General features: G+C 36.6%; 4 protein-coding genes and 1 pseudogene across 7 annotated transcripts; 2 read left to right on the top strand and 3 right to left on the bottom strand.

Annotated features, from left to right (window-relative positions):
- The first annotated feature begins 8,768 nt into the window (after positions 1-8,768).
- Positions 8,769-12,249, top strand: LOC128864655 (uncharacterized; annotated as a pseudogene).
- Positions 12,250-50,297: 38,048 nt separating this feature from the next.
- Positions 50,298-60,273, bottom strand: LOC128863769 (uncharacterized). 2 transcript variants are annotated; one of them, XM_054103105.1, is made up of 11 exons: positions 60,087-60,273; positions 59,381-59,989; positions 59,126-59,223; positions 58,755-59,057; positions 57,538-58,000; positions 57,254-57,447; positions 53,973-54,033; positions 53,848-53,901; positions 51,660-51,826; positions 51,429-51,588; positions 50,298-51,361 (listed from the first exon to the last, which is right to left on the bottom strand). In XM_054103105.1, exons 2-11 carry the CDS (start codon positions 59,751-59,753, stop codon positions 51,222-51,224), a joined length of 2,013 nt encoding a protein of 670 aa, XP_053959080.1. In that variant the 5' UTR covers positions 59,754-59,989; positions 60,087-60,273; the 3' UTR covers positions 50,298-51,221. The 2 variants fall into 2 exon arrangements, with proteins under 2 accessions (XP_053959080.1, XP_053959081.1); XM_054103106.1 differs by lacking the exon at positions 59,381-59,989.
- An 889-nt stretch (positions 60,274-61,162) lies between these two features.
- LOC128863984 (uncharacterized) lies at positions 61,163-63,499 on the top strand. Of its 2 annotated transcripts, none has more exons than XM_054103437.1 (4): positions 61,163-61,392; positions 61,478-61,794; positions 61,855-61,924; positions 62,002-62,372. In XM_054103437.1, the coding sequence occupies exons 1-4, from the start codon at positions 61,320-61,322 to the stop codon at positions 62,013-62,015; spliced, it is 474 nt and encodes a 157-aa protein (XP_053959412.1). In that variant the 5' UTR covers positions 61,163-61,319; the 3' UTR covers positions 62,016-62,372. The 2 variants fall into 2 exon arrangements, with proteins under 2 accessions (XP_053959412.1, XP_053959413.1); XM_054103438.1 differs by having other exon boundaries at positions 61,165-61,392; positions 62,340-63,499.
- A 6,172-nt stretch (positions 63,500-69,671) lies between these two features.
- On the bottom strand, positions 69,672-75,995 carry LOC128863620 (uncharacterized). Of its 2 annotated transcripts, none has more exons than XM_054102865.1 (7): positions 75,460-75,995; positions 74,490-74,722; positions 74,210-74,422; positions 73,865-74,123; positions 72,736-73,791; positions 70,416-70,747; positions 69,672-70,342 (listed from the first exon to the last, which is right to left on the bottom strand). In XM_054102865.1, the coding sequence occupies exons 1-7, from the start codon at positions 75,758-75,760 to the stop codon at positions 70,010-70,012; spliced, it is 2,727 nt and encodes a 908-aa protein (XP_053958840.1). In that variant the 5' UTR covers positions 75,761-75,995; the 3' UTR covers positions 69,672-70,009. The 2 variants fall into 2 exon arrangements, with proteins under 2 accessions (XP_053958840.1, XP_053958841.1); XM_054102866.1 differs by lacking the exon at positions 75,460-75,995 and adding an exon at positions 75,335-75,427.
- Positions 75,996-98,570: 22,575 nt separating this feature from the next.
- Positions 98,571-275,993, bottom strand: LOC128864654 (sodium/potassium/calcium exchanger Nckx30C-like; the record flags this gene model as incomplete). The annotated part of the gene is made up of 6 exons (XM_054104410.1): positions 98,571-103,218; positions 147,859-147,995; positions 148,340-148,594; positions 170,457-170,540; positions 194,721-194,914; positions 275,636-275,993. Coding segments are annotated over 6 exons (1,269 nt in total), but the record flags the coding sequence as incomplete, so codon positions are not given.
- Between the last annotated feature and the right edge of the window lie 12,365 nt (positions 275,994-288,358).

Here is a 288,358-nt window from a genome sequence, read left to right as displayed (position 1 = left end):
AAAACTATGCTACAAATGAGAAGGAAATGCTGGCCATTGTATGGGCATTGGATAACCTGCGTTCCTACTTATATGGCGCAAAGAACATTAAAATTTATACCGATCATCAGCCGCTGACCTTCGCTCTAGGAAACCGAAACCATAACGCGAAGTTAAAAAGATGGAAGGCCCGGATAGAGGAATATAACCACGAGTTAATTTACACACCCGGTAAATCAAACTATGTGGCAGATGCCCTATCCAGGATCAAAGGTCGAAAACAGGACACAACAGGACTTCACGTGTTGGCTAGTGGCTCCGATACAGAAACGGCTAGTGAAGGAGCAACCGATACATCCAGAACAATGACCGCCGCTAGGGGCTCTACCACCGCGACCGCAAGCGAAATAGAAACTGTCCACAGCGCTGAACAAGACGCCTCCGATCTAATAATTCACGTCGAGGCACCCTTGAATGTTTTTAAGAATCAGCTCGTGATAAGAGAGGGACGGGAACTCCTTAGTGTTGAAAACCCACACGAGGGTTACACTCGCCATTATGTGACTCTAGCCGATATTAATCGGGACACTCTAGTAAGTATATTGAAAGAAAGGTTACGTCCAAATATAATCAACGGTGTAAAAATTCCCGAGAACCGGCTACAGCTTCTCCAGGATGTGTACCTCGAATACTTCCTTTATTACAAAATTAGGGTAACGCAAAGATTGGTAGAAGATGTGGCGAATGAGGAAAGAATTTGTAGAATAATAGAGGAGGAGCACAGGCGGGCTCATAGAAACCCGGTGGAGAATAAAGGACAAATTCTGGAAAGGTACTACTTCCCCAAAATGGCGAGCCTAATAAGAAGCTTCACTAAAGCTTGCGAAATATGCCGGGTAAATAAATATGACAGACATCCTTTCGTCCCAAAATTAAAAGATACTCCAATACCCAAACATCCGTGCGATATCCTGCACATTGATATTTTCGAAATTAGCAGGGAGAAATTTTTAAGTTGTCTAGATAAATTCTCCAAATTTGCGAAGTTTTTCCACATTAAGGACAAGTCGGCCGTACTTTTGCGAAAAAAATTTGCAAAAGTGATTCACTATTTTACGGTCCCGCGGATGATAGTTACAGACAACGAACGAGGATTCGTCACCCCTCTAGTATCCAATTATGTAAGAAGTTTGGGAATCAGGCTTTACCAGACCCCCATTCAAAAAAGTGAAGTAAATGGGCAGTCGAGAGGCTTCATTCCACTATTATTGAAATATACCGCTGTTTGCAAAAGGAACTACCCAACACCAGCCCCAAGGAGTTACTATACATAGCCGCTGATCGGTACAACAATTCAATTCATTCCATTACAAGGCATAAACCGAGCGACATATTTTTTAACAGGGTGCAAAGAATAAACTACCAGGGGATAAGAAATTTTCAGGAAAAGGTTTTCAATGAGGTAAGGGGTCAAATAAGGAAAAATCAGGAATCAAGAAATTCGCGAATTAATAGAAAAAGGGACCACCCTAGGGAATATTCGCAGGGCGACGTGGTGTACGTAAGGAATAGGCAAATAAAAGCAAAACAACGGCCACTGTACAAAAAGGAAGTCGTAGGAAAAGATAATAGGGTCACGGTAACAACGAACAATGGGAAAAGGATCCATAAGACTCAGGTGAAAAATATATGAAACCGATCTTTCCTTTCCTTTTTTTACGGATTTTTTCCTTCGCTGGCTCGTACAAAAAATGGGGTGATAATTAAAACCCTCTAGGAAAAAAAAAAAGAAAAACAAATATTTCTATATGAAACAATTTTTTATATTTAAGAAAAAAAGAGAGGAAGAAACTGTTAATCAAAAAAGACAGAAAAAAGACAGAAAAAAAGGAAAAAAAAACACGCCAAATATATTCAAACAATGTAAGGCGTTGTAAATTGTACAAAATTTTTTTTTTTTTTGCCATATATGTAACGCTCCTCTTTTCCTGAAAGCCACTTGTTTTAATATAAACGATGAAATGCTTTTTCTCCCTTTTCCTTTCAAAGGATATTCTGATTAGGAACAAGTTGCTTTCAAGAAAAGAACACGCGCAACTGGCAATATTAACTTAAGGCTGAAACAAGAAGTTACCGATTTTTGTTATGTTATTTTATTGCCACACTAAGAAAATTTGTAAATTTTTATTGAAAATTTTATCAAGCTAGATTACTCGTAATCCCCTGCGTTTGCGGATTCAACATCTTCGGCTACGATGCCCCATTGGTAGCGATAAATCAAGGTCAAGGCTGGATAGTAAATGGCCATTTTAAATTGATACATAAGATTGATTTGAATCTCTTCAGTGAAGCATTGAGGAAATTCGAAACGGCTGCAGAGGGCATGAGGAATGATGTCGCAAAATCCTTTGCGGCATACAACTTCAACCACATTAGCCAACGCCTCGCCGAACTTCGGGCCACTAAACCCCGTAAAATCCGGTCAATCAATTGGCTTGGATCGGCCTGGAAATGGGTTGCCGGCTCGCCTGACGCAACAGACTGGGACACAATCCTCAGAAGTCAGGATGATGTAATCACAAACAGCAACCACCAATTTAAAATAAATGAGGAACTCTTCAATGCCACTCGGGAATCTATGAACCAGATCAATCAGATGACACGTTACGTGAACACCATTGGGAAAGAGGTTGGCACTACGGCTGCTGAAACCGTACTGCTTAACCGCATACAGATCCTCAAGGAAGAAATAAGTGAGGTAGTACGCGCATGTCAAATGGCAAAGTCGGGCATAGTCAACACCAACCTCTTAAACCCGGTTGAGTTACATCAGCTAATTTCTGAAGAAGAGGCTTTACCCTATCAATATGCCATTGAGGCAATTGAATATGCGAAGCCCTCCTTATGCTCTCTGCTGCTTTATGTACTCGCAATCTCTAAGGTCAGAACAGATGAATTCCGCTTTCTAATGACAAAAGCTGCGGTTCATGCAAGTATGAGGGTAGTGGCAAACTACACGAAAATGTTGGTCAGCAAGGAAGAAACGTACGGCATAATAAGTGAATGTCCTTCGATCAAAAATTCAACGATCTGCGAGATGAGCCATCTGCAAAGATTACCCGAAGATGGATGCCTGGCACGTCTAATTAAGGGGGGTGATGCTGAATGCCACTTCGAACCGGAAAATGGAGAAACTATCGAATTAATTAGTGAAGGTACATTATTTCTAACCAACTTTCAGGGGACTGTTCGTAACGATAATCGCAAGAGCGTCCTTAACGGCACGTTCCTCATCCAGTTTAGCAATGAGACAATTTGGGTGAAGAACGAAACCTTTTCCAACAGAGCATCGCAGAGCTCGCAGGTATTGCCAGCAGCGGTTACCAACGTGAAAAGCCAAGGATTTAAACCAAGTCTAGAATACGTTCACGAGTTGAGCATGACGAATATCAACCATCTGGGCAAACTGGGCCAGAGATTCCATGTCTCTTTGGCTGTTGACGCCTTTTTTATTTGCATATTGGCCGTGGTCTCCTACTGGATTTGGAGAAAGATAACAGCAAGCCTTGACCTCCCTCCGATACGTCAACCAACCATTCCGATGCCTGTTGCTACCTACTCAAAGGAGACACCCGACGATTCCCGGAATACGCATGTCAATCTGCGGGACGCAGATATTTAGAGGGGGGGGGGCAGTTAACACCACAGTTAACTCGCTCACCTGCAGCAGTAGCACACCTGTGTATTGAAATATGCTGACAGTGCGTCTGCTTAATGCAACGTGACCCACACGAGCATCCGGCAGACAGCAACTTCACCTGAAATGCACAACATCGTGGGAACCGCTGTGTCAGCAGAGTTAGGGTAGGAATAAGGCTAGTTTAAGTATAAAAGGTTCTGAGTGTGGCGCGGCGCGAGCAGTCTTGCACCAGTGGTATTCAATCGGGATTCTATTCAGCAAATATAATAAAATATATTGTTCAATACATACAATAAAAAAGGAGAATTAATTATATTACGCAGAAAGTAAGTATAGCGTAACGGGCCAAGTGGTTGGCCCGCAACTTTAATTTTTTGAACGATGTCCTGCGGGACACGTTAACTTATATAAAAAAATCAACCATCTGTATGCAAGAACAGTAAGTGAATTAGCTGTAGAATTACAAAAAATAAAGTACAAATCAGATGAACTGTGATGATCATTGTATAGATTTAAGCAATATAGACAGTGTATTGGTAAATACCGTTAAAGAAATGACGCAAGGCACTTTGCTAGACAAAATCTATGACATGAGGGATTTAGGTAGCATCTTGGACATTATGACAAGACGACGATACGAATATAGTTGCATTCTGTTGAAAATTAATCCGATTCCAATGCGACTCTGTAGTAAGGAGAAAATACAATTTGTTTGTGAACATACACACTCACATATATGTAAGTTAACACGTTACTCCCACGCCTACCACATTTCCACTAGAAGTAGTATTTGATAGTCTCCAACGCTTGCAGTTTTGAAGCTAAACTGTTAGCATTCTCCAGACTTAACAAAATTATTAAATTTCTGAAATAACAACAGCTATAGCTGCCGTTGCCGTTGCAGCTGAACTTGAGACAATAACAACAACAATGACTGTGGCTGCCGTTGCAGCTGAAGCTGACACAATAATAACAATGTAACGATGCCGTTGCAGCCAAAGTTGGTCCTCAAATAACAATAAACAACAACACCAACAACTGCAGCTGCCGCCGCCGTTGCAGTTCTTAGAATTAAGTCAATACATTTAAGAAATTTTGTATTCTTAAGTTTAAGATATTGTTCAATAAATTCAGTTAGATTCCGGCAGGCAACTTGTGCGGAACTACTCGACCACATAACTGGCGCCCAACAATATTAAAGGACCCAACAAAATTAGAGGACACGACAAAATTAAAGGACCACACGAAGAACCTGGGATATTTGTAAGCAAAAAACTTAGATTAAGAAACAGTGTGAATAAAAAAAGAGTGAAAATTGGTTAGTGCAGTCTAGGAGTGAAATAAGTGAATAAAAATTAATTTGAAAAAAATTTAATTAAACTTAAAAAAATTTTAATTACATAAAAATGAACGAAAATCAAATGAAAGACTCATTTGAAGGTTTCGACCAGAGTAACGCAGACACTCCAGACAAAAATATACGAACTTAATGACAGAATCAAAAACTTTGAAATTCCACGGCAAGTACAAGAGTACGAACCGGTGGCAATACGACAAGGGGTTTCGAATTCAATGGGGACGAGACAAAATATGTGTGCATGCAGCCTTTGCCGCCTACAGATTGTTTGAGTCTTACGCTGGTAGTTCTAAACACTATCAAGCGATGGCAATCATAAGAAACCAAGTTACAGGTCGTGCTGATGCCCTTTCAGCATCATTTAACACCACCTTAAATTTCTACGCAATTATAGCAGGACTGGACTTCTCGTTTGCGGATAAGCGGCCAATTTATTTGGTAGAACAAGAGTTATCTACATTAAAGCAAGGTTGTTTGAGTATTAATAACTTTTACGAGTTAGTTGAAAGAAAACTAACGCTAATAATAAATAAGGTCGCAATGACAAATGACGGCAATTCAGGTTTGATAAATTCATTGAACGAAAAATATAGGGCGGACGCACTTCGTGTATTTATATCGGGCTTAAATAAACCGTTATGTAATATTTTATTTTCATCACGAAGACTCCGAATGAAAGCAATGGCCGAACGAATCGATGCCGAAAGGGCCAAATGGAAGCAGCGGTTTGATTCAAAACATCAGACAATACAACGAAGGAGACTTGGCAATGGTTGATTATGTACCCCAACCCACTGGTACCTCACACAAGCTTGATCCGTCGTTCAAAGCACCGTGTGTGGTAATTAAAGTTTTACGTAGTAGAAGATCTGCCAGATACTACAACTCAACGAAAACCTTACGCAGGTGTATTTACAAATGAAAACATGAAACCGTGGTGTATTCAAGGTTTAGTATACGACGATTTCGATGATGAGAAGTCAGGTCCTGATATCAATCGAAATCACATCGATGACAACGACCGCAGAGAATCGTGCGGAGATACGATCGATCAGGAAAGGCCGAGCAACAAAAAAAAAAACACCTTAAATAAATATTTGATAAAAACTGAACAGAATAAATCATTACCAAATAAGGATAATAAAATTCTATGAAAGTGAGAATAATTGTGCCTGTTCCAACTCAACAACAGCAGGCCTTACACAACAAAAAGGACTATTCTGTGAAAGTGCTAAAAAGTGTGACTGCCCCAACACAATAACAGCAGCCCTGATACATTGTTATAGTGCATATATATTTATAACTTTATTAATTGTAATATTTTCCCACAATACGCATATTTGTCCGCTAACGAAAATGCAACAGAAAGCAAAATAATAATATTAAATTTCTTAACTTTATTTAATTGCGTTTTTCCCCCAAAATATGTGTATTTGTCCAAATGCATTTCCGCTAACGAAAATGCAACAGAAAGCAAAATAATAGTAATTAAGAAAGTGTAAAATAAAGAAAGACAGCTCATTATTAACTCAACTTTAAACCCGTGGGTTTTATTTTTTTTCGTTGTTCTCCGCTCCGGGAATAAAACTATACATCACAGAGGACCCTACAACACTATCATACCAGAATGAGAGCAGCTCTGTCTATATTATAGTAAGCTCTCTAATAATTAAGAATTATAAAAATAATACTATTCAAGTATCCTTATGAAGTTAAACATACCCTGTATTAAATCTTTATTTTCCCCATTGTGCATTAAATAAGAGAAAAATAAAAAAAATCTCTAAAACAGTTATTTCTGCCTCGGCTTAAATTTTTTTTCTAAAATGTCGAATCCCACAATTTAATACGACCAGATGTCTTAAATTATCCCATTTCTAATCCTTCCGCTCCTTCTAATCAGGCCAATAGAAATGGACAGATAAACATGGCGGACTTACGAAATATTATCATAGATATTAATAATTAATAATAATAGCCAAATTCCTGGAATGTTACAAGCTTCATTAAATCCGAACGCCATTCAGGCAACTGCGGTTGATCAGTCCATCGATGAACAACATTTTCGAAATTTAGCAGACTTAGATAAGGTCCCAGACGTTGTTAAATGTCTGTGGGATTTTTCAAGCAAACCAGGTGAATTCAATTAATGGAGGAAAAGTGTAGAACGAATTGTTGGAATACTTTTATTCAAATAATAACATTATGCAAGACTATTTAAGTATCTCTTATATAAGTATATCTGGCCACACTGAAAATGAATCTCTCTCTTACTGTTTGATTCTCTATATCCGTAGACGTGGTGTTGGTGTTGCTTAAAAAAATAATCTATAAAATAAAAGACAATCATCAAAGTAAACATAAATAAAATACTAGTGTTATTTATTTAATCGGGGAAGTTAGTTTTCCAACACGAATTTTGAAAATTTATGAAAACCTCAAGGGTACACCAAAATACTACGGGATTTTAAACGTTTAAGGAATAAAATTGTAGGCAATCTAGACATTGCATTAGAATCATATAACACCCCACCAGACTGACTACTTTACACTACGCTGACAAGCGAGATGTTTCCACGTTAGAGTATCAAATGACAGGATTCATACAGGGCAACTCAACTGTTCGGGAATTTTATCAGGCGGCCTATTCACATTTAGGTATCTCTGATATTAAATAAACTTGGCGGCTTAGATGCAGGCAATGAAGCGCTCAATTTATTGACGCAATCCTATAGAGGCAAGGCCCTAGTGTCACACGACAATTAAATAACCACGACAGTTGCATCACCTCGATGCTTAGTTTGCTGTCTTGCTAGCGATGCACACGCCGCCAAGTAGGTGCATAAACATCTGGCAGCACTCTACAAATTGAAAGAAACAAAAAACGAAAAAAATCAACGCAGCATGTCGTCAAGTCAGTCGTCACTCTCTCCCTCTTCAATCAACAATATAAAAGTAGTACGAGACTATTTTCTCACGTCGCTAGTACAGCCGCTATTTCAAAGAAATGTATTGTCTAAAATATAAAATTTGTATTATCGTAATTTTTGTTAATTTATTCAAACTAAAAGTAAAAATAAAAGTGAATTACAGAAATAACTTTGTACAACCTAACACTAGACACCTTCGAAAGGTCTCAATGACGATTTATCAAGATTGCTGGGCATGAGAGAACCAGTGGATCTGCCTCAGGCCCTCCATTTGTGCCTTAAGTTGGAAAACCAAAAATTCCGTACTAATCATACACAAAATTACAATAATCAACCAGCGAAAAAAATGTACCACCTTCAAATCAGAACATAACTTACATCCCATATCAACAGAATATTTCTGCTGTAAAATCCAACGATATTAACAATCAAAAATCCAACAATCAAGGACGACCACTACTGCGTCCAACAGTACTAAAACCAGCAGTGCCAATGGATATTAACCAGAGTATCCGGTCACAGCAAATAAATTATGCTAACAGACCACATCAGCAACAATTTCTGGGCAAAATATCTCCGAACCCACCTTCAAATCAGAACGTTAACCCTGCTAAAGCGCAACTTATCTATCACATAAATGAGGAAATGGCGGATAATTCAGAGCCCGACAATCAGAGCCCACGAAAATCAAGTTCAAAATTGTTACTCAGTCTCTAACTGAATGTGCTAGTGAACAGACGTGTTTAGTGGAGATCTAAATATCAGAGTTGTAAACATCCAACAACAATTGTAAAGCCGCGATATGAATACAGAAGATGAGCGTGCTCTCTTCAAATGGCAAAGTGCTATAAACAAAAATGGAAAGCGTGCCAACGAAGAGTCCCCTAGTTTGCATACCCAGAGAAAACAAGTAATGATACACCCAAACCGATTTGATCTATTAAGTGATGATGACAATGATGAACTAGAGACTGGTGAGAACAGTAATATGGAAGCGAACGAAGCAACGGTGTCAAATATTCCAAAGCCACCTCCGTTGATCATACCTGGAGTAGTTAACATAAGTGAAATGATAAGCTTTATTTCAACATTGATTTCTAAAAAAGATGTTAGTTATAAGTCGTCAAAAGATGGACAAATTAGACTATTAATAAATAGCATAGATTCATATAGAAAAAATGTACAGCTACTAGAAGCAGGAAAGATAAATTATAATTTATAATTATCATACATATCAGCCCAAACAGGAGCGTTCATACAGAATAGTAGGGTAGAAGGGGGCACATTCGCCGCTGGGGTACATTCGCCACCCCCCGTTTTCTCTAAATTTATCAGTGATATCGAACATTCATGGTCGATATATTGTACTTCAGTTGACCACCTCTCGTTTAACGTACCTTGACATTTAAAGTTTGCAAGTGATTGTACACAGTCGCGCCTATTCAATTTCTTGCATTGCTGTAGAAACTTTTGGATGTAAGAATATTTTGCAATAACTTTGTTAATTTTGATAAATGGCAAAAACTTTTCATAAGTATGATACCGGCTATATTTCCTTAAATAAAGTTTAAAACTAGTTTTGCAAAAGTGTTGTAGAGTGCAAAAAAAAAGTAACTTTTGTAAGAGTGGCTGCACCTGGGGCACATTCGCCAGGCTACATGGGGTCAATGCACCAGTGGCGTATGCGCCCCATGGGGTAAATGCGCCACTGGAAAATGCAACCTCCCATGAGTTAGACTCAGATAAACTTATATAAAATTTTACGCTTAGGTTGTTAGTAGCAACATGGTTCGGAACTATAAGAGAAAAACTAACCGTAGCAATTTGGATGAGGAATTGATAATTAAACTTGCTATTAAGGATGCTCTTGCAAAAAAATTTAACATAAGCGAATCCGCGCGAACATATGGCTTAAGTCGCACTACATTAAGAGACAGAATAGCAAAAATGAACAAAGAAAAAACCCAAGCACTTGATGACTCTGGAAATTCTTCAGACGACGAAACATTTCCATTCTCTTCAAGTACAGCCAACCAAGTATTTACAAAGAAACAGGAAAATGAAATAGCAGAATATTTCAAGGTGTGTTCTAACCTTCAACATGGATTCACGTACAGCGCTGCGCGGATGTTCGTTTACGACTATGCCGATGTGAACGACATAAAAGTTCCTGTAACTTGGATAAGTACCAAAACAGCAGGAATTGATTGGATGTAATCATGAAGCGAAACAAAGATTTAAGTTTGAGAAAACCTGAAAACACGAGCCCTGCGCGTTTTACATCATTTACAAAAGCAGCTGTAATGGCATTTTTTGACAATGTACAAATTTTGTATAGTAAATATAAATAGTAAATATTCAATAATATAAGTCAAATTTACTTAGTTAACTAATTTGCTTATTGTTCTATGAATAGATTGCAAATAAATGTATTAAAAAAAAAAAAAGACCATACCTATAATAAAAATAATAAATAATAATATTATATGGTCGTTCGCCAACCGAAATTTATTATTTTTATTTACTTAAATCTTTCGTTTATTTTCCAATTAGTAAATATTTAATGCGTAAGTTATGGTTCAACGATAAAATTATCATATAGATTAAGTAATAATAATATACAGTGAACGCTCGATAACGTGAACGGTCTAAAACGTGAACACCCAAAACGTGAACAGACATTTTTGTACATTGACTACTCTAAAACGTTAACAAACCCAAAAAGCTCTATAACATGAACAATAAACGTTACAATTATTTGATTGTAGTTTACATTGATCTCAAGTAATTCTGGAATTGGGGAATCCCCTAATTATGAAATATGCATTTTATTCGTAATTGCATGTAAGGAGTAAAATATTTCAGTCGCGGTTTTGGTTTTGCAAAGAGTGTTTCGTCTTATGTTTTCTGGTGAAAATGCATTCTGAAAAACCCGTGTGCTTGGCATTAAAACAAAAAGCTAAAATTCTCGGCTTTTAAAAAAAGGCTCATCTGTGACGATTTTAGCAAAGAAATATAATGTTGCTCAATCAACAATTTGTAACATTAAAGTGAAAAAGCAAGTGATTTTAAAATGCGTAAACAACACGTATTGTGGACCTGAAAATAGAAAAACACTATGTTCTTCAGAGAGAAAATTAAGCAAACTCTCCGCTACTGATGGATGGCTCCAAGGATTCGAGAAGAGGTACGGTATTCGTCTTCTTAAAATATCAGGCGAAAAATTGTCTTCGCAACCTCAGCTAGTGGATCCATTTAAAGAAAAACTTAAAGCTAAAATGGCCGAATTGGAGTTGTGCAACGATCAGTTATATAATACTGATGAGTCGGGGTTATTCTGGAGACTTTTGCCAGAGGAAACGTACGCGTCAAGCTTGGAGAAGAGATCCCCAGGGGTAAAGTCCGAGAAGCAGCGAATCACGTTTTTATGCTGTTCAAACGCCACTGAATCCCACAAGCTTCAGCTTTTGGTAATTGGAAACGTTGCTTTAAAAACTTTCACTCACTCACTATAAGAGCTCGAAATCCGCCTGGATGACGTCGGCTATTTTTAAGCAATGGTTTCATGAGTCATTTGTTCCACAGTTGAATATTCCTTTTAAGTTTTGTCCGATTTTTAAGGTTAACTGGTTGTTTTTTAAGGTTACATCGTTTTTAAAGGAGAAAGCCTTACCAATCAAAGCTCTCCTCCTAATCGATAACGCTCCTTCTCACCCAAATGAAGCTGAAATGACAACGGAGAATGGGCAAATTTCGGCAATGTTTATGCCCTCAAACGTTACTCCCCTCATTCAACCGATGGATCAGAATGCAATAAAAATCACTAATATGCATTACAGAAACAGCCTTCTAGCTTCAATAGCAGCGACAAAGTCTGATTTGCTCGAGTCGTTGAAAAAAATTAACTTAAAAACAGCCATAAATCTTTTGGATGCGGCTTGGTCTCGTGTTGGTGAAGCACCATTAGCTAAGTACTGGAACAGTATTTTAAATTTTGCGGTATAAACAATGATGATCCCGAAGATATTCCGTTGGCGGTTTTAAAAGAAAAATGGGAAGCTGAACTTCGCACCTTGATGAGCCACACCGTCGGTCTCCTTAGTGGTTTAAATCCTTAGATTCGTTCGTGTTCGCAGATATGCTCAAAGATATGTATGTGGGTTATTAAAACCACTTTTTTTTATTAAAAATTTCAGATTGAGTTCACGTTATCAGCCATTCATGAATGGAACGAAGATATCGACGAGGGCAATACAGATGACGATCATCAACAAGAGGACTAATCCGATAATGACAGCGTTTCAGAGCAACTGGAGAAAATTAAGCCGACTGAAGCAGTTGAAACAGGAAGTTGAAAGCCAGGTGAACAAATTACTAAATGACGGGATCATACGTTCATCAAGATCGCCATACAATTCCCCAGTATGGATAGTCGATTAAAATCTGACTCTCAGGGTAATAAACAGTTTAGAATGGTAATAGATTACAGAAAACTAAATTCTGTTAAAATTTTGGATAGATACCCTAGATTCTCGACGTTCTGGCGAAACTAGGAAAAAGCAAATTTTTTTCTGTTCGGGATCTTAAAAGTGGATTTCATCAAATTCCGCTTAGAAACTGTGATATAGAAAAAACGGCATTTTTAATTAATAACGGAAAATACGAATTCACATGCCTACCGGTTGGATTGAAAAATGCGCCTTCGATTTTCCAAAGTGCACTGGACGAGATTCTCCGCGACTACTTAGGGAGAACATGTTACGTTTATATGATGATATATAGCAAGTCTGAGGAAGACCATATTCTGAGGAAGACCAATCCTGGAAAAGTCGAGACCATTGCAAACTTTCTACAACCTAGAACAAGCAAGGAGCCCTGATTCTTTTTGGGCCTTTCAGGTTATTATCGCAGGCTTATAAGGGACTATGCTGAAATTGTAAAACCTTTAACAGCCCCCTTAGAGGGTCGGAAGAAGGTCGGATGTCAAAAAGGCAGTCGTCGAAAATTGGTGTAGAATTCAATCCATTCGCTGCCCAAATTCTCAGACAAAATTAACACGAAATTTGAAGATGCATTTTCGTTCAAAAAACTGCAGCGTCTGACTCGCAAAATTCCATGGAAATCTTAATAGACAATTTATGGTGTGGGTAGTTGATAAGTTTAATGTATTTTTTAAGATGGTGTTTGTGGAAAGGGACACAGTAAGGAGTGAATAAAAAAAAGGCCTTAAACATACAAAAATAAAATTAAATAAATAAAAACAGTTATAAGATCAGTGTTGCCGCTAAAGTACAGTTCTGCTTAAAAGAAAAAGTCGTGGAGTTCACTGCTGCTTATTTGCAGTTCGGCGCCCTCATCGATATACTTGCCGCTGCTACTGTAGTCACTGCTGCTACCGTCATCGCTTGCTGTCGCTGTAATTCGCACCGCTGGTTCTGTTCCTGCCATCCAGCAATGACCTGCACCTGCATACTCTGCCAAAGGAAAGTCAAGTCTTGCAAGAAGCCTATACAGGTAACACGTGCGATAAATTGAAAGTTGTGGTTGTAGTTGATAAACACTCTCAATTTTTTACAACACCCTTTCGCTTTCTTATATAAGTTAACACAACAGTTTACAACAGCCCAACAAGTTGACCATTAGCAACGGTCAATAACTCCGAACGAGCAACCAAAGAACTACTGACGCTTCATGAGCTGTTGACAAAGTCAAGTAAATAACAGTCGCAGCAATTGCCCAAAATCGAAGTCAGATATAACCAAAAAAGAGGGCACATGCAAGTGCAACGTGACGTGAGTTAACGACAAAGATACATATGTATGTGCATATGTATAAATTTATACACCACACACATATATACACTGCATACATATATACATGTAGGAAATGACGGACACGACGAACAGACACAATAGGAGACAAAACGCACAGTGTGCGACCGGACTAATACGGACAACAAGGGAACGAAACAAAAGACCGAAATGACCGTACCGCGAACATACCCAACGAAGACGTTGACGATACGAACGACAGGACAGATAATTATTGTAAACTGAACCGCCATCAAGCGAGTAACGCGCGAATTAAAGAAACTGTTTGAATTAAAGAAATTGATAAGTTTGTAAACTGTTTGAATTAAAGAAATTGATAAGTTTATAAACTGTTTGAATTAAAGAAATTGATAAGTTTGTAAACTGTTTGAATTAAAGAAATTGATAAGTTTGTAAACTGTTTGAATTAAAGAAATTGATAAGTTTGTAAACTGTTTGAATTAAAGAAATTGATAAGTTTGTAACATTTGTTTGAACTCGGAATCCTACAAGTGGTGTCAGAAGTGAGATCTCGGCCACAGTGAATTTTACAAGTGCGTTAACGGGATCGATTGCAGTAGGAGCGAGACCAGAGTAGCAGCGATAACGGATCGGAGCAGCAGAGAGCGACTGCGCAAGTGACCGACGTTGGCAGAGCAGCGGCGAGACCAGAGCAGCGTAGGCGATAACGGCAGGAAAGGGTACCGCTAATATTGAACGTTATTTTATATTATTGAACGTTATTTGATATTATTGAACGTTATTTTTTGGAATTGGTAAGCGCTAAGCGAATTAATTTTAAAATAATTTTGATTTAATTTTGAAAATTGAAGATTCGCTAGTGTTGCAAACTCATGCGAACATTTTTTTTTAATAACCGAATTTTCCTATTTACATTTTATTACACCAAATTGTTCATTATTATTATTACTAAATAATTAAGTAAACTCTGTAAGACATGGACCGAGACCAAATTTTAGCATTGACGGTAGACGGGTTGAGGGAACAGTTGGAAAGGTTGGGGTTGGACACAAGCGGACGTAAAGCGACATTACGAGACAGATTACTCGTACAATTCGGCCTGAATGCTAGCGACGGCGAAGAATCGGACTATGATGATGTAGCAAATAGGCGTGATACGCGTAGACCGACGGCTGAACGTCCAAGATGTACCCTTCGTGATATTGAAGATTCACTGACGAAGTTTAACGGATCAGGACAGCCTACATTTGAACAATGGATAGAATAATTTGAATATAACGCAATAGCAGTACAGTGGGGTGATCTACAACGATTTATATACGGCAAACAATTGTTAAAGGGTACAGCGAAGCTTTTCGTTCGAAGTCAGAGCGGCATAAGCAGTTGGGATTCACTAAAATCAGCACTGCGTAGAGAATTTGGCACAAATATTTCATCAATCGAGATACATCGTTCTCTTCGTAATCGTCGCCAGCGACAAGGAGAAGATCTTCGCGAATACCTGTACGCTATGATGGAGATTGGTAAACCGCTTAATTTAGATGACTCCAGCTTACTCGAATATTTCATCGAAGGGATCAATGACACCAAAATCATCAAATCGAATTTATATCAGGCGACATGTGTACAAGATCTAAAGGAGCAAATAAAGGTCTATGAGAAGGTGAGATCAAATAGGCCTTCGTCTTCAAACGCGAAACAGGTACAACTAACATCCATGGGGAAAGTTTCAACGAGTTCTGGTGCAATAAGTAAGCGTTGTTTTAATTGCGGTGACAGTTCGCATTTTGCTCGGGACTGTCCGCGCAAGCGTTTTATATGTTTTAAATGCGGAAATTAAGTTCATCGTGCTAGCGAATGCAAATATATAAAAAAAGATTCGAAGCTCGAAAAGAATTCGGTAAACATGATGGGTGTAACAAAAAGCGGCCTAATTTTTAAAGACATATGTTTTAGCACACCTAATCAAACGGTTTCGGCATTAATTGACACCGGATCAGATTTATGTCTAATGCGTTACGACACACTGATGATGTTAAATTTAGATGTACAGCTGAACAAGGAGAGGCGGAAATTGGTAGGCATTGGCAATAGCACGCTAACAACAATCGGCAGCTTTACCATGCCCATGCAAATAGACGGCGTTTCGTTAGATATAGCGTTCCACGTGACGAGAGAACGCGATTTAAGCTACTCATTGGTAATAGGCAATGATGTCCTCAAACATGTTGACCTAATTATAAGGGAAGAAGGTGCTCTATTTCGAGAAAAGTTAGACGAACACAGTGAAAGGAAACGTGCAGGCGGCCGACAGGTGATGGGAAGAGGGCGAGTCGAAGAAAGTCCAGATGACGGTGCAGCGGTGCGCAAGGCAGTGGCTGGTAATTGCGCAAGTGCAAGTAGTGGTGATTCGATCGCTGAAGATTTAGATGCGTTTTACGCAGGTATGAAGGATGCGGCTAGGAAGCTGAGAGAGGGCCCTAACACGCAACCATTGGTGGATGAGCGTCCACGTAGGCATGCAGAGATGCGAGGTGAAGATGATCACAATCAGAGCGGCGCTGGGAGCGTCAAGTATGTGCACCCGCAGAACAGGGTGGTACATGAGTGTAATGCGGTAGTAGAGGAGCCTGTCGAACGAGAGCCAGCAAGCAACATAGTAGAGTTGAGAGAAGAGTTCGGAAATCTTTGTCTAATAGAGAAAATGGAAGAAGAGATCATCAAAGTGGCGCATAGGCAAGGTCATTTCTCAGTTAAGAGAACGCAAGATGCGGTGGAGAGGTCATACTATATACCACAACTCAATAGTAAGGTTGCCCAAGTAGTAAAAGGTTGTGTAGAATGTTTAGTGACCAATTCCAAGACTGGGAAAAAGGAGGGATACTTGAACCCGATAAATAAAGAAGACAAGCCGCTAGGAACATTTCATATCGACCATGTGGATCCGATGGAACCTACTAAAAAGGCATATAATTATATTTTAGTAGTAATAGACGCTTTCTCGAAGTTTGTTTGGCTCTATCCAACAAGGAACACAGACGCAGAGGCCGTCGTCGACCGATTGCAGAGGCAGTCCGCAGTTTTCGGGAACCCGAAGCGAATAATCACGGACAGAGGTTCCGCTTTTACCTCGAATCACTTTAAGAGCTACTGCGAAAGCGAGCAAATCGAACATCTGCTGATAGCAACCGGAGTGCCACGCGGGAATGGACAGGTCGAGCGAATACATCGAGTGGTGGTGCCAATGATAGCAAAGCTGTGTCTGGAGAATCCTGGAAAATGGTTTATGCAGGTAAATCGCGTTCAGCGATTCCTTAACAGCACCCCAGCGCGCAGCACTAAATCATCGCCGTTTAAGATATTGACAGGTCTAGAGATGCGAGTCGTGGGCATTCCGCAATTGCAAGAATTATTGGAGAACGAGGCTATCGACGAGATGGATGCAGAGAGAGAAGAAGTGCGTCGTCAAGCCCAGGAGAACATTGTCATTATTCAAGAAGAAAATCGACGGACTTACAACGCAAACAGAAGAACAGAACCCGAATATGCCATCGACGAGCTAGTAGCCATTAAGCGAACGCAGTATGGAGTGGGACTAAAGTTGAAGCCGAAATATCTGGGTCCATATAAAATCGTGAAGAAGATGAGACGTTGGCGATACACTGTGGAAAAGATTGGCGATCACGAAGGCCCAGGTCGAACCACGACAGTGGCTGAGTTCATGAAAAGGGGGGATCCCTCATTCGGGCCGAATGAGCGCGCAGGATGGCCAAATGTAGGAAATGACGGACACGACGAACAGACACAATAGGAGACAGAGCGCACAGTGTGCGACCGGACTAATACGGACAACAAGGGAACGAAACAAAAGACCGAAATGACCGTACCGCGAACATACCCAACGAAGACGTTGACGATACGAACGACAGGACAGATAATTATTGTAAACTGAACCGCCATCAAGCGAGTAACGCACGAATTAAAGAAACTGTTTGAATTAAAGAAATTGATAAGTTTGTAAACTGTTTGAATTAAAGAAATTGATAAGTTTGTAAACTGTTTGAATTAAAGAAATTGATAAGTTTGTAACATTTGTTTGAACTCGGAATCCTACATACATGATTATTGTTTACAAACAAAATGCCGATAAACAACAATATGCCCTTTAACCTTTTATGATAACAATATACACAACACCAAAACAACAAAACTTGTCACTAAGCCAAACAATAGCTATCTACTAGTAAACAGATAACGACCGACGCATCTCAATAGTATAAGTAGCACTAAGATTTATGTAAACTAGTCAGTCTAAATATTATGAATAAAGAGTGCAGAGTCTTGAAAGCAACGTGACTTTATGGTATAATTATGCTTTTTACAAACAGGTGAAGGTAGTGCTAAGCTTCAGACTAAATGTATGAATTAATAAAGGTGAGAAAAATGTTAATAATGTGTTTTTTTTACTAAACGAATAAACTAATGAAATAACTGGGGGCTCAACCGGGATGCCCTATCGTATAATATTCTGAAAATAAAAAAGTAAGGATCCGATAGAGACATCAGAAAAAATAAGTATCCCAACCAGTGGAGAAAAAATCCTAAAAAGTATCCAACCAGTGGGAAAAATTTGAATAAATAAGTATCCCAACCAGTGGAGAAAAAATCCTAAAAAGTATCCAACCAGTGGAAAAAATTTTAATAAATATCCAAGCAGTGAGAAAAAACAATTAAATAAATATCACGACCAAAAAAATAATAAAGAAATCAAACTAAGAAAGCTATCCTGATCAAAGGAACTAAAAACTTTAGAAATAGTTTTCCTGCTCTGTGAACGGAAGAACTGCACTAATCTAATAACACTGTGTGTCAGTGAAAGTACACTTTTATTGAAGCCTGGCAAAAGTTGTAGTGTGATTTTTAACTGAAGAAAGCAACAAGAAAAAACCACAAAATCAAGAACTAAGTGGAAAAAGGCCAGTGGAAAAGGGCCATAGCTGAGCAAACCAAGAAAATTATATTATTAAATTATATTATAAACATGAGAGTAATAAACTTAGAAACGGAAGAAGTTTCTGATTTCAAAAATATGTCATGTGATCGTGATGTATTGTTATAGTGCATATATATTTATAACTTCATTAATTGTAATATTTTCCCACAATACGCATATTTGTCCAAATGCATTTCCGCTAACGAAAATGCAACAGAAAGCAAAAAAATTGTGTTAAATTTCATAACTTTATTAATTGTATTCTTTTCCCACAATATGTGTCAATATGTAAATTTATTTGTCCAAGTGCATTTCCGCTAACGAAAATGCAACGGAAAGCAAAATAATAGTATTTAAGAAAGTGTAAAATAAAGAAAGACAGCTCATTATTGATTCAACTTTAAACCCGTGTGTTTTATTTTTTTTTCGTTGTTCTCCGCTCCGGGAATAAAACTGGCGCAGTCGGTAGGATACCGCAATTATCATTCATAAAAGTGAAGATAAGTAAATATATATTTTTAGTGCGGTACCGAAAACATTTTTTTTCTCTCGCGAACTTGTTGGCTAAAGATTGCCACAACGGTGAGGATATAGTAAGCAAAAGATTGCTACTATAAAATAAGAACTCAAAAATTTTTTTTTGTGTGTCAAAATATAGTAAGCAAAAGATTGCTACTATAGATTAAAACTAAAGTAAAAAAGGCGAAGAACAGCTTCTTAACGCCCAACAGAAGGACATCGAAAGCACCCAGCGTCTAGAAATCGTCCACTTAAAATAAGAAACAACAGCAGAAGATACATAAGTGGAGAGGACAACGACATCATCTAAAACAGATTAAGCGGTACAGAAAAACAGCAAAAATCAAACAGCAGCAAATATTTCCCGATTTGAATTACCGCCATCACACTCGAGAAAGGCACCAACACAGGACATCCACCGCAAGAGGAAGACATCTCAGAAGGAAGTCAATTAAGTAAAATTATCAAAAGTTATCATTAAATTATATAATAAGGTAATATTGGAAAATACCAAAAATTAAATGGCCCAAATAAGTTTCGACCCTCTTAAGTATTTAGGGACTCTTCCCGAATTTAATGGAGATTTTAGGGACCTCCGGACGTTTTTAAGTTTGATAGACAAAATCCACCCGTTACTCCAAAAATATGACGAACTGTCACAATCCCTCTTTTCGGATCTAATAAAAAGCAAACTGAAAGGAAAAGCTAGAGAAGTTGTCGAAATCAATTGCCAAGCCATTTCGTGGAACGATATAAGGGATGTACTACAAAATAATTTCGGCGATAGGTTAAGCTGCGACGATTTATTTGATCTACTCAAAAGTACTAGCGTAGAATTTTATGAAGAAATAAAAAATAAATTAAGACGGTTAAATATCAAAACGCTTTCGGTTCTCGGGCAAGAACAAGGAGGACTAAACTTAGCAGCCCAAAATAATTGTAGAGCCGCGTTAAATGTATTTAAATCCAAAATACCTGAACCGATGAAGACAATATTAGCTTGTAGAAACCCAAACAGTTTGGAAGAAGCGATGAACATCTTATTCGAAACAGGATATGCCCACCAGAGGATAGAAAATCTCCTTTATTTCAATAAAACGAAGTTAGAACAGAACTCTCATACACAAAGGTCCAATCCTACCAGTAGGCAAAATTACAACCAACCAGATAGAAGACAGCACTATCAAAACAGGAGAAATTTTCAACCAGAAAATAGGGGCAATTTAGATCGAATTTCTACCCACAAAATAGTGAAAATGGTCGTCTACAAAATAACGGACAATTTAGACCAAATTCCTACCAACGGAATAATGGACAATATAATGGAAATTTCCAACCAAATAACGGACATCTGAGACAAAATAATCGTTATGGACATAACGAACAAAGAAATAACTTTACTTAACCAAACCAGAACAGTAGGATCAATAACCAAAATCCTTTCCAAACGAATAACAGTTACAATAAACAACCGCCAACCGAACCGATGGATGTTAATAGTTATGAATTTAGTATCAAACCAGTTGAACGGACGATCCAAAATTTTCAGAAATCAGCCTCGGAGAAATACCATATTTAAAGATAAAAACAAAATTAGGGCACATAAAGTAGATACAGGTGCGAGCCATTCCATATTAAATCCAGGTATATGTAATCCAACCCATATCCATAAAAACTCTACAACATAAAATATTTACTGATAAAAAAGCCAGAATACCAACTTTTAAAGAGTTTGGAAACTCCTTGGAATACTTAGATCTTTACATCATCCAATTTCACGATTTCTATGATGGGCTTATTGGAAATGATATTTTAAGACCGTTAAACGCTTCTATCGACTATCGAACAAACACCATAACTATTGGTGAATCAACACTCCAAATGTATTTCCAAAATAAAAATAGTATAACCATAAGATACAAGTAACACCTAAAACTGAACTTATATAAATATTTTAGAGAAGAAAATGACAATATTGGAATTGTCAACGAAGGAATATTAGTCGAAAATGATGAAGTAGAAATAAATCTTACTTACGCAGAAGGTAGATCACGAAAATTTTAGCATAATCGAAAATAAAGAATTTAAACCATTGAACGACCAAATTAAAATTTTTTAAAATGCAATAATGATTTATATGAAATCAAAAAAACAATGTAATAAAGTTAACGAATTGACTATTTGTAATAGGGATAATTTACTAGAAGTAAGTAATTCTAATTGTGTTAAACGGATTCTGAACAGCAAAAATCATAATTGCACTATAATAAACAACCAACACGGAACGATCTTTTTGAACCAATTCGAAGGGTTCGTAGAAATTTCAAGGAATAAATCGTACCAACTTTCGGGAACGTATCTACTTCAATTTCACAATGAAACCGTAACAATAGATAACAGAACTTACATTTCAAGAGAAATTTCATCTTTGAAACCACTTCCAGCCGTATTGCAATTGACAGCAAATAAATCTAATATTGAAGAAGTCCACAAAATGCTTAGCCACTAAACTCTCACCAAAGTGTTGCGCATGGCCTAAGTCAGCGTGATCGTTCGTCTTACAAACAGGATCATCTTACAAACAGCCACAAAAGTCACACGAAAAGATTGCGCGTGGCCTGAGTCAGCAATTTGTAGTCTTGCGTTAGTTCTTACCTAACGCAAGCAGTAGGGCAGCGCAGCGAGCTTCTGCAGTGCAGCGGGCGTCGGTAGCGCGGCTTCGGTAGTATAAGTAGTGGTTATTTTTATTGTAAGAATTAGAATTTAGTCGCATATGTAACATGGCACAAGTAAAAATAAATATTTTATATTCCAAAATTTTAACGGTACAACTCTTCGGGGCACTGCGACAGCTATTTGGAAAAACTGATCGCGTGTTCGGAGCACGTAAATGTCAGCGTCAGCGTCGGCGTCAAGAACCTTTTTTTACACTAGAATGTACCAATTAATAAAAAATTTAAACAAATCATTGCGAAATAAAATACATTTTTAAAAAATCTCTTTAAATACAACAATAATTAACTTAAATAAGTACAGTTAGTTTATCAAGTAGTTAGTAACATACGAAAAATTTTGACTTGGGGATCAAAACTTTAAACTTACGTAGGCAAAGCGTAGTCTAGTATGGCGTAAGTATGTTAAAGTGTGTTTTTAGTCAATTAAATTTGTGATGAATCTGCTTCTTCTATGAAATAATTCATTATGACCCGGAACTACGCGGAGTTATATCACAACATTTATGGGTAATGTTAATGCTCTCGCAATCACAACAACAAAAGCCCTTTTTGCTTAGGTAACAAGCTAGCATCATATTGTCGAAATTTCGCAACTTCGTGATCTGTTTTCAATTCAAAAATTAATTCATAAAATATAATTATTGGATTAATTTCAACTATTTTGTTTTTTAATTCTCACTAGACAAATTCTGCTAAAAACTCCTATTTGTGATTAGGATTTACATTGTCCATGAACAATGAATTTTAAAATAACTTATTTACATTTAAATATTGTTGAAAATAAATCCGATTGCAATGCGACTCTGTAGTACATACACATTAACATATGTGTATGGTATACAAATTCATATTGTCATGTCATTTTCTATTTTAAAATTGAAGTCAGTTACTAAAATAAAGCGCAGTGAACAGGTTATGGGCCCAGCCACGAGGGTCTCGCGCTTTGAGTAATCGGGATATCAGTGAATTAGAAGTTGTTCGAGAATCTGCAGCTTGAGTGGATTGTGTGCGGTCACCATGGGATCTATGCACCAAATTGAAAAATTGGATAAAGGCAACTATGACTCCTGTTGTGTTGTGTGTGTTGGTGCATGCAGAGATATGGATGGTGATGGACGGAGAGCGACCAGTAGCAGAAGCGGCGAGCTGGAATGCACTCGACGAAAAGGCATTGGCAATGATCACATTGAGCGTGAAGCCCAGCGCGGTCATTATAGAAATCAGTGCAAAAATAAAATCAAAGAAGAATCAACAAAAACGCAGCAACAACAACATCGATCATTTACAGTTTTAGCAGCGACAGATGTAAGTAAGTTAGAAGGTTCGAGTTGGTGTCTAGACAGCGGGGCGACAGGGCACATGAGTTATAACTGGCGCAGTCGGTAGTTCGGTCAACGGTTCTGAATAGATAAATTTAAAGTGTAAAAACTGAATTAGTGATTGTGACTTGATTGTTGACGGCATATCAACAACAAGTACTGCAAACCAAGGGCATATTGGTTGCAGACAAACAACTATATCAGCGTCCATATTCCACTCAAATTGGTGGCATACCAATAAAAGTGAACTTTATTGAGGGCATATCAGCATTGCAGAGGACCGCTTTAAAGCCATTTAGACCGTGGAGTTTTGACTCCTTATGACTAGGAAGAGCTTAGTCATGGAAACAAGGCTCCTGACAACCCTGATCCCGTGGCTAATGTAAGTCAATTATTGTTTTCTTGTTCAAATTGTACAAAAACCATACATACTTTTATACAATATAAAAACATACGTGATTGTTATATACAATAGAAAATTTTAAACTTAAACGCAAATAAAGAAATTTGGAAAATATAACTACATATATAAAAAAAATAAAATTTTTCTCAAAACATAAAGTAAAACACAATAATAGACTGACAATAATTACTACAAAAAACAAAAAGTTTCATAAATCAAAACTTAAAAGAATACACAAACCACAAAAAACTAACAACTAAAATAATATCTTTATCCTTAGGCTACCACACATATTTCCCCAACAAATTGACATCCGAGACATAAACACCCGACAGAAAATAGTGAAATTTGAGCTTGGACCTGCCAGAATAATTACTAACTATAATAATCTTATACACATCATTAACCTTGAAGAATACATAAGCAACACAAACAAAATACACACTACTATAAACACCTTCAATAAACTTCACGGGACCACTACACTTACAACAGTAGCCAAAGTAAAACTCACTGAACTCGAAAAAAAAAATACACACACTATCACCACTCAACAGATCTATACGTGGTCTTATTAATGGGTTAGGCACTGCAATTAAATTCATAACAGGCAATATGGATTCTAACGATGCAATCTCCATTAACAAACAAATTGAAACCATCCAATCAAACACACACCAAATTGAAACCACTCTAGAACATCAGCATAAATTTAACACAGCTTTGCAAAATAGACTACTCAATGTTACTAATCACATTAACACAGAACAAGATAAAATTGAGCTATACCTTAACAATCTAATGAATAGTATATCAAAAGAAGATAATAGATTTTTAGAGCTACAATACATTAACCAAATTAATTACAACATAGATCTTTTAAATAATCACTTAGCCAATATCGCTGAATCAATTATTTTAGCAAAACTAAAAATAATACCGAAATTTGTATTAAGTACTGAAGAAATAGACGAAATATATGAACAAATGAAAAATCAATCATTAAAAATCATATCAAAAGAACAAATATATGAGCTGCTTCAATTACAAGCTTACTACACCAATTCAAATATTATTTTCAATATTCAAATACCAAATCTATCAAAAGAAACATATAGACTTTACCATATTTTTCCCCTACCTATAAATGAAGCCAAACAAATTAAAATAAAACCATATATGTATAACATATAATAAAAACAACTTTCAGTTTTTTGACACAAATTGCCCAAAGATAGAAGGTCAGTACTACTGCAAGTCGTCGCAATACTCCCAACACACTACGAACTCAACATGTATCGCCCCACTAATAAACAACAGAGACGCAATATGTGACCTAGAAGATAACGGCGAGATAAGCTCCATCACTCAACCAGAGCCGAACTACATCCTATTCATCACGTTAACAAAACCGTAATCAAATCAAGCTGAAATGAAGAACCATACGATATAAACGGCACAGCTCTTCTACACTATATTAACTGCACAATTTACGTTAACGATGAAGTCTTCAAAGACACCCCTCTACAGTACAAGGAAGAAATTTTCATACCACCAGCTACTTATGCGAAAATAACACCGAGGGTCATAAAAGAAAAATTAAGTCTGAAAAAATTAAGGAAATACCAAATAGAGAGCTACGAGGCATCATCAAAAAAGAACAAAGAAATTTTAGTAGTAATATTCACCTTTGGGATTGCTGTCATCCTCATCATCGCATATACCACCAAAAAAACAAAGGTTAAATATTTGCCGAACCATCTTTTCAACGCTCCTGCCCCAAAGACATCTTTGTGGCCTTCGCTTTACTTTATGGGGAGAGGAGTTACGGCCGCTACCGCTACCGCTACCGCAACCTCAACGGATACAACAACAGCAACACAACAAGCGCCAGTAAAGCCACCTAGGGCTAATGTCTCAACTGGTCATCAACACCGGAAGTGAAGTCACAGCAGTAATCAACTAAATATAAGTTATATGAAATAAACGCTTACCTAAACTAAAAGTTAATACAATAACATTTCCATTCAAAATAAATAGCTTACTAATCAATTATTGTAATAACATTTCCATAAAATTTAAGTTATATGAAATACCTAAATTGCTTATTAAACATTTCCAATATTTTAATCACAAAAATGTATAAATAGTAGTTAAGAATCAATAAAAGAATCACTTGTCATATTGCTGTCGAAAAAGTAACTTGTTGTTTTTTTTTCACATTGTTGTGGGGCGATAACGTGAATGGCGCAGTCGGTATCCCAGTGAACGGTCCGCGAAGTGCAAAAGTGAAATATCCTGAAATGACCTCTGACGGGACATCAGAGCAGGCTAAAAGGAAATCATCAAGGCACAATTGAATCCAGCTGCAGAAATTCCGAAGGCATATTGGAAGAGGCAGACCATTCAAAACAAGTACCGGATCGGAGTAGCTTCGACTACTTATCGCTGGAAGAACCTGGGAATGCGGCGCATATTTGTACTGGCCTTATGGTAAGTCGAAAACTGTTAAGAACCGTTAAATAACATAAATTAACATACATAAATTACTTAAAAAACCGCTTGCACATCCTCTAATATAATATATATAAATCGACTTTATTTCCATATTAGAATAAAGTCATCATAACTTAACTCAAATCTGCGATTCCGTAGTCCATTAAGTCGGGCCCTCCAGGTTTAAGAGTAATAACAAAAAGCGGGAACAATAAAAAAAACGAAAAAAAAACCAAGTTTATTATATATATGTAAGATGGCAGCCCTGAATCGTATTTAACACCCCTGTACGAAGAAGAAAAGAGTCAGTCGTCAGCGTAACCTCAGCAGTAACAGTAGTCATTTTTTACCTTCATTTTCAAATTAACTTTGTAATACATTTTCTTAATATTTAATTACTATTTTGCAATAATAAAGACTATTCAAGTTTACATGGGGGCTCAACCGATCGCATAACATTTTGTGCATTCCAAATCGGAATGCTACGCTCGGGCAAAGAAATCAGAAATCCGTCAAGCAGCAGAGAAACGCAGAACATAGCAAAAACTTCCAATAAGCAGCAAGCAGCAGAAACAAACACAAACGTCAGCAGAGTAAAAACAGTAGTCAGTGGAAGTGGTACAACGGGCGACAGTGAGGGCGAAAAAATCAAGCAGACCGACATTGAAACAAACACAAAAGAAAACGTAAAGGCAGAACATCCAGCTGAACGAAACGCAGTCGAAGCAGGCAGAGAAGGCGAAGCAACGAACAGCCCAGTTACTACACACGAACAGCAGCAGATCAGCGAGAAAAGTCACGTGTTACCCAAAATGGATGATAAAATGGAAATTTTCTTTAAAACATTTATCGAGAAAATGAACCAAAACGATGCCAGTAAAGGTAATGTCACTATTGACATTCGCATTCGCAAAAGTCGTACCTAATTTTGACGGGGTATCTATTCCAATTTGGCAATGGATATCTAATTTTGACGAGAATGCTGAGGCTTATGAGTTGACAGCAAAACAGAAGTATGTCAATGCGCGAAATAAAATGAAGGGAACTGCAGCTTTGTTGTTGGAAACAATTACAGTCTCCAACTATAACTCGTTGTGTGAAGCGTTGATAGAGGAATTTGACAAACCACTAAGTAGCGCAGAGGTACATAAGCTATTAATTCAACGACGAAAACAAGCAACAGAAAACTTCCATGAATACGTGTTACAAATGCGGAAAATAGCAGCACTAGGCAAGGTTGATGAGCAGTCAATTATAACGTACATAGCTGATGGTGTTGAGTTGCGCAACGAACAAAAGTATCCATTATATAGTGCTCGATCCTACAAAGAGTTGATCAAAGCATATGAGTTGGTGGAGCCTTTGGCAAAACACAGCGAAGCAAATAAACGTCGGCAGATAGCAAGCAGTCGTAAAGAAGTGGATAAAAGTAGTAATGACGGCGAGCGTAAAAATCAACATTGTTTTATTTGCGGGTCGACACAGCAGAAGAGGGCTGAGTGCAAAGAAGACACGAAATGCTTTAAATGTAATGGCGCTGGCCATATGGCTAAGCAGTGCACCACCACGAAGCAAAACGTTGTAAACGTAGTATTCGACGAAAAACGCATGAAACAGCTGAAAATCAATAACAACAATGTGTCTTGTTTGGTGGACACTAGAGCAGACGTTTCGCTAATGCGTAAGAGTGTATATGACCAAATATGTAGCAATTGTGAACTGCGAAAAAGTTTTGCTAGACTGTATGGCTTAGGCAACGTCGCCGCCGATGTGTTAGGAGAATTTACAACATAAGTCGTTGTTGACGAGTTGAGTACACAACATACGTTTTTGGTTGTAAAAGATAGCAAAATAAATGTAGACGCAATTGTAGGGTACGATTTTCTGAAAAAGCTTTTGGTAATACTAAATGCCAAGGGGTATAATTTCTCACGATCACAAGATGACACAAATGCAGGAGAAACTAGTTACAATGTTTTAAATGTTCATAGCAGCAATGAGGTAGATGTGGATCCTAAATACAAAGAAGGAGTCAAACAGTTGATTGATAACTATAAGCCGAGTTTTATTCAATCAAACAGTCACATTAAATTAAATATTGTCCCGAAAAGCAACAATATTATTCTTCGCGAATCACCTAGCCGATTGTCAGTAATGGAAAGAGAGTTTGTACGTAAGCAAGTAGCTGAATGGCTGCAAAAAGGCATTATCCGCGAATCATGCTCAGAAATCGCTAGCAAGGTTGTGCTGGCAAAGAAAAAAGATGGAAGCTACAGATTGTGCGTTGACTTTCGTAAGCTAAATTCCATGGTTATGAAAGACAGGTTTCCAGTACCGATTGTCGAAGAGGTTCTTGAGAAAATGCAGGGTGCAAAATATTTTACCGTGATGGACCTTGCAAATGAATTTTTCCATGTCGAAGTCGAGGAGCAATGCAAAAAATACACTGCGTTTGTCACAAAAGAAGGTCTTTATGAATTTAACAGGGCTCCATTTGGCTTTTGTAATTCGCCCGCTGTTTTCATAAGATATGTTAACCACATTTTTCAAAAATTAATTAACGCAGGTATAATGGAAATTTATGTTGACGATATTATTATTTTTGGAGGTACAGAAGAACAATGCTTAGACAATATGCAAATGGTATTGAACCAAGCCCAGCAGTATGGTTTGGAAATTAAGTGGTCGAAATGCCAATTTTTGAAAAAGAGAGTCGCGGAGAGTATCTGGCCGGGGAAAAGCAAAGTCAAAGCCGTCAAAAACTTTCCGATACCAAAAAACATTCGAGGCGTACAGGCTTTTTTGTACATTATTCCAACGACAAAATAGTTCCATAAATCCAAACCAATACAATGCCCAAAATCCATTCCGAAATCACAACAATTATAATCAGTATAGTAAACCGGAACCCATGGACACAAGTTCCACACACATAAAAACCCAAGCCCCTACCCAAAGATCCTTTAGAACAGACCAAACTATGCGTTCTATTACTCCAAGAAGACCCGAGTTCCAAAAGAACGAACTATTCAACTTCCAACATTCCAATCCATTACAACCCCTACCACCAAACAATGGCTATAAAAAAAACCTGGACAAATACCAAGATCCACGTGGAATCTTAGTAAACATTGAAGATAACCAAAATTTTCGCTACTCAGCCTCGAACCACCAACAGGATACCTAGACATTAACAAACACGGTTCCGAACTAGGTTACATCAATATTTCATCTCCCTTCGGCAGACCGTTCAAGTTTTTAATCGACGCAGGAGCATTCGCATCATTCATAAGCCTAAAATTTGTTAACCCTTCAGACCTTACCAATAACCAATAACTATAACAACAATTCTTAATAAATATAAATTAGACAGAGAAGTGACGCTTCCAAACTTTATTGAATTTAAACAACCAGGAAAACAAAGATTCTTAGTATTAGATTTCCATAACTATTTTGATGGTCTAATTGGCATCGATATCCTGACTCAGTTCGAAGCTAAAATAGATTTGCAAAAGCAACATGTCAAAACGAAAAACGCAAACCAAACTTTTCCTCTGGCAAACATATCATTCCTCGCAACTCAAAACTTGTTCTAAAAATCCCTGTAGACATCCAAGATGGAAATATTTTCATAAATATGACTTATATCAACGAAACGCTTTACATACCAGAAGGAATATACTACGCGAAAAACTGGTATAGTCTCGTGGAAGTAATAAATATTGCAGACGATCAACAACTGCTACTCATCAAACAACCCATAAAAGTGGAAAAATATAATGACGAAGAATTCATCGAAACCTTTAATTTTGATGCAATCCTATCAAATGGTGAAAATATCGACCTTCTCCCATTAATCCGAACACAACATTTAAATATTGAAGAAAAACAAAAACTTCTAAAATTATGCCAAAACTACACGGATATATTTTTTAAAGAAAATGAAAATTTAACATTCACAAACAAAATTAAGCACAAGATAACTACGACAGACGATATTCCTATATATACGAAATCTTATCGCTACCCTCATATACACAAAACGGAAGTCCAACGCCAAATCGCAGATATGCTTAAACAAGGAATCATCCGCCCAAGCTATTCCCCTTGGAGTGCTCCAGTATGGATTGTATCCAAAAAACCAGACGCAAGTGGCAAACAGAAATGGCGGTTAGTAATTGATTACAGAAAACTAAATGAAAAAAACTGTTTCAGACAGGTATCCTCTTCCAAACATTAATGAGATTTTAGATAAATTAGGAAAATGCTTGTACACGCTTGATTTAGCAAGTGGTTTCCACCAAATTGAAATGGATGAAAAGGATATTCCTAAAACTGCATTCACAGTGACCACCTTCATTATGAATACGTACGAATGCCTTTCGGCTTCAAAAATGCCCCTTCAACTTTCCAACGAGTAATGGACAATGTTCTAGGCGATCTTGTAGGCAAGATATGTCTTGTCTACCTTGATGACATTATCATATACTCCATTTCCCTTCAAGAACACATCCACAGCCTACAATTGGTGTTCGACAAATTGCGATCCTCCAATTTTAAAATTCAGCCAGATAAATCGGAATTTCTCCACAAAGAAACCACTTTCCTCGGACATATTATTTCCACAGATGGCATTAAGCCAAATCCCGCAAAAATAAGCGCTATAAAAACTTTCCAATACCTCAAACCCGAAAACAAATCCAAAGTTTTATAGGTCTTGTAGGATAGTACCGGAAATTTATAAAATATTTCTCAAAACTCACCAAACCCCTAACTGAATGCCTGAAAAAAGAAAAAATAATTGAACTAAATGACCGTTATATAAACGCCTTCAATACATGTAAATATATTTTAACTAACGACCCCTTACTACAATATCCTGACTTTACAAAACCATTCATATTAACAACAGACGCTAGCAATTTTGCACTAGGCGCAGTTCTATCCCAAGGACACATAGGGTGCGACAAACCAATCTGTTATGCTAGTCGCACACTCAGTGATTCAGAATGCAATTATTCGACAATAGAGAAGGAACTATTAGCTATAGTATGGGCTACTAAATATTTCCGTCCTTACCTTTTTGGGCGCAAATTCTTCATTATAACAGATCACAGACCCCTAACATGTTTGATGAGTTTAAAAGAACTCATTTCAAAACTGGTCAGATGGCGACTCAAACTAGAAAAATTTGAGTACGAAATAATTTACAAAAAAGGGAAATTAAACACAAACGCAGATGCACTTAGCCGATTCAAAATAGACCCACCAACCGAAGTAGACATAAATATAAACGACACACTCTCCAATCAAGGCACCTCAGGTAGCACTGTACATTTAGCAGAAGAAAACCTCAATGACGGTATATATATTTCAGAAAAACCTTTAAATGATTTTAATCTTCAATATATATTCGAGAAAAATCCGAACGGTTCAGAAACATTAACACAAATGCCTTTCAAAAATAAACAACGGCGTATATTCAGAAAACCGGTATTCACTGAAGAAGTAATAACCGAAATTTTCAAAAAATTTCTTAATCCAAACCGGGTATCAGCTATATTTACGGACGATTATACTTTCCGAATAATACAGACAGTGTATTCAAAATTTTTCTCGAACAGTAAGCTTTTCAAGCTATTGCGCTGTAAAGATTTACTAGATGACATAACAAACACTGACGAGCAGGAAGAGGTAATAAGAAAGTATCATCAGAACAATAACCATCGGGGTATAAACGAAACCCATCTCCACCTTAAAAGAAAATTATATTTCCCATTTATGAAAAATAAAATTACTCAAACAATAAATAACTGCGACAAATGCCAAACTCTCAAATACGACAGAAATCCTCCGAAACCTGTTTACCAAAAACCAGAAACCCCGGAAAAACCCCTAGATATCCTTCACATGGACATTTATAGCATAAATAACCAACAAATTCTTACAATAATTGACAAATTTTCAAAATTTGCCGCAGGATATACTCTACCATCTCGAAATAGTATTTGCATATTAAAATCTCTAAAAAACTTCATTAACCTATATGGCATATCACGAAAAATAGTTGTAGATCAAGGATCAGAATTTACTGCAAACATTTTTAAAGATTTTTGTCGTCAATTTCAAATTCTATTGCACATTACTTCATTCCAACAGAGCACAAGTAATGCTCCAGTTTAGAGACTTCACTGCACTCTTACTGAAATATATAGAATTGTGGTGACAACTAGAAAGGAAAACAACCTAAGTGAAAGCCATGATGATATATTAACTGAAACTCTCATAACATATAACAATTCAATACACTCCGCAACTAAATTAACTTCCTTCGAATTATTTTTTGGTAGAACTTTCAAATTTAATAATACAGTTAAATTTAATAACGAACATGAATACCTCACAAAACTCAATGAATTTCAGAACATCCTATATCCTCTAATTAAAGAAAAAATGAAACGAGATACCAACCTTGTCATACCAGGACGTTCAATAATGTGTGTCACTGACACATAGATGGCGGCACTAGTACTAAATCAATATTTTTTTCGAAATTTGGCAACCTTTTTAGGCTTACTGTCAAAATCATATGTTAATCCGACCATTTGTTTACAAGTTACAGTGCTTTAAGTGACGCTACTTTTGAGTTAAAAAAAAAAAAAAATGAATTCAAAGCAATTCCGTGTGCTGATTTATCATTGTTTTTTAATGAAAAAAAAATACTGTCCAATGCCAGGAATGGCATGAAAAACATTATTCGGACTCTGCTCCATCAAAAAGAAGCATTTGTTATTGGTATGTCGAATTCAAACGTGGTCGTACAGACACCGATGATATTCCATCTACTGGAAGGCCAAATGACGCTGTTATTCCGGAAAACGTTGAAAAAACACTGAAAATCATTATGTCCGACCGTAAAGTGAAAGTGAGGGAGATTGCTGACATTCTAAAGATATCAGTAGGCAGTGTACACACCGTAATACACGAACATTTGGGTATGAAAAAAGTGCTTTCCAAATGGGTGCCGCGTTTGCTCACACCGGAGCAAAAACAACAACAAATCGATGATTCAAAGAGCTGTTTGGACATGTTTACGCGCAATAAGTCGGAGTTTTTGCGTCGGTACATCACAATGGATGAAACATTGATCCACCATTTCACTCCAGAGTCAAATCGGCAGTCTGCTGAGTGGCATGCAGCCGGTGAAAGCCGCCCAAAGCGACTAAAGACGCAGCAGTCGGCTGGCAAGATTATGGGATGCGCATGGAATAATATTCATCGACTATCTCCAGAAGGGGCAGACCATCAACAGCGACTATTATATAGCGTTATTGGAGCGTTTGAAAGACGAAATCGCAAAGAAACGGCCTCATATGGCGAAGAAAAAAGTGTTGTTCCACCGTGTCACAAATCAATGAAAACGATGGCAAAATTGAACGAACTGGGCTTCGAATTGCTTCCCCATCCACCGTATTCTCCAGATTTGGCCCCCAGCGACTACTGGCTCTTCGCAGACCTCAAAAAGATGCTCCGTGGTAAGAGATTTGGCTGATGATGAAGTAATCGCCGAAACTGAGGCCTATTTTGAAGGCAAAGAAAAATCGTTTTACAAAGGCGGTATCGAAAGATTGGAAAAGCGTTGGAATGATTGTATCTCCCTAAAAGGGGACTATGTTGATGAATAAAAACGAATTTTGGCAAAAAAATGTGTTTTAATTAATTGGTCACACACATTATTGAACGAAGGTTATTGCTGTCGAAAAAGTAACTTGTTTTTTTTTCACATTGTTGTGGGGCGATAACGTAAATCGCGTAGTGTTTTTACGAATTATGTTTTCCAAGAAGAGAATGTGGCGTTGGCTGATAATAACGTTTACGTGCAGTATGCAGAGGCGACGTTATTTTTCGAACTGAATTCTGTGAACTCAAATTACAGAAAGTTTTTCATGTACCGCAAATTAAGGGGAATTTCGCGTCGGTTAGTCGAGCCGTCGAACATGGGTGTACAATTAACTTCAACAACAAGTGCGCGGTTGTAAGTCAGCAAGGCCAGCCAATTTTGAGGGCTGTGAAGAAAAACAAACTTTTTGTAATTGAAAGTAATGGTGACGTATGCTTTAGCACAGTACAGTGCAGTTCGGCAATATAGCATTTTCGATATGGCCTCATGAAGCTCACCAAAAATATGATGGTACTTGGCATAGATAACGTAGATTTTTCAGAGAAGTCACAGTGTAGGACGTGTATGAAGTGTAAAATACACACTCAACCATTTTCAACAGCGTCAGAAAATCGAGCAACGCAACTACTGGAATTAGTGCTTACTGATGTTTGTGGTCCGTTTGAGAAGCGTTCTCTTGGTGGGTCAGCTTATTTTTTAACTTTCATCGACGACATATCCCGTCGCATATTTACATTTTTTCTCAAGTCAAAGGTCGAAGTCTTTGAAAAATTTGTTTCATTTAAAATTATGGTAGAGCGTCAGACTGGACGAAAAATTAAAGTGATACGTAGCGATAACGGACGAGAATACGTCAATAAACGTTTTGACGATTTTTTGAAGCAGCATGGCATAACGCGTCAACTAACTGTGCCGTATAGCCCCCCAACAGAATGGCGTAGCAGAACGAGCAAATCGCACTCTTGTTGAGATGGCGAGAAGTTTGCTAGTGCATTCTAATATGCCCGAGTTTCTGTGGGCAGAGGCAGTACAGACAGCGGTTTATATTAGAAACAGATCGCCAACTACAGCCTTAGTTGGGCTACTGTGGGGGTCAGCAAGGTGGCGGATAGCTGCACAGGGCTGAGCTTGGGCTACTGTGGGGGTCAGCAAGGTGGCGGATAGCTGAACGGCCTATAGATATGTAGGTTAGCTGCGAATACTTAATAAGCAGTTCCCGACCAAAAGCGGCAGAAATGGAGGGCATAGCTGAAAAGGCTATACTGCTCGGTGAAATCTCTGTGAGGGGGCGAGTCGATACCGCCCAGAAATAAGTGTCGCCCAGAAATAAAATCCTAAAGCGTCTGCCTCTATATTAGGAGCGGCTGAACGAGCACCTGTCAGTAGGTCTAAAATGATATGGGTAGGATCCCTGAATAATAAAACATGGATGGTAGTAAGAAAGATGATAAAGTTACGGCGCAGGGTGTAAAAAGCCCAGTGCCGGCGGTTTTGAGGAGTGAGCAAGCAGGCTCCCGGCCGTCGATATCCAACGACTGCAATGATACGATGGTGGTACACTTGGCTAACGTATCAGATAATACTACAAGGAAAATAGATAGTCCAGCTATAAATCCCTTCCAACGGGCGTCAAAGCTGGCAAGAACCCCAGAGAAGACATCACCTATGGTGCGTGATAAAAGATCAAGGTCATCTCCACCCGTCTTAAGCGAAAATAGACCTGCAGAGACACCAGTCCAAGCCGAACGGGACTACCTTGCTAAGCTAGGAGAGAGCATTAACAAACTCTCTGAATTGATGCGACTTCCTCAGCGCTCGATAAATAACAGCATGCGGGACCTTCTTAGCACTATTACGAAGCTGCATGCATGTGCTAAAGTGGAAAACTTAGAGCTAAAGAAGAATGCTAGCCAGAATCTGGTGACCAGGAAAATGGTCGAAGCAACACCGAAGAGGCCACGTGAGGATAACTCTACACGGCGAAAGACGCCCCCAAAAAGGAGCAGAATATCGCAAGAACTGGCCAGAAAAACTGACGTTATTACGCCCTGTGAAAAAGATAAGAGCCCAGCTAAAACTGCGAGAGTGGAAACTCCAAGAGACGAGAACTGGGTGAAAGTCAAATACAAGACGCGAAAGAGCAAAGATAAAAGCAAGAAGAAGATGAATCCCACTCCGAGACCTGATGCCATAGTTATCACAAAAACTGGCAACATGTCATATAGCGACATATTGAGGGCGGTCAAAAAAGATGATGGTCTTCAGCAGCTTGGTGAAAACGTGACACGAATCAGAAAGACAGCCAGAGGTGAGATATTGCTGCAACTTATAAGAGCACAGAAAGGGCGTGCCCGAGAATATAAAGAAGGCATTGCTAAGTTACTGGGAGATCAGGTGGAAATAAAAGCGCTAACACACGAGCAGTCACTTGAAATACGGGACCTAGACGAAATAACCACGAAGGATGATATAGTCGATGCCATCCGCTCACAAGTCAAGGAACTCAGTAACTTCAGCGAAGGCTCAATTAAAAATTTAAGACCGGCATATGCAGGTACCCAAACAGCCGCTATACGCCTTCCAGCGCTAGAAGCAGGGTACTTACTGAACGCAGGAAAAATCAAGGTTGGATGGGTTGTTTGCAGAATCCGTGAAAAACTGAACCTTACGAAGTGTTATAGATGCCTAGAGTATGGACATACTGCAACTAAATGTACAAATCCTGAAGACAGGAGTAAGTGCTGTATGGAATGTGGTGGGAAAGGTCACTTCGCAAAAACGTGTGAAAGGGAACCTTTTTGTATTGTGTGCAATAAAGCCGGAAGGTCAAACTTCAAGCACCAAATTGGTAGCAAAAACTGCCCAATTTACCAGACAGCATGTAAGACAAAAAGAAAATGAGAGTGATCCAAATAAATTTAAATCACTGCAGGGAAGCGCAAGATCTTCTAACGCAAACAATGTACGAACAGCATGCAGACGTGGCGGTAATATGTGAACAATACAACAAGCCAGACGCTGGAATGTGGGTTTCGGATGCAACAAGGAAGGCAGCCATATGGGTCCTAGGGGATAAGACTATCCAAGAGGGGCAACTTGCGGACAAAACAAGCTACACTAGAGCAAAAATTTCTGGGGTACATATATATAGCTGTTATATACCGCCGAGCCTACCTCAAGCAGCATTCGAAAAGATTCTTGACGAACTGGTCGGAGAAGCCCTGACAACAACGCCAAACTTAATAGCTGGAGACTTCAATGCATGGGCCTTAGAATGGGGAAGTAAGTTTACAAATCAACGAGGGAAAGCACTTCTCAAAGCCTTCTCCTTACTTGACGTCGTGTTATTAAATACCGGAAGAAAAAACACTTTCGAGAAGAATGGTCGTGGCTCCGTTATTGACATAGCTTTTATAAGCAGATCTTTAGCTTTAAGGACGAGATGGCAGATTTCCGACATTTATACCCACAGCGACCACTTGGCCATAATGATCGAAATAATACATCCGAAACAAAGTAGAGGAAAGAACAAGCCTGCTAAAAAAGCCCAGACAAAAGGGTGGAAGATCGAAACAATGGACGAAGAGATTTTTAAGCTTATGTTAAACGCTCATCCAACTGACATAAACGACGCGAATGAGCAAGCTCAGCTACTGGTAACACGCCTGACCAAAGCCTGTGATGCTGCAATGATCAGGAAAAACCACACTTATATACGGAAACCGGCATACTGGTGGAACAGTAATATAGCTGAACTCAGAGGCGCTTGCCACAAAGCTAGACGTCAATACCAAAGAAGCAGAGGAACAAGTGAAAATGAAAGGTTGCGGGAAATCTTCAAAATGAAACGCAAGGGCCTCAAAAATGCGATTAAAAAAAGCAAGGCTTCCTGCTTCAAAGAACTTTGTGCCAAAGCTGATGAAAATCCGTGGGGAGGAGCGTATAAGTTGGTGATGTCTAAGATCAGTGGTTGCAAAGGAAAAGCGCCGACTTGTCCTATTATCTTAAAAAAGGTTGTGGAAACCCTTTTTCCAAGACAAGAAGATGAGCAAGAATACCGTCTAACAGCAGACACATCTTTTATTACAGATATACCTACTGTCACGGAAACAGAGGTAAATACAGTCTTGGGTCGTTTTGGAAACACTAAAGCTCCAGGACTAGACGGAATACCAAACGGAGCTCTTAAACTCGCACTGAAAGAAGATGCAAAGCCCTTCGTGGAGACATATCAAAAGTGTTTTCGAGATGGTGTCTTCCCAAAAATCTGGAAACAGCAACGACTTGTCCTGTTGCCGAAACCTAATAAGACGCCGGGTCAACCAAGCTCGTATCGACCCCTCTGTATGATTGATACGATGGGCAAAATCTTAGAACGGCTTATTGCTGATCGTTTAGAGCAGCACGTTACTGAAAAAGAAGGCTTGTCCGACAACCAATACGGTTTCCGCAGGGGGCGCTCGACAATTGATGCAATAAAAAAACTTACGTCAATAGCGGAAAATGCCATTGAAGGAACAAGATGGATGCATGGTACCAAGGAGTATTGCGCCGTCATAACATTGGACGTAAAAAATGCTTTTAACTCTGCTTGCTGGTCCCACATTATGCAAGCTTTAGGGAACCTGGACACGCCACCATATCTATTGCGATTAATAAAAAGCTACCTGTCAGATAGAATACTACTCTATGACACAGACGAAGGAGTTAAGTAATATAGAGTAACTGGGGGAGTACCGGTAGGCTCTGTGCTGGGCCCTCTGTTGTGGAATGTGCTCTACGATGGAATCCTCCGCATCCCTATACCAAAAGCAGCCCAATTAATCGGATACGCGGACGACATTGCGTTGGCAATAGTTGCAAAAGAGCTTCAACAAATAAAGACTATATGTAGTGCGACTGTTCTCAAACTAAAAAACTGGCTCACATCGACAAACCTACAGCTTGCGGGACAAAAAACTGAAGCAGTTTTGATTACAAGCAGGAAAAAAATTGAGAACATTACACTAAGCATAGACGGGCATAACATCAACACCCAACCGTACCTGAAATACCTGGGAGTCATGATTGATGCACGCTTAAACTTTAAAGTGCACATTGAAAAAGCTTGTGAGAAAGCAGCACGGGTAAACACGGCGCTATCTCGAATAATGGCTAACATAGGCGGGCCAAGCCAAAACAGAAGGCTACTACTGGCAAAAGTTACCCAATCCATTGTAATGTATGCTGCACCGGTATGGGGACAAGCGCTAAAATACGAAACATACGGCAAGAGTACGAAATCTCTTTTTCGACTGAGCGCTATTAGAGTCGCAAGCGCTTTTCGCACTGTATCCCATGAAGCTATTGGGGTAATCTCTGGCATAATGCCCCCAGATATAATTGCTCTGGAAAGTAAGAAAATATATGACAAGAGCCGAAGCCTTGGCAGGCCGTTAATAGCTGAGGAGCGCAAAGAAATCAGACACGAGAGTCTATCTAAATGGCAAAGACGCTGGGATATAACAACCAAAGGGAGATGGACACACCGACTCATTAATGATGTGCAGGCATGGGTTGATAGAAAGCACGGTAGTGTCGACTTTTATATGACGCAATTCCTGACAGGACATGGTTGTTTTAGAGAGTACCTCCATAAATATGGCCATGATGATGGAGTTATATGCTCATTTTGTGCCGAGGCTAATGAAAATGCGGAGCATATTTTCTTTCACTGCCAAAGATATAATAAAGAAAGAGAGTTGTTGGAGAACCAAGTAGCAGAAAGAATAACACCGGACAATGTTGATCCACATATGCTACAATCAAAAGAAGTTTGGGATGGTATCAAAAATTTGTCAGCGTTCGTACTCAATGATCTGAGACAAATGGAGAGAAGGCGAAAAAGCGAAAGCATAGCAATAGCTGAAATTCCATAGTAGTAGATGTAGTACCTTTTCCTGTAGTAGTACATGTAGTAACTTTTCCTGTAGTAGTAGATTTAGTAACGTATGGTGGTGCTGTAGGCCCACTTGCTAGATAAATTTATTTGGATGTAGGTAAACTGACGATACCAGACATAGAAACTTACGTTTCTGTGGGATGGACAGAGACATGGTGGGTGGGGGAGTACTGTTATGACAGGGGTGGCTCTCTCATCAGATGACCTAAACAGTGGGTTGGTAACAAGCAGATGCTACTTTCGACGTATTGCATCAGGACAATAACGGACATTGAGCTTAGTGCTCAAACCGGCTCCCGACGAATACTTAACGGTTGTACCGGGGGGATCGGTACTTTGACGGTAGGAGGTTTAGTTCGGGTTAAAGTCCCACTCTGACGGGGTTAGGCTTTCGATGCTTCCTCCTCGTAAAAAAAAAAACAAAACAAAAAGCCTTAGTTGGTATGACACCGTTCGAAGCGTGGAGTGGCAGAAAGCCCAATGCGCAGAATATGCGTATATTCGGGTCAGTGGCTGTTGGTTTGGACAAGACGCATCACAGCAAATTTCAGGCGAAAGGAAAAGAGTACCGTCTGATAGGGTATTCGTTATTATCAAAAGCGTACAGGCTCTACGATAAAGAAAAACACCAAATCCTAGAAAAACGTGATGTTTTGTTTGATGAACCTCTACACGCAGCCCAAAATGATGACCAGATTGTATTCAATTTTCCAGCAGAAAATTCAGCAGCTGATACACCAGGCCATGATAGAGTGAAGCTACTTCCATGTAGTGATGACGATGATCAGCAGGCAGATTCGTTCAGTGATAGTATGGGAAGTGATGAATACGCCAGCGCAGAAGAGTCAGAACTGATACACAAGCAAGGCGTGAAGATCGGACCCGGCAGACCGAAATTAATTCGAACTGGTATGCCAGGACGTCCAAAGAAAGCACGGTTCATATTGGCAGGCAGCCATGGATGCAGAATATGAGGCACTGGTGGCGAATGGTACGTGGACGCTGACAGACTTACCCAAAGGCCAGAAGGCGATTGGCTGTAAATGGGTTTACACAGTCAAGAAAAACGAAGTTGGTGATGTTAAAAGCCATAAAGCACGTTTGGTAGCTAAAGGGTGCTCACAAAAGTTCGGCGTGGACTATGGTGAAACATTATCACTGGTGTGTCGGTATGAAACAATACGCTTAACTCTTGCAATTCGCAGGTGTGAAGCATGTAATGCGGTACCTAGCAGCCACAATAGATCTGAAGCTGAATTATCGCACATGTGGGTAGGCGCTTGAAGGATTCGTAGATGCGGATTGGGGCCGTGCTATAAGCAATCGCAGACCATACACCGGATATGTGTTTTTTCTGGCCGGTGGACCACTTTCGTCCGAGAAAGAGGGATCCGTGGCCTTGAGTAGCACGAAGGCTGAGTACATGGCATTGTCGTCAGCTGCGAAGGAAGCGTTGTATTTGAGACGCTTAATGATTGAGATTGGCTGTGGTAAAGCTAATACACCAATTGTTCTATATGGTGACAATCTCAGCACCCAAAGCTTAGCTAAAACTCCAGTATACCATGCAAAATCAAAGCACATCGACATCAGAAAACACTTCGTCCGAGAGCTTGTTCAGAATGGCGATATAGAATTAAGATACATTTCAACTGAGAACATTATAGCTGATGTACTAACTAAGAATTTGTCGAAAACAAAGCACTCTAACTTTGTAAAATTATTGAATTTATATTAATTACTGTGAAATTTTTATGTAAACAGATTCACATTGAGGAAGGTTGTTGAAAATAAATCCGATTGCAATGCGACTCTGTAGTACATACACATTAACATATCGCTCATTTACTTCAACAGTGTCATAACTCAAAAAACAAGATTTTTTAGTTAAATACGAAAAAATGGTTAATATTGTATAAAAAAGTCTTTGTGATTAGTAGAAAATTGAGCGCGTGAGATGAAAATGTGCCGTTATTCCACTTGTTGTGACGCGTTATTTTTTTACAACGGCATCGACAAATTTCAGTTTAACTTCAGTCGTCGTCGTGTAAAGATTATTACTTTTTCCGAAAAAACGATAAATTTTGAATTACAGCGATTTATGTGAAAAGGTAGTTATATTTTTCGTGTTGCTAATTTTTATGTAAACTATATTACTTCGCGTTGTGACTGTACTGCTGAAAAATGTTGGTTTCTCATAATTTGCGCAATACAATATGTGACTTTGTTGTTGAAAACAAATTAATTGCGTAATTAGATATTTTGTTTTGTGACGTTTTTTTCGTGAAAAAATGGGCTCTGTAGAAATAGCGACTTTGTTTTAATAAAAAATATGTCATTATTTACGAAAATTGTATCCGCTATAATGTAAAACACCTTCTAATAACGCAAAATGATACGCTATTGCTGATAATAAATGACGAATTTCGACTTTTTTTAGCTTACTTGGAAATGTCGTTATCAAAAAATAATTGCGCATTTTCTTCATCATCGTTGTCAGAAGATAGTGACAATTCCTTAGCTGACGTGGCATACTTCCCAGGTTCCGCTAACGATTCCAGAGATACTGTCTACAGCAATGATGAAGATAACCCGCCATATCCGACCGCGGTAAACAGCCAAATTTATGATAACTGTTTCGAGGAAGATTCTCCAGATCTAGAATTATGCACGCCAGTAGCTAAATAAAACTCTTTTGATCTACAGCCAAGCACATCAACTTCAAACATAAACAATTCTCCCATCATTTTGGCTAGTCCGGCGATGAAAGGGGAAAAAAAGAGGAAGCAGCCGGAAAATTGGAAGAAAAACCTTGTCAAAAAAAAGAGAAATAGTGGTGAATACTATGTAAGCTTAAAAAAAATCATTCGAAACAAAAGAGAAATTAGACCTCCTTGCGGTGAGAGCTGCCGGTATAAATGTTCAAATAAATTTAGCGAAGAGAAGAGAAAAGAGATATTTTCCTCATATTGGGCTCTTGGCGATATTGAGAAGCAGAGGCAATTTATTTCCAAATGTATGGAACTCGTCGAGCCCAAATACCGCTATGTGCGTTTGGGTGGAAAAAGAGCTCCTCGACAATACAATAATGCCTTTTTTTAAGATTTTTGACAATTCTATTCGCGTCTGCAAATTATTTTTTAAAAACAATCTTGATATCAATGATCGACCAATACGAACAGTGATAGAGAAACGAGAAAAGCTCGCGAACCAAGTATTGCAGCCGGATCAAAGAGGCAAACACGGAAAGCACAGAAAACTTTACACGAATATTGCAAATGGAATAAGGGCATTTATTGAAACAATACCGAAAATCGAAAGCCATTATACGAGAGCAAATACGTCTAAAACATTTATTGAGGGAAGCAAAACAATATCAAGCCTTTATCGCGACTATGTAGATGTATGCAAAGAAAAATAACAGCCATTTTGCACATATATTTCGTTTTATAGATCCTTTACGAAAAACTTTAATATTTCCTTTTTTACCCCCAAAAAAGATCTGTGTGAGCAATGCGAAGCCTATACTAATATGACGGTCGATGAAAAAGCGAACAACAAAGCCGTTTATGAAATCACTTGCATGAGAAAAATTTGAATAAATGAAATGAAAAATGAAATAATATTTTATTCCGATAATTGTGCTGGACAACAGAAAAACAAGTTCATGGTTGCCTTGTATTTATACGCCGTTCGCTACTTGGGTATAAAGTCCATCACCCACAAGTACCTCATCAAAGGCCATATCCAAAACGAAGGTGACTCAGCACATTCCCTTATTGAGAGAGCAACTAAGCGAATCCTTAAAAGTGGTCCAGTATACATCAGTGACTCATTCATTACTATAATTCGATCAGCAAAGAAAACAGGCATTCTTAGTGCAAGAAATGTCTTACGGAGACTTCTTTGACATCAAATTACTCTCTAATGACATGGGTCCATTGAATATGGGAGAAATTAAACTCTCAGAAGTGAAAATCTTGAAGGTTCAACGAGAGTCACCCAACTCTGTGCTTTTCAAAACATCATACGCTGAGGAGAAGTTCAGAGAAGCCACTATAATCAGATCGAAGAAGAAACATAGCACATCGATTGATTTACAAAAAGCCTACCACTCCAAAATCGGAATTCCTAATAATAAAAGAGATATAAACGAATTTATTAAAAAGAACTTGATTCCACGTTTTTATCAAGAATTTTATAGCAATTTGTGATTAAATTTTCCCTGTATTTGCCTGTACTTATTATTAGTATCATTTTTAAAAACTGAAAATGAAGTTCATATAAAAATATGTTTTAATGCTGTGAATTTTTGTATTTAATTTTTGTTTTAGTTAAAAAACCTCGTTCATATAAAAATATGTTCTAATGCTATGCATTTTTCTATTTAATTTATGTTTTAGTTAAAACACTTCGAAAATAAAATGTCTAACTATCTGTCTACTATACTACTAGTTTGCATAGAAAATCTGCGACTTTAGCTTTTATTTAACCCACAAAAGAAAGCTGAAATCTAAAAATTGCTCTCCTAAATAATTTTGTTTTTTGAGTTATGACACTATTGAAGTAAATGAGCGATATGTGTATACAAATTCATATTGTCATGTCATTTTCTATTTTAAAATTGAAGTCAGTTACTAAAATAAAACTACGTTTTTGCTACCATTATCATCAAGAGGGATTAAATTTTTTCCCCCTTTCTCACCCTTCTTAAATGCCACCTTTTGTAAGGGAGTGTCGAAATTCTAATGTCACAATTGAGCAAACCTTTAATAATTGAATCAAGGCTTATTATAAGCACATCTGCTCAGCCAACTGTGTAACAAAAAAAATACATATGCATATACATATTCATATATATAAAATAAAAAATAAGGAAATTATTTAGCGAACGGTGCAAAGTGTTGGTGCGAAGAGAGAGAATAGCTGCTTATCATCTGCACATCTGCCCAGACATCTACGCAGATGAATGACATCTGACACCCATAGGGATAAGCAAACTACCCAATAACATGCCGAATAAGTAACCGAGCATACGCGGAGAATCGAAGGAAACGAGCGACGGGGAGGCGCTACGTTCGATGGGAGAAAAAATAAAAGAGCTTATCAGTATGATGAAAATGCAGAGGCATATCAACATGTCAATGAGAGACATGGTGAGTGCAATAGAGAGGCAGCATCAGAAAGCACTACGCACACAACATATCTAAGCCACCCACTGTGCGCGCCAATCAAAGCACACAAACCGATACAATGGAGAACGATCGCAAAAAGCAAGCAAAGAGAACCCGCACGGCTGCCAATAACGGGCGGGATGCGCCCGATTCGCCGCAGCAAATAGCACAGTGATCAGCACAGAATCGTCGAGAGGACCAATAGAGGTCAAGCCCAAAGAGCAACAACGCTGCTCCAACCAACCAAAAGAGGTGGCTGCTGTAAAGAAGCAAAGCGCGGCAGGTGTAGGCATGAACTCGCCCCTAGGCGTGGAGGACACCCGATCTCGTCAAGGTTGGTCAACAGTGGTCAAACTTAAGACCAAAATAACGCAAAATAGACCAACGAAACCTGACGCATTGGTCCTGAAAAAAGTCGGTGCAGTATCATACGCGGAAATATTAAAAAAAATTTAATCGCAACCTGAGTTCAAAGAACTGAGCCATATCGTAAAGAGCATTAGAAAGACGGCGAAGGACGAATTATTATTCGAACTAAAGCGGCAAGCTGATCCAGCTACTTAGAAGCGCAAGACAACAGTAGAAGGTGTACTCGGCGAAAGTGCACAGGTTCGCTCCCTAACACAAGAAACGTCTATTCAAATAAAAGATATTGACGAGATGACATCCAGAGAAGAAGTGTTAGAGGCGATAAGAAATAGCCTCCCTGACGGAAAAGTTGCGCTATCGGCCATACCAACAATGTACACAACATTCGGAGGCACGCAGATATGCACCATCAGCGTCCACACAAAAACTACTAAGCCTATCTAAAATGCGTATTTACTGCTGTATTAGGGAAAATGCAGTTATAACACGGTGCTACAACTGGCACGATTTTCGCCAATTGGCAAGCAAATGCAAAAGCGAAGACGACAGCTGTCATGTATGAGAGTAACGAAGTTGCAATTGAGACACCTACCTGAACGCATCGTCTCCGCGGATTGCGATCAACATAGTTAAGCACACATTACATATGTAGTGAATACCCTACCTACAAGTGTAGCATGAAGTGGCAATATTTAAACATGATTAATAAGAACCGTAGCAAAGTTAGTTGAATGAAATTCAATTGCAACTGACGATTCATACGATATTCAATTACACACGATTTCACAACATAAATATTTTGCATTTTAGAAGTTACTTTTGTTTAAATAAATAAATATGGAACATTGAGATTCTATACATACACATGCCCCACAAAGTCTGCGTTCACCCGAATAGCCTTCTTAAATTTATTAAAAACAAAATAGAATATTATGATTAAACTGAAATCTTTACAATTTTTTATTCACTATATTCCCAGCTTTGAAGGGCATTTTAATGATACCGTTAATTTTAAGATATTTTTCCTTGTTTATATTAATTTTTGATTGCGCATTACTTGGACTGAATGGTAACAAAGCTTAGTTCAACATTTTATTTATAACTGGAGATAATTAAAGAACATGGAAGGAGAGGGAAAAGAAATAAGGGTTTCTGAGAGGAAAATAATTATAAAAATGTGGAAAGATGGACAAAGTTTCCGAAATATTGGAAACTCTATTGGGAGAACGAATTCCTCTATTCAGCGAGTTGTAACAAATTTTCGACAAACTGGAATTTTTACATCTAAGCCAAGGTCAGGGCGTCCGAAAAAATTATCGACCCAGGAAGAGCGTTCTATAATCAACTTGGCAAAGGTTAACCCCCGGATTACATCCTCAAAATTAGTTGAAAACATAAATCAAACATTTAAAAAAAGTATTAGCGCTGAAACTGCCAAAAAAGTTCTACGTCAAGCTGGATACCATGGTAGAGACGCCCGAAGAAAGCATTTCATTTCTCTTGTGAAGTCGTAAACGCATTCAATTTGTTAATGAGTACATAAATAAGCCTCCCGAGTTCTGGAAAAAAATAATATTTTCAGACGAAAGTAAATTTTGTAGATTCGGAATAAAAGGCCGTCAAATTGTTTGGCGAAAACCTGGAATTGCTCTTGAAAAGCAAAATCTTGTTGGCACGGTTAAGCACGGAGGTGGCGGGGTTATGGTTTGGAGCTGCATGGCGTCAGTTAGAATTTATTGATTCGACGATGGATAAATGGGGATACGTGAACATACTAAAACGGAATTTAAAGCAAAGTGCAGAAAATCTCGGCTTATCAAGAACATTTTGGTTTCAACAAGATAACGACCCGAAGCACACAGCCGAGATCGTTAAGCTTTGGCTCTTGTACAACGCCCCAAAACAGCTTAAAACTCCGCCACAGTCCCAAGATCTTAACCTCATCCAGCATCTGTGTGATCTATTGGAAAAAAGAATTCGTCAGCAAGTGATTACTAGTAAGGAGGTTTTGCGGAGTGTCATGCAGGCAGAATGGAGGAAGATAACTGCAGAGGAAACAGAGAAACTAGTAAGTTCAATGCCAAATAGGCTGAGTGAAGTCCTGAAGCAACGTGGATATCCAACTTGATTTTTGCATACAGCATATCATGTTTTTGTATTAGACTTTAAGACTGAACGCAGACTTTATGGTTGCTTTATTTATTTGTTACAGCCATTATTCACCATTACAGCCATATATACCATTGGTGATAAAGGTTCCCGAATCATTCCTTTTAGACATCAAAAAAGTGTATCCAGGAACTGTGGACGGCGAATTAAAAGATGGATTGACTTTGAAAGAAATCGATCCTCCTACATTACAACCAGAAGTTGAAGTTTTGCTTCCCCCAGCAAAACGGGCCCCCAAAACGGCCTCGCCTGGAAACTAATGTAGAAGAAGACGATGATGAAGATATTGATGCAACATTTGAATTAGACTCATCTCATTCTGAGTCATTGCCAGATGATTTTTATTGCAGTCTGAGAACAATTTTAACACGCGTCAAAAGAGTTGAGAATTTTTCATTGGATTCATGGTAAATATTTTTATTTTTCATTACAACAATGATAAACTAGTCGTATTTTTCCCCATCCATATCGTAAAGAAAGATAATACAATAATCGATGATAAAACACATCTCGAAAACTAAACGAGATATCGAAAAATTTTACTCCTACATTTTGTCTTATCTCGCCGAATTCTATCGAAACTGAATAAAAAATTATTATTATTATTTTTATTTAATATCTCGAAAACTAAGCGAGATATCAAAAAAATTTACTCTTTCATTTCGTTTTCTTTTGTCGAGTTTTATAAGAATCCGCCATTAAATTGCGGCACCATGGAAACAGCAGTATTGCCTAAAAACTTATGTGAGGAATCTTGAAATTTATTTTTGTTTTTAAAACTTAAACATATAAAAATATACAAATTTATAAAAATTATAAAATCAGGTTGTGTGTTTCATTCACTAAAAAGTTATTGTAGGGTGAACGCAGACTTTGTGGGGCATGTGTATATAAGTCTGTAATATAGATTTACTTCAATAAAGACCAGTTCGCATACGTAACACTGGCGACGAGGATGCAATGATGTTCAAAAAATCAAAAGCAGCATACACACATTCATATGTACGTATTGGGCGCACACCAGTCGAGAAGTGAAACAAAACAAACAACAAACCTACCGGCGCACAACAATAAGAACAGTGAATGTGCACGGTTTAGCCATCCATGAACAAGAGCAACCATTAAATTAATCTCAAAAAAATCGTTTGGAAAAGAATGTCTAGTGACCTGCGAGAACGAGTACGAAGTTGTCCCACATGCCAACGATGCAAGATTATGCACCACACGAAAGGACAGCTTAAACCTTTTGCTATATGTTAAATGTAGATATCGTCGAGCTTTTTGCCCGCTCACGAGGCTATGCATATTGCTTAACCTGTGTAGACCACTTTTCAAGATGAACTGATGAGATAACTGTCAGGGAGCTGTTAAATAGTTGGATGAGTCGATTTGGAACGTTCAGATACATCACTACCGTCCAAACACGACCATTTGAGAGTGCATTGTTCTAACAATTAGCTAAATTGCTTGGCGCGAAGCACATTCACACAACGCTTTACCACCCGCAGGCGAACGGAATAGCGGAAAGGTGGCGTCGAATGCTAAAGGCTTCACTTAGATGTCACTCGGCGGACACGAACTGGGTCGACATACTACCCATCGTTTTGCCTTGGGGTCTAAGAACTGCCGTAAAGGAAACTTAGTTGTATATGTGGCAGAGATGCTCTACGGCCAACCAATCCGCTTACCCTACGATTTGATAGACATCGAGGAAAGAGCTCCGGTATGCAAACAAAATTTCCTACGAGAACTACGGCAACATTTCGAAAACAACAGACCAATACAATTACTTTACAACACGGAAACCCCGCTATTTTATACCGAGATGACTCGATACAGAAGTCTCTAAAAGCGCCGGATAGTATCCGGTTGTCAACAGGTATCTTACAACATATACAATACTTGGATTAGATCGAAACCAGTCACAGTTTCCATCAATAGGCTTAAACCGCCTTATTTTACAAAGAACGAAATAGCAGTTATCCATCAACAATGAGATCAAAGGCAAGGATTACCTTTCCCAAGCGTTAACTCTGGGAGTGGTGGTGTAATGACATTACTGGGTGGCAACACCCTTGACGAGGAACGTAAACAAACATAACGAGAGAATAGCGTCACTTGGATTCAACGCAGTCAGCTTCACTTATTTGCCGACAGAACGAGCTAACGCGTCATACGGTTTCTGCAGCATATCATATCTTTTGTGCAGTTAATATTAGATGAAAGGCGGCATACTCCGAACGGAGTACCGAATGGTAGCCACGCACCAACCCATTCGGCTATAGCGGGCGCATAATGGGCAATTTTTTCTTGTTCACTCCACTCGGGTGCATAGGGCCTCGACAAGACGCGTCTTGCTTTGATTTCGTTAATCTATTTGATTTCTGACAGGGTAGGTGATTAGCCTGCCGCTACCAGTCCTAAGCAGTGGGAATGCCCATTTGTTGTTGCTTAGGAACAACGCTTTCTTACTGTTTGAAGCGCCATCTGAGTGTCACATTTTTCTGGCAGAAGGATCACTCAGATGGTTGAGGACTTCGCTAAATTTGGTGTGTCTGCGCGATATTAGCGCGATTGCCCGCTTCTCTTGTTGGCGCCACTGTTGCAATGTGTAACTGTGTCTTTTTCTTTTTTTTTCGTGTTTTAGCAGCCACAATGCAATTAATGCGCGGGAGTAAGGATTGAAAGGATAAGGTTGTTGGAGTTGAGGAATGAATTATTATTATAATTTTTTTTTCTCGCATTTTTCCAAGCTTACCTACTTTCTCATAAAAAAAAATAATAGGCATACAATAACGCTTTTAATAATATTGGTGTCAAGATGTCATTAAAATTGAAAATTTTTACCTTTACTTTTACATTAGATCTTGAGACTGTTAGTATTTCTTGTTATTTTGTTTAAATGAGAATGCTGCGAGAATTTTCATGTTAACAGATATCAAAGCTCTACCTTTTAAGATTCTATAAATTGCTTATTTTCTTCGTTTTTTTTTTTTTGTTTTAAAATGGTCCAATTATGTAGACCGCACGACCAGTCGGGTCACATTTAGATACACAACAGCGGTATGATTAAAAAATATTATTTTAAATAAAAAAAAATCCTAAACAAAAAAAAAAAATGATTTCGCCGGTAAATAGCCAACGATTTGCACCTCAAGTGCACGTTGTAAATTTACTACTACATTTTTAAAAGTCCTATCACAAATTTAAAATATGCATACCGCTAGCTCATCTTACATGCTATGTAAATACTTAACTATGTAAAGCTAAACAAGGTGCATTTATTAAAGGTGGTGACACAAGACCAACAACAAAGTTTTGTATGTTTGATTGTCACGGCAAAGTATTGGAAAAGTAGAAAACAAAAAATTAATTTGCCTTGTTTTATGCTGTGCTGACAGCCACATGGACATAGCGAAGGAAAAAAAACAAATCAGCTGATTTACCAACACCACCGTTAATAAATTCGCCTTGAAGCTAAATAAATGGCCTCCTCTTCGGGCCAAAAACGTATAAACACGAAATTTCGTACCCACATGTACATACATCGTAACAAAAGCTCCTGAAGCATTTTAACCTAGTGTTTTATGAATTGCATGTTCAGTGTTTAAAAACGCTGCCTCTAGTCAAACTTACATACTATGTACCTGCCGTGTCTGTAATTTTATAGCGGTAAGCAGGGAGCTTTGGTTTTTTCGTAATTTTGCTTCTTCTGCAGTCGGGTTTTTGCATGTTGGAAAAATGATATAATGATACGCTGAAATTCTTCGTTACTGCCGTAGTTGTACTTGCGTCGATAAGCCTCTGAAAGTTGGAAGCGAAAAAACTAATAAATTTTTGAAGCAAAAAAACTATATAATCATCAATGCACCTTTTAGAGCATCTGTTACGCGCAGTGTGCGTATGGCTGGCTTCTCAGGTGTGCCAGTCCAACAAAAATGTTTAGCAACATTGTCGGTCATAATACGACGCCAAGATGATTTTATAAAAGCCACGGTATGGTTGGATTTTTGCGCAGTGAATTCGTTTACCTGCAAGCCAATAAATATATACTCGTATGTTAAAAAAATTCAATAGAGAATATAAACAAAATCTGACTTACTAAATTTTTATATGCTTCGGCAGAGTCACTAATTAATTTTTCGAATGCTTTGAATTCCGAAACCGTATGAAATGGCTTTTCAGGTAAGATTTCTTTGTAAATAACATTCACCGGGTTTATATCCTCATGAGCTTCTTGATTCAAATAATTTCCAACTTTTTGCTGTTCTACAAAAGACAAAAATAATAAATATATATGATTTGATATATTTCCCGTAGGGTAACGGGTACTTCGGTACGAATCTCGGTGAAAGACTAAAATGAAGAAACAGTTTTTTCTAATAGCGGTCGCCCCTCGGCAGGCAGAGGCACACCTCCGTGTGTATTTCTGCCATGAAAAAGCTCCTCATAAAAAATATCTGCCGTTCGGAGTCGGCTTGAAACGTAGGTACCTCCATTTGCGGGTGCTTTTTTAGGGGCATATAACTCATTCGACCTTATTGTGAATTCCGTGTGAACAAATCGTTCCCACGGGGGAAAATAATATTTTCTTTTTTATTGTATTGGTCATATTGAAATTTACAATGAGGCCGAGTATTATATTAAAAATCAAAAAATCAATAAATTAGCCAATTTGGACTTTTTAGCTAACAAGTTCTATGGCATTTAGTTGTTATTGTTACTATCACCCGGCAATATGTGAGAGAAATCCTACACAATGCTAACCACCTATCAAAACTTTTTTTATGAGTGAAAATCCTTGGCCGGATATAAATCCGGGTAGTTCCGACTGTGTAAAATCGACTGTCGTAATTATTGTTTATATAACACATGAGCTCACACAGTCCCGGGCCTAACACATAGGTGCCACTAGCTTTATTCACCACTTTGTCAGTTAGTATTTAGCTTAAAAAGACAGCTTTTAAAATGTCATGATATTCTATTCGTTAGCTCGGGAGTTTTTGTGCTAAGACTGACGCTACTTTTGTTATTTTCGAAACAATGGATCAAAAAGAATTTCGTCTTTTAATTTTACATTGCTTCTTGATAGAAAAAATACCGTTAAAGCGAAGCAATGGCTTGAAAAGTGCTATGTGGACTCTGCTCCATTAGAAACAACAATAATGCGATGGTTTGCTAACTTCAAACGTGTTCGTAGAGACACCGATGATGCACAACTCAGTGGACGTCCAAATAAGCCGGTAACAACAGAAATAATAAAAAAAAAATCCGCAAAATCGTTTTGAATGATCGAAAAGTGAAGTTGCGTGAGTTGGCTTTATATTGCATGAACATTTGCCTTTGAGAAAGCTCTGTTCAAAGTAGGTGTCGCATTTGCTCACTGTTTTATTTCAATAAGACAACGCACCGTGTCACAAGTCCATCAAAACAATGGCAAAACTACATGAATTGAACTTCGAATTGCAGGAAAAAAATTAAATTAAATTAAATTAAAATAAATAAATTAAAAATAAAATTAAATTAAATTAAATAAAACTCGTGTTCTCTTTGTTAGGCCCGAGACTTTTCAGACCATCTGTTATAAACAATATCGGCCAGGTGGCTACGTCGACTGCATTCTACGAAGACCACTATCCCATTGGCCCAGTATTTATTTTATGATATCTTATGTAACATTAAAATTATCGTACAAAAAAGGAGGAGGCAGCGCTAGCTTTAGATGGACTTAACGCATACTCACAAAACTCCATCAAAGTGCGCTGTTCGATATTTTGTACGATATTTTTGGACGCATTTAGCTCTTAGTCAATTCAGTTATTCACGTATGGGATCAAAAAGTTTCGAATTATATCCCTGCTACGCTCAGCCTTGGTCGTATCGTCGGCTTTATCTGTATGTACCAATGGTGCCTTCGGTGTGCGAACGATATTAAACCGTGTATTTTCCGAAACGAAATGGGGATTCGCGAGTCTCGATTGCCACATATGTGGCAATTTTATTTAATCTCATAACCATTAAGTCAAAAATGAGCCTCAATGTAATGCGCGTCAGGTTGTCTGTAAGTTTGAGCGATTTGTAAACATTGTTCAGTTACAAGACTTTAAATGGCAACTTGATGGAGTCTACTGAGCAGAAATATCGAGAACGTGAGACTAATGGGGCAAACATCTCTGCTTATACGTTTAAAAAACAACATTTACTTATTAGGAAAGTAAATCTGCCTAAACGCCTTACTAGGTTGTATGTATCCATTCTAGTATTATTTTAAATACTTATTAAAAGCTCACCTGTGTAGAAAGTTTTTGGAGAACTCTTTATAAGCGATTTGAGTTCCGCAATATCTAAAAAAGAAAGTAATGTATATTGATTAATACATCTGCAATAAATTGAAAAACAAAAACGCGTTGGTCACCTTTTTTAGTCACAATCTCATTCAGTTCCTTTTGATGGTTAGAAAGATGATTAAAGTTCAGCTAGAAGCATAAAAACATTACTTTTTAAATTTTGTTTTTAAAAATGGACAATATAATTTTCCGCTGATATTATTAGATACGCTATATAAATTATTGCCATTTCCTGGCTTATTTTATTGCTCTAAAAAAATTTCAGCAAACAGATTATCTATTGGGTTGGGGGAATAAGTTAATAGCGTTTTTATATTTTCTTTTAGCTTCCAACGATTAGTTTGCTGTGTGGCAAAGGGTAAGTATTCATTCGATAGAAATCTTTCCGCTCTACAAAATTATGTTAATTGTATTTTTGAGTTATTTAATTTTGTATTAGTTTTGAGGCTTAGAAATGGAATACCCAGAAGGCAAAAATCAACATTTTCGACACCCGCTCTCCTTTGCTTTTCATCGAGGTCAAAAAGCTGCCGAAGTAGCCCGCGACATTTGCGACGTGTATGGAGAAGGTGTCATAGGCGAGTCTACATCACGGAAATGGTGTGTTAAGTTAAAAACACGGTGACTTTGATGTCGATGACACATCCCGCAGCGGAAGGCCTTCTGAATTCGAACAAGAACGTCTCAAATCACTTTTGTACGGTCGCCAAACCAATCGTGAATAAAAATGAGAAAAATTAGCTGCGATCATAAAACGATTGCAATCACCCTCATTCAATGGGAAAAATTGAAAGTCTGGGTGCCTCACGAGCTCAACGCAAAAAACAAAGAAAGTCACCTTCAAATTGCTTCTCAGCCTCTCGCCCGCCATCGAGCAACACGCGGTCATAGACAGCGCTTTTTGTACCGAATCATCACGGGAGATGCGAAATGGTGCCTATATATCAATATCGAGAAAGAAAGGAGTTGGTGGCTCTAGGAGGTACGACAAAGCCGAGAGTCACGCCGGATCTTCATCCAAAGAAGTTTAGTTGATATGTGTTTGGTGGGACTGAGTGCGAATGGTGCACTGGGAAATACTCGAAAAGAAAGCCACGGTCAACAAGTAGCTCTACATTGCCCAGATACACCGCGTGAATGAGGCTATTCGACTGAAAAGACCTGATCGACATGGTTAAACCATATTCCTTCACGACAACGCCAGGACCCATGTTGCACAAGTCGTCAAAGCCGCACTCCAAGAGCTCGAATAGGAGGATCTTCAGCATCCGGCTACCTATCAAGCCATATGTAGGCAGTTACCTTCGATAAAAAAGAGGTCGTTCCCACGACAGTCCGTTCTGCGTTACGACCCGGATTTATATCCGGCCAAGGACTGCCACTTCAGCAGCATTCCCCATATATGTATGGGAAATGTGTATGCTGCTACAACAACAACAACATAACAAAGAGGTCCTTAAGAATTGGCTCAACCACTTTTTTAACACCAGACCAAGCGATTTTTGGCGGAACGGCATTAACAAATTGGTCGAGAGATGGAAAGAAGTTGTAAACAGCAACGGCGAATAAGTAATTGATTAACTTATTGTTTTTTTGTTTTGTTTTTTTTCGGGCGGCCGCCGTAGCCGAATGGGTTGGTGCGTGATTACCATTCGGAATTCACAGAGAGACGTCGGTTCGAATCTCGGTGAAAGCAAAATTAATAAAAAACATTTTTCTAATAGCGGTCGCCCCTCGGCAGGCAATGGCAAACCTCCGAGTGTATTTCTGCCATGAAAAAGCTCCTCATAAAAATATCTGCCGTTCGGAGTCGGCTTGAAACTGTAGGTCCCTCCATTTGTGGAACAACACCAACACGCTCACCACAAATAGGAGGAGGAGCTCGGCCAAGCACCTAACAGAAGTGTACGCGCCAATTATTTATTTTTTATTTTTTTTTTTCGATAAAATCGCTAAGAACTTATTCCTCATGCTGAAAACAGTGACCGACGTAAACGCCTCACAACTGCTTACGGTTACGGGGAAAACCCAAAACTCAATAGATGCATATGGCTCCGGTTATAGCTATGGTGTTATGGTGCGGCACCTATAATCGTTTACAGTAATGCCCATATGTTTAATCAGAACAGCTGATTTCTATGGTTACGGTTATGACTAAGGTACGGTACCACTAATCGCAGCTTAAATAACCTGCATGAATAAAGAAACTAACGTGGTCCCCACCCCGCTTAGCAGTTAGGGAGAAACTTTTAATTTAAAACTAAATTCTGACACCGGACACCCTGTATATTATTTGAATTTGTATCTAGCGCAAAAATTCATTTATCTAAAAATTCATTCCCATGGCAGTCGGTTCTACGTTTATATCCGGCCAATGGCTGCCACTCCAGCAGCATTCCCCGTGCATGTATGGGGAATGTTTATGCTGCTAGAACATACATTTATCTACTGTACATAAAGGGTTTTCCAATAACAGGTGTTATTTTGAATAGCACGCTATTTCGGTAGATGTTACTTGAAGCTGTAATTTTATGATATTTGACAAGAAGAAACTACGCTATTAATAAAAATCGACCGATACACGCTTAAATAACGCATTGAAATTATTAAAATTCACTATAAAAATGCTGAAAATGAGAGGGTTCGTATAACTCGAACACTTTTGGGTCATCGTGAAACACCTTGTCGAACCGCAATACAGAAATTGGTGAAAAAATTCGAGCTGTTGGGACAAGTTGCTGTTGTAGCCGAAAGTGTTGAAGAAAACCCAGTTTGGTCCATTCCTCGCCGGAATTAAGCATTCCACAAACGTCATTACACCGTATTTTGCATAAAGATTAGGGTCTTAAGGCTTATAAAGTCCAGTTAACACAAGAACTCAAATCGGCCGATCATCAACAACGTCGTGTCTTTGCTGATTGGGTCGTTGAAATGTATGAAAATGATCCGGGATTCCATCCAACAATCATCTTGAGTGATGAGGCCCATTTCCACCTCGGTGGCTTCGTCAACAAGCAACATTGTCGGAACTGGGGCTTAGAAAATCCAAGAGTTATTGTTGAAAAGCCTCTCTATCCTCAACGTGTGACTGTTTGGTGCGGTTTATGGTCCGCGGCCGTCATTGAACCTTACTTTTTCGAAAATGAAGCTGGAGCAAGAGTTACGGTGAATGGATTGCGCTATCGAGAAACGATTCACGATTTTTTATGGCCGGAAATGGATGGTATTGATCTGGACAACGTTTATTTTCAACAAGACGACGCTACGTGCCACACATGCAACAATTATCTTTTACGGGAATAACACCTCTTATTGGAAAACTCTTTATATAGCAAAATATTTTACTTACATTAGAGACTCGCCAGTCTTGCACTAAGCCGCGAAATCGTATACGCGCACCAATATCACACCCAAATATATCCCTTAAATCTACCTCACGTATAGCCTTCATACAATCCAAACCAACATTCACTGCTCTCAGTTTAAGAAAATAGTGTTGAAGGTTATACTTCGTTAAAAGATTTAAAAAGTCATCGGTTGAATCTAGTTCGAGAAGAGAATTAAAAGATTAATATAGTTAAATAGATAAGTTTAAACGAAATTTCAAATAATTAATAATTAACAATTAATTACTTTTCTTATTTAACGAAATAGAAGCATCATCATCGTCCTCATTATTAATTTCCGAATCGAATTCTTCATTCACTAAAAGCGGAATGTCATCACAACTGCTATCGATACTATTATTTTTAGCATCACTGTTATCAAGCATATCGTTTTTATGGTGTTGTTCTTCATTGAAATCAATTGGGTCTATAGGTGACTCAAAATTTGCTGTTCTTTTATGCCCTCTTGTTATATTGAATAATCGATCTTCATTGGAGGTAACCGAATAAGAATTGGCAGGTGTGTCGGAAATATCAAGCGTAGGTTCCAATTTTATTTGTGAGGACAATGTGGAGACGGCAGTATGCGAATCAGTCTCCTTGCCTTCGTGTGCTCCAGAACTATTTAAAAATTCCTCAACTGGTTCTGTGCCAATTTGAATGGCCGCAATGTTGGCAGAACTTTCCGAGCTTTTTCCTATAGGCGAATGCTGCAAATAAGAATTTAGAATTAGAGCTTAAGAGTGACTAAAAAGGCAACATATAAATGAAAGTTTAAAAGAAGTCAGCAGAAACTTAAACAACGCGTCAAATTACTTAGAAACGACTATATTGGTTCCAGTTACCCTCTATAGCTTAGGTATGTACATATTTACATACAAACATGCATGTATTCGAATACACGAAAATTTACATAACGTGAACATTTGAACAAGTAAACTCAAATCCCTTTTCAATTTTTATACTGCGACTATTCACGCTGGAGGCTACAAAATTGCTGTCTCAGCAGAAACATTGTCAATATGTGTATGTGCATACGTATGCGTAAAAGCACTATACTGCCACATCAGCAGTAAGGTATTTTTCATTCTGCAACTGTCGCTCCTTTTGCAATGTGATTTGATTGATACACCATCAAGCAGAGTCTAATAAACTTAAAAATGCGGCAACTGTTTGTATTAAAATCTTTGAATGCACCCATACATAGGTATATAAAGGCTTTATTGTTTATTTATACGATTTGAATCCATTCTTTAACCAACGCTTGAATTCCTTAGGATTGTCACTTCAGCAGCGTTCCCCGTATTTGAATGGGGAAAGTTTATGCTGCTAGATGAATACGGCCGGTAATCTGTCATAACTACATTGCACTGACAGGGTTTAGTAAGCTGATACAAAAACAACATAATCCCCTTAATTTTAGGTAGTCATGGGTGATTGCGTACATGACTTTTCAATAATTACCTTCAATTTCAGCTCTAAAATATGCATTTTCAATTTGGCTTCGTTTAGCTCCAATTTTTGCTTTTCAACCAACCATTTCTGCTTCTCCAACTCCCATTTATGCAATTCGGCCTCACGTTTAAATCTCTCAGCTTCCCACCGGTGCTTCTCTGCGGATCGCAATTCCTCGTTTTCACAGAAGATATGCTTTGGTTCAATGGAGGTGTCTTTATTTTTCCTTTCCCAGCTATGAAAAATTGATCTTACATTTCTACCTTCTATTGACGGTGCCGAGTTCCAAGATAATTCTTTATTAGAGTGTTCCTACAAATATTTTTTATACACATATCTACATACATTCGTTGTATTCATAAAAGAAATAGTCTCCATACATATTCTCCGGATTCAGACTCTTGGATAGGATCATCTAAGCTGCAACTTTGCGCTGTTTCATCGAAGGCGTTGTGATCAGTACAAAATGTATTGATTGCTACCAAGAAAACAACGATTATCAATATTGAAACCTTTCTGCCGGTCAGTTATAAACGTTTTTAAGTAAAAAATTCCAATTCTCATGACTTAAAGTATACCGGTATCGTCACAGCAAAATGTTTCAATAAATAAATTTCTATTATTTATTAATTTACCGTCGCTATCAGCGTCCTCCGTGTTGCCGACTGCAGAAAACCTTGCTAGTGCCGCTAGCCTTTCTGGACTCTCATCAACAATGCTTTTATATTCTGCTGACGCTTCCTCTTTTACTCCGCTCATGCTTCTTCTAAGCTTACGTTTTATATTGACATACTTTTCTCTTAAATTTTTTGAACCTCTTCTCAAACCAAATTTTTTCGCGAATTCTGAATCAATTTTGGCCCATACTTTCCGCTTCATTTCCCAAGTAGGCCCATCTGTTATTTTGCATTCAACTACTTTAATGTGTTGCTGCGCCAACTTCAGCAAAAAGTTTTCTTCAGCTGATGTGAAGTTAGGCAATCTATTTCGTTTTTTATACCCGAACATAGTTCAGCTTTTTATCATCTCATGTGGCACATTCATACAAGCATTTACGGGTAAGGTGGTTTAAAAATGTGCAATTAAAACAAAACTTCCAAAGACGCGTTTACCATAGCTATTTAAGCTGAAGATGCAATTGGATTTACAGTATCAGAGTAAAGATTCGGAGTCGCAGGACCAAATTTAGTCACAAGAAAGTCTAAATGAGTACTAATCGGCGCGTAGTGACCCCAGTATATCATCTGTGACAGTTATATTAATCCAAAGGTTGGAAGTGATTACTTTTTTCACTTTTTAGAAGTCATTTATAAAAAACTGTTATTTTCTATTACTAATTACCCGAAAGTAAAGACATTTTGTGGCCAAACTTGATTGTTCCTCCACTTATGGTACTATATTTGAACTGTATTTTTCAAAAAATTTCGAAAATATTGCCAATAACTTCAATATGTCGCTAATAGAAATGTATGTAAAACTGGAGTGCCGAATAAAGAACTCAACAGATGATGCTTGGTATTGCCACTTTATTTAGTTGTAGAAATAATTTAATTTTATTAATAAGGTGTTGAGAGGATCAAAACAAGTAAAAGTACGTTCACATATGCATTAACTACCAATAAATCCACAAAATTAATCCACCCATTCAAATATGGTAGATTACCTGCAAATTTGACAACCAGCTGACAATACTGTTCTGAAAGGTTTTTCTTTATAGAAATTATAAATAATAAACAGTTGGAGGAAATCCGTAAAAGACGTTTACTGAGGTTTCAAATAAGAGGATACACGCAGGAACAAACATTATTAGAATTATGTCTACAAACCTGCTTTCTGGACTGGCATCCATTTTATTTAGTTTTAACTTTGACGTTTTTCTTTACACGCGTATAAATAATGATCTATTACGCAGAAAGCACACGGTTGTATGTCAAAAAGTATGATTATTATCTAGGATTATTTATAATCTCAGATTGTGAGAGAGATATTTTGTATCCGCTTTTTAATTACGGATTGGGAGTAAAACACGAAAAAGTAGATCATCTACATGTATGTGAACTTATTATAACAGAAGTGTACGCGCCAATTATTTTATTTTATCTTATTTTTTAAGAGGAGGATTTTCTTTTATGGACGCTTGTAACACATCCTGAAAAGTTTGCAGTATATTCGGATATGTTACTTGTTTCTTTGTCTTCCAGGTTTTGACTTTAGAAATCATTTCATTTGTGACACTTACAAAGTGGTGCAACTTAATCAGCTCTCACTAAACAACTTTGAAGTCGTGAACTATACCTTGTTTTCGTTATAAGTTTTCTTCAGTGTAGCCTGCAGTAAGAATGAGCGTACCCTAAGAAAAAATGGGCACAACTACAAAACCGTAGGGGTTGCACTGGTTAGAAAAACAAATGCGAAATTGCCATAAAGCAGACTGATTGACGTTACATTTGTCAAACTTTATAGTGCATACATTTTGTATAAATCGCATTTTTAACAAAATCGAAGTTCCGTGTTTTCTTAAATCATTAGGATTAAATAGAAATTAGTAAAGCTAGCTAAATAGTTGTTAATAAAATGAGCACTAGCGGCGATTCACAACCTTATCTGAATGATTTCATGATGCGAGACGATGAGGATGTCTCAGGTGGTAAGACCACGTCTTAAATGGCGAAGTAACATTAAACGAGGGAATATGCGCAAGAGTATTAATTTATCACCTTTTATATCTGTAGATGATGAGTCCGATAATAAACATAGCGGTGGTAATTACATGCTGCGTGAACAGGATCGTTTTCTGCCTATTTGTAACATCATCAAAATCATGAAGGTGCCTGTGCCGGAGAATGGCAAAATCGCTAAAGACGCCCGCGAATGCATACAGGAGTGCGTTTCAGAATTCATTTCGTTTATAACTTCAGAGGCGATAGAGCGTAGTATTGCAGAAAATCGAAAGACAGTGAATGGGGATGATTTACTGTATGCATTTGCAAATTTGGGTTTCGATAACTACGTAGATCCATTGTCTATGTACTTGCACAAGTTTCGTGAGGTAAGTGAGTGTGCTAATAAAGAGTATGCGATCTAAGTAATTATTTAGTTTACTATCTAGTCTACCAAATCGGATCGTAATTTATATAATGAACCCAATATGCTGCAAGACGACTCATCGACCGAATTTCGTAAGACCGATCTGCCGTAAACAATGCATACCTATATATATTTTTGTTTAATTTGTTAAATTGGAATAATAAAATAGCAATATACTGTTAATGGAAACACTATACAAAAAAAAAAAAACACAGTGTAAAAATGCCCGCATGCACTCATCTACAACACTTTCACCTATATATGGGGAATATGCAAAATATCATAACGCACCAAACATTAACCAACAACCCAGCACTCACACCAATCGAAATTCCAAAGATTTAACTATTTCTATATATTTTTATTTAAAAATTGAAAACTTCATCAAAATTGCAGTATACAAGTTACTATTTTCATAAAATTATTTTACGTTACTGAAAACAATGAACAAGTGAAAAATCTATTTGTGCAAATTTTAAGTACAAAAAAGAAACAAAATTTCTACAGCAACAATTGCGGACAACAGTAATTCTACAATAACAGCGAAAGCATTAACAACATTAGCGGGAACACTGACAAATACAAATCCTGCGGTCATCACCACCAATTCTGTGGCCGGTACTGCAAATACCTTTTCGGATGTGAAATTGTTCGAAATAATCGAAACAAATCAGCAGCAGCATCGTCAACAAAATGGTATTCACGACATATTGCCCACTCACGCTATCACAATAACACCGACATCAACATCGACCTCAGGCGCGTCAGTTAACTTATTAAGCACAGGTTGTAATCAAACAAGCGACAGTGTCAGCAATACGAACGCAACATTAGCATCCGTGCGACGATCGGCGCGTCTGCAAACACGTCCCCAGTTGCCGGTAATAACGACTGTAGCGAATGAAATACCGAGTAGTATCATGAATGCCGCCGACCAACTGATATACTTTGATGCCGATGAATTGCATCAACATGTTTTGCAACAACAACAACATCAACTTAATAATAGTGGCAATCATTTCATGCAAATGTAAAGGGCAAATATTCAGTAGACGAATTTTTCTAGAACGTTGATGTCATTAATTCTATTAATTTATTGTCATAAACTAAAATTCTTGTTGTAAGTGCAGAAAATTTTTTTCTATTAGTTTAAACGACAATGTGCAAAACTGACAAGCGCAAATTATTGGCAACAACTCCTACAACAAATAACTAAAACTGAGAAACGTAAATTGGGAATAGAGACGTATTAAAATTTAAGATATTCGATTTATTTAGTGTACCTAATTTGGGAGTTTGGAACTTATTCAACGAAGTTGATATCACAAGAAAAAATCGCAAAAACAAAAATACAATGGGAAATATTTAAAATATTATATAAATCAATTGTTAATTTGTGTTTTACATATTCGGAATATAAACTTTTTATGCTATTTCCATTATTATGTATACATTATTTTATCATTTTTTCTAAATTAATAGTTGGCATTATTGAAAATAAACTTAGACTTTTATGGTTGTGTTTATTGAAAAATTCATACAAAGATATGGGAGGCGTTAATTTAAACAAAAATGTACTCATCACTTTAATTTATAATAAATTGTGTATACATATGTCCACTTAGATCCACATATGTATGGCCCATTTAACCATTAGAAATAAATAATTTCTGTTTTTGGTATTTTTATTTGCCTTTGTGAGAAAAACTCATATTTGTTCAAAGAACTAGGTTTTTCTTCTGTAATAGGTGAGTTTTTTTCCTACCAGTTTTTCAAACGTTTGCGAAGTAGGACCAGAGTTCGCAAAGTTGAATTGATCAGCTGCTCTGTGCCGGGTGTGCATTATTTGAGTGACTGGACGTGACTCACGTTCTTAGCCGTAGGTCACTAAACTTAAATCAGTGTTACTTTGTCACTAATCATTCGTCTAACGAAGTACAAATTCAAAACGAGTATATTTTTATATTTCCTTTTGTTATATCAAACAAATGCGTGTCTATTGAGAGAAGTATTATATTATTTCTATTTAACTATGTATTTGTGAAAGTTCTGTTAGTGAGATGGTGTGACGGGAATATGTCGAATTCGCGAAACTTAGGCGTGAGTTAAAAGTAAGGTTAGGTGTTTGTAGCAGTTGGTTTCAAAAATAGACATCTCCCTGCGGAGCACGAGAATTTCAGCATTTATTTACCATGGAACCATTTAAACGCTCTTTTGAAGCGTAGGATGGGTTTTATGCCAAAATCAGATAGTTCCGTAAGAGAGTCAAGGGAATATTTTGCTAACGTTCCCACGACCGTCGGTTTTACGTAACCGGAATGACCCGGATTTATATCCGGTCAAGGACTGTCACTTTCGCAGCATTCCCCGTACATGTATGTATTTAAAAAATATATTACATGCACGGTTTCCATGGATATTGACGTCGCTGCTTTAACCAAAGATTGTTTTAGACTCCCCAAATTTCAGTGAGGTCTTCGACAGGTCATGTTCTCCAATTCTGACCACAAACTGTAGTCCACTGGATTTAGAACTGGACTTCCAGACGGACAATCTTCTACGGCTATGAGCCCAGGAATATGTGGAGGTCAGCTCTAATTAGTCTTGACATGGATCTGGTTATTGTTGTTGTTGTTGTAGCAGTATACTTGTCCACGTCAGTGATATGTAGATCGTAGATCACCGGTCCTCTTCGTTTAGCTCTTCTAACAAAGGCCCAGGAAACTTGCGGTTTCGACAGGTTGAGCCCAGAAGGAGAGATGTGTTAGATGAGTGGGTTTGATGGGACATGTGAAAAGGTGGTTAGTGTCGTGCGGAGTGTCTTCACATGCTGGACATATATTTAGTATGTCGGGTTCAATTCTAGATAAGTAGGAGTTTAACCTACTACAGTATCCACAACGGGTCTCTCGGATCGGCTGAAGCTCTTCGTCCGCTTTGGGGTAGTGGTTGGACTCCGATAACGGCTTTCGGGGGTCGAGCGCTTAAGAAGGTGGTTGTTGTTGTTGTTGTTAACAGCATAGGTAGCCCTGTCAGTGTAGGCATATCATCGTTCGTTTTCGTCTAGCTCATCTAGGGGTAGGCCCAGGAAACATGCTGTTTCGACAGGTTGGGTCCAAAGGGAGAGGGGGGTTAGATGAGTCGGTTTAAGGGGGCATGTGAAGAGGTGGTTAGTGTCGTGCGGGGTACCTTCACATGCCGGACATGTGTTTGGTATGTCGGGGTCGATTCTGGATATGTAGGAGTTTAACCTGCTACAGTATCCAGAACGTAGTTGTGCCAGTGTTACACGGGTCTCACGGGGAAGCTGGAGCTCTTCATCTGCGATAGGTGGTGGTTGGACTCCGATTACGGCATTCACAGGACGGGAGTTCAAGAAGGTGGTAACGGTCTCCCGGTGAATGTCGTTTATAGACTGTCTAAATACTGTCCGGTCCAGTAGGTTACGGTCAGTCTTGTCTTAGATTTCGCCAGCGTAGTCCAGGAGGTGTCTCCTGACGTGCCTGGGAGGCGGCTCGGGCTCAAGCAGGTGTCTGCAGGGATGAGACCTACGGTAACATCCGAGCTGGAACTGCTTGCTGAGCAATTTGTTGTGCTCCGCAACTGGGAGCATTTGTGCCTCGTTATGAAGGTGTTGGATGGGTGACATCAGGAGGCACCCGGTCGCTGTCCGAATGGCGGTATTTTGACAGGTCTGTAGCTTTGTCCACTGCGAATCACTAATTCCAGGCGACCAGACAAGCGCAGGATAGTTAAGAACCGGCCGGCCAATTGCCTTAAATGTCGAAAGCAACAGTTCTTTGTCTTTGCCCCAAGTGCTGCCGGCCAGCGATTTGAGGACCTTGTTGCGATTTTGGACTTTTGTGGCAATTGCGGTTGTATGCGCAGAGAAGGAGAGCAGGCTGTCAAAGGTTACACCCAAAATTTTGGGGTTATTTACCGTCGGAATTGGTGTATCATCGACTTTTACCTTAAGGGACAGCTTGACCTCCTTTGTCCAGGTGGTAAAGAGGGTCGCCGTGGACTTGGTGGGGGAAAATTGGAGATTCCTCGCAGTGAAAAAGCGAGAAAGGTCGGTGAGGTAGTTATTCACTTTGCAACACAGGCCATCGATGTCATTGCCCGACGCCATTATCGTGAAATCGTCAGCGTATGAGATCAGGGAAACTCCCGCTGGTGGTTGGGGGAGCTTCGAGATGTAGAAGTTAAAAAGCAAGGGTGAAAGGACACCACCTTGCAGTACGCCTTGCTTAATCTTTCTCTGCTTTGAAGTTTGATCTCGAAATATCACTGACGAGTGCCGACCGCTCAGATAGTTCGCGGACCACCTCTTCAGCCCTGGCGGGAGTGTCGACTGATAAATGTCATCTAGTAGCGTGGAAAGGCTGACTGTATCGAAAGCCTTTTTCAAGTCCAACGCTACTAGGACAGTCCTCTCGCAGGGGCGGTTTTGGTTAAGCCCGCGATTTATCTGGGCGTTTGTGGCGGTGAGTGCAGTGGTGGTGCTGTGCACGGCGGTGTGCTGAGCGTCGGAAACCGTGCTGATGTGGGGCTGGGGCCAGGTGTTTCGTGTAGAGTGGGAGTAGGAGGGCTTCAAGTGTCTTCACTACTGGGGAAAGGAGAGTTATCGGCCGATAAGACTCCCCTTGGTTGGCGGGTTTCCCAGGTTTCAGTAGCAGGACCACTCTCCCTGCTTTCCACTTGTCAGGGATGATGAGAGTGGCCAAGGACAGATTGAAAACCCTTGTGAGGAGTCCTACTCCCAGGGGTCCCAGATGCTTCAGCATCAGCGCGTTTAAGCCGTCAGGGCCAATGGCTTTCCATGATTTCGACTTGTTGATGGCCCCCTGAACCTCATCACCGAAGAAAGTAAGTGGCGCACTGTCGTTCGTCAGTTTGTGCAGCCTTCTGGTAGCACGACGTTTGGTTCTGTCGGCCGGAGGATGCAATATGAAAAGCCGGCTAAAATAGCTCGCGTATCTCTTCGGGTCCGACGAAGTGCAACCGTTGAAGGTGATAGCCACCTTGTCGTTGTGCTTCGTCGGGTTTGACAGGGACCTAACGGTGAACCAGAGCTTACTCACCCCAGAGGTGAGGTTGCAGGTCTTCAGGTGCTCAACCCATTTAGTCCGCTTATGCTGATTTACCAGTTGCCGGATCTCCAAATTGAGATCCCTTATGCGGGGATCCCCGGGATCGGCCTGGCGTAGGTGGTCACGCTCGTTTGCTAAACTGGCTGCTTCGGCTGGGAAATGAGTACGAATGTCCTTATAACTTCCAGCTGGAATGAAGCGAGCCGCAGCAGCTGTGAGCACCTTGCGGAATGCGCGTTCGCCTACGCGCACATCAGTGGGGATGGGAAGAGCGGCGAAGGTGTCATCGGTGAATTCCGTGAAGCCGGCCCAATTAGCTTTTTTAAAGTTAAAATAGGACCGGTGATTCGCGGAAACGAAGTCGGCAGGTCTCTCAATCGAGACGATAATGGGCAAGTGGTCTGATGCAAGCGATAGCATAGGTCGCCACGTTATGCTATTTATCAGACCAGCGCTAGCAATTGTTAGGTCAGGCGAGCTGCTGCAATTGTCCACTACCCTGGTGGGGGCGTCGTCGTTCACTGTGCTGAATGTCGAGTCGTCTATCTGCTCTGCCAGTTGCTGTCCCCTACGATCATTTGGCAGGCTTGAATGCCAAAGATCGTGATGCGCATTAAAGTCCCCTACAACCAATCGGTTTTCACCTCTGATGAGCGCACCTATATCAGGGTGATATCCTGCCGGGCAGCAGGTGACAGGGGGTATATATATGTTAAATATTTCGAGTTCGGAATCGCCTGACCGGACAGCTATGCCTTGACATTCTAAGGTGCTGTCCCTGCGGTCGATTCCTTCATCGATAAGACGATACTGCACAGTATGGTGGACTATAAACGCTAAGCCACCTCCATTGTCTCGCTCGCGATCGTGTCTGTGCACGTTATAGCCATCCCTGGTGATCAGAGATGACCTAGCGTGCAGCTTTGTTTCTTGGACCGCAGCTATCTTAATACTGTGCCGGCTCATAAAGTCGACTATCTCGTCGACCTTACTCGTAAGTCCGTTTCAGTTGAATTGGAGAAGCTTGAAGCTTCTCGGTGAGATCAGTGTAATTCGGGGGGTGAGGGACGCGTGGGGTTGTCTATGTTGGACCTGCTGCGCAATCCACTGTGGCTGTTGCGGTCTGATGGTGGTGGGCGGCCGCGCCTCGGGGGGCGGTAGTGGGTGCAGAGCTCTGCAGCAGGGGGCAACGTAGGCAGTTGTCCACTCACGAGTGGTGCGCAAGCCGGAACATCTCCGAAAATGGCACCAGCCATTGCAAGAATTGCACTGGACTGATACCAGATTCCGAGGTATTACGGCCTGACACACGGAACAGACTGTGCGGGGGACCAGGAGCTGCTGGTTTGTCCCCGCACTGGGGTTGGAGCAGGAAGGAAGGGGAGGGGTTGAAGGGGAGTTGTGTTGCTCCGATAGGCTCCTCACCGTGGAGGTGTTGGTAGTGGTGGCGGTTGGTAGTGCCGGCCTATCAGGGAGTGTGTTAGCCGTGGAGGCATCAGACGCCTGCTGGCGGGAGCAACACGTGGCCACATATCTTGTGGACCACTCCCTATGTGACTTAAGACCCGAGCAGGCCTTAAGGTGGATCCACCCGTTGCACTTGTTGCACCTAACCGAGGTGGAGTTCGGGTGAAGCCGTTTGTGGCAGACGCAGCAGTAGAATATTTCTGGCCCAGGGTTGGATTCGATTCCAGCTCTGTGGAGAAGTATTTGGAGCTGGATTCCTGCGAGAGTTTGCTCCTGTGACGTAAGGGGTGGGATGATATGGGTTTCACTAGACAGGGCTAGTATACTGGGGCGGCAGCCCTTGGTCGGGAAAAACCCGAGTCATTCCGGTACGTAGAACCGGCTGCCATGGGAATGTGGTAAATGCCTCCTGATGAATGTCGTTTATAGTCTGTCTGTACACTGTCCGGTGCAGTAATTGTCGATCTGTTTTGTCTCCGATCTCGTCGCGTTAATTGAAGAGGTGCCTCCTGACGCGCCTGGGATTCGGCTCTGGTTCAAGCAGGTGTCTACATGGTTGGGACCTGCGGTAGCACCCTGAATGGTCGATACATTAATTTCCCTGGCCATAATTTTCTGCTTTCTAAGGGGATTTCTGCGAATTCTTTCTCGAACGGAGTTGGTGGTTGCACTTGTTCGGACCACGCGAGGGCGCCACTTCTTTTTCTGTCTGTCACTTCAGACGCTTGTGGAAAAACGATTGATCATGCGATAAACAAACATTCTCGAAATATTAAGTTTTTTCAGCAATTCTTAAATCTCACTTGCACTTTTACCACACTTTTGCAATGCGATTTTCCTTAGCTCGCTACTCCATTGTTAACAAGCGAAATTTGCCACAAAACTGACTATAATTTATGAGGAGACAATACATACGAACAAAAGCAAAAATAACGGGCATTTGTTATGCGAATTCGTTCTCGCCGTATGCATTGTAAAATTTGTCAAAGGTTTTTTTTTTTAGAAAGACTAAGTGCATGTACATAAGTATGTATCGCTAAATAGGATTCTAATTTGGTATCGCTATGGACCAAAATGGAATCTGCGTGGCTTCGGCCAGCCAGTATAACCTAACCTAACACAAGTATATGCAGTTCCCAAATACATAATTTGTAAGTAAAGTTGTTTTTAATACGCATTGCCATCTTAAATAGATAAATTTCTGACTTATATTAATTTTAGCTTGATTAACAATAATTCACTCACCTTAGAACTCTCGATCAGACACATAAAACGAAAGTATTTTAGAAAAATATTTATTATCCACTATGCATATATGTATGTAGGTATATATATATATAATTATGCAAGTATGTGTATACAAAAAGCACGCAATTCTATTTATTCTATAGTTTGAGTAATATACAATAACCTACTGGCTAAAATTCCAAACAAAAATATTTAAGTATATAGAGACATTATATACCATATGCAGTGTAGCATTAACGGCCCTTCAGTACGTAATCATCATATGCAAATTTCAGAATATTAACACAATTTAGCTCTTCCACTTCTTCTACTTATTAAATTTTAAGTAAATAACTTGGTAACAATTTAAAAACAATATAAAAGCATTCGTTATTTATTTTGTATTTCCGTCAATACCTCTGTTATCGGTGAGTTTCCACCATTATTCATACCACTGCCGTCGTCAACCCCCCCATCTATTACATCTGTAGGCTGCGGTTCGAATACCACTCGCCCACGGATGACGCGAACACGCGGGCCAACTGCACGAGTATTCAGCTCATATTGGCCACAAGTGTCCGGACGTGTTGCACGATGCATACTTAACCCACTAATACAGGAAAATTGTTTGTTACATCCATAACATTTGTAACGTTTCATGCCAATGTGACGTGACAAATGCGAAATGAGCGTTTCACGATGTGTAAAGCATTGCGAGCATATCTAAAAGAGGCGAAGCAAACGATTTATAAACAAATAGAAGTTATATAATTTTGTATTTATTTTAAGTTTATACCTCACAAACAAATGGACGTTCACCGGTGTGCGTACGATGGTGCACGGTGACTTGGCCGCGTGTGCGAAAACGTTTATCACAGTAGTTGCACTTGTGTGGCAAAACTCCGGTGTGGATGGTGCGATGGCAATTTAGTGTGCTGGTTGAGAAGAAACACTTGTGGCACACATCACATTGGTGCTGTGGGTTGCGACCACAATTATTACGCAGATGCTTTGCGATCATAGAATGCGTTGTATAGCGACGCCCACATTTAGGACAGATGTAACCATCAGGCACACGCTTGGATTTGCTTCTGGTTATTTGAGGCGAGCGTGGTGTTCGTGAAAACTCTGCAAGTAGACCATTATTTAGTTTGGTTTGGAATAATAATAATAACATTTAGAATTGGAATAATTAAAAATGGAACTACAAAACTGCGGGTTAGAGTGACATCAAATAAGATGCGTACTTGCGCAAATCGCGTGGTTCCAGGTTTGAACCGAATTTTGATTGTTATTGCACAAAATGTTCATTAAAGATTTTATCAAGTTTTTTATAACAATATTTTGCAAAAAATATCCGCATCATAATTGATCGGTCTGTTTTGCATGGATTTTCATCCATGTTTTATAGTTTCTAAGGCAATCTGTAGCAATTTGTTTTGACATGTGAAATTTTTTTTAGGTTCACAGGACTGTTGAAATATATTGAGAGGGACTTTTTTTGCGAATACTGCTGAAGTGACAGTCCTTGGCTTGATATAGGCTAGGTTAGTCAGGCTGCTGGTTTAAGACAAGACACTCTATGGCGGTAAGGCCCATTCTGATACACCTGCATTTGCTTTCCTTCCCCCAACTAAGTTGCTTAAACCACTTAGATCTTTTTAAGAAGCTAACTAGTCCCTCCAGTGAGACTTTTTGCAAATTTCCCAGCTCCTCAAAGAAATAATCGCCAAGATATTTGGCACGCCTTCTTTGAAGTGCAGGACATTCACAGAGGAGGTGTTGTACCAATTCAATTTCTTCATCTCCATTATATTGGCTAGGGTGCGGAATGTGTAGTTGATCGGTTGAATCCAAGCGGACATGTTGTCCTTTTAAGAATCAATTTTGGCCAGTCGCAGCATATAACTCGTTTAGAGGAATGCTTACGTCCTCTACTACTCACTGAAGTTCCAGCTCAGAGCCTACTTGCACACTTATCTGCCCTTTCATTTCCGTCCACTCCAGAGTGGTTGGGAACCCACAGTGTGGTGCAGTGTTGTTGGATGAGCGAGAGTGACTTTCTGCACTCTTTAACATTGGCTTGATATGTAGGTCCGACTGTCGTGGGATTGATGTTCAGAAGATTGTTGATGTTTACATCAATCTCATCTCTACGTTTCTGCGACAGACGGGTGATTTTTATAGGAACAACCCAGAGTTGTGACTGCGCAAGAACGTATTCAAAAAATATTTACTAAGAACGCCTTTGTATAAGTTACCATGGCAAAGTTGCCGTCCCTCTTATGTCGGGCGGCACAAGTACTTGCATAGCAGATTAACTAATTGATTGAATTAATTCTACAGAGATAGATAGATGGATCAATAAGGTTTGCACTTCGACCTCATGGTCTTTTGTGCCCTCTACTCATCATAGTACCTCATTCAAGCCCACATATCGATGTACATAGATAAATGGCACACATCCCCGCTTGGAAAACTGCCCATCGGCACAAACCGTTTGGTTTTGTGCCGCAAATTTCAGCGCCTATGCCTTCTGAGGTCTTCGAGCCATCTGTGTACCAGTGCAGGGTACTTCAAATGCAATTCTACTCCAGTTCAACTTATTGTTCAGTTCAATTTTGAACATCTTTTCGAATTTGATCATCTTAGTGATATCATCTCTAGGTAGCTGGGTGAGTGGGAGCAGCACTTCTATGTTTTTAGATGACATCACTTCTCCGCTCCCGAAACCTTCCTTGATAATATTCCGTAGGGTACTCTTAGCTGATTGCTGAAAGACTATATGCAGGGGTGTTAGCTCGAGCACCTTCTCCGCCGAAACTGTAGGACAGGACCGCATCGCTCCCGCGATGCACACGCATACTAAGCGCTAAAAATAAATAAGAACTGTCAGTTCAACTTATGCATTCTCTTAAAGTTGTTGCTTTTGTTGTAGCAGCATAAATAATCCTCATAATGTCAGTTATTGGCCGAATATAAATACGGGTCGTTACGTAGAAGCGCCTGTCGTGGAAAGATTCTCTCAAAGTAGATATATCCCATTACCTCACTTTCTTTAATCTACATTTTTTCAATAAATAATTTCATTTTTCTTTTTAATTACTTATATTTACCTGCGCTGCTGTCTTCGAAAATTGTATTTTGTATTGTCGCATTGCTGCTACTTCCCATTGAATTGTCACTGAAATTGCCAGCACCCAGTGAATCGTCATATTGTTGCTCTACCAAATCCTCATCTAATTCGGTTTTTATTTGCTCAACTTTTATTTCGACCCTTTCTTGTTTCTCCACTTCGTCATCGGTTATCGAGCTCTCACGTACTATAACCTCATTTAATAATTCCGTTAAGCTCAATTCTGTATTGTTTTTTGTAACAGATTCGAGCTTAGCAGCAGCTACCGTTTTATCCAGGGATGGCACTTCAACTTCCTTCAATGCAAATTGTCGACTGGAAACCCCATTTTGTTGTATTGCTGTATTTCCTGGCTGTCCCAATAGAGTGTTGGCCGCATTAGAGTGTGTGCTGTTTGCTAATGCATTGATTGGCGTGCCAGAATTCACCATCTGAACTGGTACTGGTTGCGCAGTTGGCAACATTCTAACAATTTTAAAGTTCGAGGGCAATTTTAAAATTTTTTTTGGCGGTTCATTCTGTGTAGAAACTGTTACGGCATGGGTAGTATTTAAATTATTTTTCAATAGAGATTGGGCAAATGTTGTGGGTGCATTGCTTTGATCTTTGGTTTCGTTTGCTTTGTTTGCTAGGTGAAACATCTTTGGCACACTTTTCAATGAGAATTTCGAGGTGATGCGCTCGGCGAGCAGATGACCCAAGGTATCGGATTTTACTTGTTGTTGTGTTTCTAAAGCTGCTTCTTTACTTTCAGTTGATGGTGTGGTAGACAGCGGTAGTTTTCGTAAGCGTAATTTTAAATGTGGCGGAAACAAACCAGTTTTGCCCAATGGAGGTCTATTTTTTTTTACTACTTCATAGTTATCCACTGATGTTGTGTTATTAACCTTCACTGGGAAATCGGGTAGAATAGTCTCGTAGTCTATAGGTTCTTGCTTAATTTCAATTGCGGTAGCTGGCTTTTTAGAATTTTGTTGGGCATTATTGTTGGGCAAAGTTGGTTTCAATTTCAAACCGGGCGGAACAGCGTTGGAAGCTGATGATATGAAGAAATTAAAAATTATACGATTTTCTTTTGCTGCCTAGTTGCTTTTTCCTGAACTACTTACCACTTTTAATTTTATATGAATTCAGTGTTTTCTTTTGTGTTTTTTCTTTCAGCAGCTCCAGTATTTCCATTGGCGTTTTAGTTTGTACGATTGAAAGACGGCCACATGCATAAGGTAATGATGCCCAATGCTCGTGCATCTCGGCCATACTAATAAACCAATCATGGCACAATGAACAAACAAAACGTTGCAGTTTACTGTGCATTTTAGTCTTATGTAGACGAAGTTGTTCGAAACTTTGAAATTTATGATTGCAAACCTATTAGAGATAGGCAATATTGAATATTTTCCTTTTAAGACATCTTTTAAAGTTAGAGCAAATATTTGAAAAAAAATTGCACTTACATTGCATTTCAATTCATGAATATCATGCACTTCGTATTCATGACTTTCACAATCCTCCAAAGAGTTGAACCAAGTGTCACAAGTTTTTCTTAAGCAAAAAATACGGTTTTTTTTATGCTGTTCCATGTGATGCGTGTAATGCACATCTTGAAAGCACCGCTTCATACAAAGGTTACATATAATAAAATTTCTGGGTTTTCGAACAAAACTTTGCTAGGGAAAGACGACAAAGTGAGAGAGATGAGCTTTTGTGTATTGTATTGAAATATTTAAAACCTACATTTTGCTTAGTAACAGTTTCTAATGATTGCTTAAATGCCAACTTTTCATTTTGTGGTGACAACTCAGATGCGCTTATAGTTATTATATCCTTGTCTTCGTGAACAAAGTGAAAATCATTCACTATGGTAGGTGGCAGCTCCTGACCATATTGGATATATTTAGTTGGCTGGGAAAGAGATTCGGACATGCCTGAATAATTTGAGGCACTAAAAACATCATCTTCGGGTTCCGCTGTGAGGGGGAAAAATTATTATTTAAATGAAATAAATAAAAGTAACAATAAAGTAAGTTGTTGCGGGCCTTTAGCTGTGAATATTTGAGTGGATGAAATTATATATATGTATATATAATTGGCGCGTACACCCCTTTTGGGTGCTTAGCCGAGCTTCTCCTCCTATTTGTGGTGTGCGTCTTGATGTTGTCCCACAAATGGAGGGATCTACAGTTTCAAGCCGACTCCGAACGTCAGATATTTATATGAGGAGCTTTTTCATGGTATATATACATTCGGAGGTTGGCCATTGCCTGCCGAGGGGCAGGTGTTTCACCGAAATACGAACCACCGTTCTCTTTGTGAATTCCGAATGGTAGTCACGCACCAACCCATTCGGCTACGGCGACCGCCGAAATAAATTGAAATAAATATTCGGTTGATCGTAATCAGCATTTAAAAATCATTTTTACGTAACGTTTTAAATAAATATCTCTAAATATGCACTGATACGAATTTTTAATTTTTTGTGTGAAGTAATTTCAAGCGCCAGAATTTTTTTAACAGGACTATTTATCATTTTATTATTCAAAAATTAGTTTTGAAATGTCTACTACACGAAATCGACTCACATTGGCAAAAAAGTCGCACTTTAAAATACATTAACTGCGAATAATTATTTGTTGTGATTGACACGCGGATATTTTTCAAATGAAATCATATTTCAACTGTTTCACTGCTTTACTGCTTCACCTACCTTTTACTTGCACATCATCTTCGCCTAGTATCATCTGCGCACTACAGTCAACAACACCATTATCATTTTCTTCAGAATATGTGTAAATGTCGGGTTCAACTTTAATTTTTACATTAACAGGTAACTCAGCAGTATCACGAATATTACTAATAACAAACGCCCTTTTGCCATCTTCAACGGCGGAACTATCTGTGCTTCTGCCGCTGCTAGTTGTGAAGGTGTCAGCATCAAATTCGTCTATTTCCGCAGCGTAGATTGTCTCTAGCGGTTCTTGCTTTATTCGTACCGTCTCCTCAGCCATTACCGTTAATCTATGAACTATTCCAGACGTGTAGACAAATTCTCAATGCGCTAGCAGTGTATATTTATTCTCCAAACAGTCATTACAATTTGATAATCGTCGACTCCTTGTTATACAAAATTTTACGGTGATCTTTTACATGCACACAATTTAAAACCGCGAGAAATTATTGGCTTCAGGGGCGATCGACCAAATGTCAACATCAAGTGTCAAAAGTCAAGCTGCAGCCTGTTGAAAATAGAGGAGTGTGGAAATTTGTGAAATGGCAGGGATATTTATTTACCAGATTGTTTAAATGGAATGCTGCCATATCGGGAAGAGAAAACGAACAAAAAAAAAATATATGTTAATAATTTATTAAAAAAGTAGTGAGGAATATTCAAATAAATAAATATATGTTCAATAAATTATCGGGTGGTAAAACAAAAACGAAAGAGCAAATACAAATAATGTCTTCCATAAAATATTTTGCTTAATATATTGTAAGATATCCTAAAACCAAGTAATATGGGCAGCACTATAAAAATCCCGATAATTTTTGGAAACTTATCGATTTTAGTCTTTTGTTAAATCTCAACTCAAGGGGAATTTTTTGTATTAATAGCAGTATTTTTTACGCGTTTCTTTAAATGCTAGTTTGATTGTTTTCTTTGTTGCTTAAAATGTTTATGTAAATTTTATTTGGAAAATTGTGACCTGTTATGACTAGCCGCAATAATTATAAGATTTCCACTTGTGATGTTGGGATTGAATCACTAAATAAAAAGTAAATAAAATATATAAATAAATGTGTATCTTCGCTTAAACTAAAAACGAGGCTACTTGTTAATTTTTGGAATTAAACATAATTATAGACAACGAGACTTAAAGCTTGGACGGTTGAGAATTTAATCTAGTCTTATAAAAAAGTGGATTTTATCCCATCTCAATAAGATTTATGTCGGATTGAGATGAGGCGGGAGACAATGTATGCACTTGCGCCGAGTTTATTTACTTAAGATCAGCGTTTGTACCAAAGTTATATAATTTGGGATCATTTATACGAGAGATATATCGAATTTTTAGAAGCTACGTGAACCGACTGGTAACAATAGCGAGTGAAAGAGTTGGCAAAACAAAAACTTGAATTAGCCTTGATGGCGATAGCAGATAGCAAGAGAAAGCACGCTTTCTGGGTTTACCGTTAGGTGAGTTAGACGAAGACGATAGGTGACTACATCGCACAGATAGGGCTTATAATAGGTTCACATTTAAGTAGATGATCTAGTTTTTCGGGCTTAACTCCCAAACCGTAATTTAAAAGCGAGATTTCCCATACAAAATTTCTCTCCCAAAATCAGAGATTATAAAACAAACCTAGATAATAACCATACTTTTTGACATACAACCCTGTGTTGTTTGCGTAATAGATCATTATTTTTACGCGTGTAAAGAAAAACGTCAAAGTAAAAACTAAATTAAATGGATGCCGGCAAAGAAAACAGGTTTGTAGACATAATTCTAAAAAAAATTTGGTTAGGTATTATTAACTATGCATTCCTATAACAGAAAATGCATGTGTCCATAAACGCTTTATCCTCTTATTACTTATTATAAAATGTAATATCGAATTCCGAATGCGTATTGCTGCCATAATTTTTTGAAACCTCAATAAACGTCGTTTACGGATTTCCTGCAACTCTTCATTATTAGCAGCCGGTTGCGCAATTAAATTAGCGATTCTTTCTCCTTCTAAATTAGCTATCGTTAATAATAATTAAACAAACTAAAAAATCCGAAATACTCCTCCAAAATAATTTCTATGAAGGAAAACCTTTCAGAACAGTATTAACAGCTGATTGTCAATTTTCCAGGTAGTCTGCCATATGTGAACGAGTAGATTAAGATCTAAAAATTACGATAGTTATTAAGCAGATGTATATAAGCAGAGGTGCATTCGCACATGATAGGCCTCTTCTTTTCGCCAAGCGTTAGGAAGTGGCGAATAGATGAAGCAACTGTTATACGGCAATGAGTTATACCAGTCTAATGAGCTATATCCATAACTTTGTTGTTGCTTTCGCATGCAAATTTTTCGTTAAGTTAATCGAGCATAGAGATAATGAGCGGGCAAATGGTGAATAGAAGAGGCCCAATGTGTAAGTGTTTACCATCTAACTGTTTCTGTTCCCAAGCAGTTTTATTTTCTTCAACTGTTGTTTGGGTGATGGCGGGATATATTTCAGGAAGCAGGAAGGGAAGTGTTTCAGGAAGCAGGAAGAAAAACCTTCGATTTCATAAGGACTTGGTTGCAGAAAGGAAGAGGGCTAGAGAGGACGAAAGCTAAGATATTGCTGGAGAAATGCATCTACCTATTCAATGGCAATTGTGGAAAGTCTGGAAGAACTTCCATCGTGAAACATTAAATGGATACAGGAGAGGCAAAGCCAATTTGTCAAGTTCCATGTCGAGTTCCACTAATAAAGCGCGAACGAAGAATCTAATTAGATAATCCAAGATATGCAGCAAAATGGAGTTATTGAGCCATCAATAGGCTCATGGAGCTCGCCGGTTGTGCTGGTTAAAAAGAAAAATGGAAGGATCCGAAGCTAAATGAAGTCGCGAAAAAAGACAGCTATTCATTACCATGAATAGATGACACTGTGTTTTATCCGGGAAGAAATGGTTTTTCACGCTTGATTTAAAAAGTGGTTACTGGTATCTGAAAATTGAGTATTGCGATCGTGAGAAGACAGCCCTCAGCATAGGCGATGGGTTGTGGCAGTTTTCTGTGATGCCTTTTGGATTATGTAATCCACCAGCAACCTTTGTGTGCCTGATGGAGCATATGCTGAGGGGACTCCACTGGAAAACGTGTTTGGTCTATCTGGCTGACATCATTATCATGGGTAAAAATTTAGCGACCATTTAGAAAATTTTGAAGAAGTCCTTCAGCGCATTGCCTCAGCGTGATTACGATTGTATCCGAAGAAGTGTGTCTTCTTTAAAACTGAAGTCACGGCTCTTGGACATAAGGTCACAACCGAGGGCTTCAAGACGGACAAGGGGAAAATAAAAGCAGTACAATTTATTTTGGGCCATTTTGCAGTATTTATTTATTTTGGGCCATTTTGGAGAGCAAGTTCCGAACTAAAAGATTCACCAGTCTCCAAGTGGGCCAAAATACCTGCAAGTCACATTCGGGCTGCTTGCGATTCGTTTTTGGACCGTCTCAAGGCCATAGTCAAGGCAAAAGGTGGTCATATCGAGCAAAAGTGAAATGGTTCTTGATTTTGTATTATTTTCGCATATTTTTTACTTTGAATTGAATAAAAGTAATTTTCCAAACTAAATTTATGGCCTGTTCAAATGGTTACACTTCGAGTGCCGGACCCTGTATCATTAAATTAAATTATAACTTACCATTTACCAAATTTTTTTAATAAAAATAATTTCCGTTTTATTGTTTAATACTTTTTTATTTAGAATGGAATAAGTTTTTATATGTCATTCTCTGGTTTATATTCAGTTAATAATATTTGCTAATACTTATTTCCTTTTTCGTTATATCAGCTTCTTCAATAACTAATTGTGTGTATGAGTGTATGTATGTGTGTTTCAATGTTATTTACTGCAAAAACAACTTTTATATGCTCATCATATTTTCTATGATGACTTGTAACGAACTTTCGCAGTTATAGCCACATTTTTTTAATTTTTTCTTTAGATCTTGCTTATCTTACGGTTGTATTTTTGTATATAAATATTTGTATATATCATTAATCAATTGTTCATACTTATGAACTGTTAATTTTGCTAAATAGTGTATGAAATTAATTGTTATTTATTATTATAATAAAACAAATTAAAATATACTTACATAGATTCATTGTTGCTCATATTTTGTATTATCATATTTAACATATTCATTTAATGTATTCCGTTTCATTAATTGTGATGCATTTTATTATAACATAATTGATTCGCCTTGATAAATCAAACACATACATGTGCATATATGAACTGTTTATAAAAAAGATATAACGATGCCTTTCTACCCTTTAACTATTTTATTTGTTTCCGGGCTCGTTCGACGCGCATTTTTTATAGGTTTTAGAGAAAAAAAACTTTTTTAAGACAACTAAGATTTTTAAAACTAAAAATTATGCATGAGTGACTTTCTGTTGGTAATTTAACTGCATAACTGATTTTTTAAATGCTACTATTTTTCCAAAGTTACTAAATTATGTTATGAATTTTATGTTACTTACAAATATGCGTATTTTATTTGTTTTATTAATATTAATATATATTATTAATAATTTTTATTGCATAGCTATTTGTGCTATTGTTTTAGTAAACCATTTATATTTAAATATATGGGGATTATATTTTTTTCATTTAAAGTAATGATCATACTCTACTTCTACTTTTGCAACTGTTTTCATAAATTTTCCTTCTAACAATTTGAGAACTAAAATTCTCAAACACAACAAAGAATTCAAGTAAGGAATTTGTAACTGAAAAAAGTCAAATAAATTTAAATCACAGAATACTTAAATAATAACAGTTAGAGCTTAACAAATCAAATGTAACATAAATTCAATGTACGGTAAATGAGAGACTATTTAATTGCACGTTAAGGGCGAGTTTACATACAGAGGCAAGCGCTGGTCACAACTAACAAAAAGAGATCAGAAGCTAGCAAAAGGTCATTTGCAATAATTTTGTAGAAAAATATTTACCAAATAGCGAGTGCAATCATTCCAGTTGCTCGAACTTTAATAGAGATTTTTTTGAGAGTTTCGACACAAATTACCAGCGCAAAGTTGTAGCAAAGTTTTATAGATAGATTGTTTTCTTCTGTGGCAACTTTAATTTTAGTAATATATACAATTAAAAAGGCGGCCGCCGTAGCCGAATGGGTTGGTGCGTTATTACCATTCGGAATTCACAGAGAGAACGTTGGTTCCAATCTCGGTGAAACATCAAAATTAAGAAAAACATTTTTCTAATAGCGGTCGCTCCTCGGCAGGCAATGGCAAACCTCCGAGTGTATTTCTGCCATGAAAAAGCTCCTCATAAAAAATATCTGCCGTTCGGAGTCGGCTTGAAACTGTAGGTCCCTCCATTTGTGAGACAACATTAAGACGCACACCAAAAATAGGAGGAGGAGCTCGGCCAAACACCCAAAAAGGGGTGTACGCGCCAATTATATATAATATACATATATAGTATATACAATTATACAATTTAAAAACAGTTCTAAAATATGAAAATTTTTTACGTTTCATTCTAAGGTTCATTTTATGATAAAATAATTGCCTTTTTACTTTTATTTCTAATATTTGGGTTTTGCAGTTCAGCAAAGAAAAAACAAGTAAAAGATCTTTCTAGTTGCGAAACTGTTGCTTTTTTCGTGGCTTTATTTTTAAAAAGCGCTAGATTTAGCCCTAGAAGCATATGGGGAAAAGATATCAAAAGTGAGCTCTTTGAGAGACCGTTATTCGGTCCTGAGCTGAGGGGTTGACGTCACTTGAGGTATGTTTACAAAAGATCATATACGAAAAATATCAACCAATGACTGCAGAATTCGGCTGCCGAATCCCCAAGTGACGTGGAAGTCAAAGTTCCCCCCACAATTTTGCTTTTCACCCTAGCTTTATAACAAATCTGGCATTTCTATCATCCTTACTAGAAGTACTGCGCCGGTAAAGCTGTAATTAGTGGTGCCGTATCCATAGCACCATATCCGCAACAATACAGCATTTGTCGATTAGTCATGACGTAACCGTAAACAGCTGATATTGAAGTAGAATTAATGACAACATTTGCATTTCGTCATAAAAACATGGATAATTTTCCACTAAGTCAATTAATTTTCCATTGTCATTTCTAATATTCTAATTTTTATCGCAAATATCAAAACAAATGTGAAGTATTACGGTTATGGTGCGGCACCTAACGCCCATGTATATATTTGATCGGAAAAGCTGATTGCTATGGTAACGGTTTTGGCTAAGGTATGACATTACTAATCGCAGCTAATCAGTAATTAGAAGTCAAATGAATATCGTTATAAACTCACCCTTACTCGCAATTTTCCTTAGCGATTACTCATCTGGTGCGATACATTTGTAATGAGTAATCACGTGTGAAGACCGCTCATCGCTAAGGATACGTAATAACTCCACATCTCTATTTGCGATGAGTTATCGCATGCGAACTGTCCATTTCATGGCATGCAGTAGATGAATTTTTTACGTGGGCATTTCAACGTAAAATTTTTCAGTGCAAAGAAGGTTCCGTATAAAGCACTCCTTGTATTTTCGTTCGATGTGTATATCGGTTAATAAAACTAATCGCTGCCTTCATGCAGTAAAAAAGTTAAATAGGCTAATGCGATTAGTAGAAATACTTCGTTTTTAAATTTCTCTTTTGAATCCATAAAGTTGTCACTACAAAGGCTATGTATAAATGAAAATATAGCTATCAAAACAACAAATTGGCAGTTCATATGCTCTGCGATTTATCGCACGAAGTTTGCGATGAGCGATCTGCATTTCCGTTATATCGCATGCGATGATTTGCGACTGGCGCACTTTGTTAAACTCGGCCAAAATCGCGTAAGCGGTTACCGCGCCAACTAAGAAGAAGCTGATTTGCATGCGTTCAGTGTCCGCAAGCTGAGACAGGAGGTAAGTAACAGGAAATATCGTTTGCGAACTATCACATATGCGTAGTAGTGGTACGTCTAAACTTTCTACTAAATGTAGCTTAACATTTTTCAAATTACTTTTTGACTTTGTCCCGTTTTTTCACGCGGCCTTACTATTTCATTTTAAATCAAGTTATTAGATCGCTGTGTTTGCATGCGATAAAATTAAAGTTGTCTAACTAAGAACCAACAATTGATGTTAATACATTAATGGCGGGAAATTCAGTAAGACAGATATGTACATTTTTATTGATTTTCGTTGATCAGATAGGCTCTCATCATTCCCGCCCTAACGTATGACGCCGTCGTTGGACGATGACAACATTCGATGAGGCGCCCCTTGGAGTGTTTGAGAGAAAGATTGCCCGGCAGATTTTTTGACCTTTGCACGTTGGTGGCGGCGAATATCGGAGGCGATGGAACGATAAGCTGTATGAGCTTTACGACGGCATAGACATAGTGCGAATTAAGATCCAGCGGCTCCGTTGGCTGGGTCGAGTCGTCGGAGTGGATACAAACGCTTCGGCTCTGAAAATATTCGAGGCGGTACTAGCTGATGGTAACCAACTGGCGCTGGTTAGAACGAGCAAGAGACGTCTGACGCGCTTTGTTAAACTCGGCCAAATCAAAAAGAAGAAGAAGACTTTAACAGGTTTTGGTTTAAGATTAATTAGTATTCTGATCTAACTAACATCGAAAAATTTAGTATTTTATTCAATTTTTACTAAGTTGTTTACTCGACTATGAATGATTAATTGATTAAATATTTCAAGAAAGCAACCAACCACAGATATATACGAGGGCGGTTCTATATGTACCCGTGTTTGATGACAGAGGGCGCTCTTGGGGAAAGTTGGTGTTAGCAGCGTGTGCTGCCATCTATCAAACGACGGCAAAACAAATTTCAGACTGATTGATAGGTAAGTTTGGATTTGGCAGCTATTCGAGTAATACGTGTTTCGTGATTTTCGCTAAGATAGAAAAAAGCAATATCGTTCGGCGATTCCCTTCTTGTTTTTGGATGCGAAAAAATGCGAGGAGATAAAAGCAAATTTGGACGCTGTCTAAGACCACAGTTAGATATTGGTTCAACGAATTTAAGCGTGGGCGAACATCCGTTTTTGATAAGGAGTGATCAGGACGTTTGGTAGACGTAGTTACCGAGTAAATCATTCAAAAAGTGCACGCCAAGATTCTCGCTAATCGACAAACGAAAGTGCGCGAAGTAACAGAGGCCATAGGTGTGTCGACCGGAACGGCAATTAATATTTTAAATGATAAGTTGGCGTTGAAAAAATTGTCTGCCCGATGGGTGCCGCGATTGCTCATAAGCAACAACAAGCGGATGCGCCGATTAACTTCGAAGCAATGCTTGGAGCAATTTAAACGAGATATGAAGAATTTTTGCATCGAGCTGTCACCGTTGATGAAACCTGGATTCATCATTACACGCCAGAAACTAAACAACAATCAAAACAATGGATTCCTCTAGGTGAATCGGCTCCAAAGAAGGCGAAGACTGTCCCATCGACCGGAAAGGTCATGTCGACGATTTTTTGGGATGCAAACGGCGTCACCTTCATGGATTTTCCAGAAAAAGGAAGAACGGTCACTGGGCAATACTACAGTGAGTTATTGGACCGTGTTCACAAAAAATTGAAGCAGACACCGCCGCATTTGGCGAAACGATAGCGCACCAGTACATTCATCTGTAGTTGTCGCCGACAAACTGCATGTATTACGTTATGAATTTCTGCCGCACCTCCGTATTCACCCGATCTGCCTCCCTGCGACTTTTTCTTATTCCGTAACATGAAGAAATGGCTCGCGGGGAAAAAATGTAGTTCAAGTAGAAGTTATCGCCGAGACAGAGGCGTATTTTGGAGAGTTCAACAAATCCTTTTTTTGGAGGGATTAAAAAATGGCCGGAGCAATGGGAGAAGTTTTTCTTTCTAAAAGGGGACTATGTTGAAAATTACGGGTACTTATTGAACCCCCCTCATATATAAATGCTTCGAGTGTCTTTCGAATTGTAGCAGTGTTAGCTACAAAATAATTATTTAAAAAGAAATGCATGGCTTCAAACTTCTTTGACGCCATATGAACTTTTTTTTTAGATACAGAAATCTATCTTTAGTAAAAAATCGATATTTAGTAAAAACAAAAAATAATTGTCGCATACACTTCTGTTAGGTGTTTGGTCGAGCTCCTCCTCCGTTAATGGAGGGGCCTACAGTTTAAGCCGACTCCGAACGTCAAATGGTTTTTTAAGATTAGCTTTTTCATGGCAGACATACACTCGAAGGTTTGCCATTGCCTGCTGACGTATTTTACTTCACTGAATATCACAAATGGACAAGAATGCGAAGAAGTGCTTACTCGAAAAGTATTTTTTTAATCAAAATCTTATGCCGTGAAGAAGCGCCTAAAAAATATCTCTGCGATAATTATTTCGCATGCGATGAATTTGATAGATCGCCTGCGATGACTGAACACTAATGGAGACAGCGAGTTGCACTGCCAAGTTCGGCAACGAAAACTTGTTTTCATTTTTATGTATTGTAGTGGTAGATTATTAGTTCTCAAAAAATAAATTTCGGATACCACTAAATCGAGTTATAGTACAATTTTTGTAAAACATAAGCAAATGTCTCTGACCAAACTTTATATTTGAATACTTACACAAAAGTTTTAAAATTGCCAGAAATAAAAATCATTAGCTTTAAAATATTTGTCTACACTACTACACTTACATACTTTCATTATAACACAATATTCGCATTATAAATAAAATTTCATCTAATCACACTCATACTCGTACACATAAACAAATATCGTGTACATAAATACGTCTAAAAATTTGCTGCAATACATTTTTTTCACTTAGTAAAAAAAAAAATATTCATTTATATATACATACATATATATGTACATACATATAGATATATAATACGCTACTAAATTCTTTCTGTATTATTGCCACGTTGGTAGCTACACAATAATTTTAAATTATAAATTTTCTCTGCCATTATATACACATACACATATACTAATAACTTTAATACACCCATATGTAAATATGCACTTAAACAATTTTTCTAATAACAATTTTCTATACATGATAACGGCAACTGTTGTTATACATACAGACATATCTACACCTATATTTCAAGGCAAATTTTTATGAACTTTTACAAAAAAAATAATTAAAATCATGCAAGCTATTTATTTAATTATTAATAAATAACTTTTTTTTGAAGTCGTTGTTTCTTATTCCAAGTACATTCATACATTTTGGTTGCTGTAAGTATGTTTTTTAGGCGAGTTCGTTTTGCTAACCTTTCTTTGATATTTTTCATATCTATTTGATTTTTACTTTTTGTATAATTTAATGAATGAATTTTTTTTTAATTTTAAAAGTAGTTTATTCACTATGGAAAAAAGTGGAAACTTAAAGAAAAAAAGAAAACATTTTTTTCACACAGCTTTCACTTTTGCTTTAGTGCTAATTTTGTAAAACGAGATATAACTGAACGATGTAAGAAATATTTAAAACTTTAAAGTGACGTAGTAATAATTTGGATGCCACTGTACATACGTACATTCCACTTTAAAGGAGCCGCTAAAAAAGCAGTTGAGAAAAAATGAAAATTGAAACTTCTAATGCCAGTTGACGAGCAGTTGGAAAGCCAAAGCGAATCTATTAAAGGTAGTATCGGTAAATCAGCTCAGTTGTTTTTTTCTTTTGCCGTGTCCATGTGGCTGTCAGCTCAGAATGAAACAAGGCGAATTCATTATTTGGTTTCTAGTTTCTCAATACTTTGCTTTGACAATCAAACGTACAGAACAGTGTTGTTGGTCTAGTGCCACCACCGTTAATGAATACGCCTTGTAGAAAGCCCACTTTCATGCAATTCTTAACAACCATCTAATCGAAGAGAACGTACCTTCCAGAAACGCTTTACTCAAACTGCAAGTGAATTCTCGCATCAAAGCCGATGTGCCCAGCATTGAGGAAATTCGGAAATTACCGAACAACGAGGCTGCCGGCTTGCCGAATTTTATAAATGCCAGCCCGTGGAATCTGCCTCACTTTTGTGCCCTAATATTCAAGCTGACCACTTCCCGAAGAAGTGGAATGAGGGCATAATCGTTAAGAACACAAAAAAAAGACATTTGCATATCTGCAACAACTGGCGTGGTATTTGTGTACACCCCGCTGTGGCAAAAATCATAGCAAAAACTATCCTTGAGCGAGTAAAAACGGCTTTAAACGATTCCGTACGTGGAGAATAGGCGGGCTTTCCACCGGGCTCCTCGTGAATTATCATCGAGCAGATTGCGGAATATAACACAGACTTGCATGTGGTATTTACAGATTTTGTGAAAGCTTTGGACAGCGTTAAGGGGTATTTCATTTGGGCGGTTTTACGACGAAGAAATGTACCTGATAAAATTATATCTTTAATTAAGGCAACATACGACAATGCTTGCTACCGCGTGCTACATGAAGGGAAACTGTCTGACCCCTTTGATATACAAAGCGGCGTTCGCCTATCACCTGTGCTGTTTTTGTTTGTTATTGGTGATGTCTTGGAAGCTGCACTGCCGCCGCATCGAAAATGCCGACTGAGATGGGACATGTCGAGCTATCTTCAACATCTCGATTATGCTGACGGCGTATGCTTCCTAGCGCACAAAACCCCAGAATTGAACGGTATGGTTGAGTCAGTAGGGAAAAATGTTATAACTGACAGCTTAAAAACTAATTGCAGTAAGACAAAAATTTTAAAATTATTTAGCAATTCAACTGCAACTGTAAATATTTCGGTTGCACCAGTGGAATGTGTTAAGCACTTTACATATCTTGGTAGCGAGGTAGCAGCCTTTGGCGGTACCGACGAAGATGTCAAAAATTCGCATTGCCAAAGCTAGAGCCGCCTTTGGTATGCTGCCTTCTGTGTGGCGCAATAACAACATCAGCGTTTACATAAAAATTATAATTTTCAAATCCATTACTAAGACCCTTCACTTTCCGCCTTTTTTGGCCCAAAACAATTGCAAACTCAGATCTACTGAAAAAGGCGCAAATGCAACCAGTCGAAATGCTCATAAAATGCCGAAAATGGAGATGGATTGCGCACACTCTACGCAAAAACAATGCATGCATTACACGAAAGGCCTTGGAATGGAACCCTCTGACGAATGTTGGTCGCAAGCCTGGTAGACCAAGGGAAACTTGGAGGCGGATAGTTGAAAGGCAAAGGCTGGAAGCAACGGAAAAAGCTGGCAAAAAATCGCAGTCGTGGTTGATGCCCTATATCGCGCACGAGGGATTAAAGACCTGAAAAAGAAGTAGATCTGGATAAAATGCAATCTAGAACACAGTTCCAACAGTATAGTTTCAGTAAAGGGCAATCAACGTTGGGTGCTATTTTGGGCGTGGTCGAAAAATAATTTTTGCCAAGCAAAGTTCACAGTTAGTCTCATTAAACTGGTAGGTAGGAATGGTAGAAATGCTTTTGACTCGGCCAGAAGGACTTATACGTTCTGATGCACGGACCACCATATCTACTGGACATATTTGCTGTGCGTGTAACTGTAGCCCCTTTTTTTGACACTGCATAGCATTCTTCAGAACGGTACTTAGCATAATTAGCTCGACATTCTTAATGATTTAGGGAACGAATAATTAATAAATCTAAAGCCTGCGTACCTAGATAATCTCTTGGCATTTCTGCGGCCGCCGTAGCCGAATGGGTTGGTGCGTGATTACCATACGGAATTCACAGAGAGAACGTTGGTGCGAATCTGGGTGAAACACCAAAATTAAGAAACACATTTTTCTAATAGCGGTCACCCCTCGGCAGGCAATGGCAAACCTCCGAGTGTATTTCTGCCATGAAAAAGCTCCTCATGAAAAATATTTGTCGTTCGGAGTCGGCTTGAAACTGTAGGCCCCTCCATTTGTGGAACAACATCAAAACGCACACCACAAGTAGGAGGAGGAGCTCGGTCAAACACCCAAAACGGGTACATCAGTTCAGTGATCGTTATTTATCAGGAAAGCTAATTTAATCACGACTGAGTATGAGGAAGTACTGAACCAAAGGCACCTTCTGTACCTTAATTTATTTGTGGATGATTTCATTTTACCCTTACATTCAGCATAGGAATGGATTGGATTCTCAATGGAGGGATTTGTTAATGTTCCTGTTATGTTGATGCCGATTTGGTGCTAGTGATGGAACTATTGGGCTAGTGCGCAAAGTCGTGAGATCCTTCTGGCCACGGGTAGATCGAAGCCGCTCGAGAGAACTTCTAAGGCTAATAAAGCTGCAGCTCTCGAATTTGGTGGGTATCCTTAACGGACATTCCATCCATTAGGTGTCTATGTAGTGAGGCTTGGGCCTAGAGGATGAGGTGGAATCATCTCAGCCCCTTCTTCTCAGCTGCTCTGCTCTCTTCGGCAACGGTTTAGATATCTGGGCTTTCACTTTTTCGCTACACCTGCTGATATTGCGGATTTAAATGTGACACATCTGGTGAAACGGTTGATACGAAAGTATATCACCGCTGTTGGTCGTAATCCTCTAAACCAAAGCCCCTCTTGATTTTTCCCACTTGTCTGGTTGCTTCCCTTCTTCTTTTCCCCTCTCCTCCCTGTATGGTATCCCAATGATTAAATTTTGAATATTTGTCCAAGTGGGCCCACTACAAAAGCAGTCTTACTCATTATTTTTTTCGAGAATTTGTATTTTTGTAAAATTATCCTGCTAGCGGTTTCCTGAGTAACGAATCGCCGTGGTGGCAAGCTTCACAATTTTCATGGTGATAGTTACGAGGGTCGGTGAAAAGTAAGTGCAGCGTCAGAGAGATGGTACTTCTGGCGGCGCGTATTGAGGTTATGTTTAGTTAGTAGCTTCTTTTCGAGGAACACAAATCAAATTTCATCAAAATCGGTCTATTTCTCTATGTTTGGCATTCGTTTGAATCGAGTAAGTCGACCGATTTCCTTTTCCATCACAACAACGTACCAGCTTCCACCTTAACTCGTTCTAACTCATTTCACATCGCCACTATTCTTCAGATTTGGCTCCCTTAGACTACTATTTTTTCCCCAATTTGAAGAATGTCTGGCGGGAAGAAGATTTTATTCAAACGTTGAGGTGATTACTGAAATAAATGGCCATTTTTCAGACTTGGAAAAATCCTATTATTTGGAAGTGGTCAAAAAACTAGAACAGCATTCCACGAAGTATATAAGCCTAAAAGGAGACTATGTCGAAAAATAAAAAAAAGGTTTATCCCAAACAATGAAGTAGTCTTTATTTTTGCATGGACTTTGCAAACGCCCCTCGTATACCGCAAAGAGCTGCTCGCTGTCACTTCAACACACAAGTATGATAAGTATAACTTATGTCAATTTTCTTTTCTACATATCAAATAATAAAAAACTTGTAATTTAAGTTGCTTCAGTGGCGGTGGCAAAGTTATAATGGAAGCTCAAAATATAACTACCAATTAGCTGCTGCGGAACATCCTACCAACAAATAGAAGTTAAAAGATGAAGATGAAGTTACTGCATATCAGCTGAAAAATAATAAAATGGGTGTTTCGTAGTACACTAAGGTTTTCAATTCAGTTAGCAAAGCAATACCGTTTAATTTTTGTGTTAAGTATTTTTCTTAAATTTAATATAATAATAAATTTAATACAATTAAGTCTTACTTATTTAATTTTCTTTTTTAATTCATATTCTTTGATTCTCTTTATACTCCAAATATTATGTGTGAGTAGCTATGCATTTAGTATATATAAAATAATCTTAAACGATTAACCTTTGTCACCACCCTAATATGCTTCATTTATGATTTGCAAATTTCTTATTAACGAAAATGCACTTTTCCATCGTTTCTGAATTTGTCATTAGCAATTTTGTTCGCCTTTAATAGGTGTTTTTTGTTTTTGATATTTATTTATTCACATAATTTTATAGGTAGTTGTGTGCAAGTTGAATTTAGATTAGATTTTGCTGATAGATACATTAAAAATTTCATTTGACCGATAACCTTTTTCGATCGCTGTGACTTTAGCAAGACATACATACACACATATAAGTATATACACACATGTATATAATTTTTAATGTCGATTACGTTTAACATGCCACTTGACGCCGTGTTGTTGTGGTTTTTGTTGCTGTTTTGTTATGCCCTTTAATGTAATTAGCATTCTGCAACAAGTATGTGTTCACTTAATTTTTACTTAAGAATCATGCACTTAAATTGTTTTCTATTTTTATCTTACCCTTTTCTAACTCTTATTTCTCTTATTCAGTACTACTTAATATTTAACTTAGTAACTAAAAGCGTATGAATTACTTAAGTTTAATTGTTATCGATTATGTCTTCGCAGCACAGTTTTTTACTCCATATTATTTTCTGTAATAAATTTTCTCCCCTTCTTTCATATTGGATTTTTGTAACACTTTTTTTAAAATACCATTCTTTAATTTATTTATTTAAAAAAAAAAAAAATTACATTTGGTTTACTCAAGAGGCCTTACAGCGACATTTTTCTGTTTCAGATTACAAAAAAATAAAAATAAAAAAATAAGAGTGTTCTAAAATGTTTTGCCGTTTCTGGTGTTAATCAGCAGGTTTTTCCGGCCGCAAACAGCACTCAAAAGTTTGCCATTTAAAAGTGATAAACTGCGATCAATTTAACTTAGGGTTCATGCACTTACTGTCGTTTGATGTCAGTACCTGCTGTTGGCCTGCCACTCACAAGCATATGCCGTGAACGTATAGTTCTTCATTCAGCCAACGAAATTGGTGAATGCTTAGGAAGCCTGGTACTTTTTGGTCGCAGTTTAGAAATCCCTTTAAACCAGACCTGAAAAAAACCTATAAATTGTTTTCCAAAAGTCCACAATTAGTTGGCGCTCTGACAGCAGTCACTATTACTGTCATAAAACTTTAGTGATTACTGAAACTTTACTATTCGATTCTCAAAATTGGGTATTTCCGAACCAAAAATATTTGAAAACATATTTTTAGGTAACAATTTCGACTTACTATTTAATACAAGAGTGTAAATACTTTACCGATTTGTTTTATACAACTTTTTTCTTAAAATTTTTCTTACTACAAAATATTCAGCTAAAATACTTGTACCCACAAATATTTACAATATGATTTAAAGAAATTTGTAATGGAACTCGTAGGTCCGTCACAAAGCGGCAACGAATTTGACTGACAGCAAAATAGATTATGCATATTTGAGTCGAAGGCGCCACATACGTGCCGTACGTCGGCAATGCACAAAAACTGGCAACTTTCTACTTTTGACGTCCGACAAATGCGGCGAAAATGGAAACTTTGTAATGAAGAAAAATTTTGTATCACGCATATTTTTATCGATGGTGTCTTTTATTAAATCAAACTTAATGTCAATTCAAATGCACCCTTATCTTTTCGATAAAAGTTTGAAAGAGTAGAGAATATGCTGGGCTTAACCAAGTTATTCTGAAAAATGAATGTGCGACCCGACCTTGAAGTGTTGGCCGCACCCACCGCCAACGACTAACATAAATTCTATTAAAAACCTCTTTCGCTTCAATAAGCGTTCATTTTATAATTTATTTCACAACCAGCAAAAACCTGTTTATACACAACGAAATATAATATTTGCTTTCACGGCAAGAATATCTGTTGCTTTTTTCTTTATATGCAGCAATAATTTCATTGTGGCACCCCGGTAGGTTTACGCGTCACGTCAGCTAAATGCGTTGCCGCAACAGACGCAACGGATCAATTGAGACACCCCTATCAGTGGGCAGTCAGTCATAAGTCATGAGAGAGTCAGTCAGATTAACACGAATTATTCGAAGTTATTGATAATTGTAGGCAACGCTGATGGCGGATTGCGTTGGCAATCGGTTAAAGTACACAATGGAAATTATTGAAAAAATTCTGATCGCTAGGAAAAGTTAAATAATTTTCTTTACTTTACCCACTTTGCAGCTCAAGGTTTTGGCTGTCGCAAGCGTTCATAGTAAGCTGTTGTGTCAAAGTGTAGCAAGCTTCTTCCGACTGCCGCTATGTTGACGAATTTGTATATTAGTCGAGCCCAGAACTTACTTGTAAAAAAAGTTAGCCTTTGAGAATAATTCTGAAATGGTTTTGGAATATTTTTTTTTTCAATCGCTTAATATTTTTAACTAAATAAACTTCAAAGTTCTTCAATTAAGAAACTATATTGAACGATAAGAAATTAATCAAATATCTGTTTTGTTTTTCAATCATTTATTCAATAAATAAATAAAGTTTTCAATAAATTTTTATGCGACATATAAACCCTTATTTTCAGTGCCAACAACTTACTTAAGTGCTTACGTTCTGTATTTTTCTACTATTCGACATAATTTATTTATCAAATTAGTCTAAATATATGTTAACTATTTTTTTCTTTATTTATTCATCAATTATGGTTAAGCGCTGCCAGATTTCTAGACAATAGAAAAATTGTCAGAGTATTAGTCGAAGGCAGACAAAGAGAGGAAACTAAAGCGTTTTTTTGTAAGTATAAATATGAATATTTTAGAATAACTATTTTGAAAATTTATTACGAAATTTAATTAAAATTGTCAAAAATAGTGGTTAAACAGAGTAACATAGAAAAGAAAATTGAAAAATGTCTTCATGGTTTTTATGAATAAATTTCATAATATTTTTATAATGCTTTTTACTGATTTTTTTGCACACTTTTATTACTTAGTACAAATCATGAAAAACATATTCAGTTTCATTAAAATTTTTATTTTTTATTTTTATTCAAACGGACGCAATTTATTATTTAAAATATTATTATACATTTTTCATAAGTTATTTACTTTTGTAAATATATGTACATATAATTTTTGGTACGGTTTTTACGATTTTATGATATTTAGTAAATATAATTATTTGCGTATAAGGATACAAGTATGTGCGCAATAAGAAAGAGTAAATAACTTGCTAATAGTTGGATTATATTTTATGATTAATTCACGTTTTTTGCACAAATTTATTTCTATTCACCAATACATAGTATTTAAAGCTGTATTTCAACAAGAATTCGAGTGTTTTATGCCATATAAGTGCGGTGATTTGATTGTGCTAGGTTTAGGAAGCTCCGCTGTGCTGTGTTAATCAAATCATAATATAATACACAAAAATAATGTTTTACAAAACAAAAAAAAAACACAAAATAATAATTAAAGCACTTTTAATAAATCCGTATTATTTAAATTATGTAAACCAATCACTCTTATTTTTGTTTTATTTTTATAGTCTGAAATGAAGCAATGCTAACAACAGTTTGGAACGCAGTGCAATAATGGCCTCGTACATTGCTCGTTGTTCATCGACTAATCAACACCACCAACAAGTCTCAGCCATTTTATCTCCATTCGGCTGAGTGGTAGTCGTGTAGTACAAAAAGTGATAATTTAGCAAAAAAAAAGAAGCGTAAATTGAAATAATCTTATTGATTTATTAAAAACTAGTATTATAATTAAAAAATTACAATCTAGCGCAATATAGAACGATAGAAATTGAAATAAATTTATTATGTGGAGGCAAAAGTTATAAAATTTAAGCCATACAAATAATGTTTCAGATGCTGAAAAAGATGATGAATCTTAATACAGAAGTGGAAGAGTTTTTTTTCAGTTGCGTATATTAGTAGCTAGAAACTAAGTGGTACATACATAATTATGACGGACTTTTGCAGAAATCACGTGCATTCGATTGGATCAGGCAAATCAATTTCAGTTGTGAAACTTGCTAAGAGCAGCAGGTTAAAGTTGACTACGCAGATCACTGCATGCAGGAAGAAATTAAGGGGTTGAGTTAACCCGTTTCAAATTTTGTGGTAGAAAACGAAAGGAAATAAAAGTTGAAGCTCGAATGAAGCATAGTTCCAAATTTTGTGATACGAAACGAAAGAATATAAAAGTTGAAGCTCGAATTAAGCATGGTTTTAAATTAAGGATAGCAAAAATGTTAAAGTGGCCAGCATAAAAGATCAGAGAGGGATGTAATGAAATGTATGGCAATCAAAAGATTTAGTTAAACGAGAGTGGATGTAGGTTAAAAATGATAGCAAAAATCCAATGAAAACAAAATGAAAATAATAGAGTAAAGTGAACGTAAATTTTCATACCATAAGATTACTAGATTAATAACATAAATAGTAATAAAATATTAGTCTAGAAAGATGAACAAAAAACAAAAACAAAAAAAAAGAACAAAAAAAAGCAAACTTGAAAGAATTAGTAAATATTAGTGACTGTATTGATTATTATTGATTTATGGGGATATGATTTAGTGTTTGAGAAGAAAAAAAAAAAATATAAAAAATAAGTAATGGTTTGAATAAAAAATATTTGTCAAAAACAGAAAAAAAAAATAAAGAATAATAATATTTAGAGAGAATAAGTAATGGTTTCAATAAATATTATTCAGACTTGAAATACATTTTCAACTTTTTATTTTAATATTTATTTAATAATTACAGAGAATAACTAATGGTTTGAATAAATATGTTCAGACTTAAAATACATATTCAACTATTTATTTACGTTCATATTTTTATAAAATGTTTTAGAAACTCAAAAAAGTGATATAAATAAACATAATTTAATAAAACTAAAAAAAATTGTTTAAAAAAATTTTATTTATAAATTAAAATTTTTAAATTTCTAAGTAGTTGCAATGAATAAATGCGTATTTTTGCACGTCTCAAGAGAAGAAATCAGTTTCAAATACAAACAAAATTTATCATACGCCATGGTTTTGTCTCTAGAGTGCTTTAATCCGAAAGCGTGGTTAAAATTTAATTGATCAATAAATATTAAAAATAAATAAATAATTGCTGTGTACACTTTTGTTAGGTGTTTGGCCGAGCTCCTCCTCCTATTTGTGGTGTGCGTGCGGTTTAACATTGCCTGCCGAGGGGTGACCGATATAAGAAAAAACTTTTTCTATTATTTTGCTGTCCATGCACGGAGATTCGAACCTACGCACTCCCGTAACTTTACGGCGGCTGCACTTTAACAATTTATTAATTATTATTTATGCTTTCAAATTGTTTAGAGATTTACTTGAAGCATTGGTGGTATTTCTGAAAATATTATCTTGTCATTTTTGTCTTTTGTGCATTTTTGGCAAGAAATAACGAATTAAAAATAAAAAAATAAAAAATTGTAAAAGTTTGCCATACCAGAGTTTGAGTAACAGTTGTATGACTTTATTGTGCGAGGAAAAATTTAAAAACATCCTAAATATTAAATTGAAAGTCGCCATAAATAATAGACAATTTTATAAAATTTTAGTCGATATAAAATTTTTAACTGTACTTCAATCTTGGAGACATAACCTATATACGAGTAAATAGAACGAAAGAATCGAAAAAAATTTGTAAAAAAAAATAATCTGTCATCATGACATTTGGAAATTACAATGTAACAACAAACAACGTTAAATAATGGGAGCAAATGTGAAATGGCTCAAAATTTATTTTTACTGCCGAAGTCTTTAATTAAAATATTCGAAATTGTGATGAATTTTTTATTTTATTACAATTTTATTTATTTAATTTTACTGCATTTTTGGTTTATTTAGACAAAGTTTAAAACTTGTATTTAAAAAAAAGGAATATTAAAAAAAAATTAATAAATAACACGCAAAAAACTTATTTTAATAAAAAAAATACCAGTTTGAGCAAAAAAAAAAAAGAAATGAAATGAAAAGAAAAATAGAAATCCGACATCAATACCAGAGGAAAACAACATCGACGGCTCATGTACAATGCATACATACACACATGGGAAGGAAGATAACTCCATAGCAGGCTGAAAAGGTAAGTTCAAGAAATCAATATTTTTATAACATTGAATATAAGTAGGTATGTAAAAAGTAAAGCAGAAAAACAGAAAATTTTGTATTCCAAGAGCTGGCTAATTTGGTTAAGGATTTAGTAAAGCATAATTTTATTTAGTGAAGCACTTAAGCGCTAGTGTATAAATTAATATGACAGCATTAACTTTGACATTTCATATGCAACAAAAGCTAACACGCCTCAATTGCCCATTTTTATTGTAATTTTTTCAATGGCTAATTAAGTAGAGGGTAAAAAAATTATTTCTCAATGTCTGGTTAGCGAGTCTCAGTCAATTAACTTCTAATGAAGTTTTTGAGAAGCTGAGCTGCTATCTGACATACAAATAATAAATTATATAGTTAGCAGACGATTTCACGTTTCATTTTCTATTTATATTTAATTAAATTGTTATTAAATTATAAGAAAAAATACAAGTAAAATATGCAGTTGACATAGATAAACAGACAAAATTGTAGGATACAATAATGCATAAAATACGTAATTGTATTCTAACAAAAATCAGATATTCAAGTATTCATTCCGTTCGCGTTTTCATTCAGTTCGCGTATTCAGATGCGAGTTTTCATTAGATTAAGTTATTATCGGTTACAGGCCTTAGTATTAACCAGACATTGAGAAAACGGTGTTAAATAACCCTTATACAAGGTGGCGCAAAGTTAGTCACTCTATCGGGGTACTTATAATTTTTGCAAACGGCATGGTACCTCAATCATATTTGACGCTTGTGAACTAGAAAGTAAAGGTCGCAATAAAATCATCAATTACTCAAAATCATGTTTTTTATATGAAAAAAAAAATTCAAAAACAAGATGGTATTATTAATTTTGTGCCACCTTGTAGTACATGCCATATATACGAGTTTAGAGACTGTTTTGGTGTTTAACATTAAACACAACTTATCAGCGGCGCACCTGGAAACAAATTTTTGGGTCGGGTTTGAGTTTGTTTTGTAATAAATACCTAGTAAAATATAAAAAAAATAAATCTTGATGCAAGTATTTGTACAATTTGTAATTTATACTTGACACTTCACTTTGATTTGCCGATTTGGGTGTGGTTCTAACCCTCCAATTCAAACCTAACTATCAGCTAGCGCATGACGACTTCTTTTATAAATTCGCTAATTTTGTGTATGTGCAAAAATATAGTTTACGAAAAAAAAAATTCGGAAGGATTTTTTCAAACAACGCATTTTATTCAAATATTTCATTCAAAATTCAAATAGTTGTATGTACGTTGGTAATGATTTTGTTATATGTATGTATATAAGTATAATAGTAATCATAATAATAATTGTAATAATAATAATAATAATAATAATGATAATAATATTCTTCTTTTTATTTATAGTTTTGTTTTGTTTTTTTAATTAATTTATTCATTTTTTTTTTCATTAAGTATATAATATGAAGTGACTAATTTTCAACAATTTTTTATATGCAATTCTGTTGCTTTCTTCTGATTTCTCCCCTTCTCTTTATCTAGTAAATGTTATGCTTTTTGGTGTGTTTATCATTATTATTTTTAATGTAACTTTTTTAAAACTCTATAACCATAACAACTTTTTCGCTATACATATGCCACTTTGTATTTGTGTGTAAACCGTCGTCGTCTCATTTGCTATCATTTTCAAGTCTATGCAGTCTATGCAGCATATATTCTCTATTTTACGCATGAACGAACAGTCGCAGTCCGAAGAGAGCCGACTTTAAAGTTAGTAACTTTTTTGATTGATATCTCATACATGATACAAGTTTTAAAGTCAATTTATTCTAACTATGGCTATGGGGCCTTACGGTTTCGGTCCAGTTTGGTCAGTAACGGTATGATATACGAGTACGATTCCATTTTGCGTTTTAGTCTCAATTAAAGCATTTTCCCGGTCTTGTTTTATTGTTACGTGTATTACAACAGTTGCGTTGAAATTCAAATTTTTCTGCTCTCTTTTTTCTTTGCTTGGTTCTCATTTCACGTGCATGTTGTTTTTACTGTACGTACGGTCCCTTAAATTGGTTAGTAGTGTAAATAGCGCATGAGTGAGTGAGGAGATATGTTTAATATGTGTTTTTTGTGTTTTTTTTTTTGTTTTTTGTATATAACTCTTTGAAATGGGCTTTTGTTTTAGTATTTTGGGTATGTTTTTCGCTTATATTTCTTCTACTAAGTTTGCTTTGGTAAATGTATGGAAGATTATTCATTTTTGAATTCGAATTTATTTGTTTTTTTTTTTTTGTAATTTGTTAATATATTTTAATAGTAATTTAGTACCATAAGTCAATTAACAAAATGAAAATAAGAAAAGAATTAGATTTTCGCGTTTACATTTTGTTTATTAGAATTGAATAGTTGTTAGTTTTTATTTGGACTTCTTATTAAGGTAAAATGAGTTTCTATGTTTTCATTACTTAAAATAGTCTAAGTTTATAAAGTGTAATACGTATTTGTTGTTTCAAGTAATGTTTTTTTTGTATTTTCATACAATACTTTGCGTAATTCTTTTTAGCAAGTTCATCGAAAATGAATCAAATTTTCAGATAGTTTTTAAGTTGAAACATGTTTTTAGTTTACATCTTTCTTTTATTAGTTCTAGTGTAGTTTAGTTAGTTTTGCTCCATTTATAATAAATTATTGCTTTTTTTATAAATTATCATCTTTTATTTTTACTACCGATGCATTTTTCTCATTTTTCTTGCTTTTTCGTATAGGGTAAATTTTTTGCTTTTACATCGGATATAGCAAGTAAGATTAATGGCTGTTTTCTCATTGTTAAGTCATAAATGCCTATAGATTTTTAAGTAGATTAAATACTATCTGCTTGCGCTTTTGCAAAACTTCAACGGGTTTGTATTAATTTTTTTTTTTACTTTGTACAAATTTCTTCTATCTTTTACAAATTTTCTAATTTGCTAAATTGTTAACAATTGGGCTGTTCACAGTTCAGAAGCAAATGTATTATGAAATTTCGACGCCAAGATTTAGTAACTTTTTTATTACAGCAATCTGTGGTGTTGTTGTTTCTCCATGCAAGTTAATGGAAATGCAAAAGGCCGTAGCTGACAAAAATTTCAAAACTCACTTGATGGTGGTTTTGATGCGTTTAATCGAATTACAAGTCACCACATAATTTTATGAAATGTATAGGAAAAAGTACCAAGCATGGATTTCATTTCTAAAATACAGCCAATTTTATGATGTGGTTTGACTGTGCCTTTGTTTGTGCCTTTTGCTATTATGTAATTTGAAACCGCCAATTGTCAAAAATTTGAAGACTCACAGCAGAGTTACATAATAGTAACAGGTATCTGAGTTTTCGGAGTAACGCATAGCACTAAGTACGCGTTTCGTGTGAATTGCATTGCCGTGAAATATGCGTGCAATTTCGTATGTATCTCACCGCAAAATAATACTCAGTTCATGGCGTGAAAACAACGCGCAACATGCCAGCAACATTTGCTCACACCTATTTAAAATGCACATGTCGTTTGAAATTGAGCGAAAACTGAGTGAGGCGCAGGTGAAGTAACATGAGTTCGAATATGTCTTCGCAAAGAGTGTAAGTAAATCTTTTTTATATCTTTTGATTATTCAGAAATACTTTTCTTACCAAAATTTGCCAATTGCATCTTGGGAGATGCTCATTCATTTGACGTTCCTTCTTATGTGACTATCAATGTTGCTAGCAACATTTCACAGAAAGCCAAATGCATATTGCTGAGGAAATTGCACGGCTGTGAAGTTAGTACTAGAATTTACGGTAAAAATTAGAGTTGATGATATTCGTATCAGAACATAATTTGTGGCGACAGTTAGCGTGATGTCGGAACTCAGAGATGCTACTAATTATTGGAAACTGTATTTTTGTTACTCGAAATTTTGGAAATTGTACGCATTTAGAGTGGAGCATTTCACTTCTACTATATTTGGTCTTTTGATTTCGTAATGAGAAGTGAAAATTTTCAATATTCTTCCAAAAATACCAGTTTTATAACAAATATGACTGCCATCGTGGTATTTACAAACAACAAAACTATAATGACGCAGCGCCATTTGCTATTACAATAATTGTCAATTAACGACTCTTATATAAATTGAAGTGCCACTACTGAAAATGGCTACTCATCGTCTGATTCAAGAACGCTACCAAACGTCAACATTTCGTAACACATTTTGTAACGAACTGCGCATACGCTAAATTAACACTGTACGTCGTCGGAGTTCTACGTTTTTTTTTTAACTATACTAAGTTTTAAAAGAAAATAGATGTTAAGGAAAATTATCTTGATTCGACAACCAAAAGATAAAGTTTGAATGTACATACATGTGTGCGTTCTCAGAATGATATACGTGGATTTGCTGATATGAATTCAATACATAGTTTGCAGAAAAACGAGCATCGACGTAAATAAAAATTAAGCAATGCAGCTCTGATGATATGAGGATGTGGAGATGGTGTAACGATCGAAGTGGAGAGAGCAATTTCAGAGTAATTTAGCCATAAAGATGTTTTCGAGCGTGACAAGAGAGGAAAGTAGCAAAACAGCCAACACATGTAAACTTCAATTAAAGTTAGGTTAGGTTAGTGTATTTGGAAGTGTAGAAAAGAGAAGAGGGATGAATATTATAGACACTCTCTCCATCGCGATAGACACTACTCTGTAGCAAACTCAACAGCTGATGGTGAGAAAATCTCATAGCACCGACATGCCCAACCTTCTGTATTCCATCAATCGTGTGGGTGCGCGTGTGTATGATACATAGTAGTGTATGTGTTGGCTCAATGCATAATGTGAGCAGTGAAATAGTAAATAAGTGCTAATATCTATGTATATAATAAATGTAATGCCAACTTACTAGTTTTTAAGCTTTATATAAAGGGTTAAACTTTACAATATATGTTTCTAGTGGCTTAATAGTAACGGTATTTTAGTAAGGTTTAATTTTATTTGCAGCTTGCCTTCACTTCGGCGGTCGCGCGTATCGTTAATGCTCTCTTATATTAGTTTTCTTTGGTTTAGTTAGCTTTTATTATCCGATTTGGCTTAGCAAATGAGTAGAGTTTTAATAAAGTAATTTTGGAGTTTACTCTGGCTTCTTTTCCAATTAAATCTAAATAGTACAGCTTTTAGCTTTTTGAAAATGTTTCGTTAAAATACTTTTTTGTATGCATTTATATAAATCAACTTAATATTTATGTGTGTGTTTAGGTTTATTTTTCTATAGGTTTACTGGTCAAATAAAATGCTTTTGATTATTGCACTTTGAAAAATTGTATTATTAATTTTTTTTTTTTGCATTTTGTTTTGTTAAATAAAATTGTAAAGTCTGAAAGAAACACAACATCAGCGTAATTATATTCAATTACGTCATTGAAAGTGTGCTATAGTATGAAAGTTGACCAATCATAGCAATCTGGGTAATGTGGCTTGAAATTTTCCCGTTATTAAGTAGCTTTTTAGCGCTTTTTGTATGTACGTGTGTGTATGTAAGTAAGCATTAGCGCGCACAGCTGAAAGCTTAAGTTCTGCACTTTATTGAAGTTGCAGCTCTGAATGTTTCAAAGCTATTATAAAAATCACAAGCCTTTTCATGTTGCAGCTTTCGAAGCTGTGAAAGCTTTTTCGATTCAAATTAATTAGGTGAAAGCAATTTTTATTGGGCTGGCGGTAAAATGCAAATATGTAAGCTATGTACTGACAATTTAAAGCACATAAAGAAATACGTTCGTATGGTCATGAATGTGACATTAAGTTCTTATGCGATAAATTAAGAATGGTGTGGTGGATTTGTTACTCAATAATATTGCCCAATACATATATACATATATATATACATATACATATATATGTTTACAAATACATACATATGCATGTAACATATGTTGGTGTGCAATTTTGCATACTTAAAATAAAATTATAATTATTTGATTTTGATTTTAATAGTAATTAAAAAGAAAAACGCCTATAAAATTGAATAAACACTCTTTACAATTTGATATTTGAGAGAATAGAGGAGCGCGTGAAAAAGACGAAGTCTAACAATTTCATTATTTATATCATTAGTTATAGCTTGTGAAAGTATTTAAGAGTTACAATTGTTTGCTATATAATTCATATTTGTTTTGAAGTAACGCTTAGTCTATAACTTTTATGCACTTGTATATAAGTATTTGTTGGTTTGCTATGTGAAAGCTGATTGGCAACACTCATCAATTGCCCGCCTGTTTGTTTCGCTTGGTTTTCATCATTTAACTTAAAATTTACTTCGTTTTTAACTATTATTATTTTTTTTTTTTGTTTTTTTCGCTAATGTCTCAAGTTTACATTTTTTCTGTCATTTATTAACAATTTTTTAATTTCTTATTTCCTTTTTATTGATATAATTTTTAAATTTTTTATTTATTTTACTTAAAACTATTTCAATCAATCACCTATTTTTTACTACATTTTGGTCGCAATTATTCTTTAAATTAGTTTTTATTTCATATTATTTACTATTTTGCTATTATGTTTTGTTTTTGTTTTTGTTTTTCTATTTCTTGCTTTTTTCTTCTTCTTATTTTCTTGTCACATTTTACACTGGACATTGGAGTGTATCATATTCGAACATTAACGAAACAGCAACAAAAACGAAATACAACAAAAACATTGTAAAACCGAGTCCTCTATTCATTTTCCAACGGAAGCAGGCAATCGACAAAACGACAAAGAGTAACATCATAAAGAGTATCGTTATGGAACAGACCATGCCCACAGAGTTAACCTCGACAGGTGCATCATAGATGATGCCATATATCAGCCAGGGAATAGGCAAACTGTAAGTAGAAAAAGTGGAAAAGCGTAAATATGAATAAAATATTTGAATTCGTTTAACTGTAAAATAATTAATGATGAGCTACAAATTTGTATAAGAGCGATGCCATGACAGGTGAATTTTTTTAAAATTGGTTTATTTGCATAATAAAAATTGAGCGAAAAAATTTTGAAAGAAATTTTACAATTTTGAAATTTATGCAATATTTTGCAAAATTTTGGCATCGAATTTTTTTTTAATAAAACGTTGCTGTTCTTCTTAATATATTTATATTTCATATAATATGTTTTTCTTAAAGTTAAATTATCAAGTCAAAATTGCTTATTAGTATCCTTTTATATGCATTGGGTTGGGACATAAGTTCATAGCGTTTTTATATTTTCCTTTATTTTACAACGATTTGTTTGCTGTTGGGCATTCATTCGATAGAACTCTTTCCGCAAAAATATCGCACTTGTTACGTTAAAGCGTAACAACTCAAAATCTGAACATTTTCAGTAGAGACGAAAAACTGTTTCCGTAAATATTAATAATATAGGTATTACAAGGGGAAAAATAGATAATTGCACGAAAATATCATTAAAAACAATATAACGGTTGTTTCATTCTTATTTGTTTAGTAGTTGCGCTAAAATAACAAATTTTTGAGTTGTTACTCTTTTCCTTTTCTTTTTGAGTTGTTAAGCTTTAACGTAACAAGTGCGATATGTTAATTGTATTGTATTCTTGTGTTATATAATTTTTTATTATTTTTCAAGCTTAGAAATGGAATACCCAGAAGGCGTACATCAATATTTTCGACACCCGCTCTCCTTTGCTTTTCATCGAGGTCAAAAAGCTGCCGAAGTAGCCCGCGATATTTGCGACTTGTAAGGAAAAGACGAGTCATAGGCGAGTATACAGCAAGAAAAGAGTTTTCAAAGTTTAAAAATGACGACTTTGGCAGCGGAAGGTCTTCTGAATTCGATGAAGAACGTCTCAAATCACTTTTGGAAGAGAACAGTCGCTAAACCAGTCGTGAATTGGCGGAAAAAATGAATTGCGGTCATAAAACGACTCTAATCACCTTCATTCAATGGGATTTACTGAAAAATTGGAAGACTGGATGCCTCACAAGTTCAACGAAAAAAAAAAACAAAGAAAGTCGACTTCAAATTCCTTCTCAGCACCTCGTCCGCCATCGAGCAACACGCGGTCATAGACAGCGCTTTTTGTACCGAATCATCACGGGAGATGAGAATGATGCCTGTACATCAATACGAATCAAAGAAAGGAGTGGGCGACTTCATGAGATACGACAAAGCCGAGAGTCACGCCGAATCTTCATCCAAAAAAGTTTAGTTGATATGTGTTGGGTGAGACTGCGAGGGCATGGTGCACTAGAAAATGCTCGAAAACAATGCCACGGTCAACAAGAATCCTTACATTGCCCAGTTACACCTGTTACAGAAAACACCTGACCGACTTGGTCAAAACAGATTCCTTCAGGACAATGCCAGGCCACATGTTGCACAAGTCGTCAAAGCTGCATTCCAAGAGCTCGAATGGGAGGTCCTTCAGCATCCGCCTTATTCTTCAATAACAAAGAGGTCCTTAAAAACTAACGCAACAACTTCTTTGGCCGAGAGGTGGGAAGATGTTGTAAACAGCAACGGCGAATAAATAATTGATTAACTTATTGCTTTTTGTTTAATTAAAAGTCTTCGGTAAAAACGCTACGAACTTATTCTTCACCCTATTACATCACAAATGCCCGAATTTCTCACAATAGCTGAAGCTGGTACATCTTACAATAAAATACTTTAATCACTCACAAACCCTTTAATCAGAGAAATTACTCTCAATCCCGATTCCTTTAACATACTGAAGAGGAAGTCAACAATGGATTTATTACGCAAACATTTTAGGAATGGTTGCACCACTGGGTGCTTTCCATACATGTTCCATAAAATGTTTTATTTTTAAGTACAAATATTGCTGAATGGTAGAAGACTAGGTCTTCAAAGTAATAATCGCCAAGATATTTGGCCCGGCTTCTTTGAAGTTCAGGATATTCACAGAGAAGTTGTTCTACCAATTCAATTTCTTCATCTCCATTCTACTGTGGTGGATGATTTGTTGAATCTTAGCAGACATGTTGTCCTTTTAAGATTCAGTTTTGGCCAGAACGTTTTGGAGACTCTGCAGTTAGTAGTCAGAGACCAAGGAAGGTTTCCATGATTACCCTCAGGTCAATCGCAGCGTATAACTCGTTTAGAGGAATGCTTATGTCCTCCATCACTCGCTGAAGATCAAGCTCAGAACCTTTCCTTGTACACTCATCTGCTCTTTCATTTCCTTCACTCCAGATTGGTTGGGGACCCAACAAAGTGTGGTGTTGTGTTGGTGAATAAGCGAGAGTGACCTCATGCATTCTACCATATAACACATTTTGAATTGATGCGCGCTGAGGTCAGTGCCTTGATTGCTGTTTGACTATCAACAAAAAGGGTAAGGTTTGCTGGAGGTAAGCCCATTAGTCTAATCGTTTTTGCTGATTTGTCTATAGCGCAGATCTCAGCGTGGAAGACACTACACCGATTTGGGAGTGTAAAGGAGCAATTTAAATACAAGACTACACTCCCGTTCCAGTGCCATTGTCTATTTTGGAGCCGTCAGTATAAATATCTGAATTAACTCTGGACTGCCAATCCTTTCTGTTGGGTATTCGTATTTTATGGTCTTTGTTCTGATCTATCTTAGGAACCAGATAGTCTGTTTCGATGCATTTTGCAGGTGCTCCACCGATAGTAGAACTGATCCCTGACCGTGCGTATTTTATTTTGGTATGTCTCCTTCATTAATCCGGGAAGCATTCCATATGAAGGGTTTTCCAATAACAGGTGTTAACTATCGCGATCGAGCGATGATTAACGATTTTTTAAGGCCGGAATTGGATGGTTTTGATCTGGACAAAGTTTATTTTCAACAAGACGGCGCTACGTGCCACACAAGCAACGAAACCATTGATATTTTACGGGAAAAGTTTTCGGATCTTGTTATCTCTCGAAGAGGTGATCACAATTGGCCAACAAGATCTTGTGATTTAACACCTTGTAACTTTTTTCTTTGAGGCCACATGAAAAAGAAGATCTATGCCAACAGTCCAGGGTCCATTCAAGACGTCAAGGATGGAATTCGCATCCACTTTGCAATTCGGTTATGGAAAATTTCATGAAAAGGATATTGCCCTGTAAGCGTGGTCGTGGCGGTCATTTGCCTGATGTTATTTTCCAATATTAACGGCATACCTTCCTCTTTATAATGAAATAAACATCCGATCATTTATATTAAAAAATAGCATTTTTCTTTGAATATCAAAATAACACCTCTTATTAGAAAACCCTTTATACGAGTATTTATGGATGGAATATGTAGGATGAGAATATGAGACGTCGATCGGAGCGCATCTGTTATTCCTACACAAGCTAATCGTTGGACTTTCATGAGATTCTTTAGGTAGGATTGTGTCTGCACCGCCTCCCACCACACGAAAACTCCATAAATTAAATTTGGTCTGATGGTCGTATTTTACGCCCAGTATATTAACCGGTTTCAGACCTCATTTTTTGCCAAATGTTCTCTTACACATAAAAGGGGTATTACAAGGTTTCTTCATCATTTCCTAGGTGTTCCTTTTCCAAGGAAGTTTTGAGTCCAGAATAATGCCATAGGACGGTAACTGAAAACTTGGTATCTCATGTCTTTTAGTAAGCAGAACTAGTTGGGTCTTGGTTGGGTTAACCATTAGACCGTTTGAGGTCGCCCACTTCGAGAGTTCCCTTAACGCGGATTGCATGAGCCCGCTGATAGTCGAGAAAAATTTCCCCGTCATCAGGATGTCTACATCGCCCACAACAACATGGCTAACCTAACCTGATGCACGGGCATCAACTGTCTGTTAGTTGACTAAATGACAGTCCAGAGTATTGTTCACAAGCGCGTGGAAACATTTTGCCGAGAGTAAACGTGAAAAAAGAAAATCAGTAATGGGTTTCAAACGTAATAGTGGGTCGTGAGCTCGAGCACCTTAAAGTAAATAAAGTTTTTGTTTTTCGTACCATTATTCGCTACAGTGATACTGGTAGCATCGCGAAACGTCATGGAGCTCGTCATCAAAAGACTGTCACGTCACGTGAAACAGTTAAAAAAGTGAAGAAGCGATTTGAGTGAAGTCCCGACGAAATGCCAATCAAATGGCGCAAGAACTGAAAATATCTGACAGTAGTATCCGCCGCATACTGAAAAATGATCTCAACGTCAAGCCTTACAAGATCCAAAAGGCGTATGATCTCACACCAAAGCAGCAACAAGTTAGACTTGATAGAGCGAAGCAGCTGCTTCGCTTGGCGGAAAGCGGCCGATTTCCGAATATTGTGTTTTCTGACGAGACAATTCTTCAAATTGCACAATTTGTAAACTCCCAAAACAATAGGATTTATTTGACAGACCGCTCATACGAGAATTTGAGTCATCTATTGGCCAGAAGGAGTTAGAACCCGCCCCAGGTAATGGTTGGGGCCACTGTAACCGCAGATGGGGGCTCTCTAATCGTTTTCATCGAGCCTGGCGTCAAGGTAAATGCGAAATATTATCAGGAAGGTATTCTGGAGGTTGCTTTGAAGCCGTAAGTAAACAAACATTGCGCTAGCAGACCGTGGCCGTTTCTACAGGACTCGGCACCGTCTCACAAAGCTCGAGTGAACCAATAATGGCTAAAAACGAAGTTCCGAACTTTATAACGTCCACACAATGGCTCTCAAATTCACCAGACGCGAATGCGATGGACTATTCTCTTTGGCCCATATTGGAGCACAAGGTCCGAACTAAGAGATTCTCCAGTCTCGAGGCGCTGAAAAAAGCCATTGTCCGCGAGTGGGCCAAAATATCTGCAAGTCACATTCGGGCTGCTTGTGATTCATTTGTGGACCGTCTCAAGGCCATAGTCAAGTCAAAAGGTGGTCATATCGAGTAAAAGTAAGTTGATTCTTAATTTTGTATTATTTTCACAAATTTTTGACTTTGAGTTCAATAAAAGTAATTTTCCAAAATAAATTTTTGGTCTCTTCAAATGGTTACACTTCGAGTTCCGGACCCTGTACTAGCCAAGGTAGGTGCAAATCATCCAGAAGCTAGCACGGACGGCCAAGTCTAACCTAAGCTAACGACAAATTTTAAGGAAATTCCGAACTTCGGTGCCAATATTAAATTATATTTTCTTAAAACAACATACAGGGTGGCTGATGAATTTTGCTACATTAAGAAACTCAAATAACTTTTTTTTTAGTGTATGGAATTCATTTATTTTTTTTTCAAGCTGAAGGTCATTAAATTTTATTAAATGTAGCTTAACTAGTTTTAAAAATAATTGAATTTAAATGCCCCCCATGCTCGTTGACACAAGTGCGGCATCTTAGTAAAAAGTTGTTCATTGCTGCTTTGAGAGTTGCGACAGGAATAGCCGCAATTGTTGCCCGAATGGATTGTTTTAGTTCATCCAAATTTGTTGGCTTTGTTTTATAAACTTCTTGTTTACATAAACCCCACAAGAAAAAGTCAGGTGCAGTAAGGTCAGGCGACCTGGGGGGCCAACGAAATTCGGAGTTTCTTGAAATCAGTTTATTGGGAAATTTTCGTCGCAACTCTGTCATAACAGTCTGGGCTATGTGAGACGTTGCCCCATCTTGTTGAAACCACACAGAGTTGAAAGGAATTCTCTTTCGGCGTAGTTCTGGATAGAAAAATTTTTTCAGCATTTTCAAATAACGGTCTCCAGTAACCGTAACGGTGTGACCATTTTCTTCAAAAAAATAAGGCCCGACAATACAGCGTGAAGAAACCGCACACCACACTGTCACGCGAAGAGGATGCAATTCCGTCTCGTGGAGTATCTGTGGGTTAGAAGTACTCCATATTCGACAATTTTGTTTGTTCACATTGCCGTTTAAATCGAAATGGACCTCATCAGACATGAAAAGGCAGTTTAACATGTTTTGGTCTTCTTCCACCATTTGCAGGATCTTCTGGCAAAATTCCAAGCGAATCGGCAAGTCTGCTGCATTCAGTTTGTTAACCATTTGAATTTTGTAGGGAAATAAGTCTAAATCTTTGTGCATTATTGTTTGCAAAGACTGTCGGCTGACACCAAGTTGAGCAGATAAGCTTCTTGTTGAAACCCTTGGATTGCTTTGTATAGCTGCAGCTACAGCAGCGATCGTTTCCTCCGTCCGAACTGGTGGGTTTCGATGATAAGGCCTTCTTGCGACTGTTCCTTGCTCAGCAAAATTATTCACCAGTCTCATTATGGTCCATCTGCTCGGGGGATCGCCGCCAAACATCCGCCTGTACTCTCTCTGTACCAAAACTACGGACTCCAGTGCGTGATAGCGGCGGACTTTCCAAATTCTTGTTTGCGTGTCCCAGTTATCCATTTTAATAAATTTTAAGGATCAATCTGCAAATTAAAACAAAAATGGAACAGATAACTTAAAAAGAAAAAAAGTTATTCAATTTTTTTTTGGTAGCGGCTTTCGTCAGCCACCCTGTACATAGACAGAAGCTACTATGAATTGCGTACCTTACTAAAACTTTCCTTTCATTCAGATGAAACTACTTATGTTGGCAATACCTTCAGGATAGAACAAAACAATGTCATTGCAATGAAAAACCCAGACTTAACTCAGAATAAATGTCAAAAGCATACGAGTTGCATATTAGCAAACTAGACTCATTGGCTGCAGTCATTCCATGGTGGGCTACATTTGAAATCATTTACGAGTGGCCTCAGTGCGTTTAAGTGAAATGAAAACAAGATGAGAATGAATTTTTGCAAAATTCATATACTCATATGCATATCATAATGGAAAGACGCAAACGTAGGTAATGAATGGTATGTAAATAGGTATGCAAGTATGTATATATTTGCTATGTATGAGCAGGAACATGAATGTGTGCATAGAATACCCGCTACAAATCATCGTACTAATCACACCAACAAGTGCAGAGCAAACTTCTCACACACACATACATTTGTATAGTAGTGGCTTATCTTACGCATATGAATGGGGTTATACGCATGCGTATTGGTAAGGGGAAATGTATGCGACAAGGTCACAATTGAGCAGCATACTCGCCTAGACAAAGGTAAACATACTCGTACATATGAATGTGCACGCTCCAACATTTATGTATATGTATACATTCATACATACAGGTATATAAGTATATGCATCTCAGTTACCACTCGCCATTCAAAATATAGGTACGTAGGGGTTTTTCATGTGTGAGTCTCAATTCAAATATGTTCATGACAAGTCGTAACGGAAATGGAAGTTGACATTTGTGGATTGTGTGTTGAGTGTAGTGAGCCAACGCTTGAAGCGACTGCTAAGGGGTCTCGAGAATGGCTCTGCGCCTTGTTAATCGAAATATAGTAAATTAAAAAAAAAATAAAACCAAAGTACTAGAACGAGAGGCCAGATAAAATACTAAACACACCGAATTAGAGAAGAATCAAATAACACTCAAAGGCCTCGGCCAAAATTGATTTCGACTTGCTTGGTGTGGATCGGAAGCTAAGTGTAAAAAGCTTAATTAGCAAATATATATTAGTACAATTTGAGTTGAGGAAGCCGTTTAAAAGTATATATTATGTACACATAGCCTATAAAGTCTGCATACACCTTACAAATATTTTGAAATTGATTGAAAGCACAATTAAATTTATAGTGGAAAATATATTTTATTATCATTTTATATCAATATGTAAATATAGCAACCAAAAAGCCTGCCTACAGTTTGTTTCTTTTAATAATAGCCTTATTATGCGCTTTTGCGCACTTTCCGTTATTTATTATTATAATTGCCCATAATTGAAGGCCGAAAATTAATCTCAAATCACTCTGCCACACAATCATACCTCAAAGTAATGTTACAAATTATCTCGTAATGCATTTTTTTTGTGGTGGGTGATTTTGGGTTGAAAACACTTCTTACGCACTTACAGCGACCGCCGTCTACTATGTCGAGTGGTGTGGCCAGTAAAACAATCCCTCCTCTCCTTCTGGGGAGACACCCTACCCGGGACTACTTTCTATATTACTGAAGACTCAGAACGGCATCCATAAAGGACCAATTCTATTCACCCACGTCTGAGTTCACTATATTTGTAGCCAGCTTTCGTGCTATAGGCTCGTCTTCTTGTCTCTCTATCTGTGCGGCTTCGGTCTATCTTTTAAGTACTACGCCTTCAATGTTTTTCAATTGCAAACCAGCTGTCCTCGCGTTTGTGCATCTTACCAATTATATTGGTCGCCACGATGTCACCAATCTGCTCCCACAGAGCATCTCTTTCCACGAGTTATCTGTCACAATTAAGGAATGTGTGTTCAGCGTCATCGCTCGGCGCTTCGCAGTATATGCATCTGGAATCGCCTATCTTGCCCATGCAGTATAGGTATCTCCGGAAATATCCGTGGCCCGAGAGGAACTGAGTTAAGAAGTAATTCACTACCCGAAGTTCCTTTGGACCCATTTGCCAATTGATGGAATAAGTTTCGTCGTCCGTCTGCCACTCTATTCAGTGTCCCATTGACTTTGCCAGCGCAGCATGGTTTATAATCCACCGATTTTTGCCAATTAGCATTCCCGTGACCTTTGCTGCTTTGATAGCCGTATGTATCTGAGCCCAGAAAATAAGTCTGCCATTAAGTTGAATACTTCGGTATTACACTACTTTTTGGGTCACTAAGGACCTGCCGTCTATTTGCACGCTGACCTTGAATGGCATGTGACCTCGTGTCATAAGGATGACTTATGTTTGGTGAGTTCTCGGCCGTGGTTCTCAAGCCATATTTGCGTTCTTATGATGACTTGGTTCCTAGCGTCCTCAGTGTGGTATGACCACCGCTATATCGTCCGTGTATACCAATAGATATGTCATCCTAACTCATGCTTTGTCACAAAATCGAATTTTTTTTCTTCACTCATCTTATAGTAAATCATTTCAAAAATGTTGTGTCAAAATTTTAAGTGGATCGGAGCAGAACTCTCAAAGTTATAGCCTTTGTAGGCACTCTACCTCCAATGCGGAGCATCGATAATTTTTCAGAGTCATTTTTTCAAACGTGTTTTTCCCGAAACGACTTCTTAAAAGTCGGTGCCAATCACAACTCCGAAACTATTCAACCGATTCTTTTCAAATTTGGCACACGTTTTCGAAATCAAAAATACCTCCCCCCCCCCACTGTTTTTTTTTATTTTTTTTTTTAAGGTTGTTTTTCACTTACAAATATGGCGAAATTTTTCGCCAAAAATGCTCGTTTTACGTTTTTTTGCCACCAAAACTACAAAAATGCAAAAAAAATGTTATTAAAGGGGGGGGGGGGGGGGGGAGCATTACGTCATACTTTAACTGAAAAATTCGACTTTTTTAGTTTCAGATGATTCTACGACGAATGCCGATTGGCACCGCAGAGCACATATCTCCAAAAAACTCTGTCATGGGCTTATTTGTCAATATTTTATTATTAATATTTTTTAAAAACTTATTGAAAGGATGTGCAATAACATGCAACTGATTTTATTAAAGTACCTTAAGCCATATTAAGTTTTTTTTTAGCGCTAAACCCTACTACCCCCTTAAGCTCTTCTTCAGTGAAGGGCGAAGCATATCGTAATTTTGAGAAACTTGGTTCCCGCGAGCAAAGGGTGTGTGGGAAACTGTTTGTCTACGATGTTGGTAATGGCATCGCTGTCTAGATAAGGGACTGCAGTACTTGCACGTAGATTCCCCGTTACAATCGTATAGCCCAGTCTGCAAGGGTTGCTGTATGGATCTTCCCTCCGATTTTCTTCCCATTTTGCTTTGTACTGAAATCGTCGGCTTTTTGCTCTGCCTCTCTGTTTCGCCTAATTCTGGTGTAGCTTTTTCTATTGCGAAAACAAGTTTGTCTGAGCTCTGCGATTTCTGGTGTCCACCAGCGCATCATGGTGCTTGCAAGGGAATTTGGGTCACTACTAATGTGGGATTTGCAGCAAAGTGAGCCAGGAGAACTTCAGTGTTAAGTTTGGCTATGCTCCATTTGCGAGTTCCCTTTATTTTTTGGTTGGTTCTCATTGTGATCTGGAAGGTGATGTATTGGGGACTCTTTCCAGAGGACTCCGTACTTTTTTATTGCCCCTACCAAGCTATCAATTGCCAGGATGATGTCAAGTGTGATGTGTTCACATCTCGGTCTTCTGAAAGTGATGGCGTTACCTGTGTTTGCCAATACTAGCCCCACACTGGCGGTCATCTCCAAGATGGGCCTTCCGCGTGAATTCAAGAGGAAGCTGGCGCTTATTGCAAGATAATGTACCATCTCATCGATCCACTCTTGTGACTGATTTTTTGCTTAGAAATCGCATTTTAACCATCTATCACTCACCGTACTCGCCTGATATGACTCGCTGATTTCTACCTATTCTGATTGCCTTTGACCATGAAAAGAGCACGTTCCGCGTCCATAGAGGCCATCCAAAAGGCTTGTACCGACATCCTCAAGGACATTCCGGTCAATGACCTGAAACTCTCTTTCGGAATGCTTTTAGATCGCGCAAAACAGTGTATCGAGGAGTTTTTTTTTAACTTCGCCTTGTATAATATCATTTAAGTTAAATTAATTTCATTCACTTCATTTTATGTAAGCTCAGCTCATTTTAAATCATTTCATTTCGCTTTTAAAATTCTTTGCATGCTTTATAATCCTTTTTATTTCATCTCATATCCTTTAATTTCAATTATATTTAATTAAATTTCGTTACTATTTTACATATAAAGTATAATTTCAAATTGAGCTCCAAATTAATATAAATAAACTTTGTTTTTTGATATTCCCATTTTCTTTTACCTCTCTTCATCGAATTTTGCCTTAGGCGTGCAAATGTTTTTTGCCGATAATGGCTTACACACTTTCTAGTCAAGCAACAAGCTCGTGGGCTTTACTATGGTTTTGCCTTTTAAATTTCAATGGCTGTAGCGATTTTTGTTGCCTCAACCTAGGCGGTAGTTTCAATGATTCCAAAAAGCATAGGTGCATCGCTGCATATCTCCTTGGTATGATTTGACTTATAATGTCTTATTTATGCATTTGCATGTAAGTATGTGTGAGGTAAGTAAATATGAGTGTATCATGTACGATTCTAGGGAAAATCCAAAATACGCACTTGCATGTGAATATTCAAGCCCATATGTACGAAGCCAGTGCCTTGTGAGATTACTTATACGCCATGTTGGGCGCGTGCATCTACAAAGCCCACCATTTACCTAATTATAGATTTTTGCTTACTCCAATTTTCATATAATGGTTGTAAACTCAGTGCGTAACTTATCATAATAAGGTTTGCTTATGCCCATTGGAACTAATTGCTTTGTTAAGCTGTCCGTCACGAAAAAATGATTGGGAGCTGATAAAGCATAACAACCCTGCATTATATTTTTTCTCATTCCGCATTTCTCTACGTTTTATATTTTTGAGTAGTGGCTTGGCATGATATTTCTAAATACTCGTATGTATGTATTTATGTAAGTATATATATATATATATATATATACAATATAATATATGCCGCCTTAATATTTTACGAATTCTGCTTTTTATGATGCGTCAAGGTTTACATTGAGCTGTAGTTAGCGATGTGTTATTTACGTCTTAATGTTTGCTATGTCATGACATACTTTGCACTACACTTGAATGCCGTCCCTGCGCACCACACACCTTTATTTTATTCGTATTTTCTTTTTTAGTATCTTTCATTCATTTGTGGTTTCGTGTTGGCTAATACATGCTACTTGCATGTATTATTGCCGCCAGCACAATTCAAGGCCATTATATGCCACTTATCTCACGCACTCATTGCAAATAGACGCGTGCATGCGTAACCCAACTTTTACACCTGCACACAGCCATGCATGCATACCCACACATATGCACACTCACACGTATGGGAACTTGTGGTTATACAAAAGTAGATGCAAAGTGTATGCTATGCGGCGTGATGAATTGCATTTTCTGTGTGCTAAGATACTCTTTATCATCCGGTTGTGTTGCACGAATGTTTTACCCAGAAATATATGCACATGCCATGTATGCACTCAGCTATGAGGTGTCTTAAATAGTAACCGGAATTTCTACATTTTAAATTTATTGGATACAAATGTAAGAACTCATAAGTGCCTGAATATATACATAAATGGCGTGACAAAATACAGCATTGTCGTTTCCAATTTCGTAGGTAGCTGCCAATTACGTAGAGCATTTATTCCAATTCCGATACTTCGTCTTATCTGTATGTGCTGACGTTTTTCTGCTTTAGTAATGCAAGCTTAACTTTATTTATCACCCTTTTATATTTCATAAGCGATTCTTCTTTGGCGGAACTCATTTTTTGTATGAACTCCTGTTTTGGAGAACTGTGAGAGCACAGTGTTGGCTGCTTCGGTGTTTGAATTTGGGTTTCTATTGCCGTTTTTCCATGCCTCTCTTCGGAAGCCTCCTTTGTACTCCTTTTGAATACGCTTCTCCCATTGGGGTTTTCTTTATCTGTTTTTGTAGCTATTGCTGTTGTTTAGTTTCCATTTTGTCTTATTGGGCCTCTGCTTCAAGCCGCTATCTCCGCACGATGTACGATTGTCTTAAAAGTAATTCCCGTGGTTATCTAAGCAAGTGCAGGGAGGCCACGCCAGGGTTGACACGAGCCTTTATGGAGTTGTCTAGTCAGAAGTTGTCTCAACTGAACGACCAACTTAATGGTGATATAGCGCCGAACGTACTTGAAGAACTGCCAGGGTTTTAACAAGACGTAGGCGATTGTAGCATTCACCTATCAGCCATTTTGGTGAGTTGTCACCCTCCTGTACTGAGGTGATAGAATACTACCTTCACCAGCCCCTAGACTGTTTAATCCGCATAATTTTTTCTGTTATACCATAATCAAGATCTAATTGGTCTCGATCCTGATGAGTATTCCACCTCTGTCGGTGGAGGTACTCAGGGTTTAAGGGGCCTTTTGAGCTGATCCCCTTCTTCTCCAGGCGGATTTTAGCCGCCTCTTATGACAGGCAGCCTTAACGCTGGTGTACTCTTTACCCCTGCTCAATGGGGGTTAGAAAGCTTTTATGGTAAAGGTTAAGAAGGTATTAATTGTGGTCTATCGACTCTTACACGACCAACAACGTTGTTGTGCAGAGAAAACTCTAGAAGAAGAGGTTACTCTATTTCTAGCGTTGCGCTTAATGTTGTACCCGCTGACAATTTTGATACGCTGCTTGTGCTTAGTTTGGGCCAAGAGGTGCGATCCATAAATTCTTCAACTTCGGACACTTCTCAAATGTGGAAACTTCAGGACTCAGACTACTTTTGTTTCAAGCGCTTCTTTCTCTAGTGATATTCATTTGTAGAAAAGTAGCAACATTTGAAATCCGGTGTTAGTGAATCTGAGATTCCTCTGTCCTCTCCGAACCTTCTTTGAGCTTAAACTTATAATCCGGCAGGTATTGTAGTACTTTCCAACGAAGGTAGCTACTATCAAAGAAACAGTCTATTGATCTCGGACTATTATTCTACTTAATGACTTAATTAACTTTCGTTCGTATCTGTATATAATATTTCGTTACCAAACCCATATAAGCCACCGAGCCAATGTCATGACGGACGAGGCGGCTTTTTTTTGGTGGGTGAGGTAGGGTTTAAATTACAGCGACCGTCGTCTACTGTGTGAATGGTGTGGCCACTAAAACAATCGTTCGCACTCTTCTGGAAAGACTCCCTTCCCGGGACTACTTTCTGCATTACTTTGGGCCCAGAACGGCCTCTATGAAATGCACCAGTTCTATTCACCTATATCTGGGTCCACCATATTTGTAGCCAGCTTCATGCTATAGACTCATCTTTGTATGACTCTGTCTCTCTGCTTTGTTGAACTGGGCCGACGAGGTCTATCTTTTTTTCCATAAAACGTCGTCAATGCATATTGTAACCGCATTCCAGATGTCCTCGCGTTTAAGCATTTTGCTTATTATATTGGTCGGCGCGACGCCGCCAATTTGCTCTCTCAGAGCATCTCTTTCCATGAGCCGTCTGACGCAATTAAAGAATGTGTGTTCAGCGTTATCGCTAGGTACTTCGCAGTATATGCACCTCGAGTCGCTTACCTTACCAATGTGGTATAGGTATTTCCAAAAGGTCGCGAGTCATGAACTAGTTCCATCTGCCACTCCGTTAAGTGTCCCATTGGCTTTGCCACAGCTGCCTGATTTGACATCTCCGTTCCGCGGCGTGCTTTTTCTTCGAATCCCACGCATCCATTCGTTCCCAGTCCATGAGGTTGACAAGTATCTCCCTGCTGATCACAAAAACGGCCGCCTTGGAGAGAGTGTGGTAGGCTAAAGCAACTCTGAGTGCCACCAGCGCTTTGCGCTTGGTTTTGCGCAACACCTCATGCTTCACTGCCATACAAAAGTAGGACTGATATATTTCAGCCAACGTCATGGCGGGCGAGATAGCTAGGCAACACAATTTTGAGGTGATTTCTTCGAGAAAATTGTACGTTGGGTTTCCTTCGGGTATCTGCGGTTCGCTTTTCGGCTTTTCGGGAGCACTTATATGAAGAAGGGAAAGTTGAGAGAGCTTCTTAGGCTATCTAAGCCGCAACACTCGTTAGTGGTGTGGGTTTTAAATGTGAATTGCCCGATAAGAATTTATGCGGCGAGAATCAAAGTGTAAGTCCTGAAGCTTCCACACTTGCAGTCAAGGGGCGACCGCTATTACTTTGAGGTTTCATTCACGGAGACTCGAATCTACGCTTTCTCGAATGGTAGTCGCGCACCAACTCATTCGGCTACGGCAGCCGAATACCTGTTAGGCTTGCATATTAGTTGCCTCCAGAATTTTCTTATGCGGTTCCTGCTGTTCTTGATATGCGATTCCTCATCGTTCTTGTTTAAATAATTTCTTTGCACCTGACGTTTTTCTTTCCCTCCTTCTCGTGTTTAATCTCACCTTCTTCTGGTTTAACCATCCAATCCAACCGAACCTTGGACGGCCCCTTTTTTGCCTGCTTAAGTAAACCTCTCCTTCTCCAGGACACCAGGACAGGGCGAGGCTCAAACTTTATGAAAGGCTGTTTAGGGATCCACATTGTTAGCTCTTGAATCCCTGCCGAGCCAGACTGGAGAGAATATTGACGGTGGTTTCTGGTGGCGGTAATGTGCAAACTGCGTCACATCCAGCAGATGACATTAAAAAGAAGATGTTGCTTATTTATTATGACCTGAATTAAAGAGATGGGGTTTTGGCAGTTGAGTTAAGGGTTCTATAGGGACTGCTGTTTTTGGTTGTACGCTGCTGGTCAACTGACCTAACAAGCGCGTGAAAAGGTTTGTGCCGCACTTTTTGAACTCGGTTAAAATCTTTTAGGCAGTCACAGTGTCACTTAAGAGAGCGGCACTGCTGAAATAACAGATTTTACTATACTATGAGTCCTCTTATCGCGCGTCTCCTTCCAGCGACTTGACTACCATCCCAAAGAGATTATGTGTCATAAATATTTTATTTATCTTCAGAATACTTACGCACCTTGGTTTGTATGTAAGTATGTGTGTCCGAAAGTCATTATGCCATATACAAACATATTAAAGCATAAACTACTTTTTTATATTCAGACATCTGCGTGTGATTAACCACTTCACACGATTTTTTCAGCGCTACCACAGGTGTTTCTCCATTTAATTTTTATTCGTGATGCGTATGCAAATTTAAATAATAATCTTTATATTTTAGTGCCCTTACGTCGATAAATGAAATATGTGTTTCGAATACAAAAATCAGTGAGTTTTTAAGTGTTTCCACTTGGATGAAAAAGGATGCTAAAGAATAAAAAAAAATAAATATGTTGAAATAATTGAGTTCAATAATTAAAAATGGAATGATGAATTCCTATTATTTTTATCATCAAAAAAGAGCTATATGTATATTTCCATAACTATACTCCATGACAACTTTGTAGTCAACGAAGTGAACTTGAGAATGATTATCGTTTTTTTACAAATTACTATCCAATTATGTGTAACATTTCTCAGCCGTGCTTAACAATGTTTCAGAGTAGTAGTACAATCGAAATGAATGTCAATATCGAAACTGCACCACCTGACTTGTCAGATTTCGCTTCTGCGATAAAAAAACTTCCCAAAAATAAGACCATGGGCATTGATGGCATTCCAGCTGATCTTTTTAAAGCCAATGTAATGTTCTCTGACGAAGTATTGCTCTCACTTATAACACCTGTGTTGGACAATGTAGCCTATCCTCACGAGTGGAAAGAAGGAATTATTGTGAAGCTGAAAGGCAAGGAAAGGTGACTTGAAAGACCGTAACAACTAAAGGGGCATTTGTGTTCTCCTAGTTGTTGTAAAAATAATTGCGCGCATTATACTTGACCGGTTAAAAATCCACCTGGAAGCATAGATTAGTTCCTAAAAAACTGGATTTCGTAATGCATTTTCCTGTGCAGACAACTTCCTCACACTCAGTATTATCATAGAACAATGTACCGAGTATAACTCGAAGCCTCACTTGTAATTCATCGTAAGTAAGGAGTACATCTGGACTGCTTGCGGAGGAGAGGAGTACCAGCTTATCTTGTAGCCTTATCAAGGAAACCTACAATGACGCTTGTCATCACGTCCTCCATAAAGGAAAATCATCGGAACATTTTCTCGTGCTGACTAGCATTCGCCAGGATTACATTCTCCCCACAATCCTTTACTTGTTGGCAATTGAAGATGTTCTTAACGTTTTAGGGTCTTTGGAAAATGCTCGGAATAAATTTAGCAGAAGTGTACGCGTCAATTATTTATTTATTTTAAATCTGTAGGTACACTGCTTTCCATATATTTAAGTTTAGCAAATAATCAACCCTAAATTTTACCCGCGTAAATCTCTAAGAATTAAGTTTTTGATGTTTGATCGCGCTAAAATGCTGTGAATTCTCTGACAGCATTCATTTTTCATGGCTCTTTATCAGCCACATGTGGTGAAAGCATTCACCCACGCAGTTGTATATTTTTATCGGGTATTTGGTGTAGTAATTGGCGGAGCATTTTCTAATTTCACAAATACGAGTAAAAGTACAAATACATAAATCCTCTAATAAAAAAAACCCAAATTTTAAAACTTAAAATTTTTGAATTCCAAATTCGAATGCCAGGAACTGGGCAGTCTGCGGATATAATCTAAAATCTATAATCTATTATCTATTATCTATTATCTATTATCTATTATCTATTATCTATTATCTATTATCTATTATCTATTATCTATTATCTATTATCTATTATCTATTATCTATTATCTATTATCTATTATCTATTATCTATTATCTATTATCTATTATCTATTATCTATTATCTATTATCTATTATCTATTATCTATTATCTATTATCTATTATCTATTATCTATTATCTATTATCTATTATCTATTATCTATTATCTATTATCTATTATCTATTATCTATTATCTATTATCTATTATCTATTATCTATTATCTATTATCTATTATCTATTATCTATTACCTATTATCTATTACCTATTATCTATTAACTATTATCTATTATCTATTATCTGTTATCTATTATCTATTATCTATTATCTATTATCTATTATCTATTATCTATTATCTATTATCTATTATCTATTATCTATTATCTATTATCTATTATCTATTATCTATTATCTATTATCTATTATCTATTATCTATTATCTATTATCTATTATCTATTATCTATTATCTAATATATTATCTATTATCTATTATCTATTATCTATTATCTATTATCTATTATCTATTATCTATTATCTATTATCTATTATCTATTATCTATTATCTATCATCTATTATCTATTATCTATTATCTATTATCTATTATCTATTATCTATTATCTATTATCTATTATCTATTATCTATTATCTATTATCTATTATCTATTATCTATTATCTATTATCTATTATCTATCATCTAATATATTATCTATTATCTATTATCTATTATCTATTATCTATTATCTATTATCTATTATCTATTATCTATTATCTAATATCTATTATCTATTATCTATTATCTATTATCTATTATCTATTATCTATTATCTATTATCTATTATCTATCATCTATTATCTATTATCTATTATCTATTATCTATTATCTATTATCTATTATCTATTATCTATTATCTATTATCTATTATCTATTATCTATTATCTATTATCTATTATCTATTATCTATTATCTATTATCTATTATCTATTATCTATTATCTATTATCTATTATCTATTATCTATTATCTATTATCTATTATCTATTATCTATTATCTATTATCTATTATCTATTATCTATTATCTATTATCTATTATCTATTATCTATTATCTATCATCTATTATCTATTATCTATTATCTATTATCTATTATCTATTATCTATTATCTATTATCTATTATCTATTATCTATTATCTATTATCTATTATCTATTATCTATTATCTATTATCTATTATCTATTATCTATTATCTATTATCTATTATCTATTATCTATTATCTATTATCTATTATCTATTATCTATTATCTATTATCTATTATCTAATATATTATCTATTATCTATTATCTATTATCTATTATCTATTATCTATTATCTATTATCTATTATCTATTATCTATTATCTATTATCTATTATCTATTATCTATTATCTATTATCTATTATCTATTATCTATTATCTATTATCTATTATCTATTATCTATTATCTATTATCTATTATCTATTATCTATTATCTATTATCTATTATCTATTATCTATTATCTATTATCTATTATCTATTATCTATTATCTATTATCTATTATCTATCATCTATTATCTATTATCTATTATCTATCATCTATTATCTATTATCTATTATCTATTATCTATTATCTATTATCTATTATCTATTATCTATTATCTATTATCTATTATCTATTATCTATTATCTATTATCTATTATCTATTATCTATTATCTATTATCTATTATCTATTATCTATTATCTATTATCTATTATCTATTATCTATTATCTATTATCTATTATCTATTATCTATTATCTATTATCTATTATCTATTATCTATTATCTATTATCTATTATCTATTATCTATTATCTATTATCTATTATCTATTATCTATTATCTATTATCTATTATCTATTATCTATTATCTATTATCTATTATCTATTATCTATTATCTATTATCTATTATCTATTATCTATTATCTATTAACTATTATCTATTACCTATTATCTATTACCTATTATCTATTACCTATTATCTATTAACTATTATCTATCATGAAATATTTGGTGGTTTCAGTATGTTAAAGATTCTGCTTGGTTTTGTTGTTTGGAACAGAGGGTGCACACAATACATACAACCATACATGTCTGCATGGCACGAGGCATAGTTCGCACGCATCCCATTTCTATGGCACATTTTTGGGACAGTGAAAAATGTGGTTAAATGAAAAATACCACAAAACAAAATTCAACAAAATCTAATGTGGCATACACGAAAATGCGGTAAAAACGAAAATTGAGAGACCAAATATTTCCAGTTTATGGAGTATTCTAAAAAAGTATGTAGGAGTATTTATGAACGAGTGAGTATGCTGGTGTGTCTGTGCTTCAAACCCTGCACGAAAAATGAGAACCAGTGACCCAATTGAGTGGTTCAGAAGTAGTACTAAATGTACTAGTTTGGCTAGATTTTATTTTATTTTATTTAAAGCCCAAGAATAAAGAAGTTTTGAGGTGAGTATATTAGGGAAATCAAATGAGGAAATTTTAGATGAGTTTTGAGAGGGAAAGAGAGAGTTTTGAGGTTCATAGAATACAAGATTGTGCAGTCGAAGTGGAATTTCGACATTAACTTTGTCGAGACATAATTTTACTATAGATGAGTTTTAAAAGAGATTGGGGTGGAATGTCACTATAGTGAGCTTTTGTAAACATAAATGAAAAGTTAGGTTAGGTTGATATAAACTTGGTTGACAAAAAAATTGCTTGTAGATAAAATTGAATTGAATATAGAATATAGGATTGGTTTAAAAAAAAAAATGTAGATACACTTTTAAAATGGTAACCGATCATATACTCTTTTCGACAAATTCACCCAGAACTGAGTACCTTTTGAATTATCTCAAGCATCGAACCATGATGCAGTTTTCAGGTACGAACTCATTTATAAGTTTTTATACCATTTTCAAATTTAAATCACAAACATAATTAAAAAACAAACCACAAAAAAAAAACACATACATTAAATGTTTGAAGATTCAAATCTACGACTCCATAAATATTATGCCAATCCTCAGCCATATCAACCATTGCGATAACGGTAATAGCGCGAGCTAGTTTAAAGACTTTTTTCTCATGGATTTATTATTAACTGAATTTAGCACTGCCTCAGAGCTACCGAAGAGCAGATGGTTAGCGTGCCATATTCCACATGTAGAATTTCGCACATCGAAAAAAGGCACATCCTAGCACACCGCCACGTATTCTCAATTCAGTAGTTGCTGTTATGAGAAAGCGAAAGGATGCGAACCAGTTTGGGCACTAAATTCATTATAAGCGCACCAGTGCCGTACTGGGGCAATTCTCGGCAAGGAAGCGGTTGCAAAATTTGTTAAAGCAAAACTACGTGCATTGCGGCTTCCGCCCTCTGCACACTTAGGTACATATGTGTAGGTATAACTGTGTATGTGTATATTTATGTACATATATGCCCACATATATTCAATTGCGATGGTTTGTTGGTATTTTTTTGCTATTCTCCCATTTGCCTTTTTTTGGTTGAGTTTGCGCTTGATTTGTTCTATGCACGAATTTTCAACTGCATTGTCAGCGTGATTTATTTAGTGTTATGCATTTTATTCAATACACTCACAGGCGCAGCTGCAGCAATGTACTGGGTTTTGCTGCGTTTTCTTTGCCACAATGGCTTGCTTGTTTTGGCTTTGTTCTTCTAACTCATTTCTGGTTCAGTAAACTCCAGGGAAGGTCTATTTCCTTTCTGTGTGAATTTTCGTATTTCATTTGAAGAATTTCAATTTAAATTTGCCGTGCAAAGAGTGCGCGCTGCATACTTGTAAGAGATTTAGCATTTCAGTAAGTTAGAGCACAGTAATTTAAAGCTTTTGCATTTGAGGATTTTGTGCTGTCAGTCATATGGGTTTTTACGACTTGTAGCCTCGAGTTCGCACACCGAAAAGTAGGCTAAGCAAATAAACTTGTACACATTGCTTTTGTGGATTGCAAAGCAAAGGAATGTAGGCGTGTCGTACGAGGGGTTTCCTTTTGCTGAATTAATATGCGGAGAGAGGATATCACATATGCAATAAATGGGTACTTAGGCGTGTGCACCATTTTTTATTGGTATCATCAGAAATGTATTTTAAATGCATATTTCATCGCGATCTTTTGTAACATTTTTTTATGAAAAAATATTATGTATTTTGTTATTTGAAATATGTGAGTAGACATTCACACTTTTCGGAGCACTTTTAAGCACATGCGGATATATTACATACAGATAACAGGTGGCACTAAAGTAATCCTCCTATCAGAAAATGCTATAAATTTTGCGATTGGCCCCTAATGTCAGTTCTGTTTTGACATTTGTGTAGTAAACACATGCGAAATACACGTTAATAAACAATGTTACGCTACACTGCTCCAGAACGCGGAATATTGCTGACTATTTATTTGACCAATAATCGGTCGGTGACTTTGGCACAACGTGAATTTCGTTGCAGATTTCCTCGCCGTCCAACGCCTACTGGTGAAACACTGCGACGTTTAGCCGCTCGCCTCGAAGAGACTGGCACAACACGAGATGCTGCCAGGCGTGGCAGACCCCGGAGTAGCCGTTCTGCAGAGAATATTGCTGCTGTAGTCGAGGATGTCATGGAAGCGCCGTCGACATAGACCAGACGACCCAGAAATGGGTATCAGTCGACGGTCTTTACAGCGAATTTTGGTACAAGATTTGAAGATGTTTCCGTACAAAGTCCAGACGGTGCATCAGCTGTTAGCTGCTGGCCGCCAATCGTGTCTAACATACGCTCAAGCCACCACCAAGAGGAATATGACTTTTCATCAAAAATAATCATGAGTGATGAGGTCCATTTCCATCTTAGCGGGTACGTAAATAAGCAAAATTTACGCTTCTGGGGTACTGAAAATCCGCGTGTAACCCGCGAAGAGCCATTACACCCGCTCAAAGTCACTGTACGGTGTGTTGTTTTCGCTGGAGAAGTCATCGGACCTTTTTTCTTCGAACACATCGCGGGTCAAACGGGTGAGCGCTACAGAGCAATGATCAACGAGTTCTTTTTGCCGCTACTTGATGAGTTGGGATTGGAAAACATGTGGTTTCAACAGGACGGCGCAACGGCACACACTGCACCTGCCACAACCGATATGCTGAAGGATGCATTTCCCAGGCGCCTAATCTGCCGTTTTGGCGATTTGCACTGGCCAGAGAGATCGTCTGATATGACCGCTCCAGACTTCTTTTTGTGGGGCTTTTTGAAGTCGCGGGTTTATGTCAACAAGCCTCAGACTCTTGCAGCTCTTAAAGACAATATCCGTCAAGAATGTGAGGACCTATCGCCGGAAGTTTTGGCCAAAATGATGGAAAATGCCATAAAAAGGGCTCAAATGGCAATCAAGAGTGGCGGCAGCCATTTACATGACATCATATTCTCGACTCGATGTAAAAAAAATTAAAAGACCAAATAAAAATAATCCACAAGAACAATCAAAGTTTTTCATTTTTTTTTTTTTTAATTACAGCCAAAAAACCTCGCAAGGTTACTTTTGCGCCACCTTGTATATATGTATACCTATATATTAAGAGCTTATTTTCGCTGAATTATATTATATATCGCGAATTCGAGTCACTTTTTCGAAATTAATTATTCCATAATTTTAGGATTTCGTACTTTTTAGTATTACTTCTTAACCTAGTTCTAACGTGTTTAGACTAATAATAATTTTTATCGCCAAAATCAAATTTATATTGGGTATGAGAATGAGTTTCCGTCCTTTCTTAGTAAAAATTACGAATTATTTAAACAATTAAATAATACACGGTACTATGTGAGGTATGGGCCATTGGAAGGTACAACTTTACTCCATCTTTCAGGCAGCATACGGATTCCTCTGGGGAAAAATTCAAGTTCTTTTGAATTCATTCATTCATTGAGCCAGCTTACGATGCTCCGCGTAAGAAGTGAATCACGCTCCAATAAGGGCTGACTGTATTGATCGGAACAGATGGTAATACCTTCTGCTCAAATATGAATGAGACTGATTTAATAAAGCACAAACGGTTAATTATCGTTCAATTTTTATTTTATCTCCTTCAAAGTAATCACCATTGGAGGCGATACACATATGCCAACGTTTTTTCCAATCATCATAGCATTTCTGGAAGGCCGATTTCGGTATGGATTTCAGTTCCTTCTTCGAATTCTCTTTTATGACTTCAATTGTCTCAAAATGTTTTCCACGGAGCGGCAACTTGAGCTTGGGAAACAGGAAAAAGTCACATGGAGCCATATCAGGCGAATACGGTGCTTGCGGAACGATATTAACATTATTTTTGTTCAAATAATCGCGAGCAAGACGTGATGTGTGAGCTGGTGCATTATCGTGATGCAAGAACCATGACTTGTTGTCCCACAATTCCTTCCTTTTAAGACGAATGTTCTCGCGCAAACGCTTTAAAACGTCTAAATAATATTCAGTGTTTACCGATCGGCCTTGCGGAAGGAACTCCGAGTGCACCACACCTTCGTAATCGAAAAAAACAGTCAGCATAACCTTAATTTTCGAGCGACTTTGGCGTGGTTTCGACGTTTCGACGTCATACTCATAAACCCAAGTCTCGTCACCATATCAGCCATGGCGAGCATTTCCTTAGCGACCGTTTTGCGTTGTTCTATTTGACGAAAATTCAACAATTTTGGAAGAAGACGCGCAGACACTCGTCTCATGCCCAAGACATCATGAATAATAGTATGAACGGATCCATTTGATATGCTCAGCTCACTAGCTATCTCTCTTTCGGTCACACAGCGATTTTCAAGCACAATTTCCTTTACTTTTCCGATGTTTTCGTCGTTTACTGATGTTGCTGGACGACGTTCATGAGGCAAGTTTTCAACCGATATACGGCCCTCTTTGAACGAGTCCCCATAGGTTGTCTGCAACATTTTTAAGGCGTCTGAAGCCGAAATTTTGTTGGAATAACAAAATTTCAAACAAATTCTTTGTTCAACTTGAATTTCCATCGTTAAATTCGAAAAACACACTCGAGCTTGACTTGTTTACAGTAGCACAGAAAACAAACTATGTGACATATCATGCTGAAATTTGCCATGTAAGCTTATAACAGTCCTACCAAAAAACAAAAAATTTATTTTTGCCATATGTCATCCGCGGACCGTTTTATTGATAAAGTCTCGTTCATATTTGAGCAGAAGTAAGAAGGTGCAATGGCGGCCGCCGTAGCCGAATGGGTTGGTGCGTGACTACCATTCGGAATTCACAGAGAGGTCGTTGGTACGAATCTCGGTGAAAGCAAAATTAATAAAAACATTTTTCTAATAGCGGTCGCCCCTCGGCAGGCAATGGCAAACCTCCGAGTGTATTTCTGCCATGAAAAAGCTCCTCATAAAAATATCTGCCGTTCGGAGTCGGCTTGAAACTGTAGGTCCCTCCATTTGTGGAACAACATCAAGACGCACACCACAATTAGGAGGAGGAGCTCGGCCAAACACCTAACAGAAGTGTACGCGCCAATTATTTATTTTTATTTTTTTAAGAAGGTGCAATGATTGTGCAAGATTTTCCAATTCAGTCCCTCTAAATATTTCTGAACCGATTTGTAACGTGTGGCCTGACGTTGTCATGCAGCAAAATCAGTTTGTCATGTCTACCCTCCCATTCCGGCCATTTTTCTTCGAGAGCTCGATTCAAACGCATTAGCTGCAGTCGGTAACGTTCGCTATTGATGGTTTCAGATGGTTTAAGGAGTTCATAATGGATGTGATCCCACCAGATGCCCAACATAACCTTTGAAGCATCAGTATTTTTTTTCGCTAAGCCTGCTTTACCTGTTTTCTGGACCATTCCCACCACGTACAAACGTTTACCGTTTACACCCAGCTCTTTAGACATATTATCAAGGATGCGTCTTCATCCAATAATTGTTGTAGGTGAGTGTCTTTGAATTTTTTCGGTGCCCCTTCGCGATCTTTATCACTCAAGTAGAAATTTCCACTTTGGAAGCGTCGAAACCACTCTTTACAAGTTGTATTTGATGGCGCGTGATTACTGTAAATATTTATCAATATGCGACACGCGTCAGCTGCACTTTTCTTTAAAAGCTAATAATGAAGCATAACTTCCCGCAAGTGCTTTTTTTCGAAACGAGCGTAGTCATTTTTGACGTCAGATAAAAAAGGATCTTTACGCTTCAAACGAATGTCAACTACTGTGATCGAGACCTCACATATACACCTTCAAATCACCAGTACATTACTAGAGCGAACACAAAAATATTATCAGCGACGACACCTCTTTCACGAGGGCGGAAACTTATTCTCATACCCAATAAATTCAGATGTTCTTTTCTTCGATTACGTTTGTTTTTACTCCTCGAATCAAACCGTATGGTAAACTAAATAAAAACGACAAAAGGTAACAAGAGATTTCATAGTCTAAAGTTCTTGTGAATTATTTTACACCAAAAGCACCATGTAAATGCGACACATCTTCTCAAAATGTCAGAAATCCTGTAATAAATACGAGAATTCATTGGTAAGTCGACGATCATAAACCATCACACTGGAAGAAGGAGACAATCCACTGTAGATTCAAGTAGGGTTGCCGAACACCTAACACCTTTTCTCGGGCTCCCACCCAAGTAATGAGCAGATTAGCCTCTCTGTTGTACTTTTCATTTCATCTGGCTACCCCAAAAATGAAATATTTCAGAGCAAAATAAGTACAGCCTCCAAAACGTGTAACGACTACCCCAACCTCATTTTTAAGAGAAGCCAATATCAATTGGGTGGCGTCGAACAGCGATACTCATTTGGGCGAAAATGAGCCGGCGAAAGAACAATCGCGGCAAGTGGGTTGGGGGGCAACGTGTGTTTGGTGGTATAGAAAGGGGCAGTAAGAAAGGGTTTGTCGTTCCACTGCAGCACCGCAGTCGAGAGATCCTACTAAGTGTCCTAAAGCTCAGCTATTTTGGATACTCTAACTTTGACTTCGTTGCTGATGCTCTTTTGACGTCTGAACGCCTGCTGCATAGGGGATGGAATATTACTTTCACCAGCCATATTAGTACTTTCTAGTGTACCGTAATCAGGATTTTACTGGCGGCGATCCTGATGAGCTTTACAGCCTTGTCGCTGGAGGTTCTCGTGGTATCTGAGGCCTCTCCTGCCGGATTTTAGTCCTCTCTTACAACAGGCATACCTTACCGTGGATGTATTATTTTCCCCTAGCCCGCTAGGTAGGTCCATGGGTTGAGTGCTAAAACATCAATGTAATGGAAAAAGTTTCGCAGTGGCGACCCTTAGGTAGACAAGGACATTTCTGCTATGGAAAGGCTTTGCATGAAATTCAAGGGCCATTGTGCGACAAAATCAATTTGCACATCATGAATTGCAGCAAAAGCTTGGCCTTAACACTTATCAAGGCATTACGCGCCAGTCTGTTATTATTATTTCACTTTTGTTTACTCATTTTATTGTTATTAACAGCTTGAATTGCAGTATAAATAATTCAACTGAAAATATTTGCCTATTTTCGGGCGGTATATGTCGCAAGTATTTGAGTATAAATAATAATATAGATAACCAAATAATTGCCGTAGCGACTAGAGCTCATAGTTAATAGGTGTAAAACAAATATGTAATTATTAAAATGTTGCAAACGAATATAAGTGAGTTATGCCATATTGTTGGCGTGAATTGTTGAGCGTAAAAATATGCAACAAAATAAGAGCTTTAAGCGCTTCAAAATTGTATCATTTCCAGTAGACTTTTCACTCCAAGTTTATTGGTAGATCTGAAGTGTTTATTCAACAAGGGCAAGCGATTATTGACGAGGGCCTTTACGAGGGAGCTTAATATTTCAGAGGGTCTTATCTGTCGAGTTTTCCATGAAGAGCTTCGGTATAAATCCAGTTTTTGTCGGAGTAAACACGAGCTCAGCGAGTTATCCGATCAAAACGTCTTCTAAACCAAATTAAACACCCTGAAGCGCCTGAGATGCATTTGTCTGAGGAAAAAAAAGTTGGTTTAGGCTTTTGAGCTTTCAGACCAACTGCAAAAATGATAGATGGCTATGCTCCAATCTTGCAGAGGTTCCTGTTGTCATGCACACGAAGGTTTTCAGCCACTGTTAGGGTTTTAGGTATTGTGAGCAACAATGGACATGCCATGCCAGCATACTTCTTTATTCAAAAATTTCGAGCGAATTCCGCTGCATATATCAAGGTTCTGGAGACAGCAGTGAATCTCTGAATTGATTAGCACGCGATGACAGCTCCACACTCTGTTCCTTCACACAGAGCGATAGCGACACAAGATGAGATGGCTGAAAATTTCCATGAGCGCCAAACTCCCCAAACCTTAATAACTGGGATTACTAGGTATGGTATTCTCTGAAGACTGCAATAAATACCATTAATGTCAATATGAATAAGAAGCATTTGTTTCGGGCAAGCAATCGTTTCTGAACCCAGATGGCGGAACTTATTGCAGCTAGAAATTTTATTGAATGATTTTATAGATTTCTAATAAGTTAATGTTGTGTAAAAAATTCGTGAAATTTCATTAAATTTTGTTCAAAATAAAAGCTAATTAGTTTCATTTTCAAGTTGTCTCAAATACCGTACGCGCCCTGTATATATGAAAGTGGAGTGACTAACTCAATAACAAATCAGTGCATCTTTCTCTTTAATCTAGCCTTATCCTATTTCAGGTTGGCTGTCCTTGGGTGAAGTCTCCGGGTCCACGATCCTAAGTCGTGTCTTCGCTGACGTTTCTGCACCGCATGTCGTTTTCAATGGTGTTTTTCCAGGTTTTCGGTGGACTGCCTGGCTCGCTTTTCGCTACTTCCATCTGCAACACTTGTCTCACTGTGCGATGCTCTGGTCTTCTCATTACATGACCGTGCCAGCGTGGTTGGTTTTTCTGGAGCTTAGTGCTGATTGGAGCAACTTTATTGCTACCAAGAATAAAGGTGTTTTGAATCTTGACCAGCAGTACAACTACACTCACCTTAGCATCTGCATTTCTGCCGCATACTTGAAATTTGAAAGGTCGAACCAAGAAGCACCGATAGATTTGGTTACTCAGCTTTTTGTATATATTATTACTCTGGAAAGTGGAAGGGTAAGCTCTGGTCCTGGGGGTAGCTGCTGATCCACAGTTGGCCAATTCGTAGGCAATTTTCTTCCCTTCAATCCCGCAGTGTCACAGAACCCATATAAGTACGAGCTTACTCTGTTTTGCAACAGAATTAAGCTTCTTCTTACATTCTTGAATAATCTGTGAGGTTTGCTTTGCGTTCTTCAGAACCTTTAGCACAGTCTGACTTCCACTAAAGACTCCAATCTGTTTCCCGCTGCATCTACTCTCCATTATACATTCTGCTACTTTAAGAATGGCAAACATTTCCGTTTGAAAAACAGTTGCTATTCCTCCCATAGCGTAATAATACGTATTACTCTCGTTTAAGTACCATCCGGTTCCAGAACCTATTTTATTCTTGGACCCATCGGTAAGGCATATATCCGTCAAACCTCTTTGAATGCACTCTGGATTACTCCATTCACATCAAATTTCCTTCCTTCTGCAGCATACAGTTTCAGTTCTAGTTTACGTGGTACAGCACAGCACTCGGACGCATATGCCATTGCCGGCCCGATCATGCCTTAGTCGATTTTACCTTTTAGTTTTTGTGGAATTTTCTTGTCGCACAGGACACGTGACGCTGTTCCCCAGCTTTGCCATCAGCATTGAATTCGGTGTGCAATTTCTCATTCGAAGGTGCCATCTTCGCTAATGATATGCGAGCCCAAGTATTTAAAGCTATCAACGATTTTGAGGCGGGCAGTATTTCTTGTAAGAACTGGACTCTCACAACTCACTGAAGCAAAATGAAATTCGTTTGCTTCGGTCTTTGTGTGGCTTACTCGTGGCCCATTCGCCTCAAGCACGATAACCCACTGGCTCAAATTTCCTTGGAGCATGACTTTGTCGCGTGCGAGAAGGACTACATCGTCAGCATACAGCAGAGTCCAGGGGAGGTTGCCTTGGATTTCGATAACAAATCAGTGCATACGAGGGCTGTTCAATAAGTGCAGGAAGGAATTTTTGCGTCGAGTTGTCTCCGTTGATGAAACCTTGATTTATAATTATACACCAGAAACTAAGCAACTATCAAAACAATGGATTTCTCCTGCTGAATCTGCTTCAAAGAAGGCGAAGACATCCATTGGCCGGAAAGGTCATGGCGACGATTTTTTGGGATGCAAACAGCGTCATCCTCATTGAATCTGCCAAACTGCATGTATTGTGTTATGAATTGCTGCCGCACCCTCGTATTCACCCGATCTGGCTCGCTGCGACATTTACTTGCTCCCTAATATGAAGAAATGGCTCGCAGGGAAAAAATTTAGCTGAAACGAGGAAGTCATCGCCGAAACAAAGGCGTATTTTGGAGAATTCGACGAGTCCTATTTTTGGAGAGGTTAAAAAAATGGCTGGAGCGTTGGGAGAAGTGTATCTTTCTAAAAGGGTTGAAAAAAAAATAAATTAAAAAAAAGTGTGCTCACCTGGGTACTTATTGAACCCCCCAAGTAAATTGTTATTTTTGCTTTAAGATTGCTTACTGCTGCTTCCTACGCTAAGTAGAGCTTTACACACAGCGAACATACAAACGAACAGATAGTTTTTGAGATAATGTTCCTTTTGTTTTCGAAATTTGAATAGTAGCACAAAATAAAGGGTAAATGATCGGACGTTCATTTCATTATGCCGTTAATAGTGGAAAATAACATCAGGCAAATCACTACCCCGACCACGCTTACAAGACAATATCCTTTTCATGAAATTTTCCATAACCGAATAGCAAAATGGCTGCCCTATGTCCTCGACATATTCCATCTTTGAGGTCTTGAATGGACCCTGGGCTGTTGGCGTAGATCTTCTCTTTCATGTGGCCTCAATGGAAAAAGTTACAAGGTGTTAAATCACAAGATCTCGTTGGCCAATTGTGATCTCATCATCTCTTCGAGAGATAACACGGTCTGGAAACTTTTCCCTTAAAAGATCAATGGTTTTGTTGCTTGTGTGGCACGTAGCGCCGTCTTGTTGAAAATAAACGTTGTCCAGATCAATACCATCAAATTTCGGCCATAAAAAATCGTTAATCATCTCTCGATAATCTTTTATACATACTGTGGTCAAAAAGTAAGGTGAATTTGGTTGTAAAATGAAAAATCTTTATTTATTCTTGTAAATCAATTTCATCCCCTTCAAAATAATCCCCTCTCGATGAAATACACTTATGCCAACGATTTTTCCAATCCCCGAAACATGCCAAATAGTCCATTTCCGGTATAGCCATCAGCACCTTCTTCGATTCAGCTTTTATCTCCTCAATCGAAGTCACACGGAGCCAAATAAGGCGAATACGGTGGTTGCGGAACGATATGCGTGGAATTTTTGGCGAAATGGTCACGAAGAACGAGTTCAGTGTGAGACGGTGCATTATCGTGATGCAAAAACCAAGAGTTGTTGGCCCATAATTCTGGTCTTTTTAGACGAATTGCTTCACGTAAACGACGCATAACGCTCAAATAATATTCCTTATTAACAGTTTGGCCAGGTGGAAGGAATTCATAGTGCACCACACCACGAAAATCGAAAAAAAAAACTGTCATCATGACCTTTATTTTTGAACAACTTTGACGTGCTCTTTTCGGTCTGCTCTCTGCTCGCCTTTAGCACGATATTCGCTTGATTGGTCGGTTGTTTCAGGGTCGTAAGCATAAATCCAAGTCTCATCTCCCGTAATGATGCATTTGAGCTTGTCCTGATAGTCTGAAAGCATTGTTTCACACACATCAACGCGACGACTTTTTTCCAAGAAATTGAGAGTTTTCGGTACCAAACGAGATTTGACTTTTCGTAGGCCCAAATGGTCTTTCAAAATGGTTTTCACAGATCCTTCTGATATTCCGATCATATCAGTAAGGTTTTTAACAGTCAACCGACGATTTTTGAGCACTAACTCCTTCACTTTATTGACGTGTTGGTCATCTGTTGACGTCGATGGTCGTCCGGAGCGCAGGTTCTCGACCCTCTTTGAAGTCTTTGTACTACTTATAAACATTTTTCTGCGACATGGTCGAATCACCAAATACCTTTTGCAACATGCTAAACGTTTCCGCAGCCGAAATTTCATTCCGCAAACAAAATTTGATGGCACTTTTCTGCTCAATCAAATCAGACATTGTAAAAATCGAAAAATGCACTCTTGGTCGTTTGGTAAACACAAGCGTAAATATATTACTGATAATGACATTCACATGAAAGTTGGCCCAGATGTTATCAACAGTGCTGCCAACTCATGAAAAAAATAACTAGAGCGAAATTTTAAGCCCGCGAAGTTTGACAAATAAATTCACCTTACTTTTTGCCCACAGTATATATTTAAATAACACCTGTTATTGGAAAACCCTTAAATTGGTAAATTTTTGCTACAGCAGAGCGATAGTTAACACTTCGAAATCTTACAGCAAAAAACAGTGTTCCAATCGCTTGAGTAATTTTTGATTTGTTGCAGTTTAAAAATTAAGTTTTTGATTTTTCAACATATTTGTGCTTATGAAAACGTATCTTTTTTAATTTCATGGCCTTAAAGTCGAAACAAACCTTCCGCGAGCGACTAGCTTTAAGATGCAAAAAAACCTGCGCGAATCGGTGCATTCAGCGCTTAGTTATTAATACACAAACTTATGTTATTTTAAAATTTTATTTTACCTGATGTAAAGAGGCAAGATTAAAAAAAATGGTATCCATGCTTCAACGGAAAAAGTTACTTAAGTTTTGCACATTACTGTACATTAATATGCATACTTTCAGGCACCATCTGCAAACTGGATTCCTATCTTCATAACTACCAGTTTCTTACCAGTTTTCTTTTCTAAAAGTACGAATATGCAGCAACTTTTTCCTCCCTTGGTTTATGGCGTCTGTTGTTGTTGCACTCGCATTTACCACTTCCTTCCAATGCTTTGCATAGTACAAAAGTTGAAATTGTGCTTTCCTTTATTGTTTGCAGAGTGAGGATACGAGTCACAAATTTGCATATGAGGGCTAAGTAAGGTACAGGTAACTTCCTGTAACGTGGCTTGAGAAGTGCAACAAAAGTTTTTGTTTCCGTTTTCTTTTGTTTTCTATATTGTGGATTTTTTTAGTTTTTACGGCCACTACTATGCAAGTGCTTTGCAATGAACCCATGCCCCGACAATGCTGGCGAATATATAATTTTTAAAGTGTTTTAAAATTATCTGTGCACTTTAAGGCAAATGTGTAGGCAAATTGTAGTAGCAGCGAAGCTAAATAGAACCATTTTTCACAAAAAATATAAAAATGCAACTTTTGATGCAACAAAGTGCTCAGAGGAAATATTCATTTCGGAAAATCGCTCCCTTTGAGATGAGTCGGCAGGTACTCTCTTGATAATAATCACAATAGGCTATGAGCCTAAGTGTGTGCGACAGGACAACCACTTCAACCTAACCTAACCTAATGTGGTCGCCGGCAGTGGCCAACATCCGAGTGTATTTCTACCGTGAAAAAGCTCGTCGTAAACAAAAGACCATCTATCATTCGTAGTCGGTTTAAAACTGTGAACCCTTCTATTTTTGCAACATCATCAAGACGCACACCGTAAATAGAAGGACGAGCCTTTCCAGATATGCAAAAAAGGGACGGCACCTAATTTAGTTTCGCTGTAGTTTGAGAGAGGCTGAAGATGGACTAAACTGACGTTACCTCTCATGCCCGACAGACTGTCGTAAATTTTCCTATCATTAAGTCGAAAGGGCTGTAGGCAGCTGCTTTGACTGATGACGGGCCACTTTCTGTGGGCGAAGCACATGGAAAAGGTAGGCATTTCAGACAGTGCACTATGCTGGAGGAGGATGAGACGGCAGACCACTTTGTGTGTGTGTGGCTGGCCTTCACTGGAATCAGGCTTGAGGTTTTTGGCACTGATGTGTTAAGAAGCGACCACCTTGGCTCCATGGCACCCCAAGATCTACTCAGATTTCTTCAGAGGTCGGGTGGGTTTAAGGAAAATTAAAACGGACTAAAATTTAGTGAATATTACTCTCTAAAACCTATTGCCACTCGATTTAGTTCAACTTATAAAAAATTTCTAGTTATAGCAGTTCGAGTTATAGAAGTTCGGCTCTATTCCGATAAAAAGGGTTGCACAAAAAATTGTTTCCGTTAAGGTTGGCGTAAAGTTTATAATAGCCGCCCAGCATTCACTGCCATTCTATAGTGTCGGCTATTAAAGCACTCACACATATGTTTATATGTACATACATACATACATACATACATATAAACATAATTACACACACGCACACATATTTAAACACAGCCATAGAGCGAAAGCGCAATCTTTACTTGAAAGTCGTTAACCACCACCAATCCTGGGAAATCACATCGAATGCAGCCGCTATCTCTGCTCGCGGACACATACACATACACATACACACACACATACACACGTACACGTAACAAGCACTCGCCGTCCTCTATTTCACAGGCTTTACGTTTTCACTTGAAAGTGGTTTTACCACTTGCAGTCAGTTGAACCTTCAATCAATAATGGCATCGCCTCCTGTTACGTGTACTGAACTTTATCTGCTGAAAAATACCTACATTTATGCTGCAGCTCTATATCAGGTATGCTTACATTGTTGTTGTGGGTCGCACAAATTTCTCTTTAAATATGCCGTGGTTTCTGCTTTGCAAATATGAAAATAGTTCAAATTTTAGCTTTACTAGCTTCCTCGGAAAGAATTCCTTTGAAAATCCATCAAATCACTCTAATCACTCTGTAGTCTTATTTACCATTTCTCTCCGGCCACACGGGCAGCACATAATCAAACGTCAAACAGAAATCATCGAAAGCCTTTTTGCTTTATTTACATTCGTGGGTTATATACATCTCTGGTCTATGAAGCTACTCCTCTTGTTTACCACCAGAAAGAAGCTTTGAAGGCTAACACTTCGTCAGTCTTGTTCTCACGACAGTCGGTTCGTTACCGGAACGACCCGGACTTATATTCGGCTAAGGATTGTCACTCCAGCATTTATGGGAAATGCCTATGTTGCTACAACAATAACAACCTCAACAGTCTGCAACATGAACCCGAACTAAAATTACTGCCGCCACAAATTACTGATTCCCAAGGTACTACTGTTAAGTATTTCTGTCGCAATTAACGAGCTCGCACTTAAGTCGAGCCTCGTCTGCTTTTTTTTTTTGTTTCGTCGGGACAGACTATCAAGTACAGCACTCGGACGCAATTAAGTCTATTGTACTGCACTCGGGTTCCCGTTTTAATTTTCTTTAAGTCTACTCGACCTCCGAGGTAATCTGAGTAGATTTTGTGGTGGTGGTCGCTTCTTAACACATCAGTGCCAAAGACCTCAAGCATGTTTCGAGCGAAGACGGAGCAGACGCACAGAACGTGGTTCGCCGTTTCATTCTTTTCTCCACATGTTGGGCAGAGTGCAATGTCTGAGATGCCCACCTTTTCCATGTACTTTGCCCATAGAAAGTGGCCCGTCATGAGTCCAACCAGCCGCCTCTGCTTAGTGACAGCAGGATTTGCGACAGTCGGTCGGACAAGACAGGTAACATCAGTTTTGTATATCTCGCAGCCAGCCAAGCTCGCTTGTGGGTTAGAGTAATTCATTTGCTAACTGTGGCTTTGATGACTGCAGAAGGAAGTGGCGGAACGGGCTCTGGGCCAAAGAAGTTGTTTAGTTAATGATCGTCGGACACTGTATTTTGACACCTCATCTCTGTTTTCATGAGAAGCCCGGCAGTTTAGTACAGGATTGAGGATGATATTGATCATGTTTTTTTGGACTGCTATGTTTTGTCACTTTGTTTGCCTGAAGCCCGTTCTGAAGCTTAGGCCATAAAACTGTGATCCTTCTAAGGTGTTGATTTTTGGTACATTTCATCCACCCTTTACCAGAAGACAGTATGCAGAGGGTCCAGGTCTTCAAACAATTGAGCGTCCGAAATCGCAAGCACTTTCCTTGAAGTGGTGGATATTTGCGCAGTAAGTGACGGTATTTATTTAGGGGCTGGTTTTTTCATAACTCTTGGAAAGTGATGGACGAAGGCTAAGCTTTTTCTCAAATTTCTTGTGTAAGCCTTGCTGAAACGAAATTTCTTACTGCCACCGAAGGGCAGATAGTTTTTATAAAAACTTCTAGAAAGGCACACGGAAGTTTATCAGCGGCGGCAGCTGCGGATCCCATTAGTGTGTCTGATGCATTCGAGATATTTCTTAAAAAACAAATAACAAATAACTTTAAATCAAAAATTTAGTCATGCTTAACCACCGGTCACACAGGGTTAGGAAGAGCAGATTCTTTTCTGAAATGATAGACTTTAGCTTGATGGAAACATGGAAGGCGGTGCCCATTCAATATCCGCTTCTCGCCTGTATGATTACTTTATAGCTGAAAATGATTTCGTGCTATGTAATCTGAATTCCCACTGCCAACTAAACTCACGGAAAAAACGTCACTGACTTCACAAGTAGTCATAAAATGCCGCTGATCTGTTAGCAAGACTACTGAGATTTTTCATGTCTTCAGTACATTCGTTCCTTCCTTTTTATTTTCGGCAACTGCTATTCAATTTGCAAATGCAGATTACAAGGGGCGTGTTGAACGCACCTGATAATTGGCTACAAGAACTGCTAAATGTACGAAATCTCTGCTGATTTCAAGTTGATTGGACATTCGCCTAATAGTCGCGGTACTTACGTTCGGCTTAAGAAACGTATGCTCTCAGTTCATGAATATAATCGATTTAGCGGAATTCATTTTGGGTAAAATTTGGTTTTAGGGAACCGGCCTGCTACAAAGGCGAAATACGTTCCGCCAAGGATGACTCAAAATGGCGCAAGTGCTTAAGCACTTGACTTAAGTTAGAGTGCACCATAGGAATACCCATAATAATAGACTATAGGAACACTAAGAAATAAAATATTTCTGGCCAAAGGATCAAAAAAGTTTCCAAAACATAAAGGAATCTCAATTAAAAATAATCCTGTAGTTTTCCTGCCCTAAAAGTTACTAGAAATTTCAAGATTTCTATTTTAATCAGGCGCTCTGATAGACCGGTCATCCAAACTTCCAACCTAACTCGATGTGTGGTACTCGTACATAGAAGGGTTGTTGTATCTGCTTATTAAGCACTGCCGGGCGCGGTGAAGTCAACGGTCCTTGTTGGCATGGAAATAGTGTGTTTAAGTGGAGACGTGGGTACTTCCCAATGGTGGATATATGTTGAGTACATCGGGATCGATTCAGAATAGGTAGGAGTTAAGTCTACTACAGTATCCTGAACGCAACTGCGCCAAGATGACGCGTACCGTAAGAGGCATCTGAAGTTCTTCGCCCGCGATGGGTGATAGTTGGACTACAACAATGGCATTCGGGGGGCGGGAGTTTAAGAAGATGGTGAGAAACTCCCGATGAATGCCGTCATGGGCCTCCTTATAATCAGATGGTTTGAAGCTTGAGAGTGATAGGTCTGGTGACGGTACATTCGAGCCAAATTTTGAAAGATCAATACTTATAGGGGGTTATCCCACAATCCTTCAAGCGGAGGATGTCATAGAAATGTGAGAATCTGCTTTTTCTTAGACAGCCAGGAAACGTTATATGTAATACAGTTTTCCATAATAGCATATAAACTCGTTGAGGAATGCTTCGCTGTCATCAATATCCTGAGTGTAAGAAAAATCGTCTTGCTGGGATGGGTACCAGGACATGAAAGTCAGGACGGCAACGAATAGACGAACTGTCTAGACTAAAATCCTTTTACAAACTTACCAAAGCCTACATGAAGAAGATTATCGAGGGCCAAAGGCACTGAGCTCATACAACACTAGACGAAATCCAGGACAGAGGCAGACAAAAAATGTATCGTCCCTTCGCGAACAGCATAAAGTACGCTTCTAAATCTGGACAGCGGCGGCCGCCGTAGCCGAATGGGTTGGTGCGTGATTACCATTCAGAATTCACAGAGAGGTCGTTGGTTCGAATCTCGGTGAAAGCAAAATTAATAAAAACATTTTTTTAATAGCGGTCGCCCCTCGGCAGGCAATGGCTAACCTCCGAGTGTATTTCTGCCATGAAAAAGCTCCTCATAAAAATATCTGCCGTTCGGAGTCGGCTTGAAACTGTAGGTCCCTCCATTTGTGGAACAACATCAAGACGCACACCACAAATAGGAGGAGGAGCTCGGCCAAACACCTAACAGAAGTGTACGCGCCAATTTTTTTTTTTTTTTTTTTTTTTTTTAATCTGGACAGAGATGACTTACGAACTCTCACCGTATACTAAATTCGACATTTTAGCCTCCCTAATCATTTCAGGAAACTAGGACCAGCAGTAACGAGCGTTTGCCGCCTTTGCGAGCTGGGCGACGAAACACCAGAGCACGTCTTCTGCGAAAGTGCAGCTCTCACAAAACGAAGACTCACTCACCTAGGTGGTGTGACTGCAAATCTATTAGAGATATGGAAAAAAAGCACGAGGAAGGGCTCAAATTGATTAGAAGCTTTCAATTAAAGACTCGCGGTCAAGCACCATAGACCACACGAAGGATCGCAGTGCACTGTTTGCCGAGTGAAATTAACTAAGTTAGAGGGAAATAGAAAATCTAGTAAAACGCCGTTAAACCATTAAACACCCAAATATGTAATTTTGTTGCTTCAAAGGAGGGTGTTTTTTACGCTTGCCCTGTTCTTGTCGGTGTAACCTATGCTCACGTAGGCAAATTGCCAGCCGACACCAGCATTATTGGTCGCATTCAAATTTCACTACTCGCTAGCGCACGTGAACACGTGTACACTTTGCAACGTCACTACATTCTCGTTATTTCAATTTATGGGTGTGTGTGTGTCTAGCTTTGAGGGCAAGCCCATTTATGCCTTACATAGTTGTATTTGTTGTTGTTAAGCGGCAATTTATTCGTTTTTTATTACAGGGCTTAACTAGGCATATGGCCCGACTCGTCCCAGATACTCATTGCGTGTTGAATGACTTTGTAAAGGGCCAAGAGGGCCAAGAGGAGGAAGTATAAGTAAAAAGCGTTGATAGAGAAGAGGGAGACAAAGCGGAGGCAGTTTTGTGGGCAAAGCTTGACTGCTTGAATGTGGGAGCTTTACTCGTTGGCTGCACGAACTTAACTACTTATTTGCATGGCTGTGTGTATGCATATATGTGGCCTGCAGGTATGTGTGTGCGTGTGTGTGTGCGTGCGTATATATTTGAGAGTGTGCGCGCGGATAGGTCGGCTTTAGAGCAGATTTGTGGTACTTTGTTAAAAATTGATGTACCTCAACTTGTCACTGTCTCACTGATTGTACTTGTCTGGGCCATATGAACGTACGAGTATTTGATCACATACACGTTTTTGCGTGTGCCTAAGTGTGTGTGCGTGAGCTTGATTGCTTCTGTTAGCGACTTTTTGGTTATACGAGTAGAAATAAGTGAACCTCCATTTGAGCCCATTTTTGCATAGGTTTACAACACGCGCTACACTTTTTTGGTCGATTGGTGCGTACATATCTACATATGTCCATGCATATGTATTTGCATGTGCGCATGCATGTGCGCATGCATGTGTACATATGACTTTATTGCTGTGCATTTCGTATGGCCTGTGAACTTTTTCATTATTCAATGTCATTTCAAATGTTGAATGCCGTATTAATGAGTGTTTGTGAGACTTAATGGCTGCTTAACATATACAAGTACAGGCAAGCACACACACACACACACACACCCGCATACATGTGTATGTGTGTATGTATATGCGTTTGCCTGGGTACGTAAGGTTTTAAGTTCTTCCAATTGTTCGAAATTTTTCGCATTTTGCTGGTTGCCTTTTTTAAACGCTTTTGCACTCGAAAGATAAATTGGCGTAGGTGTGCGGCATAAGTACTCAAGTATTTGTATGTATATGTGCATATGTACGTATGCACGCCAAGCTAAGGTTAAGTGCTGAATGGTTACTAGGCTTAACAAGGCTTAAATTTTGCAGCTTATGTCTGTCAAAGTATTTTTTCTTTTGGTTTTTAAATGATAAGCCACATGGGAAAAGCTTTAAGTAGCGTCGCTGTGGCGCCCTTGTCGATTGGACTTTAAAAGTAATGCGTAGAACTACTGATCATGTTCAGGAAAACTTAAATCTTTACCAAATTTTTCTAATTTTCTACTAATATATGCAAAATATTTAACATTTAGGAGAGTTTGGGACAATTTTCATAGGCTTGCTCGCTACCTTCAAGTGGTTGCTCGCTACCTTCAAGTGGCTTTCTGAAACCAGGCTAACCGACCTCTCGCCGTGGGTCTACCGTTAAACATTACATCGCGGAAGGCTCTTAACGGCCGTTGCCGTTCTAGACGCCACATCTCTTTCATAGTCTTGGTCACTACGTCGCATACCGCAATCCACTTTCCCTTCGAGCGCCACTTATATTGCCCGAATGTTTCCGGTGCAGGAGGGTCATCAAAGACTCTATTGTGTTTTTCGCTTGCACAATGGAAGCGCGAGCATGTGAAAAATGTGTGGTGAACATCTTCTATAAAGTTTTTGGCGCAGTAATCGCAATAGGGATTGTCTCCGTGGTAAACCTGCATAGGTATGCTTTGAAGCAGCCATGGCCAATCAAGAACTGGGTCAGGTGAAAGTCCTCTTCTCCATGTGATGTCGTTAGCAACGCCTTAAGGTTGGGAATGCATTTGTGCATCTAACGCCCTTTTATGCAGTTCGATGCAGTTTTTTTGTAAGCCACGAGAAATCGAGTTTATTGGCCTCTGTGTTCTCGCTATTTGGGCAGCTTCCATTGCCAGTATGTCTAGCGGATACATGCCAGATATTACTAGGGCTTCATCGTCCGAGAAGCGTTATATACGCGTAGTGCGCATAACCGGTATGTTGTAGTCCTCAAGTCCTAGTTGGCCCACATACGTTCTAACATCACCCTCGACAGCACTGTCACAGTGGTGAATAATTTTTTGTTGTTTCTATTATTATTCCAAAGTATTTGATTGCGTCTCAGGACGTTTGATGCGGCCGAGCCATTTGATGCCAAACGAGGATTGAGACAGGCTGACTTGTTGTCGTGTGGCTTCCTTCTCCTGATGCTGGGAAAGATCGTGCGAGTCGCAGAACTCAAACGATCAGACTCAATTTTTTATGAGATAAAATATTGATAAGATAAGATATTGACAGCATCGACCTTACCAACTGCGCTGTTAGTTCTGCCTTTTTCAACCTTGATAAAAAAGCACAGCGAATTGTCTGGTGATGAACGAGGACAAAATGAAGTATCTTCTGTCATCAAACAAACAGTCGGCGAACTCACGTATCGACACCCACGTCACTATCGACAGTCAATATGATTTTGAAGTTTTAAGATACTTTGCTTACCTAGGAACCCGCATTAACACCAATAACAATGTCAGGCTTGAAATCGAACGAAGAATTGCTCGTGCCAACAAGTGCTACTTTGGACAAAGTAGGAAAAACTCGGCGAACTAAACTAACACTTTATAAGGCTCTCATCATGCCCGCCCTATCGGATGGCGCAGACGTTTGGGCGATAACAACATTCGATGTGGCGTCCCTTGGAGTATTTGAGAGAAAGATTCTGTGGAAGATTTTTGGATCTTTGCACGTTGATGACGGCGAGTATCGTAGGAGATAGAACAATGAGCTCTATGAGCTTTACGATGACATAGACATAGAGCGGCTTTATTGGTTACACACGCTCCGTCTGTGAATTTAATGCAGTACAAGCTGGTGTTAGCAGAGGAAAAGGGAGGCTTACTCAGGCTCTGGAAAGCTAAAGAGTAGATAATCAAGGAGGAAAGAAGAGAAGTGACAGAGAGAAAGGGAGAGGATAGAGTAGAGACAGAGACAGAGGTAGCTGCTCCTGTCATAGTTTTCCAGATTCTTTGGCAAATTTGTAAATATCCTCCAGTTTGAGAGAACGAATATTACTTATTCCACGAGATCGGAACCCAAAATTCGCAGTCTTGTTCTAGTAAAGGCAGGACACTCACAGAGAAAATTCTCAGGGCTATCCGCCTCCTCCGAGCAGGACAGGCACACTGGGCCCTCAATGATTCCAATAGTGGTTATATGTTAATCCCATGGGTTGTGACCTGTAATAATACCGAGCATTAACCGAAGTCTTTTCTATCAAGTTTTGGAAGAATGTTCGACAGTTTTCTTTTCGGGCTTATCACAAAACACACAGTTCTCCAACGTTCTTGACTGGACAATCGCAGTGTTCTGTAATCATCTTTGAGGTTTGCTTTGCGTTGTCCAGTGCAGCCAGGTTAGGTTAAATGGCTGTACTTACGAGAGGCCCGCTTGGACAAATGTTCAAAAATTCGTCCGTTGTGATACCATACAGAGGGAAAGGAGAATGAAAGTAGCCAGACAGGTGGAAAAAAGACAGTAGAGGCTTTGGAACTAGAGAATGACGATCAACAGAGGATGACGGCCAACAGAGGATGACGACCAACAGACGGTGTCGATCAACCGTCTTCAGGGGCCTCTGTCTAGCCAGCTCACCAAGCAGTTTCCCTCTATGTGGCTATAACCTGGTACCCAAATGAGCCTAGTATCGAAGTTTTCGGTTGCAATCGGGAGAGTAGTTAGGTTATCCCCTACTAAATTCGAACGCACACACAACGAGCCCATGGCCCTACTTACCGCTTTGCTGTAAGAGTGGTTATTTGCATCCTTTACATCTTCCGCTTGGAAAACACTACAGTGGTCTGAAAGCCTAAATTTGAGCTTGGTGGGGAGCTCCTCGCCGAATACTCCCCCACCAATTCTTCCGTCTAATCTCGAGCCATCTGTAAACATGTTTGCTATGCCCTGCCTCCAAATGTTGCTCGCCGCCCCGTCCTCTCTTGAGGGAATATGAAAGGAAAAAGTTCCGATTGGACCTAGCGTGGTTGTACAATGATTCAGCACCATGGGGATGAACTCAAAGTTTCTGGGGATACTAGAGTGCCCGTAGGTGCCACATTCAGCATAGTGTTGAGCACTAGCGCCCCACTTATTCCAATGAAGACATACCTTTGGACCCTCTCCAGCTTCTTAACTGAAGTCGTCCTTTCTAGTGAGTTCGACCAGACAAGGACACCGTACAACAATATTTAACTTCGTTAGCAAGACTGAGTGTCACACCTTTCAGTGCTGAAAGACTATGTCCATCCAATTTCCATTTTCTCGTGAACAAGACTAAGGTAGTTTTGTACGCATTGACATAGGGACCTTGTCTTGTGCACCGGTGATAGATTTTATTCAAAATTCTTTGCACTTTCTATAAAATTTTACTTTGCAACATTGAGCTGCCACGGCTGCATAACAACACGTGACTTCCAGTATACCAGGACGTTCAATAATGTGTGTGACTGACACACAGATGGCGGCACTAGTACTAAATCAATATTTTTTTTCGAAAGTTGGCAACCTTTTTAGGCTTACTGTCAAAATCATATGTTAATCCGACCATTTGTTTACAAGTTACAGTGCTTTAAGTGACGCTACTTTTGAGTTTAAAAAAAAAATGAATTCAAAGCAATTCCGTGTGCTGATTTATCATTATTTTTTAATGAAAAAAAATACTTTTCAATGCCAGGAATGGCTTGAAAAACATTATTCGGACTCTGCTCCATCAAAAAGAAGCATTTGTTATTGGTATGCCGAATTCAAACGTGGTCGTACAGACACCGATGACATTCCATCTACTGGAAGGACAAATGACGCTGTTATTCCGGAAAACGTTGAAAAAATACTGAAAATCATTGCTCACACCGGAGCAAAAACAACAACGAATCGATGATTCAAAGAGCTGTTTGGACATGTTTACGCGCAATAATTTGGAGTTTTTGCGTTGGTACATCACAATGGATGAAACATGGATCCACACTTTCACTCGAGAGTCATATCGGCAGTCTGCTGAGTGGCATGCAGCCGGTGAAAGCCGCCCAAAGCGACCAAAGACGCAGCAGTCGGCTGGCAAGATTATGGCGTCTGTATTTTGGGATGCGCATGGAATAATATTCATCGACTATCTCCAGAAGGGGCAGACCATCAACAGCGACTATTATATAGCGTTATTGGAGCGTTTGAAAGACGAAATCGCAAAGAAACGGCCTCATATGGCGAAGAAAAAAGTGTTGTTCCACCAAGACAATGCACCGTGTCACAAATCAATGAAAACGATGGCAAAATTGAACGAATTGGGCTTCGAATTGCTTCCCCATCCACCGTATTCTCCAGATTTGGCCCCCAGCGACTACTGGCTCTTCCCAGACCTCAAAAAGATGCTCCGTGGTAAGAGATTTGGCTCAAATGATGAAGTAATCGCCGAAACTGAGGCCTATTCTGAAGGCAAAGAAAAATCGTTTTACAAAGGCGGTATCGAAAGATTGGAAAAGCATTGGAATGATTGTGTCTCCCTAAAAGGGGACTATGTTGATGAATAAAAACGAATTTTGGCAAAAAAATGTGTTTTAATTAATTAGTCACACAGATTATTGAACGTTAATCGAAGCCATCCCTCCAACTATGACTGGAAAATATTTTGTTAGAAGAAGAATATATTTCGACACAATTTGGAATGGAACCAGCAGATCCGCATCTCAATTTTAAGCAATCGTAGCTTCCCCAACAAAGTTTTAGAGCAGTTTCTGCAGGTGTGCGAATAAAATTTAGAAAGCCCGTGTTTTTCGTACGGAGTCAGAGTGATTCATTTACACTCCAGATAGCGAAACTAGAAATATCCATTATTCTTGTATGTTTACGTTATTCAGTAAATAAACGCATACATTTTTTTATATTGTACATTACATCAAAACCAACATCTTTCAATTTGTAGGGTGTGGAAAAGCGCCGCGTATTAAGTCTAGTTTCGTAGAAAAATTAAGGTCAGCGGAAAAAGGTAAATTTGCTTTGCTCAATCGTTACTTCTCCAAAGCATAATTTATCGAAAAAAAAAAACTATTATGAAATGCTTGACCAATGCTGACTAAAATTGTATGGAGGTGAGTTGTGCTACTTACCCTACAGTGACGTCGAAAATATTGCTACCCACTGAACTGGAAACCGCCATATCACCAAATCCTTTACGCGCCACAATCACCGATGTTATCAAATCGGGTATTGATGTGCCAGCGGCAAGGAAGGTCAAACCCATTACCTAGAAAAAGAAAAAAGAAGTGAGCAAAAATCGAAATCACGTACCAGAGCTAGCCCAATTGCAGAGATCGAAAAATATTGCTGTGCTCAAAAAAAAAAAGAACAAACCTCCTCAATAATGAGGTGACGGAAAGATGCAAAAAAGTGCCATTATTAAAAGATAAAATTCTCATGTGCGCAAATAAAAAGAAGGTTGACCCACATAACAAGTCATACAAGTAAAGAATATGTATGTACGCTACTCGTGGGTGTGTATGTGTATGGGGGTATAGGTTTTGTGTAGGTGCAATTGGCGAGTAGGCACATAGTCACAGACAAGTACGTACAATCATTTTTGGTACTCACCTCGGGTGGTATGCGTGCCGTATCGCCGGCAACGTTCGCCCACCACACCATCAGATACGAGAAGGCAGCGATCCATAGTATTGAGCCGATGAACGTGACTGGGTAGAATTTCTTGCCGCGCGGTGTTCGCGTATCGGGCAACGTCAGCCACATGGGTATTAGCAGTGGCGCCACCAATATGTAGGTGAGCCGTTTGCGGGCAGTATCGGGCCAAGCCATGCTCAATGGTTCCGGTTCATCTTCAATTTCATTGGCCTAAATATTTGAGTCCATTTTGTTATTGTGTATGTGTGTGTGTGTGTGGGAGTAAGAGTGGTTTGGTATTTTTTTAAATTTTTTTTCGAGTGGTAATATTGCATCACAGGCAATGTGGATGGTGGGGTGGGAGTGTTTATGAAAATGGGTAATTTATTGGAAGTTAAGGGAAAAGAGGCGTAAATAAGAAAACTTGGATTAGTAAATGTTATTTGCAAATTTTGAATTGTGGTTTTTTATTGTAGAAAATATTTTTTTAGCATATTTATATTAGTAAGTATTAAATTTAAATATGGTTTTTAATAAATTTACAAAAGGGACTTAATTTGGATAATTTTGTTCAAATTTTCATATAAATGTATACACGTATGTATTTTTCTTTTATATGGGAATTAAATCGATTATACAAAATGCATTAATGACGTGTTGTGAAATATGAAATTTGAATAATAATTATGCGAAATACTAAGAATATTTGTTACAATTTATTAGAAAAATAAAGAGATTTACATTTTTTCATTTGGTTGCAGAGTGAATGAACTGAATGCAGATTTAAAAGAAATGAGCTCAGTGAAAAATGAGAAAAATCCAGATTATAAAATATTTCATTCGAAAATTTTGCTCAATTATTTTATACAATTTTTAATACAACAATTTAGCGTTGAATTACATATCTCGAAGTTGAGCCATATTTTCGCGTGACACTAAAATGTAGCGAAAGTATTTATTGCATATTTTTCGGCACTGAATTCAAAGGCAAACTAATAGGAAATTGATGATAAAGAGGCACCACTTAAATAGGCCACATATGGTGGTTAAATAGCTACTTGATTACACCAAAAGCTGGTTCGATGAGGGATTACATCATTAAGAGGGTTGTTTGAACAGTCCGTGCAAGGTCAGAGAGATGGCATTATTGACGCGTATTGAGATTGTATTTAGTTAGAAGTATATCCTGCTATTTGTAAGACTTGGACAAATTCTATTATTCGGAAGGAATCCACAAAGTGGAACAGCTTTGGACGAAATGTATAAGCCTTAAGGGAGATTATGTTGAAAAATAAAAAAAATTGACCCCAAACAAACAAGTAGTTTTGTTTTTGCACGGACCGCCGTAAAGCTATTAAGTATTGTTAGAGTTTTCAATAATTTGAGCAAAGGCCGGAATTTAAATAAAACACAAAATTTTATATTGAGGTTTTTCAGTACGAAGGCATCTTCAGGATCTTGCAGTAATGTCTGGTCGCCTTCAAAAACAAAATAATTGAATACTAAGTAGTGAAATAGTTCTCGACTCGTAGAATGGTTTGAGTTTTACTACAGTGATGAGAATAGACCTTAGAATATACCGTCGAACATTTTTGGACTTCATACAATATGAGCTTATTGCTTTTATTACCGCTTGACTATCCACGTATATATTAATTGTTGAATTCTTTCTTGTTCTAGTGTAGGCTAGCTCCGCGGCTTTCCCTACAGCAAAAACTTCCGCTTGGAAAATACTGCTGTGGTCTGCCAGCTTAAGGCAGCATATCCCTAGTTTTGAGCAGTAAATACCCGCTCCCACTCCGTTTAAAGTTTTTGAGCCGTCTGTATAGACGTGAAAAGTTCTATGGCCAGGCTTCATGCCATTGTGCCATCCCTCCTCTTCAATTGTAGTGCGAAACCTTCTCTCCCAATTAAAGTACGGAGTCATATAGTCCGTGCAACCTGAGCTCCACTTTCCTATTGAGCTGTGACCGAAGCGTCTGCAGGTGAATACCCCCCGCAACCACTAGTCTCCTCGTGGATTTCGCTGCCAGGTTTTCCGCCATAAGGTAAATAGGTGGCATGCTGTGTATCATTTCCAGCGCCGCCGTTGGAGTGGTTTTCACCGCTCCTTTTATGGACAGAGCAGCGTGTCGTTTAATCCTTTCCAGTGGCCTTAAGTATGTCAGTTTTCTTGTCGCAGTCCACCATACTAAGGCCCCATACAGCAATATCGGTCAAACTACTGCCGGGTAGCACCAATGCATCAGAGAGGGTGATAGACCCCAAGTAACGCCCAGCATTCTTTTACATGCGTACATCGCATTACTGGCCTTTTTCACCCTCTCCGTGCAATTTGCTGCCCAGTATTACTCCGAGGTACGTCGCATGATCTTTGAGAAGTAGTTCGTTGTTGCCTAGCTTCGGCAGGTTCTACGCCGGGACCTTGTACTTCCTGGTAAAAAGTACCATGTCCGTTTTTCCCGCGTTTATTCCTACCCCTGCGCGAGATATCTATTGGTGTACCGTTTTGAGAGTGTTGTTCAGCACATTACTGATGGTGTCCAGGTACTTTCGCGTAACTGCTATAGCTATGCCATCGGCATATGCCACTAGCATAAATGGGAGTTGGTTTTACTGTAGTTCTGGTACTGGAATCTATTTGCTTTTATAGTGTAAAATTACAGTTTTTAAGGTCGAGATGTTTCCAATGTCAGTGCCATCTGCTGAAATGGGTCGAGAGAGGATGTTTAGCAAGGTAGGTTTATAGATATTCTGTAAGATGAGTTTGGCAGGTGTAATGACCGGACCCACTAATGTTGAGTGGAACAATGCACATTTCAGAGCTTTTACATATGCATTGAAAAAACCGATTAAAATCAACAGTCTAGAGATTTTATTTACCCCGAAGGGTTTGAATGAAGCTACCATTCGGTTCGTGGTATTCAAACCAAAAAAATGTTTTTCCTAACGACTGGGAATGACAGATTTTCTAGCATATTTCTGCCACGAAAAAACTTCTCATGAGAACCAGTTTAGTAAAAGCTACGTAAAGCTAAACGACTTTCCGTTTTGTGGGACATCCGCAAAGTGCACAGCACAAAGTGAAAGTGACGGCAAAAGTGATGCAAAAAAGAGTTACACCCTCGGATCGATGCTGAAGACAAGGCTTTACTTCATGGTGAAAAGAATTTCGAAGGTATGGCCAAGATCAAACATTTAACCCGCTTAGAGCGAATTTGAAATACTAGTTGCGGTAACTGGACTCATGAAACTGGGATTACTGTTCATACTGCTTCGTTGCCGTCTGAATAACGATTGATTGGACTCATCAAAATATACCAGAGAGGAACGAACAGTGAAGACGGTGGATTAGAGGTGAATTGGAGCTGTAGAAGGCCAAAGTGATTACGTTGGCCAACAGGGGCATGGCTATATGTCATTCAAGATTACTTGGAAAGGGAAAAACGATCGTCAACTCTTATTATGCAGAGTCAATAGATCGACACACCGTCGATTCGCGGAAAAAACGATCATATTTGGCGAGGAATAATTTTATCTATCACCAGGTTGACGCATCGATGCACGAGCTCATAGTTGTATAGGCTATATTGCGTGAGTTTCTACTATGAATTGCTCCCTCTTTCAGACTACATAATTCCTCGAGTTAAATTTGGCCCGAAGCCTAGCGTCATTGTAGAGCAAAATGGATGACAGAGAGGTCTAGAATCCATGAATGCCAGTCATACAATTTCTTTGCAGCTGGGTCCAAAATGGCGAAAGGAGTAGGAGCGGCTGTCTTTTGCCTGCAATTTGATCTCCCCAAAAGTTTTTCAGACCCCCTAATTACTTTAAATACTGTAGTATGTTTCAAACTGACATTTATGCCGCACCAAAAGCAACTGAATTAACTCCGGAATTAACTCCTCTTAATACTCGGGCAAACATTTTCATTGACAGTTAGGCGGCTATTAATGCAATTATGGCTCCTTACACTAACTCGGAATGTATTCAACAGTGCATATTCAAAAGGGATGAACTCTGCGGAAATGGGTAGGTCACTTTTTACTAGATACCAGGACACAAAGGAGTAGAAGGAAATGAGTAAGCCGATGAGCTCGCTAAGGCAGGTTTTCGCTTGCCGAGTTTGAGCACGTGAGACATATACCCATCACTATCCTTTTTGGAAACGCATGAGAAACTAGCTCTGGAAACGCAGTCGATATGGGAACACTCAAGTTCGTACAAAACTGGCAAAATTATGCGAAATACTTGGAGTACTAAAGCAAATACCAACTTTTTTTTTCACTCTCTAGAAAAAACTGCTAAATATTGGTTGGATTACAGACACTGTTCAAAATGGGATTAGTCCAGAGCGATGCGAGTAACACATCCAACGAAGCGAGTCCCTGCTCTTTGTAGGACTCGACAAATGCGTCTGGGATCAACATATTTTTCATTCTTGCCACTCTATATACTGCCAACACAATGCACCCTAAAGGTCTAAGGAAAATCTTTTTACAGATCAGCCAGCACTAGCTAACTCACTAACCTGCTCTCTTGTTCTGCATGTTCTCCAGATTTAGGACACTGCAACTATTTACTGTTTCTAAATAAGAAGAAATGGCTTAGCAGCAAGAGATTTGGGCGGAATGAAGAGAAAATCGATGCATGGAATAGCTGCTTTCCAGCTCCCGAGATATCAAACTATTTGGAGTGCATCATAAACAATATAAATTCGAAAACGTTTGATGAGCTATCGACTTAAAAAGCGGTTTTCAGACAGACAAAAAATCGGGGGTTTTGACGCATCTCTATGCGTCTTATTTACATTTTTAGGGACTTATTGACACAATCTCGTATTGGGAATGAATATTTTATACAACTGCTTGTCTGATATTTAAATGGAATAACTCTCTGACAGTTTTTACTTACCGCTATTTCTTAAAAAAAATATCAGGAAATATATAAATGACATCTAATCGTTTGTTGCTCATTTTTTCTTCGATTTTTCACTGAACTCTTCAGAAATGTGTTGCGTAAAAAGTAAAGCTTATTATAATCTTATAAAAATGTGGTGTAAAGAAGTCTAAAAGATTGTTTAAATTAAAAAAAAAATGACAGCAATCGTGTAAAGATTTATAAAAAAATGTAATTCATAAAGTTTTTTTCACATTTTTGGAATAATGTTTATTTATATTTTAGAAAGGTTCTGCTAGGATAATTTTCTTAGTAATATTTTAAATCGTAAACAGAAATTTGTTTGAAACTAAATTTTGTTAGTACGAAGCGTAAATTTTTTATGTATTATATATAATAAATGCATAAAGCAGGAGAAACTTGGACTATTATCGAGACAACAAATTTTACAAATTATTTGATTTCTTTAAAATACGTTAGTAGGTATAGTTTGTTTTTTCTTTAAACTCATTACTGATCTAGGTAATTATATTAAACATATTAACGCTAATTGTTTGGCTTACTACATTAATTATAGTGCTTTTGTTCTAACTGGAGTATTTACTTTTAATTTTTTAAATTTCTATTAAATTTTTATTAATTTTTTATGCCATATTTTTTACTTTTTGTTTTAGTTTTTATTTTTAGTTTTTACTTTAGTTTAGGCTTTATTTTTTACCTTACATTTTTTATTATATTAAATTTTTTTTTAAACATATTTTTATATATTTTTTTTAATTTTTTTATTTTTTATTTCTTTTATTTTTTATTTTTTAAATATTCATGTTTTTATATGTTCTTAGTATTTAGTTCACCGATTGTTAGTCTCAAATTTTAATCATTTTAATAATTTAAAAAGAAAAAAATATTTAAATTGTAAAATCTGATTTTAATCATTCTGAAGTACTGATTTTAGTTGTTAGTTTAGTATGGAAAAATTTAATTAGTTGGTTGTTGAAAAGTTGGTGGTGATCAGTGATTGAATACATGCCAGTGCTGATGAACTATGTATGATCGTGCTTTGTAGTAATGCACGTGCAAAGGTGATTTATAGCAATAAAGCGAGCAATACTTTATAGTCCATATATACAGTTTGAATGAAAAATAGAAAATTAAATAATTGAAGTAAACAAATTATTCGAAAAGTTATATCAAAAATCGAAGCATATCTTTTTCCGTTGCATTTATTTAGGCTGCATTTCAATAGTAATTTTACTTTGCCAACACTGAAAAACCATTCCCACAAAATATCCACAAAATTTAAGACACCAATTCTACAGCTGCATTTTGGTTGAGAGTTTCGCTATTTACTTCCACGCTGGAATAAATGATTTTCCCAAAAACTTCTGCCACTTATAAGGTTTTCAAATTTACTAAAAAAAAATAAAAAATAAAAAAGAAGCAGCCAAATGAACTAATAAAAGCAAAGCGACGAAGCGGAAGAAAAACTTACGCAGCCAATCTCAGTGTAGATTAAAAAGAAAACAAACACAAAAAAAGAAGTACTGAATTTCCACTAATGAAGGACATCAACGTAATCGCATTTGGTGGCTGCAGCGTCTGCCGCTGACATATTATTATCCTTCACACTTGAATGCAGCACAAATGCAGAGGAAATCATGCAATTTTTCACAATTGAGTGCATTCAGCATGAGCATTTAAATCCTTGGGTATGAATTTGCTTTTTGTTGTTTTTTTTAGTATTTGTGCCCAAGCTAGACCGCAAAGCACATACTAGGTACGATAGTAAATTCACTATCGGCCGGAAAACTCACACAGACAGGAGTTGTTGCCTTGTAAAAAGATAATAAGAAACTTTTAATTTCACCAGCATTAGTTGCAATTGTCTATTTATGGACTCGGTAGAAATATGCATTTGCCAAAATATGCAAATAGTTCAGATATTCACTAAATATCCACATATGCAGAGTTACGTACAACTGAGCCCGTTTCTTAATCCAAGCAACTCCTCATGGAGATATGGCGTATACGTTACTTTAGAGGTTCGTTTTTTAGCTTGGAAATATGATTTCTAGTGACAGTCATTGCGGCAAAGGACTGCTGATGTGTATTAGGTGTATTTTAGCGCTTTACCATGCTTCGATTTGTCATCAAAATAGCATTTGCAAATTGCGCAAAGGGATTTTGAAAATCATGTTTTTAATTCTCAATTCCATAAGAAGGATTTTATTAAGAGATGAGATCCATTTAGCGTTAAAGTTCATTTGAGGATTTGATGTGGAGAAAACCCAAAAAGCGTTATCAAGGCATTACTAACAAAAACACAGTAATATTTGCCTCTTTTAACATGCAGGTGTTAAGTGAAAATATGTTTCCATAAACAAAAAAAAAATACTAAAAATGTTTGTGTGTTGATAAATTAGCTGCTGACTGTATTAGACTACATTTTCAAGACCGGAATGATATTGGAGAGACAAATCGTTTGCTGAGGGATCAGTATTATCAAAACAAAAAAAAACAAAGAAAGCAAATTCCCTATAATTTTATATCTCTGCAAAAATTGCAATCTAACACATGACTCTCGGCTTGACAGATTTAATAGGCGGAACTCTGTAAATAGTAATAAATAATAAATATGGATACACCAAATGATACAAAAGGTTGTTTTATAATAGCGGTTCCCTTTTCGGCACGCAATGGGCAAACCTTCGAGTATATTTCTGTCATAAAAAAAAAGCTCTTCATCTGCCATTCGGAGGCGGCAAAAAACTGTAGATTTTTCTATTTGTGGAACAACAACAACAACGCTCTATCAAAGACGCTCGGTCAAACACCGCATAAAAGCGCTAAGCGCTCATTATATATCTAAATGTAGTGTGCAATAAGGAATTTCTAAAACCCACTTTAGTCATACAGGTCGTATACGTAACAAAAAATGTCGTATTGGACGAAAAGTTGGAATCGAATACCCAATCCTAGGATTGATTTAATTATCAATTGACCTCATTTCAGCTTAATTTTTTCTACCTATTTTCGAAAACAAATTTTTAATTTATATATTGATAATACAGGTTGTATACGCAAAAAAAATTCTATACTACGTTTGTCCGAAAATTGGAAACGAACACATGACGCCCCGATTGGCAGCTTTTAGAATTAAAAAAATGTAAAAGCTCATTTGATTAAATTAAGGTAAATATAAATTAAACTATAACGAATTTCTAAAAACATTTCTGGTCGTGCAGGTCGTATACGTAACAAACATTTTTACGCTTCATAAAAATATGAAAGTCGCACAAATGACCCACCAACTGATGTTTTTAAGTATTAAACATTGTACAATTTTTTCTTGTTAATTTCAATAACGTAACACGTATTTTTATTTTCCATATTGGTGATACAAGTCGTATATGCAACAAAAAAAATATTTCCTATTTATCAAAAAGTTGGCGTCGAACAAATAACTCTCGGCATGACATACTTATTAATTTAACAGTTTTTACTCCACTTACACTTTCGAAAGCAAATTTTTAACTTCCACATTGATCATACAGGTCGTATACGTAACAAACATTTCAAACCTAGGCGAAAAGTTGGAATCGAACACATAACCCTCCGCATGATGGGTTCAAGTATTGTACAAGTTTTTGTATTAAATTTACGTAAACGTAGTTCTTAACTCATATTTGATTGCATAATTCATTTCAAATCCATATTGGGCGTACAGGTCGTATACGTAACAAATATATTGAACGTGTCCGAAAATTTGTAGTCGAACACATCACCCTCCGTATTCTTATTAATTAAAAAAAAAATGCACAAATTTTTCTATTAAATTTATGCAAATGCAATTCTTAATTCATATTTGACTGCATATTTCATTTCTAATGCTATTACACCAATCAATTTTGGCCATACAGGTCATATACGTAATAAAAAGTTTATGCTTGCGCGAAAAATTTGAATCGAAGACATAACCTGTGGAGTGATAGATTTAACAATTTCAACATTATAAAGCATTGTTTGATTACATTTAGGTGAATTCCATTTGTTACAAGGAGTTTTTAAAATCCTGATGGGCCATACAGAACAAAACGTTACGTTTGCCCGAAAAGTTGGAATTGAAACATAACCTTCAGATTGAAAAAATAGTAATTAATTGCACTAAACAAATAGTTCGCTTCCGTTACCTCTTCCCATATACTAACCTGTTTTGCCTACCTATACTAACTTTTAATTGCCTATAACTTTTAAGCACACACACACACACTGCAAGTGTATGTGTGCGCATTTAAATTGAAAATTTTCAACTTTCATTATTACAACTTTACTTTACTACTGCATACGCACACACACGAAACATATATGAGTACACTTCGGAATTGGCTTGAGAACATATCTTAAAATTTTCTTCACAAACTTAAATTCTCTTTTAATAATTTAAGATACTTAAATGTCTTTTGGCGCAAATCTACTACTCGATTCCGCTTTCCAAAGCCAGCTTCAAGGACGTGCGGGCGTGAAGGACATCAGTGAGCATACATATTCGAACATGAATGCTGGGAATCACACCTTGAGGGCGGTAATGGTGACATTCGTAATATATTTGCATGCGTACAAGATGGTTTCATACCAAAGCTTCGTTCCACACATGGCTTCTATTTTACATATACTCGTACGTATGCGAGCAAAACAGTTTTTGCCTGACATTGGCATTTAGTCCCTTGCTGAGAGTACCTCTAAATGCTTATCTGCCTACAGCGTTTAACATTTGGAATTCAAATTTCATTTCAGTTATGTTGCCATCTATTTTTTGTTTGTATGTCTAATTCCTCGGTGACAAGTGTCGCCTCTGTTGTTGCTGCTGCTGCTGTTGGCGCCCCATTGCATATGAATAGGTTAACACATTGTCGGTGGTTTGTGGGGGTGTGTTTGGTTTGTACTTTTGACTTTGTGTGTGTCTACTGGCATATGAAGGTGAATTTGATTGTTATGCTATGCTGGTGTGACGGTTAAGCAATTTTTAATTTTTATTGCTAATAGATTCAAGTTTAATTTTACAGTGTCGAAAGATTGGATTTAATTGTTGTCAATTGCATAGGAAATTCATGTCTTTGGATAGGAAACACGAAAAAATTTGCTTAATATTTTTTAAATTTTTATTTAGTTCAAAATTTTTTTTAGTAAAAAATATTAATATTTTTTATTTTTAAAATTAATATGAATATTTTTTTTATTAATATTTACTAAAAATTTTTTTTATTAATTTTTTTTAAATAATTTTTAGTAAAAAAATTAAAAAAAAAATTTTCCAATAATTTTTAGTAAAAAATTTAAGAAAACCTTATTTTTAGCACAACATTTTAATATTGCATTTTTAGTAGAAAAGTTTTGCAGTCAATTTTTTAAGTTTTGTTAGTAAATTTTTTTAGTTTCATTATAATATATAATAGAAATTTGTAGAAACTCATTAGAAATGTTCGTAGTAACTCAATTTATTTTTGTGCCCCTTTTATTTCGATTTCATAACGTTCCCATCATTGTTCTCTTGCCGTATTTAATAGTTTTGCCCGAATTTCTTTGCCGGACTTGAGAAATAAGTGTTCCATTTCCATTTTGTTTCATTAGGAGTACTTACTTAAACTTATTTGTATGAAAGTTTTCTTTCGAGTCCATATCATTGCGTTCGATTCCATATCGTTAGTTTTGCAGGGTTTGAAAAATAAGTGTTCCAGTTTCAATTTGTTTCATCCGGTGTAGTTACTTACTTTTGCATTTGAGCGGTTAGTTTCTTGTAAATAGTTGTTAATACAAATTAATTACGTTTCAATTCCATTTCATTCCAGATTTTATTGGCCCGTGCAGTTTCTAGGATTTGTGAAATAATCGTTCCATTTCGATGCTGTTGTTATTAAAAAACTTTACTTTTTTGCAATACATAAATTTATGCGACTCATTTAGTTCAAACAGTTTGTTTATAACTTAGCTAAATTTCTGCATTGTTATTTTTAGTTTCCTCGTGTGCTAGGCTAATTTCGCTCGTCTTCTTGGTAATTCTATTAAGTGGATGTTTTCTGATCGTTTCATTTGATAATATTTCTATCTTCCTTAAATACAATATAAGAGTCTAAGGTTATTGGTCTGCTTCCCTTTTGTTCCACATTTCAGTTCTTAGTAATTCCTAGTGTGCCGTGGTGATTCAAAAGCCCTCAATTTGATTGAGTACATCGTTTCTGGTTGCGACTGTATCCAATCAGATCCCGGGTGTACGATTACTTTGCCAAAAATGGAATAACAATTACCAGTTGTTTGGCGTTTTGATCGAATAAATTTGAATATAAAATTTAGCTAAACTTCGTACTATTTTAAATTTGCACGTTGAGAGCAGTTGGGCTCTATTAAATTTGCCACTAATATAATTTAATTCGATTTCTGGTGCAATAAAATAATTTAGAGGCTTTTAGTTGCAATTTTGTTATCCAAGAAAGTAAGAAAGTATTTCCAATCTCACATTGCATCAGTTTTTATGTCTGACTTAATGAATGTAGTACGACTAAATTTTTCCTCAAAATGATTGTTCCAATTCCATTCCGTTCCTCTAAGATTTTGTATTTATGTTTTGTTCATACCATGCGTTCAACATTTGACCACCTCTATTTTTTTTATAAAACTAGTGTTCCAATTTCATTTTGTTCCTCTGATATTATCAAACTTCTTTGCATATGTCGAAGTTCTATCTATTCAGACCGATAGCTTTTGCTGTTTTTGACATTTCATGTCATATGACTAAGTTTTCCAACAAAATTATTTTTCCCATTCTACTCCGTTCCTCTAAGATTTTTTATAGTGTGTTTGGTTCAAACCTTACATTAAATATTTGACTTCCTTCCTTTTTCTTATAAAACTAGTGTTCCAATTTCTAGTGTTCTAATTTGTTCCTCTGATATTTTCAAACTTCATTGTATGTGTCGAAGTTCTATAGATATAAATATTTCTCGACCGATAGCTTTTGCAGTTAATTTACTTTTCATGGCATTTCATGTACAATACGTGAGTGAGTGAGTAAATAAATACTATTAATAGAAAATAAATAAAAAATAAATAATAAAAAAATAAATAAACAATTAAATAAATTAAAACAAAAAAGTAAATAAAAAAGAGAAAAATAAATAAATAGGTAAATAAGTAAATAAATAGGTAAATAAATAAATAAATAAATAAACAATTAAATAAAATGTTAAATATATTAGCAAATCAAGAAAAATAAATATTTTGATTGTATTTTAAATTTGAGCCCAAAATGCGTGTTTAAATAAATAGAAAAACAAAAATGAAAATACTAAAAATTAAGCATAAGTCTTGCACGAATTCACAGACTGATTGATAAAATTGATTTTAAATATTTCACTAATTACTTTAATCAATCATCAATTAAAAACCTACTCTTGTGTGTAATTCATTTCAAAGAATTATTTAAGTATTTTCTTTCATTGGCCTAAAGGCTTTCTGGTAATTTATTTTCAAGCTTTTCTCAATTGAAATAATAACCCCCTTCACTACTTTTGTTACTATACGAACAAACAAACGCTTTTATGCAGCTGTCGTTACAACTGTCTGCCGTCAATAGCTTTTAACTTAATTTTCCCCCAATGAATTGGAATTCATTGGTATTCTCAGATTTTCTCAGAAAGGGCGCAATCATTTGAATGGACAAAGCTTTTATACATGTGGAATATACATACATATATATATATATACACATCTTTCACCATGTGAAAACTCGTATGTAGTTTCAATTTGAACGCATACAAATGGTAAACAGGATAAAATATTCCTTTTTGTTTGCTTTTATATGCCAGAGGCTCGAACTGGTCGATATGTGAGGCATTTATCAAGTGGCTGGCGGGCCAAAAAGCTTCCTTTAGAACATCTGAAAATGAATGGTTTTAGTTTCAAGTGTGAAGAACAAATAAAAAAAAAACAAAAAGAGAACAAATTTTCAAATGCTTGTTTGCTCCTTCGACGTAAAACAGGTCAATTGGTAGACTGTTTTGTGTGAAGTTGCGCTTTTTCAATACAAAAATTTTGCCTAAAACGTGAAATGTTTTGTGCATTTGTCTTTATGTATACACCAGTGTACATATGTACATATGTATTTGCGAATGGCCCAGATGCAAAAATTTTGCACATAAATCTTATGAAATGAAAATCAATCTGATTGAATTGAATACCCTCAACTGCCTTCCCTTTCTTGACGCTGCAACATAAATAAATTTACTTTGTAGGTATTACGAAAGCAAAGAAATAAAATTGGCAGCAGTTCTGTTGAGCTGTCAAATGCCTGTTAGGTGCACTCATACACATAAAGAAACACACTAAACTACATACGTACGTACATATATACGTATCTACGTATATTTATGGACGCAACAGCAGGCAAAAGGTAAATTGATGACTGCGCTGATTGATTTTTGGTACTAATGGAAGCAATTGGTTGGGTGATTGGGTGGGTAGAAGAATGCTTGGTTCACTGGTCCAGTGGCTGATTTCTTTAGTGAGTAGCTCGCGGTAGAGGGCAGCTATTGCTGTTTCCATTGCTTCGTCGTTGTGGCGGCATTTGTGTGCATAGCGGCAGATATGCTTTTTGTTTTCTTTTCTTTTTCAAATTTAGTGGCTCAAATGGATTTTTGTTGCTGTTTTTGGCACTGTACTATGTATAGGAAATAAGTTTGATATCAAGGACATTTTAGCGTACAACGATGGCGAAACGGGTAGTAGAAAATCACTTAATCGCAGTAGCAGTGGATTTTTTTGTGCAGAATAATATTTAAAATCTATGGCAGGTGGAATAGTGAACTGTTCGGACACCGTGGATAGTTTGAGTTTTTAATGAAGCAGTTATGGCATAATTTGCGGCGGATTGAAAATGCAGTTTCTGACGAGCTCTATAAAATATCAATAGTCATGTAATAGCATTACTATTTTATTGTTAAAAGAGATTTTGTGTTCCGATTCCATTGCGTTTCATAAACTTTTAAAGTTTAAATTGCATTGAATACTGTTAATGATTGAGTTTAATAAAAAGTTTCCACTGAAACTGCGTTCCAATTCCAGCCTGTTCCAAAATGTCACGTATTTGTTTATAAGGGCTGTTAAATAGTTTTTGCAGTATAAATTATTTAATAACTGTGCTCTAACTCCATTAATTAATTATGTTCCATGTAATAATATTACCATTTTAATGTTAATAGAGGCGTTCCGATTCCATAGTGTTGCATACATTTTTGAAAATAATAATAATATATATATATAATAATATAGTTGAACAAAAAACGTTTCCATTAAAACTGTGTTCCAATTCCAGCTTGTTCCAACATGTTATGCCTTGCAGTAGAAATAATATAATAATTATGTTCTAACTCCATTTATCAAATGGGAATGTTTATACCAATAATTATGTTGCGATACCCTTTGCCGCATAATTTATTGTATAACCTTACAATTTAAAGTAGAGTCAACTAAGTTCCAGACACAGCTTGAATTTACTAGTTTCAGCAATTTTACCAAGCTCCTTTCGTCCAACACCGGATATGGAAGGCTACTTCACAGTCTTTTTTATTTCCTTTACAGTTTCTGTAGACCTTGCTATGTTGACGTGCCCATTGATCTAGTTAAAAAGTGTTAGCAGGCAGAAATAATGCATGTTTGAACTTGTTTTGATTCCACTTCGTTCCGTACACTACTTCGTCATCAAGTAAGTTTATGGCATAATTATTCTTTAGCAATAGAGCTGTAATAATATACCTGTAAATATATTTTGAAAAAAGGTGTTCCAATCCCATTCGTTCCTCACATTATTTTTTCAGTAAATTTCGTTTCTCTAATCAAAAATAATGTGCAAGCGAAATTTGTTTCAATTCCACTTCGTTTCGCATACTATTTTGCCCTGAGATTGAAAATACCTAAGATTTTATATGTTACTGATATTTAATTAAAATTCTGTACGTAAATATTTCTATGTACATATGTATCAGTCTGAGAGTAGTCATTTGACGTCGATTCACTTTTGTTCGTTTTAATACCATTTATTCCTCTTTTTTCAAAATAACTTACGTATACTATAAGTACACATACTCTCCAAACGTTGGTTTGCTCATTATTTCTGTTATATATTCTTTATCTGAACGACGCTTTTTTGCCAGATTACTGTACAATTTCCTGTTCAGCGGGTCAATCGTAAAAAAAATATTCCATTTCCAAAAAAAAAAAATGTTTTGAATTAAAACTTTTAATTTTAAAATGAAAAAATATTTATTTAAAATAAAAATGTTAAGAACAAAAATTTTACTTAACTTTCAAATGATAAATTTAGCCGACATGACCTTTTTCAATTGCCATAAAAGATTTAACTTTTCCATTTAACTAGTTTGCTATCCATTATTTCACGTACTTATCGCCATCTTAAACACCGTGCCATGTGAATGAATTTTTCTTTAGTTCCTTACCAGTCCTGATGGTTTCCAATTTTAACAGCAAAGCAGAATCGATTTGCTATTCGTTTCTTTTTCCTTCATTTGCCGGTCTATTTGGCGCAGTCGACAACGCTTGTTTGTTTTACTATTATGCCAGTAGTACACACACACATAACATGGTACATATATTGTACACAGTACATACAAACACACATTGAAATAAATGTATTTGTACTAACTACTAACGGGCCAAGTAAACAGCAGCGGCAACACAGCTGATGGTGTGAGTCTGAAAGCTTGTCGAGGCCAACGGCTGCGCTAATAATTGCACAGACGTGCAGGCGCTAGAAGTAAATAATACATACACATTTTTATACAAATATACCTCCTTTCATTTGTTTGTGTGTGTGTGTGCAAATGCGCCAAAGTTCAAATGGTTTTTTTTCTGTTTCTCCTCCGCCACTCCCTTTGAGAATTAAAAGCGAAATTGAAGATTTATTGCTGTCACTACCAACAAATGCTCACATCAGCCAAATTAAGCGTCCTTGAGCACAGTTTTGCTTTTACTTTAGTACATTTTTTTTTACTTACTTATATACAAATATTCTCTGTATGCAGTTGTAGGCAAATAATTCTTACATTTTTTTGGACATACCATTTTTTGTTGGCAGCAAAAAGGTCCCTCATACTTATATATATCTATAATTGATGAAGAACGACGATTTTCACTTTTTACACCCAGTTGGTAAGGTTGGTACTGCAATACCATAAGTACTTAAGAGTCTTAGCCGCGGGATATAATCGAGCAAGTACTTAATTTTAGTAGTAAAATAACCCACTGGACTTTTCACGCCAACGCTACAAATTTTCCTACAACGCATTAAAGTAGGAGTTGAATATACATATGTATATTTCTATATAAAGAACAATTGAGTAAAACCACATTTAATATGAATTTTATTTTTCAAAGCCCGCCGTGAAATTTAACGACGCATATTTTTATAGCACAATTGAAGCCGTTGGATTGTGCTTGAGTGAATCTTCTTCAATTTTTCTTTGAATACAAGTACTTTGGAAAAACATTAAGGCATAACTCATAGACGTAATTCAAACATAAAATTTGAAGACACCTAGTAGATTTTTTTTTCGCAACTGTTTAGCTACAGAAAAAATTCATCAGCTGAACGAAATGTTAGAGACATACCAGCGTCAATCGTTTTTAGTGAATATTGAGCCTTCTCAGCAGGGCAGCTAATCGACAGTATTTACATGGACTCTGCCAAAGCTTTCGACAGAGTCGCTCACAACATTTTATTACATAAATAATCTTCACTTGAATTTTACTGTTTTCCTGCAATTGTTGGTGTAACCTGTGAAACATTCATTGTCTGCTTTGGAGTGCCTCAGGGAAGTGTGCTAGATCTGCTACTCTTTGTGTTATTGATCAACGACATTCGCGGCAATCGCTTTTCATTTGCTAATTTTCTGTTATATGCTGACCATATTTTTAAGTTCAGTCATAAATAACACAATTGACGTATGCAGGCTTCAAGCTTCAAAAATCTTCAAACGTGGTCGTACATACATCGATGAAGCACAACGCGGACGTCCAAATGAGCCGGTAACACCAGAAAACATAAAAAAAATCCACAAAGTCGTTTTGAATGATCGAAAAGTGAAGTTGTTGAGTTAGCTGACATCGTAAAGATATCAAAAATATGTCTTTACTTTATATTGTATGAGCATTTGACTATGAGAAAGCTCTGTTCAAAGTGGATGCTGCGTTTGCTCACTATTTTGTTTCATCAAGACCTTGCTCCGAGTCGCAAGTCCATCAAAACAATGACAGAACAATTGCGTATGAGAATAAGTTTCCGCTCTCGTAAAAGAGTTGTCGCGGCTGATACTATTTTTGTGTTCGCTATAGTAATACACAGGTGATTTGATATTCATTTGAAGCATAAGATCCTTTTTTATCCCACGTCAAAATTGTGCACGTTCGACCGAAAAAACATCCTTTTCGGAAAGTCATGTTTCATTATTACCTTTCAGCTGAAACGTGTCGCATATTGATAAATATTTACGGTAATCAAGCCACACCAAATACATACAACTTGTAAAGAGTGGTTTCAAGGCTTCCAAAGTGGCAATTTCGACGTGAGTGATAAAGACCGCGAAGATACTCAAATACAACAATTATTGGATGAAAACGCATGTCAAACTCTTGATGATATGTCTAAAGAGTTGGATGTTGACAGATCAACCGGCGGTAAATGTTTGCTCGTGATGGGAATGGTCCAGAGAGGTAAGCAGGTAAAGCAAGTCCATCGACAGCGAAAAAATTATTCATGCTTGAAAGGTTATGTTGTATATCTGGTGGGATCAAAAGAGTTTCATTTATTATGAACTCCTTAAACCATCTTAAACCATCAATGGCGAACAGTACCGCCTGCAGCTAATGCGTTTGAATCGACTTCTCAAAGAAAAGCTCGTCGTATTGGGACCGTAGGCATGACAAACTGATTTTACTGCATGAAAACGCCAGGCCACACGCTGCTAAATCGGTCCAGTAATATTTAGAGGGACTGAATTGGAAAATCTTGTCCCACCCGCCGTATTCCCCAGACATTGCACTTTCGAATTATCATCTGTTCTGAGCAATGCAGTCAGCTTTTATAGGAGAGCGGTTAACTTCTTACGAGAGCATCGCTAACTGGATCAAGTCAAAAGAACTCGAATTGTTATTCAGCGGAATCCGTTTACTACAAAAAAGATGGAGTGAAGTTGTAGCTTCCAATGGCACATACTTCCACGGTGGATGTGTAAACAATTCGCCATATTTGGTTCCCAGCGCGACTACTGGCTGTTCCCAGACCTAAAAAAATGCTCTCTGGTAAGAAATTTCGCTCGAATGAAGACGCCTATTTTGAGGCAAAAGATAAATCGTTCTAGCAAAGTGGTATTGAAATGTTAGATAGAATGGAATGATTGCGTTGTTTTTGATGGAAATTACGTTGATGCATAAAGCTAATTTTGAACCAAAAAACGGTTGTAGTAGTCAGCCTGAAGTTATATTTTCTGGATTTCTTGAAATAAACAAATAAGTAAGTTTGATAGAAGATAACATCATTTTTTGTGAGAGAGTTAAAATCTTAAGCGAGAGTTAAAATCTTGCCGGCCATTCCTTCTAATATTGTAACCCCTTAACGACTCCATTAGCTTTTGTGTTTGCAGTTTTTCAAAGTATACAATTTTAATGTGGTTTCACTGATGATTTTTCATTTATCATAAATTAGTTCGACAATTTGACGACGCATTTGGTTTTTATACCTCTACTATTTATTGCGGCACCCATCGTAGCTGAATGGGTTGGTGCGAGACTACCAATCAGGAGTGCGTAGGCTCGAATCTCCGTGCATTAAAAAGCAAAATGAAAAAGTTAACAGCGCTCGTCCCTCGGCAGGCAATGACAAACCTCCGAATGTATTTCTGCTATGTAAAAAGTCCTCATAGAAAACCATGTGTCCCTCGGAATAGGCTTAAAATTGTAGGTCCCTCCAGTTGTGAAACAAAATCAAGATGCATGCCACAAATAGGAGTAGGAGCTCGGCCAAATACCTGAAAGAAGGGTACGCGCCAATCATTTATTAAGTTTCTTTATTTATTGCTCACTTTAGCTTTGTTTAGGTTTCATACATTTCCTAGGTTATGCCGTGTAAGTTTTTTTTGCAAATTATAATTTGCGCTTACAATTTCTATTGAAATTCCAAACAGACTACAAAGTAGTCACTCACTCCTGCAAATAATTGAAAGATTGAGCAGATAAAATAGCTAATTTCACATGTAGACCAGCTAAAGGGAATAAAAATGCACAGAAAAAAATCCAGCATTGAGAGAAAAATGGTGGCTAGTACATACAAATCATGGGTATTCTCGTTATTAGTTAGTAGCAAAATCCATGGCATCCCATAGCCTTACCTACCACGTGTTAATTTGTGAATATTTGCTGAGCTCCTACGCAAAGGCACGAAGGTGATGGCAAATGCCAAGGCAAGCAGCTTAAAATCGATTAGCATCAATTTCCTGTCATTGGCAGTGCTTGTGTAGAATAAGCTTGCGCCTCTACTGCCTCCATTATAGTAGTAGTGCCTATGCCTTTTGTCTTAGCTCGCCTGTAGCCAGGCATATGCACAGTAAAGTGTTTCCGCTGGGGCGGATCAATTGACCACTTTACCTTCTGCTAACGCACACATATATCACACTCTCATGTATTTAAGTTCCACAAACACACACACACAAACATAAGCTCGTGGTCCCTGCTGCTGCATATTCAGACCCAAAGCGGCATGTGCTAGTGTATGTGCTCATACATATGAGTTTCTGCATGCGGGAGTACATTAAATCGTTGCAATTAATTGTGGGCGTCGCTTACGAGTTTGTAAAATGGCTTGTGTGGTTTTAATTAAATTTAAGCCGCTTTTGTATGAAGCTTACTTAAGTACATACCACCCGCCAACGATAGCACAAACAGTTACGTATAGCACATGCGTATATGTAGTTGTGTAAGTACTTCATAGGCATAGTTTGCGTGCATGACTTGGCGTAGCAAATGGAGCATAAGAAAGTATAAAGAGTAAGATTTGAGTATAGTGGGATGTCTTGAAAACAAGCACAGAAAATATGTATGTACATTAAAATAACACTTGTCTACCTAAAATCTAAATAAGCACACATTTTAACAATATTTAGTTATACTTTATGCGTTATTCATTTTCATATTATATTTACATTGGACTTATTTAAAAGCGCAGTTTATGAAACAAACAATATTGCCAATATTTTTCAGTAGATATATTAAAATGTGTGTTCCAATTCCAAAATGTTCCTCACATTACTGTTTCACATTTTATGAAACAAACAATATTGCCAATATTTATCAGAATATTAAAATTTGTGTTCCAATTCCAAAATGTTCCCCACATTGTTTTGTCTAGTAATCAAGTTTGTTTAATTGAAAGATTTTTTGTGAGGTGTTTCAAAAAAACTGTTTCGATTCCATTTTGTTCCGCACTTTGTTTCTTACATAAATAACCTTAGCGTAAATGAAAATCTCTTTAGGCCGCAAGAATTGTGTACTAATTAAATTTTCTTCCCTTGTTTGAGACTTAGAAATAGGATTTTTTGTTATTTAAAAAAATTTTAGTAATAAAGAACTGTAGCTAATGGGCGAATTGATGACTCATGTTTGCGTCTTAATATCACGGTACAAATATTATTAAGAAAACACTACTTTGAAACCTTTTAAAATGTGTGAGGGTCTCATTTCTTTAAGACACTTTGTTTCGATTCCACTTCTTTATATATGACTTAAAAATTATCTATACAAACATTATTTTGCTTCATTATGGCAGACAAATTTTGCAATATACACTCTTGTTAATCTCATTACAACTTACAGTAAACCGTTTAGAATCAAATTGAAATCATAAATATAAGTGTGTTCAAGTTTCTTTCACGAGTTTTGTTAAATTAGACGCACTTTCATTATTTGTTAATGAAACGTTCCTTTCTTGTACTACTTTATAAATATGTATGTCTGATTGGAACATATTTTCTTGTAAAGAAAGCAAGCGAGCAATTTAAAAGTGTTGTTCCATTTCCATTTAGTTCCCCACACATTTGCCACATAAAATATTCAAGCTAGCGTTTTTTGATACTTTATAGATGCCTAACGGCACTCGATGGCTTTCATTACGATACACTCACTAAATATACTCCCTAGTTATGGAAAATATGTAAATTGTGTGCAAACATGCAAGTTACGCGATTAAAATATGTTGTTCCAATTCCACTCTGTGCTTTACTTTTTCTGCTTAAAATTCCTCACCATATAAATTTAATTTTGTACCTCGCATACACAGTTTTTTTTTCAAAAAGAGTTATTCAAGTTATGTGACAAAGTATTTCCTTGTTTCAATTCCACTTCGCTGTTCCACTTTGCTTAAAATATTTCCTGTCAAGTGTTCCAAAAATTTCATTTTACATATGTTGTAGCTTTTGAACAAATAAAGTGTTAAAGACATGCTTCGATTTTTCCAAATGTTCTACATATACAAACAGTATAAGGCTGAAGTAAAATGGCATGCCTTAAATTTAATTAAAACATTAAGACTTAAACACATTTCTATACAATCCGAAGCACATTAAACATTAAGTCACATTTAGGTATATGCATTATTATAGTTAAAGGATAATTTTACTTCTAACTGTGCATCAGCCAAATTCGATTTTATTCTCTCTTATTAAGTACAAATAAAATTATCCTTTTTCTAAGTGATAGCGTGGTTTCTATCTTGTGTAGTGAGAGGATTAAGGCTCGCTAAGATATGCATTTTTTCGTTCTTACTTCAGCTATTATGCAAATTTCTAATTGAAACAAAAGGTATGTGTGTTAGTAATCAACGAGAGGTCAATTTACAAATTCAAAGCTAAAATTTTTTAATTGATGGTAATGCGGAATTTTTTGTTTTATGGTAGATAAGCAATTAATGAAAGCAAATTTTGAATATTTTGCAATAAAAACGCTAATATCTATATCAATAATTATAATAATGAAAGTAATAATATTTCTTTAAATTTAATTGTTTTTTATAAGTATGTAAAAAATTTCGAAATAAATTAAGAAGAAAATTTATGTGATACTCAATTATGGTGAGACTAACTTTGATGCTAAATTTGCGTGTCTGAATTTTGACCCTCTGATCAATCCAGCTCGGACGACGACCACTTTGGCTTTGGATGGATGGCTTTATGTGTTACAACGTGTGAACGATAACGGTAACGTTTAACGGGAAACAGTAGTAATAAATCGGAAAGCAAATTGTTTCATAACGGGAACAGTTTCAATTTATTCGAATCGTAACAGTTTGACAATTGACAGTGGGTACGGATTTGAAGAAAAGAATTTTTGAAAATTTTCATTTAATAAAAATAGATTTTTTGCTTAGTTTTTGTTTTTTGGTTTTTTGTTTGGTTCTGATAAACTAATTACTTAAGAGTATTGAATAGCAGTTATGTAATATTTGTAGATGTATAGAGAGTAATACAATAATGGAATATTCGAATAAGTATTTAGAACTTATAAAATAGTATAAGAATACGAATATATGGAAGTTTAGAAGAGAAGAGTAGCATACGAGTAATTGCATAGCATACAAGAGAAATATAAAAAGGGAAATGAGCGATCATAAGGCACTTTCCAAATCAAAATTGTATTGGTACGAGTTTTCAAAGGTAGAAAAATGAGTAGTTGGAATTGTGAAGTAAACCGGCCCAAATCGAAGGAAAGGTTTGAGTAGAGATTTTATAAGAAAAAAATTTATAAATTTTCCGCTTTATAAATAAAAATAAAATTAAATTAAAAAAAATAATCTGTGTACATTTTTGCCTGCTGAGAAAAATTAATTTGCTTTGCCATTTTCAGAATTTAGAGGCATAAAGACAGTTCTAAATGGCTTATAATGAATACGGTTTTTAGCATTAATAAAATAACAAATGCGCCTTTGCTTGTAAAAGAACTTACTTGAAAAGCTTGAGGTGACAATTAATAACCGAAATATTTATGTTATTTAGAATTATAATGAAAAAACTGATTTTCATAATTTAAAATTTAAAAGCACACAATTTAAGTAAACAAAAGAAGCAGAGAAACAAAGTATTAATAAAAAATAAAATAAAAAGATAAATAAAGCAAATTAAAGAAACAAATTATTAATAAAATAATCTTAGGAATAACAATAGATCTTGATATTTTAAAATTTAAAAGTACATTTCGACATTCCTAAGAAAATTGTAATAAATAAAAGAACCAGAGAAACAAGGTAGCTATTGCAGAAAAAAATTTAAAAAATAATTATTTTGCTTAAATTGAAAGCAAAAAAACACAATTTAATAAAATAATATAAGAAAGTAATTATAAATCTACGAAGGACTTAATCAAGAACGAAATTTCAATTAAAAATTGAAACAAAAAATTTGTAAATCATAAAAAAAATATTTTGATATTTCAGTATTTAAATATGTGTTTACATAACTTGAGGAAATTTCCAATATACAAAATAACTAGAGAAACAAAGTAATTAATTTCGGGAAAAAATCGAAGAAAAAATATCAATTACAGTTTCGTTAAAAAAAAAAAAAACTAAAAGAAATTAATAAAATTTTCTAAGAATATAATTTGATATTAAAAGTTAAAACAAAAATCTTAAAATAACATTTTATTAATTTGTTACGATATTTAAGTTTTAAAGCACATGAAAATTTAAACAAAAAGTGTTTAATCATAAGAAAATTTATTTTGATATCTTAAAACCTTCGAGCACATAATTCGATATTTACAGGAAAATTCCAACAAGTTCCAAGTTTGGTGTAAATTTAAAACCAAAAAAAGGAAATTTGTTGCATTGATTTTGATCCTAAAAATTTTAAAAGTACATGAAAATTAAAAAAAAAAATTTTTAAGATGATGAAAAAAAAAATATATTATATATTATTTTTCATATTTTAAAACCTTCGACCACATACCTAATTCCATATGTTTTGAAAAATTCAAATCATAATTGAATTAAAAGTTGAATAAAATAAAATAAAATAAAATAAAATAAAATATGGATTAGTGCCTAAGCATTTAATAAAAAACTTGAAGAAGTATGACTGCCAACACCTCTTAGAAGACATGCAGAAGTCGACCATACTGGACACATGTGCAATAGTTCGTAGATTTTTAAATATTTAAGCAATAGTAATCGCATGGGCGTAGAACTTGGACTAAGCTCCACCAGAGCACAATCCCTTCAAAATTTTATCCGGTATGTGTAATCTCCGGCAATAGCCGAGATGGATTAAGCTCAAATAAAGTAAAAAAAAAAATAAAAAAAAATAAAAAAAATAAAAAAAAAAAAAAATAAAAATAAAATAAAATAAAATAAAATAAAATAAAATAAAATAAAATAAATTAAATTAAAATAAAATAAAATAAAATAAAATAAAATAAAATAAAATAAAATAAAATAAAATAAAATAAAATAAAATAAAATAAAATAAAATAAAATAAAATAAAATAAAATAAAATAAAATAAAATAAAATAAAATAAAATAAAATAAAATAAAATAAAATAAAATAAAATAAAATAAAATAAAATAAAATAAAATAAAATAAAATAAAATAAAATAAAATAAAATAAAATAAAATAAAATAAAATAAAATAAAATAAAATAAAATAAAATAAAATAAAATAAAGTAAAATGAAATAAAATAAAATAAAATAATCAAAAATTGAAAAACAAAAAAAAAATTCAAATCATAAGTGAATTAAAAGTTGAATAAAATAAAATAAAATAAAATAAAATAAAATAAAATAAAATAAAATAAAATAAAATAAAATAAAATAAAATAAAATAAAATAAAATAAAATAAAATAAAATAAAGTAAAATAAAATAAAATAAAATAAAATAAAATAAAATAAAATAAAATAAAATAAAATAAAATAAAATAAAATTAAATAAAATTAAATAAAATAAAATAAAATAAAATAAAATAAAATAAAATAAAATAAAATAAAATAAAATAAAATAAAATAAAATAAAATTAAATAAATTAAAATAAAATAAAATAAAATAAAATAAAATAAAATAAAATAATCAAAAATTGAAAAACAAAATCAGAGTTTGGTATAAATTGAAAGCCTAAAATAAAAAAAAATTACAAAACAGCTTACAAAAATTACTGGAAATTTGCAAAAACATTTCAGGAAAAACAAAATTTTAATTATGAGTTAAAAAATAAATGTTTAATAAAAAAAAATTATTTTGATATTCTAAAACTTTCAAGCATCTATAGAAGAATTCCAACAAATTCAAAGTTTGGTGTAAAATTTAAGAGCAAAAAAATATTAAACAAAATAGAAAAAAATAATAAAATAGTTTAAAAAAATTACTGGAAATATATAAAACTTTTCAGGACAAACAAAATGTCATTCAAAAGCTTAAAAAAAATCAAAAGACACAAAAAAGAAATTTAATTTAAAAAAAAAAATGATTCTGTTATTTTAAAACATTCAAGTATCTATAGAAAATTTCAAATAAATTCACAGTTCGCACTAAATTTGAACAAAAAACAAAAAAAGATTAACGAAGTAGCATAACAAAAGAATTCGAAATTTACAAAACTTTTCAGGAAAATCAAGAGTAAGCAAACTCAAAATTTGAGTTAAAAAGATTAGATTATATAAAATTAGATATTAAGAAAGACCGCAAATTTGAAAAATAAAATAAAAAATATACACAAACCTAATTATATAATATTTCTTTGCATAAAATTATCGAACTTATAACTGATTTATGTTTCAAAATGTTTAAAATTGTTAAAATTTATAATTTATTAAAATAATTTATTTAGTAAGTATAATATTTTTAAATGTTAAAAATATGAAAAACATTTAAGCAAAATCAAAATTTTAAATAAAAATTAAAACAAGAAATAATAAAAAATTTAAATAATAAAAAAATTGATATAATAAATTTATATTTTAAAGCAAGTAATCGACATTAACCGAAAAATTACAATAAATAAGAGAATCAGAGAAACAAAATTATGGCGAATATGAAATTAAATTTTTTTGATATTTTTTAATGAAAGTATTGATATAGTAATTATAAAAAACATTTTTAATTTTAACTATAAAATTCCAAATTTGCGTAAACTGATTAAATGTGAAATTTTTGTTTCAAACATTTTTCTATAAAATTTTAGATGTGTGTTCAAAAACAATCAAACAACACGACATTTTTATAACAAAAAAAAATAAAAAATTGAAAAATGAGGAACAGCGAAACAAAATTTTAGAAAATATAAAATTTATTTTTTTTTTTTGATATTTTTTAATTAAAATATTTTTACGTGATATTATAAATAATTAAGAATATAAAGAAAAATGTGAAAAAAAATTTTAATTTTAATTATAAAATTTCAAATTTGTTTAAGTTATTTAAATTTGAAATTTTTGTTTAACAAATTTTTTTGTACAATTTAAATTTGTGTTCAAAAAATTAAAAATCACTAAAAAATCCGGTAAGACCAACCTTTTTATAAAAAAAGTAAAATGGCGTCTAAATAAAGGGTATTTCAAAAGACGCGCCTAGATGTTGTTTTAAAATAAAACATGCAAAAATTTAGTTTCGTTCATAGTTTATTTTTCCATTCAAAATACGGCCCTTAACAAATATATGTGAAAAATGGCATAACATAGATGTCCACCTTGAGCTCACGGCCTACTGGTAAAATCCGCCAAACAGTCAATTCATTACTGCCTAATTGCTGAGAACGTCGAGGTATGGATGTTGGAGGTGCAGTTGAGGTTTTTTCAGCGACATATTGAGCTGCAGCAGCACTATTCTCAATATTGCCAACAGAACGTCCAGTTTTTGGTCAGCCAGTTTTATCCTCGACAGAACCAGTTTCTTGAATTTTTTCGCCAACCTTTGAAATTTCGACTCATTCGGACGAGTATTTCCATCAAAATAATCATAAATTTTGCGATCGAATTTTGTTCTTAAAGAGGACCTTTTTCATATTAATAAATTTCAATAGCGTTGTTCTATCGTCTGTTCTAATTGTCTGTCACAATCTGCCATCATCACTCTCTGACTGAATGTCAAAGATGACATAGAAAACGGTACCGTCAAGGAATTACTCACTACTGCCCTCTGGGCGTTTCTTTTGCAATACCCTTTACTTGAAAAAATAAAATTTTCAAACCATGTTTTCTGCTAATGAACATTTTTAGCTTGTTTTAGTTTTCATGAACTCGGCTTCGAAGTTTTAAAAAAATTAATATTTTGTCGTATTTAGGAAAAGAAATTAATTTTTTTAATAATAATAACAACAAAAATAATAATAAAATTACAGTTATGAAATGAAAAATAGGTATCTTTGCATATTTTTTAATGTTTTAAAATAATTTTATTCAAAAATTTTAAAAGTTGCAATTTTTATTAATTTAAAAAAATTTCCAGCTTGAATTATTAAAATACGTATTAAGAAATAATTTTTTTATTAAAAGATAAAAATTAACCAGTTTGAAATTTTTTAATCCTTTCAAAAAGTATTTGACTTAGAGTTTTTAAATAAATTATAAAAAAAAACATTTTTTTTTTTGTTTTGTAAAATTTTTTTAATAATTTTTAGATATAAGTAAATCTTTCCTTCATAGAAACTTTTCTTATGTTATTTTTCTTGCTGGTGTAAAATCTTAAATTTTACATTTTTAGTGGAAAGATTTAATTTTAAAAGTTAAATATTTTACTTGTCAAAAAAGGGGAAATTTAAAACATATATATATGAAAAAATTTTTTTAAATAACTCTTAAAAAAATTTAATGAATTAACTCTCAGCTGGGCACCTGGGTCTGGCCAGCGTTTTTCGACTTTGGAAGTAAATTTAAGATATTTCTATTAAAGCTAACGACTTGAGCTTCCAGGTAGCTTCCTAAAATTTAATTTTCTATCGATTTACGGATATCACTTTTTAAAAAGGATCCTCGAACAGGACGAAAAAAAGACCTGACCCTGGTACCCAACCGAAGGTTTTAAGAAAGGTGTCCAACAGTACTTTAAACTCATAACTTGAACAGAAAAGTGATATTTTTTAATGGCTTTCAAATCATTCGAAACTGTTCTTATGCATCTTAAGTTTTTCCTTACACAAACTTTGTTGAAAAAAGCCATTAACAAATTTGAAATTCCAATTTGCATACTCAAAAAGCATTGCAGTTACTTGAGCAAACTAAACTTGTTAGCCTAGAAATTTTTGTAAAACAAAAATAAGCTAAATTGAGTGGTTTTTAACCAAAAAATTTAAATGAGCAGTGAAGTAATGAATCCAAACAATTAAAAGCTGCTCCAAAAAAATTCATTTTATAATAATAATAAAATTTATTAATCGTCGAATTGGCTTGTTTTTCTAATAATTTTTTTTTTTTTTTATTTTACATTTTTCATAGCGTGTGCCCAGGAGGAGGGAATGAGCTAGTTTGCAATGCTAATTTCGATAAAAGCAGGAAAATGCTAAGGTATGAATGAATTTTTTTAAACTAAAAACAATGAAGTGATTTCAAAGATTTTTCTGTTGCATTATCAGGAAATGGTAAATGAACAAACATTTTAACTGCCAAATTTGGTTTAATTGTAATTTCTAAAAAATCTAAACTTTTGCATATTTAAAATTGAGCGCTAATTTAAAATTTTTTTCGAATTAGTTCTAAATCGCCTGTGACGGTTAATTCATCAAAGCTGAGCAAATTAAGTAGTGGCACAACAAAAAATGTTTTGGAAAAGTGTAATTTACTTGAATAATTTAATGAAAATAATTCAAATTAATATGTGAAAGAATTGCGAGAATTAATTGGAATGGGCAGCTTGAAAAATACCATAAGGCATATTGCTGGTGAGCTGGTTTAATTTTCTATATATTTTTGTAGAATTAATTGCATAAACGAGTCCCGATGGCCTTAGATCCCCGTACTCTTCTTTATATTAAGTTTTACATTTGCCATTCTACTTAATAACAAAAAAAATAATAATAATTTGATCGATAAATAGAGAATACTGAGCGCAACAGAAAACAAAGGGACACCGACGCCATAAAAGTATTTTGCAACTCGCACTATGTCGGTTGCCTCTGGCGGGCAAGTTCGTAACTAAAGCGTTTTCCAATAACAGACAATAAATAAGTTTGAATAGCCCGCTATTTCGGTAGAAGTTACTTTTGAAGCTGTCATTTTTTGATATTTAACAAGTAGAAACTACATCATTAATAAGAATGGAACGATACACGCTTAAACAACGCATTGAAATTATGAAAATTCACACAAAAATTTGGCAGAGAGGGTTCGTAAAACTCGAACATTTTTGGGTTATCGTGAAGCACCTTGTCGGGCCGCAATACAGAAATTGGTGAAAAAATTCGAGCTGCTGTTGAAATACATGAAAATGATCCCGGAATTCTATCGAAAAATCTTCTTGAGTGATGACGCCGTAGCACGAGAAAGAAACGACTGGCGCGCTTTGTTAAGCTTGGCCAAAATCGCGTAAGCGGTTATCGCGCCAATCAAGAAGAAGAAGAAGGTCAATAATCAAATGAGCTGTATTTGACTCTCGAAGTAATGTTTCGACTCCAGTAGAGTGAGATGGAATTCCATCGAAAAATCATCTTGAGTGATGACGCCCATTTCTACCTCGGTGGCTTCGTCAACAAGCAAAATTGTCGGATCTGGGGCTCAGAAAATCCAAGAGTTATTGTTGAAAAGCCTCTCTACCCTCAACGTGTGACTGTTTGGTGCGGTTTATGGTCTGGCGGAATCATTGGACCTTATTTTTTCGAAGCTGGAGCAACAGTTACGGTGAATGGATTGCGCTATCGAGAGATGATTAACGATTTTTTATGGCCTGAAATTGATGGTATTCGTCGCCAGTCGTTTCTGTGAAGCCAAATCCTTCTCCACTTGATCTTTCTAATTAGAGAAGGCGAAGTAACCCAGGATATCTAGTTGTGCGCTCAGTTTGGGACCCACCACGTAAAAATTCTCCGCAGTAAGAACGAAAACTAACCCTCGGTTGAGAATTACCTACACTGCGAAGGAACTAAGGATTACGATTTGAGGGCATACACCAGCTTCTTAATAACGATGCCTGTGTGCCATACAATAAAATTTGTACGTTGAAAAAGACGAGAATGGGCTTTACTACTCTCTATGACGAAATGTGGTTAGCCGCCGGTGTTTAAGACAAAGGCAAAAAGAGAGAGAGAGCTTTAGTGCGGCCACTCGGATGCATTTGGTTTCAGAGTCCACTAAAGTAAGCAGCATCTCCTATTAGATTTGGAAGCAGGCGGTTCGCTGCTTAAATTTTACCTGAAATTTAAGCGAAGTAGTTTCCCAGTGAAAGCTATACGAACGCCTCGAAGGAAGACAAATCCATTTCGTCATCACTGAAGTATGATTTATTTATTAATTTATTTAAGTCTGTGATGTAGGCGTCCCCCGTAGCCGAATGGGTTGGTGCGTGACTAACATTTCGGTAGTGCGTAGGTTCGAATTTCCGTGCATGAAGAGCAAAATAATAGAAAAAGTGCTTTCTAATAGCGCACACCCCTTAGCAGGCAATGACAAACCTCCGAGTGCATTTCTGCCATGAAAAAGCGCCGCATCAAAATTATTTGCTGCACAAAACGGGGGAGGAGCTGGACCAAACGTCTAAGAGAAGTGTACGCGTCTGGCTCGTTAATGCTTTTGTAAGAACCAAAACGCTTAGTGAAGAATTAGCTCTTTAAGAAGTCACTTCCTACGTATAGAGAATCCCGCTTAATGCATCGTTTTGTCTGCCATCGGCTGTCATTCAGTTCAAGTTTGCTAGAATTTACATCTCGGCCTGCAAGACATATGAATGCGAATTAAGAAGAAAAAGTTGGCAGTCATATTTTACGCAAGGAGAACAACATTTTTGAGATGAAGGCAATTATTTGCCCCAGCGTTAACTGGAAGAATGGGCTACCCAGTGGAAGTAAGCACCAAAGCAAAATGAGATGAGAGATAAAGCAAAGGAAGATGAGATAGGCGAAAGTAGTTGCTAGAAATAAAATGAAATTACCAGTAGGTTAGGTTAGGTTAGCCGGGTTGTTTGGGCTGAGACAAGACACTCGGTGGCCCTTAGGCACTTTGTGATACCATCGACTAGCTAAGTTGCTTAAACCACTTAGATCTTTTTAAGAAGGTGATTAATCACTCCACTGAGACATTTTGCAAGTTTTCCGGCTCTTCTTCTTTGAAGTGCAGAACATTTACAGAGGAGGTGTTGTACCGACTCAATTTCTTCTTCATCATCGTAATTCCTGCAGAAGTCATTGTGAGGTACAGCCAAAATGATAGGTACGAAAGAACGTCCCATTAACCTGAATTAATTGAAATTCGCGACCAACTAAATTATAATTTTAAAAATTTTTTATATCATAATTTTGAGGCCAAACCGCTTACTAATCAGCTCACTTAATATGCCTGATGTTATTAATGAAAAGTTTGAGCAATCAATAAGAGGAAGCGCTTAAATGATACGTAAAGGTGAATTTTGGCAAATTAGTATGTAGAGAAAATGTACAGTCCATAAATAAAGGCTGATTCTTGAATATGTTTTCATAAAGATAGGGTGAGTCGTTCAATACGCTTAAATACAAGTACATACATGTATGAATAAGTATGTGTAAATTTTAAGTTGTTGTTGTATTCATTTTGATAGTCACACATAGTCGTTGCAAAAAAAAAAAAAATACACAAAACAATAAAACTTTGAAAGCGTACTCCTGGATCATAAAAAAAAAAATCGCTCGCCTTGGATGGAGTAACAATTTAAAAAAAGAGGGTTCGTAAAACTCGAACATTTTTGGGTTATCGTGAAGCACCTTGTCGGGCCGCAATACAGAAATTGGTGAAAAAATTCGAGCTGCTGTTGAAATACATGAAAATGATCCCGGAATTCTATCGAAAAATCTTCTTGAGTGATGACGCCGTAGCACGAGAAAGAAACGACTGGCGCGCTTTGTTAAGCTTGGCCAAAATCGCGTAAGCGGTTATCGCGCCAATCAAGAAGAAGAAGAAGGTCAATAATCAAATGAGCTGTATTTGACTCTCGAAGTAATGTTTCGACTCCAGTAGAGTGAGATGGAATTCCATCGAAAAATCATCTTGAGTGATGACGCCCATTTCTACCTCGGTGGCTTCGTCAACAAGCAAAATTGTCGGATCTGGGGCTCAGAAAATCCAAGAGTTATTGTTGAAAAGCCTCTCTACCCTCAACGTGTGACTGTTTGGTGCGGTTTATGGTCTGGCGGAATCATTGGACCTTATTTTTTCGAAGCTGGAGCAACAGTTACGGTGAATGGATTGCGCTATCGAGAGATGATTAACGATTTTTTATGGCCTGAAATTGATGGTATTCGTCGCCAGTCGTTTCTGTGAAGCCAAATCCTTCTCCACTTGATCTTTCTAATTAGAGAAGGCGAAGTAACCCAGGATATCTAGTTGTGCGCTCAGTTTGGGACCCACCACGTAAAAATTCTCCGCAGTAAGAACGAAAACTAACCCTCGGTTGAGAATTACCTACACTGCGAAGGAACTAAGGATTACGATTTGAGGGCATACACCAGCTTCTTAATAACGATGCCTGTGTGCCATACAATAAAATTTGTACGTTGAAAAAGACGAGAATGGGCTTTACTACTCTCTATGACGAAATGTGGTTAGCCGCCGGTGTTTAAGACAAAGGCAAAAAGAGAGAGAGAGCTTTAGTGCGGCCACTCGGATGCATTTGGTTTCAGAGTCCACTAAAGTAAGCAGCATCTCCTATTAGATTTGGAAGCAGGCGGTTCGCTGCTTAAATTTTACCTGAAATTTAAGCGAAGTAGTTTCCCAGTGAAAGCTATACGAACGCCTCGAAGGAAGACAAATCCATTTCGTCATCACTGAAGTATGATTTATTTATTAATTTATTTAAATCTGTGATGTAGGCGTCCCCCGTAGCCGAATGGGTTGGTGCGTGACTAACATTTCGGTAGTGCGTAGGTTCGAATTTCCGTGCATGAAGAGCAAAATAATAGAAAAAGTGCTTTCTAATAGCGCACACCCCTTAGCAGGCAATGACAAACCTCCGAGTGCATTTCTGCCATGAAAAAGCGCCGCATCAAAATTATTTGCTGCACAAAACGGGGGAGGAGCTGGACCAAACGTCTAAGAGAAGTGTACGCGTCTGGCTCGTTAATGCTTTTGTAAGAACCAAAACGCTTAGTGAAGAATTAGCTCTTTAAGAAGTCACTTCCTACGTATAGAGAATCCCGCTTAATGCATCGTTTTGTCTGCCATCGGCTGTCATTCAGTTCAAGTTTGCTAGAATTTACATCTCGGCCTGCAAGACATATGAATGCGAATTAAGAAGAAAAAGTTGGCAGTCATATTTTACGCAAGGAGAACAACATTTTTGAGATGAAGGCAATTATTTGCCCCAGCGTTAACTGGAAGAATGGGCTACCCAGTGGAAGTAAGCACCAAAGCAAAATGAGATGAGAGATAAAGCAAAGGAAGATGAGATAGGCGAAAGTAGTTGCTAGAAATAAAATGAAATTACCAGTAGGTTAGGTTAGGTTAGCCGGGTTGTTTGGGCTGAGACAAGACACTCGGTGGCCCTTAGGCACTTTGTGATACCATCGACTAGCTAAGTTGCTTAAACCACTTAGATCTTTTTAAGAAGGTGATTAATCACTCCACTGAGACATTTTGCAAGTTTTCCGGCTCTTCTTCTTTGAAGTGCAGAACATTTACAGAGGAGGTGTTGTACCGACTCAATTTCTTCTTCATCATCGTAATTCCTGCAGAAGTCATTGTGAGGTACAGCCAAAATGATAGGTACGAAAGAACGTCCCATTAACCTGAATTAATTGAAATTCGCGACCAACTAAATTATAATTTTAAAAATTTTTTATATCATAATTTTGAGGCCAAACCGCTTACTAATCAGCTCACTTAATATGCCTGATGTTATTAATGAAAAGTTTGAGCAATCAATAAGAGGAAGCGCTTAAATGATACGTAAAGGTGAATTTTGGCAAATTAGTATGTAGAGAAAATGTACAGTCCATAAATAAAGGCTGATTCTTGAATATGTTTTCATAAAGATAGGGTGAGTCGTTCAATACGCTTAAATACAAGTACATACATGTATGAATAAGTATGTGTAAATTTTAAGTTGTTGTTGTATTCATTTTGATAGTCACACATAGTCGTTGCAAAAAAAAAAAAAATACACAAAACAATAAAACTTTGAAAGCGTACTCCTGGATCATAAAAAAAAAAATCGCTCGCCTTGGATGGAGTAACAATTTAAAAAAATTTTATTTTTTCGAAAATACTAATTTTGGAGAACGCACAGCTAAATACCCAAAAGAGCTTAAAATAGTAATAAAAGCAAGTACATTCAAAACATTTTCCAGCAAGACGTACCATCTGGGAACATCAAAAATAAAATGCGAATGGGTAAACTAGATTAAAAATATTGCGTTCAGATTTGAAAAAAGAAGGACATATATTTAGGTGTTTTTGTGTATAAAAGTTGAATGCTATATTTTGCTTGTTATTATGCATGTGTTAGTGATATTCCGTATGTGACTTTTGGCTAAGTTGTGTTTTTTTTGTGTGTGTTTTTTTAGCCCAACCATTTTGACTGCTCCTATCCAGGCTAATTAGCGTTATAATCGTTGCGCTGACTTCTTGCGTCAAAAGATTAAAGTACACTTTAGTGCCACACTACACACACACGCATGCATGTGTGTGTGTGTAATGGTTTCGTGTATGCCATTTAATATGTTGCTACACTGCAATCAGCGCACATGTTGCAACTGCGAACTTGCCACAAGCCTTCCTTGGCACATACATACACATTGGTGTTGGGGACGAGTATATAGGATCGGAGGGTTGCTCCCTCTCTTGCATGACCTATGAGCTAATTTTATGCTGATAGCGTAATTAACGAAATTGTGGTAGCTAAGTTGTGGGCTGTTTCACTTGAGTTGGTTTGCATTTACTGCTGCGAAAACTTTATATACCAACATATGTGGAAATACATACATATATAACGGTATATATCTATCCGTATTTACATATATACATATGTATATACTTACAGTCGTGCGCTCACTTTATTGGTAGTGAATATTTTAAGTAGTGCTTGCCTAAGTGTGAAAATAGGCAACGTTGTATGCCAGCGCATTTCGAGTAATCAGGCCAACCTGTTAATATTCAAGTGCACTCTAAATAAATGTTCTAAAACCAATTGACGAAATCATTGACGAGCACAAAAAAGACACAGAAGTGAAAAAAGAAGTAGCAGCTAATTTTTACTACCCGATTTTGCCGATCAACAGCTTTTGTAAGCTGCTGGCGTGTATTGGTATTGGTGTATTCTTAGAGCTTAAATCTTCACTGTAGTCGAGGTAGTTAAGCTAATGCCAGAAAGTACCTCGTAAGCTTTGAAATGGAGAACTAGCCGTCTGGGACTTTGGTCTCGTATGCTTGAATTGGAGTTGTTGAGGACTTCAAAGAAGTAGTAGAAAGATTGGCAATGACCAGGGAAGCATGAACGTGCATTTTTAATAAATTTCAGATACATACGAGTGTAGGTAAAGAATAAAATAGGCGCTCCAGCTCTGAAAGTATTCGATGCGGTACCAGCTGGTGGTAGCAGAGGAAGAGGAAGGCCTCCTTTGCGTTAGAAAGATCGGTTGGAGAAGAACTTGGCTGCTCAACTTGGTGTGCCCAACTGGCGCCGGTCAGCACGAGAAAGAAACCACTGGCGCGCTTTGTTAAGCTCGGCCAAAATCGCGTAAGCGGTTATCGCGCCAATCAAGAAGAAGGTAAATAATCAAAGATGGAAGTGCTGGTATGGAGCGTTTTAAAATTATGTTCCCTAGCCATAGTTCAAATCAATCACAAAATGCAGGTGCATCCTTGGCTCATCTCCTCAGTTAAAACATGGCGCGAGAGAGAGCCTGGTGATGCAGATTATTATCTTACCAGAATTCTCACCGATCATAGCTGTTTTAAAGCAAAGTTTCAGCATAGTGCGAATAGTTCGAATCAGCTGTTGCCGAAGATGGGGAACTTGGGCGTTTCATATGCTCCTATTTCAGAAGGGTAAAGAACAAATGGAGGGCAGTTTCGGCCGCGCGTCATAGTCCCGAATCTAGTGCCACTGATGTTGAGAAGCAACGACGCATGGGATAAGCTGTATTTGACTCTTGAAGTAATGTATCGACGCCAGTAGGGGGAGATGGAAAGGAAAACCAGCCAGTATTAACTAGCAAACTGATATATGTGGTGTCTTTTTCTTGAAATGGTTCAAACAGTGGGTGGGGCAAGAAATAAATGCATCTTCTGATATTTTACATCAGCACTTATTGCTGAGTCTAATGTTTTAATCGCCTTACAACGAAATGCTTGACGGTGGTAACGGAGGAGATCGGTCCTGTTACGGTAAGAGATTTAGGTTGGCCTAAAGTCTCACACTGACGAGGTTAGGCTTTCGATGCTTCGTCCTCGAAAAATAAACTTTGTCTGGAACATTTCTAGCTGGTATAAATCTATACTACCAGATTTAGCGCTAGTTCAATTCCTTGCCGCCATAGTAAGGTCGATGAGGTGTATCATCCTACCATTTTCTAGTTAGCTGCCCTAATTTTAGCTTGCCTCTTAGGCTTGTTCCTTAGGCTTGCTCCTATTTTGTCAGCACTCCTGGGAAACTTATAGGGATGTAATATCTATCATCGACTTCTGAAATTTCTTGTCAGTGGCCTGTTCTGAGCCTGCATTTAAACATCGCCAACAATCCATGTTAAGAAGATACCAGATAGGAATGTGAGTTGTATGTACGCTCTATTTCTACATTTCTTCACTTATTGTCTTGGCTCGCGAGTTATTATGGGGCAACCTTTAGTTGGAAGGCATGAGAGGGGTAAAATGAACTTTGGGGTGATTTCGTTACACAATTTTTTTTAACTTCATGACGTACTATCTATGATGACCTTATGACGCCTGCGGTTAGTTTGGGTACAAATACAGAAGCCATGCAGTTTATAGGTTAGCTTTTACAAAAGCCTCCTGTGCAGGGCGAACGTTTAATTCTTCCAAACTCATAAGAGAAAATTGTAGTGAAAGTTATTGCTCCGTAAAGATTTTACTTCGCTGCAAACTACCTTAAATCTACAGATTCCATAGCAAATATCGGAAGAGTAAAAGAAAATATATACAGGTATATTTTTAACTATGCGGTAACCCATAAGCTTTAGAATAGATGACAGATCAAGCCTTACTTAACCGTTTCTTAGAAGAGTATAAGCGTAAAATTAACTTATTTAGTTTAGTAGTTGGATGGCCTTTTGAAATTGGAGTTGATATTTTAAATTAAGCAGCGCATGCGCAGAGCAGATGCTTAATGTTTGTTTTTGTTATGTAATGTGTTTATATGTATATAATATATATATATTGATATGTAGGTGTGGGTGATGGTCTTGTGAGAGAGTATGGGTAGTAAAAGAAGTCTTTGTTTGTACTCATTAACTAAACTTGGGTAATATTTTGGATTTAATTGAAAGTACAATAATAAAACTAGCAAAGAGTATAAACTAAATCAAAATTCAAGGCAGAAACGATTTTGTTTTTTCTTTTATTTTATTATATTATCTATCCAAAAATTAAAACAAAAATAAATAAATTTCTTATTCCTAAATTTAATTAATTAACAAAATATCACATCCGCATACATCCATACATTCATAAACAGTTGCATAACACACACCACATTAAACAGTTATGCACTTAACACGAAAGGGGCAAACACTTTTAAAGGAGAAAATTGAGAGAGAGGGAGAGAGTTACTCATTATCATATGTAAATATGTATATAGAGAGAAAGTGTTATTGGTTTGCCTACGAGCGAAAGAACCGTGATGTACAATATTTTTTGGAAATGTAATTCTATAGATCAGGGAACGGCAAACAAATACATTCAAATATTTTGTTTTCTCACTTGGCCGTTAGTCACATAGCGACCTTTGCGCTCTTCTTCTCGCTGTCAGTTAACATGCGTTAGAGAAGGGGCAATTAAAAGCCACGTGCCAACCGGTGCCGATTACTGATACAGATGGTGGGTTTCATATAGAGGTTTTTTTTATAGACGATGCTAGACACAAAATGTTAGGATTGGAATGACGTAGGGAGTTAATGCTTCAGGATTTTTTTTGTTAATATAGATTGGACATTACTGTATTAAATCGAAAAGTGATAATCATTGATATTAAAAAAAAATATTATATTTATTTATTTCGTTTAGACAACAGTGGGGCCGAAAAACAATATATTCAGATTTTAGAACTTTGGCATCATTTAAGAATGGTTTTCATACTATAAAAAAATACTTTTTTTTTCAAAAATTTAGCGAAAGAAACTTCTTCTCACTGAGACATGCGGTCAATGACCGTTGAATCACTGAAAATTCCAATGGATTCAAGAAAATTTAGCTGTAAACCATATTTATTATCTTATTTTTGATGTACATATATATGCACGTATATTTTAGTGGTGGAGATTGACTCGGTACATAACTCAGTGCAACAGAAGAGTAGACCAGGAAGTGCAACAAAGACCAGGAAGTACAACGAAATCCTAATGTTGAAAATCTTTAGCTGCGCAAGCGCATGAGAGCTAGGTTCGTTAGGGGCAACCACATAATAGACGGACAAAAAATCTTCTAAACTGTAAATTGCGCGGATACAACCAGTATGAATCCCACTTTAATGGGTTAGCCAGAAGGGAAGCCATTAAGTTGAATAAACCATATAAGGAGGCCAGCCAATTACATATGTATGCTGCACAGTATAAAGCCACCTCGAAAGAAATTAAGAGGGGCGACTTAATTTCATCTCGTTGCGTTGATTTCAGAATTCTGTCTTAAGAAGGCCAATTGAGTAAAGTCAGAGAGTACTGCAATATGATGCAGAGGAGGACTAAAAGAGTCACTACGTGTCTGGTAGTGTTCCGCAAGGATCTGTTCTTGGACCAACCCTGTGTTAATATCAGTTGGTGATCACGTTAAAAAAATCCCAAAGGTCTATAAAAAATCTTGGCATGCACATTGATCCCACACTAACAAGCAGAACATTTTACTTCGATAGCTGAATGGCAATCAAAATGGGGCAGCCACCAAAAGGCCGGTGGACGCATAGGTTGATCCCACGGATTAACGAGTGGATCTGTCAAAAACACGGAGACGTTGATTTCTTCTTGACGCAGCTATTAAGCGGACGCGAATGCTTCCAAAAATATCTGCATCGGCTTGACTTGGCTGGTAGTTTTCATTGTCCAGAATGCTTGCACGAAGAGCGGACGGTCGAACATGTGGCCTTTTATTGCATCAGGTTTGCTAAAAAAACACGTTGATCTAGTAAAGAAAACTGGTTTGTTTCTAACGAATAATAATCGAGCCCCACAAATACTTGAATCGGATGAAAAGTGAAGAGCGGGACAAACTTTTGCAACATGAATTATGGTGTAACCTCGCAACATTGATTGGAGGCGAAGGAATGCTACTAGACAAACGTAGCAGCAAGAACAACTGCCGTATTGATAAAATGCAGCAAGACGAACAGCTGACGAATATAACTAACTTTTTGCCCACTACGGCCGCCAGACATAATTACCAAATTGGAATCCTTGTAGGATGAACCATCGGACTTGAGGGGCTTTTAGTGGCGTAAAAGTCTCACACTGACTACGGTTTTCGAGTGCTTTTACACCTCGTAAAAGGAAAAAAATCAAACGAGACTTTTGCTCAGTGGAGAGCTCTGCTATACAGAAGGTCCTCTTAGGCATCAGGTATTAGATTGTAATAAGTATGAAGCTTCAGCTCGAAAATTTTTAAAATCTTCGCTGTCAGTCAAGCCGCATAGAAAGCAATGGAATCCATAATAGTGAAATCAGACAAATATTTTGCGTCCTTGATGCCACTCAGCCACAGGAATACACTCTCCTCACATACTCACATCGGTCAGCAAGAAATGGTATGTCGGTAGCTTCAGGCAACCCAAGCCCCGAGTGTATTGCACCGCAACTGAAGATGAAACCGTAGAATGCAGTGAGCTCTAAAATTCAATAAGAAAAAATAGCCGAGGAATCTTTAAATCATTAAAGAAATATTTATGAGCTTTGCCTCAACTGGAGATCACTTGGGCAGGGGGATACCAGAATAGGACTAGTACAGGAGAAAGCAAGCAGCTGTTCCCATTTTCAGGCCCAATTTGGAGGAGCGCTTCTTATTACCATAGGTTAGGTTGATATATGCACTTGATAAATCTAGCAAAGTGGCTATATTTGATGGTTTAGTTCTAAAGTGAGAGAAGGAAATAGACTAAGCTTCTCTTCTAAGATGATTCATACAGCGTGGATTATCAACCCTGCTACACTGTTGGAATTTGCAACTTCTACATATTAGAGCTGTCACGCAGAGCTCTGGGTTTGTGTTGAGGGAAAGGGATGCCACTGCTGTAAAGGATGGCGGGCATCTGGCTACAAGCCGCTTCAAAAAGGCATCTATTGGATGCGGGTAGACAATAAGACCTTGTGTTTTGTGACTTCTACTTATTAATGATGAACAAATCTGATACCGAGTTTGAGTTGAAAGATAACGAGTTAATGGTGGGTGAGAATTTAGCCACAAGCCATTTGGAAGAGAGAAAGTCAAGAAAATCAATTGGCTTTGCTGCCACACAAAGAAACACAAAACTGTTTTCGAAAAGTATGCAGCTGCTGCAGTCAAATGGGTTGGTGCGTGCCTGTCATTTGGAAGGGTACAGGTTCGAAATCCTGGGCACGAAACACCAAATTTATAAAAACAGTGTTTTCTAAGAGCGGTTGCCTCTCGGCCGGCAATGCCAACCTTCCGAGTGTAGTTTTGCTTTGAAAAAGCTCCTCATAAAAAAAATACCTGTCATTCACAGGTGGCGTAAAACTGTAGATTCCTCCTTTTTTGGTATGCGTCTTGAGAACTCGGTCACACACCAAAAAAAAAAAAAAAACAAGAGAGAGAGGTGAGAGAAGAGAAAAAGTGTAATGTATTCACCGAGCAAAAAGACATCTGGCGGACAAAGGTAAGACATGAAAATTGCTTGGCCAAGGGGCAAATATTTAGTAAATATCAATGGGAGGCGCGACAAAAACTTGTAAATATAAGTTTTTCTTAGTTTTTTATCCATATATAATACTAATAGCGGTCGCCCGTCGGCAGGCAATGGCAAACCTCCGAGTGTATTTCTACCATGAAAAAAATCTCCTCATAAAAAAAACCACTTGCCGTTCGAATGCGGCTAAAAACTGTAGATCCCTCCATTTGTAGAATACTTAAAGACGCATACCAAAAAAGGAGGAGAAACTCCGTTAAACACCCTCCAAAAAGGGTGTAAGAGAGAGGGGGTTACAGGTGCGGGGAGAGAGCACCAAATACTGAGGGCGAGCATCTAGCCACAAGTTATAAAAAAAGATATAACAGACGAAGGCAAGACATGAGAATCACTGCGGTAAGGAGCGCATATTCAGTTTCGCTTTTATGGTGAGAGAGCAACGATGGTTGTAAATATCAGTGGGAGAGTAGCGCCAAAAAGATATGTAACAAATGAGGATTTATTTTTTTATTTTCAGCCAGATACTCGTCAAAAATAAATGTGGCCAAAGAATATTTCCATTTGTGAATGCCCTCGTCGAGATAGTAAAATTGGTCACTTAATATAAATATTATGATTTTGCGGGTATCCAGTCCTTTGTAAGCAATTTGCGGCTAACTGAAGCCGCTAGGCCAAAAACACGACGACTAAATAAGCCTGAAATCTTCAACGTCTTGCGACGTCTGACCAAAGAAGCGCAAGTTTGTCTTCAAATTTGTGGTGGCAGAGCGGTGTTGCGGTGTTTTAACATGCCGTTTTTCTGCTCAGGTCAAATAGAAAAAGTGGAGAGTTTTGAGTATACCGAAATTATCATAACTGGAATAAGCCATAGAAAATCATACAAGTAACTCATACTTCGTATTTTTTGTGCGTTTGATTTTTTTCCATTTCATGCTGCCGAATTTTTGTAGTGTAAAGTTTGCAAGTGAATAACATTGGTGTACGGCAAAGGGGTTAGAGGTGCTCGCATTGCCGCCGGGCTTACTTATTCCAGTGCGCGCATGGGTGAAGTGTATTTGTGTGTGTGGGTGTGGGTGTGTTTGTGGTTGTGGTTGCTTTGCACTGCTTTCTTAGACTTTTACTAGCACATCAAAAATCTGGAATGCAATATTGTTGAACTCGCACAAAGTGTATGTGTGTGTGTGTGTGTGCGTGTTTATTTGTGAAAAAAACCAAACGAAATACGCACATACAAATAACCAACAAATCTATAATTAATTTCAGTTGATTAAGACTTTTAAAAAATGAACCAGCACTTAGTAAAATTTAGGTGTGCTTTTGCTCTTCAAACTACAGATAAAAGAATTTTCGACTATTTTTTTTTTTTTTTTTTTTCAACTAACCGATTTGCTATTAAAAAATGCTTTGCATTCGTAATTAAATACTTTTTTATGTTTCTTGTTTTTTGTGTAATAAATTTATAGTAAACGCATTTGACGCAGAAAACTGTTGAAAATACTAAAACATACACTTATAACTGACAGCAAAAAACAATATTTTGTTCAGAAAATAACAAATGAAAATTCGCACAGAGCTTCAAAAATAAGTAGACTAGCAGAGAAAGTCAAAAATATAGAGCTAATAGATGCAGCGAATAGTGTGTGACTTTTCGTATGGGCGCCTAATTACCTGGGTAAATGAAAAGAAACGTATGTATGTATGTGTATATGTAGGTACATAAGCACTTATTTTGAATGCGATCGGTGATGAAATCGTTAGCCTCATTGCTTTACTTCAAATACACTCAATATTTATGCAAATACAATATTTTGCAGTTATAAAAATACGGTTTTTTTATGGCATACTCTGGGGTCTGATTGATTGGTTTGCATTAAATTACTTGAATATTTTACGATTTTACTGAGTAAATAGTAGAAGCATACTTCTTGGCTCTTAAAATTATTGAATTGTGGCTTGAGATAGTTTCACTCAAGAGAGAAGGAGAGAGAAAGAGAGATTTTGGCCAATTTCTGAGGCACATTGAATAGGTAGGCAGTAGAGCAAAAACAACAAGTGCAATGTATTTTGTTTTTGTCTTTGGCCTCTTAAATGACAAAATCTATAAACAAAAATTGGCAGTCTAGAGCAACTTCAACAATATTTGACAATTTAGAGTACAAGAAAATGGAAAGGAATCAAATCAGCTGCTCTGCTGATACTAGTAAACTTTTCTGGCCAGACTTCTTCGACTTGGGCCATGAGTTTAACATATTTCTATTATAGCCAACGCCTATAGGAAGCCCAGGGTAGCTTCCTATAATTAAATTTCTATCGATTTATGGATATAACCTTTGCGATTCTGCAGATATGCAAAATTCTTAGGGAGCGAGGGGATTTTAATATTTTTCGGATAGTCTAACCGCGATCAAGGCTCTGACGACGTCATGGTGCAGAAATAAACTAGTAAACTCCTGTAAGGAGGAGATCAAATCTCTTGAGCAGGTGCAGGTAACATTTCTCTAATCAGGGTTTCAGGACATAAGAACATAGAGTGAATTGAAATTGCTGATGAGCTTGCCAGGAAGGGTACTGAATTGGCCTCAGAGACCTCCTATCTTGGCATCGGCATCCCCTGATTGTTATTAAAAGGGAACTGCACAAATTATTTCTCAGGAAAGCGCAGAAAAGATGCATCTCCTTTTCGTCATGTGCTATTTTGAAAACCCTTTGGTCCCAATACAATAGACGGAGAACTCAGAAAGTCCTTTGGACTCCTCCCCATTCAAGTTTCAAACTTGTAGCTGTGTTTACTGGTTACCGGACGATCGGCACACACGCGGGAAAGCTAGGGTTACCAGTTAACCCCCATTGCAGAAGATGTAGAGACCTTTCAGAGAAAGAGCTTGTAGAGCACTTTCTCTGTAAATGTTCGGGTTTGGCAGATAGACGATTAAGATCACAGGGTGCTCCTTTCTTCGACAGCCTTGGGCAGTGCGCCAACCTAAATCCCATCAATCCTCTCAATTACATCAATAGCTCTGTCTGGTCTAGGTCTCACAATGTTACCAAAATGGCGCTTTAGTGCTACTTGAGGGGTGCCAGAAGGGCGCTTCAACCATTTTACCTACCTACCTATGGATATAACCTTTTAAAAAGGATGCTCGAATAGGAAGAAAATAGGCCAGGCCAGGGTGCCCAATCAAAGGTTTTAAAAAAGGTGTCCAACGGAAGATTAAAGTGACTTAGGCTGTAGACATTGCGAGCAAAACTGCCGAGGTACGTACAACAATCAGGTGGAAAGTCTTGAGCTGCAGGCTCCACCTCACTTACGCACACTCAGGTATACATAGAAACTTTGGGCTTATCCTACTCACAACGGATCAGTTTATACTTTCGCTTAGTCCAAGGGGAAAATTCACATCCACCCACATTCCATCAAAGGAGGAGTGGACTGCATACAACACTTGAAGACTGGTCTTGGTGAACTTGTTCACGGATGGCTCGAAGTTGGATGGAGGAGAATTCTGCGAAGAGCTCCCATTAGACTCAAATTCAGGTTACCGGATCACTGCAGTGTGTTCCACGCAAGGGTAGCCGCTCCTCACTTGCTTAATAACTGTTTACTCCGATAGTCAAGCGGCAATTAGGGCCCTGGGCTCTATTACGGTGCATTCGAAACTATTCAGGGAACACCCGGTTTAACTTGTGATCGCTTCCGAATTCTTTGACATAAGGGTCATCTGGGTTCTAAGTCACTGCGATATTGCGGAAAACTGTGAGGCGGATGAGCTGGCCAGATAAGTGATATGTTAGGTTGTTTTCTCAAGAAAGAAGAGGATTGGGATCCCCTTGACAACCTGCGCTCTTCTTCTCCTGGAATAATGGGATTCGCGTCAACTCAGCGAACGCTGGGCAAGTACTCAAACTTGTATGAACGCGAAATCCTTCTGGCCACGGGTGCATTGGAGGCTTTCAAGGGATCTGCTGAAGATGACAAAATCTCAGCTCTCAAGCTGATGGGGGTCAGATCAGTATGAAACGAAATATGCATGCCGTGAGACTTGGAATTGCTTCGAGTAATTTTAGCGTCAGCTGTATGGAGGATGAGGTGGAATCATCTCAGCACCTTCTCCCTAGCTGCCCTGCTCTCGCGTGCCCTGCTATTAAAACTTAACCTAATCTTTTACGCTTATAAACTTCGTTCAACCCTGTGTTAGTTTGCTAATCTCTTCCGAATAATAGGATTTGCTCTCCAAGTTTGAAAAGTAGCAATTCGATTCTGCAACCACCCGTACCTACTTTAAACACCTAACGTTGCATTTCTAAAAGTGTGCTACTTTTAATTAAAATAATGCGATGATTTGCCGTTTTTGGTTAATCACTTCGAATTTCCTAATTTCTCTACAACCAAAAAGTATGCTTTGCTTTTTTAAAGGATTTTGTTTTCATGATTTCTTCTCGTTTTCTAGCTATCTCTTTTCCAACAGCACGTGGGAAATAGTTAAATGAATTTGAAAAAGCATGAAATGTTTTTCAGAATATTAAATTCCACTTCAGACAGCGTTAACTATACTTCAATTGCATAGATCGATATATTCCAGAAATTGCGAAAAGTATTTAAGAGTGCGCGAAATGTACTTCAGAATCAGCTATAGCAAATATTCACTTTGAAATGCATTTAAAAATATGCTGAGGTAAATTTTTTTCTTTTAAAATTAGAGCCAATGGACACTGAAGTCCATCTGGCACTTTCTGGAATATATCTAAGGGGTCTAGAATTTAATTATTTTTCTTACTTTTGACTATTCTGAAATATATTTAATGCCCTTCATACACTTGTGATGATTTTGAAATATATTTAATGCTCTTGAAATGCCTTTGATCATTTTGAAATATGGATTATTTACCGCTTTTGAATTACTTTTAGAGCAGAGGGTAGCAAACTGAAGGTTATATCCTTACTACTCATTATTTTCTTAATTGCCACTCCCAAAAGTATGCCGTAATTTTTGGATTATTATAGGTAAACTTTCTAGCTAAAAATATGCCTAATATACATTTACATAGATTTATTTTAGCAGCTTCAAATACACTACTAATTAATTACATCGAACCAAATGTTAATAGACATGTAAATTTGCAAAAATATTGTAATCAATATTGGAACAAAACAATTGCCACTTACCGAGTCCAGTGTCGTGTCAATGTTGCCATTGGGTCGATCGGCCAATGTGGTCTCCTTCAAGTTGATCTTAACATGATTAGCAGCCGATGTGGTGGCGCCACCGCGTTGCGGTTTCGTTGCATCGAGCAATACCTTGAGCGAGGCGATCGCATGCAGTTGGGTCGCCTTCTCGTCCACCTTGCCTGGAACATCATCTTTGTCATTGTCATTGTGTGCATTTGTTTTTTGAATTTTTTGATTTATTCATTTATTGATTAATTGTTGTGTGCATTTTGATTTGCATTTTGATTTTTGAGATAATTGAAATTTTGATTTGTGTTTAATTTGTTTTTTTTTTTTTAATTGAATTGAATTTAATTTAGCATTGCAATTTGCATTGGAGGTGGAAAAAATAATTCCAAATTTTCATGTAATTCAATATAGAAATATTTAAATTTTATTACAATTGGAATTGCGTGATTGTTGGCATATGAGCATTGGCATTGGCATTGATTTACGTTTTGCATAGAATTTAGTTTTCAGATGCATTTGTTTTGATTTTGTACGTGATGCGATTCGATACGATTTTACAATAGACGATTGTTTGGAGATTGTTTGTGTATTAGATATTTTAATTTGTCAAATATTTTTTAATCAGAATTCGATTCCGATACGGTTTTCGAGAGGTTACGATACGATCGTTTTGATTTGTTTTGAGTAAACGCAAAAATCCAAGTAGAAAATAATTTAAAAAAGAAGAAAAAAAGAAAAAAATTTATCGATTAAAAATCGAAAAACGAATTGAATGCAATTGAGTTTGTTATTTGAAATTTTACAATTTTTTTTTGTTTTTTTTTTATAAATAATTTTAACAATTTAATTTATACAATTGAATTTAGTAATTGATATTCATATAATACAATATTTTGATTATTCAATCAATTACTCAATCGATTAATCATTGAATTAATTAACAATCAAACAATTTTGAAACATTAAAATTGGCATTTAAAAACTTTCATTGTTTCAATCAATTAATTCATTCAATAACTTTGTGTTTGTCTACTAATCAGTTATGGAGAGAGAGATAGAGGGGTAGATAGAAAGAGAGCTCTAGTTAACGTGATAAAAATTCGAAAACAGGCAATTCAAAGCAGAGCAGAAGAGTTGAAGTAAACAGTAAAGTTATGCAAAGAGTTATTGCTAGCAAAAAACTGCCGCTAATTGGCTGAAAATGCGTAACTAAGGAGAACTAATGGGGTAATGTAATGAGTAAGACAGAGAGGCGGGGAGCGAGCAAGTGAATAGGCGTGAGTGAGAGCGATAGCACCAAAGGTTGAAAATAAGAGCTGAATTACAGCGGAGCACAGAGAAGGTGCACTGTAGGAGAATTCTAATCTAATAGCAAACACTAGGAACCAGAGAATTTGATTAATATTTTATTTGGAGAATTTACTGCTATTTCTGCAATCAAAAATTTAACTACGCCTTTAAGAAGCGAACAAATTAGAAATAGCGAGTAAGAGAGAGGTAGAGTGAGAGTGAGAGCGAGAGAGAGAGAGTAAGTGAGAAAGATAGTGTGATAGCGCGAGAGGAGCAAATGGAAAACTGTGAACATAGCGCACAAAACAGGCAGAAATTGAGTGCCTGCCGATAGAGTACGTGTGAGAAAAAGAGAAAGCACTATCAAAGTAGCGGCTAATAGTGGAGTAATATATTGTATTGGGTGAAGTAAAAAGTTCTCAATGCTGGTTAAAAGTAATATTATTTTTTACGCACTTTTTCACGTTCTTCAAACAAAAAAATAATTTTTTTGTTTAAATAAAGGTAATACATAGCTCTGCGTGAAGCAGTTTTGTTTGATGTAGTGGGCATGATAATTCAAATAGTTTTCACGCCATTGCTGCACATTTTTTTTAAATATTTTCTACATAGAGCGAAAGTTTCAGTCAAAGTTTTATAACTCTTTCAGTTTTCCTCTAATTTGCTTGAAACGTTGGCACTAAATTACGGAAGTGTTAACCTTTTGAAATATGTTGAAAAAAACCAAATATTCTTGGTAATCAATGGTAAATCAGTCAAATGTGCCTAAAGCCTCACTAGTTCCATGTTCCTAGGCGGTCTTGCAAAATTTTTTTGGTCAAAGCTCTATAACTCCCTCAGTTTTTCTTTGATTTGCGTAAAATTTTGACACAAGATTGCGGCAGCATAAGCCTTTTCAAGTATTATATTTAAGAAACACAAATATCGGTTGTTCAAAAAAAAAGGGAGAAATGAGCCTAAAGTCTCACTTGTTCCAAGTTCGTAGTCGCCTTTGCTAAATTCTTTCCGGCAAAGTTCTATGGAGTATCTCCCCCAGTGTGCCTCTAATTTGCTTGAAATTTTGACACATTACGGAAGCGTTAAGCTTTTTAAATATGTAAATAATTTTATACATTTTTAACTAACTTTATTAGCAATAAAAGAGATGTGGAAGAGATAAGAAAGTGCTTCTATTTGCCAAAAAATCTTTTTTCAAGACTTGTAGATTATTTACTAAGCTTTAAAAAATAGTCATTTACTTGTTTCAAATAAAATATTGCGAGGCTCATTACGGCCACCACAAAAAAGTGAGTTGAGAAAATGCACATTTTCTTGGCTTTTAGAAATTTCTTCCGTATTACATCTCATCTGTACTAAGCGCAAATAAATGTTAAAAAGTTCTATGACTAATAGTTTCAGCAAAAGAAAACTGATTATTTGCTACTTCTTAATCTTCAAACCTTCAGGCTGGTCCTGTCCTTTAATTCGACGATGAGATTAGTTTGCAGAAAAAGAAATTCCTTATTTTCTCGGTAAGTGGCCGTAGTGATCGATATATTGTAAAGTATCGGTCAAACAATTTAAAGTTTATGCTCGTTGTCAGGGTGACATTTCATACTAAAAAAATTCTTTTGCTGTTCTTTGATTGTGCGTTCAGTTGTGAGTTACGGGGTGTTAACAATGGAAGTCAACAAAGAGAAAATTCGGTACATTTTACAATTTTTCTATGATAAAGGCGAAAATGCTAGCCAGACCACTGAAATTGTGAGTGGTGTTTATGGTAATTACCTGGTATTCAGGCATTTTTGATGTTAAAGATGCACCGAAAATTGTGAAAGATGTCGAAAATATCGATAAAATCACAGAAATAATCGAAGTTGATCGGTATGTTAATAGCCGAAGCATTGGTCAAGAGGTAAAGATTGACCCTGAAACATTTTTAAAGCATTAATAGACTCTTATGAGATGGCGCAAAATTAACTTTTTTTGCCAAATAAAACAAAATGATTTTGAGGGATGGAAATCATTATTTTGACCACTAATGGACCGCTGGTCTGTTTGCAACTGTAGCTGTTTAGTTCACAAGTGACAAAAGTGACCGAATCTACCGATAGGGTGACTAAATTCGCGCCACTTTGTAGGTATAATTAACCATATGAAATTCATTTCTTCTTGAATTTCGGCATGCCGGCCGAACCCGATGATTTCATTGCTTATATCAACATTTTCGACGATTCACCTGCGGGAATATTTGGAACCATCGCTCTGCAATTGCATTCCATACTGTATTTGGCCCGTAAATAGCAGGAAACACAAAACTGGCAAAGAATTTTTTTTTTGAAGCATAATGATGTGCCCTTTAAATCACTGTACAGCACGATCCAATGCTTTGTATACACACCTGTACATCGTGAGGTATGTTACACTAAAATCATTCAGAACTTTTTACTGCACCTTATATTTTATTATATTAGCATTTTTTTACTAGGCCTTTAAAAAAATTTTTTGTGCACCACATTTTTTCCCAGCTTCTCTTCCTCTTCTAACTTGTAAATATCAACGCTTTTTGAACTTAGGTATTGGCAAATCGCTAGTAAAAAATGCGTTTCTTTTATACAGATTTGACGCTATCACTAAACAACTATGCAGTACTAGACATGCTACTAAGTTCAGTAATTAAAAAAGTACTAGAAAAATTGGTTCACTACGTTTTCTTTTTCATATTTACCACGCCACGGCCAAACTTTAGATTTTCGCTTTTCATTTCTTGTATTTCATGTAATTATGTGTGTGTTTTTGTGTGAGTTCGCTGCTTGTACTATGTGTGTGTGGGGATGTGCGTGCGCGCATGAGAGTGAGTGCGTGTTTTCCTCAGTGTTGGTTAGTCTACTTTTCAGAGCAACTTTCACTGATTTTGTGTTTTGCTGCCGGATTGGGAGTGTTGGAGTGGGGAGTTGTGTTTCTTTTGGGGGATTAGGAGTGGATTTTGTTTGTTGTTGTTTTATGTTTTTATTTTTAGTTTAAGTTAAATTCAATAGCTTGTGTTTGTTTTTTGTGTTGTATGAAAATGAAAAGATAATGATTTGCATTTTTTTCTTTTATGGAAATTCTACTTTATTTTACAAATTCATCTTCTTGCCTTCATATTGCGGGTCTCTATGCGAAAGCTTAGCACGCACTACGGGAAATGTGACATTTACGGGACGAATCGCCCCATGATTTGGTAAACTTGCTAATTTGGTGGCGATAAATATAATTTAAGTGAATATAAAATTGCTTCGAAAGCGCTGAAGTTTTGAGCATTACCGCTTTGCAAAATAAAGAAAAAAGAAAAAGTAAGCATCCTTAACTGCATTTGTATTAGTGCAAATAAAGCTCGTGGTTTTCAACTTAAGCCTGGCAATGAAAGCTGAGCGAAAACATTAAAGCATTGGTGAGTTTTTTTTCGTTTTTTTGAATTTTTGGTTTATATGCAATAATGCCATGGCGAGTGGGTGTGGGGCGAGGGTTGCTAAATAAATTGGTTGGTTGTTCCTACAGTAATGCTTTTATATATTTATGTGTTTTTTTTTCTAAAAATGTTTATTTGAAACGTTTTGATATAACACAACTTTTATTTGAATTTTTGTCTACTTTTACGAATAAGTTGTACACATCTGAATAAAACTACAATAAGTGGTAATATATATATACATGGATATAAGGGGGCTTAGATTTATTTATATAAATATACGAGTACGAAAAACGAAAAAAAAGCTACAGTAATATTTTGTTTTGAAATTGTTAGCATTTTTTGAATTTTTTTTGGGGGGTTTTCAGGGTTACTATAAAAAATAGTTAAATTTTGGTTTTTTTAATAAAGCATAGGGTACCATTTTTTGGACGCTTGTGCAGGGAAATTTAAATAGGCAAATAAAAATATCGATCTGCAAACATTTTATATCAAATTTACGGAAAAGCGAATTTTTTCCATGAAAATTTAAACGTTTCAAAACGTTGGCAAATATTAACTAAAACAAAAAAATAAAAAATATGGGGGACTAATTTTTTTATAACATAGAACAAACTTCGGCGGTAGCACCACGAAAAAAAATTTTTTTGGGATCATAAATAAAAATATAGTTTTTGTACCGTAGAACTAATTTAGGGGACAGCACCAAAAAAAAAAAAAAAAAAAATTTATAAACTAAAAATATATATTTGCTTATAGCATAGAAAAAAATTTAGGTGGCAGCACCAAAAAAAAAAATATTTTGTTTTGGGAACCTAAAAAAATTAAAGCTGAATAACTTTTTTGTACTATAGAACAAATTTAGGAGTTTAAACCAAGAAAAAAAATTTCATGAAAGAAATTTAGTTGAATAATTTTTTTGTACCATAGAAGGAGTAGCACCAAGAAAAAAAAAGTTTTTGGGATCATAAATAAAAAATATAGCTGAATAGGTTTTTGTACCATAGAACAAATTCAGGCGTTTGAACCAAGAAAAATAAAACTTCATAATTTCATAAAAAAATTGTGGCCAAATCATTTATTTGGACCATAGAACAAATTTAGGTTTTTTTATACCGCAGAACTAATTTAGGGGACAGCACCAAAAAAAAAAAAATTTATAAACCAAAAATATATATTTGTTTGTAGCATAGAACAAATTTAGGGGGTCGTACCAAGAAAAAAACTGTTTTTGGGGATCATAAATACAATAAATTTAGCTGAATAACTTTTTTGTATCATAAAAAATATTTAGGGAGCGAACCAATTAAAAATTTACTCTTATTTGAGATTATCCTAATGGACATATTTGTGGGTAAAAAACTTATATTAAGTTTACAAAAAAAGTTTGCATGTTTAAACATATTTTACGCATTTATTTTCCATGCAATGACTTCGTTATGTTCTACTCAAAAGTATGCAGGTTTCCTCAAAATTCCTGTTTTCAGTTTGTTTAGAGTATTTTCTGTCCATGCAGCAGTGCTGCCATAAGTTCTGTTATGCGATTTTTAAACCAGTAGGTGTTCTTGAATCGTACAAATATTTTATATCAAAATAAATTCATGTTCGAATATTTATTTGCCGTACCATCACCTAATCTTGGAACTATCTCAAGTGGAGGACTTGGTTGGAATTAGATGTTTATTGTTCGTATGAGTGAAGTCATAACATTTGTGCTAAGCGAATTTGCCGCACATGCCTTCGGGAAGCAGAAAGCTAAGGCTAGAGCACTGAATATCTCCTTTAAAATCATGTTGCTATTAATCCATGATGAGACTCACATGAACGATTCTCGCAGGAGTACTGGCCATCTTTTAGCTCGGCTGTTGAAACAAATTAGATTGGGAAGAAGCAAGAAGCTTTTGTAGTGGCAGGTCATCAAGGGTTGTGAAAATATTATGTTTACGGATAACACATTTGTATGGTGGAAGAAGTTTTTAATAAACAATATGACAAAGTCTGTGCAAGAATATCACAAGAAGGTACCAAAAGTATCAAAGCTGCCAAAGAGTTCATCATCCGGTATACGTCAGGGATGGGTAGGGTGTATCCCATAAATGCAAAAGCGTACCAATTAGATGCCTTGAAAGAGGTGTTGAAAAATTTAACAGAACCCCTTTTTAATGCAATACATTCGGTGCTTCAATAAGACTCTGCACCGGCACATAAAACTAAAACAACCCAAGCGTGGGCACGGCAGAATATTCCAGCTTTTATTCCTGCTGAAGATTGGCACTTAGTGAGTCCAGATTTAAATGCTTGCGACTGCAAAAATATATATATCTGAATTAGGGGGTACCGTGGTCTACAAAGTTCGCTATATAAATTTGGGGAAACTCAATGAAGAGCTTATTACAACAGCATCAGCCATATCTATGAAAACCTGACGTTTTGCTATATCACAATGGTCAGACCGTTTAGGAGCCTGTATCGAAGCAAAAGGGAATCATTTTGAATATTTTTTAAATTTTATTAACCAATAAAAAGTCAAAGCTGCAATGAAATCTAAGAACTATGCAGTTTTTTTAGTTTTTACATTAATTTGTAAGTTGTAACAGAACTTATGACTAGACCAAGAATATACAAGATGGCCCATATAGTGGTGTGATTTAAAAAAAAAAATAAAAAAATAAAATTGAGTAAAAATAAATTTTCTTCGGTATTTTACTGGTTTCTTCGAAATCGTAAACATTCCATCGGTACAATGAACGGCAGCCCTGAGAGTTGTGTCCACCTACCGCACAATATCACGGCTAGCAGGCACGTAATAAACGGTTCAATACCGATAGACTTACTAGCTTTTGAAAGGAAATAGTTGTGGGCTTTAAAGAAGAGGGAATGGAAGATAGAGTTTGCAAACGTGCAGCGCGCGAAATAAGGGATGAAACGCAAGGCTATAGCGAGTCTGCCGGATTAGCGAAACACGCGGCAGATGGACGGCTAGACTCATAAAAGACATTGCCACATGGAACAGCAGGAGCTACGGTGAAGTAAATTTTTATACAATCCAAATGCCGTCGGGGCACGGGTATTTCCAGAGATACCTGTTAAAAATAAGTAATTGCGAACATATACGGGGATGCCGTCGAAGATGACACTGAACACACATTCTTCCAATAGATGCGTTGGGAACAAGAACTTCAAACGCTGGAGAATGCAGTCGGTCACATAACCACTGAAAATGTAATCGGCAAGATGCTAAGTAGCGAGGAAACGTGGGAAATGATCACTGGGTTCGCGGAAAGAATTCTTCGTATAAAAAAGCGGGACATAGGCAGGCACTTGTACTGAGGAAAATGGAACGCCAGTCTGAAGTAATGTGAAAACGGTTCCAGAGTGGGCGATAGTTCTAGAAGAGGGGGAGTTTTTTAGTCTCCGGACATATCCTTGCTGCGACGGCAACATTAAGCATTTTAAGCCCTCTCATTCACAAAAAAAAAAAATTAAATAAAAAAAAATTTTTAAATTTCCATAATTTATGGTGCAAGAGCATTGCGTGTATATTAAAATATATATAAATATGCAAACCATTTTTGTAAAGGACTCAAAATTTTCAAAAGAATTTTATGAAAAGATATTTTTGTTGCAATATTTGATATTTCATTGTACAAAAAATGCATATAAGATAAGTACAATTTTTATTAATATATTTATGTTGTTCACCCAAAGCTACGAAATATGAAGCAGATAATTTTGTGGCAATTTACAAAAAAGCACATCTATGGATCTACAATAAACGCTCATACCAGAACATTAAATTTATATATAAATATAGGCTCTTATAAAATACCTTGAAAGCTTTTCGTAATCAAAACATTCAATAATATTGAAGTACAAAAAAAAAGTGCGTGTAGCGTAGTACACATAACAGAACTGAATTTTTCAAGGCAGACAAAGAACGAGGGAGAGTCCCGAGAGAGAATGAGAGAGAGAGAGAGAGACAAAATATATATCTAAATAAATTCACAACATTTGCAGAGAATACAAATAGACAAAATTCACAAAATATAAATCCGATGCCGGAATGGATAGCACTTTATAGTACGCACAAGCATTAGCCAGGAAATGGAAATCAGCGCCAAAAAGTAGGCACCAAAAAAAAACGCCAAAAAAAGTGGGACCAAAAAATGCCCCAAACAGTAGGCACCAAAAATATATTTCGTACAAGTTTGCACCAACAAACAAGCGCCAAAAAGCAAGCAACCACAAGGAAAATCTCAGGAAAAAAAGCCTAAAGTGTATCTAAGATATACATATATAAGGTATAGCTCTCTCTCTCCGTTTCCTCCACGTTATATCTTTTTTCTCTCTCGCGGAACGAAAATGCCCAAAACGTTGCACGGCCTTGAAATTTTACTCTCCATTCTCGCTCGCCCATCGACGCCTAAGAAGTTTCACTTCAAAAAACAAATATTATTTATTTCTTCAAATTTCAAAGATGTGTAATATATTTATAATTAAGTGTATAAGATTCTCTAACTCCTGTTAGAACAAAGGGTGTCAAAGATTTGTAAAACTGGAAATTATTGACCTCGTGCAAAAAATGATAAATTAGATTTCTTCGAGATTTAATAGGACTATGAATAAGTTCGTGCGGTTTTACAACAGATGGCGTAACTTGATTATTATTCCATCGATCCACATTTCCAAACATTCATTGGAGAGCTACTGTCGTAAGGCACAAACGTCAGTATAAGTTTTTTATTTGAAGCGTAAACAACAATATTTTTACCACACTTGAAAATGTCGAATTTCGTGCCAAATAATGTGTTTTTGCGGGGAATTCTTCTTCATTATTTTAATATGAAGAAAAAAGCAGCCGAAAGTCATCGTATCTTGGTGGAAGTTTATGGTGAGCATGCTCTATCTGAGCGAACGTGCCAGAAGTGGTTTGCACGCTTTAAAAGTGGTGATTTTGGCTTGGAAGACGAAGAACGCGAGGGTGCGCCGCCAAAGTTCATGGATACCGAATTGGAGGAATTGCTCGATCAAGATCCGGCTCAAACGCAAGAAGAGGTTGCAAAAACTTTGGGAGTTGATCAATCAACCATTTCCAAACGTTTAAAAGCCATGGGAATGATCCGAAAGGTAGGCCATTGGGTGCCGTATGAATTGAAGCCAAGAGACGTTGAACGCCGTTTTATGGCATGCGAACAACTGCTTCAACGGCACAAAAGAAAGGGTTTTTTGCATCGAATTGTGACTGGCGATGAAAAGTGGGTCCATTACGACAATCCAAAACGTCGGGCAACGTATGGATACCCTGGCCATGCTTCAACATCGACGTCGGCGCAGAATATTCATGGCCTGAAGGTTATGCTGTGTATCTGGTGGGACCAGCTGGGTGTTGTGTATTATGAGCTACTGAAACCGAATGAAACGATTACGGGGGATGTCTACCGACGACAATTGATGCGTTTGAGCCGAGAACTGCGAGAAAAACGGCCGCAATACGCCGATAGACACGACAAAGTTATTTTGCAACATGACAATGCTCGGCCACATGTTGCACAAGTGGTCAAAACATACTTAGAAACGCTCAAATGGGATGTCCTACCCCACCCGCCGTATAGTCCAGACCTTGCGCCATCCGATTACTATCTCTTCCGATCGATGCAACATGGCCTGGCTGACCAGCACTTCCGTAATTACGATGAAGTCAAAAAATGGATCGATTCGTGGATTGCGGCAAAACCGACCGAATTTTTCACAAAGGGAATCCGTGAATTGCCAGAAAGATGGGAAAAAGTAGTAGTAAGCGATGGACAATATTTTGAATATTAAATTTGTAACCATTTTACGTCAATAAAGTTTCAAATTTCGAAAAAAACCGCACGAACTTATTCATAGTCCTATTAAATAAAATTTAAAAACAAAAATGCACGTAGTGAGTATTTTTTAAAAACTTTAAAGCCTAAATAAAACATGGCGAATTATTGTAGGAGTGAATTTTGTATGATCTGGATAATTTTTATAGGCAAACTTGTTTTTTTCTATATTTTTTCTGCAAAAGCTTGGAGCATGAATTCAAAAGCAGGAATTTAATACACAAAAATTAATAAACCGTCACATCCATTGGGTATATATGACATTCTTGACATGCATGACATTTAAAGCTTTAGGCCCAATCAAAAAGCTCCTATCTCAGTCATAAAGCTTCAGTGCCAACATAATTTCCCCCCTTCTAAGTGGAATGGAAAGCATATGAAGCTTGTTCTCGGCTAGCAACGGTAAAAATCCGAAAAAGCATACGCCGTTCTGAGACGGAGTTATTGTAAAATTTACGCTTCTCCTTGAAGTATCGGCCATATTTAAGCTGCATTTGTAATTAGCGAGCCAGAAAAACAAGAGTAGGTATTTTTATGAGCTTAGCGCATATTAATTTCTAATTTATTGGAACTTAAAGAATGAATACCATTTTATTCAAAGTTATTTATTTCTCTTGGAACTTGCATAAATGGTTATTGTAGTGTAAGATTCGAGTTTTGTTTTTTATTTCGAGTTTTCATTTGAATTATATCCAAATAGAAAGTAAAGTTTTTGAGACAAAGAGGTATAAAAATACCCAAAAATACGATTTTATGGGTTTTTACCCCACAACCATATGACGTGATGAACACTTTTGGAACTCAGAGTCGTGACCGGGCCACAAAAATATATCGAAAACCAGTCTCACACAAAAAAACAAAAACTGTATAATCTCTCATTTGTGTTCCAATTTATGGCCTTTTTAATTAGTTACACTTCGAGTGCCAGTCCCTGTACTACCCTCCCTCCATGAACATTTTAAGAACTAAAAAAATTGATAAAAATTGAGTACTTTTTAAAAATAATTAATAAATGTTCATGAATTATTTCTTTAAGTTATTGTTTCAAATAAAACTCAGAGTCCTTTATTGCTTTAAGTCATTTATAGGACAATCAATTAATTTTCAAAATGGTAAAAGCAACATTTTCGTATGAAATTCATACAAAATTTCATATTGATAATAAATTTCCATTAATCAAGATTAAGAAAATTATAAATTAAAATATCACTTATATAAAAATATTTTCTAACTCGTACAAGCACAATTCACTAAATATCTCGAAACAAGAAATATATGATTTAGATCGCTTTCAATTATGGGAAAAAGTTTCAAAGGAAAAATGTTCAAAGCATTTAAAAAAAACCTGAAAGTGTGAGAATAATAGCGCCTATCATAGGAATATTTCTTGTTCGTTATACTAAACTAAGCCTAACTAATCTTAAACGCCAACTTGGGCTAGGACGCAATCATTTTAAAAATGCAAGGTATTTAATTTGACCTTAAAATGTGGGCACAAGAAAAATGAATGGACATCTTTCGGGTTCTACTAACTATTAGTTCATAACTTTTTAGTTATTAGCTCATTATGTAAAATAGATACCTACAAGTGAGCTTAGAGAATCTATTTACAACTTTCAATAGCTTTTCGAACGTATTGATTTTGTTTGGCGGCCACCGAAGCCAATTGGGTTGGTGTGTGTCTACCATTCGGCAATGCTCCGGTTCGAAACCCGGGCATGAAACTCCAAATGATAGAAAAGTTTTCTTTTAATAGCTGTCGCCCCTCTTTTTAAATATCTGAGGACATAAACGAATATTTTTAGATAGATTTTTAACTAAAGGCCTTGACAGCTCGTACTGGTTTTGTATACAAATTTGATTTATTTTTATGCACCAAAACTAACAAATAAATAATAATAAATATACTAAAGAGCTTCATAAATGCGAGAAGGTAGTTGAAAGCATTGCTGAATGCTTTCGAAAATACTGAAATCACTTATCAAATTCAATCAGCATTGATGGAAGCACTGACGAGTATATGTGGGTGCGATCCTAACTTTCCCCAAAGGAAACAATAAAAATGCTCTTCAAAAGCGATATTCTTAGTATGAAAGATTCTATTATTCATCTTTCATTTTATTTAAATTTTTTATTTAATTCATCTGTTAGTCGACGAGGGTATGCAATTGTAGAACTCCAAACTGCAGAAACAGTTCGAAAGGCAGGTTCTAAGAAAGACCGGCAGAAAAAAGACTGATGTGGCCTTATCGAGGATACAAATACAGCAGTTTTATCAATTGAAAATTGCTTCACACCTGAGAATGAAGTTTAAAAAATGTTGACGAAAAAGTGATCTTAAACGTTCCATCTATCTGTTAGAGGCTGTTGAGGAAATCCCAAAATCTCACTTTAATTGCCTCTGACCTTCACTTCAAACACAAACACTTCAAGCTCCAATTAACTTCCCAAGGATATGTAAATTCATTTCTTGTTCAAATTAGTTATATAAATAAGTTTCTGTGTAAAAATTTGTGCAAAAGCCCAAAAAACAAAAAAAAAAACATTTATTTCGATTTTGGCTCTGCTATTTATCTCTTTTCATATATATTTTTAAAAATAAGCTTTTGGCTTCACAAACACAACCAGGGCATACATAAATTTCAATGTAATTTATTACATTTGGCGGCCTGCCATAGAGTGACAGCGTCATCCACTGTTTCTACAACAACCACAACAAAAAATAAGTAGGCAGTAACGATTTCTGCCAGTTGTGACGCCTTAAAAAGCTTGCCTGCCACAAAAAAAAAAACAAAAACAAAAAAAAAGTACAATGCAATTAGAAAGTGTTTAACTGTTTGTTGGGTGGTAAGGAAAATACAGCGAAGTTGAGTATTGCCTTCGCAGACTATTCATTTGCTTTGTCCCTAAAGGTCAGCTTTGTGGTGTTCAAGAGAATTTTCTAAATATTCATAAATCTCTGTAGCGACCACAAATTTATCTAATGGCGTGTAATTAGTTGTAGAAGCACTTCTATGTATGTTTGTGTGATTGCCGTATGCCCTGCAGGAAAAACTTTGTAGTAATGAGACACATTTTCTGTGTACAGCTGGAGCTATGTAGGTATTTCGGAAGTTAGTTAGGCATTAGTTACTGAAGAAGAAGAAGATTTCGTCTTGGACCTGTAAGTTAACTATAGCAGCATTCGAATTGATGCTTCAAAACTAGATCAAAAAGTGGGCAGTGAGATACTTTCTCATTCCAATAATTTCTGCTGACTTTCCGCTAAAGTGGTTTTCAAGCTAATCTTAAGCAAATTTATTGAAAAATATTTATCTCAGACAGATGACAAGTCGATAGCTTGTAAATTCACACTATCGCAAAATTTCCGATATACCATTTACTCCAAGAACACTGAGGAGAAATGTATATTATCGAAGGCGTAGAGTCTCCATACGCCCACAGGAGAGGAACTGGACGCCGGTACCTATTGTGTCAGCAGACATAAACGTGGCTCCACTCTGGAGTAATATCTTTAGGTCACGGAGTGGAATTTAGCCAATGTGGAAGATTGTTATAGTATTAGAGGGTGCATGCCCCCCCTACCACTGGTGCGACGGCGCCTTTAATGATGTTTCTGATATTTTGATTTAAACCTCTGTCCAATCATAAGCGAGGAATTGGCGATTGAAAGAAGCTCTGTAATTGACCTCAATACCTCTCATAGTGCCGATAAATCTTTAGATTCTGTAGTTTAAAACTAACTTCCTCAGATGCAAACAAAATGATAGTCAATAGAATGGATTTAGAAGATAGCACGACAAATGCGGGTCGAAATCCATGAGAGAAGATATGGTAATCCCATTCACTTGGAATGCGTTTAATGGGACTCCATACCAGCAGAATGGGTTTACCAGCAAATGACTTTTGCGGCACGCTAGGACGATGAACATATTGAGAGTGTTGAAGGCTATCTTTGCCATTGCTCTGCTTTTGCTGTCTATCGGACCTGAGTTTAGCGGTTGTACCTCTTGCATTAAATTCATTTAAGCCACATAAGCATGTGGCAGCCGAGGTAGACGTGCGTGAAAGCACAAAGTGATAGAAAAAGGCCGCTGATTAAAGATTCTTTACCGGAAACAAAGCTATTGTAAAAAATAAATATAGAGGTGTAAAAATCTTCGTTTTCAAAGTGAAAAGATAATCTCTATTACGTTGAGGAATCGCTTGAATTTATAGCGGTTGCCAACACGAAACCAGCACCACTTCAAGTTTTAGAGAAGTTCAAAGAATATAAAACCTTAATAGGAAACTAATCTGGTAAGAAAATAAAGTGTCTTGGGAGCGATAATGGGACTTTATTTTTCCACAAATGGAGGGAACTATAGTTTTAAGCCGACTCTGAAAGGCAGATATTTGTTTAAGGAGCTTTTTTATGACAGAAATACACACGGAGGTTTGCCATTGTCTGCCGAGGGGAGACTGCTATTAAACCAATTTTTTTTTTAATTTTGGTGTTTCACGGAGATGCAAACCTACGCTATGCATTTTTACGAATGACAATCAAGCACCAGCCCACGTAGTGGCGCTACGGCGGCCACATAAAGGAGTAGCCGAACGAAAGAACCGAACCATCGTAGAAATGGTCAGATGCATGCTCATACAATCGAGACTGCCTCCAGCATATTGGGCAGAAGCCATCAAACCGCAAAGATCACAAAGTTTAAATGGTGAAGTCCCCTACCAAATATGGATGGGGAGGACTCCAAATGTCGGTTATTTGCAAAAGCTCGGCTGCATAGTATACATGTTAGACAAAACTGCAAGGAAGTGTAAATGTAAGTCGAAGTCCACAGAATGCATATTTGCAGATTATTGCGATACGTCGAAGGGTTACCGCTTGTGGTACCCCGTAGGCAGTAAAATACGCCGAAGTAGTGATGTTGTGCTCATTCTGCAGCTGAATATATACGCATTTGCAGATTTTTTAGCAAAAGACATCGAAATGCATTCCCAGTTCGAACAAACGACACCTGTAAGCCTTCCCGAAAAGAGCAACAACAACCTCAAACCACTGAAGATTTGGACGTCCAATTGGTTTCAAAAAGGAAGTGAAAAAATGTGATAAAATGAATAGACATTTAGTCTCTATACTATAGGTATTTGAACAGAATACATATATAGATGATCTTTATTTTCAACTGCATGGAGCCACAACACACAACACGGGGAAAGTGTTGCATTATTGCGATCTGAGCTTACCGGTCGATTCATTTCACGTAATGTTGGCATAAACGGGCCACCTAGATCATGCGATCTTACTCCACTGTGTTACTTTTTGTTTTTACTTTTGAAAAGTAAAGTCTATGTGAATAAGCCAACTACGATTCCGGAGCTGACACACAACATTCGGTGCCTGTAGATGTGGTTATGGTGGGCATTTTCAAATATAACTCTTAAGAGACATATTTTGTATAAAAATAGTGAAGCCTGAAAGAATCTAAATTTTTACATATTTTATTTTAAAATTAGCATCTAGATACGTTTTTCGAATGCCTTTTACTTTTTAAGTTGAAGATGAATATCCAAATGGGTTTATTTAATTTCATAATCGAAAATCTTCAGAAAAAGGCAAATTTCTGAAGTTTACAAAGAAATACTTCAAAAGAACTGAAAAATGGGACACCTATCAAACGCCTTTTTCGGGGTGGTCTCTATTTAGTTTGCTGGAAGTTAGTGGATCATCATAAAATGTGTAAAGTCACTTTTGCAAGCGGAAACAGCGAAATATCAGTAAGAGCTTTTTCTACGTGCTACACACGCCCGCAAAAATTTATGAATTGCTTTAAAGGATTGAATGTGGTAAAAGTGTTCACGGTTGTTATATGGACGATATCGAATAACATGTGGAATAGTTTTGGACTCGATAGTTCCAGTATCTAGCAATTTACTTAATTACTCAGCTTTTATGCCCGCTTTAGTTGTATGCCCTTAGTGCAACCTTGCTGTCCATTCAGACAGGTAAACTGTTGTCTAGTCCCCTATTTTTCAGGACATATCCCAAGGCTTTTTTAGAGGAGGAATACTTGGTGGGCCCTATTCCAATATATTTGAAAAATATTCTAAATTTTACAGTTATGTTAAATGGCTCAAAAAGTGTGGCACTGAAATTGTGGAGTTTGAAATAAATTTCCCACAAAGCTAAAAAAATGTTTTCTAAGAAATTCAATATAGTACTTAGTAGGTCCACAAGCCCACTACTATTCAAGAGCACTGACAAATGGGAATGCGCTACCACTCCATCTCTAATACCTATATGAGAAAAAGAGCGCATATGAACTAGTCATGTTTTCGAGTCTACAAAGAGAGCCGTTTAAGGGAACTCCCTACATTCTCTGCAGAGTACTTCTTTTGGGCTGTGAAAACTTTTTATTGGGTAGTCGAAAAAGTCTTTTCGTATTTTGTCAGTAGATGTCGTTGGAGTCATCTATTTCCAGTGCTACCAATCACATTGTGTCATATCATATAGTGTTAGAAAGGTGACATTTTAAGCTTCATGTAACCAAAAAAAATTAAAATCGGAGAAGTTGAAAAAAAGTTATAGCTGTTCAAAAATTAGTGAAAATAATGAAGAAATTCGCTATATTTTGAAATTTTTGTATAAAAAAGGGAAGAATGCCACGCAAGCCCCCAATGAAATTTGTGAAGTTTACGGAGACGATGCTGTATCAGTTCGCGTAGCACAACAATGGTTCGCTCGCTTCCGTTCTGGAAATTTCGATGAGAAAGGTGTACCTCGCTCCGGTCGACCTATCGTTGAAAAAGTCGATGAAATTATGGAAAAGATTGACCAGGACCGTCACATAAGCTGCCATGACATCGCCAAGGCACTAAACATTCATCATCAAACGGTTTTGAACCATTTAAAAAAGGCTGGTTACAAAAAGAAGCTCGATGTTTGGGTACCACATGAATTGTCTGTGAAAAATTTAATGGACCGAATTAATATCTGCGATTCTTTGCTGAAACGAAATGAAATCGAACCATTTCTGAAGCGAATGGTAACAGGAGACGAAAAGTGGATCAAATACGACAATAATGTGCGAAAAAGATCGTGGTGCAAGGGTGGTGAAGCTCAGCTCAACAAATGGTCGCAAAGCCAGGATTGACGCCTCGAAAGGTTATGCTGTGTGTTTGGTGGGATTGGAAAGGAATCATCCACTATGAGCTGCTCCAGCCTGCTCGAACGATTGACTCCACACTTTACTGTCAATAACTGATGAGATTGAAGCAAGCAATCGAAAAAAACGGCCAGAACCGATCAGCAGAAAGGGCGTCGTCTTCCATCAGGACAACGCTAGGCCACACACATCTTTGATGACTCGGCAAAAACTGGGAGAGCTTGGCTGGGAAGTTTTGATGTATCCACCATATAGCCCTGACCTTGCACCATCGGACTACCATTTGTTTCGGTCAATGCAGAACTCCCTTAATGGAGTAAAGTTGGCTTCAAGAGAAGCCTGTGAAAATTACTTGTCGCAGTTTTTCGCCGAGAAACCACAAAAGTTTTACACTGATGGAATAATGTCTCTAAAAGAAAAATGGCAAAAGGTGGTCGACCAAGGTGGTACATGTTTGGTTTAATAAAGTTCATTATAAATATGTATACAAAAATTGAAGTTTGATTAGAAATACGAAAAGACTTTTTCGACTACCCAATATTTACATACATTTATTGTTTACTTATCTATTTGTTGGCGCGCTAATAATTTATCTGCATATTTTTCAAATTAAATTCTTGTTGGTAAATTATTTATTTTCTTCATCCACTCAGTTGTGCTATAATTTTGGCAGCATTTCAAATGTGGCTCCCGAATTACTAGAGCATAACGCCCTCTGACGTCTCCTGCTGACCTTAAGATTCTACTAGGAAAACACCAAATTTATTTATTCACTATAAACCTTGAAGTATAAATGCAGTTGTTTTATGAAAATTGAATTTGCGGAATGGCAGTGCGGAAAATATGCGATATTACTGGCTTAAAAAAAAAAAACAAAAAAAAGGTACTTAGTAGTCGTAACGGCGGATATACTAAAAGAATGAGTGCATAAGCAGTTGTTTGGTATGACTGAAATGATGCAGCAGCAAAATTGGGAGTGAGTGAGTATGTGTATATAACATGTGTGTGTGTATAGATCTATGTTTGTGTGCGCATTGGCATGAGCTTGTCATTTGCGAATTTAGCGCATACCCAAACTGACGGCTGAATGCCATTGCCAATGGCGCTGTCAGTTATTTTATCAATGGTTGCTGTCGTTGCTGGAATTTGTAATCGATATAACAGTGACACGCCGACATAAGTATGACGGCATGGCGGCGGCAAAGAATAACGACGTTGCATTGGAGGATTTTTACTGTACTAGGTTTTTCTTGTTTTTGTGCTACATACATAGTTACATGCACTCCACAATGCTGCTGTAAATATGTATATTACTTATACCCGCATACATAGAAAATCTTTTAAATGGCCATTTTGCTGCTGCTCTTCAACTAACTATTAATTTCAACTACTCTTCAAACACAAAAAGTCCAGTGTTTTGCGTTTTGCTTTTGATAAATGACAGTTGTCAGTTTTAAGCACTGCTGAAAAATGACAACCGAAAATGTCAATACGTTTGTTGGTATGCATGTTTTTGGCGATAAAGAACAGCGCGTAATTTTTTGCTATGCAAAGTCGTTGCGCCGGAAAATTGTGTCAAACAATATGAGCTCGTTCATGCAGTCTTCAAAAGAAATATCTGAATGTTAGTTTAGCAAAGCATGTTTTGAAGGAGATGTGGGATTATGCATGGCATTTCACAAAAAAGGTTGATGAAGTTTTTAATTGGAAGACATTACTAACAGAAGAGAGTTTCCAGTTCTGAAGTTTATACGTGAAATGTATAAGAATTTTTAATAAAAAAATCTCCTTACAAAAACAAAAAAAACCAAAAAAAAAACAAAATCTGGAACGGAATTCTAAAATTCATTATATTTTAGTCTTACGTCAAAATATTTTGGAAAAATATTAAGATTTACGTGAGATAGATAGTATCGAAAGTATCTATAGGGTTTTTCAATAAGGGCGGGTAGATGTTGAAATGGAATAAAATGGCGTCCTGCCGTCCTGCTGGAACCACATGTCGTCTAGGTCCATATGGTTCACCACGTCTACCGAAAAATGCGCGCAATGCGCGCAACGTTTGCGTTAATGACCACTCATTTTGATAATAAAGTTTTATCATTTGAACGTGCTGTTTAATCGTGTAACTTGTCGTGAGGATAAACAACTGAATAATAAAAAAAAGATTTGACACATGTCACCAAAACTAAATGGCTGCCACAGGGCGCCAAAATCGACCTGCGCCAATTGAAAAACCCTTTATAAAAATCTCATTATTTTGATTCCTAGCTGGTTTGTTTGCATTTAGATTCAAATTTTGTCATACAAACCAACAAATTGCAAAAAGAAAATAAATGGCAAAAACTGGCAAATTTTGGATTTGTACTACCGTTATTACCTTGTATGAGTTCGCCTTGAATAAAAATAATCGTCTAACTGCTGGATACACACATAAAACGAAGCAAATCCACGAAATTTTGGATATGCAGGAAATACACAACACCGTCAGAGGGAAAATTAACGAGCATTTTGAATCCCTTCGAACATATTAAAAAACAAAGTGCTATTTTTTAATATAATATAAATGATCGGATGTTTATTTCATTATAAAGAGGAAGGTATGCTGTTAATAGTGGAAAATAACATCAGGGAAATCACTACCCCGACCACCCTTACAGGACAATATCCTTTTTATGAAATTGCAAAGTGGATGCCCTATATCCTCGATAGCCTCACGAGTTCCATCTTTGAGGTCTTGAATCGACCCTGAGCTGTTGGCGTAGATCTTCTCTTTCACGTGGCCCCAAAGAAAAAAGTCACAAGGTATTAAATCACAAGATCTCGTTGGCCAATTGTGATCATCTCTTCGAGAGATAACACGGTTCGGAAACGTTTCCCGTAAAAGATTAATGGTTTCGTTGCTTGTGTGGCACGTGGCGTCGTATTGTTGAAAATAAACGTTGTCCAGATCAATACCATCCAATTCCGGCCATAAAAAATCGTTGAAAATCTCTCGATAGCGCAATCCATTCACCTGTCACACCTGTTATTGGAAAAGCCTTTAGTTATTCGCTTTCTCACTAATCAGACAAATATAAGTGCAGCCTTAAATACCTGCCCATAAAAAAAGTTCTGCACTGCCAAAACTCATGAACTTGGATATTAACGTGTGGATACAGCGTGCAGATTGAGACGATTTCCTTCCTCTTAATGATGGTCCATTGAGTTTTTTCACACTTTTGATTTCAGATTTCGTATGATTCGGATGATTGCTGGATGTTTTCCAAGAATGATTTAGAAATAGCTCTAGTACAGGGTGCGCCATCTCAATTTCACCTTCTTCTTGATTGACGCCATATTTTTTTAGGCGATTTTGGTCGAGTTTAACAAAGCGCAGTCATTTCTGTCTCATGCGAAGCGGCGCCAGTTGGACCCAAGTTAAACAAAGTCCTTCTCTATCATTGGAGGATGGTTCCATATGTAGAAGTCCACGAAAGTGGAGAAAGTCCCTCATCGCCATTCACTTGCGAGTGGGCAGGATGATATTTCTACTTATGGTCCAAGTAGCTTAGAACTTCTGATCTTCGTCCAAGCTTCCTCTAGGTAGCTTCCGAATAACCGTTCGAGAGCGAGTTAATGTGAGAAGGCGAAACAACCAAGGATAGTTGGTTGTGCGCTGGGTTTGAGGTCCGTCACGTTAAAACCCCACCCAATGAAAACGAAAACAAAGCCTCGTATGAGAGCTGCCATCTCAATTTGGTCAATGAAATTACTGAGTAACTTCGGTAATTTTTAAACGTTCGGTATTAATGTCTATCGAATATAGATACACGGAATATTTGAACTCAGCAGCACAAAAAATTTTGGCGGCACTTCGACGGAAGCCATATCTTCTTCTTCTTTTTAATTGCCAGGTGACACTTTAAGTCAACTGATTTCAGTTCTGTTTTTTGTTGGGTTCCCACATCTGTGAGTAAAGTCAAATCAAATATCTATGATCTAAAGCTACTCAGCACTTGAGCTGAAATGGAAGTGATTTCGTCCGAGTCGCTGACAAATGTTTTGGGAAAGGCAAACAAAGGACTCGCTTTTATTTTAAAAATAACCGTAACCACTTAAGGGATATTGGTTTGAGAAACTAGGTAGTTGAAATAAATGGAAAATGAGAAAGCTTAATATAACACAAAAAAAAAGAAACGAGTTGTCTAAGCCTATTCAGTATTCTTTAAATTATTTAAGTAGACCCCTACAAACAAAGGGGTTTTTCGGATGACGAACTTTCGGTTGATCCCAGATTGAATATTCACAGTGGAGTTTGAAAAATCGAATAATGGATAAATTCTATTTTGAAAGCGCTCTCCCCGTGGTAGGCAATGCCAAGCATTCCCGTGCTTTTCTATTATTAAATAAAGTCAGTTATATCTGCACTATCACGACAGATGACGGAGCAGATGGATATGTCAACCGTAGGCTTATCAAAGCAACACCGGCGTTCGGACGAATGCATAAATTAGGGGCGAGTTCGCAAATCTCCAGGCGCTCTAAACTGCGAATATTCAGCTTATGCGTGAAGACAGTCTTATTGTACGGAAGTGAAACATAGCTGGTCTCTAACATCATCACACAGAGGCTACAAACTTTCGTCAACAAATGCCTCTGCATCATCTGTAGAATATTCTGGCCGAACACCATTAGCAACGATGAGCTGTGGAGATTAAGGAATGAGGAACCCATCCTAAAGCAAATCAAACGCAGAAAGTGGCGATGGACAATGACACCTGCAAGGGAGCCTGACGGGAGCCAACATGGGAGCAGAGTTTGCGGTCGGCGGAAGAATACTTGGACCGGCGCCAGAGTAACAGCCCAAAACCGTGAACGATGGAAGAGTCTTGTCGAGGCCCTATGTTCCCAAGCGGAGTGGGCAAGGAAAATAAAATAATAATACTTATATATAACCGAGGTACCTCTGAAAAACCAAGAGTTTGTTAAGCTTAGGAGTCTTGAACTCATTATTGAAATTATACCCTTTAACAGTTACTTCAGTTGGCTGTTTATATCATACACCTTCCAAAGAGTGTTCTGTTTCAATTTTCGTATTACGACTGTGAATGAGTAATTCCTTTTCTCATTCTTTCGATCTCGCCCTGACTCGTATTGCTGCAAACAATACGCACCCTTCCACTTATCCTACTTATCTACTTTAAATCTCTTATTCTCTTCTCTCGTTTTTATTTACTAAGCAACTTTTATGCTTTCGTTTTCAGCGATATCATTTTGCGCTTGGGATTTACGACCATTTTCCGCCTACTATTTTTACAGTTCATCTACACTCTGTTTGTCCGTCCATTACTTGATCAGCTAATGTGTTTAAAAGTACCATTAAATCCAGCCGTCTCATTCGGCTTGCCTTTTAAGTAATTTAACATAATGATGACCGGTCGAAGGCCATTATGGCGCCTCTTTGTTCTCGATTTTCATTGTGTTTGCTTGCTTCCTCCCAGCTTCTGTTTGTGACAACAAAATATCTACTAAAAGATGTGTTGAAAGAAAAGAAAAGTTGCGCCTTGATTACTCACATTATGGAAAGCCACAAATTAGGCTCGGTAGCGTTGTTGGCGATTTGTGTTGGAGAGTGGCGCAAAAAACTTACAAAATGACACAGCCTTTTATTGCGAAAGCTGCCCTAATCATGATGCAATCAAAACCAAAACGTCTCTAATATGTCAATGGCATAAATAAATTTTGACAATTTCTTATATACTGACTCAATTCTCTTTCCTGTTTACGTCTTCTTCAATGGCTTACTGAAGCAAAAGGTTGAGTAATGAGCCATGCGCCGCCAAGCGTGACCCATTTATTTGCTGCTAAGTACTTAAAAGGAGGGATATTTGGGTCACTGCAGCAAAGACCTGCACAAAATGCGCAGAACTATTCTTACTCAGACCACAACAAATTTCCGAAAAATAGCAAGTCATAGATTCGGAAATTATCTACGGTGTCTAATGCGGTTAGTTATTGAATTATGGTGGCATTGTTTGAATTTAATCCTAATAAGTGATTCTGCACTTTTAATTTTTTACAAGAAAATGTAAGTACCAAATCTGCAGAATTATTAGAATAATAAAAATGGATAAATCGTGTGTCCTTCTGAAGGGTCGATTATGAGATCTACAAAATGGTCGAGCGATTCTCTACCCTATTGGCTCTATCGAAGCGGCATCAGCGCAACTTTAGTCATAGTTGTACTTTTTAAATAACATTTTAAAATATTAAAAATTGGTTGCAGAGCGTGCTAAAACTCATGTGTTTAGTAAATAACTTGTTGCGAACTAGTTTTATTTATTTTCTATTTTTCTGATTCGTTAAATAAAATTTCAAAATATCAAAAATGGTTTGTAGAGCGCGCTAAAACTCATATGTTGCGTAAGTAACTAGTTGCGAACTAGTTTTATTTATTTTCTATTTTTCTGATTCGTTAAATAAAATTTCCAAATATCAAAAATTGATTGTAGAGCGTCCTAAAACTCATCTGTTGAAAAATAGGATACAGTGAGTACTAGATCGAATGTGGTGAAAAGGAAACTAGTTTGAAACCAGTTGCATTTATTTTGAGTTGCATGATTTCTTAATGAGTGAAATGTAATTTAAGACCACCAAAAATAGTATGCAGGGCGTACTAGATCTCAAGTGGTAAATAAGGAACTAGTTTCGACCTAGTTTAATTTGGCTTAACAGTTTTTCAGTAGTAAAATCTAATTTGAGACTACCGAAAATGGTATGCAGCGCGTGTTGTATCAACTGAACTGAACTAAACTGATTTTTTTTTTAATATTTTTTTAAGGAGTTAAGTATAATTTGGAACCATCAAAAATTTGATCTCTCCTTAACTAGTAAGGAACTAGAATCGAAATAGTTTATTTTTCATTTCTAAGTGGTTAAATATAATTTATATCTATCAAAAATGGGATACAGTATATAATAGATACCCTGTAGTGAATAAAGAACTAGTTGTTTCTATTTTGATATTTTTTTTAAGGAGTCAAATGTAATATGAGATTCCCGAGAAGGTTATGCAAAGCGCAATAGATCACATCTAGTTTATTAAGTTAGTTAAGTTTCAAACTAGTTTTATTTATATTAGTTTAATATTTTCTTAGGAGTTTCATATAATTTGGAACTATCGCGTACTACATCTCATCTTTTGAAAATAACGAAATCTTTTTTGAATTTGAAACTATCAAATATTTGATGCGATATATACCAGATCGCATCTAAATTAGTAAGAGACTAGTCCGGAAATAGTTAAGTTTTATTTTCGAAGGTTTAATATAATTTTAAAGCATCAGAAATGGGATACAGTACATAGTAGTGAATAAAGAACTAGTTTTGAACTAGTTGAATTTGTAACTAGTTTCGAACAAGTTTTATAAAACTTTATTCAAGTCCGTTCATCTGAATTGGAAAAAAAATTTAGATACCTACATATTTCAGGAACAGTTTTTAGCAAGAATTTTGTTGGCCTCATTCCGATACCACTGTAACTACAGTAGACAAGTAACTACAGTAAAAAAACGTTTATATTTTTGAGTAATTGCGTTATGCCTCGATTACTATGCTTTATTTTATGGTTAAATGGTAGCACTACTTGTTCCGCACTATTGAAAAAAGACGAGCTCAGTTGGCATTTTCCTTAATAACTTTGTGTAAAATTTATGAATTTCTTATAAGAAACCCGAACAAGGCGCAATTCTAAAATTACTAGAATAATACTGTAGCTTTCCTTGCAAGGCATATACACCTACTTGTATACTTATTTATATAAGTTGAAAGTTGTTTGTGTATGTATACCATAGTTAAAATTTCCAGACTAGTTATATGCATGACTTGCTTACTTTACTTGCTTAAGATTTTCTCTCGCGATTTCGAACTGTCATGCTTGCTGTCTTTACTATTTTTCCACCTCACTACCTCCCGCTAACTTCTGTTCAAGCATTCGTCTCCTTCATATCTTTTATGTACTACGATCTTTAGTGCTTGTGCCTGTGCCTAATGACTCAATTGATTTTGTCGTTTCCACATACCACTACTCAGTAAGCCATCTACCCAAGGAAATACGTACACACACACCCAGTTGCATATATGTATATAAATACGCGCTAATGTATTTGTGTACGTACATATGTTGCATGTTGTTGACTTTCTGCTGATTATATAATCTTTACAATGATTTGTTTGCATTACAAGCATGTTGTGGCGTGCATGTATACACAGGCTGACATGTGTGGGTTAGTAATAATATAATTCTTAATGGATTTTCCATTGACGTTAGCAATAATATGGCAATAAAGCTTAAATATTAATAATGCGCCAGGAGTAATATATTATTACACAATTGTTGCTAATGGAAAGTCTCAATACGAGACTTGAAGATGGTGAAAATTCTTACAAGCTTTTATTTATTGCTGTAATCTACTTATGGGCGCATTTGGTGGAACTATGACATTTGCGTGCCTCTCGGCAATAGAATGCATTTACTTAAATATTTCATCAATTGAAATATCAGAATTTGTAATTGTTAGTCAGAAAATGGAAGAAATAAGGTAATCTGAGCGATTCCTGAAGGAAGTTTCTTATTAATTGCTAGCTAAATTTGTGTGTGCATGCGATTAAGAGAGCAGAATCGATAATTTTGTGAAAAACAATGGGAAATTATTTGAAAGATGTCGATTGTGAAAACGATAGTTTTTTTACATGACTACGGTCCAGTAGTCGAAAGTCTTTGAAATACCTAAATTTGCAGACTGTATAGCTGGTGAAAGCTGGCGAGGACTTAAGACCAGCGTCTGCAGTGACTGCCGAGCTGATCTATGGGCCTAAAAACCTTCAGAACTCTTCAAAATTTAAAGAAATGTAAGTTGAGCCTGAATTCCGTGCAAGGTGTAATGAATTTGAACTTATGTGGGTGTCTGGTCCCCGTGGTTTTAAAGGCAGCAAACTGGCTGATGAGTTGGCGAACTGCGGTTCTTTGGAGCATTCAAATCAGAGTAAACGTTTTATTTATTTATAATTGGCAACAACATTTCATTTGGTGTTTTATTGCGCTCCTCCTACTAATTGTGGTCTTGATGTTAATCCACAAATGGAAGCGTCAGTTCTAGGACTAGGAAAAGGGATACTATTCGAGTGCTTCAGGGTTCTCATCAATAAAACTCATGTTAGCCATAGTTGTGGATCTCATACTTTCAAACAACAACATATTTCCTGAAGAAACCAGAGAGGGTGAAAGTAAACTTGCTTCTCAGACAGAGAAAGACTGAGCTGCTAGCTCTAATAGGATTAATTATGAAGCATAATCCCGGGGGACGACGTATGGTCAATATAAGCATAATCATCAACGAGCTACTATGCACATCTGGTTTGGAGAATGACGATGATATAAAACACTTTTTTTTTAGATGACGCATTTTGAGGGAGGCTATAGGTGGCTGGCTTTAGGCCGTACCGATCATGTGTTCACGCCGTAAACAGCCTTCGGGTAATCGTATATCCAATCGTGGAATATCAGTCACCGCTTTATCTAATATTTATCCACTTTGTTAAGATATTCGACACTATCGGATACGACTCTATTTGGGCCACGCCCCGTTGTAAAGGCACCAACGACACAAAGGATGGGCCATGCTATAAGCGTAAAATTTGAAGTTAAACAGGGCTGCCCGCTTTCTCCAACTCTCTTTAGCATTGTCCTAGACGTCATCTTAAGTCAGGCTCTAGTTAATCAGAGAGGCAAAGAGTTTTGTTGTGGAAAACAGATGGATGGGCAGATCTGTATGTGTCTACAGCGATAGCAAAGCTAGCGAGCTTGGCAGGCTGAGAGAGACTGCAGATGGACTGTCATTAAGTCGTTTTCTATGGGCGAATCACTTTGCGTCTGCCCGGCCTTCGCTCGTATCAGGCTCGAGGCATTTGGCACTGATGTGTTAAGAAGCAACGATCTGGGCTCCTTGGCTCCTCAGATTTCTTCGGAGATGGAGTAGATCAAACAAAATTAAAAAGGGAACCTGAGTGCAGTACAATGGACTTAATATTGTAAGAGTGCTGTGCTTGCTAATTTGTCCCGACACAAAAAAAAAATAATCAGAAAGACATCACATCCTTAAACGATCTCGATTATGCCGACGAAGTTTCTAACTACATCGACATGGCAATGTCTCTAAAACCAAAGTCATGCGCACAACTACAAACAGCACCCCTCCATCCCTACTAAACTCAACACCTACAGAGGAAATTCAAATTTCTGCCATCTAGAATTAATTATTTCGACCACTGGCGGCTGTTCAGAAGACATCAAAAACATAATAAATAAGTCACAGTAATTATTCGGGCAATTGAAAAACCTGATTCTGTCGCGAGACCCTAAATTAAGAATATTTGATTCCAACGTCATATCCACTTTACTATAGAAATTCGTCAATTTCTAAAAATTCGTTGAGTTTCTATGTACACTTGTGGAGTCTTCCTTGTTTGAGAAAGCGTTCTTACATTCTTTATTACAATTCATGTCCGTTCTTTCATTCTAAAAGTCGTTGCCAGAGTTCGGTTGCCTTTTCTTTTACTTGTTTCGGTTTCAGTAACAAATTTTAATTAGAAGAGTCCCTATCCGCATGATAGGTGGTGGAAGCAGCATTTCGTTTTCAGTCGCTTGCTACAAGACAGACGCCGTTAGAGGCTGAATGCCTATCGAAAGGCGGCACTTCTTCGCCTTGTCGGATTTGATCTTGCAGTTTTTGTAAGATTGTATTGGGTCCACTGCTCAACTTACTATGTCCGTACGCCCCATCTGCTACTTGTTCGGGAGTGGTTTTTTGTAAGAAAATTCACTCCCCGCAACCTGTGACTCGTACAAGCACGCATTGCATCCCTTTTCCATAAAATCTACTCTTTAGGAAGTTCCTCCAGCGGCAAGACTCAATACATTTGAAGAAACGAATGAGTCATCGTTGTAGCACAGGCAATCCACTAGCTTTTATTTGCTTCCCACCCTGCGTAACCACAAGAAGATTACTGGCTTCTTGACCCTTGTCGCCAAATCTTAAATAGGATATCAGTGTTATAAAATTATTCTCAACAGCATGGACTGACCGTTTAGACTCTTGAAAGGTTGTCAGCCTAGTATCAGTATTTGGCACCAAATGACAAACTGATACCTGGAGTATCTTTTGCTAGAAAGTATCTCAATAGCTTTCCTACAAAACAACAAAAGATATTTTGTTTTGCATGCTCAACTATTATTAACTACAGGGAGCGTACGGTATCTGAGGTCAACTTGAGAGTAAAACTACAATAATTATCCTCTATTTTGAACAAAATTCAATGAAAGTTCCCAAATTTTTTACAAATTACTTATTCGATATTTAATAAAATCATTCAATAAAATTTCTGGGCCCGAAAACGATTGCTTGCCCGAATCAAATGCGGCATTCAGAGAAGAAATGGTTTTATGAGGATCTTCGTTGGTTTTATTTTCAATTATCCCCCATATGTGGTAGTTCAGCGGACTAAGCTCTGGGGAGTTAGGCGGCCATAAGTTCGTTGTTATGTGGGTATGGAAATTTTCAGTCATCCAATCTTGTGTCACCTTCGCTTTGTGTGAAGGAGCAGAGTCTTGCTGAAAGATGAATGTATTCACTACTGCCTCCTATTTGTGGCGTGCATATTGATGTTCTTCCACAAATAGAGGGACATACCGACTCCGAACGGCAAATGTGTTTTCACACTGCCATTGCCTGCCGAGGGGCGACCGCTCTTAGAAAAAACTTTTTCTTCAGTTTGGTCTTTCACCGAGATTCGAGCCTACGTTCTTTCTGATTCTGAATGGTAGTCACACACCTACCCATTTGGCTACGGCGGTCGCCAAGAACCTCGATATATGCAGCAGAGTTCACTCGAAATCCTTGAATAAAAAACTGTGGCGGCTTCTTATGTCCTTTGTTGCTCACAGCACCTGAAATCATAACAGTGGCTAGAAGCTTCGTGTGCATGACAACAGGAACCTCTGTAGGATTGGAACATGTCCGTTTGACATTGTGGTCATTTCTGTGCTTGGTCTTTTGGCCTTGGTCAAAATTTATTTCAATTTTGTTTTTTTTAATTTTGTTTATAAGACGTTTTGATCGGATAACTCTCGCTGTTCTCGTGTTTGGCTACTGCGAAGGGAGGATTTATATCTAAGATCTAATGGACAACTAGACGAGTAAGACCCTCAGAATCTTTAGCTTCCTCACGAGGACCCTCATAGATTTTGAAGGATCCACGTAAATGACTGCTTGTACTTCTTCAATAAATTCGGCAAATCGAACAGTGTCAGAAGCTCCCTCGAGTTCGTTTGCGTTTTACAACACATTCTGCATCGCCGCCTGATGCTTCCAATTCACAGCGAACCTTATGAACAAATGAATGCGGCACTTAAAAAAATTTATAGATTTATAAATCGGTGTGATTTGCGCATATAGCTACGTTAACTGCATGCCTCTTCATTTCTTGTGCAAAATTGTAGTCCCTCCTGCCTTATATGAAAAACATTTGGTGATTTTCTCTCGTAAATGAGTTGTACGTTTAATTTTGTGGGCAACTGCATGGGTGTTTATTGCGCTGTGTTGCTCCACTTCGCTACACTTGGCCACACTTGACGTTCATTTGTCGCTCTTCTGCCTTGCGTTGCACACAGAAAAATAAAGAATTTATTGTGTAATGTGAATGCAAATAGTTTTTACTACCTGCTACACTACTTGTATGCCCTTATGTTTTGTTACTTCCGCTCTTTACTCATTTTCGAACTCTTATACTATTTCTGCCCACTTTCAGCTGTCAATGCGCCAGTGGTACACATTTTGTCTCTTATTTTTAATACTAGTTCCAGCGGCCTTTGCCACGGGCAATACTTGCGGAGCTCTGACCATTTACTTTGGGGTGAGTGTCCGTTAAAATATGTTGCCGGTTTTATCTATTGTAATTTTCTATCCGCTTGTACTATTGTTATTTGTGAATGGCTGTTCTTGAGTTTTGCAATCAATTATATGTGTGTTCTGTGGGCTCAATAGTTATTGGGGGTCTTGCGGTTTGCACTGGCATTTCAATTTGCTATAGTCGTCGGGTGGAAATGAACTCGATTACCATTGCAAATGAGTTTGGTGTGACAGAAGTAGGAGTAAATAGATAAATGTATGCATGTATGACTATCTATATACATACTTTTATATATGTATGTATGTTTAAGGATATGGACTTAATTTGGTGCTAGTCGTGAACTTTATAGATATTTTTTGTCACTATCGCTCAAACTTTCCACATAACTCAAGTACTCAGAAAATATGCAGAAAAGTAGTAAGTAGTAAAAAACTGTAATAAGAGTTCAAGGCTAGTAAAAAATTTTGCATGAGATAATTTTTCTAAGCTAAAAGTCAAATGAAACAAGATTTTAGTGCGCGGGATTAAATTGCATGAGAATGCAAAAGAAGGAAAAAAGTGTGTTTTAAGATTGACGAACTATTGACTAGAGTGGCGTCCTTTGGAGACTATTGCAATAAGACGCATTAATATAGCCATATGTAAGAGAAGAACATTTGAAATTTTAATGAAAACCGCGAAATAGAAACCAAGTATTTGGCTGGAGAATTAGTCATCGTTAAGCGCACTCAGTATGGAACCGAACTTTAGCGCAAGCTAAAATTCTTCGGAAGGTACAAGGTAAAAGAGAAAGGAAACCATGGTCGTTATACCGTAGAAAAGATCGCCGATATTGAAGGACCGTGAATAACGCATACAGTAGCAGAGTAAATGAAGCCGTGGAACCTTCATTTGAGGCGAATGACACGTAAGGATGGCCGAATGTGGGATTGACAGACGAACGAAGGATTACTAAAAATGGCCATAACTTTCAGATTATAACATATAAGTAATTACATCTCTACATAACGAAATTAATTGAAATGGCCATCACTAACCGAACGATAAGGCCTCGGAACTAAAACATTAGAAAAACGGACATTCACCCAAACAGAAGCACAGGACTGGCCCGGCGCATTTGGAACATTAAATAAAATAACTAAAGCATTAATCTGTTTTCATAGTCTGTAAGAAATACTGCATTTTTTAGACTATTCATTAATTAAATAAATAAATAAATAAATAAATAAAGATTGTAAACGAGTAAACTCGGTTTTTATTTAAACTGCGGAAAACGAGTCCCACATTAATAATACATATTTAAGCCATGTAGCACAAAAATAAAAACCGATGGTAAGCGTTGGTCTTGCGTTACGTGAGCCTCTTCATAGAATTCTTACTCTTGTTGGAAATAATATGCAGGTGGAAACCTAGATAGGTGAAAGTATTTAAGCAACGTGCGCATTCAATATAATGTGTCATAAGTTTGTTGAGAAGTTCAGATGGTTGTTGGGTGAATAAAACAGTAAGCAAATCGCGCAAATTGCAGTCGAGGGCTTCGCACGTGCAGGCAAGAGAAATAGTTCGCAAAACTCGGTTTCATGAGAGCAAGACATACCATGCAACATTGAGGAATTTACGAGCTTAGCTCACCTAGAGCCCCTTCCTGCCTTCCAGTCATAACTTAGCGAAAGATTCCCCCGGTTATTAAGAGTGGATTCAACGAAGAAGGGATTGACAGAACAACATTGTAAAAAACAAGCCTAATCGTTTATTCTGACGAAAAGAAAGAATCTAAATGCTGAAACCTGAAAGAATCCAAATTATTACATGTTTTATTACGTCTTTTGAAATACCCTTTATTTAAAAAATGTTCTATAGGAAGCTATAATTTTATTGTTTTCATCTTAAGAAAGTATTTTTTTCGTTATTATTGTACTTCTATGGGTGCATTTAAAGTGAAATTTTACTATTAACAATTCTTTTTTAGTTTCAGAACAACCAAACCTTTTACAGAGGCCATTCCAATCACAAATCACTGCCGCATTACTCCGATTATTTTAATATATTAAAAAAAATAATTTTCAGTAAAAACAACTTACGATAAGGTATTTTTTTCATAGATATATTTATCACCCCCAAGAAAAGTTTAAAACTTCATCTTCGCGCTTCTAAAGTAGGATTGCTTCTTAAGAGGAGTACTCGCATATTTAAATTAGTATATAAATAGCAAGAAAAACCATCATCGGAACCACTTTTCAATTTCCATAAAAAAACGCTATTAAAGTAGCAAATATTTGCGAGAAGCCATTTTTGGGAAATTTTATGGTTTAACGCTACTGCTATTTTAAACAAAAACAAATAATAATAAATCCCAAATGCATTCCGGCCGAATTCTCAAATATTGTTGATGTATTGCATTGTGCAGAAGCGGGAAAATGTGAATTTTCGAAACCATAAAGCATGAATTTCGCTTAACTGCATCATTTGCATTGCCCGAATGTGTCTGTGAATGTGTGTGTGTGAGTATGCAAATGAGCGCACGATGTCATATATTCTCATATGCTCATCTTTGCATATTCACTTACACATATACACATACACATTTATTCATTCGTACATATTTTTATGCAATGGTCGCATATCACTTTTACATTGCGTGAATGTCTGCGGTAAGAAAAATATTCAGTGTTGATAAATGTAGTGATGATAAATGCAGTGTTGATTTCTGCGGAAATGCCTTTTTTATTTACTTAACATTTTTATGAACGAGTTATTCACACACACATATACTCACACACTCATACAAATGTATGCATTTGAAATGGGCACTTTAAACGGAGGAAAAGTAATAATAGTGATGAATTAAAGCATAACTTTATTTTTGTAAATACGGAATTGTTGAGTGTTTTGTTAGTTGAAAGGTTCTTGGAATTTAATTTCGTTTACAGTTCGAGTGGAAACATCGGTTTTTGTAAGGAAATGCAACTAAAAATGATATTAAAATTGTTAATACTTCTAAACGTTGCACAAATGTATCAGGACAGTCCATAAGTTCGTGCGTATATTACCCATAATTTCACTTTTGTACGATTTTTGCATACAAAAAATTATTCGCGGAGCATAACGGAACTATTTATATTTTCTTTGATATATTCTGCATTCAACAAGTGATTTTAATCGCGCATAGAAGCACATGTTGTTAAAAAACAAATTGGAATCTTCGAACGCGTATATGAGGCATATTTTGTATGTTTTTTATAAAAGTGGTAAAAATTCAACAACTGCGCTGCAGAAATAAACACTGTTCACGGAGAGGATACCGTGAGTGTAAGGACTGCGCAAAAGTGGTTTTCAAAATTCCGAAGTGGCAACTGCGACGTGGAGGATGCCCCGCGCGCTGGTCGTCCTGAAGTCTTTAACTCCGACGCCTGCCCAAATTCGTGTAAGCTGAGCCAAATTTGACAGTCGATATGATAGCTCAGAGGTTAAGTTCATCGCATGGAACAGTTCACAAGTACCTGGTTCAGTTGGAAAAGGTTTCAAAGCTGGAAAAATGGGTTCCGCATAGATTTTCCGTCGCCAAGCTTCAGCAGAGAGTTAATGTGTGTTCTCAGCTGCTGCAACGGCTTGAAAATGGAAATTTTTTGAACTGTATCGTTACTGGTAATTAAAAATGGGTCCTTTACATTAATCCTGTTTGCAAACGCCAATGGTTAGATAAAGATGAAACACCAGAACCGACCCCTAGAGATGGCCTTCACCCCAAGAAGATTCTCCTGTCTATTTGGTGGGATATGGCCGGTATTGTTTATTGTGAACTTCTGGAACCAAACCAGACGATAACTGCTGATTATTATTCCCATCAACTATCAAACCAGAATAAGGCACTTAAAAAAAATCGACCGCCTTTAGTGAATAGACGCAAAGTTTTGTTTCACCACGACAACGCAAGACCTCATACCACAAGGCAAACATTAGGCAAGGTGAACGAGCTCGAATGGGGGCTAATGGCTAATGGCCTCCGGATATTGCACCTGGTGATTATGACCTTTTCCGTGGACTTCAATCCCATATGAGTAACAAGAACTACTCCTCAAAAGAAGCTATAAAAAGGAATATCGAAACGTATTTTGGCTCCAAGGATAAACAATTTTTTGAGTAGGGAATTTAAAATTTGCAAATTTTGAAATAACTCAATAGTTGGCGCTAGCGACGTCGTGTTTGTTCGTGTCTGTTCATATTTTGAGGCTTATTTTCACCAACTCTCTCGTCAGGTGAAGATTCAGATTTCGAAGGCAGTTAAAATTGAGGCAGTTGCAAATTGAGCGACTGATTGTAAATCTGAGTAAATCTAGTTGTGACGCTCAGAAAAAGTTGTTTTGCGATGTACATCGTAACTCGCAGAAGAGCCTTCGGAAAAATCAGATTTTTGCCGTTTGGGTTTTCTTCGATTTTTCGAATTTACAGTTATAAAAAAAAAAAAAAAAAAATCAAATTACCAAAAAATCGACTAATTTGTTATTGTAAAATCAAGAATTAGCAAGTTTCAGAAAAATTAGTGAAGGTCCAGCAAATATAGAAGCTTCGAGCGGTGTAAACTCCAATACTCAAAACTTCGTCAACTTTGCTTTATGTTTCGCCGTTTTTCTTGACATGTCACGAGTATTTGACAAGGTATGGCACGTAGAGCTATTCCAAAAGCTGAATTCAGTGCTGCCAGCACAATTCTGCGAGGGGCTTTCGTCATATTTCGATGACAGAATGTCTATTCTGTTTTAAAAGAAATAAGCGCTGGCGTACCTCAATGGAGCATCTTGGGGCCTCTACAGCATCTACTCTACACACAAGACAGTATGTGTCTCTATGTCTCTACGACAAACCAGTATGTAACTGCACCACTTGCGGATGATATGGTGCTACTTGCAGTGCACGATAAAATTGAAGGTACTGCTACTAAGCTTCAAGATGCTGTCAACCAGATTGCCTTTTGAGCCAAAAAGGTGAGGATTAAACTAAGCATAAGCAAATCAGCCCACATTTTTCTCTGAAAAATACAGAGTACAAACGAATCTTTATGCATGAATCGACAATCCCATACGTCAGTGAAGCCAAATATCTAGGTATTACATTCGATGCAAAACTGTACTGGAAAGCGCACGCAAAAAATAAACGTGACTAGCTCGAGTTGATTCTCATGTAGTTTACATTACCTAATTGGACAGCGCTCTAAATGATCAATTTTCAACAAATTATTTATATACAAACAAGCTTTAAAGCCTGTCTGGACCTATGCCATACAATTCTGGGGATGTGCAAGTAAAAAGTAAATAACTTCCATTCAAGGTATGCAGAACAAGGTTCTTCGAAACATAGTAGATGCGCCATACTACATACGAAGAGTGATCTTTACCGTGATATTGGCACTCAGGTAGCGAAAGAATTTTTCACAGCTCACCACGCAAAGACGGCTAAAGCGCGTGATAGATTAGACCTAATGCAATGAGAGTAGCATAAACTTTATTTTTACTTTTATATCTTTCGTGTATATATTTAAAATATAAAACGCTTCCCTTTAAAAGTAAAAAATTTTTTTTCAAGTTGCTTGTTAGTATTATATTTACATACTAGTTTCAATATTACAACTTCTCTGTTAATGATGCGTTAATAAAACAAAAAAAAAATTTCTTCAATCGACCCAAAATTTTTACATAATGTTTTTGAGATTTTATACATTCAGTAATAGAAATAATAAATAAAAATGTATGGTAAATTAATGTAAAATTAAAGTGGAAATTTATATGGCTCGCAGTCAAGGAATTCATTAATGGGTTTCTTGGTAAAAATCGCTCGTACTTCTATGAAGACTCTATAAAAATGATGTTGGGCGTGTGTGAGAAACTTGTCACTCAAAATTCATTGCACTTATTTTCCTTTAGACTACTTTAGGTATGAAGCAGTAGGCATTTCAAGTCTCCTCATCCGTAAAAAAAGAAGCTTTAGTTAGCAGTTTGCTGCCAGATCACATGAGTAGTGCCATAAGTATCCATGCCATTTAAAATTAGGCAGTTTTGCAGCTACTTAAATATTATTTAGATGCACTAAGTTATGAATAGTTTTGTTTGCTGCTTGAATTATAGGTATAGAAGAAAAAATCCCAAAACCTGTAATGGCTGAAAATTTTTGGTGGTAAAAAGATATATTCCATTAGCAGTACGAAAACGACGATAGAGACTTCAAAGTACCATCTGACCGAAAGTGTATTGACTCTTGTGAAAAAAAATTATGCTTCCTGACCAGAAATGTAAACCCATGCGCTGAAAATGTATGGAAAACTTATCGAAACACCAGTTCAATTACAAATTTGTTGCTTCATTTGAAGGAAAAGTGCAAAGTACGCAATTCAAATCGAGCAGTGTTGAAAACAAAAGCAACAATGCTGGAAAAATATGAGAAAAGTCTAAGCATCTGCAAAATAAAGTGTTCTATTCACGACAGGTTGAGGCGATAAGAAGCAGTGTAGACTGCCAAAAGGAAAGGAAATGAAATATGCAACAAATTTCTGAATTCCGCTTAAGAAGAAGAATAAAATATTTGTAAGTAAAGCAAGTAAAATGAGAGTATCTTTGTTTTTAAAATTTTAAAATAATTTTACTCCCACGCCGTAACAAAAACTACGATAAATATAGGGTGGGCCATGTAAAATTTGCTTTTTGAATCGGCTATAAAAAAAAACTAATCAAAATTTTTTCAAACTTTTTTTTTTATTTTGAAGATTGAACATTGTCATTTATGAATAAAAAATAATATCGTTCAAATGACTGCCACGACTGGCTTTACAGTAGGCCATTCGATCAACCCAATTTTTAAGCATATTTTCGATTGTTTGGGCTCCAATTTCATGAATGGCAACTTCGATTTCGTGTTTTAAAGCATCTATCGTCTCTGGATGGTTCGCATAGGATTTGTCCTTAACGGCTCCCCACAAAAAATAGTCCAAGAGCTCCGAGGCGGACAATTGATATCGGAATTTCGGCTGATTATTCGGTTTTCAAAAACAGTAGCCAAAAGTTCGAGTGTAACTTTGGCCGTGTGACAAGTTGCACCGTCCTGTTGAAACCAAATGTCGTCCATGTCATCCTCTTCAATTTTTGGAAACAATGTCATGGTAACGCTAGCCATTTACTGTAACCGCGGCTCCTCGCTCATTTTCGAAAAAAAGTGGCCTGATGATGCCGCCAGACCGAAAACCGCACCAAACAGTGACTCGTTGTGGATGCATTTGCTTCTCTACAGTAACGTGTGGATTTTCTGAGCCCCAAATCCGACAATTTTGCTAATCAGAAAAGAAGAAGAAGACTCATCACTTTGGAAATAGGTTTTCAATATTTCCCAATTTTGTTCAAGTTCTTAGCGTTCGATTTCGTAAATGTCAAACCTTTAAGTAAATTATGAACACATTTGACATGTCATTTGTGTTATCATTCTCAAAAAAATAGGTGGTTCAAAAAGCAATATGGCCCACCCTGTATCTTCTCGGATAGCTAGACGGCCCTCAAATTAATGGAGGCAGTTATACCAAAATCGAAAGTTGCTGAAAAATGCCTGGCAGCTCTTAATGATATTAACACCGTTTTCTCCCCTTTCCGGAAAACAGAGATATTGAAAGAAATTTCTGGGCCAATGAGTTAGCCAGAAATGGGACTAATCTTCCACTGCTTGAAAACAGAGGCAGTATTGGGATTCCAATGGCCACTTGCAAATGAAGGATACAAAATAATATTCTCCAAGAGGTCAATAGGTCATAGAGAGAAGAAAAAACTTTTGTTACAACACGGCTAATTTGAGTGGAATTACATAAGAAAAGTTCGGGGGAATTCTCAAGAGAAAACATCTCGAAGGTCGTGGCTTGTGCCACCGGTCATTGGCTCTTAGATAGGCACTCTTCTAAGCTAAGACTACTTTCTTATGAATACTGCAGAAGTTGCAAAGACGAGAAAGAGGAAGAAACAGTAGAGCACTTCATCTGTAATAGTCCAGCTTTAGCTGGGAGTGGGGCAAGGTTGTTGAAAAAACACTCTTTTGACTCTCTTACGTATTACATTAAAACCTATCATACGTTTCACAAGAGCTTCTAAATGGTTCTATGATGAATAAACACTGAGGTGCCCATGTTACACAGTGGTACCACAACGGATCTACTAGTCCGAACCGAATGCCATAAAAACGTAACTTAGCCTACTCACTATATCTCATTATTTTGATTAATAGAGATTAAAATAAAAGTATGTAAATATATAAAAGCTTGGAAATGTTTATTTTTGGTTGACAACATAATTTTCCATAACAGATTACAGTGGGCCAGTTCATTTCCCTCACAATATATGAATAAATATTACTTATGTAGGCTGCAATTTTTAGAGTTAAATTCTTTCCAACAACCTAAAAATTATAAGTGCAATTTTATCGTTCTGCTATGGAGCACTTCAAATAAAATAATGGAAAAATACATATAAAGAAACTATGTCAAAAAGTACATCCAGTTGTTGAACAACATCATCAAGGCGCACACCACAAATAGGAGGAGGAGCTTGGCCAAACACGCAGAAAAGGTGTGAGCGTCAATTCCTTATATATACGAAATTTATACACACGAAAATTTAAAACCTTTTTGTCAGTGAGCTAAATATAATATTTAAAGTGGCGCGCTGTGAGTTGTCGAGCAATTAGTTGTCATCACACACCCAGTGTGTCGTGAAAGCTACTGAATATTGAATGGGGCTTAATAAGTTTATGACTGTTAAATAACAGCAAAACAACCGCAGCAGGGACACGATGAAAAATTACGCGACAGCAACGGCTGTAGAGCGAGTAAAAATATGCGAGTGTTGGTGCATTGATTGAGGTTACAGGGAAGACACACAATGCACAGTAGTATACAGTAAAAGTTGCTCATACGCCACGTGCGTCGCGGTCTTTCGCACACCGATGAAGAAGAAACTTATATTACTTATATAAATACACAGCTGCCTGCGTGCATTTCTGCATACACATCAACACATGCTTACATATTTACATATATTATTGTATTACATTTATTTGCATTTTTCATGTGTGCGTGTGTTTGTAGTTTTATGCAAGCGCTGCAGTTCACACCAAATTGATTGAGTTGCCAATTAATAACGTGAGTGAGATCTTTTATGCAAAATTTGCAATAAATGACATTGTATTGATATAGCGCGCAGGAGTACATGGAAAAGCAAAATGTGAAAAAAATGTTACTTTAGTCGTTAACGTTCAAAAGTATGCAACAAATATTGTTTCACAATCTCCCCTGCATGCTCCTGTGAGTAGACGAGCGAGAGCACTCACACGGAGCGCTAACGACTGACATTTGCACTTTTTGCGCTTGACTCTCTTTTTTTGCAGTTTTGTTGTTTTTGTTATCACATACCTCTATGCCAGTGTAGCTGTTAAGCCATATTAAGATTGCTTGTGTTGTTGGTTGGCAACGTTATTGTGATGTTTCAATTCAATTTCGCGCCACTGCGCATTTGAACAATATTTTCACCGTCATTCTGGCTACTGTTTGCAAGCGCTGTGGTTTTTTTTTTTTTTGTTTTTTTTTTTTTGCTGTTTTGTAAGCAAAGCGTCAATATGCAATCAGTGTTATACCCACCTAGCTATTCGCTAGATCCATATGCACATAAGCATGATGGAAAAAATTACGCTTGAATTCATACGTGTGGTCGTATTCACACAGCCAAATGTACAGGGTGGGCCATATAGCGTTTGCTTTTTGAACCACTTATTTTTTTTTAAATGGTAACTCAAATGACATGTCAAATGTGTTTATAATTTACTTAAAGGTTTGACATTTGCGAAATGGGACGCTATACGCTTGAACGAAATTGGGAAATATTGAAAACCTATTTCCAAAGTGGTGAGTCTTCTTCTTCTTTTCTGATTTTCACATCGGTGGCTACGTCAATAAGCAAAATTGTCGGATTTGGGGCTCAGAAAATCCACACGTTACTGTAGAGAAGCAAATGCATCCACAACGAGTCACTGTTTGGTGCGGTTTTTCGTTTGGCGGCATCATCGGGTCATTTTTTTCGAAAATGGGCGAGGAGCCACGGTTACAGTAAATAGCGAGCATTACCGTGACACGCTCAACGAGTTTTTGTTTCCAAAAATTGAAGAGAATGACATGGACGACATTTGGTTTCAACAGGACGGTGCAACTTGTCACACTGCTAAAGTTACACTCGAACTTTTGGCTACCGTTTTTGAAAACCGAATAATCAGCCGAAGTTCCGATATCAATTGGCCGCCTCGGAGCTTTGATTTAAGCCCATTGGACTATTTTTTGTGGGGAGCCGTTAAGGACAAATCCTATGCGAACCATCCAGAGACGATAGATGCTTTAAAACACGAAATCGAAGTTGCCATTCACGAAATTGGAGCCCAAACAATCGAAAATATGCTTAAAAATTGGGTTGATCGAATGGCCTACTGTAAAGCCAGTCGTGGCAGTTATTTGAACGATATTATTATTCATTCATAAATGACAATGTTCAATCTTCAAAATAAAAAAAAGTTTGAAAAAATTTTGATTAGTTTTTTTTTATAGCCGATTCAAAAAGCAAATTTTACATGGCCCACCCTATACATATATGCATATACACATACATACGTACATAGATATATGAGTGCGGTATGTATGTCTGAGAAGCTCCGCACACCGTGCATCAAATACTTCAGTGCGCTTGATTGCGCGCTGCGATGTTGAGGTGTTGACCAACACAAACAATAACAAAAACCCAAAACAAACGCAAACGCAAACACCTTCACTGCTTCATATCTGTGCATATAAGTACATATATTGCAATTCATATGTATGCAAACTCACACATAGTTACTTATACGCGGATATCTGCATTAGGGTACTTCCCAAAACAAGTTGCGGCTTTCCACCAGAATTATTAAACGTAGTATATTTTAAATGTTATGGGTGAAAAAATTAAAAAAAAAAATTTCCAAAAAATCTAAAACGGTCTGCAAAAAAATGTTTGAAGTAAAAAAAAAAAATTATATAGTTCAATACATTCGTCACAATGCTTCTGAAAAATATTAATATTTTGCGTAAACTAAGCCCACCTCACTTATATACCTAGAAAATTTTAGCTTTTTATACATGGAATTAGTTTATATTTTGTCCAAAAAAACAACAAAAAAAAAATAAATAACCACAGATGACAGAAGAGTTTAAGCTTAAAAGGCCTGAATAAAACTGTTTGAATTTATAAAATTTGTTATATTTTAGGGCTTTGGCCAAATTTTTTCTGTAATATACTGAGATTTGCGTAAGCTAAGTCCATCTGACAATAAACTGGAGTTCTTCTTTAAAAAAGTATTTTCTGCAAAACATCGCCACAGCTAATAAAGAGAGTTTACGCTTAAAAGGTTTGCATAAAAATGTTTAGAATTTTGAAATTTATACTATAAAGGTGAATGTCTGTACGTTGTCCGCGCATCACTACGAAACGACAACACCAAATGACGTAAAAATTTTTATACATTCATATTTTCACCCAATGAAGGTTATAGGCATGTTTTTATGATGGAACTCCCTTCCCACAGCCCCCAGGCGGCGCCACCACTCTCATTCGTCACTGATAATCGAATATTTGTTTAAATTTAGCACACTGTAGACTTCATAATCCGCATAAGCTGTTCAACTAACAAATGCAAAGTCCAAAAACGGTTTGAGATAGAAAATTAATAAAAATAATTTTGCTTGATATTTTTCTGATTGGTTGTTTTGATTTTATTCAACGAGGCATAGCAACGGATGCCGGGTATTGTAATATTATGGTTATTAAAAAATTCGTTCACCAGATTTCTGAAAAATTTTAATATTTGCGTGAGCTTAGCCCATCTGACAATACCTAGAAAATTGGAGTTTTTTATAACTAAAATTAGTTTAAACAATTTTTTTCTAAAAAATTGCCACACGTGACAGAAGAGCTTAAGCTTAAAGGTCTGCATAAAAATGTTAAAAAAAGGCGAGTTTTTTATAAATAAAATTATTTTAAAAAAATCCCCACGGAAAAGTTTTATGTAAAAATATTGAGAAATTTCATTTACAGAAAGAAATTACTGAATAAAAGTGGGACGCGAGTGGCTTAATTTTCCGAGAAATTAGAATACCGAGATCATATCTTTTCAATGATACCTTGGAAGTCTGAAGCTGGTTACTCAAGTTTTCCGCAAACCCAACTGCTAAGCCAAGTAAAAAAATGGCATCAAATGTCTCTTTATTTGTTTACGCTTATAATAAAGGGTGATTTTTTAAGAGCTATAGGAAAGTTTTTCAAAACAACACACTCAAAATTCAGAAAAATGAATGAAATGTTTACTTAAATCGATAGTATAGTCCATATAATTTAATGTTTGAAGATTATTTCATGCAAATGTTGGCCGCGAATGCGCTTCAAATGGTCCATCCGCTTAGTCCAATTTTGGCATACTCTTTCCAATGCTTCGGCCGGTATCTCACATATAAATGCTTTAATGTCGTCTTCCAATGCGTTAATTGAAGTCTGAATAGACATGAGCTTCAACATAGCCCCACAAAAAATAATCTAAAGGCATTATATCGCACGATCTAAGGGGGCCAATTGACAGGTCCTGAAACTGAAATAAAATGTTCAACGAACTCGCCTCTCAACAAGTCCATTGTTACGCGTGCTGTGTGGCATGTGGCACCGTCTTGCTGAAACCACATGCCATGAAAGTAAAGCTCTTGCATTTTGGGCAAAAACAAAATTGGATATCATTTCACGGTAGCGCTCACCATTCACAGTTACGTTACGATTCGTAGCATCTTTGAAGAAGTACGGCCCAATGATACCTCCAGCCTTTTCTGTACCTTTTCTGGATACATTGGTAGCTCTTGCAATTCATCTAGCTGATCTTCACTCCAAAATCGACAATTCTGCTTATTTACGTACCCATTGATCCAAAAATGAGCTTCGACGCTGAACACAAATTTTTTGTCTTTAAAATTTCTTAACAGAACACGCATTTTTATAATAAAATTCAATGATTTGCAAGCGTTGTTTTTTTGTAAGACGATTCATGGTTAAATTATAGACCAAACTGAAGATGTTTGACAGTGAAACAAAACACGAAACGTGCGTCAGCTGTTTAAACCAACTGTTTAAAAAGATAATAGCTAAAAAATCACCTGTTATATAAAAAAATTGTATGCCGATCTTTACGCACTAACTTTTCTATTATCTGAAGTAATTTTTGAAGCGTTATTTTTAAAAACTAATTTGATTTATAAAAAAATCGATTTTTGAAGGTATTTTCATATTATCTCATTTTACGTAAATCTTAGTTTATTTTCAATATCTAATATTAAAATTATTTTCAATGTCCGAAGTCGTAAAATTAATAAATTTTTAAATTCCCATGAAAAACTCATTAATTCGTAGAGTTCCAAGTTGGAGCACAGGCACGTGTGGAAAAAATAATTTGTTTTTCTTTTTTGTGAAAATTAATGCACCCTAATGAATATACATATACAATACACACGTATGCTTGGTTCAATAAAGACATTGCGCTATACATTCACTCGCGCTGCGCCGTTTAACGCTGCCTCCAGTCGCGTTAGACCGCATGACACCAGCTAAATGTGCTTACCTTAGCCAGTGTCACCACAGGCCACACATACAAACCATTAGTACATCCACTTGTACATCCATCCACATATGCATACATTCACGCATATTCATTATGCAGCCCAGCTAAGGTAGTTTGTAGCTTACGACGCACAGCGAACACACCCATTTGGCCTTTAGCGGGTTTTATTAGTTGGCGTCAATTACCCATCGCTGCAAAATGTAGAAATGCTTGAAAATGGCGCAAACACCTAATTTGTTCTACGACTAAGGGAATTAATAAAGCATAAGATTGAGCATCACTCACTGCATATCCGTAGTTTTATGAGAAAATTGCTGAGCAATGAAAATGTGGTAATTTTCTAATTTAACTTTGTCCCAAGTGATTGTTTAAATAGGAATATGAAAATTATAATTTTTGTTTAACATCAAGCAGGCAAGTAGATGGAAGCTATGTGAAGAATTCAAATAGAATAGACAACTTTTTTGAAACCTAAAAGCAAGCAAAAACTAAACTTTATTACAGATGCAAACATATTTTAAGAATGAAAAAGTAGACCTTTTTGTTGATTTGCCAGCTGCGTTACAGTCAAATGGCCACACTCAGAAACTCTAATTATATTTCTGCTAACGAGCACATAACTAATCATCGTTAAATTCAGTAATGAGCTATACGACTACATATTAGAGTCATAATTTAAAGGTGCATTTGTTATTGAAAGCTTCAAGTATCTTCTTCAATTAGTGATTCATCCAAATTCCCACTATCGTTCACGCACCATTTTGTTGCCACATCCTCGTTACCAACTACTATTTACGGTCTTACTATATCCAGTCGCGGTTTAAGAACCTCATTAGATTGTTGAGTCTAAGCCTGACAGTCGTTCGAGACTCTCGAACAGTGGTTTGCCCAGAGTTGACATTCTCTCTTTCCATAAGGTAGGGCATTCGCAGAGGAAATGGAAAATCCTTTCCTTTTTCTTGGCTTGTGTACAACTGTGACAGTGTGTGTTGTGAAGGACGCCCATTTTGGCTGCCTGCTCTCTTATGCACCGGAAGCCACTTATCACTGCCGTGATTCTGCTGGCATCCCTTCGCTTCATATTTGTCAGTATTGACGTTTGTTTGTGGTTGTAGGTGGGCCATAATGTTCTGTTAACTTTGCATGTAGTCTGGACCCTCCATCAGCGTTTCGCGATTTGTAGATACTTTAAGGAAATATCATTCTTGATTGCATCCAGTGGTGTGAATACCGTTATTCATGGCAGATGCCCCTCTTGCCAGTTCGTCCGCTCATTCATTTCATTTCCTTTAAAGTTCCGATATCCAGGAACCCAGATGAAGGTAACTTTATGGCTTACACTCAAGGTGGTAAGGCTAGTTCTGTTTTGTTCCACCAGTTTAAATGTTGGTGTAACTGAATCCGGTAGCTATCTGAAAGAATAGCTATATTGCACTTAAAAAAGAAGTCTGCAATTAGTAACCTTCCCCTATTGCCAGTACTTCCGCCTGCAAGGCACTGCAAGTATTGGGAAGACGAACATATACTATACTTCAATTCTAAGTCTATCGAAATATATACCTGCTCCAACCTCACAGCTCATTTTTGAACCATCGATGTACAATTTACGTCAACGAAGTTCACAGAAACAACACCAGAAATTGTGGAATAAATGCAGGATATCGTATTGGAAAATCATCGCGTGACTGAAAGAGATTTAATAGGTGCCCTAGGCATCTCATTGGGCAGTGGTAGCAATATTTTGACTGAAGTATTGAGTTTCAGAAAACTGTGTGCACAATGGGTGCCGCATTCGCTAACAATAAAACCAAAACACATTCGAATGCGGTTTTTTCAGCAACATTTATAGCGTTTTCAAAAGGATAAAGTAGATTTTGTCACTTGATTCATCCCTACGGATGAGACCTGGGTCTATCCGCATGATCCTAAATCAAAGCAAGAGGCTAAGGAGAGGCTGCTCTTCGGTTCCGAAACAAATTCGTTCAGTTTTTGGGATGCATCAGTTTTTGGGATGCGAGAGGAATTTTGCTTGTGAACTACTTCCAAATTAGTAAATAATAAATTCTGAATACAAGTATTATTGTAATCTTTTAGACGAGATGAAGGAAAAAATTAGTAAAAAAAGATTTAGTTTGCAAAAAAAAATATTTTTCATCAGGTCAATACATTTTGTCAATGACTAAAATCCATGAATTAAGCTTCGAATTGTTAGAGCATCCACTGAATTCGCCAAATTTGGCCCGTCGCGACTTCCAGCTGTTTCCAAACCTAAAAAAATTATGCGTGGAAAGCGTTTTTCGCCAAATGATGAACTCTTAACAGCTGTGGTAGCGTATTTTGAGGCGCTTCCAGATTCTTATTTCAGGGGTGGAATTCATGAATTAAAATCTCGTTGGAACAAGGTGTGTTCATGCTGAGGCAGACTATATTGAGGAGTAAGGCGTATTTCAAACTATAAAATTGTGTTTTTATTATCGAACTTATTGAACAACCTAAAATAACAGCTCCCAGCTGAACAGCTTAATTTTTCACTTCCAGAAATTTCCTATGCACACCTCAGCTTTTCTTCAATTCATAAAACTTACTTGCATTTCAATATCTGTACATATAAACAACTTTTCCACCACTTCCCGCCTCATTACAATTTTTCTTTCATTTCATTTACTTTCAATATTTACTCATATATTCACGCGCGCACACAAAATCCACAAATCAAGGCGAACACTGAAAGTTTGACGAGTTATAAATGGCCGTACGTATGCATGTAAGTATATACTTTACATACATTTGTATGGATTTAGTAACGCTTTTCGACACTTCGAAATAAAACAAATATTCGGGTATGCAATTCAACTCGAAAAAAGCAATAAATCCCCATGGAGGTAGAAAGCGAAGTGTGAAAATTGGAATTGTAATGAGATTAGTAGGTTAACTTAGCGAAGTCTGCTGTCCCTTCGCTCGTGAAATTCAATAGTGTGTCGGGAGGTTTTTACCAAATGTAGCTGGAAATTGTAATATGTGTATATGAAAGTGGTTAAATGTTAGAGAGCAGGAATACAAAATAGTTATTAAAGGGATTGCTGCTGGTTTTTGTTTATTCACCGAACTGTATTTGGGACTTGGCTTCAGTAGGAGGTATGAAAAAGAGATCTTATGAAAACATAAGTGAATAGCGAAATATTCAATTTTGGTGTCTTCGCAATGGATGTAAGGGGTCTTTTGCATAAGAACGACCTTGCGAGTCGCAGTAAAACAGAAGAGCCCAGCTAACCTTGATAAGCTTACTTTCTTTTGTTTGCTGTTGAAATCACAGCAATGGAACGAATTTGGGGCCTGAGGAGTAAAAGATTAAAATTTATTTTATTTTTGTGCTTTGAGCATAAACTCAATTTCAGAAAGGACTTGGTTAAGAATTTCTTGGCTGAGTCTCTGGTCAAAAAAAAAAGAAAATTAATAATAAACCAAAAAATACAATTTTCGAGTTTATCTCTTCGCAATATTATTATGCTTTGATATTTTTAAAATTCCATGTTCTTCACATGCATATTTTGTTGCTGTTTGTATGAAAGTAGATATAGCAGTGGTGACAAATTCCGCATGAAAACTCTTGTGCAGCCTAATTGTAATTGTTGTTGCTATCGTTAACATCGATTTTATGTTGCTCTAGCCTTGTGTGTAGTTGTGCTCATATGTGCTCGAGCATTTCATCATATGGCGCATTATTACGCATTATATTAATGCGAGTAATTGCACATTGCGTGCGCCCATAAATATGCAGTGGTTTATGAATAAATGTTGCTGGTCTTTGCATATTAGTACTTTCGCACACAAGCGCAGTCGTAAATGCACATATGGCTACGTATTACATGCAATATACGGTTAAAATAAATTTCGAAATGCCCATTTAACCAGTTGGGGGTACTTTAGACACTTTGAATTGAAGAAGTGAAACTTTGGAGCTTTCGTTCGCGTTCACACTAATATTTCAGAGGAAATATGTATATGAGAAATATAAAACGTAAAGTAAGTTTTTAAAGGAATCTGACCGATTAACAAAAAAAGAAAAGGGTTTTAACAGGTGGCGCAAAATTAATCAATTATGGAAAGATTTATAATATTTGCAAATATCGTCCTACGGCAATCATATTTGACACTTGTGAGCTAGACAGCTGCAGCATACAAACAGACAAGCAATGGAGCACGTAAGGGTCAAAATAAAGATTTCCGTGATTCAAAATATTTTTTTTTTTAGTAAAAAGTTGAATGGTTAATTTTGCGCCTCCCGATTAATTTTGCGCCTCCCTTATTATATATTTAAGTATTTTTTGTCATATATAAGTATTTGTTGTCAAAATATATATATATTTTTGCATTAGAAAAATAGAAAAATTGATGAAACTTATTGTTGAACAACGCACATCCATTAAACATCTTCACTTAACGTTTACTTTTAAAAAGCGACATAATGATGGGGTCACAACATATTGCAAAGTGTTTTGTGACAAGTCCGAACAGCAAACTGTTAAACTTTCTACTAAAACTTGGAAGGAAAGGCGTTCGGTTGAAGGTCGGTATCATTACAGGACACACCCCATGGGGTCAACATATGACCACCATTGGAATCATTGAGGACCCGGTATGCCTGTCATGCTTGGAGGAGGCGGATAGCACAAAGCACTTTCTCTGTGAGTGTCCTGGCTTTGCTAGAGCACGGCTACGAATTTAGGGTTCCGATGTTATGACAATGACTAATATTCGTTCTCTAAAACTGGAGGATATTTACAGATTTGCCAAAGAATCTGGAAAATTCTCACAGGACTAACTATCTCTATTTCTGTCTCTATTCTTTCCTATCTCTTTCTCCGATACTTTTCTCCTTCCCTCCTTGACTATCTACCCCCTTTCCAGAGTTTCAAATACAATGGGCTTTTTAGCCTGAGTGTTTTAGTAGCCACCAAATCTCCTGGTGCTCCTTGGCTCAACATTTTCAAGTTTGAATTTCATTTGATTAAACAATTTTTTTTTTAATAATAATTTTCTGTATAAATAATTTTGGAGCATATTTTACGTAGAGCAAGTTGTACAAACAGCAATCAAAAAAGAAAAAAAAGTTTTAATTCATTGCGATGTTTGTGCCTCTTAAATTCAATGTACTATAATGCTGAGTATTAAAAACTTTTCTAAAACTTCTGATTCAAAAATTTGAAATTTTTGATTAAATTTGTAGATTGTTTTGTAATTTCCGCACTGTTTGAAACTTGGAGTTTTAAAGCAATGAAATACTTTGGTATAAAAAAATATAAATAAAAAAAAAAAATCAAATAAATTGTCACAACTTGTCAATGAGCCCGTATACTACAGTTATGAAACGCACTTGACATTCTTCGACACACTGCATCTTCCCTTATCCATACTTCTACAAGCTCATTTATAGTCATTTATAGCAATTTATGGCAGCATAGGCTTTGTGGCAGACTTTAATGCCGGTACGAGTGACTCGTCCAAAGCAATTAAGAGTCTATCAGCAGCAGTATCGCTAAACTGCGGCATTAAAGCTGACACAACACAGCCCCAGCGGTTTGCTAGCCCATGTTGCTGGTTTGTATTCGCTTGTGGAGAGATTATTATGTATTTTCAATTAAAACTGGTTAGTGTTTATGGCGTTTATGTTGATATGCTTTGGTTTTCTGATAGGACCGCCCGTTATTGCTAAAAATACTTTTCCATACAAGTAGATTTTACAGACTTACGTACAGATGAAATTAATTCCCCCCCAGCTTTATGAGATTTTATACACAAATAATTTGCGCTATGTTGTCACTCTTTTTAATGCTGTTTCTATACTATTTCTATGCCAATGACAGTTAGTCATTAATTTCCATATTAATATTTATTTTTAATATTTTTGTTTTGTTTTGCCGTCACTTATTTTACGACACTCACTTTCACTAAATTTTTAGTGCTTTGATAAGGCCCAACGCAAAACCGGTAACAGCAAAAGCGAAAGTTATGTGCAATGCCAATAGCTTCCATTAGCAAGGGGGGGCATATGGTGCGGCATAGTTTTAGGCGCCATACATTGCTTTTATTCAATACAATTGCAAAACCCTCCGGTTTATATACTACTGCATTTGTGTGCGTTACTTCACTGCCTGAATTTCTAAAATTTATGTATTCATTAATTGACTTTCGCATTTGTTAGTGCACTCATTCATCCATACCCATGAATATTGAGATTATTCTAACGCCTGTTTATGTGCCTGTAGCTAATTTTAATGCTGATTGTATTAATGAAGCTTTGCTAAATAGGATTTAAAAGTAACATTTAATTAACGGTGCTGCCTGCTTGTGAATTTATATATTTGTATAATATATAACTGCTCTTATATTTTTTATTATATAAATGGCGGGCATAAAAAGTATATCAGGAAATGTACCATCCGAGTTAAAAGAAGGAGTTGTTACTCTTCTCCCGGAAAAGGGCAATCTATCAGAACGCAAAAACTGGTGTAAAAGGCTTTCCAATTCGTTGATGCAGGAGCTACGTAACCGAGAAGTTGAGTATTGTGGAGTAGTCGTCTGAGTGTTTGTCACTCTCAAGTTTTTGTCAACCCCAGTGTAAGGATTATATTCCGAATTTGTCCAAATATAATGCCAAATAAGAAATTGCTCGAAAAGCCAAGCATGGAGCCGCTAGACATTTCGATTAGAAGGTACAAATGGAATTGGATTGGTCACATCTTACCCAAGGAAGACGGTAACATAGCGAAGAACGCAGTGGAATGGAACCGACTCACAACGAGGGGCTGACTCGAGTTAAGCTGGAAGTAAGGTAAAGGCGTTATCTCGTATTCGGACGAAATGGCGCATAGGTGTTATTGGTGCCCTTTGTCCCGCTAGGTATTCAAGGAAACATGATGATGATGATGAGTTGGCGAGTTGCACACTTCTCTCTATCGCTGCTTCAACGATTTTGAGAAGGCGGTTGACCTTCCTAGTTGTGACACAATTTGGAGTACCTTTACGTGCAATGGAGTGCCTAATGCAATTATGTATTCTCTTCTTCTTCTTCTTAATTGGCAATAACCGCTTACGCGATTTTGGCCGAGTTTAACAAAGCGCGCCAGTCGTTTCTTTCTCGTGCTAACCGGCGCCAATTGGACACACCAAGTGAAGCCAAGTCCTTCTCCACCTGATCTTTCCAACGCAGAGGAGGCCTTCCTCTTCCTCTGCTACCATCAGCTGGTACCGCATCGAATACTTTCAAAGCCGGAGCCTTTGTATCCATTCGGACGACATGACCCAGCCAACGTAGTCGCTGGATCTTTATTCGCTGCGCTATATCTACGTCGTCGTAAAGCTCATACAGCTCATCGTTCCATCGTCTGCGATATTCGCCATTGCCAACGTGCAAAGGTCCAAAAATCTTACGCAGAATCTTTCTCTCGAACACTCCAAGCGTCGCTTCATCGGATGTTGCCATCGTCCAAGCTTCTGCGCCATACGTTAGGACGGGCATGATGAGAGCCTTATAAAGTGTTAGTTTTGTTCGTCGAGAGAGGACTTTACTGCTCAGTTGCCTACTTAGTCCAAAGTAGCACTTGTTGGCAAGAGAGATTCTACGTTGGATTTCAAGGCTGGTTCCTAAATAAACGAAGTCTTTTACAACCTCGAAATTATAACTGTCTACAGTGACGTGGGTGCGGATACGTGAGTGCGCCGACTGTTTGTTTGAAGACAGAAGGTACTTCGTTTTGTCCTCGTTTACCACCAGACCCATTCGCTTTGCCTCTTTATCCAGTTTGGAGAAGGCAGAACTAAGAGCGCGGTTGTTAAGGCCGATGATATCAATATCATCGGCATACGCCAACAATTGTACGCTCTTATAAAAAATTGTGCCTGAGTGATTAAGTTCTGCGGCTCGTACGATGCTCTCCGAATTATGTATTAGCCTCGAGAATTGTACTCGGGTTTTAGCTGACGAGTGAAGCACAAAAATGCTCTGTGCGGATAATAATGGTATACTCTAGGGTCTGAAGGGCCATCCTGAAGACCTAGACTATGCGGACGATATTTGTTTGATGGCAGAGTGCGAGTGTTTGACAAATATCAACGAAGATCCATTCAGTTACTCATTTTGTAACGTAGTTAGGTCTGAAAATCAACATCGCCAAGACAAAGCTAATGTGTATTAAAATCACCACAACGCAAGCAATACATATTGTCAGCATGCCTCTAGATGAAGTAGACGAGTTCTGTTATATTGGAGTTCTGTTATCATTACAAATAAATGCCGGGTCGGCAACGGACATACACAATCGCATAGTAAAAGGACGAGCCACGTTTACATGGTAGGTAGGTAAGTAGGCAGGTAGAAGTGGCAGTAGGTCTTTGAAGTAACTCACTTAGACTCTTGCCGATCCGTTGTGATACCACAGTAGCAGCTTATCTGCTACCCCTCGTTAAACCATTTTGTTTTAAGTGCAAACCTATTTATCTGGCTGACACTGGCATCCCTAAGGTCATTAGTATCATCTAAGAACGATGAGCCAAAGTATCTAAACCTAGTGGCATTACATGCAGGGCAGTAACTGCGAAGATATCTGACGGACTATTCCTTCTCCTCATTCTTGCAGCTTCTACAATAGTAATGAGGTACGTTCAATCTTTGAGCATGTAGATCTATGAAACAGTGGCCTGTGATCAAAGCAACTAACATATACACGTTTATCCTTGACCGATTAAGTAGCGCCTCTGAGCGCCTAGCGTCCCATTTGACATGCTGGATAAAGTTGGGAGATTGACACACATATCCAGCCGTATGAAGTTAAGGATATTCGACAACAACGTGAGCCAGTAGTATTTTATGGTTCTGAAACGCAGAAGCTGACTGCATGCGTCCTGCCAGCGTGCCAATCCTTTTTTAATCGTGTCTTCGCAAGTTCATGGGGATATTCAGACCCAACTTCATAAGCAACCCTGAGCTTTGAGCTGCAACAACATCTACCCACCTCGAGGTGCGGCGTCGTAAATCGAATTGGATTGGTCACACGCTGCATAAGTCCTAGGAGGATTTACAAGAGCTGCGTTAGATTGAAATTAAATTTCTAGCTTTACACAAATCAAATTACAATCTATTTATTGAGGGTCTATGTTCTTTCTATGGATAAAGACGGAAAAAGAATGGGTGTGGTGGTCACCGAGGACAAAACGGGGTACCTTCTGTCATCAAATAAACAATCGGCGAACTCTCGTATCGACACCCACGGCACTGTTGACAGTTATGATTTGATTTTGAGGTTGTAAGAAACTTCGTTTATTTAAGAATCAGTATTATCACCGATAATAATGTCAGCCTTGAAATCCAACGTAGAATCTCTCTTGCCAACAAGTGCTACTTTGAACTAAGTAGGCAATTGAGTGGTTTAGTCCTCTCTCGGCGAACAAAACTAACACCTTATTAGCCTCGCATCATACCCGTCCTAATGTGTGGCGCAGAAGCTTGGACGATGACAATATCCAATGGGGAGTCACTTGGAGTGTTTGAGAGAAAGATTCTGCTGAAGATTTTGGGATCTTTATATGTTAGCGACGGCGAGGATCGTAGGCGATGGAACGATGAGCTGTATGAGCCCTACGACGACATAGCGTAGCGAATAAAGATCCAGCGGTTACGTTGGCTGGGTCATGTCGTCCAAATGGACTCAAACGCTCCGGCAGTCCAAGTATTCGATGCGGTACCAGCTGGCGGTAGCAGAGGAAGAGGAAGGTCTTCCCTGTGTTGGAAAGATTAGGTGGAGAAGGACTTGACTTCACCGGTCCAATTGGCGCCGGTTAGCACGAGAAAGAAACGACTGGCTTTGTTAAATTCGACCAAAACCGCTTAACCGGCTATCGCATCAATCAAGAAGAAGAGGATGCTCAACCTAAGAACTAAGAACATACATTCATAAGAATATATCTATAAGTGTAGTGGTGAACATTAAATAAATAAGAATAAGTAAGGGGAAAAATATTTAATTAAAACAATTTTAAAAACCAGTGCGTCAACATAAGAAACAATACCGCAGTAAAGTGAATGTTAAACGGTCTGGAGTGTGGATCTGAGAGTCATTGTAGATGCTCAAATGTGAACTTTTTGCCAAGAAGTGGCTTCCCAGTGTTCACATTTTGCCTTATTCATTGACGGGTTGTTGCCACATTAAATTTAACAAAATATATATTAAACGAAAGTAATATGCAGCGCCCAACGTCAGCAATCAACCAGAGTGACGTGTTACTTCGCCACCGGTGTACTTGGCATTGTAATGAGTGATGAATGGCCCATATGGTACACAGCGACGCTACAGCCACCGCAAGCCTGCTCTCCCGGCCTCACTGCGCTCGTACATAAATAATTACCAAAACGGCCATGCATACACGGCTGCACTCATATGTGTAATGAATTTCAAGCCACACTTTAACACATTCACTTCTTTTGTAAACGATTTTGGTGTAACATATTGCAATTTTCGGCGTACATAGTTTTGCCTTGCTCGTGAACAAGCTGCCCATGCCAGTTGTTGCATTCTAAAATGACAGCTGAAAAATTTATTGCTCATGTCATTTTGGCTGATTTGCGGTACTCGATTTGTATAGGGAAACAACATTTCAGTGCTGTTTATTCTCGGTGCACCAAAGGCTGATGCATGCTGCACACTAGACAGCGCTCATTTGATAGGTAGGTTTTAGAGCAGCAATATTATTGGTATTTATTTTTCAAAAATGCTGCCGATTTGACAATTTTTTAATATCAGCGATTATGTATGCAATTTACATAAAGTGCGATGCTCCGGTGTGGAACGCTGCAGAACTGCAAAGAGTTTTGTGACAAGTCCGAACAGAAAACTTTCAAACTTTCTACTAAGGCTTAGAAGGAAAGACGTTCGGTTGATGGTCGGTATCATTACAGGACACACCCCATGGGGTCAGCATTGGAATCATTGAGGACCCGATGAGCCTGTCTTGCTTGGAGGAGGTGGATGACACTGAGAATTTTCTCTGTGAGTGTCCTGTCTTTGCTAAAGCACGGCTACGAATTTTGGGTTCCGATGTCATGAGAATGAATAATATTCGTTCTCTAAAACTGGAGGATATTTACAGATTTGCCAAAGAATCTGGAAAATTCTCACAGGACTAACTATCTCTATCTCTGTCTCTATTCTTTCCTATCTCTTTCTCTCTCCTTAGTCTGAGTGTTTTAGTAGCCACCAAATATCTTGGTGCTCCTTGGATCGACCTTTTCAAATTTCTAATGTAATATCAGCAGGATGACATCTCATGTCACAAATACATCAAATAATCTACTTTTCTTGTGTGATAAGTTCATCAACTATGGTTCAGCTAGACTTCTTTGTATGAGGTATTCTGAGAGATCAAAGTTTTGCGGACAAATCAGAAAATAATCAGACTCTGAACTCGATATTTTCTCAGACGATCGTGTGATAGAGCCAAAAACCACCAACTAGTTGCAGCGAATGCCACTGGATCATTGATGTGAATGAAATGCTATTCTATAGATAGTCATGAAACTTAGAAAATAAGATATCAAGTCATTTTTCTCATTTAAAAAATATTTTTGTTAATTTTTAATATTTTGTTAATCGCTTCTTCTGATCTAGATAGGGAAATATATTATACGTCCTGGGTCTTGACTAGGTGTCTGGTAGGTTGTGAAAACAGTGGTTAGCCACATAAATACCACCATAATCAAAAAGTCCCCGGAACAACCAGTAATTTGATTTGAGTTCTGTTTTTTCTTTGTTAGGCTGCCACATCAGTGATTAACTTTCCCACCAAAATTTTATAACAATTTACTTGACATTTGTAAAAGTTATGCCGTTTTGAGTAAATCTGCCAATAGTTTTTCTAATAGTTTTAAAAATGGATTTGATTTTGCATCGTGAATCCATCGAGGATGACAAGCGGTCTGTGCTGGCAGGTCATCGACATCGTAAACTGATACAAATAACTATAAAGTGAAAGAAAAGTTGATCAATAACCGCAAATTAACCTTCAAAGAATTGGGAGCGTACTTGAACATTGCTTATGAAACCGTTCAAGACATTGTAGTTAATGATTAGGATTTGCGCCGTATTGCTGTAAACTAAATTTCATGCGAAAAAGGGCTGGCGTTGTTATCGCCAAAGACATGATTTCCAATGCAGAATCCGACCCAACATTCATCAAACGCTTTACAACTGGAGACGAGACGTGGGTTTATGAATACGACATGCAATCCAATCATCAGGCGAGTGAGTGGAGAGCTCCGAATGAACTATGACCAAAAAGTCCATGGCAGCCAGGAAAGAAAGCGTTGCTTCCGGTTTTTATGGATTTTTTGTCAGAAAAAGATACCATCCAACAACCATCGAATTTACCTGTTACGGCTTACTACATTTTTTTCTGTTTGATTGAGTCGAAAAGTCACTACAAGAAAAGCTTTTTAATAGTCGAAAAGAAGTAATGGAAAAAGTAAGACGGCACTGATGGCTATAGAATTCTAGAATAGAGTTGCTGAGCTGGATGAAACGCTGGCATAAGTGCGTTGCAGTTGATGGGGAGTTGTTGAAATTTTTTATCGAAGTAAATTGAAAGATGAATGTTATCGGACTTTATGAAAATTTAGCAGCCACTGCTTCTTAATAGGCTCATCACACGACAAAGACCTCGACTGGGTTGTCCCTCTGTCAAGGGGACATTAACCTATGCCATTAACCTAGTCCGAGAATTGTTTCTCCTCTTTGTAAAGAAGCCAGTCTTCTGGGACATCCACAGAAATGCGATATTTAATCAACCACTTTCCGCAGCTGTCAAGGGGAGTCAAATGTCGCATCAGATATGCTAACTACGTTGAAGGCAATGAAGAAAAATCGATACCGAATCAAGTATTGTCGGCAGGATAGAGATTAATGGTACCATGCGCACAAAGGATGCTTAAGACGTGCTGCGCTTCCAAGAGGTGGGCGAAGTGTATAGAGCACATCAAAGCCACGCGAAAGTGAGGAGCCACTGTCTCAGCAGGTCATCAACCAGGCTAACCTCCATATAGCTGGCCGTAGAAATAATTGGATAAATCACATCCTTCACCATTTAAGTTTTTGAAATTTGGTTTCTTTAGGAAAAGGCTTAGATCTATTGTAGATTCAGTTATAAAGATTAATAAGAGAATGATTTAAAAGTAGCTATTCCTAGATTCATTAAAAGGCTCTTTCATGCTCATCTCTCCCATTTATATCAATAAATATTTAAGTAAATAAAAATTTCAGCTGAGAGCTGATTAACGGTTTGATGTTGGCAACACCTTTGCTTTTTATATATCGTGCGACATATTGTTATTATTGACACGTTCCAGTATTACAATCCATATCGAACTTAAGAACTTAGTCTATCTACAAAAGATAGCTACAAATCACGGTTCCTTGCTACATACTTTTGTTTGTTGAATGATTTGCGGGTATCCTTAGAAATATACCTTATATATTTATAACGCCTTGTGAATTCCATTCCAAAGCTGAAAGAGCTTTTTTGTGAGTGTTTTTTCGAAGCATGTGGTCGATCAATTTGTACCTTCTATACTTTTCTGCAGTTTTCTTGCCGATACTTGCTTTAAGTTCACCTTTTTTTTTGTTTTTTCTTGTGATAGACTAGCAAGTGCAGCACTCAGACACAATTTCACCCATTATATTGCATTCTGATTCCCTTTTTAATTTTTTTTAAATCTACTCGACCTCCGAAGAAATCTGAGTAGATCTTGTGGTACCAAGGAGCCAAGCTGGTCGCTTCTTAACACATCAGTGCCAAAAACCTCAAGCCTGTTTCAAGCGAAGGCGGGACAGACGCACAGAACGTGGTTCACCGTCTCATCCTCCTCTCCACATGCTAGGCAAAGTGCACTGTCAGATGCCCACCTTTTCCATGTGCTTTACCCATAGAAAGTGGCCCGTCATCAGCCCAACCAGCCTTCTACAGTCCCCTCTGCTTAGTGACAGGAGGAACTGCGACAGTCAGTCAGACATGATAGGTACCATCAGTTTTGTCGATCTGCAGCCTCTCTCAGCCTGTCAAGCTCGCCTGCGGGTTCATCTTGCGCTCCGATAGAGTAGATGTGATTTTATACAAGCCTCAAAAATCCTTATTTTTCTTACTGTTTTTATCGTTTTATTACACCACACTCGAGACAGCCCGGCAATCGTACTCGCTGCTGTGGAAATTCTTCGCTGAATGACAGATGCGATACCACCGTCTGGGGTTAAAATGCAGCCGAGATACTCAAATTCGTTTACACCCTCCACTATTTCTCCATGTGACATATATATGTAGGTATATATCCCAACAAATTCATGAGATAGACAGCGTGAACCTTTTTCTTTGAATCAATCATTCAAATATTTTGTTATAAATACTCATACGCTTGTTGAGAATTGTGGAAGGTGAGTGAAAAAAAAATTGGCGCGCTCTATTTAAACTGTAATGAAAACTCACTGAATGGTATGAAACTACCAGATTTGTTTGTCTCGCTTTACTTGTATCTGTACTTCCATTGTTAAGCACATGCGTTGCTAAACTTAATTGTAAATGACAGGTGGCATCTATTTTTAGTCGTGCAGAAAAACACCTGCCTAATAGGCGTACTCTCATACTTAAGCATTTTTTAAATTTAAACATCATGGTTAGCTGTCAACGTACGCAATTTGATGGCGCCTAAAAATAGAGTTACCGTATTTTTGTATTGCAGTATTTGGAGGCTTGTGGATGTATACACATTGTTGCTTTGACGTCATAAACGTAAAGTGAAATTGATTTCCGTCTTGTAGCAACAACAGCTAGAAATTTAAAATTACAAAGTATGCAGCAAAAGCTATAAAGTAACCCTTCGACCTGTAGGCGTTGCAGATATGTTGTAGTTTTTTCTGGTTTAGCAGTGCATTCAACTCAGAGAAGCTGAAGTTATGTTGTTGTAAAAAATAAAAAAGGGAACAGGCAAGATATTGGCATTGGCGAAAAAGGTATTGCACGCCTTGTTGAACACATAAATATAGTCATTGGGGTTTGGTATTCAACGCTACCATGAGCGGATATTCTTAGCAGAGAAGGCAGGAAGCTTTAACTTTTTGCAGGAATTATAAATTGCTTCTTGTTGATGTTTACTTACCTGTGTGTACAAGTATATCTGGGTAGATATGTATATGTCAATATTCTGACCTAAGTAGTTAGTTGTGCGTGCATCACATGCATAGAGGCATTTATTAAAACCTGTAGAGTAATTACTTTTCAGAATACATTGCCCTCGCGCCGTAAATTAAGGCAGAAAGCAACTGTCTGTTTAATAGTTTTGAACACTGAACTTCAGTTAAGCTTTTCATTATAAGATTGATATCCTCGCGTTCACTCAAAGTCAATGCTTTTTTTTATGAAGTTATTTCAACATTGTTGACAGTTTCAGTTAATCATTTAAAAAATTCATAAAAATTTTGCGTTAACCTTATGGAGCTCTACTCTGTTTCCCTGTTTAATAGGAGAACTCAAGTATACAGTAATTTTACTAAGAAGAAAAAATTACGGAATACCAAGTATTTTATTGGAAAATCCGACACAGCTACTTGGACATAACAGCTCGTAAAGAAATAGTTCAAAAATTAAAAAAAAAAATTACATACCTCCTACTTTACACACTTCTGTATGAAATTTTTTAGTAAACGCAAACATTTTTAAAGTCAACATATTTTTTTTTGTAGAAAGCACACAAATTTGGAAATTTTGGAGACTTTGGAGAGTTTAGAGTTTGTCTCTAAAATCGCTTTAAGTTTAAAAACCTGTTTAAACTTGATTTAATGCCAATAAATATTTGGAGACTTTGGAGAGTTTTCAATTAAAACCGTGTATGAGCACCAGAAAGCTGGGCAAAATTCCAGAACACAATGAACGTATGCAAGTTCAGATATTAATTGGTATAATAAAGCTACAAATCCAAGGCAGCAACATTGCTACCAGGTAGCAAAGTTTCTGCATTTACTGAATTGGTGCTGTATAAGTTTTAGAGACGGCCGAAAGCAATGTTTTACATTATCACAGCAGATTTTAAATAGGAAAACTTCTAGGAATTGTACAATATTAATTGCATAACAACTAAGAATAACTTTTTTTTCTATAATACAAATACACAAACATATTGGACTGTTTTTATGACTCAGTTCTATGCTGGATAGTTAAATGTTTCTATGCCTAAATTTAGTGCTATATTATATATATATTTTCCGTAATTTCTACTTCATGTTTGCAGCACTTCTACTTCATTAGACGCATCCACGTGTTAGATGGCCTATCACATTTCCGACTGGCCAAAGGCTGCTTTGTGATATCTCCATGTGGTTTTCACAGTGTTTGACCGATCAATTTCCACTTTCGCCGTTCATCTTCAAGATGAACGGGTATCTGCTTTGTTAATGCCCAGAGTCCGTGCTAGTAATGGCATCTGGTCAGGAAACGCGCACAATATTGTGAAGACTGCGATTGATAAATACCTGGAGTGCTTGCATGCGTGATGCATTGATGTGCCCCATGTCTCACACCCATACAGAACAACAGACTTTACATTAGATTCAAAGATCTTCAATTTCGGGCGCCAGCTGCTGAGCCGCAATTTTTGTTGATTAAGTTTCTGAGATGGATGCAATCAACTACTACTGTTTATCTGAAAAGTTTGGGAGCCCGCAGTGTTGACTCAATTCGCTTACGCAATTTTGATTTTCAAACCCACTTTCGCTGCACATATCGCTTATCGCTGCGGTCCTTTGCTTTATATGTGGGTATTTGTGCGACAGCAAATATATGTCATCGGCGTAGCCAAGATCTTCAAGGTAGCCGCCCAGATTCCAGGATATACCTATGTTAGCCATGGATACTTTACGCATTACTAGGCCCAGTACTAGGTTGAATAGGAGCGGGATAGCACGCATCCCTGTCTTACTCCTACCTGCACTTGAATGCTATCCCACACTGTGGAAGTGGCATCTGTGTACAATTCTTTTAGGTTGATGATTTTTTTAGGTACTCCTTTACAGACGAGAGCTCTCTAGATCGCATCGTGGTAGATAGTGTCAAACGCCTTTTCGAAGTCGATGAGCGCCACTCAACCGTCGTGGCCGAAATCCGGTTTATTCTTCCCTTAGGCCACCCAGCATGGCGTCGGATAGTGTTTTGTTGATTGTATGAGCTATGATTTCATTCACCATACTCAGCAACGTAATGCATCTTAAATTGTTGTACTCAGATAGATGCCCTTTTTCAGTAAAAGCATAACAACGTCTTTTTTAGCTCAAAATGCCACTTTAAACAGTTTACTTGTAAAGCTTTAATCAATATATAAAAAACAATATCTGTTTTAAACAAATCGGCATCTGCTTACCAATCTACTTTTCCATCTTTTTGTCGTCTGGTGCGCTTTGTCGCACATCGTCCACTTGCCATTTAGTAACTGTGAGCTATTCAGCTTGTCACAGTCGCCTAACAAGTGGATAAACAAAATATAAATACACATATCAGTGTGCATTCAACAAAATCAGTCAAAGAGCTTCTGTTTCTCTTCCTCCATCTTAAGTTTGTTCCATATTTTTGGTATAAGCCTTGAGGCCCAAGTACTTGTAATTTCTTTAGTTATTCAGGGAGTGTAACAAAAGTTGAATTGCAACTGTAGACTGCACGTGCATACATACATACGTATGTATTTACATTGTGAGTGTGGATAGTGAGTCCTAGCCGTTGGTATTTGTCGCTTAACAAGATGTTATGCTGCACCGGCACGTCTTGAAAGCGTTGAATAAATTCTATGCTGCATCCTTTATTTTATTAAATAGATATACACTAGGCACACACATGCATACTTATATACTGTATATGCTTGCATATTTGGATTGGACACTTAGTTAAGCTTATTTGCTTATTTAACAAGCATTTTCTGTCGCTGTGCATGCTCTTGTGCACTGGAGAATTGTTATGCTACGCAAAGGATTGCCGGATTAGTAGCAAGAAACGTAGATGTACATTAAGGCTTAAAGACTTTAAATTGAGTTTGTTGTTTAAGAATTCGAGGCAGTAAATATACAAGTAATACATATCCATTTATATTACAATACATATAATGAAAACCAATTTATGGAGTGTGCGCTGCAATGTATGTACATATGAGTTTTTATATAAATTTAAAAAACATGGTGGCTTGTCGTAAATGAAAAAAAAATAATAGTTAAGAAATTGGAGATTTTGTAGACTTTTCCTAAAATTGGTTTAGTAACTTTTTTTAGGTTGTGGGAAGTCATGACATGAAGAAAATATGTATTGCTCATATATATAATCTTTGGAGACTCTTCCTAAAAATTTTTAATTGACATATCTTACATTGTTAATTGTGGTTTTGGACATTATACATGAGTATACGTGCAAAAAAGATTGTATGGACTTTGTAGAGTTGTAAAACTAAGACCTGAAACTATAAAGTTATATAAATATTCTACAATTTTATTAATATTGCTTGAAAACTTAAACTGAAATTTCCCTAGTTTGAAAGTCAGAGTTTTAATATTTACTTTTTTGTGATTCTTCTATCTAATATCTTTTAATATTATATATATTTTTTGTTCGACTTGCAAGCGCACAATTCCAGCATTGAAAGTGTAAAACTGGGTTGAAGAGTTTTACTTGCAATTTTTTTTGCAAATGTTTTTCTTTTTTTAGGTTTATACACATCAATATAGTTTTAGAGAATTTGGAGAGTTTTTAAATATAATATATCCGCGTGAACTGTTTCACATGCTTAAGGATAAATTCAGTGCATCAGGGCAGTTTAATTTTATTGTAAATTTTTTGGAGACTTCCCACAGTTGGTGTAATCATGCGGGTTTCAATATTCTCTCCATGGTAAAGCTTAAAAAATCTTTGGTTGCGCGTGTTAGCTATCATCAAATCACATTCCATTAAAAATACTATTTTTATGTGTAATAACCTCTGCAAATTCAATACTAACAATCCAGAGGAGATTATCGTAAATGGGAAACCACACCGTTATGCGAACCCTGTAAACGCCAAAAAATCTTAAGTTTGAAGTGTAAACTTGCATAGTAAAGTTAAACGTGGCTGCCACATATCCCAAGCATTTGGTGTGCTTTAAAATTTATTGGTGATAAAGTGTGTAGGAAAACGTTTACGGACAGCTCCTTGAGAATACTGAAGTGCAGTTTTAAAGGGTGCCAGCGCAATCGAGTTGATGCACGAGTGCCGACAATCAGTAACCCAAACAACTGCAGGTCACTTAAATAGCAGCCACTGCAAGCAAGAAAATGGGGTTGCTACAAGCAAATGCACCATGAGCCAGTGAGAAGTATAAAAAATATTCGCACAATTATCTACAAGCAATAGAGTAAAGGAAGTGCTAAAGCACGTGAACGGAATAAGTTAACTACCACATCAAGGGCAGGAAGCAAATGAAAATGGTAATACGTTACCGTATGTTGGCTTGGGGGACTGCTTCGCTGTTTGTCCTTTGATTGGCTGAGGTGGCGTAATGAAACATTGGCAATGAATTACGTTGAACTGCAGCGGTAACAATTTCAACGAAATTCGAAGATCTAAAATGCGCTGCTGGCTGAAGCAGAAGCAGAAGGAGCAGCATCGCAAACTATGGCAGCAGCAATAAAAGCTGATTTTGCTGAGCGTGAAATAGTCGAAATATTTTTGACAACAATTGAAATTGAAATCGTTTGAAGGAAGCTAAGTCAGATAGTTGGAATTGAAATTGACAGTATTACTAAATTTTTGCGCACTCTCAATGATACAAAAAATTGGTGGAGCAAGCAGTGAGAAGTTGAAAGTGGCCACTATTTTAGGACACTGCAAATTGTTTGGTACTGAAAATTTAATACATTCTTTTCGCTTGTGAAAGGATTATTTTCATTTAGTGGTTGTGAGGAGAACAATTTTAGAGAGTTGTTTTTGCTTTTGTAGCAATTTGATTTTTATTTATATTACATACCATATCCTGTTATAGTATCGTAGTGTAGATATGTGTGTATGTCGTATAGAATAACTAAAGTTTTCCTTCAGCTAGCGGGGAATGTAAGAATTCAATTTAAATGTATAAATAAGGTGCAAGTATTAAAGATACTGCGCTGAGATCTGATGTTCTAAAGAGATACTGAGAAACTTCGTAATTAATACAAATCATAGCAGTAAATAGATCAGACAGTGAAGTAGCGAAATTTCACTCCAGGTTGATCCGCTTTAATGCTTAGTAAGATTTTTCAAGAGGGCAGAGAAGCAGAATTGTTTTAAGTGGGGAGGCTAAAGCTGATGACTCTCTTTGAACATTTTGATTTTTTTTCAGTTTTTCAGGTGAATCTGGGATCAGATAAGCTAAAGATTCCCAAATTTATTGAGAAAGCAAAGAAATTTTAAGACAGTAGTGTAGGGAGACCTGGCTTAGTCTGTATCTCATTAATAATTTAAAAAAATACATAAATAATTGGCGTGTACACTTCTATTAGGTATTTGGTCCCACAAATGGAGGGACCTGCAGTTTTAAGTCGACTCCGAATGGCAGATATTTTTTATGAGGAGCTTTTTCATAACAGAAATCCATTCGGAGGTTTATCATTACCCGCCGAGGGTGACCGCTATTAGAAAAAATGTTTCTATTATTTTGCTGTTTCATGCATGGAGACTCGAATCTACATACTCCCGAATATGTATAATAGAAAACTACTCGTGAATGTTTAGGAAGTCGAGTTTTCTCTTTAAATCTAAACTAATTCAATACAGTTTATGGATTTTTAGTCGCTTAAGCGATCTTGTTCGAATTTAACAAAGTGCGTCAGTTGTTTCTTTCTTGTGCCAACCAGCGTTAGTTGAACACATCAAGTGAAGCCAAGTGCTTCACCACCTAATCTTTCCAACGCAAAGCAGGCCTTTTCCTTCCTCTACTAGATACTACCATCTGGTATCGCAACGCATACTTTAAGAGTCGGAGCGTTTGTATCTATTCGGATGACATAACCCAGCCATGTCTATGCCACCATAAAACGCATACAGCCCATAGTTCCATTGGCTGCGTTACTCGCTGTCGCCTACATGTAAAGGTTCAAAAATCTTACGCAGAACCTTTCCCCCGAACTCTCTAAACAACGCACCATGGGATGTTGTCATCGTCTGAGATTTTGAGCCAGATATACGCCGGACAGGCATGATGTCGAGGGAGAATTTTAGTACTGAACTGCCTACTTAGTCCAAAATAGCACTTGTTGGCGGGCGAGATTTTCCATTGGATTTAAAAGCTGACATTGTTATCGGTGTTAATGCTGGTTTCTAAATAAACGTAGTCTCTTACTACTTCAAAATTAAAACAATTTATGGAACACTTATAGATAAAATGGAAAAGCTGAAGCGCTTTTAATGATTAAGTAAAACTAGTATTAAACTTTTAATACAAAAAAAAAAAAACAACACTCTGCAATATGAATTTTGGAGACTTTCATACTTAGCAGTAAATTGCGAAATTCTTTATATTTATAATTGATATAAAAAAACTAGTATATTTTTCGAAAATCATTTGAAGCTAGAAGTTTTGGAGACTTTGTAGACTTTGTAGTGTTATTCGGAAACTTGTAGGAATAGTACAGGGTGAACGATATGAAGTGTTACCAACTTCACACTGCTTGTATCTGTAAAACAGCTCATGACATCAACGTAAAAATTGTTTTAATGACAGTTCAATATATTGTTTATAAGCCATCGAAAGCATTTGCGTCTCAGTTTTGTTGAATTTTTTTTTCTGTGATGGAATTCAAACGTAATAGTGTGACTGCATTATATTTGGCTGGGAAATCACAGCCAGCCATTGTTCGTGAGCTCAGTCACCTCAAAGTGAATAAAATGTTTGTGTATCGCACTATAAAACGTTACAATGGTACTGGACAAAAAAAAACCGCAACAGCACCAGAAATGGTTCGGAAAGTGAAGGCTCGACTTGAATGAAATCCACGTCGAAGTGGAAGAAAAATGGCTAAATATTGAAAAATTAGCTCAAGGTCAAGGCTTACAAGTTCCAAAAAGCACACGATCTTTCACCCCAGCAAAACAAAGTTCGGTGCGAAAGAGCAAAGGAGTTGTTGCGTTTGCACCAACGTGGCGAATTTCCTAACATTGTGTTTTCTGATGAAAAAAATTTCCCAATTGAGCAGTTCATAAACTCTCAAAATGATCGTGTTTACTTGACCGAACGAGATTTACGAGAATTTGAGCCTACGTATGGCCACTCGAAGCAATTTCCCATCGCAAGTAATGGTTTGGGCCGCAGTGATGGCTGATCAATCGTTTTTATCGAGCCTGGCTTCAAAGTGAATGCGACTTATTGTCGGAAAAATGTTTTAGAAGCTGCTTTAGAGCCGTGGACACGCAAACATTTCGCTCGTAGACCATGGACGTTCCAACAGGACTCGGCACCGTCTCATAAAGCTCGTGTGAATCAAGAATGGTTAAAAAATCTGATGGACTATTCCATCTAGTCCATTTTGAAGAGCAAGGTGAGGACTAAAAAATATGCCAGTATGGATGCGCTGAAAAAAGCGATTATACGAGAATGGGCCAAAATACCTCAAGATCACATTCGTGCAGCATGCAACTCATTTTTTGACCGTTTGAAGGCTATAGTCAAGGCAAAAGGTGGTCATATCGAGCTAAAGTGAATATACCATATATTAAAATTGTTATCATTTTTGAACAATTTTGTCTTTAAATCAATAAAATCTAACTTCAAGTTATGGTGTTTTGAATAGGTAACACTTCATATCGTTCACCCTGTATATACAGTATATTTTTCCAAAACCAATTGAAGCTAGACATTTTGGAGACTTTGTAGAGTTATTCGGAAACTTAAAGGGTTTTGTTACACAGAAGTTTCATTAACCAAACAAATAGTAAGTGTCAAAATTTATAAGCGGAGACTTTGTAGAGTTGCGCTGAAGGCTATGTTATTTGATAAGAATTTCTCTAAACTAACTTATTGCGAAGAAGGGGTTTTTGCTATTATTGGGTGTCTAAATGATTGATTTTCGTGCTAAATATAAATATGGATACTTTGCCCCGAAACGTATATTTTAATGACTAATGACATCTGTTAGATGTAAAACTTCCATATGTAAAAAAAAAAATAAAATCATCTATTGGATGTACATATGTGGCATTTTTATTTCCAGAATTCAACCCTGCTCATTCAATTTCGAGTAGTTTTTTTCATAAGATAATAAAAATTGAGTTCATCTATTGGAAGTAAGTGGAATTTAAGTTTTAGACAAACAATGTTTCTGTAGAAATTTTATCTAATAATAAGGATTTCTTGAGCTTGGATTAGTTTTTTGACCACAAAGTAATAATAATTAAATCCATCGATTGGAAGTATGTGGATTTTTATTTCCAGCAATTAAATCTTTTCTATTACTCTTCTCTGATCTCTAGGAATTATTCAGATTGCAATAGTTTTTATTCATAAGGTACTACGAATTTAATTCAACGATTAGCAGTATTTGGGTTTTCTATTTCTAGAAATCAACACTTCTCTAGGACTTTTACAGGATTGTTGGGAGTTGTTCAGTTTGAAATAAAGTTTTTTTTAATGTAATAACAATTAAACTCACCTATGGGAGTAAGTGACATTTAAGTTTAAGGTAGCGAATATTTCTGTAGAACTTTTATCTAATAATAAAGGATTCTTGAGCATGAATTAATTTTTTGATCATAATTTATGAATTCATCTAATGGAAGTAGGTGGCGTTTCTAGTTTAGGCAATCAACACTTTTTAAAATTTTTACTTGGCTATTGAGAATTTTCCAGTTTGATTATTGTGATTTCGTCATAAAGTAATACCAATTAAATTCATCGTTTGGAAGTATGTCACATTTTTATTTTATGAAACCAATGTTTCTTCATAACTTTCATCTGACTGCACGTAGTTTGATGCTTTCTAACATTACAACATTTAGAGCTTTAACTGCAGTATTCCACTCCCTTTTTTACTACAACTACAATTACACTTTAACTTTATGTCCTTTGGCTTCTTCGTTATGGGAAGTGCATTGTAAAGATAAAGAATTTAGCAGCGAAGAGCTCGCGAATTATTCAACAAGATGTGTGTCTTGTTTAGAAATTCTCGTAGCATGGAAAACTTTGTATTTTACAACTTGTATACCAACATCACGAGGTTGTTTTGAAATTTTGACGACACATAACAAAATTCACTTTAAGTAGAGTCACCACACAATGTACTTGTATGTACGAAAAGCGGTATATGTTACTTGCATATATAAATATAGGGGATTTAGCTGCTTGTGAACTATGGATATCGATGTCTATGGTTTGCTAGCTGGGAGTGGCAAATTGTATTGGCATTTTTGGTCAGTAAAGTTTGGCAAGTCATCATGAATCGTTTAACTCCAGAACAACGCTTTTAAATTGTAGAAATTTACCTTGAACAAAAAAAAAACAATAGTAATAAATCTGTTCGCGAAGTTTATAGAGCACTGGCGACATCATCGGACTTTATTTTTTTTTTAAATGAGGAAGGAGCTGCCTTTACGGAGAAAGGCGGGCGCTATCGAGCCATGCCAACTGAAGCTTTGCTTCTAAAAATTACTCAGTTAATCATTGACGACATTTGGTTCTCACAAGACGGCGCAACTTACTATAGAGTGCGCTTAACAATCGCTTTATAGCAATATTCAAGCTATCACTGACGCCATACGGGCAGATTTATTGCAAAGAGTAGTCAAGAATTGGACCGATCGAACGGACTATCTACCTATCAGTCGCTGTGGACATATGCCGAAACAACATATTCAAAAAAACAAGTTCCGTTAAAGTATCTACAAGTTTATAATAAAAGAAGCAATATTTTTGTTTTGTATAATATTATTTCCGTGCATGATACACCAATGATAGAACAAGTTTTCTCTAATAGTGGTCACCTTTCGGCAGTCTCCGAATGCATTTCTGCCATAAAAAAGCTCCTCATAAAAAACTATCTGCGGTTCGGAGTCGGCTTAAAACTATAGATCCCTCCATATTGTGTTGTTGTTGTGGAATTTCGTTTCACTATTCTGTTTAAAACATCAATAGTTATCGTCTTAAATTTAACTCTAAACACAAAGAAACTCACAAGAAGTTAATACGAGGAATTGTTGAAAAAGATAAATTTTCCTCATCGGAAAGCTAACAAGTATATTAGAAAAAGAGAAGGCGGTTTCAGCCGAAACGATTCGTCGAACCTGCTGTAGCTTCGATTTACATTGTAGAGCAGATGCAAAGAAGCCATACATATCTGAAGAGAATAGAAAAAAGGCTGCAATTCACAAAATTCGCAAGTTTTGGGAAAGAGTGAATGCCCACATTTTTTATTAGTAGTAATTTTAATACATATTTTGTTCACAACTTCAAACTTCGAAATCAAATTAAGCATGGTGGTGGATAGGTAATGGTTTGGCGATGGGTAGCGGCTAAAGGAATGGTCAGTCCTCATTTTTTGCGAGGTATTATGGATCGATTTCAGTATGTAGATATATTAATGAAAAATGTAAACCAGTCATGTACTAAATTGAGAATGGAAAATAATTTTATATACTACCAAGATAATGATCCTAGGGACAATTCGGAATTCGCCCGAGCTTGGTTGTTAGATAATTGTGCTCATGTATTGGACATGCCTTCCCAATTGCCAGATTCTAATATAATTGGCAAGCTAGTCGTCGCTAAGCTGCTATCACAACGGACTGCCGAAACTTATTCCGCTCACCTCTCGGAGTTGCTCCTCCACGATTCTCTACCTGCAGACGCAGGCGGACTTTGGGCACATATATCCCGCTGAAAAAACCATTGGGTTCCAACGCCCACCTAAACGAAACCAATGGTACGACGAAGAGTGTCGCGAAGCTACTGCAGCGAAGAACGCAGCTTACAAAAGAACTCTGCAGTCAGCTGCAACGCGGGCCGTGCGAGATAACTACAGGGAAAAGAGATCGGAAGAGAGACGCCTCTTCAGACGCAAGAAACGAGAACAGGAGAAGCGTGAGCGTGAGCTGCTAGAGGAGTACAGGGGCAGGAATGATGCTTGAAAATTCTATCAACAAGTCAAGCATCTGACACAAGGTTTCATGACCGGAGCATCAGCCTGCAGAGATAAAAACGGAAATCTGGTTATGAATACACAGTCCACACTGGGCTGCAATTTACTTGCTCGCGATGACGCACACAATTCCGCCCCAGTAGAAAATGACCCGATACCGCCAATCGACGATAATTTAGACTTTCCACCACCTAGTCATGCTGAAGTCAGAGTTGCCATTCAGCGGCTCAAGAATAACAAAGCGACTGGCGCTGAAGGCTTGCCCGCTGAATTGTTCAAGACTGGCGGCGATGTGCTGATAGGGAGCATGCATCAGCTCATCTGCAAAATATGGCTAGCAGAAAGCATGCCCGACGATTGGAATCTCAGAGTTCTTTGTCCTGTACTGAAGAAGGGTGACCCGACGATCTGCACCAACTACCGGGGTATCAGTCTTCTCACCATAGCTTACAAGGTCCTATCTAGCGTCCTATGTGGAAGACTTGAGCCATTTGCCAACACACGGGCCTTATCAGTGCGGCTTCAGAAGTGGTTAGTCCACCATCGACCAGATTTTTACATTACGCCAAATCCTGGAAAAGACCCATTAAAAGCAAGTCGACACCCATCATCTCTTTGTCGACTATAAAGCTGCGTTCGATAGCCCGATAAGGGATTGCTTGTACGCCACCATGTCTGAGTTGGGTATACCAGCGAAGCTCATACGGCTTTGCAGAATGACGTTGAGCAACACAACCAGCTCCGTCAGGGTAAGAAATAACCTCTCCGAGACATTCAGCACCGTTCGAGGTTTCAGACAAGGCGACCCACTGTCATGCAACCTCTTTAACTTCGTGATGGAAGGGGTGCTCCGAAAAGCAGGTGTGCATCGCAATGGCACTATTTTCTACAAATGTGTCCAGCTCCTTGCGTACGCCGATGACATTGACATTATCGGTCGCTGTAAGCGAGATGTCACCGCTGCGTTTTCTGCTATCGAAAAGGAATCATCACGAGTGGGTCTGGCGGTGAACGAGGGTAAAACAAAGTATATGCTGTCTACAACGCGGAAAACACGGCGTGTAGGCATTGCGGACAACTATACCTTCGAAGTTGTGCCAGAATTTATTTATCCTGGCACCGCCGTTAACAGCAACAACGATATCAGCCTGGAGATCAAACGGAAAATCACTCTTGATAATAGGTGTTACTATGGTCTAAGTAAGCAATTGAGTAGTTGAGCCCTCTCTCGCATGACCAAACTGACACTTTACAAGACGCTCATCATACTCGTGTTGCTTTATGGCGCAGAGGCATGGGTAGTGTCACAAAGCGATGCAGCCGCTCTTGGGGTGTTCGAGAGAAAAGTTGTTCGTAAGATCTTCGGTCCTGTGCGCGTTGGCGAAGACTACCGTTCAAGAATGAACCACGAGCTGTGTGAGCTCTACGCCGACATTGACGTAGTTCAACGCATCGCCATCCAACACCTGCGTTGGCTAGGGCATGTCGTGCTTATGGATGAAGAAGCTCCAGCAAAGAAGGTGTTCGAGGGCGTAGTCCAAGGGAGCCGACGCAGAGGAAGACCATTGCTCCGGTGGAAAGACCAGGTGGAGGAAACCCTATGCTCGCTTGGTGTACAGAATTGGAGAAGGCGCGCGTGGAGCAGAGGCGCCTGGAGAGAGCTAGTGAGGTCGGGCGTAACTCGGTAACGGGTTGTTATGGCCACCTAAGTAAGTAATAAGTAATAAGTAAGACTACAGCTGTTATTTTTGCCAAGGAATATGTGACAAAATATTAATACATATCAACTAAAATAACATTCGGTTAGTTGTGTGGAACGAACTTTCTATGTTTTGAGCTTTTTTTTCTAACTTTTGCTCTGTGAATTGATTCATTGGTACTTGTTTCTGAACAAGAATAAAGTGGATAATATTTTCTTTAATTTGATGCATCGTATGTACTAAATTTAAAAATTTTCTATTCAGATTCTCAAGCTCTCAAAATACCCCAGCTTGAGGTACCTGCAGCCTCTTCTGCCAGCTATATTTTTTTGGGGAATTATTTTCAGCCCACAAGTAACCACTATTGGAAAAATCGTTTTTCTTCATTACATGTTTTATATCCTCTATGGGTATAGAACCTACGACCAACGCAATGTTAGATACGTACAAGCTCACACGTTTGCGTTGGCTATATATATTTACATATACACATACATATACATATACTTATACAACCCATAACATAGCAAAGTACCTAAGTTGGTTTATTATTCGAGCAAACGATGAAACTCAAAGCTTCTTTAAAGGCATTTTGCAGCAAAGGTGAGATTTGCGGCAAAATGTTCAACACAAAATATTTAAAAAAACTTTACCACTTTCTAAAACGTCGAAGATTCAGCAACGAAGTGGAAAAGTTAGCAGACAAGTTTGCTTATGTAGTTGAGTAAGAAAAAAGTAATCATCTTTAAAGTCACACGATTTTTTTAATATACTTCAGAGTGTGCATGCATGAAGAGTTTGTATAAATACTGCAGAGCATAAAAAAAATTGTATATTGCTGAAATCAGAGCGTTATGCGATAAATACGAAAAGCTTTCATGGTTTATAGTTCTATATAAGTTTGTATATACTTTTATAGGTAAATAATTGAATATCGACAATATATTCTACGTATGGCTGAAAGCGCTTGCGAAAGGTTAATGTAGAATCAAAATTATAAGTATAAATAAATTCGTAGCTTTTAACTCATTAGCTCTATACATTGTTTTAGAAAAATGCTGCATTTGAAAAATCGTAAATATCGAGAAAAATTGCTTTAAAATTCTTAATTTACTATTTCCTTCCAGGTTGAAATGGCTGCCCATAGAGAAAGCTCACTTGGACGAAAATCCTTGGATGATTTTTTGTGCTAAATAAATACAAATTTTTCTAATGAAATACTGCATAAAAGTGGTTATCTTTGTATACTGATCTCAAATTGATTCTTTTTTAAGATTTTGTTTTATTCAGTGCACAAGTAATATGTATTTATATGAAAGCTCAAAGTGTAAACATTTCAATTGTAGTTCAACTCAGACCAACGTCCTCTATGGGTAGACCTCATGAAGTCGTCAATCCATAGTTGAATTGGTGCAGAACTCCACTGAAGCATACTTCCTACTGAAGCTAACGGCAGGCACCAGATTGTCCACTGGCATCGAGAACAGTGTGCATAGCTCCGATAACTGGTGGTATATCTGACAGTGGCAAGTGCTTTCTTCATTTCCCCAGACTCCGTTTAACTTGAGCCAGTACTTAACCTTTATCACTTCCTTTCGAATTTGCAGATCTAGAGGTTGCAAGTTCAGAATGGCATTAAGAGCATCACCAGATGTCGTACTCATGGCACCTGTGATACCCAAGCACACACTTCTCTGTATCCTGTTTAGGGGTTTTACTCTGGAATTAACCATTGCAGCCTTCCACTCTACTACAGAGACGTATGTTATAATAGGTCTCATTAGGGTGATGTCCAACCAGTGTACTATCGCCGGTCTTATACCCCATGTCTTTCCCAAGGATCTCTTACACTGCCAGAAGACTTTTAGTGTTCGAGAGACCTTCTGCTCGACGTGCTTCTTCCAGGTAAGTTTACTATCTAGGATTACTCTTAAGTATTTAACCTCAGAAGACGGTTGCAAATTTTGTTCTAAATTATAGTTCTATAAATCCTCTCTAATCGTTTGAAGAAGCTCGAAAAACGTGCTTTCATTTAGCTTTATTTTGGGTTTTATTTTGCGTATTTTTTTGCAAAAACTTGTAATAAGAAATTTATGTGTCTATTTACTTATAATTTCTTTCAGTTACATTTTCTTCAAATTTTGAATTCTTTGCAATCAGTTTCCATGAATATATGAAAGCTTGTAATAAGAGCTTTCATGTGCTGCCAGACTGAGACTTGAGACTTTCCGTATTCCAAGCTGAAGTTTTGGCGATTAAAGCAGGCTTTTTAGCTAAATAAAGACGCAATTACAGTCAGAAATATCTACATATATTCCGATAGGGGTTGAGTGTTATGAACAACTATTCTCAATAAATTTTCTCTATAAGTCTATTCTGGGTGCCGGGCCACAGTTATTTTGAAGGCAACTGTAAGGCGGATGAGTTAGTTAGGCTTGGCACTACGCTCCAAATTACTGAAGACAAAGTTGATATACATACCTACGCCCTTGGCAACATATAAGCTGCAAATATATATATACACCTTAAGTACTGCCAACAATCGCTGGAGGCAGGTACATACCTGTAGCATTAGTAGGCAGATCTGGCCAGAATGAAATGTGGGTCGCACTAGCAGCCTACTTAAATTTAATAGAAAAAGCTTAGGAATATTGAACTATCTTTTAGCAAGGCAAGCTAGTAGAATTGAGGCACCAGATAATGACTTTTGCAGAGGCTGATAGGATGTAGAAGAGGAGGAAGAGGAAGCGACAGTTGAACACTTTCTATGCAGGTGAATATCTCTGTGTAGAAGAGGGGTGAATTTGTCGGAATCGCTTTTCTGGACAGCAACGTGGATGCTGCATATATATATAAAATTATCTAGACTAAGTGGATTTATTAAGTCTACAGGATGTTTGAAAGAGGACCAAGTGCAGTAGGGATGGGATGGTAATGGTTGTACGGGTTATGCTAAGCCCTTAATGCACTGCGCCCAAATTGATCTATTGTGTGCCCCTAATTGCTGAATTTCAATAATTTAGTATTGCGAGGAGTCGAACCAGCTCCTTAGGAGAGAGCATTCGTAAGCCTTCATTCTCTAGTAGGTACGGGACCAGGATTCTGTATCTTCTGTGACCCAATGCTTCATAGTTGGTGAGTAAGTGTTCCATAGATTCCTCTTCATCACAGCAGAACCTGCAGAAACTAGTGATAGATAGTCCTTTCGTATTGAAATATTTATTATAGCCAAAGTGGCCTGTAAGTGTTCCACAGAGTAATCTGAGGTCCTGAGGCCTGAGCAGATTTTGTTCTGTTAGTATTAAAGTTCAGGAACTTTTTGGATTGATTAAGGCCATTTGTGTCGTTCCAATATTCCTTGCTTTTTATTTGGGCTCATTTTTTGGTTTTCTGTTTTAGTTTGTTTTTGTTAAATTGGATTGTTCCAATAAATGGTCCTACCGCCCCTTTTTTGGCATAAAAGTCTGAATTCTCGTTTCCTTTGTGTCCCTCTTGGCCTGGTACCCAAATGAGAGAATCCTGTTTAAGAGTCGCTAGTTTGTTGGGTGCATTGTTACACTCTATAAGAACTTTTGAGTTAAAGGTATAACTAATTAAGGCTTTGAGGACTGCTTGACTCTCTGAAAGTATTTCAATTTTTACTTGTTCGAACTCTCTTTTGGATACGATTTCCCTTTCTTCCATTCTAGTGAAAAGCTCCGCAAGGAAAATTGCGGTATTATTTTACATTACATTACCAAGGATGGGATAGTTCCGGCGGTACCAGAAGGGCCCTTCATTTGGCTTAGGTGCGTCGTTAGATAGCCACTTTGCCTAACCTAACCTTTACTTTGATTTTCACATTTTCGAAAGCTGGAGAATTGAGTTTTTAGCTCTTAAATAAAAATATAAATTCTACAAAGCTTTCAATCAATACTATTTCAGCTCCAAAAGCTTTCATTAACATTTAATTCTCGCATACACATTCACAAACGCTTTTGCCGGCTACACATAAAGCATGAATATAATAAAAAAAAAAAACACTTCTATAATAAACTGCACATTAAGCTATGTTAGTAAATATAAAAACTAATAATAACTCTCAGCTCAATGCTACTTTCGAAAAGCAACGCTATGAATAAACACAACCAACCAATTTATTTATGGGTAATAAATATTTTTTATATCTATCAAATATTCCACTTACGAACGCAATTAGTATTAAAAAATACGTACGAGTATTGAGAAAAAAAGAAACGAACTGGTTGCACCAACAAATTGCAAGCAGCAAAAAGTTAAATATGAAATTTTAGAAAAAATTAATTTTTTTTCCATAATCAAAAGTTTTAATTAATTAACTAACTTATTTGAATAATTTCAACTCCAAACTGACATTGAACAACACAAAATATGATAGCTTTTTACACATATTGAGTAAATATTGGTTTGCTGTTATTTTGTTTTTTTTTGGTTGAACGAATTTTGAAACTCAATAATTTATTCATTATTTTATTTATATTTTTTTCTTCTAATCACACAAACAAAAACCAAACTAAATACAAAAATCATATATTTAAATACATATTTTTATAGATTATACTTATAAACAAACGCAGAAAATTGCAATGTTTTTTACATAAACTGACGTAACGTAAATTAAAATTTCGCTTTATAAAACAACGGTCTCACTGGTATTATATACAGGGTGATGTGTGGGTGTTGTTACTTTGATACTTAGGTAATAGTTTTACGTTTTTTTACAGTTTCATAGAGTTTATTTTATTTGAAAAAAAAATATATAATTTTTATAGATTTTTGTGAGAAGCACAGAGAACGCAATTTCTTAATTTTAAAATAATTACAAAGGCACAATGAAACTACGCAGAGAACGGTTAGTGGAAACTTACAGTTTCGCTTACTGATAATATACATATTTTTAGATTCGTTGCTTAGATGGTATTAAAACATATTTACAAGTCACGTTTGTATGTATGTATGCTTGGGACAATTGAGCGTTGAGTTTGATGTTGGTTTTTATATGAAATTGCAGTCGCAAAGAGCTAAAAAATTTGTCAAATTCGGTGGCGGAAATTGAGAAAATTTACAAAAAAATTGAATATGCCTTTTAAGGAAAGCAGTGACGTCAACATAACGCACAAGGTGGTCCATCTAACATTTGGAATTTGCACTTACGTAGCGACTTTTGAACTCAACTTTGCTACAATAACTTCTGTGATGTATCAGAAATTTAGTTTATGGGTTTAAGGGTTTTCAAAATATTGGTCGCTTTGCTAGAACAAAGTCGGAATAACGCAGGGCTATATGTTTTTTTTTTCTTGTCAGCTATGAAGCTGGCTCCCGCCGCTGTATTTGCTCGAAACTATGACGTCATCGACACTTTTGAACTTCAAAATCGCCTACAACGCACAAATTTACAGCTGAGGCCAGTCTCATATAAAAACAGAATGAATTTGGTGTATTCTTGAACCCTAGAAACGCCACCAGCTGAAGCCAGTTTCATATAAAAAAATGAATTTTGTGAAGATCTGTGTAGTCAACTGAGATCAAAATGTCATTTGCTGCGTAGAAGCTGCAAATCGGCACTATTAGGCTATTTTTTACGCGAGGCAGCTAAAGATAAATTTTACGCCTAACATCTGAAGACTACGCAGCAGTTGAAACACAAAATCAAAGTTGCCATTAATGAGATAAGTGTCAAAATTTTGTAAAAATATACTGAAAAATAGGATTCACAGAATGGGCTATTGTAAAGCTACGGTAGTTCTTGCCAACACAAAAAAAAAGGAAAAAAAAAATCAAAAACAATTCCACAATATTCACGCGAGTTTTATTTATAATGGAAATTACATTTCAAATGCTACATGGACCACCCTGTGTATAACTGTATAGCTGCAATACATACATATATCTTATATACACCTTTGTGAATTATTTAATTGCTTTACTCTCACTCTGAATACTTCGCTTCATAAAACCAAATTTTTCCGGTAAATATTGCCTCGCCTTACCTGGTATTTTTGCTTTTGAAAATTTAAGCTTCCCTTTAAGAGAAAAGGTGCTCTGGTGAGGGGCACTTTCTATGGAGGAAGCACATGGTAAGGTAGGCATCTAAGACAATGCACTCTGCCCAGCATGTGGGGAGGAGGATGAGACGGCGGACTGTGCGTCTGTTCGGCCTTTGCTCAAATCGGGCTTGATGTCTTTGGCACTAAGAAGCGACCACCTTGGCTCCTTGGCACGACAAGATCTACTCAGACTTCTTCGGAGGTCGGGTGCAGTAAAATGGGGTTAATGTTGTCTGAGTGCTGTACTTGCTAGTTTTCCCGACAAAAAAGAAAGTGAAAATTCGGGAGAGAGGGAGGTTGCCAGCGGTGGTCAGCTGTAGCCATGGATGCATTTAAAGATGATAGATATAAAATATTGAGTTAACTCACTCTCTTTGTAGTTTTATTTGAATACCTGTTGCCAGAGAGCGTGAGGAGAGCTTCGGGACTTAACATCTCTTTTAGAAATTCTTTGAAAGAAGATGGACGCAGAACCTACACCTGTAATGTCTCGTGTTAAATAAACATAGCTTTTTTTAAAGTTGAAGGGTGCGAAATAGACTTTAGAGCTGAGCGATTTGTAGTGGGTAACTTCAAACGATCTAATGATTAAACCAGAACCCATTCACCACCAACGCAGACATAAGGCAAGGTTATCCCTTTTCGCCCCTTCTCTTTGCCATCGTCCTAGACGACGTTTTGAGCCAATTGATCCTGCAGAGGATCTAGACTTCGCCGATGACATCTGCCTCCTCTCTCACAAACTCACTGGCATGCAAGCGAAGGCGGACAGAATATTCACTAGACAAAGGTGAGAGATTTAATCACAAGGCAGATATTGGTTGATGGATGCCCGGTGGAATTTGTTAAAGTTTGTACTACCTCGACTGCATCATCACGGCAGATGGTGGAGCAGCGTTCGGCGTTCGGGTGAATTATTACAATATGGGCGAGTTTGCAAATCTCCAGGCGCTCTAAACAGCGAATTTTCAGTTCATGTGTGAAGACAGTAGTGTTATACGGAAATTAAACATGGTGGGTCTCCAACACTATCACACACACAGGCTATAATCTTTCGTCAACAAATGCCTTCGATTCATCTGTAGAATATTGTGGCCGAGCACCATCAGCAACGACGCGCTGTGGAGTTTAACGAATGAGGAACCCATCCTATGCAAAACAAGCGCAGAAAGTGGCGATGGATAGGTTACACTCTGAGAAAACCACCAGATGGCATCACGAGAATGGCGCTGGAGTTGAATCCGCAAGAGAGCGAGGGTCGCGGTCGGCCAAATAATACTTGGGGAAGATCGATGTTGTGCGAGCTAGCAGAAGCCGACATAACATGGGACAGCGCAAGCAACAGCCAAGAACCGTGTACGATGGAAGAGTCTTGTCGAGGCCCTATGCTCCCGAGCAGAGTGAACAGGGATATAAAAAAATAAAAATAAACGATACAAATCTGCTTGGAGTGAAGTCGAAAAAAATCGTTCCTTACAAACTGACCTGCTCTAATATATGGTATATATATTCACAGGTGTATATTACATATGCATTTCAGATATTTTAAGCTAATTACTTTTACCTAGCTTTATAATAAAATATTTTTTTCATTTTTTATTACCATTTATTTTTCAAGTGTTATGACTCAATATTTCGAAAATGTTATGCAATTCTTCAAAAAGCAGAACCGTTCTCTTACTATCACCCTGTATATACTCATACAACAAAAAATACTATGTATTTTTGAGAAAGCAATAGCAATTCGTATTCCTCTAAATATATTTTTATTTTTTGTATGCTTTTATTTTTAATCTAATTTTGTATGTAAAACTTCGAAACATTTAACCGAAATAAAGTAGTGATTTTCAACTAAGAATCTAAATGAAAACATTTTCACCTCATTAACAGCGGTTAAACCTCTTAGAAATTTTGAAAACATTTATTTATAACTTGAATCACATGATTTTAATTGCAGCCAACGAAATTTTGGAACTGAAGCAACACTAACAACAATTAACGCAGCTTAAATCTCAATTGCGGAACTCAAAAGCAACAATAAATATTCTTTTTGCTAAATTTAAAATTTCAACTAAGCTTTAACAGGAATTTCGATAAAAGTTTCTTTGAAAAGAATTTTGCTTAATTAATATTCTTTTTTTATTTATTTTGTTTTTGTAAAACACAATCAAACAACATAAAACGGAATTTTGCAAATTTTCTTGCTCTTTTTTACTGTACTTAAATTTTCTCTTAAGCACATAGAAGCTTCTATTTTTTCAATAAGTATTTTTGATATTCTTTTTGTATATTTTTACTTTTATTGAATTATTTTCGTCAATTTGCTTTTTTATGTTAAATTCTATGTTATTTGTTATAGGAAAGCAGTGGGATCTGTTGTATTGTTTTCATATGTATGTATATGTATGTATTTCTTGGGGAGCAAGGGATTTTACGTTAAATATTTGGGATATTTGTACGTGGTTGGGTATTGGCTGAAGGGAGGGGTTTTCTTTGGGGATGTGTGTATGGGGGAAGTGCAAAACACTAATGGAAACGTTATGAACTCACCATCATGTAGCGGATCTATTGTGTGTATCATAAGCTGCAATAGGCCATGACGGAATTTTGCACCGGTGTGTGTACTACCAGCAGTTCCACCACTGCTATTACCTGTTGCGCCAGCGCCGCTGCTCGATCCTGGCGGTCCTGAGCGTGTCTCCGAGGCGGCCCGCGATGTCACCGAACCGCCCGGCTGTGTGGCCATTGACGTCTCCGATGAGTTCGCCGCATTGCCCTGTGATTGGTGGTTTGGTTGATAGTAGTAGATAGTATTGGTAGTTGTAGTTGTAGTTGAAGATGTGGTAGTTGGTTTGGTGTTGGTAGTTTTGTTAGATAGAGTTGTTTGAGGTTTAATAGTTGATTGGCATTGTTATTGTTGATGATAGAGGTAACGAAGTTTGTTTTGTTTTTGTTTCAAAAAAGAGATGAGAAAAAGAGCAAACATGTTTGTGTTGTTGAGAGACATTTTTGTTGGTAGTTGAGAAGGGCATATAGTAAATAAGGTAGGAAGAGAGAAAGAGAGAGAGGGGTAAAGAGATAGAAATATAGAGAGAGAGGGAGATAATAAAAGAAAACGAATAGAAGAGAGAAAAAGTGTAAAGGAAATATTTTTAATTGTTCAATCAATTTACATATATATGTACATAGCTATTTATACACAAGCAAAACTGCTATATAGTTTTAAAATACAATCAAAGGTGTGAAACAAAAATGTGCCTCTTGTGGATGGCCTGGCTAGTTTGCTTTCTTAAATTTTTCTCTGGAAATTGAACGAAAAAATACCAAATATTTTCTTAATTCTCGCTTATATTTTGTTAAGCCATTGCTGTTGGTTAGCTACTTCTGACCAGAAAGGTAAACAAGTAAAGGGTTTTCCAATAAGAGGTGCTATTTGTTATATTCAAAGAAAAATGCTATTTTTTAATATAAATGATCGCATGTTTATTTAACTGTAAAGGAAGGTATGCCGTTATTAGTGGAAAATAACATCTGGCAAATGACCACCACGACCACGCTTACAGGACAATATCCTTTTCATAACCGAATTGCAAAGTGGCTGCCCTATGCCCTCGTTAGCCTCACGAATTCCATCTTTGAGGTCTTGAATCGACCCTGGGCGTTTTGGCGTAGACCTTCTATTTCACGTGGCCCCAAAGAAAAATGTCACAAGGTGTTAAATCGCAAGATCTCGGTGACCAATTGTGATCACCTCTTCGAGAGATAACGCGGTCCGCAAACTTTTCCTGTAAGAGATCAATGGTTTCGTTGCTTGTGTGATAAACGTTGTCCAGATCAATACCATCCAATTACGGCCATAAAAAATAGTTAATCACCTCTCGATAACGTTATCCATTCACCTGTAACCTGTTATTGGAAAACCCTTTAGATCCTACTACTGATTGGATACCCATGTAGAGCATTAAAGGAAAATTACAATAAATTACCGTAATATCAAACTAAATAAAAATAATGAAACCTATGAAAACCATGTCTACTAGATCGAGTTTGCCTCAAAAAACCTAAAGGGGCCCAAAAATAAATGAGATCTATTGTTGTAGTTGTTGTAGCTGCATGAACATTCCCCACACATACACGGGGAATGCTATTGAAGTGACAGTCCCTGGCCGGATATAAATCCGGGTTGTTCCGGTTACGTAGAACCGACTGTCGTGAGATCCGTCCTGAAAGTAACTTTGCCTTGGGTTAAATTGTAGGTGAGTTTTCTTTATGGAACCCTCCTCTTGTTTTGTAAATTAGATTAAGCAAGAGACACCAGTAGAGTATAGCTCTGTAACCTCAAATGCGAAAGTCTCCGAAGTTGTTTGATGACTGAACACTTACATCTCTAGTATTGAGTTTAGAGTTATAACTCCAAAGTAGTAGAGAATTTAGTTTATTTCGTATTCATCAGCATTAACACAGATATCAACGTTAGCCTAGAAATCGGACAATAGTTCACTGACCCTTGGCGTAAGCAGCAACTGATGCAGCGAATGAAGAATGAAGAGAATTTCACAGATTAGAGCGTAAGACTACTAAGCCATGAAACAAAAAATGGTGCGTGTGGATTCCCAGGAATTTCAAGGCAAGATCGTTTGTAGGTAATTATTATTTTGTCACGCATCTACAATACATTTGTATGTGCATATGAAAAACTGCAGCCAGTCGATATTGTTCCACAGATCTTTATAAAAAAGATAACAGGAAAAGAAAGAATTCATCTTAAATGGAACTCTTAAGAAAACTTTGCCTTAATCTAACTAACCTAAATCTTCGAAAAGAAATAACAAGAAAAAGAAGTATTAGCTGGTATTCAAATGGTCTTAGTGCTAGTCATGAAATATTTTGAGTGTATAAAGGCGAGGCCACCCGCTGAGCAGCTGAGCGGGTGAAAATTAAAACATTAAAATATATTGAAGTGGTAACACAATGAGTGATTTGTTAGCGGCGCCGCTCAGGAATGTAGGCGATTTTTTCAGCTTAAAAAATAAATAAAAAAAAATTTCAATTAAAAAAACGGTATTTTAAAACTAGCCGCTTAAATTCGCCGGTCAGCGGCTCATTGGCGCCGCTCGCGGCGTCAGCCAAAAAGTAATGTGAAGAGGTTTAATATTACATTTGGACCTGCAGCTGCTATTAAGTGAGTGAGAAGCTTGAGATAAAACAAAAAAAAAAAAAAAATGATAATATCCTAAATTCTAGAAATTTTTAGTCTCTTTGGTTATTCAAAATTATAAAGAAATATCCTGCCAGTGAGTTCTAGCTCGATATACAAAGTGTTGGGCTCATTTTTCGTAAATAGTATATCGCAGCAGTGGAAAAATCTAAATTGTATCTAATATTTTCTCTTTAATGTCTTTTTATTCAAATTTATTTTATTTAATCTGATGTAACTTTAGACTGAATAAAGTAATTAACTCAAAACAATTCAATTCAGTTGATTCAATGTAATTTGATTTATTTTATTTCACTAAATATAATTTAATTTAATTTAATTTAATAGAGTTAACTTTTTCCAATTTAGTTTAATGAATTGCAATTGAACTTAGTTTGTATTAATTTCATTTAGTTAATTTAATTTACTTAATTATTTAAAATTAATTAAAATTAAATCAACACCATTTAGCCTAACTGAAATTAATTTATACCATTTTGAGTTAAACTATTTTAACTAAAATGTTGTAATTTTTTGAAATTTAAGTTAGTGTTAATTTAGTTTTAATAAATTTAAAATAAGTAAGCTAATTAGACCAATTTAGTTTAAATTAATTAAATTTATTTTAATGTACTTCAATTTAGTCGAATTCAGTTAAGCGGAATTTATTTCATTTTGATTTATTCTGTTTTATTTCATTAATTTCTTTTTCATTCCATTTTATTTCATTAATTATTTCTTATTGCATTTTATACTACTTTGTATTATTTCAATTATTTTTTTATTTCATTTAGTGTCATTTAAATTTAATTAATTTTAAATAATTAACTTACTTAAATAAGAATTATTTAACCTAATTTTATTTAATTAAGTAATTTTTTCATTTTAGTTTAAATTATTTTAACTCAATAACAATATTATTACTATTTTTTTTTATATTTAGTTTAGTGTGAATTTAACTTAAAAAAATAAAATAAAAAAAATTAATTAAATCAGTATAACTTAAATTTCATAAAATTCATTTTAATTGAATTTACTTTATTGGAATTTACTTTTAATCAATTAATTTCTCATTATATTTTAATTATTTAATCTGCTTTTTCATTTCATTTAGCTTAGGTAAATTTTTATTAATTTGAAATAGTAAACTGAGTTAAATCAATAATATTTAACATAACTTAATTTTATTTTATTTTTTTCTGAGTTAATGTATTTGAACTAAATTATTACTTTGCTTTTATATTTTTGTATGAATTTAATTTCATTAAATCGAATTTAGTAAAATGAAATTTCTCTCGTTTTAATTTATTTTTAATTATTAATTATTTTTCTATTGAAGTTTATAATTTTTTACCTTTTGTTTATTTTATTTAACATTATTGTGTTTAAGTTTTTTTCGTAATCTCGGTTAAATAATTTATTTAATTTTAATATTTCATTATTATATTTAAGTTATTTTTTAATATCGCTACATTTTATTTTATTTTGTTATTTTTTTATTTTAATTTATCACATTTACTTTAAATTAAATGATTTTATTTAAAATTAAAAAGAATTTTTGTGTTAGAAATATCACTTAAATTTATTTATTTAATTTTGATTTTTCATTATTACATTCTACGAAATTTGATTAATTTTGCCACATTTCATTCGACCTTTTTTTATATAGAGTTTTGATATCGCAGCTAAGAAGCTGGGCTTGACATTAATCCCGGGTAAACTTTCCATGGGATTATGGTCTGGTAGGGAGGGAGCAGCCTAAGTTCTACTCTCATTAATATCATATTACTTATGTGTTTAAGAATTGGAGATAAAAAGAGATAAAAGAAATTGAAAATTTTTAATGAGTGATTTTGGTACCACGCCGGATGCTGATATTGCGAAAGACTTTATGTTTACGCAGACCCAACTCTGGTCACCTGTTGCGTCTCTATTGAAAACGCGCAATATTTAGTCAATATGGTACAATAAGTTGACTGTATATTTCGGTTAAGTGGTATGGCCAAATCGATAATGCCAATTCCTTATCGTAAATAACGATATCCGGACGGCGCGCCATGATTGTTTTGTCACTATAGATGGTGCTTGGAGTTTGATATTCTCGTGCGCTGACATTTAGCGGAGTGTAGCTTTCGTATATTTCTCGACTAGCAGCTATTCAAAAATTATTGCCGAAGCTTTAATTTCTGATCGTGATAAAGCATGGATATATTTATTAAACCTCCTCATCCAATTTTACGTAAGCGCCATATTCGCTCTACAGCATTCTGTGGATGGTGCGCTGGTCTTTTAATTTTCTTGAAGAAATCCTAGATACTTGTAGGATTATTCCTCAAGAAGATTTTCAATAATTTCATTTTCGTGCACTACCGCATATTCAGTGTCAGTGTCATAGTCAATGTTGCGTTGTCTCTTTTTTAAATGTCTTGGCCCACATATGTCAAGGCCAAAGGACATCAAATTTACGGTTTTAATTATGCAACCATATTTTAGACGATTTATAATTTGGCTAAAAGGGCTGAAGCATATGCAAAACCGAGTAGACTTAGAGCATCTCCTTCATAAGTGCTTCGTTTTACGCGTATTAGCCTAAATTCTGAGCCTTGCTGCAATAATTTGGTACTCCATTTTGATTTAACCTGCGGAGAAGCGAAACAATTGCCGAATCCACGTGAAGTGTTTTTAAAATGTTACTAACTTAACTTTATTTCATTTTATGTTTTTTTTTATTTCATTTTATCGCAATTAGTTTTAATTTAAATTTTCTATTATTATATTTGAATTAAATACTTTTTTTTCGAACTTTTACTAAAATTTAAATACTTTTTTAATCTTTCATTAATACAGCTTACGAAAATTTGTTAATATCGCTACATTTCATTTTCCTTTATTTTATTTTGTTAAATTATTTTATATTTTACTTTAATGCATTTCGTATGAATTTAAGTTTTTATTATTATATTTGAATTTTAAAGAAGCATTTTTTCTTTTAAAAATTTCTCTTATATTTGTTTATTTAATTTTAATTTTCGCTAATATATTTTAAGAAATTTTATTAACTTCGCTGGACTTTATTTTACTTTATTTTACTTTATTTTACTTTATTTCATTTTATTTTGTTTAATTACAATATTTATTTATTTTGTCGCATTTAGTTTTAATTTAATTTTTTTAGCATTTTATTTGTATTAAAAAACAGATCCCTCTCTTCCTTTGAATTTTTACTTTTTCATTAAAACATTTTAAGAAATTTTATAAATTTTATTTTACTCTAATTTTTTTTCTTTTATCATATTTAGTTTTAACGTTTTTTGTTATTACATTTGTATTAGAGAAAAATCCAAATATTACTTAAATTTATTTATTTAAAGATTTTCATTATTACATTTTACGAAATTATATTAGTTTCACTTCTTTTTATTGTATTTTCTTTTGTTACATTTTTTATTTTATCTTATCGCCTTTAGTTTTAATTATATTTAATTTTTATCATACGATTATTTTGAAATGTAAGAAAAAAATATTTTTTTTTCGTAATTTCATAATTCTCTTATTCTTTAATTTTGTTTTGAATACCTTTTTTCGTAAATTTATCTGTATAACTTTGATTCATTATATTTTATGAGATTTGCTTCACACATTTTATTTAATTTTAATGGGTTCATTTTTTTAAATTTTATTTTATCGCATTTAGTTTATTTCATATCACTTCATTTTATTTTACTTTATATTTAATTAAACATTTTCGGACTTTTTTAATTTTTTAAATTCAATTTGTATTCTTTTCTTTGTGCATTTTTTTATAGTTTGCTAGTTAATTTAATTTAATTTACTTTGATCTAATTCAATTTAGTTTAATGTAATTTAATTTAGTTTAATTCAATTTTATTTTATTTTTTAATTTAATTTAATTTAATTTAATTTTATTTTACTTTATTTTACTTTACTTTATTTTACCTTGTTTTTGTGTTAGTATGGTAGAAAAAGCTATTTGAACTACACAAAATGGTAGCATCTGATTCGCTCTTGGAATGATGTTTATTCACCACCTTGGATCAACCAGCTCTTACCTGAGTTACAAGTGAATAAATACGGATATAATAAAGTAATCACAACTGCATGCTAATTGATCCAATATCTTCTTCAATGCTTCTCTTCTATTCACAGGAATGCACATTTTCGTTTCACACCTTCACCGAAAATACTTAATTTCTATATTCTAATTATATGCTGCCAATTAGTTTGTTTCGAAAAAAGTATAATATTAATAATAATAATAATAATATTTATATCTGAATCAAGAACGAAAATAAGAAAATATAACTTATAAAAATAGCACACATAATAAAAATCACAATACAAAAATCCTTACAATAAACATTAAACATCAAAAATTTGAACTGAAAAATTTTGAAATAAATTATCTGGGCATTTGGTTGCGACAAATAGATCAATTACATAAAGCACGGTGTAGTTGTTGCTTTGCAAAAATTTTGACATTACATCAATTGCTGTCTTGGTTTTTTTAATTAGTATTTGATTAGTGAGCGAACAAATAAAGCGCGTTAGTAGATAACACCAACACATTGAATTTGAGATTTTTTTGTGGTTGCAAATTTGTCGTTAATGTGGCTTAACTGTATAGTTTTCTAGTAAAAAAATGTGTTTTGTTTAACGCTTTGGTTTCAGTAGCTAAAAAAAGTTAGAAGCTTTATTGTGACTGGGTATTGTTAGAAAATGGTTCAGTTTCATCGAAAATAAAAATAAAAAAAAATAAGGAAAAAATTAAAATTATATATAATAAGCGGCATTGGCAAATTATATAAATAAATTTGCTGAGTTGAGCTTAAAGCTTAAAGGGTTGTAGGCTGTTGGGTTTGAACCAGAATATTTTTCTACTTCCTTTACTTGGGTTTTCTCAGGAGAAAAAGAGCATTCTGCAAATAGTTTGTATTTTATTACGAAAGCTCTTAAAAAGGATCGTTAATATATTTACAGTTTTTAGTTACCTATTTTATTTATCATTAAAATCTTCTAGTTTATCTATTCTCTTAAAAAATCATACCCGTTCTCTTAGTCCTTAAGTTTCTCTAGTAATTAGATTTCTTTAGAAGATTTAGATTTCAATAGAGAAAAATCTAATTTGTTTTTTTTTTGGTATATCATTTTATATTCCAATAAAGTGCGTAAAGCTCGTTTACAGCTTTTTCGAAGCTGGCTTTTTATGAAGTTTTAAAAAGTTCCTACATACAAATTATGAAAAAGGGTTTCTCTAAAGAAATATTTAATTTACTTCTGATCCAAAGCTTCATAAAAAGCTCATATTAGTTTTTAAAAGCTGCTAGTTAAGCTCCGGCTTTCTGAAAGCCGCTGGTTAAGAAGGTTTTGATCTTCTCAAATTTATTCCATTGCTAAAAATAATTACCTTTTGCCTCATGTCGCCTAAAAAACTGAAAAAGGTTTATAAAAGCTTTATTTGCATGTCTATTGTACTGTCCAAGCAGCGAAGCTTTAATGAGGCTATAACATGAGCTTTGTGTTAATTTAGGCTTTCGATATTATAAGGGTGCAGCTTCTAGAAATTTTCGTGTTCATACCGAGACTTTTAAAGACGCATTTGTTTTAAGAAAAGCTCAATAACAACTAAAAATTTACTTTGTGTTCAATACTCGCTGTTGTGTTTTCCTAAGTTTCTTTCCAATAAGCATTTAAATATACTTATAAAAGCAGTTTAAGCACGATTTTTGAGTGTTGTTGGAAAGCTTTCGAAAGCACAGCAGTGTACTTGTATTACATATTTACATGTATTGAGGAGGGTTTCGGGATTCAGTTAAACGTAGCTTCTTTTTGTGTGAAATAAAAATTGTCTATGGTGCATTTTGTGCTTGAAAGCATCAAAAGCTCTATATGAAGATCTCAAAAATTAAGTTCAGTTCAACAAGACGAAAAGTTAAGCCAAAAATTATATAGAAAATTCATAACACTAAATGAAATGAAATGAAATTCAATAAGTAATAACAGATTGCTTGAGTTTTTGAATTTTCTTAGTAGTTAGTTACGTTAAGTGAAATTATGAAGATTTATAATTATATACAATACAAATATATACTTCAAATAAATAGGCTTACTAGTAAAGCTTTCTTTATACAAGATAAGGAAGGGAAATAAATTGGAAAATTAAGATAGAAAAGTTTATTTTCAACAAGTTAGTTGTAAGTTTGTAAAAGCGCAGTGGGAAGTTTTTGTTGTATTTATTTATCAATTATTTTCTCGACTTTATTTAGTCTTAGCTTTAATTGCATTGTAGTAATTCATTCCTTTTTTCTTTCTTTTTTTCGGTACTCATTGCAGTTGAGGTAATTGTAGAAGTTGTTAAAGAGAATATAAATAGTAGTAAGTAAATATTTACTGAAAACCAAAAAACCAAATGAACAGAGCAAGAGAACGTAAAATGGTATTTGAATAAAAAATTAAATATTTAAATTAATTGAAAATATTTTCAAAGCTAGAGCGCAACATAACTTTTTATGTTATACTTTTAAAATGCATACCAAAGTTCGCTAATAATGTTTTAAATCTGTTAGATAATTTCGTGTATTAAAGAGCTTTCATAGTAAAAAAATTGATGGAATGATTCTTGGGCTTTAATAGTAAAAAAGTTGAAGGAATGATTCTTGAGCTTTAATAGTAAAAAAGTTGATGGAATGATTCAGGTTTGTGTATGAAAGAGCTTTCACAGTAAAAAAAGTTGATGGAATGATTCCGGTTTGTGTATGAAGGAGCTTTCACAGTAAGAAAATTTGATAGAATGATTTTCAAATGCTTTAATAGATGCAAATAAAAATGAGGGAAATCGCTGTGAAGCTATGAAAAAATTACTTACAATGAGTTTTGGAGAGTACTACTGGATACGTTACTTGCAAATTTATACTGCAATTAAATAGTTTTCTTACAGAAAAGTTCTACAGGGTGGCAATTAATGCATCTACAGCTTAAATTGTTTTAAGAGGTTATGTCTAGTTGCAACTTTCAAAATTAATCGATTTTTTTTCCGAAGAAACACCTTGTTTAATCCAAAATTAGCTGTTTTATTTACAGAAAATTAATTACAACTTCTGCAGATAGGATTGAAAGGATGGCTAAGTCTGGCTGCATGATCTCGTATCTTCCAGTGACCTGTAAGGGTTGCAGTTATAAGTGAGACGTGAGGCGAGAGGCGAGAGCATCCTAGCAGGTAAATCGTCCGCTGGATATTGTACGAATGCCATCTTTTTCTTGTTGAAGTGCATACAGTTAACTGCTTCCACCTTTTTTCGGCTAAAACCTAGTAGTGTGAAGCAATGGATATTTTTATTGTATTGAATGGGGTATCAACTGCTACCAACTCTGCCATGTCTAGTGCCGATTTCTTGCTAGCTCATCTGTAGCTGTCCGGGGTTCTCTAGAATCAGACTAAGACAGTTGGGCTGCGATGTTCCGAACATGGATAAAGTTCATACTTATCCTCTTCCGGATCGTTTAAATTTCACAATGAATCCAAAAGATTCGCGAAAGAGTGACCTCGAACCAATTACGAGAGGAAAAAGGTAAATATCAATAAAAAGCTCAACGAATTAAGCTCAGTGTATGCACTCTTAGATGGTTTTGAACACGTGTCCTACCGAGTGGTGGTCACGCGTAAACTCGAGAACTCAAAAATTCATTACTTCTTTGCGCCTTATTGGTGTGAAGAATCATAACAAAAAAATTGGTTCATTGATGTGAAAATGATTATATTTATAAATAAATAGCGCTTGCATCCTTTTTAGGTATTTGGCCGCGCTCCTCCTCCTATTTGTGCTGCGCGTCTTGGTTTTGTTTCACAGTTTAAACCCGATTCCGAACGGCAGATATTTTTGATGAGGAGCTTTTTTATGGCAGAAATACACTCGGAGGTTTGCCATTGCCTGACCGTTTTTAGAAAAAACTTTTTCTTCATTTTGGGAGATTCGAACTTACGTCCTCTTTGAATTCCAAATGGTAGTATCGCACCAACCCATTCGGCTATGGCGGCCGTTCGGATATAGATGAAGGTAAATTGGTTTCCCACCTCGTTAGATCATATACGGAAGAACAGATCATAGTAATTAACGCGCTTTCAGCGTACAACCTATTTGCACAGTTAAGACTTTAATTGGGGTAAATTTACCGTACAAGAAGTCAATTAAAGCTTTGTTATTATAAAATCGTTCAATGAGAAGAGCATGGTCAAAGAAGAAACGAATCGTCAAGCTAACAAAAAAGAGAAAATCCATCAGTGGAAGGCGAAAATTATATTGAATGAATAAAAGAAAAGTTAAGTAAAAACAAAAACCCAAAAAAAAAAAAGAATTATGACTTTTTTTCAATTACAAAATTCCTTTAAAATCATACATAGTCTTGAAAAAAGGGCAATATAATACATGGTGAGTAGTAGGTTTTTATCAAACATAGTAAGTATTATTAATCTCTTAACTACTTTGTACGTACAATTAACATTTAGTAGCTTGAAATGAAAAAAAAAAAACGAATTGAAATTGAATGAGTTGCGGTATATTACAATATATAAATATTTAACATTCTAAAACATATGTACGTTTATATGAAAATGCTTCACGTGAAATTCGACATGATATATAAAATTATTTGGTAAACAAATTAAGAGTACAGTACCCGCTTGTTTCTATAGATGATCGCTTTTATGAATGTCGGCCATTAGTCACACTACAGATACTAAATTATGAATATCCAATAAGGTGAACACAAGAAAAAGCCCAAAACATTTTGTACGCGAGGCTTTTAAGAGTAAACGAAGCCAATTTCGATTAAGTTGATGGCACACAAAAAATGCGTAACGCAATGTAAGGTTTGACCATCCGAAGTAAAATTTTCAGAGAAACTTTGCCTGTTAAACTTCGGTCATTATTTTTGCATAAAATTCAAAACTGGATATTTTGTTTGCTGCATATTTAATTGTTTTCTTCTAGAACATTTCATTTATGTGAACAATACCCACCTGAATTAGTTCACCTAAATAAATGGATTTTTTGGAAAAGTATGCAATCATCCCAAATCTTAAATATATTCAGAAATTTTCATAGCTTCAAACAGTACAATGAAGGCCACATACACCCTTGAAATTTAAGTTTAAGCTATTTTTCTTCTAATTTGTTTCATATAGATAAGCAGGATCACAGCTTTATGTGGCTCACACATTTTTTGATTGTCTTGCGCCCAACTCACAAAGCAACATTCAAAGAATTCAAGCAATTTGATGCGATCAGAGCAAAGGGCAAACCTATCCATCTCTACCCATCCATATTTCCCATACTAATTATGAATAAGGTAGTTATTTGTACTTGGCCACATCCTGCTGATACGCAGACGTCTCTAAGTGTATGCAAACACAAACAGGGTTTGGTATTTGTGTGATACAAATTGTCATTGTTAGTGCAATAATTTTTCGATTACGCAAATTTATTGATTTTCAATTAATTGTAATTCAAGGTGGCGAATTATGGCTTGTAAAGTCTGAAGTACTTAAATGTATCCATGACGTCCATACATTAGGATAGGCCGCTTCTTTTTAAGAAATAAAGAAATTCACAAGGTACAGTCCACTAGATTAGAATGCTGTAAACTGCAGGCTAGAAAGTTGTTTGATGAAAAGATAAATAAATATCTGAAAAAAATAAAATAAGATATTGATTCTTAGAGTAGTAAAAAAAAGGCACACTGTAACCTAAAAACTCTTTTGCTTCCCGCTATCACGTCCCTAACTCTCAATAGTCAAACATCTTCGGATTTTCCAATTAAGTATAATTAGTAGCCAAGGAAGATGCCACCGCACTTTACACCGATGGATCCGAAATGGATTGCGTCGTCGGAGCGGGTGTATATTTGAAAGACGTCGAAACTTCCAAGTCCTTTCGCCTCGCGAATTGGAATGGCATCTTTCAAGCAGAGGTTCTCGGGATAAGGGAAACTTGCAAGATAATCAGAAATCATTCACAACAACTATCAGAAGCGCGTTTTCTTTCAGATAGTCAGCAACTATT

This window comes from Anastrepha ludens, chromosome 5, assembly GCF_028408465.1.
Source record: "Anastrepha ludens isolate Willacy chromosome 5, idAnaLude1.1, whole genome shotgun sequence".
NCBI lineage: Eukaryota > Metazoa > Arthropoda > Insecta > Diptera > Tephritidae > Anastrepha > Anastrepha ludens.
The sequence above is the reverse complement of the archived record's forward strand: the minus strand, read 5'-3'. Positions and strand labels throughout refer to the sequence as shown.

Excerpts from the sequence above, each read along its gene's own strand:
- LOC128863984 (XM_054103438.1), top strand. The coding sequence starts at position 61,320 with ATGAGCACTAGCGGCGATTCACAACCTTATCTGAATGATTTCATGATG. Across the intron at positions 61,393-61,477 it reads CGATGAGGATGTCTCAGGTG|ATGATGAGTCCGATAATAAA; the intron begins GTAAGACCACGT and ends TTATATCTGTAG. Across the intron at positions 61,925-62,339 it reads CGACTCATCGACCGAATTTC|CAACAATTGCGGACAACAGT; the intron begins GTAAGACCGATC and ends AAATTTCTACAG.
- LOC128863620 (XM_054102865.1), bottom strand. The coding sequence starts at position 75,760 with ATGGCTGAGGAGACGGTACGAATAAAGCAAGAACCGCTAGAGACAATC. Across the intron at positions 73,792-73,864 it reads TTCATATAAAATTAAAAGTG|CTTCCAACGCTGTTCCGCCC; the intron begins GTAAGTAGTTCA and ends TCATATCATCAG. Across the intron at positions 70,343-70,415 it reads AACGTCCATTTGTTTGTGAG|ATATGCTCGCAATGCTTTAC; the intron begins GTATAAACTTAA and ends CGCCTCTTTTAG.
- LOC128863769 (XM_054103105.1), bottom strand. The coding sequence starts at position 59,753 with ATGTTCGGGTATAAAAAACGAAATAGATTGCCTAACTTCACATCAGCT. Across the intron at positions 59,058-59,125 it reads AGTCTGAATCCGGAGAATAT|GAACACTCTAATAAAGAATT; the intron begins GTATGGAGACTA and ends AAATATTTGTAG. Across the intron at positions 51,362-51,428 it reads CGTAACAGATGCTCTAAAAG|AGGCTTATCGACGCAAGTAC; the intron begins GTGCATTGATGA and ends TCCAACTTTCAG.